The sequence below is a fragment of the Equus asinus genome, chromosome 25, assembly GCF_041296235.1.
Source record: "Equus asinus isolate D_3611 breed Donkey chromosome 25, EquAss-T2T_v2, whole genome shotgun sequence".
Classification (NCBI taxonomy): domain Eukaryota; kingdom Metazoa; phylum Chordata; class Mammalia; order Perissodactyla; family Equidae; genus Equus; species Equus asinus.
The window spans coordinates 34,111,417-34,399,774 of record NC_091814.1 but is presented as its reverse complement, the minus strand read 5'-3'; the positions used below and the strand labels follow the sequence as shown (position 1 = coordinate 34,399,774).

The 288,358-nt window shown below is 44.3% G+C and overlaps 3 protein-coding genes and 3 long non-coding RNA genes across 10 annotated transcripts; 2 read left to right on the top strand and 4 right to left on the bottom strand.

The window, feature by feature from the left end:
• Positions 1-41,150: 41,150 nt before the first annotated feature.
• On the bottom strand, positions 41,151-46,775 carry LOC139042002 (uncharacterized). Its single transcript, XR_011498175.1, has 3 exons — positions 45,187-46,775; positions 44,652-44,824; positions 41,151-41,257 (listed from the first exon to the last, which is right to left on the bottom strand). It is a non-coding gene; the product is annotated as an uncharacterized lncRNA (long non-coding RNA).
• Positions 46,776-46,945: 170 nt separating this feature from the next.
• Positions 46,946-101,058, top strand: LOC123280872 (uncharacterized). The gene is made up of 3 exons (XR_006520140.2): positions 46,946-47,681; positions 56,165-58,319; positions 94,315-101,058. It is a non-coding gene; the product is annotated as an uncharacterized lncRNA (long non-coding RNA).
• Positions 81,259-86,702, bottom strand: LOC123280885 (uncharacterized). 2 transcript variants are annotated; one of them, XR_011498354.1, is made up of 3 exons: positions 84,732-86,702; positions 82,928-83,049; positions 81,259-82,256 (listed from the first exon to the last, which is right to left on the bottom strand). It is a non-coding gene; the product is annotated as an uncharacterized lncRNA (long non-coding RNA). The 2 variants fall into 2 exon arrangements; XR_006520166.2 differs by having other exon boundaries at positions 81,259-82,253; positions 84,732-86,696.
• Positions 101,059-122,160: 21,102 nt separating the features above from the next.
• NENF (neudesin neurotrophic factor) lies at positions 122,161-133,626 on the bottom strand. Its single transcript, XM_044758353.2, has 4 exons — positions 133,335-133,626; positions 124,476-124,536; positions 123,659-123,762; positions 122,161-122,714 (listed from the first exon to the last, which is right to left on the bottom strand). Exons 1-4 carry the CDS (start codon positions 133,509-133,511, stop codon positions 122,538-122,540), a joined length of 519 nt encoding a protein of 172 aa, XP_044614288.2. The 5' UTR covers positions 133,512-133,626; the 3' UTR covers positions 122,161-122,537.
• A 7,073-nt stretch (positions 133,627-140,699) lies between these two features.
• On the top strand, positions 140,700-173,246 carry PACC1 (proton activated chloride channel 1). Of its 4 annotated transcripts, none has more exons than XM_014834810.3 (8): positions 140,700-140,902; positions 144,995-145,091; positions 158,050-158,259; positions 159,730-159,881; positions 164,558-164,700; positions 166,006-166,150; positions 168,330-168,437; positions 170,331-173,246. In XM_014834810.3, the coding sequence occupies exons 1-8, from the start codon at positions 140,867-140,869 to the stop codon at positions 170,490-170,492; spliced, it is 1,053 nt and encodes a 350-aa protein (XP_014690296.1). In that variant the 5' UTR covers positions 140,700-140,866; the 3' UTR covers positions 170,493-173,246. The 4 variants fall into 4 exon arrangements, with proteins under 4 accessions (XP_014690296.1, XP_044614557.1, XP_070353772.1 ...); XM_070497671.1 differs by lacking the exon at positions 140,700-140,902 and adding an exon at positions 142,179-144,744 and having other exon boundaries at positions 158,024-158,259; XM_070497670.1 differs by lacking the exon at positions 140,700-140,902 and adding an exon at positions 142,182-144,744.
• PPP2R5A (protein phosphatase 2 regulatory subunit B'alpha) lies at positions 173,024-247,179 on the bottom strand. Its single transcript, XM_014834809.3, has 13 exons — positions 244,984-247,179; positions 206,597-206,793; positions 203,813-203,914; positions 190,951-191,043; positions 186,989-187,119; positions 185,816-185,875; positions 184,799-184,907; positions 184,087-184,140; positions 177,897-177,947; positions 177,484-177,603; positions 177,269-177,396; positions 176,321-176,422; positions 173,024-174,237 (listed from the first exon to the last, which is right to left on the bottom strand). The coding sequence occupies exons 1-13, from the start codon at positions 245,168-245,170 to the stop codon at positions 174,105-174,107; spliced, it is 1,467 nt and encodes a 488-aa protein (XP_014690295.1). The 5' UTR covers positions 245,171-247,179; the 3' UTR covers positions 173,024-174,104.
• Positions 247,180-288,358: the final 41,179 nt, after the last annotated feature.

Below are 288,358 nucleotides of genomic sequence, written 5' to 3'. Positions count from 1 at the left end.
TTGGCCTGCCTCCTCTAGGCATCATTTCAGCAGCCTGGAAACCAGCTCTTCCTCCAGGATGAGCTCTAGGGCCAATCTGAGGAGAGCTCACACGTGCGCATTGACCAGAAAATCAGGATGTTCCCTTTTCCCTCCTTGCCCATGATGCTCTCAGGTTTGCTCTCCAACCCCCAAAATAGTCATTCCTAATATGTCTCACCAGTTACCACGCAGGTTTTTTTAATTCCTTCCATCCATCCATTCGCCCAACAAGTATTTATTGAGCACCTACTGTATGTTGGTGGTAGATGGTAAGTCTTTAGAGGACACTGAATGTGTTTATCTAAGTTTGCATGCATTGTTATACCCATGACAGCCCCTCACTCCATTAATAAATACTTTTTGATGGCTAGGGAGTGGTGCGTGGGGAGATAAAGACAAAGACAAACAGAGTGAGTGACTAAAAATAAGCCTGTGAGACCACCTGAATTCACTGTTATCATCAAATTATAATATCATTATTAAATACATTATAATTACAAACGTTTTATTATGATAAGAACCCTAATATAGCACTTTCTGTGTTTTAGGACCTAAGTGCTTTTACATAAATGGTCAGTCTACTTGCCGCCTGAAAAGGCTGCACAGGCTGAAATATAAATAGATTAAAGAAAGTTTCAAACAAATTCCTGGAGGGCAGATCTATAACAAGTTATTAAAGTGGAGTTAGGAACAACCAGGGCGCATTCCTAACCAATGAGAATGATGTCATGAAGGGTAAGTGCCATAATCCAGCCCACGCCATCTTAGCGGCTCCATCGGAGGCAGGGGCTCAAGTGGGCCAGAGCTCAGGGCTGACCCAGCCGGCCATTGCTAAGCAGTTACTATGGAACTGGATTCACCCAGGGACCCCTGAGCCTCCACTATGCTGGGAGCCTGTCAAATGGCTTCTCCTCCACCCTTTCACCTCTGTCAGGCGAGCAGCTGTGTGCGTCGTCTTCTCACATCTCTCCCCCCAACAAAAGAACCACATTACTTTGTGTCATCCAGTGAGTCACTGGCACGGTTGGGAACAGACCCAGGATTCCTGCTCCTTTCTTTGCTGGGGCCGTTTGCTGGAGATCACAATCCTTCCACATTAGTGGCCAGTTACATTTACGGCTCTTAACAACATTAAATGGGGCTTCTGAGATAGGAAGATGATGGGAAGTGAAGGCTGGGAGATAAAAAGTCAAAACCTGAAACGACACACAAGATTTTGATTACTGAAGGTTTAAAAATGGCAATCCAACCCATCCTGTCATTCCATTGGGAAGTGGTTCCTAGGTCTGGGAAGGAATAACCCCCTCCCCTATCTTGAGACTGTATGGAAGAGAAAAGAAAGGGGAAGAAGGCATAGCCAGGGGTCCTCAGAAATTGTATTCTCCAATTCTTCCCTACAGTTTCATCTCTATACTTACTTCAAGTCGCCATTTGTCTTCCTTTCTATCGTGTAAATGGCGTGTTACAGTTTACCATGCACATTTACGCCCACGGTTCCACCTGAGACTCATAACAGAGGTGTGATCATGGAAAGAGCAGTGGGCTGGAAGTCAGGTGACTAGGACTCTCTACCTAACAGGCCATGTGACCCCAGGCAGGTCACCTCACCTGCACCTCAGTCCCTTAGTTATAAAACAGGGGCTGGCCTGGTTGGCCTGAAGGTCTCATACTGCTCTAAGCTTCCATGTCTGTACGTCCAAGCCAAGTGCAAGGGAACAAGCCGCTGACCTCACGGCTGAGGCCGTCTGTGGTTTTCTCCATCTCCTCCTGAGGTTGTGGTGGGAACACACACCAGGGGTTTGGTCACAGGCTCCAGAAAACCTGGCAGTACAGGAAGGGCAGCGGGCAGTGACTCCCATTGATAGAGGAGACAGGAGCAGGGGACACAAAGGAGAGCTCTGTGGCGGCTGGAGACTGGGTATGAAAGAGGGGGGTCAGTTTAAATGTCTCCCAGGGGTGAGCCAGGGGCGGAAGGTGCTCCTGGTAGACCGGGCATGTGTGGCCTGAGGATGGGGCTGTGACACTCAGCCAAGGACCAACAATGATTGTCGGAAGATAACAGTGGCTTCAGGTCACCCACTTGGCTCCGTTTCCAGCACATAGGCACCATCATTTTGTTTAAAACTTTGAGAAGCTGTTGTTGTCTCTAATTTGTTTTTGGCATGAAAATGCTGTTCCAACAGGAAATTTTCTGTTGCTTTACAGAGGAGATTATGATGGAGGAGAAACAAGGTATTTCTTCTGCACTTGGGTGGAGCTGGCTGCTGGTGTGCCAGATGGGGATGCTTTAAGAGGGATGCCCTCTCTGGTTTCAAGAGAGAAAAGAGAGTCAAGGGTAGGCCTGGCAGGGCTGGGCCTAGGGTGAGGCGAGTGAGGTGCTTAGGGTGGAAACGCAGGATGAGCACCTGCAACAGGGCACCTTCTCACCTGCCTGACCCTCCTTCTCCAGGGATCTTCTGGGGTGGAGTGGGTCACTGGGTCAGAGGCCCTGGGATTGCATTAAAAGGGAAAAAGCAGGTTCTAGGGGACTCAACATACCCCGAATAAGACATAGATTTCATAGCCCATCTTCGTCACCAAAACACAGACTCAGAGTCCAGCTGACCTGGGAATGACTTCCTGTTTGCCATTCTTTAGCTGTGTAACCTAGGGAAACACATTTAGATTTCCTTCTTTGTCAGTAAAATGGGGCAATTAATATCAACCTCAGAGGGGCGGGCGATAGGGTTAAACGAGGGGGACAAAGAGGATAATGAAAACACCTGCCACATAGTAAACCTCAGTAAATTGTTAGCTCCCTGTGAGGCTATTGCGACAGGGCTGAAAGATCCAGCTGTAAGATCGAACCTCTGGAAATTTCGCAGGCAGTATTAGCATAAGAGGAGGGTTTGGGGACCAGTTCAGGAATTTCAGACCCAGAGTTAAATAACTTGCTGCAGGTCACATGACTAATGGCAGAGTTCGGACACAGATAAATGGGCCAAGCTGCCCTAAATTGATGGATTATATACATAAACATTCAAAGCACAGCCTTTCTCTACGAGCAGAGATATAAGCATACGGGGAGCAGCTGGAAGTGAAGGGATAGGGAGTCAAGGGCCATAGAAAACTTCCTGACTTTTGAGTAAGGATGAGATTCCGGTTAATCACAGAGGGCTTCCAGGAGGAGGTTCTGAGGCTTCGGGGAGCTTCCAATGAGGTTCAGGTGCTCTTCTTTTTTTCAACATCATCTTAGCCAACACTTCTCCGGACAAAGAGATATAAGACAAGTTCTGCCTCCACGGGTGAGCGAGAGCAGTCATCGCTCTAGATCTTTCACGATCCAAGGCCTGGTCCCTTTAAGACATCGAAACTCAGTGAACGTTCTACGGAGGCCTCGCGGCCTCCCCGAGGCGCGCTGACGTCATCCTTCGGGGAAGCGGCTGACGTCAGCGCGTCCTCGGCGAGGGGGGCGGGGCCGTGACTCACCCGCACCCCGTCCCGCGGGGCGCACGTGAGCGCGCCGCGCGCTCGGCGCTAATTTTAGCTCGGGCTGCCTCCGGGGGGTCGGGCGAGGTCTAGGCGGGCAGGGGGCTCCTGGCGGGCTGGGGGCGCGGTGCTCTCCCGTGTCTTGCTGCGCCGCCGTCGGTGCCCCTGGAGCGGCGGGCCCGGCCCGAGGGGTGGCGCCCCGCGGCGACTGAATAGCGCTTCCGGAGGCTGGGCCCGAAGGGTGCGCTCCGCGTGCGGCCCGGCCCCGAGCCCGCCAGGCCTCAGGTGGGCGCTCCCTCCTGGATGGCGACTCGGGACTTCCCAGAGAGGGCCAACGTTCTGGAAAGTTCCCTGGTGGCTGGGGTGCGATGTGGGCTGAAGTCAGCACAGCAGCGGGGCTCGGCGAGGGCTCGGCGGGCGGAGTGGACCGAGCCTGTCGGGACGACAGCCCTCAGGGGCGGCCGTGGGGCGGGCTCCGGGCGCTTGGCCGTCGGGGCGGGTGGGGGGCGCCCGGGACCCCCCAGCGAGTCGCCAAGCCCGAATTCGGCGCGGCGGTGGGAGGGACGCCGCCCTCCGCGGTGTGAAGGGCGGTGGCCGTTCTAGGGTCGGGCCAAGCTCTGGGGCCTGAAGGTCAGCGGTTGAGAAGCCAACGCTGATGTCACAGAGCCCAGGCGCTCGGTCCCGAGCCGCGCGGGGACCAAGGTGACCTTCCAGATAGAAGCTTCGTTTTAAGGAAAGCAGTGCCGGACACCTTGTGAAATGGACACTCTCCTGTGCTTTGGGTGTGTGTGTGCCGGGGGAGGTGCTGGAGAGCAGCTCTGTCAGCGTAAAGTGACCCGCACTGTTGACTGCAGAGTGGGCTGCCGTGGTCCAGTGACCTGCATCCTGCCGCTGGTGTGGCGACCTCAGGTTTCACAGGGTTTGTCTGCGAGGCAGCTTACAAAGCAGTGTTCAGGAAGCCTTGGACCTTGTTAGATGAAGGGTGTTGGATGGTACCAAAAAAAAAAGTATTAAATACAGTGATAAATTGGAAATGTCAAAGGGTAGTATGAGAACCTTTTCCAACTGTTGGGCGGTTAAAAATTTCTATTTCCAGTTTTCGAAAGCTATAACCTTAAAAAAAAACAACTTGGTATGCCCTTAGAAAGAAAGGGTGGAAAGTTAGTTGTGGAATAAAGGTGGCTTTGGGGATCCTGACATGAATGGATAGCAGAAATCTGTAAATCCAGATGTGTAATTTTCGTTTGTTTTCCAAAAATAGACATTAGCCTTTGTAAATTGGAGATTTTTTCCTGATTTAAATATGAAAACTGCAAGTGTTTAGGGCTTTATTCTGCATTCAGTATCCATCTTAACACAGTGTAAAAAGGACTGACAGTCTAATAATTAAATACATCCAGAAGTATGCGTACTGCTTTATATTGTTCATAAAGCAACAGAAGTCTCTTTGTCCTAGGTTTTGCACGGTTGCTACCACATTGTCTTCACTGTAATGCCTGTTTGGGGAGGGTCTTAAATTGAGCAGGTGTGAATGATGGTGAATCATGTTCTGAAAATGAGCTAATTTCCCTGTGGGGGGGGTTATTATTGTGTGTGTGTATAATGTATAAGAGCCTTAACATAAAAGCCCTCACGTTCAGAACTTAGGGTTTTTAGTCCGGAAGTTGAGTTTTTCCTTAAAAAAATACTTAACCTCGGAATGGGCCACCTGCATCCTGTAGGCAGCCTGTTAGCGCTTCTGTAGTCTTCCTGCCCCGAGTTGTACCTGCTCTGTTTGAGCTCCATCTGTTACTCAGCTATTGTTCACTGTGTTGTGGTTGAATACAGGTTTGTTCCTCCCACTAGACTTAAGCTCTTGGGGCTGTGAACTTTGTATCTTTAGCATCTTTTTGTCTGTCTTTGTATCTCTAGCTTGTAGAACAGTGCTAGCATGTAATAAGAGCTACATTTTTTTGTAGTGTTTTGTTGAATTAATGTCGGTTTCCCAAACCAGATTGCACTTTTTGGGAAGGAAGAGTTTTTTATAGTTGAGAGGATTGCTCTGCAGACCTTTATTGCTGCTCTAGGGGACACACTCTCCTTCTTTTCCAAGCCCGCCCTAACCTTTCCCACCACCTCCACCACGCGTGAGGAAGGAGCCAAGGAAAATTAAAACCAACAACCAAACTCTCAATTATTTGGGATCTAAGTAGTGTGGTGTACTTTTAGATTCAAGATGATAGTACTTTGTCCAGCAATCCAGGCCATAACTGGAATCCACACACTGACATTAGTCAGGTTCTTGTCACAGAGGGCTTGGCTAGTCTTCACTTTTTTTAAAAGATAGGCGTTTTAGAACCTCTCCTGCTTCTGTTGGTAGTTAAGACCGGTTGCTGAATGGAACGTGTACATTTGAAATAGAATCAGTTTCTGCACGGTGATTCTTCATGTCTACCCTGAGAGAACATTTAAGGATATCAAATGAAGAGGTTGTACTTATTCTTTTCCTTAGATGTCACCATTGTCAAAGAGAGGGGACTTTTACAGTCGAGTTTTACTAGCCAGAACTTTTTGCAAACTGGAATTGATGCCACACTCAATTTTGTGAAAGGCTAATGACAGCAAATTAAGTTGCTATCGGAGATTTAGTTTTGGAAATAAATATATGGTATGTTACAGTGATTACTGATATTTTCAGTAATAGCCTAGGACCTTTGCAAAATCCTAAATCAGAAGGTCCAGATTTTTATATTCTATGTTTAATTAATTAAGTCAAGAAAGAGTGATGTGTATTTGGAAGATTTTTAACAAGATTTTAATTAGGGTTTTAGAAAGCGGTTCAGCTGGGTTTTTCCGTACCAAGAGTTACGAGTGTGATGAAACACAGAAAGTAGCTTTCATGAGAATAGGAGAGAAGACGAGAAGGAAAGAGCAAGGGACACTGCTGTGGGCTAAGTTAGGCTTTGACAATTCCTACTGATTTTCATACCATCCTCCTCATCAAGAATACGTCTTTAGGCCCTGTTCCACCTGGATTTTTTTTCAAAAGAGAGCCTTCTATAATAATAATAAAATTAACAGCAACAAATTACTCAACAATTTATTGAGCACGTGCCAGGCCCTGTGCTCATTGCTTTATGAAATTATTTCAGTTAATCCTTATTACAATCCAATGCTAAATGGATTATTATTTCCATTTTATAGGCTCAGGGAGGTTAAGGGGCTTTGCTTAAGGTCATGTGGCTCTTAAGAAGCAGCCATGATTTTGAACCCAGGCTGTATTAGGTTCTCCAGAGAAACGGAACCAATAACATGTTACCAATAAGATGTGTGTGTATATATAATATATATATATATACACACACATCTGTAACATATATAAGAGTTATGTATAAAGAGATTTATTATAATGGGTTGGCTCACGCACTTATGAAGGTTGACAAGTCCCAAGATCTGCAGGGTGAGTCGGCAAGCTGGGGACCCAGGAGAGCTGATGGTGTAGTTCTATTCCGAGTCCAAAGGCAGGAAAAAGCCAATGTCCCATTTCGAAGGCCATCAGGCAGGAAGGTTGAGGCCCTTCATTATGGAGGGCAGTCTACCTTATTTAGTGTACCATTTTAAACGTTAGTCTCATCCAAAAACACTCTCACAGAAACACCCAGAATAATGTTTGATCAAATATCTGGCTACCCTGTGGCCCAGTCAAGTTAACAAACTAATTAACCATCACACAAATCTGTCTGATTTCCAGAGCTCATGCTCTTAACATTGTGTCACAATGTCTCCATCCCACTCTGGGATTCACAAACTAATTTGATCTCTGGGTCTTTTTTCCCCTCATCTGGAGTGTCTGTCAGACATTCCACCCCACTCAGACTTGGCAAACCTAAGTAGTACAGGTGATTAAATATCAGTAACCAGCTCAGAATCCCCTTCCCCAACAGCACACACAGCCCAGATGTTTCCTTCCTTAGAATAACTTCCCAGCTTTCTAATTATGCTCCAAGCTTTCTGATTTTTCTCTTCGTGTAACCCTTTGAAAAATTCCCTCTGCACTAGGGAATCTTACCTGAATCCTTGTTCAGTCCTCTTCCTTCACCTCTCTGAAAGGCACCAAGCCCTGATGGTACAGCTCAGTGAGCCCATGAGCTTCCCTTCTCTCAGCTGCCTCCTTAGGACCAATCTTTCTTGTCGCTTACTCTTGACTCACTCCTGCCATCATGTCACTGTCAATTTAGGACTCTAACCTTTCCATCCCCTCCCCGCAACAGAAGCAACTGTCTCTGCAGGGACTTCACTTGGTTGAGTTCAGGCTATGAACTCACATCCCAGAGATTGCTTATATAGTTAAAAATACTTCCATGATCTATGTAGTTGTTTGGTCAACTGGATTTTTGTTTTTGCTGAGGAAGATTCACCCTGAGCTAACATCTGTTGCCAGTCGTCCTCTTTTTGCTTGAGGAAGATTCGTACTGAGCTGTCATTTGTGCCAATCTTCCTCCACTTTATGAATGGGTCACTGCCACAGCATGGCTGACGAGTGGTGTAGGTCCATGCCAGGGATCTGAACCTGGGGCTGCCAAAGCAGAGTGCACCAAACTTAACCACTAGGCCGTGGGGCTGGCCCCTGATCTAGGTACTTCTAATAAATATTGTTTATTAAATTTATTTGATTACAATTTTGGAAAGAATAAAAATTCTTTGAGTAATTTTTACCTGCTTGGCACTATTCTGTTACAACCTAGGACACCTTATGTGGACATCATGGATGTTGTAATACTGCTCTCCAGCATTTTTTCGTAAGAGCCTTGGAGCATTTGCTCTTAGCAAGCTAGTAGTTTTTTAATGTCCAGAACATAGTCATTCCCAACAAAGTGATGTTTTAAATACTTCCTCTCAGATTTTTTATGCTGTTTTTCATTGTTCTGTAAGATTAGAGAATATTTTAAACAACACATGGACAAAATCAGATTTTATTGACATTCAAAAGATATAGTTGAGCCTATCTAGCTTCTAAGAAATGAAAAATATAAGATGGATTTTGGAAGATGGGCTTCATTGGGAGAGGGCAATTGTTGCAGGTAGTTGTCACATATTAAGTTATGTAAGGTATGTTTCATTCTTCTAAAAGTTAATTTACCAAGCATAACACACTTAAGGGATATTTTAATTAAAAATATGCTTCACTCCTCTTCTAGATTAGAAAAAAATCAGGTGTGTATTATTTGATTGACACATGACGTCTGCTATAATTATATTGTTATAATCAAGGTGAGGGATCTCTTCCTGTTTTACAGTACATTCGTTCCAGGGTTTCTGGGGCTTGGATGTACCTTGCCCCTCCTAATTTAAATTGACTTGGTTGGCTTTGATTACGTCTGGTAGAATAAAAACAAAGGTTATTAAAGTAGGGATCCTAAAAATCTAAATGGAGAACTTTGGTATATAATTTTCTTCTGTTTTTACAAGCCAGATTCCAGTGGAAGGGAAGTGACTTTGGTCTCTAAGGCAATTATGATGCTGGGTCCTTGTAAATGGTTTCTTGAGTGTATTTGCTTCTATTGAAACCATAATAAAAGGAAGATATCACTTCGTCACCCTTTCCTGTGTTCTTAATAGTGTTTTTTTAACCCAGTTTTGTTGAAAACATTCTTTTCTTTTGCCTTTTTTAGAAGCTGAGCTACAATTATGTTTTAGTATGCATCAAATTTATCAAGTAATGAAGCTAGCTGGTAATTCTTTGTCCTTAACTGTTAAATGTAGAGTTTTCGGCGTATTATGTAAGCATTTATGGTAGTATTCTAGAAGTTTAAATCATTGACATTTTTAAAAGACTTAGATTATTTTCTGTTTGAGATATTTCTTAAAAATATAGCATTGCTTAGCAACATTATGGTTATAATAAAGGTTTTGCAATCCAAATTTTTATTTTTTAAAAATATAACATTTTTTCTATATCCTATTTTAAAATATTGATATTTATATACTGAGTTATATAACATAAAATTGGATTATTAGTATTATAAATACAAAAAATGACTAGACCTCTTTCACCCAACAAAATAAAAGTTTTTTTGTGCCTAAATTGTACATTGAATTTAAAATTTTATTCTTAGCTAAGGAGTTAAGATTTCAGACTTTTTTTTTTCAGTCAGGTTTACCAACATAATTTACGTGTAGTAAATTCATCCTTTCAGGTGTGAAGTTCTATGAGTTATGACAAGCACAGTCATGTAGTCATTATCACAATCAAGACAGAACATTTCACCACGCCAGAAAGTTCACCTGTGCTTCTTTACAATCAATACCTTTCTTGAAAATAACATTTTATTTTTGTTTGCTTATTCATTCATTCATCTATTTATTTATTATGAGGAAGATTGGCCCTGAGCTAACATCTGTTGCCAGTCTTCCTCTTTTTGCTTGAGGAAGATTGTCCCTAGGTTAACATCTGTGCCTGTCTTCCTCTCCTCTGTACATGGGACGCTGCCAAAGCATGCTTTCATGAGTGATGTGTAGGTCTGCATGCAGGATCCAAACCTGCAAACCCCAGGCTGCCAAAGTAAAGCACGTGAACTTAACCACTACGTTACCAGGCTGGCCCCTGAAAATAAAATTTTAAATAAAATTAATGAAATAAGACTAAAAACATGCCTGTTATACTGACCTTGGGCCATTGTTGTTAGAAGCTGGATAATAGCTTTAGTGGGAAGGAAAATGTAATTGAAATAAATGTAAGATTTTGAATATATTACTCTAAAGTGATTGGGTAGGAATGTTACAAACAAGACGTAAAATGAAGGGTTGATTTTTGTTGTGTTTTATTCTACCTCCCTGATGTTTGTTTATCTTTCTCCGTCCTACATCTCATCTCCCCAAATATCTTGATATGACTAAGTCCTTAAGGCGTTTTCTCTGTTAGCTTGTATTTTGGTCTTTTCAATGAATATTAAAAGTGGAATATTGTTTCTGCCCTCCTGAAATAAGCAACTTAAGGGCAAGGGCCGCGTCATCTTCATTTGTTTATGATCTCTTCCATACAAAGGAGCCTAAATATTTGATAAATAAATGCAGTTTTCTTCGGAATGATTTCAAGCTGAACAGAGAGGGGTCTATTTGAGAATGACTTGGATTTTCTCATGTAAACATTGAGAGTATTGGTAATACTAGGTTAAAACTTAAAACTCAGTTAAAAACCTAGGTTTTAGAGTTGGACCTAAGTTTGAATACCGACTTTGTGAAACTTCGGGCAAATTCATTTCTCTGAGCCTCACTTTTCCTATCTATAAAATCACAATAAAAAATCAAAGTGCACGTCCCATTAGAACTGCCGTGAGGAGGAATTTGAGATTAAATCACTTGGCACAGTGTCCTGCTCATAGCCGAATTCTTTCAACTTGGGATCCTCAGAAGTTACGTTTAAGTCAGATGCCCCAGCTGTCCGTGGTGGGAGATCACAGACGCAGGTGGCTGATCTGGCCTGTGAGCTCAAGGGGAACAATTACTCTCCTAATTTGTCTTTCGGATAATTACAGGTTTTCGTTTATTGGATTTTCTCAGATGAAGGAAAGAAGGAAGAGTGGCAATGGAGAAGAGAAAGAGGACATGATGGGAAATTGAGAAAGGGCAAGATGTTTACTGATTTAATGATTGAACGATGAAGGAGTGAATAAGCTGAGACAGCAAAAAAGAGTTAGTAATATTGTCCTGTATAAGCCATCTTGCCATATGACATCTATAATAAAGATGAAAGAGTAAGGAAGTTATACAAACAGCGTGGAAAAATAGCGCAAGAATGCAAAAGCTTACTTTTATGCAGCGTTAATTTGCATATATTACATAGTATATGTAATATAACCAGTTCAGAAAACTGGTTCAAAGCTGTCTGTCTGCTCTGCTTTCCTGAAGTTGTTAAATAATTTGACCAGTACAATGGTATTATAGCAGCTAAATTTTGAACATAAAGAAAGAATGCCAGTTTTTCTTGACCAATAAGCACAGAAAAAAGAATTTTCTATGCTTAACCAAATGATCAAGTGTAAGGATAGAATAAAGACAATTTCGAATAAGCAGGATCTCAAAAAAGTTACATCTCATTTGTCCTTAGGAAGCTACTAGAAGGGGGTGTTCTATCGAAATGAGAGAGGAAACCAAGAGGAAAGCATGATGTGCTCAAACCAGGGGCTCCAACTAGCGTTGCAAAGGAATAGAGGTATCTTTCAAAACTACTTGTAATGTGATGATTGAAATAAAAAGTAGAAGGAGACAGGTGAAAGAAAAACAATTAGGTAAGAAAATAGAAGCTAGAGATAAGAGGAAGAGAAATGCATACTCTGACCCTATACAGTTTCAAGAATGGGTTGGCAAATCTGGCCCTTAAGTTTCCTAACCTCCCAAGCAAAAGCTAAAATATGCTCAGTCACAAGTTGCATAATGTCCTTAAGATAAAAACAAAGCAGTTGTTTCCCAAAAGACCTATTGTGGATCGTATGTAAAGGATCCTTTGCCCTACGATAGACTTGTGTTTCATGTGACTGTTTCTTCCAGTGTACCTTATGGCCCCAAAGCATGACTAAGTAAAGGCAATTCTGTAAGGACTAAATAGTGCCCTCCGAGGTGAGCCAAGGGCAAGTGAATGGCTGGTCAGGTTATTGCTAATTGTCACCCCATTAAAATTCATGGGAGGCTGGAAGGAGGTGGCAGGTTAGTCTCTCTCTTATCCTGTACACTTTAGCTCTTGCCTCACACTAGCCCCCTTGAAGCAAAACAAGAGCTCTTAACTGCACTTGCCCTCCTTAAGAAGCCGTTGAGCGCCTGTCTGGTGACTGGAGCATGTTCACTTAGGGTCTATGCCCCACCCCAAATGGTTCATCAGAGTATGCCTTCCTGTCTTAATTTCTGAAAGAAAATTTGATAAATACAATTGTCTCGCATGCATTGCATTTTCAATAATGTTTTAGTACCTTTAGACTGGATTTTCTGGCCCTCCGGTTAAACTAACTGAGTACAGTCTAGATAGAAAACTTTCAGATGGCCGTGTTGCTTCAACAGGTAACCTGCATCTCATCTTCAAAGCAATCTTCCATAAGCATTTATTTCCTACAATGAGGCTCATATTAATAATTAAGATTGCATTTAGTTAGAAGCTATAAAGTTTGGGCACCTAACTAGAATGTTCAGTTATCTATCACATATCAACCCCCAGCCACTGATGAGAATTTACCGTGTCACTTGTATAGTTCTCAATTTTGAAAAAGTCAACCCCTTATCTTTTCATTTGACATACTTTCCAGTCATAATAATTCTAAATGGAAAATCAAGTATAATTTGTCTAAGTCATTGAGTGTTTGCCATTATTTAACCTATACTTCACTAGTTATTGAATAAGCATTGGAAAGAAATATCTTTTTAAAATAACTTTGGAACTAACCTTTAAAAAGATAAATTTTGTGCTATTATCTCTTTTGTGTCAAATAGAATATGTTTATACATGAATAGCTAAGTCTCTCTGACATCCTAAAATTCAAAACCTTAAAAGTAGACTTCTATTTGTATAATATTATTAACTGCTCTTTTCCAGGAAGCTTATGAATAGTGTTATTTTAAAAAGTGATAAACTGCCTGCCTGCCACTTACAGTCCAGTTATTAGTATGCTAGCATTCTTGTTGTCTTTAATAGAATCTAGAAGTGCTTGAAACTGAAGACTAAGAAATGCTATGGTAACCCAATAGAGTCCATAGTAACATTTTTATTCTGACTCAAAGTAAATTACCATGTATTAAATGAAGATTCAATCAAATAATATTTCTTCACAGTTAAATCTACATTAAACATTACTGTAAAAAAGATCTAACCAGTTCTTTTATTTTTCATGACTACAGTTAATTTTTAGCCCTTTTTAAAAACAGAAAAATGTTTTTCTCAAACTTGATATGATTTATAAACAATGATCTCTGAAGTACTGAATGATGCATTCCTGTAAATAGAACTGTCATAAATTTAGAAATAATTTTTGTGCGACTATATCACAGATGTTTAAGAGTTTTTTATTTGTAGTTTTCCCCCAAATTTAGCAAACTATTTTGACTTTAGAAAAATCTATACGATAAAAATGTAATTTTCAGGAGTAAAGTCAGCAAGATGGTGAAGTAGGAAGCCCTGGGACCTTCTTGCCCCATAAACACACCAATTCAGCAACATTTCATGGACAGCTTCCCTTTGTGAGAAATCCAGAAACTAATTGAAGGGGTCTTCTTGCACCCTGGGCAAATGAGAAACCAGAGTCACTGAAGCCAGTAGGAGATTCAGGACACCCTCTCACCAGAGTTCTTGCCCCTGGCACAGCACCATACAATCAGGAAGAGACTCCCGAGCTCCCAGCTTCTCCCAGGACAGGGAAGGGGTTGGTTCATGTATGCAGTACCCCATCTTTTCCAAGGGAGCTCCCCAGAGGACTGGCTTCAGTCTTGCAAGTCTTGGAACTCTGATGGATCTGGCAGAACCTAGCTACCGGGGAGAGAATGGAGACAGTGGCTTGGGCTGGTCGATGCCATAATCCTACCCCCCTGCTCAGCACATAGTGAGTGGATGAAAATCCCAGCTCTCAGCCACCACTTGGGGGAGGGAAAGAGTTGATCGGTATGTTCAGAACCCCAACTTCTCCAGGGCTGCCTAAAGAACTAGCATCTGTCTTGCCAGTCTTGGAGCTCTGATGGGTCTCATGCAGTCTAGCTGCCTAGGAGAGAATAGAGACAGTTTGGATGGGTAGATGCTATAACTTCCCACTCCCAGATCAGAACAGAATGCATGGACCAAAATCACAACTTCCAGCTGCTCCTTGGGGAAGGAAAGAGTTAGTAGAGGCCCCCAGAATCTCTGGCTTGGCTGATTGATGGGGATCTTCTCTTGTACAAGTCCTGCCTGTGAAGACAGAGAGAGGTACCTGCTTTGTCCAATGCACAGACACCAACACAGAGAGGCAAGAAAAATGAAGAATCAGGCATAGGTGTTCCAAACAAAAGAAGAATATAAATCTACAGAAACCAACCCTAATGAAGTGGAGTTATACGCTATACCTGACAGATAATTCAAAATAATTGTCATAAAGATGCTCACTCACATCAAGAGAAAAATGCTTGAACATAGTAAGAATTTCACCAAAGAGACAGGAAATATTAAAAAATACCAAACAGAAATCATGGAGCTGAAGAATGCAATTACTGAACTGAAAAATTTCACTGGAGGGGTTCATCAGCACACTAGATCAAGCAGAAGAAAAAACCAACAAACTTGAAGAAGTCATTGGAAATAATTCAGTTAGAGGAGCAAAAAGAAAAAGAATGAAAGAAAGTGGAGAAAACCTCAGAGACTTATAAGACCATCAAGTAGACCAATATACACATTATGGGAGTCCTAGAAGTAGCAGAGAGAGAGAAAGGACCAGAAAGCTTATTCAAAGAAATAATGGCTAAAGATTTCTCAAATCTGGGGAAGGAGATGAACATCCAAGTCCAAGAAGCTGAGAAAACACCAAACAAGATGAACCCAAAGAAATCCACTAAGATACATTATAATCAAATTGTCAAAAGTCTAAGACAAAGAGAATTTTGAAAGCAGCAAGAGAAAAGCAACTTATCATGTACAAGAGAACCCCCATAAGACCATCAGTGGATCTTTTCAGTAGAAACCTTGCAGGCAGAAGGGAATAAGATGATATATTCAAAGTGCTGAAAGAAAAAAAAATGCCAATCAGGAATATGCTACTCAGCAAGCTACCCTTCAAAATGAAGGAGAGAGAAAAACTTTTCCAGACAAATAAAAGCTGAGGCAGTTCATCACCACTTGACCTGCCTTACAAGAAATTCTAAAGAGAATTCTTCAGTTGAGATGATAGGATGCTAAATAGCAACATGATAGCATAAGAAAGTATGAAACTCATTAGTAAAGGTAAATATATAGACGAGATATATAATACTGTATTACTGAGTAAATCACTTTTAATTCTAGATATAAGCTAAAACACAAAAGTATTAAAAACTGTAAATAAAAATATGTTAAAAGACACAATATGGAGGCCAGCCCTTTGGCTGAGTGGTTAAGTTTGCACGCTCTGCTTCAGCCGCTTAGGGTTTCACTGGTTCAGATCTTGAGCACAGACATAGCACTGCTCATCAAGCCATGCTGAGGTGGCATCCCACACAGCGTGGCCAGAAGGACCTACAACTAGAATATACAACTATGTACTGAGGGTCTTTGGGGAGAAGAAGAAAAAATTTAAAAAATAAAAATAAAAAAGATTGGCAACAGATGCTAGCTCAGGTGCCAATCTTTAAAAAAAAAAAGATATACAATATGAATAGATATAAATTGTGACAATAGCAACATAAATGGTGGGTAGAAGTTAAAGTGCTGAGTTTTTGTAAGCAATTTAACTTAAGTTCTTATGAGCTTAAAATAGACTGTTATAAGATATTTTATGTAAGCTACAAGGTAACTATACCTGTAAAAGTTACACAAAAGAAAAAGAGAAAGCAATCAAAGCATATCAATACAAAATAATCAACAAAACACAGGAAGACAGCAAGAGAGAAAAAGATAAAAGAACTACAAGACTAATAGAAAACAACTAACAAAATGGCAATAGTAAATCCTTGCCTATCGTAATTACTGTAATGCCTATATGATTACTTTAAATGTAAGTAGATTAAACTCTCTAATCAAAAGGCTGAATGGATTAAATTTTTAAAAAGACTCAACTATATGCTGTCCACAAGAAACTCACTTTAGATTCAAAGGACACCCACAAACTGAAAGTGAAGGGATGGAAAAAGATTCCATACAAATGGTAACCAAAGAGAGCAGGGGTGGCTATACCTATATCAGACAAAATAGACTTTAAGTCAAAAACTGTCACAAAAGACAAAGAAGGACATTATATAATAATAAAAGGGTCAATCTACCAGGGGGATATAATAATCATAAATTTAAGTGTGCCAAATATCAGAGCACCTAAATATATAAAGCAAACATTGACAGAAATGAAGGGAGAAATAAACAGCAATATGGTAATTGTAGGAGACTTAAATATCCCACTTTCAATAATGGATAAAACATCCAGACAGAAAATCAATAAGGAAACACAGGAGTTAAAAAATAGTGTAGACCAAATGCACCTAACAGACATATACAGAACATTCCACCCAAAGCAGCAGAATACGTATTCTTCTCAAGTGCACACAGATCTTTCTCGAGGATAGATCATGTTAGGTCATGAAGCAAATCTTAACAAATTTAAGAAATCATATCAAGTATCTCCTCTTACTACAATGGAATAAAACTAGAAATCAACAGCAGAAGGAAAACTGGTAAATTCACAAATTTGTGAAAATTTAAAAACACTCTCTTTTTTTCTTTCCTCCCCAAAGCCCCAGTACATAGTTGTATATTCTAGTTGCAAGTCATTCTGGTTCTTCTATGTGGGTTGCCACCGCAGCATGGCTTGATGAGTGGTGTGTAGGTCTGCACCCAGGATCCAAACCAGCAAACCCTGGACTGCCAAAGCTCAGCGCGTGAACTTAACCACTTGGCCATGGGATGACCCCCTAAACAACACACTCTTGAACAATCTTTGGGCCAAAGAAAAAAATCAAAAAGGAAATTAGAAAATATGTTAAGACAAAAATGAAAACGTTCCAAATTTATGAGATACAGCAAAAACAGTATTAAGAGGGAAGTTCATAGCAATAAACACATTAAAAAAAATAGATCTCAAATAAACAATCTAACTTTATACTTCAAGGAGCTAAAAAAAAAAAAAAAGAGGAACAAACTAACCCCAAAGTTAGAAGAACAAGGAAATAGTAAAGATTTGATCAAAATAAACAAAATAGAAAAGAGGGAAAACAATAGAGAAAATCAATGAAACTGAGTTTTTAAAAAAGTATATAAACAAAATGGATAAAACTTTAGCTAGCTAAGAAAAGAAAGAGAAGACTTGAATAGGTAAAGTGAGAAATGAAAGAAGAGTCATTAAAACTGATGTCACAGAAATTTTTTAAAAAGTCATAAAAGACTACTATAAACAATATATGCCAACCAACTGGATAACCTAGAAGACGTGGATAAATTCTTAGAAACAGACAAATAACTAGCATGGAGAGTGAATCAGTAATCAAAAACCTGCCAACAAAGAAAAGTCTAGGACCAGATGACTTCACTGGCAAATTCTACCAAATATTTAAAGAATTAATGCCAACACTTCTCAAACTCTTCCAAAAAATTGAAGAGTAGGGAACACTTCCAGACTCATTTTATGAGGCCGGCATTACCCTGATACCAAAGCCAGGCAAAGACACCATAAGAAAAGAAAACTACAGGCCAATATTCCTGATGAATACAGATGCAAAAATCCTCAACAAAATACTAGCAAACCAAATCCAACAGCACATTAAAAGAATCATACACCATGGCCAAGTTGGATTTATGCCTAGGATGCAGGGATGGTTCAACATAGGAAAATCAATTGATGTGATATATCACATTAACAAAGGATAAAAATCACCTGATTGTCTCAATAGATGCAGAAAAATTATTTGACAGAATTCAACATCGTTTCACAATAAAAACCCTCAACAAACTAGGAATAGAAGGAAAATACCTCAGCATAATAAAGGCCATATATGAAAAGCCAACAGTTAACATACTCAATGGTGAAAAGCTAAAAGCTTTTCCTCTAAGATCAGGAGCAAGGCAAGATTGCCCATTCTCACCATGTCTATTCAGGGTAATACACAAAGTCCTAGTCAGAGCAATTAGGCAAGAAAAAGAAATAAAAGGTATCTAACTTGGAAGGAAAACGTAAAATTGACCCTGTCTGTAGAAAACTCGATCTTATATAGAGAAAACCCTCAAGATGCTGTTAAAAAACTGTTAGAACTAATGAGTGAATTCAGTAAAGTTACGTAATAAAAAATCAATATACAAAAATCAGTTACATTGTTAAACGCTAACAACAAACTATCTGAAAAGGAAATTAGGAAAACAATTCCATTTACAATAGCACCAAAAAGAATAAAATACTTAGGAATAAACTTATCTAAGGAGGTGAAAGACTTGTGTACTGCAAACCACAAAAACATCAATGAAAGAAATTAAAGACATAAACAAATGGAAAGACATCCCATGTTCATGGATTAGAAGACCCAATATTGTTAAAATGTCTATACTACCCAAAACCATCCAGATTAATGCAATCCCTATCAACATCCCAATGGCATCTTTCACAGAAATAGAAAAAACAGTTCTACAATTTATGTGGAACCATAAAAGACCATGAATAGCCAAATCAATCCTGAGAAGGAAGAACAAAACTAGAGGCATTACAATTTCTGATTTCAAAATATATCACAAAGCTACAGCAATCAAAACTGGCATAAAGACAGAATATAGACCAATGGAACAGAATAGAGAGCCCAGAAATAAATCCATGCATATACAGCCAGCTGACCTTTGTCAAGGGTGCTAAGAATACACAATGAGGAAAGGATAGTCTCTTCAGCAAATGATGTTGGGAAAACTGAATATCCACATGCAAAAGAATGATATTGGACTCTTCTCTTACACCATACTCAAAAATCACCTCAAAATGGATTAAAGACTTAAATGTAAGACCTGAAACTGTAAAACACCTAGAAGAAGACATAGGGGGAAATCTTCATGGCATTGGTCTTGGCAATGATTTTGTGGATATGACGGCAAAAACACAGGCAGCAAAAACAAAAATAAACAATCTGGACTACCTAACTAAAAAACTTTTGCACAGTAAAGGAAACAACAGAGTGAAAAGGCAACCTATGGAATGGAAGAAAATATCTGCAAACCATATGTCTCATATGAGGTTAATCTCCAAGAAGTAAAACTATTTCTGGGTGTGTCTGTGAAGGTGTTTCTGGAAGAGAATGGCATTTGATTCAGTAGACTGAGGAAAGAAGATCTGCCCTCACCAACGTGGGTGGGTATCATCCAATCCATTGAGGGCCTGGAAAGAACAAAAATGCAGAGGAGGAGTGAATTCTCTCTCTCTTCCTGAGCTGGGACATCCATCTTCTCCTGCCCTTGGACATAGGAGCTCCTGGTTCTTGGGCCTTGGGACTCTAGGACTTAACACCAGCATTCCCCCCTGGTTCTCAGGCCTTTATACTTGGACTGAATTATACCACTCGCATTATTCGTTCTCCAGCTTGCAGATGGCAGATTGTGGGACCTCTCGGCATCCATAACCCAAGAGCCAATTCCTATAATAAGTTGCTTATACATATCTATGTATATATCCTATTAGTTTCTCTGGAGAACCCTCACTAGTACAATATATAAGGAACTCCTACAACTCAATAGTAAAATAGTTAATAACCTGATTTTAAAATGGGCTAAGGACTTGAATAGATATTTCTCCAAGGAAGACATGAAAATGACCAGCAGGTATATGAAAAAATGTTCAGTGTCACTAATCATCAAGGTAATGCAAATCAAAACCACAATGGGATATCACCTCACACCTTTCAGAATGGCTACTATCAAAAAAACAAAAGACAAGTGTTGGTGAGGATGTGGAGAAATTTGAACCTTTGCGTGCTGTTGGTGAGAATGTCAGACGGTACGGCTGCTATGGGAAATGGTATGGCAGTTCCTCAAAAAATTCCAAATAGAACGACCATATGATTCAGCAATTCTGTTTCTGAGTATTTGTCCAAAAGAATCAAAATCAGGATCTTGAAGAGATATTGGCACTCTTATGTTCAATGGCAACACCACACACAATAGCCAAGGTGTGGAAACAACCTAAATGTCCACTGGCAGATGAATAAAGAAAATGTGGTGTGTGTGTATATATATATATATATATATATATATATATATAAAATGGGATATAAATATTATATATGTATATATATATAATATATATAATGGGATATTAATCTTAAAAAAGAAATTATGTAATATGTGACAACATGGATGAACCTTGAGGACATTGTGCTAAGTGAAACGTCAGTCACAGAAAGACGAATACTGCATGATTCCACTTACCTGGGGTATTTTTTTTTTAAAGGTTGGCAGCTGAGCTAACAACTGTTGCCAATCTTTCTTTTTTTCTTTCTGCTTTTTCTCCCCAAATCCCCCCAGTACATAGTTGTATGTTCTAGTTGTGAGTGCCTCTGGTTGTGCTATGTGGGACGCTGCCTCAACGTGGCCTGATGAGTGGTGCCATGTCCACACCCAGGATCTGAACCAGGGAAACCCTGGGCCGCCGTAGCGGAGCGCACGAACTTAGCCACTCGGCCACGGGGCCGGCCCCTACCTTGGCTATTTAAAATGGTCAAATTCATAGAATCAAAGGGTAGAATGGTGGTTGCCAGGGCCTGAGGGGAAGGAGAAATGGGGAGTTACTAATCCACACGCGTAAAGTTTCAGTTAAACAAGATGAATAAGCTCTAGAGATCAGCTGCACAACATTGTACGTATAGTCAACAATAATGTGTTGTGCACTTAAAATTTTAAGAGCGTAGATCTCATGGTCAGTGTTCTTACTACAATAAAAATTTTTAAAAGATTTAAAATATGTAATTTTCAGTTGTTTGAATCTTGTATTTTCTCCATCCAGGCATTCCGAAGCTCTTCGCTATATAAAAATACCACTTAAATCAATAGAGAATTTAGGTAACTTGTATGTAAATGTAAATCTATAGCCGTAGGAGCTTGACAGCTAAGAACTGTGACTCATTGCTTTCCCATCAATATTCAAAAGCATATACTAACACTTCAGTTAAACTAGCTAAAGGCTTTCTTGTATATATTTATGTCATCTAATTATGGGGAGAACTGAAAATATTTTGTTCAACTGACTTATGTTTCTCATTGTTAAATTCGTTTTTCTATAGAAGTAAAATATCCTTAAACATTTTAGAAACTGGAAAATTGAAGAACTGATCAAGTAAAGTACTTTTTAAAATATTTGCTTTTTAAAAATCACTGTCCAGGGCTGGCCCCGTGGCTGAGCGGTTAAGCTTTCGTGCTCCGCTCCTACGGCCCAGGGCTTCGCTGGTTCAGATCCTGGGTGTGGATATGGCACTGCTTATCAGGCCACACTGAGGTGGCATCCCACATAGCACAACCAGAGGCACTTACAACTAGAACATACAAGTATGTACTGGGGGGTTTTGGAGAGAAGAAGAAGAAGAAGAAAAAAAAAAAAGATTGGCAACAGATGTTAGCTCAGGTGCCAATCTTAAAAAAAAAAAAATTGTGTCCAATTAACTATAATGTTAGTATGTGATACTGAAGCCGGGTACCTGAGGGTTACTGTAAATATTTGATAAGAACATGACTGCCTTTTGACCTTGTTCCCAACACAGGCATAGGTGAATCTTGTCAATTTGCTGTTTTCTTGTTTAAGTTGAGGGGTAACTCAGGTCTCAGGTCTCAAGGATTAGTGAGTGAGTTTTGCAGAAGAAAGAGAATGCCTTCAGGGAGGTTGCAATCACCAGATGGGCATGTCCCCAGCAGACATTGCAGATTGCCCAATGGCTTATTTGAAGTGAACCCTTTGTTTCTCTGAAGCTCCCCCTGCCAAGCCCCTTAGCTCTATAAACCACCCCCTGCATTGTGCTCTGGTTAAGGTGGCTTTGAGCGAACCCATGCTCCCACCTTCTCATCTTGGCCAACTCGAATAGGGCTTTTCTCCATCTCCAAGCACCAGTGTCTCAGTGTTTGGCTTGCTGCATGTTGGGCACAGGAACTTGAGATTAAGAGATTCAGTATCAACACCAAATCTGCTTGCTGCCTCTACTTATCTCCTTTCCTAGACTCTGAACTCCTTAAGTGATAAATTGTGTCTTTTTATATTTGAAACCTTAGAGCTTAGGAAACGTAGACAGCACCTACTAAATTCTTTTTTTTTTTCTGCTTTATCTCCCCAAACCGCCACTGTACACAGTTGTGTATCTTAGTTGCAGGTCCTTCTAGTTGTGGGATAAATTCTTATGGAGAGAATTTGAAAGACTAACAAAAGCTATAAAAGGTGAGTTATTATGACTAGTATTTTGGAACAAATCAAATAAGGCTCTCTACTCTTATCCTTTCTCCTACAATCTCTATTTCATACCCTTGAATAGGCGTGGTCTGTTTTTGTTGATATGCTTGGTTTGTGTGTGTGTGTATGTAATATGAATGTTTCAGTGAGATAGCCACCTTTTCACACCCATCTTCTCTTCCATTTCTATAGCCGGGATCAGAAATATTCGAGGGACAGTCACAACTTTACTACACCTTTCATAAAGGAAGTAAGTGTCTTAACATAATTTAGGTGTCCAGTAAACACTTTTCCCAAGTAAATTATAATTTCATACAATTAGTAGAGGGAAAAAAAATCATGAAATCCTTTTTAAAGAGGGCATTGGCACAGGACAGGGCAGACATCAGACCACTAGAAGTGAGCATTCTCTGGGAGGAGGTAGAGCAGCGCGCCCTGAGCGCTGATGGGAGACGCGGATTCTAGTGCTGGGGTTCCTGACCAGCTGGGAGACCTAGATGAATCCTGCCTCCTTGTTTGTTTCCTCATCTGTAAAATGAGAGGGTTCCGTGACCTTTAAGGATTCCTTTCAATTCCGTGGTTCTATGCTTTGAATGACTTTTAAATAACAGAGTACTCGAATTGCCTAAATTTAAGCCTTAAGCTTTTTTTGCTTTGTTCTATTGTGCCTTCACTACATGCTTGTGATGTAAACATGAGTTTTTCAGAATTTCCATTTTTTCGGATGGGAGTCTGAGAGGGTGACTTTGGGTCATGTGCTGGATTGCCTAACCTCACTTTAGGCGGCTTCCTTGGACCATCACATGTTTAGGAGGGAAACAAGCTAGTCTCTCTAGAACAAGAGAGTTTGTTCTACATCACTGTTCTCTTGGCCCAGTTATTCCCTAACCTTTTCAGCCAAATTTAATTTGGGTAATTTCACATTTTTTCCCTGCCTTCTCTATTTTGTGTTCAAACAAATCGTTGTTTTTTGGAAGAGCTGTAAAGTAGGAATCACTGTCCATGCTTCACGGTATAAACTCCTGTCCTAACTCCCTTTCTCCTCCACAAGGAGCTCCCAAATTTTGTTCTCTTTCCAATGTTAAAGCACTCGCCAAGATTTTTGACGTTTACCCCCCTCTCCTCCACCCTGAACACTGGATCTCCATTCTTTCCATCAGCATTTTAAAGACTTTGACGGATGGACCCCTAGGTAAAACACAAGGACACTAACCATTGCCCAAATACCTACATGTATTAATCCTGGTTTTTCAAATAGAAAAATGAATGCGTGTGTAAACAAATTCAGGCAGTGGAAGAAGTACGTCTTCTTCCCACTCTAGACCCTGGGTCTTTCTTCTCAGAAGTAACACTTTTGAATTTTTGCCACAATTTATGTTTTTCAAGTAAACCATATATTATCTTTGGTTTGAGCTACCTTCTCTAAATGAAAATTACCAGCTTGTTTCTTTTGAGCAGTATAGACAAACTGGCTTATTGCCACCATTGTTTAACACCTTTACATGCTCCACTTTAATTTTTAAGATGAACAATAGATAAAAATCAAAATTATATTAGAAACAAAGAGGGTTAAATGAACACCAAACTGAAAGCGAAGACTGGGTTTGGATACAGGCCCTGCCACTTGAAGCAGACAATCTATAAGAGCCATCCACTCAGAAATTCCCTAATTCTGTGACCATCTACATGCACACCTGCAGTGAAATAATGGAGTCCTCCAGAATCACAGTCACAAATCTGTGTGATCCTGCTATTAATGAAAGGGAGGAAGAACACATTTTTTGCGAGCCTGATGGACTCCAGATCTTGTGCTAATAATGATACACAATTATCTCATTTAGTTTTTGAAGAATTTTAGGAAATAAGCTTGTTCTGTGAGTGATGAAATGGAAATATCTTCAAGATAAATTGTTATGCTTAAAAAAAGGTAAAATACAGATGAGTATGTATGGCATGATCCCACTAACATTGGAAAAAAAAAAAGTAGGTTCTTGTATATGCCTAGAAAAATTCTGGAAAGCTACACAAGAGAATATTAACTGTGGTTAACCCTGATAAATGTTTCTGGGGGTTAGGAATAAAGAAAAAAAATTTTACTTTTCATTCTATATTCTTTTGCACTTTTTAAAACCGTGGACAAGTATTAATTTCGTTCTTATATCTGCTTTAGGAGAAAGGAAATAAGAGGAGACTTTGAAGGCATAAGAGAATCAGCATTTGTAATACAACTTATTTTATTGTTTTCCTCATTTGTGAAGAAAATGATATTAAAGTAGAGGAAAAGATAGTTGCCTAAGTCTAGATAAACCCATAAGGTTTTCTTATGGAAGAGTGAGAAGGGAGATCCTAACTTATCTTGGCTCTGCCTTTGGAAATGAACTTCTAATTTTTTGGCAAGTGCAGCTCAAAGATAAACGGAAGTGGAGTGAAACAAAGACTTGTGTGTGCAATATGGTGCAATTACAGTGATTCAGTGCTTGTTGCACAGTCTAAGATTTATTCATTTCTTTATTCTTCTTTGCTTTGGTGTATAAAACGTTTCTGCATTTGAATAAAATGCCCTCAAGTATAAGAAAAAGTTCTGAACCTCTACGTGTACTCATATCCTAAGACAACTCTAAAACACAAGGATAATAATTCAAATATAGAGTTGGCGAAAGACATAGTATGTGATGTTTACAGGTTTTGGTTTGAATAAAATGTCAGTCTCCCCCTTACTCTTAGTCCTAGGCAAGACACTTCACTGAAATGAAAGCAATAATAAATATTTTTGAATTATGTGTGTCTTTGTTTTATTACCCATCTAACATTGTCAGCTCGTTAACAGACACCCAGACATATATAATAATAAGGAAATTCTGTCGTCTTTCATATTTTGCTCATATGAAAACCACAGCTTTTCCCTATTTTTTCTTGGGTGTTGTATTTGCTGGGGCCACCATAACAAGATTCCACAGATTGGGTAGCTTAAACAATAGGCGTTTGTTTCCTCGTAGTTCTGGAGGCTGAAAGTTCAAGATCAGGGTGCCACAGGTTCATTTCTTCCTGCCTTGCGTGTAGCTGCCTTCTTGCTCACATGGCCTTTCCTCTGTGCACCTGCAGGGTGTGTGTCTGGTATCTCTTCCTCTTATAAGGACACCAGTCCTATTGGATTAGGGCCCTACCCTTTTGACCTCATTTAACTTGACCTCCTTAAAGGCCTTACCTCCAAATACAGTTATATTGGGGGTTAGGGCCTCAACATATGAATTAGCGGGCGGGGGCGGGGGACACAATTCAGTCCCTAACAGGTGTTGTGAAGGTCAAGGTGAAATATAGAACATGCTTTACTTAACTGTTTGTTAGCTTGATTTGTAACTTTTACATATTTAGACATATGGCATGGGGTCCTCCATTTATACTCTTGTCCTGGACCCCACAAATGTGAGGGGCAAGGCCTTCAAGAAAGACTAAGTGTATGCTACAATTTCCAGCTAAGAATGGCTTCCATCCAACCTAACTCAATGAATATTTACAGGAGAATTTGTCAATGAATAAAGCTGTCTTTCAGTGGAATGATCTATATTATGAGGTAGTAAGCTCCCTGTCACAGGACACATTAAAGCAGAGGATGGACCACCAAATGGCAGGAATGTTGGGAGGCAATGCCTGTGCTGAGTAGAAGGTTAAACTAGACGATCCTCAAGACCCCTCCCAACTTTAAAATCCTGTGAAGACTCCGTTATCTAGAAACATAGGCTCTCAGGTCTTCTTCCTTAGTTACATCTTTTAGAAAACAATGTTAGCTTTCTAAATGCTAGAGTCAGACAAACTTTCCTAGGGCACTTAGTGTCTTCTGAACATTTTTCTTAATATCTGCTTAATCTTTTCAGCCACAAAAACTGTTTTCGAGTTGTATGTGCTTTCAAAGACTGGTAAACTTTTGGCATCTAGTATTTCAGGTTAAGCAGTAAAACTGATACTTAATAACAACAAAAAACCCCAAAATGCATTGCTTTCTGTTAAGTGAAGTTCAGATAACCTCTAAATAAGGCATTTGATTCAGATATAGTAACAATCATGAGGGGATATTACAACAGAATTTTACCATTCTCTGGAAAATAGCTGATATGCACGTATGTGGGGAATTTGGAAGTATTATTTACTGAGATCTAGCTATGGAAAGCCTTGAGTTACTGATGGTCTTCTTTCCCCAGAAAGCTTTCTTTTAGTAAGGAAAAACTTCCCAGTTTTTACAGAGAAGGGAAAAAAATGTGTTGTACTGAGAATTATAAAGTCTGAAAAGACCTTGGTGCTAGGTGTCCCAATCATTTCTACTCACTGTGCTAGTAAGGAAACAGTCCCGGAGGAGACAGACAACTTGCCTGAGGTTACACAGCTGGTTACTAGTAAAACCAGGACTGGATCTCCGTCTCCTGCTCCCAATCCAGTATTGGTTTCCATATACTACACTGCCATGGCCAGTTCATTAGAGCATTTAGAACCTGAACTTCTAATAATAAGGATCAAAAGCACGGTGGGGAGAATAACGTCCTTGTTTCTAAACAAAACAAAACAAAATTTACCTAACAAAATATCTGATGTTGTGCTGGTACTTTCTATTTCTGAGTTCTATTATTCTAGGTACTGAAATCATACAAATAGTCCAAAATTCTCCAACTAGAAGGCCATCGGTGGAGACCATCAATTTCTCTCTGTTTCTCTCTCTCTTTCTGCATCTGAGCAAGCTAGCATTTAATCCATCCATCCCTCTTCTTTCTGTCACTGTTTATCCATTTCTTTATAAAAACGAAAACAAAAAACCTGTAGGTATTTATGAGCCTCTTCAATAAAATATTCTAATATGTTACGGCACTTAACTCAGAAAATTCTTCTTGAAGTCTAACCTAGAGGGCTCCAAAGTAAACCATGTTAAGATAAATATACACATATCAAAGAATATAGGAAAACTAGACAAACTTCAGTGAAAAAAAGAGATGGAAACCATAAAAGGTAACTTCACTTGCTGAACACAGACTGTGTAAGGAACTGAAACACGAAGGAAAAGGCACCAAAACTGGAACTTAGGTCAAATTCACCAAGAAGAGGAATGAAGCAGGGCAGTCCTAAGGGCTCAGTGATAAACGCAGAAAACCCCAAACAGGAAATGAAAGTCAAATGACAAAAGACAAAAGGAAATTAAGAATTCTTTATATAAGGAACTAGGGAATACAAAGGAAAATATTACCTTATTAGGTGTTGGAGGGGGAAATGCATACTCACTAGTCCAGTCAACACTGAGATTCCGAGGGAGTCAATACTGCACCATGGGATTGGGGGGCTGCCTGTCTCCCAGGAGGCCTCCCAGCCTGGCATTTGTTACTCACGGGGAATTATCTCCAAAAGCCCCAATTTCCTGCACGGTAAGTTGAAGGCAGTAATCGTGCCTTCCTGAAAGAGTAAATCAGACCATGTTCATAAAGCACTTAACTTAATGCCTAGTACCTAATAAATGCTGAATAAATAGTAGCTGTTATTAATGTCATTGCAAATTTATTAATCTAGATTTTTATTCTTTCCTTATGCTATTAATTATTCATTATAGACGTAGTATGGTAGTTATATGACCTTGAAATACACAGGTAACTACCCTCCAGTAGATAAGGTCATCATTTATAATAATCTATTTCATCAACACCCCTGATGATCGGCCATTAGTGACAAATTTTACTATCGCAAATTTATAAAAATGGAACAGAGGCAGCTTAAGCAATTTTCCCAATGTGATACAGTAAATCAGTGACTTAGCTGAATACAAGACTTGCATCTCAGAGTCCTGTACTCCAGCCAGGATGTCCTGCTAGGATAAAAATAGCCACCTAGTTATTTTACATTCTTATTTATAAGCTGTATCAGGAAGCATAATCTAACGATAATTTAGACTGATTTAATTATAGGAAAATCTACATTTGCCCTGGGGTATTAAAGATTTCTTAAAAAGAATGTCTAAAGCACCATTTATATTACAAACAAAGGACAGCAAACGTTGAAGGGACAGAAGGCTGTCATATTAAAAATATGTTCATATTATTACAAAACAAATCAGTCACAAGTCGATATTAGGAAAACCTCTTGATCTTCCATACTTATCACACTAAAAGTTTGTATGTTTTATTTATTTGGGCTTACTTCTTGCCCCTAGTATATGTTCATACTAATATAAATACTAGCGATATTAATATTAACGGCCAATATTTATTCCTGCTTCCTTACCACACCGCTTCCCTCCCAGTGGCTCTCCAGCTCTCAGTTAGAAAGCATTACATAAAAGAAGGATGTAAATTGGTATAGAGGCTACTAGAGTGAGCGTTTATCTACCCCACATACTATAGGAGGGACCAGAAAGGCCAGCAACTAGATGCTATAAACCTCTAGGCTAGGGGTTCCCAGATTTAGGGTTTAGAGCCCAGTGAATTTTCAAAAAATTGGGGAGATTGGCGTTGAGATGCCACTGTTTAATTTTGCCAAGTAAGGATGTTTAAAACAACAACTACTACCATATACTAACAACATCCTTTACTAAAAGAAAGAACATGTGAACCTTAAGAAAAACCTGGTAGGAAGGACCAAAATATCAGAGTAAAGGCGATCAACAAGAAATGATAAATGATAACTTTAAACTTTCTCATATGCATGTGTGTATGTGTGTGTTCTAAAAATTTTTTCCTCGTTTTGCTGGAGACCAGTGAAAAAGCACTGGCCTAATTCTTGGGCTGGTCTTGGAGAGCTGCTCCAGAGACTTCCAAAGAATCCTTTTGGGGGCCAGGTAAATGTAAGATACTAAAATAACCAGGTAACTTTTATGGAGGGGTTACTCTAGTCCAGGCCCCGTGCTAAGTGCTCTGCTTGCCTAAGGAGTGAGGACCTCCTGGTGATGTTTGAGTAGAGGAGACTGTCCCTGCTTATTTCTGATTCTAATCTCCATGAAAACCATTAGGACCTAAAAGATCTCGTTGGTGAACTATTCTTTCCAAAAACACACTCACTATATGAAATTTTGAAACTTCAATACAACAAAGGCTTGAGCAACCCTTCGGAGGCCACTGAGCAGCAGGATCTAGCCACGACTGAGATTCAATGTTCTTCTTTCTCAAAGGGACAGAAAGTTGCCAGGTTTTTTTGCCACAAGCTTCTGTGCTGTGACAAAGCACTGCTTTGACCAGTGTACTAGGCCTGGTCTGAGATCACAACAGCCAGCCAGTTATGACAAACCAAAAATAGCCCCATAGTCTAAATCAAGACACATGGAGAGTGACCACCCTGAGTCACCCAGACCCATTTGTTACATACTTTATTTTTGGATAACTTTAGTGGGGACCGAAAGTGTTTCGTTTGCTCGTTTTTCTCTCCAAATAAGAGTACAAAGAAAGGAATCAAGTCATGTGGTTTTGTTTAACTTACCATGAAGGTTGCCACAAGTATAGATAATGTGATTCCTCAGCTTTGGAAAGCCCATGGCTAATTGGTTGAGATGATGTGTCTTTCTAAACTGCCTAATCTGCCAAAAAGAGCTTGGCTCACAATCTGTTGCATAAGAAAATTTTGCTCCTAGGAAGCCGTGCTATGGTTCCAAGATCTTTATTGCCATGCAGGGTGACAAAACACAAGTAAACGAGAATGTTGATTTGGAATAGAATGGAGGAGAGGGCTTATTTGCCTCATTTAAGTTTACTTTCTATTTAAGATTTGAGTTGATTTTATAAGTGTTTATAATTTTTGTTGTAAATCTTCTAAGTATAAATATTTCATCTTAGCAAATGTATTATTATCTTCATCCTTAAAAATGATTTCCATGAGCACATGTAAACCAGATTCTTCACCGTCGCCTGGTCCACCTACCACTCCAAACTCATATCTTATTGTTCTCCTTCTAATCACTACTCCTCAGCCTTCTCTTTGTTCTTTCAAAATGCCAAGATTGTTCTCACCTTAGGGCCTTTGCATTTGCTATTTCCTCTGCCTGCAGTGCTCTCTCCCTGTCATCTTACAGAGCTGGCTCCTTCTTGTCATGTTGGTCTCTGTTCAAATATTACTCCTTGGAGAAGACTACTCTGACCACCCTGGCTGAAATAACCCATCCCTGTCAGTCACTCTCGAATACGTCACCTTATTTTATTATCTTTATAAGCACTTAGGAATATATGAAATTATCTTGCTCACTTATTTGTTAATTTCTTGTTTGCTTTCTCTAGAATGAAAGCCCTATGAGCACAGGGACTTTGTCTTGTTCATTCCTACAGACCAGCCCTGGAATAGTGTGTGGCACATAGCAACACTCAATATTTGTTCAATGAATGAACGAATGAAAGGATAGAAGAATTCACTGGCGTTTTCATGTTTTGTCACCTTTATTCCAGAGAGTTCGTATCTAAACGATACAAAGGCTAATGTACGTTCATCAGTTTTATTGATAATTTTGTCAATAAAGATAGGCAAAATGACTCATGATTTAAGTTATCTGGCTTTGCTGTCTGTAATTGATCATATCACTGAACAGTTGCCAAATCTCCATTTCACTTAAGTCATATGGCTCAGTGTGAGAAAGAAATCAGATAAGAGCACAAATAAAATTTTAATATAAAAAAGAAAGGTTAGACACAGTGATTCCTAGAGAGATGAATACTTCTTAAAATAAAACATCTAATTTAAACCAACAGCTAACATGATAATTATTTGTGGGGGAAAAAACACTAAAAGCAAGAGGCCCATTCTTCCCATTTTTAAAATATTGATCTGGAGGTTCTAACCAATGCAATAAGGTAAGAAAAAGAAAGAAATTATATGACTATTTTTAAGTAGAGACAAAATTATCTTTACAGATAGTGATTAACTACTAAGAAAATTAAGATAAATTTTTTTAAAAGGACTGATAATGGAATTCAGTGACGTAAAGTTACAAAATAAGCACATAAAAAGTGATAGATTTCTTATAGAGAAGCAAGAGTTCTTTAGAAAACATAAAGGAAAAAACATAGCTAAAGAATGTTATGGATGTTAATATACCAGCTACAGTTTTTTCTTTTCCTAGTGCCCAAACTTGGCATTAATCTTGTACTTTAAAATATGACTATGGATTTTAGTATAATATTGTGTTTTCCTATGAAAAAGCATAATTTAGCACTTGTTCATTCTGCTAACAGTTATACTCTTCCTCTATTTATAGTTCTGTGTGAGAACTATGTAGAAAACACAGGGAAGGGGAGAAAACACAGTCCCTTCACTTGAAGACTTTATAATCATGTTGGAAAGAAAGAAAGAACACATGTGAAACTACTAGACAATTGTTTCTGGTGACAATACTTACTCAGCGTCTGTAAAGAGAAGGCCTCTTTGCAAGCTGTATGTATGTGGAGCTGTGGGTAGATTTATCATAAATATGGTTAGAGCTCAGTCCTTGCCATCTGTGCAAGCTATTAGGGAGAATAAGGCACAAATCTTTATAATGATAAAGCAATTAAGCTGAACCTTGAAAGAGAAAGGAAGACTTTCAGTGAATAGAGATAGACCAGATGTCATTCCAAGTGGAGGGCACAACCTTGGGTAAGAAAAGAAAGTTTGGGATATGTCTGTGAACACTGAGTCGTCCTGTTTGGATGGAGAACAGACATACATGAAAGGGAACCGAGTGGGGAGACCAGAAGGAGAGATTAGAGCTCAGTTCTCTCAGGAGGGGGCTCTCGAATTCCTAACTGCAGAGTTTAGATTATATTTGTTAAGCCATCAAACATTTCAAAGCAAGGGAGCAATCTCAGCTCTCTGTTAACAAGAATATTTGTCTGATGGCTGCATAAGGGCTGAGTTGAAGCGCTCAGAGATGGAGGATGGAAGGTCTGTTCAGAAGCTTTGGAAGATAAGGGAACAAATAAAATTTTAATATAAAAAAGAAAAGGAAAAGTTAGTCATAATGACTAATGACAAACAAATACTTCTTAAAAGTGTCTAAGGCTACAGGTAATATGATAATTACTAGTAGAAAAAATGAAATACTAAAGGCAAGAAGCCCATTCTTCCCATTTTAAAAATATTGATCTGGAAGTCCTAAGCAGAAGTGAAGTTGGCTGGAGCAGACTTGAGAGACACTGCAGAGGTGAGATTGACAGACTTTGCCCCCAGAACAGTGCCTGGCTGTTAGTAGGTATTCAATAAATATTCCTCAAATGAATGAGTAATTTTCTGTCCTCCTCTTATAACTGGTTCTCCAGGGTAAGACCTCTCTCTTTCTCTCTACTTTTTTCACACTACATTCCCAGAGTCTGGCATATAGTAGGCATTCAACGAATGCCACCTCATTAGATATGGAATTGAGAGAGATGGAGGAGTGAAAGATTATCCAGTTTTAAACTGAATTCAATGCTAGTGGCATGTTTTCTTTCACAAATAGTAATGGAGAAGTTAGAAGGAGGGGCTGGTTTGGAGAAGATTTGTTCACTTTTAAACTGCTGCGTTTGAAAGACTAGGAGGATTATCTAGAAGGTGAGATCTAGCAGACAGTTGAAAACATGGAAGTTGAACTAGATAAGTTGGATTGGAGGTAAAGATCTGGGAGCATCTGCATAGACATGTTAATTGAAACAGGAGGAGTACTTGAGATCACCAGAAAGGAGGTGTAGAAAAGGAGGAGAAACTGGGTTGAGGACAAATCCTGGGACATACTTGTATTTTAAGTGAGGCACAAGAGGAGCCGAGGAAGGAGATGGAAGTAAGTTAGTCAGAGTTGGGAGGCAAACTGTATTCCAATCAAAGGTGAGGGAAGACGATTTTCAAGAAGGTAGTTAACAGCTCCATCAAATTCAATAGTAAGATTAGTGAGGCTAGAATTCAAGAAAAACTATTACATCCAGAAGTTACAGTGTTTCAGAGTTTGCATATGTGGGAAGGAGTGTGGGAAATGAAATCAGATGTAAATGGACAAGGTATGAGATGAAGGGAGTAGATACAGATTGTTCTTTCAAGAAATTTGCTGGGAAAGGGAGGGAGGAGAGAGAAAAGATAGAGGTATTTGACTAGTTTCTTTGTAGATGCCCCACCATTAAGTGAATAACTTGCCCCACATTTTCAAACTACACACTAGTGTAGTTTAGGGTCTGTCACATCACGTCCCACGATATATTGCCAATGGCCAGTTACAAACAGTTGCTGTGACCTCCTAAAGCAGCGGCATGGACTGGGTTCTACGGAAGAAGATGCAGAAGAGGAAATAGAAGGAACAGCAAGAGACAGCAGGTTGGGAGAAACTACATACGAAGCAGCAAAGAACCGCACTAAGAGCAGAGCCAGAAGTGATCAATCTGCTTCACTGACATCATTATGCCCTCTTCTGTGCCAGGCACTGGGATCTGGTTAAGGGCTCAATCGTGGGTTGAGGAGGGGTCAGCCCTGTGGGTAAGTGGTTAAGTTTGTGCACTCCACTTCGGAGGCCCAGGGTTTCACCAGTTTGGATGCTAGGCGTGGACCTAGCACTGCTCATCAAGCCATGCTGAGGGGGTGTCCCACAAAGCAGGACCAGAAAGACCTACAACTAGAATATACAACTATGTACTGGGGGATGTAGGGGAGAAAGAAGAAAAAAATAAGAAGATTGGCAACAGATGTTAGCTCAGGTGCCAACCTTTAAAAAAAAAGTTTGGATTTGAGTAAAGTCTCTGCTTAATGGTGGGATGACTCTACTGAGGGCTTCTGAGCTGGAATAGTGAGGGGCTGGAATAGCAAGAGGGGTGTCCCTAAGCTGAATTCAAAGGTTGGCTTTAATTGGAGTGGGGAAGAGAAAGTGACCTTCAATCTGTAGGACACACTTGAAGACAACGCAAGCAGGAGGACTGCCTTCCTGTGGGCCCGTGAAACCCTAACCACAATGGACGTGGAGGACTTAAGGGCGAATGACATTGCAAAAGTGATCCTCAAATCTATTCACTGACCATAGTGGTAGCTACTCCTCCTTAAAGACTGAAGAAAAAGTTTTTTTCTGCTTGGTTTTTGTTTCTCCCCTACTGTTTCTCTGACCTCGGAGGAGAAATATGCTTCTGTGTCATGATCACCACACTAGTTTGGAAAAACATTTTCCACTAAAATAAAAAAAGCAATGCTCACAGTCTATGATCTTCATGTGAAGGACCATCTCAAGACCAGGCAATGCTTGGCCACTCACCTTTTTGGACTAGGAGGAAGAAATAGCTCAGCATAGTCATCAGAATCAACTCACTCTTTCACCCACAAACTGCAAGGCGGATGCAATCAGCCTCCCCAGATGCCTTGTCATCTTGTGTCATCTTTGTCATGAGACCAGGACTGTACCCCTCAATGACCCATGTGACTCCAAGATCCTTTCCTGCTGTTTAGCCCCCATGATCACAGTTGTAGTTTCCAAGAAGTTGGTTGAACTTTATCCTTCTTAATACCACTTGATATCAGACCCTTTCCTTAAGAGCCACTTCATTTTTAATATTGGGTTAAACAAAGTGACCTCTAAGATCCCTTCCAAGTTAAAAAGACATTAAGAGCTGTGGGCTCAACTAGTTAACTCTCTCAGGGGGCACAGTTAGCTTGTACACTCTACTAAGAAAAGTCTAAAATACAGGGGAAATGAAATTTCCAAAGCTCCAGGAGAGAATGGTTGTTAGGAAGTGACGTTATAATGTTCTACAAATGGCTGCTGTTTCCTCAGGATAAAACAATGGGAAGGAGAGAAGACGTCCGCTGAGACTGAGGACTGCGAGTCCAGGCAGTAATTCAGAGGGCTGCTGGGACTGCCTTTCACCTACGATATTCCACAGTGACTATCGTTGAATGGAATGCAATCCTTTGTACATCTTCTTTGATTAAAAATTTACCAATAAATACACATTTTCAGGAAGGTTCTGAAGGCTTGGGAACTGTGGAATTGGTATGAGATAATCAACGAAGAATAGCAAAGAGTCCTGTCATCCAGTCAGTTTTTAATATTCACGAAATGGATGTGCTAACAGCTGCTGTCTAGAAAATCATGATATCCCAATAAAGGTGCCAAGTTAACGAATTCTGAAGAATCCACGACATGACCTTTCTATTCCATCTGGTTCGGGTAACAGACTTTTGCAATTTCTGTGGGGTCATTTGGGACTTTTAATGTATGTAATCAAGGAGTGAATACAGGAAAAGGGCTAATGTCCAGGAGCAAAAACAACATAGTCTTCTTAGGCATCTCAACACTAATCATCTCAACTGACCTCTGGAGAAGGAAGTAGTTGGGTGTGTGTTTGTTTCTGGTCTTCAATCTTACCTAACAATTTATAGTCATGCGCCCCATGACAATGTTTCAGTCAACGACAGACGGCATATATGATGGTGGTCCCATAAGACTAGTACCATGGAGCCTACGTGTGTGGTAGGCTGTACCATCTTGGTTTGTGTAAGTACGCTCTATGATGTCCACACAACCACAAAATCACCTAATGGTGCATTTCTCAGAACGTATCCCTGAGTTAAGTGACACATGACTTTGTATCAAAAACTCAAGAGCAAATGGCACGGTTGTGCTATGGTGATAGGCACCCTGGAGATGGATACAAAGAAAGATTTCTTTTGGCATCATTGTTTTTGGAAGTTATGGGCTCATGGCTTGGGTGTGCAGGTTGCTGTGAATGAGATGAACAAAACACTTTGTTAAAATTGGCCACTGTTCCCCGGTAGAGCCTAGATTCCCTTAGCGGAGACTGACACCAGGAAGAATTCTCGCTTCCACTTACAACGTGGCACTTCCTGATTCCTTTACTTTTTTCTTCCTCCTTTAAGAGGACAACAAAGTATTCGGCAATAGTCAGCCGCAGTATAGAGACTCGGAACTGTCACTCACTGTGTGTTACAGGTGTCTCCCAGGCTCTCCATGTTTTACAGAGAAAGCAGGACCAGGGAGAGGGGCACGCAGGAGAGAAAAGGCTGCTGTACACACTTGCAGCTGATCCTTCAGTCCCCACCCTTCCTCAATCTCACCTTACCCCTCCCTGTTTCCCAGACTACCCGCTGATCTTGTGTTATTTATTTTCTCCCCTAAATGGGTGCTTGCAGTTTACCTCAACTCAGTTTCACCTGGATACAGATGTAAATAGGAATGAAGCCCTATTTCGAGACATGAGAACTTGAATTTTTCATGCAGTCTGAATCTAGCATATAAGAGTCAATGGAAATGTAAAAGGGGATGATTTGTTCCAGTGAAGCTTTTCCTGTCCTCTTAAAAGAAAGTGACTCTTGGTTTGCTCTGGCCACCTGATCAAGTCTGGAGTCCTGGGGTCTCACCCTACCACCGACTTCAGTGTGAGCCTGATAAATCCACAGCATGAACTCTGAGAGATTCCGGAATTTCTCAGTTTCTATCAGTGTCAAAGGGGGACTAATGTTCCTGCTCTCTCCGGGTTGTTATGAGAATCACGAGCTAAGGTATTTGAAAGCGGCTGACACAGTGCTTCTCAAGAGTCTGCCTCTTTGTCAGCTTTTACTTGAGCTACTGAAAGCACTCTTTCTCCCGAAAGGAACGCGAGGGCAGAGTGACACATTGTCTTAGTATCATGAGGAATACAGTTAATGGGAAATGACTTCAGTTTACTGCATCTGCTAGTAATCCTGTGATGCCATCACCAAACAGAAAGCACATGACTACTCGTAAGCTCCCTGCACCTGAAAAAGAAATTGGATTCGATTCAGAAAATCAGGCTGTAAAGCTAATCACTTTGATCCAATAACGTGGCCCTGCCGAGTGGCATCATCAGCCCTCAGACACAGAGAGGAGGAGGGAGAGTGAGGAGGGAGAGTGAGCACTCGGGGAGGCAGCTGCTCAGCTCTGCAGACACTCAAGCCAATGAAAAATTCATAAGGAGATGTTTTATAGCCAATGTCTAACACCACTGCTGGGTCACAAGCTGATCTGAGCCAATCAATAGTATTCATCATCTTGAAAGAAACTAGTGATTGCACATTTATGAGAAGGGGCAGGTTTCCAAGCCAACGCCAGTTTCTGGTTACTTGCTGTGTGTCACCTTTAAAAATATAGAACTTATTTTGAAAATGGAACCCAAGACCTTTGAAAAAATTTTTTGTAGGCGGAGCAGAAGAGGTGCTTTTCAAATCCAGAGGGGAAAATATTTGAATTCTTTTTGAAGTCAACCCAAGGACTAGTATTTAAATTGAAGCTACTTGTTTGTTTCCATTTTTGGTGGCCATTCTTTGTATGTGATTTCTTTTTACTTAGCACCGGAGATTTTTTTAATAACACTTTAGCATCTGTGTCAAATTCTCCCAGATACAGATGGAAATACATGAGAATGAAATCATAAAAAGAAAAATAAATGGAGTCAACTTTATCATTATATATCATTAAATTCCAGGTAGGTTTGATTTTTAAAAGCTTTAAAAGATCAAAGAAACTTTAACTTGAGTTTGAGGGTTTGCTTTCTACACAGGCAATGATTCAAGGGCAGAGGGAGGTGGAGACAGCGAGATGACCTTAAGGGTTATGTGCTCAGAAGCCTGCCAAGGATTTCAAGGGAAACCGCACGTCAACCTGGCTAGGTGGGAAAAGCTCTGAGAAGGCGAGGGCTTCTGTGTGTGTGTTCCAGGCATGGCTAAAGTATAGCCCTCTCTGAGGTCTTCAAAATAGCTCCCGTTGAACGCCGTCTCTCTCCCACCCTCACCAAGATTATTTTTGAACAGGTGAATTAAACATCAAGAGCTCACAAATGAAAAGTCTTGGGAAGTCAACTTGTGAAGTAGGAAGGCAGAAGAAGAAGAGGATAAATAGTTTCATCCTCTCCCTGTTGATGGTGTTAGGGAAGAAGCTATGCCCTTGCATCTTGGTAAACAAGTAAGATTTCTTTTAATGGCTGTAAAACTAACACAAGATCCTTGTGTTTGAAAAATACAGAAAGAAAAGTAAAAAATAAGAAAATAGGGGTTGACTCTGTAGCCTAGTGGTTAAGTTCCCGTGCTCCACTTCGGTGGCCCAGGTTTGCAGATTCAGGTCCCGGGCGTGGACCTACACCACTGTCAGCCATGCTGTGGTAGTGACCCACATACAAAATATATGAAGATTGACACAGATGGTAGCTCAGGGACAACTTTCCTCAAGCAAAAAGAGGAAGATTGTCAAGATGTTAGCTCAAGGCGAATCTTCCTCAGCAAAAAAAAAAGAAAGAAAGAAAGAAAAGAAAAATCATTCAAAAGCCTATTGCCTGAAAAGTTCCCTTAACAAGAAGGTATATTTTCTTCCAGGCCAATATATATATATATATATACACACACACATATGTATATATCTCTACTAAATCGGAATCTTAGTGTGTATAGTTTGATATCATGAGTTTTCAACATGTATTTATTTTATAATCATTTTCACATGTCAGAATATTCAAAATAAAATGTGATATTTTATTGTCCAGTTAGTTGTGTGTTAAAAGAATGTGCCATTCCTCTAGGGACAGACAGGCCATGCATTTTCAAGCCCTAGACTTTGCTCGTCTGGGCACACAGCCCACCCATCTCTGTCCGTTGAACCCTTACTTGACTGTTGAGTTCCGATGCCACCTATGCTGAAGCCTGTCCCCTTCCCTGGTTGGAATTCACCTCTCCCAGGAAGCAGAGGGGCAGAGCCGGGGGAGTTTGAGCTTTGGGGACTGACAAGCCTGGGCTCCATGCCTGGGGCCGCACTTAACCAGAGCATGATCTTAAGAAGCTCCTTAATTAAGCTGCAGTCTCCTCTCTTATAAAATGAGGATAATACTTCCTTTCTTAGAGTGTTAATATAATGATTGAGTAAAAGAATATGTGTTAGTTTCCTCCCCTCCGGCCTTTTCTGGTTTTCTGGCTTCTCTCAAGAGCGCCTATAGAGTAATAGTAAGAGCTTGAGCGAGGAACCTAGGCTCTCTGTGCCTCGATTTCTCCCTCTGCATTATGGGGATAATAGTACCCTTCTCTGCATTCACTGGTTTTTAGGCAAGATTAAATCAGATGATCAGCATAAGGCACTGGGTGCCTGGCACATGTAGGAGCACAATAAATACTGGTTCTTTTTCTTTTTAATCTTACAGGATCTCTCAAGGATGTCACTTCACTGTTTTCACCATAGTGTGAGCTCCTCTTTGGCTTCACAGTGGAGGATAAGTTCCCTGCGTTGGCTGCCTCTTGGAGTCACTGTCTGGTGAGCCTCCAAGCAACCCAATGCCTGGGGCTGGGCCCTGCCTCACTGTAGCCATGTCCCGAGGAGGGCTCTGGCCACCCGGACTTCCCCAGCAATCCCTGCTTGACCAGCACCAGGAGCGGACGAGCCCTTCTGAGGGAGAGGCCTGAGACCAGGAGACCCTCTGTAACCACTGCTCAGCATCCAGGATCAGGCCAGAGGAAAGAAAGTTTGGCTGTGAGGGAACTGCCTGAGAGTTGACTGAGTCAGTTCTCAGAAGAAGGCCCTGAGGGGAGAGAGAACCCTTGGGAGAGGCCCTAGCGACCTCATCATCCTCTTGGGCCTAATCCTTTTGGCAGGGAGGTCTCTTTCTGACAGGAAGTGGTAACATCCTGGCTTTGGTACAGCCAGGCAGGATCACAATGAGAGGGTAGAATTCACTCAGAAACCAGAGTGGTAGCAACCTTGGAGGGGGTCTGCCGTGCCCCTAGCTCCCGTGTTGTACTCTAGCAATGGTTTTCAAAGTGTGGTCCCCGGACCAGCAGCATCAGCATCCCCTGGGAATGTGTTAGAAATGCAAGTTCTTGGCCCATCCCAGACCAACTCAGTCAGAAACTCGGGGGCGGGATTCCCAGCAATCGGTGTTCTCATGAGCCCTGCAGATGCTGCTGACACGCTCCAAGTTTGAGAACCACTGCCCCACTGGAACAGACGGGGAGAGGAGAAGGGCGAGGAGAGGAAGTCCGGGTGGTTTCCTTCTTTCCCAGGCCCTCTCTGAGGACTGGCTAAGTCCTGCCCGATATTCTTATCTCCATTTCTTTTATTTGCTTGAGCTGGTTTCAGTGGATTTCCGAAGTAAAGAGTTCTGAGTAACAAAGCAGGGATCATTTGAAAAAAACTGTAAGGAAATGAAGCTTCGGGGTTCCCATGGCCCCTGCTTCAGCATCGCCCCCTTTGAGTACCCACAAAGCCTCTGCTCAGAAAGCCTGGTGGTGACTAGTGCCCCTGGTCCCTCCTTTCTGGGCAAAGAGACAGAGCATGCTAAAATGGTTTGTCCCTCAGAATTGAGCCAAGAAAAAAATCAGATATATGCATGAATATTTATGTACAAAGATGTTCATCTCAGTATTATTACACAGGACAAAATGAGGAGGAGGACAAGCCAAATAGCTAAGAGTATAGGTCAGATAAATTATGGCACACTTGTATAATGGAATGCTATGCAGCCACTGAATACGATGTTAGCATAAAATACTTGGTGTCAGGGGGGAATGGTCTCAATATAATGTTAAGTGATAAAAGATGGATAAAAAACAGTGTGCACAGTGTGCACATATATGCGTAGAAAAAAACTAGAGGTAAGCACACAAAATGTTAACATCTCTGAACATCAAAGAACATTTTTATTTTTTTCTTTATGCCTTTGGTATTTTCCAATTTTCTTCTTTTTACTTTCTTTTTCTTTTTTTATTTTTTCTTTATACTTCTTGGTACTTTCCAATTTTCCACAATGAACATGTGTTACCTTTACAAATAGAAAAAACACAATAACATTGTGTGAACTTGGGTTAGTCATTTTACCCCTCCGAGTCTCAGTTTCTTATACCTTCATGGTACCCCTCTAGGGCCCCCCCACCCAGTGGGGAGAGTATTATTATTGGCAACTCCTGTTCCCCAAAATATGTTCCCCTTAACCTCCACTTTCATCAGATTGTTTCTCAAGAATCAGATGGATCTGGCGGCTGTTTCACTTCTTCCCCATCCCTTGACCACCTTACTTTGATAACAACAGTGACTAGTTGAGTTGTCATTACTGGAACAGGCTCAGATGTGACCATGCCAGGCCCAGACTGCAAACAGGTCTGGCAGGAAAGGGCAAGAAGCAAGGCCAGAGAGGGCCACTAATGCACAGGGGAGATGGAGGGGGGCCCAGCTGTGCTACTGGGGCTGGCCTGAGCTGGCCACAGGCAGCTCTCCCATGGTGCCCTGAGGACAGCACAAGCTCTGGCAGCCGATGATCCCTGGAGGTCAGCAGGCCCAGCTGTGGGCAAATTCTGGCAGCCAGAAAATAGCACAACGGCCCAGCGCAGTGCTTGTCATGTAGGGGATATTCAATATTTGTTGAATGGAGAAATAAATGAAGCTTCATCATGGTCCCTAGTAATCAAGACCCTCCACCAAAGGGTGCCATTAGGGTCAGGGGTCTGGACAGAGACAAGCTTGCAGGGCAAGGGGACTAGGGCAAGAGACTCAGGTGTGTAGAGAAAAATGGTGGCAAACAGTGGGGAAAGCAGCTGCCTTAGAATCCAACCCAGGTTTGAATCCCACCTCTACTACTAAGCAGCTGGATAATCCAGGGCAGTTTACCTAACCTCTCTGGGCCTAATTTGCTCCCTGGCTAAACAGGGGATAACTCCCTCACCTTGCGGGGTTGTCTTCTGATGCTGCTGTGAGATAAGGTAAGGCACGTGAAGGACAGTTACAGGTCTGCTCCAGTGGTTCAGCAGTAGCCTGAGAGCAGGTTAAGGCAGGAGCTGTACTGTGGCCCAGGCCAGCACCTGTGGGACAAGGCAGGGCATGCTGCCACTCGCCCAGGAACCCGGGCAGGTCGCTGGCACCGGCACTGGTTGGCAACATGCAGCAGCCTCTGCACTGCCTGGCTGAGAGACTGGCCAGGTTCAGGCCTGGAGGTGGGTCCAGCCATGGAACTGGGGAAACAGAGAAGCGGGAAGCTGGGAAGCAAAGAGGGGGCTGGCTTCAGAGGCCAAGAGGATAGGAAACAAGGGCAAAGCGAGGGCTTGAGCACCCAGAGGACCCTCAGACACAGGACATAGGTTTGATCTTCTCTTTCTCAGGGGCAGGTTTGGAATCTCATTTCCTTGAGATGACTTGTCTCGATGAGGAGTTCTTAGAGCCCTTTGCTGGCTGTGCTCCAAAGTCGCTCACACCTCCTATGCACACATTGTTTTCCAAAGGGCTCCCTAATGCCATAGCAATGATCTGAGGTCCCCAAAGCCAGGTCATTTTCAGAGACAAGAGGTACTTACCCCTACACACACATTCCTTCTTCCCACACCCACAGGCTCTTCTCCCTGGAGCTTGCTTGCTGCCAAGTCCTGCCCTCACAACTTTGGGTTTATCCTAACTCGGAAAATGTGTCGTGTTCGTTGTTACCTGGCTAATCCAGCAGCCTTGTCATTCCCACCTGCACCTTGGGCAATGTTGCCAGCACAGGACTTCCCACTCTCTCACAGCTGCCTTCTGACATAGTCACCTCTATCTATGTCAGCCTGTACCACACCGTGAGCTTACTTGGCATGGGGGTTATGTCTTATTAATCTTTCTGCCCTTTGCAGATCCTAGCACGGTGCCTGTCGCAGAGCAGGTGCTCAACATTGCCTGAGTGTAATACATAGGGAGGCCGTGTAGCAGACACTGTGGATTGACCACCCGAAAACCTTTCAGAACCTTTTCCCCTTGCCTTCTTCTAATGTGGGATTGGGAGCAAAATGCTCAATTTTCCCAGCTACTCCTCCACCTGGGGTGGCCATGTGAAACAGTTTGGGCCAATGAGATATAAGTGCAAGTCTTCGAGGAAATCTTCGCAGAATTAGAGGCAAACCTCCCTAAGCGAAAGCCTTTGATCCTTTGTCTTCCCCTTTTCTTTCTACCTGGAATGCAGACATGAGGCCTGGAAGTGCAGTAACCATCTTGCAACCATGAGGCAACAAGCAACAGTCAGAATGACCAAGTGAAACAAAAACAAAGTACCTTGCTTGACTGCATTATTAACGGCCATTATTGCTAGGCTGGCCAACCTCTTGCTTTGCTTGGGACCAAGGGGTTTCCCAAGATGCCGGACTTTTGATGCTAAAACAGGAACAGACCTGGGCAAACCTGGACATTGGCCACCCTATCCTAGCCCTGGACTGCTTATTTCCAGAGACTTCTTATTATATATAGAGAAAAATAAGCCCCTATTTATCTCAGACATTGTAGTTAGGTTTTTTTATTTGTAGTCAAAAGCATTCCTGTGGATGTACATGCAAGTTGGTATTTCTAAGGTTCAACAGACAGGCGTACAGAGTTGCAGGTCTTGGTGCTAAGTGCCTCCATGCAGGTTCTCTCCGTTGCGTCTCACCATGATTCCTCATGGTAGGTTTTGTTATACCCATCTCACTGGTGAAAAAACTGTGGTACCAAGAGGCTTGGCCCAACTGGAATCTAAGTCCTGTACATTAATGCCATGCCCTTTCCCCTCAAAAGCCACTCTGGCTCATTTTCTTTTAACTCAATATATGATCATTTAATGTTATTCTAGGAATGGGCATCATGCTTTTCAAATGAACGAAGGCGCTGTGAGATGCAGTCATTACCTTTCTTTCTACGGTTTCTTTCTAGACAAGTCAAAAATCCTGGTGATCTAACTTGTTTCTCCATCATTAGTGTTAATGAATAAGAGAGAATTGGTTTGCACAGATTTAAAGAATTTTTAAAAATTATTGTTGAATGACTCAAAAGGTACAAAGGGGAATGTAGTAAAAAGTCTTCCCACCTCTGCTGCTCTATAGATGAAGATTAGGAAACTTCCACCTGTTTTAAGTTCATGGTTTTGAATGTGGATAATGATGAATAGTCCCTCAAATTTGTATTCAGCTTTTGAGATTACAAAATACTTTCAAAGACGCAGTCTCCTTTTCTCTTCCCAGCTGGTCGGGGAAGTTTTCTTCAGACCCCTTCCTCCATAGTCACAGATCTCTCCCCACACCCCATCCCCTGAGGCCAAGACTTCCCTCTGAGCCCCTTGCCCCTTTTGTAGGTTGTCTGCCTGTGACAAGGCCACACCCTGGCTGATGCTGAGTCCCTGGGGCCTGCGGGGTACCACCTTAGGCTTTTAATGAGTTCTTTGTATTACTCACCACACTGAGAGCAGGCCTCTCCCAGAAGATGCTGTTGATGGGCAGCTGACCTGCTCTTGCGTGCAGGCAGCTTGGGAAACCCTCTTCAATCAGAGTATCTGACTCATTTTCTCTGACAGTTTGCATATGAATTTACAGCTTGCCCCTTATTAAAAATAATGTTTATGAAGAGTCTGTAATAAGATGGGAAGATATTGTTACATTAATTGAAAAAGCATAACATATCTATATCTATGTCTACCTACATCTGCACATATCATATAATTGAGACTCAGAACAAAGTGTACGTATAGAAAAATGTCTGGAAATAGCTTGCTGTTTCCTCCCTCTCAGGCCAACTATACGTCTTCCCCCAGATTTCCTCCTCTCAGCCAGGCCAGATTCCTTAGCATTCTCATCATTATCATCACCGGCACCGCTGGCCACCTGCCAATCCCAGCTGTGGCTAAATCCTGTCCCTTCTACCTCCTTAGTTCTCAGATCTCTCCACTTTTCTCCATCCCTGCAGCCACCTCCCTTGTTCACCAGCTCTTACCCAAGTTTCTGCAACATCCTTCGAATCAGTCTCCTGGCTTCTAAGTCTTGCTCTGCCTTGATCCATTCTCCACTTTTCACTTAGAGTCCTCTTTCTTTAAAAGAAGAAAGAAAGAATAATAACTTGCAAGGCACCCTGCCTGAAGGTCTAATTGTGTCCCATTGTCTTCAGGAAACAGTTTAATTCCGGTCACAGCCTGGCTCCTGCTCAATTCTCCGGCCCCCTCTCTTGGTTTTCCATAGTGCCCGTTGCCGTCCTGCTGCTGCTGAACCCTTCACCTCAAGCCCTCATTCCCTCTCACCTTTTGAGCCATTCCCTGGGTTAACTCCCTCCATCTTTCAGGTCTCAGCCTCACCAACTTTAGGGAAATAAGCGTAAAGCAAAAATGTCTACCAGGTTAGCAGAATAGCAATGATGGATTTCAACGTAAGGTGTATATAACTCAGTCAATCCATCAATCATTCATTCATTGAAGAATCATTAATTCTGCTCAGATTTATTAGGCATAACACATCTAATGGCCCGGGGCACCACTGGTTCTAGGTGTCAGCCCATCTGTTCCTATAGCAAGACTCTCTTTATGCAGATTCATTCATTCAGTCAATCAGTATTTCCATCTTTCATTTATATTTATTCAACAAATGGCTATGCAAAAATTAACAGAGGAGAGTCCCTGTTCTCAATGGGCACAACGTGGTGGACACAGGCTTACAAACACATCACTAGACCACAGGGTCAGTGCCATGAACAGGAAGGCAAAGCACAGCAGGAGATCAGAGACAGTCTCACAGCAGAAGTGAGGTTGCACAGACAGGCGTTAACAGGGAGATGGGCCTGAGAGATAGGGGCACAAGGAAGCAAAGGAGAGAGGTTCTTTCTAGAAGAGGAAATGGTGGGTACAAAGGCTCAGGGATGTATTGAAACCTGGCTGTACCAGGACCCAGGTAGTGTGGGCAGAATGACAAGGGTGCTGGGAGTGCTGGGTACAGAAGAGGCTGGGAACCACGCATCCCCCACACCCTGCCTGCTGCTTGACACTTCATCCTCCGCCAGAATGGAATCTTTTTCCTTCCTTCCGCTTCAGGTCCTACCCATTGTCAAGACCCTCTCGAGGCCTACTTCCTTCATGAGGCCTTCTTGGACCACGTACCAAACAGATGGGCTCTTACTTCCATTCTGCTTTGTACGTTGCCACCCAAAGATTTCATAACAAATCTCACCTTCCTACCAAACTGTAAACTCCTGGAAGAAGAGACTGTGATTTACACTTATTCTTAAGTTCCTCTGGGCATCCAGGCAGCAAGCCTAGCGCAGCTCTGTGAATGCTCGCCCATGCAGCCCTGGCCGGGCCTGGACTCTCTAAAGGCAGGGTGCCAGGCGGTGCCCGTGCACCTAACCTCAAGCGGTGACTGGCGGGTCTCTAATATGTCCCTTCCATCTTCATCCCACACCCGCTGTGCTATTGGAGCATAGGTTTGTGGTGAGGGTGGATTAGCTGCCACTAGCCTGATTTTATGATTCTTGGAGAAGAGATTAGTAATAGTATTACGAGGAATTTAAAAAGATTCCCATTAGAAGTCCCCAACTCTAATCAATCTTTGAATTTACTTTTAATTAACTTCTCACCCATGGAAAGTCGAAAATGTTGCCATGTGTGAGGCCCTGAACTTGTAGATGGAAGAAACAGGTCTTTGTTCCATCTCTGCTATGTATCAACCTTCTGACCTTGGACAGGTCCTCTATGTACTTTTAGGCCTCACTTTCCCCCATCTTTAAAATGGGAATAATAATAATACCGACAAGTTTATAACAACTCTCACAGGGCTATTGTAAGGATTAAAGGTAGTAATGGATGTGAACCTGATCCGTCATGTGTGAAGTGATGCAGGCTTGGCAAGCTGAGGAGTCGAAAGAAAGATTTCTTGGACTCTCAAGGTCTGGTAGTGGTGCTCCTTTATTCAGAGAATAGCATAGGGACAGGGCCCACGGGCAGTGAAGAGCTGCAGTGTGTTAAGGGTTAGGGCTAAATTTGTAAGGTGTGGGTACATGACTTATTTTTACTAGTCAAAGGAAAGATGATGTAAAAAGTCATTAAAATGGCGTCAGTGCAGGTGAGCTCTGGTTATTGTGTGGTTGTGTAACTTTAGATATGAATTGGGTCATATAGATCGGCATGTAGGCCAGGACGCCTTGGGCTTCTCTCCCTGGGGCAGCCTCGATCCATGTCATGAAGTAGCATGTAAAAATCGGAGAGCCCTTTATTCTTTATTATAAACTAAAGTTCTCTTCCCTCTGTTTTATTCTTGGCATTCAAAATCCAGACACAAGTTCTCCACAGGGAAGTGAGAGGACTGTCCTTATCTGAAGGAGAGGGCGTCCATCAGCTCACAGCTAGATGTTCTGCGACCACCTTCTCAGCAACTGTAGAGGTTGGAGCCGCCGTATCTGCCTCACTCGGGATTGCAGGTCCTCGGCGTGGGCGTGGCACAGACCGGGTAAGGTGCCCTGCACGCTCAGTACCCCAGTGGAATAGCACCCACTGAGAAAGTTGCCCAGGCTCAGCTCTTAAAACGTTAGCTTTTCCCAGGGGGAATTCTGCATTCCAGGCTGTCCTCTTCAGAAAGAGAATTCTGCTTCGATCTGTCAGGGAAGGTGGTTAAACAACACGAATGACAAAGGTGGGTCCCAAACCAAAGACCCTAAAAAAGAAGGGGAGGAGGGCTCTCTGGAAGGAGAGATGGTCATGTCTACATCACAGGCACCAATCTAACCTGCAATCAGAGGCCTGGATTCAAAGCCTGTCTCTGATACAAACTGGCTGTGTGACTTTGGGAAACTCACTCAACCTCTCTGAGCCTCTAAGATTAGGCTTTGTATGATATGCATAATAATGCCTCTCTTTTGGTGTCATTTAAGGATTAAATTTGTATGAGTTTTACAAAATGAAAAATGCTGTTGATTATGAGCTGACTATAAGTTTATCTGCTTAAAGTAATCATTCAGAAAACCCAAATGAACTGTGTGTCTCTGGGCCTCCATGAAGCTGTCCATTAAGGAACCTTAAATGGGATTCTGAGAAGCACTCCAAGGTCTGAAAAGGTATCTCCTGCAGGTGAAGGGTGTGCCCATTGGTCTCCACAGGTCACCAAAGGCCACCCCCAGGTGCCATTGTTCCCGATGCCACAGCACCCTCCTGGGGGGAGGGTGGGGACACAGCTGCATCCCCCGCATGCCTACCTGTGCTCCGTGATTGACAGTTCTCAAGGCTCTTCCACTTGGCCTATCTTTTTGATTCTCACCAAAAGCCTGTTAAGTTAGCAGAGCAGATCACAAACCCTCCCTTGGCCCACATAGCTTTTTACCTGTGACTTGCCTGAGGCCACAAAGCTCAAAGGGACGGGGTCAGGTCTTTAGCCTCTGCAGCCTGGAACCCCCAGCTTAGAGGTCAGCTGAGATTTGAACCCAAGTTTCTAACAGGCTTGCTCAGCCCATAGGCCAGGCCATGAGCCCAAGCTTAACAGAAGTCCCGTGGGCCACAGCCATGGGGAGCAACAGCCCCCTGTTAACACAGAATTCCCTGGCAGCCTGCTAGACGCGGGCATCTGCTTCTGCCCACGGGTTTTGTTTTCTTGCATTTGTTTCCAAAGGGACCAGCAGGCACTTGCTCTCCCCTCTGTGGTCCTGCTCCCCATGTGTAATTGGGGGGCCCTGTTGGCCCCGCGCTGTAATGAATGGGCTTCCTCAGGCGAGCGGGCAGCGACTAAAGCCCTGCCAGCCGTGTGGGCCGCTCTGCAGCACCTCGCTCAGACACGATTAGCCCATGTGTCACAAGGCTTGGCAACGGTTCCAGGAGGCAGCGAGGCCTTTGTTCATGCCATTGTTCTGTCAACTGGCTACAATTTCATTTGGCTTCCAGCTTGCTTGGCCTTTTGCATCATCCTGGTCTGTTCCCTCCTCCGTCAGCCACTGGTTAGTCCATCATCCCAGATTTTTCAGGGAAGATCCGGGGTGTGTATGTGAAGTTCCTACGTCTTCCCCTTAAAGTCACTTTGTAATGATCATTCTAGACAGTGAAAAACTGCTGCATAGTTTAGAAGGGGGACTTCCTGAGACTTCTGGGTTCCTGCTGATGCAGAGGAGGAGGGACCACGTGTGGTGGACTTTGGCCCCAGCACCCAGGCACTCTGAGCTGCATAGTGAGGGTGACATTCAGACATTCATTGCTTCAACACTTTTTTTTTTTTTTTTGAGGAAGATTAGCCCTGAGCTAACATCTGCTGCCAATCCTCCTCTTTTTGCTGAGGAAGCCTGGCCCTGAGCTCACATCCGTGTCCATCTTCCTCTACTTCATATGTGGGATGCCTACCACAGCATGGCTTGCCAAGCGGTACCATGTCCGCACCCGGGATCCAAACCAGCGAACCCTGGGCCGCCGAAGTGGAAGGTGCAAATTTAACTGGTGCGCCACCGGGCTGGCCCCCTTCAACACGTTTTAATTGAGCACACACTATGTGCCAGGCACTGCTCTAGGCCCTAGGAATAAAGCAGTAAAAATACCGATTAAAAGTCCAGCTTTATGAGGCTGACATTCCGGGGCAGGAAGAGGTGTGAGGAGAAGAGACAAGTGAGTAAACTGAAAAATAGACATGTTGACAGATGCTATGGAGAGAAATAAAACAGGGCAGAAGAACCTGGCCATAACGGATGCTCTTCCCAGTGCCCACACAGTGCCTAGCACAGAGTAGATCCCTGACTCTGATCTGGCCCGCTCCTGAGGGCCGGGTCTGATTCCGTCTCCCAGCCACAGCTGGTAGGGACTGCTAGGATGGAAAGATCCCCTAGAATCACCCAGCAATCCTGCTGGCAGGAGTATCCCCCATGAGCCAGATTCCATCCGATGCAACACCCTCCACCCCACCCTGCCAAGAGTCCTCTTCTCTCATATTTTTTCCTCATCCCTCCCCCAAATGCTGACCACCCGAACCCAGCCATTCAGACCTGCCCAGTGCAGTGGAGGGACCATGTCATGGCAAACAGACCATGACAGTACAGAGAGATGAATGGTCCGCTGGGGCCTATGCAGAGGTTTTTGTAGGGGCCTGTCCTATGCGTTGTAGGAGGATGACCCGCATCCCAGGCCTCGACCTGCTAGGTGCCAATAGCACCCCACCCCCGAACTAGGACAACCAAAAATATCTCCAGACATTGCCAATGTCCCCTTTTGCAAATTGCCCTTCAGCTGAGAACCAATGTCGCTCAACTCATTTGACCAAGAAACACCTTTTATTTGAGGGGGACATCTATTAACACTGCGTGTAATCTGTGTTATTCTGGGAAGTGCTGCTTCCAGATAAAACCCTTGTTCCCTACCATGTTCCCTACCACAGGCTCCAGGGCCTTGGACGTGGGCCCTGCCTGGCCCGCTGTCCATACTTGACACCGCATCAGTCTCTACTTTTTGCTCCAGTAAAGCCCAGCAGTTTATAGTTGCCTGTATTCGCTCTGCACTTTATATTCTGGGCCTTTGCTTGGACAGCTTGCCCTGTCTGGAATGCTGCTCCCACCTGTTCTCAGCTGGCTCACTGATTCATTCCCACTTGGGCACCACCTCCTGCCGGAAACCTCCCCTAAGCCCAGACAGGGCTGAGCGGCCCACTTTGCCACTGAGCTCCCGAAGCCCCTGAAGCCTGGGTCCTTCCTACCTTGATAGGGGACAGTCCTATGGTATATGTAGTTTGCATTATGGGCCCATTTCTTCCACTTGACCTGCAAGGCAGAGACTGTCTTTTCATCTCCAGAACTTTGCAAAGTGTCTGGCACAGCGTAGGTGCTCAATAATAATCAAAACGAATTGACAAGTAAATGAATAGAACACAAAGATGGGTGAGATAGAGGGAGGAGGACAAGGGAATGCAGGCTTACAGGAGGGAAAACCCAAGGGGGTGTCTTCTCTTTACAACACAGCAAGGCATGATTGAGTTGCCTGCCGCTCGCTCATTCCTTTCTCCTTTGGGCTAAATACTTCACTTGCCTGAACCTTTCATCTCACATGCATCTCATTTTCGAGCCCTCTAATCATCTCTGTCATTCCCATCCCTCCCGCACCTTCCCACATTTTCCAGAGGTCGCTTTTGTGTCTAATGTGATGTGTTCAGAGCAGCAGGAACTCAGAGCTTCCACTTAATTAGCTGGAGATTCCACAATTCCCTGAGCCTCACCATCCCCCTGGCCCGGAGGCCTGCCTCTGGGCACTGGGAAATTATTTTCACAGAGAAGTGAGTGGAGAGGATTGAATTGGTGATTATGCTAATTATTTCCTTTTCCCAGTCAGGGACTGCCCCACAGGGAAGCCGGGCTTCTGGCGCTGAGAGCGAGGGAGGGGAGGAGACGTGGAATTTGGAAGGAGAAGCCCAGGGAACCAGGTGCTCTGAGCTGGGGTGCGGAAAGTCCGCACTCAAGGAGACGTCGTCCGAGGGATGCGGTATCCGGTCAGCGTTAGCATCTTCAGCTGTGATGGACCGGCGTGGGCGCACAGGGCCCACACAAGTTCTAGGTTCTTTCATCCACAGCAGTGCATGAGGGAGACGTCCTCTCCATTTTACAGACAGTGAAGCGTGAGGAAACAACCCACAGATGGAGGGAAAACACGGCAAAGACGGTCTCCTTCCAACCTAGATTGTGTAGCTCCCAGTCCAGACAATTTCCTCTACCCCATGGCCCCTTCTCGTGTGGACTCTCAGCATCAGTGATGGCAGAGGAGGCAATGCTGGGGGCAGAAATCCTTTAGCAGCCCCGACATCGTATGACACAGGCCCAGGACGCGGCCCGGCAGCCCTGGGCTACCCGACTAGCATCCCCAGCCAGCCTGTTGGCTTCTCTGATTGGCAGCGGCCCCCCACCGGTTTGAACCTGTGCTTCCTGAGTCCTTTACACCTTCCTTGTCTCCAGCCTGCCTGTGCTGCCCCGCCTCAGTCCACGGCACAGCAGCTACCTGGGGAGTGGTCTGGACCCCCTCACTTTCAACAGCCCAGCAAGTTCCTGCCACGTTGGCTTCTGTTTGTCATTGGGGCTGGCTGGTTTTTGTCACTCAGTCCATCATCTGTCAGTCTGTCAACAAATGTCTGTTGAGGGCCAGGCGCTCTTCTGGGTGATGGAGACACAGAGGAGAATGAGGCAGAGCGCCTGCTCTCAGGCAGATTGCCCCCTCCTTGTGAGGTTGGGGTGGGGGCAAGTTTGGTGCAGGGGAGAGAAAGAGGACCCTGTGGGCTCCAGGACCTGCCTTGCTCTCTAATGAAGGCTAGCTCCACTGCAGACGCACCCAGGGGAATCCTGCTGCCTGGGCTGATGCCGCCTCTCCCCCACCACCCTCTGCACCTCCCTGATGCATGGAAATAGCAGGAGATGCCCCTCGCTGACCGCCTCCCCACTGCACCCACAGGAACTCAGAGGTGCCCAAGGATGCTTAGTGAGAGGCCTGGGAGGCTCCTGAAGGAACACAGGGTCGGCCAGTTCTGCCCATGGTGGTGGGTTGAGGTCATTTAGCCTGGATGTGATTTCCAAAACTGACTGCTCTGGCCGAGCGTTATGCCACACTGATGGGAGGCAGTAAGGGGAGAGATTAACGACACAGTTAGACACCCAGGTGCAGGCTGGGGCGAGTGACCCGACCTCTCTGTGCCTCATTTTTCTCTGTGAGTGGAGACTGCACTAGTCCAGGCTCACAGGAGTGTACCTGGATTCAAGGAGCTGTGGGACGTTAGCACGGAGAGCACACAGCAAGGGCTCAGTCAACAGCAGCTCAGTTGTCCCACTGCACCCCCCAAAGGAAGTCTTCTTTCTGCCTTCTCCTTCACACCTCCTTGGCAACTGTCCCGAGAGTGAACTGCCTGGGAAGAATGCAGTGACTGAAATACTCGGCCACATCCGGAACTTCCCTGGTGGCAGCTGGTCCTTGATCGTGGGCTGCCCCTGGCAGCTGCTGTGTTGGAGAAAACTGGGAGTCAGACTCAGGCTCAAATCCTGGCCTGTCACACCTCTAGTCGTAGCCTTTGGGAAGTCACCCCAACTCAGCCAGCCTCATTCCTACCCCGTCAACTATTATCCCTCCCTCAAATGCTAGTTGAGGGCATTAAGTAACATAATGTAGGACTGGCCACCTTTCTTTATTCAAAAGAAAGAATGAGAGGATGGGATGTCAAAGAACAGGGCGACAGGAAGCCAAGTGGAGATGGTTGTGAGTCATGAGTCAAAGTTCAGTGCAAGTTCAGAGCAGGGGACAGAGGGAGAACCCTGTGGGCTCCCGGCCTGCCTTGGAAGGAGTCAGCGACACAGTAATACTTGTCCCGAGTTAGTTATACAAACAGCCGCACTTAGGAGCCCTCGCTGCGCGCTGGCCCTGTGTCGAAAGCTCTTTGCCTAATGTACCTCACTGAATCTTGACAAAGGCCTCGTGAGTTCGTGTGATCCCCATGTCACAGATAAGGAAAGGAGATGCTCAAGAGATTAAGGAAACTGCCTAAGGTGGCGCAACTTGGCAGTGGCAGAGCCTGGACTCAAACCCCAGCTGCCTACCGCCAAGGCCCTCGCAGTGCTGCCTGCTGGGGTGGAGGCGCAGGGGTCTGTCCCAGCTGGGCCAGAGGGGCTGCGTCACTACATTCCTCATCCGTAAGGGGGCCATAGTCATTCCAGCTCCTTACAGAATGTGCGACATTGACTTGGTGGTCCTTGCCCCTTGCCAGCCCTCGATGGGAAGCACTTTGTAAATAGAGGATTAACTCTTGGCCCTGCTGCCCTGAGCCAAACAGCTGGCCATGCCAAATTGCTGGAATGGTTCAGTGACAAGTGTGTTATTAGGAAGAAATTTATGATGCCTTATTCAGAGTGAGTCACTGAATCCCTGGGGTGAGAGGCACAGGCGAAGGGGTCTTCTGCAGAGACAGGCTAACTTGGGAACGCTGGCGCCCAGCTGCCCTGGGCCTGGCCACCTCTCCAGATCCCCCTAGAGGCTTGGGCTGATCAGTGATAACGGGGGATGAGGGAAGCGGGGAAGGGAGGCAGCCTCCAGTTGGTGAAGGGTGGTGCTCTGTAGTGGGTTTGCTTAGATCTCAAATGGCCATGACAGGTTCCGGAACTCTCTTTCTGCTTGCCACTGAATCTCCCAGGATGCTTTTGAGTCAGGCTCCAGGTCACTCCCCAACTTCTCTCCAAGGGATTTCCACACGCCTCCCCAGGACTGGGTCAGCCAAGAAATGTTTCACAGAGTTTGCGTGAGCCCTATTCTCTCTTCCTTTGAGTCACAAAAGAGGAGGATGATAAAGAATTAAACTTGAGAGAAAGACTTAGCTGTTGCAGCTCTGCTGGGATTGTTTTTTTCCCTTAAAAATTATACAACAGCATATTCATGAGAAAGCTCCAGCCTTAAAAGTTGAATCTTTTGGTCATAAATGTGACTGTATTAGAAGAACCAGTACGAGAAAACACGTGTCAAGGAATAGCAGATGATCTCCTTAGACAAATGTCACTGCAAGTAGCCAGACAACGCCGACCTTCCCTGGCTGCCCCTGAGTGCAGTGTGAGGGATTTCTTTGATGTAACCCAACCAGAGGTTAGGATGGAGCATACGCACAGGGCTCAGGACACGCAGACTGCCTGACAGACACTGAAAAGGCCCACGGCATGGCCTAGGGAAACTGGTTCCCTGGGGGTCACCTATCCAGTCATCCACATCTTGCAAACAGCTAAGGCCCCCCAGGATGCAAAAGCAGGCCTCTGGGCAGCAAAAAGGGAGTCCATGGTGTCACCCGCTGTGAAGCGCACCCCTCCCCAACAGGAAAGCCCATCTGACTCTTTCTCAGGTCCCGTTGACTCCTACTTTAATCATATTTTTAACATGATAAACAATTTTATTTCTCAACCCAAACCACATTAGAAGCATACACATTGGAAGGATGGAAGAGTCTCTGGAGCTGAGACGGTCAAAATTTTGGGGAGTTAGTGACTTCTCTGAGGATCTAACAAAAACTGTGAACTCTAGCCCCAGAAAAATGCACACATCCAGAATGTCCCGTGCACTATCAGGGGCTTCTTAGCGCCCTGAGGCTCACCCATGGAACCCAGGTTAAGAACCACAGCTGTAGACATAGGCGCACCTGGGAGCTGACTCTCCAAGAGCAAGAGAGGGGTTAAGAGAATTCTAGAAAGTAGACACAGTGACTGTAATGCTGCTGCCTGGTCCCCGCTGAATGGAGCAAGTCCCCCCCATACCTGACAAGCAGTGGTGTTCATCACAATGGCCCTGTCAGAGCCTATCTATGCTTGGCGCCTCCACCTAAGAAAGCAGGGTTGTGCATAAAACATTTATGGAGCATGTATGATGTGCCAGGCACTCTTCTAGAGCTTTATCTGTCTGAGTTCACTGGATCCTCGCAACAGCTCTATAAGCTATTTATGTAAAGAGCCTGGACTTAAATTAGACTCTTCCTCAAATTCCATCTCCAATGGTTAAATTATTAGAGATGTAATATTTTCCCAGAAAAATCACTTACTGGTGCTACCGAACACCTCTCTGTGTCAAACATTGTGCTAAGTATGGGTTTTACGTGTGTTAATTCATTTACTACACGCAAAACCACATTTTATAGAGAAGGAAATTGAGGCTCAGAGAGACTAGATAACATACCTAAAGTAACATCTAATAAGTAGTGGAACTGGCATTTGATCCCAAGTTTCTCCAATTTAAACCCTATGATACGAATTATTCTGCTCTCCTCCTCTTCCTCCCAGTGTGGGGTTTACGATATATATACTTACAACTACCTAGGACCTTGGGGGTTTGATCAGCAAAATTCTAAAAAGATCTTGTATTAATGTCCAGGACACAGACCCAGGTGGTGTGAGGTAATATGAAGAGCATGGGAAGTCTTCCATTTAAACATGGTGGACTGATCTCCTGCATTTATTTCTTCCCCCTCCGCTGTAGGTTTTCTTTACAAAGATGGCTGCAACAATTTCTCCTATCTCTATACACATGCCCCTTTACAACATGACTTTGCCGCTCCTCCTGTCAAGAGAAAACCTCTTAAATCTGAGCCGATTTGCTTTGACCCATAGAATTCAGTGGAAGTGATGCTGTGTGACTTCTAAAACTAGGCCATAGGAGACCTTGCGGCTTTTGCCTTTAACCTTTTGGAACATTGCCCTAAGACCACCCCTTTGGGAAGCTAGTCTAGCTTATTGGAAGATGAGGGGCCCAATGGACGAGAACCAAGATACCAGCTGACAGCCAGCCCCAGCCACCAGGCATATGAACAAGGCCAATTTGTATTTTCCAGCAAAGCCAACTGCTAACTGAATGCAGCTGCATGAGTGAGCCCAGGTGAAACCAGCAGAGGAACCACCCAATCTACCCACAGCATCAGAAATAATAGTAAATTATTGTTGTTTTAAGCCACTAAGTTTTGGGGTGATTTGTTATGCAACAATGGATAACAGATACCGGCTCCCAAATCCCACACTCACCCCTTTCCACAAATAACCACTAATAGGAACTAGAAAGGCATTAAGCCAAAAGAATGAAGAGAAGAAGAGAGAACACTTCCAAACATTTTTATGGATGGGCAGGTGCATAGAAGAGCAGCAGTATCTGACCGAGTAGAGCTGAGGAAGGCACAGTCCACATGCATATAAGAGAGGGAAATGATGAGAAGGGGACCAAGGAGTTCCGCAGAATATCCAAGGGTTGGGTGCTTCAAGGTACCAGGGACCACAGAAGGGAAGAGTGAGGCCTGGGGCTAAGAAACAGGAGGCCACCCCTCCTCTCTTTTTCCATGGGAGAGACCAGAGTTATTATCTGGAGAAGCTAAAGAGAGGCTCAGGACTCCAGGATACTAGTTGCATTAGAGGGTGACAGTGAAGTAGAAGTTTGAAAAGTAGAAGGTTAATTAAAAACTATAGATAAATTATGGACCCTCAGATTGCCTGCCTGCTGTGAGAAGATGAGCAGCTCGGTGTCACTTCCATCCAGGCAGGCAACGGAAGATTCTTCTCTGGATACACTGAGATTCTTCCTCACCCACATCCTCTGCTTCTAGGAAAAGATCCCCATAAAATGTTATTTAAGGATTCCCAGTAAAAACAGCCTTCCAGCCATCTGGCCACCCTATTGTGAAGTCTACTAGCCTGTAAGCCTGTCTTTCTCTTAAATACGAAGGATCGCCAGACATTTGAAATGAAAGAGAAAGGTCAAAACAAACAGAAAAAAGAAACTCAGAGGAAACAGACATGATACAGCAGAAAAACCTCAAAATTAAAACAAAAACAAGAACAACTTATAAATGAGTAACTTCAAGACAATATGACGTAAAAATAGAATTCCATGAAAAAGGAACAATCAGAGAAGAAAGAGTTCTTGGAAATTTAAAATATGATAACTAGGGGGAGGGAGGAGGACGAAAGGGGTGATTAGGCACATATGTGTGGTGATGGATTATGATTAGTCTTTGGGTGGTGAACATGATGTAATCTACACAGAATTTGAAATATATTACAATGTACGCGTGAAAGTTATACAATGTTATAATCCAATGTTACTGCAATAAAAAATAAACTAAAACTATATGATAACTAAAGCAAAAAATGGATAAAAAAAATTTCAATAGGAGGTGCCGAGTACAGTGAGCGAAAAATGATTCACCCCAGATCACATCAGTATCAAATTCAAGAACACAGAGGATGAAAGCCCAGGAAGAGAAACACAGCTCATCGACGAAAGAGTGGGAATCACAAGCATCGACTTCTCTCCAGAAACACTGAATAGAACGTAACGGAGAAATGCCTTCAGAATTCTGAAGGAAAATGATTTTTAACCCAGAATTTTATGCTCAGCCAAATGATCAATCAAATGTGGAGGGAAAATAAAAACATTTTAGACATACAGGACTCGAAAACTGCGCTCATCATGAAAGAGGAAACCATGGTAGCCAGGAACAGCGCTCCCGCAAAGGCAAAGGCCCAGGGAAGACTGTGGGGCCGAGGAGCCAGGAGCCAGCCCAGCCTGAAGCAGCAGGATGGGGTCGGGGAACGGAAGGCTCGGGGACGAGGAGAGAGGGCGAGGACTGACAGACGACATGGCAGGGGTGAGTCGTGGGAAAACTATTGCTAGGCTTTTGATGGATCCATTAAAGGAATTGGGGGAAATTGCAATAAATAGAAGAAACAAAGAAATGGGAAAGAGGGTGAGGAGATTATTTATTCCAGAAAAAAAAAGGTATCAGAAATGACATTTATAGGAAATAGCATTTATTATAAAATGTATAAAAAATTAAATCTAGAGTAAAGAGCAGAAAAATTCCATTTCCGAGTTGGCAGTGCAACCTGCTTCTGGGGAGGAGGACAGCGGTGTATGGTGAGAGAGTTGGGGCTGTGGGCTGCTGGTTTTCCCTATGTCTTCTAGCTCTATTTGATTTTTAGCTATGGGCATAGGTCACTTTAATAAAATAAACATTAATTTTTGTGTGAATAAAAACCATGGGCTTTAGAGTCCTATTACCTGGGTTCAAATCTGTCTCTCCTCTTACTGGTGGCAAGGGTCTGGGTCCTTACAAGGTGGCACGGTCTGGGTCAAGCCACTGGCCCTCCTGAGCCTCAGTTTCCTTATCTACCTTGTAGAATTGAGGTGAGGATTAAACATAATTTCTGTAAAGGGCTTGGCACAGAACGTATGCTCAATAAATTATAGCCATGGTGATTTTTAAGATTTCGGAGAAATCCCATGGTAGAGAGTGAGAATAGACTCCTCTGCTGGCTGCCCCAGGTTTGGGGGGAGTCGAGAAAGCCTGGATAAACATCACTCTTGCATTTGCCAGTAAGTTCTCCAGCTGTCATTAAACTGCAGCCCTTCTGCAGGCTCCCGCCCTGTCCCCTCGGTGTCTTGGTTATTAGCAATGTCATGGCCATGGTCGGCTTTCAGAGGGTTACCGGGAGTTGGGAGTGCAGCAGAGGGCGGCTCCTCACATAAAGGCACGATTCATTCCCAGGGGCCTGCTTACGGTTTTCCTTCTGGCACAGTCATCCCACACAATGTTGCCTCCATGGAAGAGACCGAAAGCAGCTCCAAGGTGGGGCATTCCGTGCAGAGCTGGGAGAAGGCAGCTACAGGCTCAGCGGGGGGCGGGGAGCACACTGGCGTCAGGCAGAAAGGTCGTGCCGCCGACCTGCAGGGCCCTGGGCTCAGAGCCACCAACAGTGGGCTGGTACCCACCCAACTAAGGGGACCTCCAAGGAGGGCCTGAGACTCAGCAGGCTGGCCCTCTGACCTAAGTATACACATGTATTTATTTAAACAAATAGATTGAATGAGGAAAAGTCTGAAGAGACACCCTCAACTATTAACCACGGTTCTCTCTGAATGGTGGGATTAAAGGGATTTCAACTGCTTGATCATCTGTACGTTTCCGTTTTGTACAATGATCACACATTCCCTTGGTACTTTCAATTAATAATAGCAATATTGAAGAACATAGTGAGGAACCCATTAAAGGAGAGTGAATACGGTAGGGGGAAAGTTCCATGGCCCCTAAAAGTTACGAATGACCTTCAGCCTGAGACCTTTGGTAGCAGCAGGGAATCTCTCAGTTCCCTGCCAGCCAGAACTCCTAGGATTCAGAGAACCCCCTTTGGGAAGGGTGCAGAGGGAGGAGCCAGGGCAGAAGGATAAAAAAAAACAGCTGAAGCTTCCATAGCATTGAATGCATGCCGTGTGCTGCTCTATGCTTGAACTCACTTAATCTTCACGATGGCCTCATGGGAGAGGGTCAGTAAGGATCCCCATTTGACAGATGAGAAACTTTGACCCAGAGAAGTTAAGCACTTGCCCAAGGTGCCCAAGGAAACTGAACCCAAGCATCCAGCCCTAGGGACTGGGCTGGTAACCTCTACAGGACAATGGCAGGAGTGCAAGTGTACCCAGGGAGAAATGCTGCAGCTCTAGGGGTTATCACTCTTTTCCAGAAGGAAAGCTATTTATTTCCCAGGGGTCTTCAAAGTCACCGTTACCTTACTGGCTCCTCTCCTCTTACTCCACTGCCTGAGGCCCCCAGAGAGAGCAAGGTGGCAGCCATGGACTTAGAAATCCACCACTGAGACTGGCAGTTAGCCTCCACAGTATCTACTGAGCACCTGCTCCACCAGACACGTGCTAAGGGCTCTCACTGTCATTGTCTACTTAATCCTTACAAACACCGGGTGAGGTCCACGGGGATCCCCCTTCTCACTGTGTTTGTGCAGTGTTTCCCTTCCCCATCCACGGTGAGTTCCCAGAGGGAGAGACCTCAAGAACCTAGTTTATCTCGTATCACCAGCGTCTAGACCTGTGTCCTGCGCTTTGCTCTTGGTTGTATGCTGATGAGTTAGCTCCATTTTGCCAGGAAGGAAACCGAGGCTCAGAGAAGTTAAGGGACGTGCTCAAGATTCCACAGCGAATAAGTATTGGAGCTGGGCTTTGGGGATGGATTCAGACCTCAGGATCCGTGGATCACACTCGCCCTCCTGGAGGGTCCTGTTTCAGGGCACAGTGTGTCACAAGAGAGGCACACCTGTGGCCACCTGAGAGCAGCAATGGCCAACCATCCCAGTGGGCAGCAGTCATGGCAGGGAGGGGGCAGCTGGGCCATGAGAGGACTGAGCACAGAAGCGAGGAAGCCGAGTAACTGACAGGAGCCAGCGTGGAGAAGTGGTCAAGGGCATGGACTCAGGGCCAAATGTCCAAATTCTGGCCCCGCTTAGTAAGCAAGTGATGCTGGACAAGTTAATCACTCTGAGCCTCAGCTTCTTTTTTGTAAAATGCGGGCAATACTTCATGGGGTTGTTGTAAGGATTAAGTGATTTAATACTGATAGAATACTTAGAACAGCAACTGGCCCATAAGAAAGGTGTGTGTAGGGTGTATGTGTGTGTAATAAACAGCACCAAGCTGGGTAAATATCCACAGGATGGAGCGTCCATGCACAAGAATTCAGCCACCTCTGCATTCCCTGTTACATAGAGAATAAGTGCAAATACACAGCCATGGACTACATTAGCCGGGTGTCCTATATCAGCCTTTGCTACATAAAAATCTGCCCCAAAATTTAATGGCTTAAAACAACCACTATCTTATCGCTCACAATTCTGTGGGTCAGCAATCTAGGCTGGGATTGGCAGGGCTGTTTTTCTGTTGGCCTCACCGGGGGTGATTCATGGAGCTGTGGCTAGTTGGGAGATTAGCTGGGGGCTGGTTGGTTGAGAGAAGGCTTTCCAAACCTCAGCACTGTTGACATTTGGGACCAGATAATTCTTTGTTGTGGTGAGCTGTCCTGTGCCTTGTAAGATGTTTAGCAGCATCCTTGGCTTCTTCCCACTAGATTCGAGTAGAACCCTCCCCTGGCCCCACAATTAGGACAACTAAAAATATCTCCAGACATTGATAAATGTTCCCTGGAGGGCAAAATTGACCTCTGGTTGAGAACCACTGGTCCAGGAGAATTCAGCACAAAGACTCGTCTTTGCTTCCATAGTCTCATCTTCCAGTAGACTAGCCCAGACTTCCTGAGAACAGAGGGGAGCCCAGCAGCAAGAGAGAGCAAGCCCCAGTGCACAAGTGCTCTTCAAGCCTCTGCCTGCATCACATTTGCTCATGTCCTGTTGGCAAAGCAGATCGCCTGGTCAAGCCCAGAGCCAATGCGGGCAGGGGCTCCACAAGGATTTGCAAACAGGGGAGTATATTGATTGGGAACCGTCACCGTAACAGTAATTCGTCCACCATAACGATGAGTTTCACCAGTGTGCACACAGCACCAGCGGAGGGGCATGTGACCTCGGGCAGGTTTCTTTCTCTCCGTGCCCTCATCTGCACAATGATGGAGGGGCTTATTCTGAGGGGTCCCTAGGCTCAGCAGCTCAGCGGCTCAGACATGCTAAGAGAGGTGGCTGATTTCACACGGACAGGGGCTGTCACTTCAAGGGAGCGCTGGGCCCTGGTGTGTGGGGAACTCTCCTTGGTCCTGGCACAACCCATACAGGCATCTACTGGCCTCGCTGGCCCTTCCAAATGGTCCCTCTCAGACTGGGAAATCTGAGATTTTAAAATAGGAACAGGATAAAATATCATACAGTCCTACAACATCTTATGAGTTCTCAAAAAGCTTCTCCATGCTCTATCAGGTAAGATAATGATCAGACCCCCAAATTTTAGTGTCTTACCATAATAAAATTTTATTTAGCTCACTGTCTAGTGCAGGAGTTCCTGGTTTGGAGGGGACCCTGTCATTCAGGAACCCAGGCTAAGGAGATGTTCCCCTCGTCATCCAGAGCTTCCAGGTCACTTGGGCAATGACATCCTACTGGCAGTTGAGGGAAAAGGGCGAAGAAAGAATCACGTGGAAGTTATTTGTGGGCCAGGCCTGGGAGTGGCTGCCTCCCTCTCCCACATTCCATGGACCAGAACTCGGTGGACATGGGGAGGGACGCGGGCTGGAAATGAAGGCAGCTGTGAGCCCAGGAGGAAACGGAAACAGGCTTAGAGAACTCAAGAGTCACTTCTACCATAAAAACACACTTCCTCGTGATGTCCCCACAAGGTCCCTGGAGGGAAGGGATGTTCCTTTGTGCTCCAAGCTGGGCCTCTGTGTGTGGAAACAGTAGGACCAGGAGCTCACTTGTGACTGAGTCCAAAAGCCAGGGCCAGAGTTTTCTTTTGCCATTTCACCTTATGAAAAAAAAATATATATGTATTGACAGACCCTGTAGGATTCCTTTATTTCTGTGACCTGGTCTCTGGTATGCTCACCTCAGCTTCTTTCTGTACCCTGAGTCGAGACTTGGGTTGGCTTCAGGGAGTGTGGTGTGGCTGGAAAAGGCAGCGCGGGGCAGTCCAGGACCCCCTCCTCCCCTGCTCAGGCTCAAGGTGCCAGCGCTGTCTTGGTCCCTCCTCCTTCCCCCTCACCCTTTAGATCTGGTGTTAAGTTCTACCCACTTCAACTCTTCAATACACCCCCCACCCCGTTCCCCCTCCCCCAGTCCCATCACCGCTCTCCCCAGTCACCCCATTGCCAATTCCACTCCATCTTCCCCCCAGCCTTGGAGTCAAGCCCAGCGGTGTTGCTCATTATCATCATTGTGAGTTTGAGCAAGTGACTTCAAGCCTGTCTTTCTATCCATAAAATGATGACAATGTTATCCAAAAGACGCATGGTGAGAACTGTGTGAGCCAAAAATTGAGGGAGCAAGCCCTTTGGAAACTGCAAAGCACCATACAATGACCCCCTGCTCCCACGGCTCCCCATCTGGCGAGGTCGCCTGTCCAAATCCTCAGGCCTCCCCTTGCCCACAGGGAACTTCAGTCCTCACCCTGGCAGTCCAGACCTCCCACAATCTGGATCTAACCTTAGTTTCTACTTTTCCCCTTCATGGATCCAGCCAGACAGAATGACTTCCTGCCTCTCAGACGTGACCCTTAGTTTCCACTTCCTTGGAATTTTGTCTCCATGCTCTTTCCTCTTCCTAAATGCCTTCTCTCTTATTTTCACATTTATAATCTCTCCCTGTGTTTCAAAGCATAGCAGGATACCAGCTCTTTCATCAAGTAACCTCCACCCCTTCTGAATTCTTAAAATTCACACGTGGTAACATAATTATTAAGGCTGCAAGTTAAATTCCAGCACATCAGCCTGTGTGCTCAGGAGAGGCACACAGAGCAGGGCAAGTTGTGGTCCCAGCCCTTGAGGAGCTTTCTCACTGCCTAGGGAGACAGACATAAATACTGTACAGCCAAGTACCTGGCAACAGAGAAAGGCCTGCAGACTAAGTGCTAAAATGGAAAGGAAGCAGGACTGAGTTGTGCAGGGAGGGTTCCCAGAGGAGGTCAAGGGAAGCAGACCTTGAAAGGTGCCTGGGGTTCTAGCAGGTGGAGAGGCAGAGGGAGGGCTCCAGCCCAGAGGCAGGAGGCACGATGATGCGCCGTGATTCAGGAAGGGTGAACTGGTATACACCTCAAGGGCAGGACTCCCACTGGTTCATCTTTGCCTTCTCAGGGCAGGTACCAGCCTCAGGACACTAGCATAGTGAGTGTCCATCCTGGCCTATGGTGAGTTTCACAGGGCCACTGAACATCAGAGGCACCAGGCTGGTGCTCTGCCCTGGGGAGGGCCTCCCACCATCTCCACAGGTAATGCCCGTGGTATATACTCAGAGCATATTTATTAAATGAGTGGTAGGCAGCCCATGAAAGGACTCCTGGGTCTCAACTCTGTCAGCAAGGTGCTTCTCCTCTCTGGGCCACAGTTTCCCCAACTGTCGAATGAGGTGACCTCGAAGGCATAAGGGAGCCCTATGGCAAGGGGATGAAGCCCATCGGCTGTGGAGGCGGGGTACCTGGGTACCAACGTCCAGCTTCCTGAGTGACTTTGGGAGAACAATTAATCTCCCTCAGCCTCAGTTTCCTCCTCTGTAAAGAGAAACAATAATACTGCAAAACCTGATCAGAACACCATCAGGAGGATCCTAAGAATTCAATCACATAAAACTTGGAGTCTCATTATGGTGGGGATAAAGAAAAGATGGGGAGCTTGGAACCAATCGTGTTTTGTTTGAATTCAATTATTATGAGTTACAGTAGGATTCTTGTGGATTAAATGTGTTCATATATAGATACACACAATATATAAAAACGTGTTAACATATATATGAAATGCTTAACACAGTACGTGTCCCATGAAAGTGACTAATTAGTAGCAGTGAAACAAGAGCTCCCGGCTGGGCTGAAGTGTGGGCTCACCGAGGACAATTCCTGGGCCGGCTGGGAGCACGTAGGGTCAGGCACTGGCAGTGCCCAGCCCACACTCCCTGAGGCCTGGAATCCTGCAGACCTGGCACCCCAGCTGTTCCAGGGCCAGTTCTGATCTGCCCAAGGTTAGAGAGCCTGGAAAAAAACCCTGACTCGGGCATTACCTCTGAGCGAGCAAAAAAAATGTTTTTCAAGTTCCCAAGAGATAACAGGAAGAGGATAGAAATGTCAGTTAGAGACCACTCTCCTTCTTTTGTTAAAAATGCTCAGAATCCTGCCTGACTAATATCCCAAGCACTTATACCCCTTTTGGCTTCTATCACACGGGAAAAGTTAAGCCTCTCTTTGCCCACAGGGGAAAAGGGTATCCAAATAAAGCAGCTCCTACCTCTCCCACCCAGGTGAGAACCCCGGCCTGGCCCTCTCCCCTCCCCAGGCAGGGCCTGCAGAAGATTTGCTAGGACAGGACTGCCAGCCTCCCCCACTCCCCACCTCTCACTGTGACAGCTGCTTCAGCCATCTGCAGATGCCCCCCACCAGGGGACAGCTCAAGTGGGAGCCTGGGTCCCACATGCATCCTGGAGAAGAGCTGGGAAAGGTTTTCTGCTGCCATCTGGGCGTAGCTCCATTCTGCATCTTATAAGCACAGGTATCAGAGTGGGAGGGGACCCTGCAGAGCCCTCCCTTTTACAGATGAAGAACTGAAGCCCAGAGAGGGGTTGGCCATGCCTCCCTGGCTGATTCTTCTCTGTCCACTTTGCTGGTTCCTTCTCACCTCCTGATCTCTAAATGTTGGTCTGCCTTGGACCTTCCTGCACCACCTTGGGGCCTCACCCAGGCCTGTGGCTTTATGTACCATATATACGTACCTGCTGACAACTCTCAAATATGGATCTCCAGCCCAGGCTCTCTCTTGAACTCCAGATTCATGCATCTAGCTGCCCACTCATCTCCTCCACTGGGATGTCTAATAGGCATCTCTCTCCTCATGGGTCCAAAACTGAGTTCCTGATCTTTCCTCCTCTCACAGCGTTCTCCATTTGAGTTCATGGCAATTCCACCATTGCTCAAGCCAAAATCCTTGGGGTCACTCTTGGCTTCTGTTTCTCTCGTGCTCACACCCAGTCCATCAGCAAACGCTTCAATGTACATAGGGATTCTGACTACTTCTCTCCATCACCCCCACACCCCCTCCCTGCTCCACAACACCACCAGCCCTTGCCTGGTTTGCAATAGTCTCCTTAACAGTCTCCCGGCTTCCACCCTTGTGCCCTGCAGTCTGTTAGGAACTGACTCAGCAGCCAGACTACCCTGGGAAGATAAAAGTCAGCTGGGGTCTCTCCTCAGCTCAAAGCCCTCCAATGGTGCCCCACCCTGCCCAGGGCAGTGGCCCATGTCACCTCTCCATCTGAGCTCCTAGCACTCCCTCCCTGCCCACTCCACTCCAGCCACAGTGGCCTTAGACATACAAGGCGCTTGCCCACCTTGAGACCTAGGCATCTGCATCTCTTCTGCTGGGGGCACTTCCCCCTAAGTGTCTGCCTGCTCGTCCCTCTCCTCCCGGGTACGGCTTCATTCTATGCCTTTATGCAAATGGCATCTTTCAGTGAGGTCTTCCCTAACCTCCTGCATTAAAATTACACCTCCCTCCGTTTTCTGTCCTCCCTCTTTGTTTTTTCTCCATAACACTTATTACCATCAAACATACTCCATCTTTTATTTATTTATTTAGTTTGTTATTTGTCTCTCCTAACTGGAACGTAAATTCCCTAAGGGTAGAGATTTTTATCTGACACATAGTAAGTGCTCAATAAATGTTTGTTAAATGAATGAATGAGCAGGAGTCGATGCTTCTGGTATGACTGCGTCAACTTTTCCCATGAGCACCACTGCTCTTAGGCAATGAATGGAAGAGCAAGAAAGCACCTCAGATCACCAAGTGCAATTCCTCCTTTAGTTGAGGGACACTGAGGCCTGGCAAGGAGGAGGATATCCCAAAACATCACGAGACACTGTCTTCAGAGCTGGGGCTGGGGCTGGATCCCCCTGTCTCTGAAACAGAGCCTGTCCTCTGGGCCCCCTGCCACCCACGGCCAGAGGTCACTCCATTCTGACAGCAATTTCCAGTCTCTTGAGCTTAAAGTTAGAACAAGGAACCTACAGAAAACAAAGAAATGAGGTATGGGGAGTGGGTATTTTTAGCCTCGCTGGTTTCTAAGTGCATACAGACATAGAAAGCTCTATAAGTAGGACTATATATAAGTATCAAATCAGGAAGCAAGTTGAAAGGAGGGTCAGCATTTCTGGGGGTGGCTGAGTGAGCCTGTTGCAACATGGGCAATTTTGAGCCAGAGTGGCTGATTCCAAGGAAACTGGCCCTGCTGAGTCATCTGGAAGCCACACACCTCACACTGGGGGCTCAGAAAGAGTCTGAGGAGTTAGATCCTCCTTTTTCTTCTCCTCCTCAATCAGCCAGAAGTACCAGTAAAACTCCAAGGCCCACGAGCCCAGTAACCAACTATGGCTTTTATGGTCAAAATCTCCCCAGTGCCACATTGCTGTCTTTGGGGGCAGATGGGAATTCTGAAGGGGGAGCCTGAGCAGAAGCCGGGAGCATCTGCGTCCCCAGTTGACCAGACATCTCCCTGGGCTCTGGTTCCTTTGTCCACCAGCAACTTTCCAAGATCTCAGACCACGCCTAGAAGATAAAGCCTGGGTCAGCCTGAAGCACTTCCTATTGGCCATTCTGTTCAACATATATGATCTCATTTCATATAAGCACTTACTAGGGAGGTACTTTTATAACTGTATCCATTTTACAGTGGGAGAAACTGAGGCCAAGAGTGGGTAAGCAATGTACCCAGGTCTCAGCTTAAGTGGCAGACCCAAGCAGTCCAGCTCCACAGCCCATGCCCTTAGTCATTGGGCTACGCTGCATGGGCTGGAGGGCAGGAAACCTGGGTCACAGTCCAAACTGTGTGTGGCCTTCATTCATTCAACAAGTCCTTACTGAACACTGACTATGTAGGGCATTTCTGGGGCTCTGAGATTCGGGATCCAGGGTCGTATGCTGCAAACCTTTGGCTGGACGTTGAACTAAGGGATGAACATGGAGCAAGTTCATACTTTGCTTGTGGACAGTGAACGAGGGCGTCTTGTTCCTCTCATCTGGGGCAACCTGAGGGAAGTATCCTGATTCATGCTGTAGAAATAGGGGCTAGTCCCCCTCTGCAGGGCAGGAGAAGGACCACGCACTGCAGCTGGGGCAGAAATGTGCCCTCATGTAGCTTGTGTTGTAGTTGGGGGACACAGACAACGAGCACAAACAAACAAATGAGATAAATTAAGATGGTTATAAAGGCTCTAAATAAAATAAAACAGGGTCATGGAACTGTTGTGGGTTGAATTGTGTTCCCCCCAGATTTAAATGTTGAAGTCCTAACTCCGTCAGAATGGGAGCTTACTTGGCCATAGGGTCTTTACTGAGGTAATCAAGTTAAAAAGAGATCATTAGGGTGGGCTCTAATCTAATATGACTGGTGTCCTTATACAAAGGGGAAATTTGGAGACAAATGCGTTCAGGGAGAACGCCGTGTGCAGATGAAGAAAGAGATCAGAGTGACGCATCTACAAACAAGGGACACCAAACATTGCCACAAACCACTAGGAGCTGGGAAAGAGGCATGGAAAAGAGTTGCCTCACAGCCCTCAGAAGGAGCCAACCCTGCCAACACCTCCAGAACCGTGAGACAATAAATCTCTGTTGTTTACGCCACCCAGCGTGGGGTGCTTTGTTATAGAAGCCCTAACAAATTAACAGGAACAAGGAGTGTCTGGGGAAGACCAGGATTATGTTAGCTAACAGCTCGGGTAAGGTCCAGCTGCAGAGGGATGTCTGGGCTGAGACCTGAATGTTGAGAAGAAGACAGTCATCTGAACAACTGCAGAAGATCCATGCCCCAGAGATGCAAACAACTTAGCATTTCTGCAGGAGCGATGGAAGGCGTGTGTGGTTGGAGCAGGGAGAGTGGTTCAAGGCGAGGTCAGAGGGAAGACAGAAGCCAGGGCAGGTGGGACATGCTGGGAATTTGGATTTTACGCTAATTGCAACGGGAAACCACTGGAAGGATGATGTGAGACCTGACTTTCCCCTTTAAAAGATCCCTCTGGCTGCTCCGTGGCAAAGGGACTGAGGGTCGGGTAGGTGGAGACCAGTTAGAAAGTGAGGCTCATGTTCAGCTGAGAAATGATGGTGGCTCGGCTGAGAGCGCTGGCAGGGGAGGGGGTTGAGATGGTCGGGTTGACCATAAATTCTGAAGAACCCCAACTGTTGCAGAATCCCAACAGGACTTGCTAGTCGTGGGATGAGAGAAAAAGAGAGGCTTTGAAGATAAACCCTAGGATTTTGGTCTGAGCAACCGAAAGAACAGTGGTGCTTTTCACAGTGGGAGAATGAAGGGAGTAGAGTAGGGAGTTTCTTGAAGAGGAAGCCAGAGAGCCAGCTCCCATCCAAATGAGATTTATAAGATGAGGTCAAACAAAGACTAAAGAGGCATAGTCCCTGTTCTAGAACTCAGAGCCTGAGGGAGACAAACATGGGAACAAATAAGAGCAAGAAGATGTGTGAAGTAGCTGGCTACACACAGCTCCAGGAGTGACTGGGGAAGCTGGACAAAAGCAGAAATGTTTTTGTTTTGTTTTTTCAAAATAATTTCAGACTTACATAAATGTTGCGAAAATAGTACGAGGAACTGCCGAATACCCTTCACCTAGTTTCCTCAAATGTCAACATCCTATAAATTTACAATACAGTCATCAAAACCAGGAAATTAACAATAACTGCAAACCTCAAATTTCATCCATTGCCCCACTGATGTCCTGGAACCAATCTGGTCCAGGAACCAATCCAGCATCACACATAGCACTTAGTTGTCATGTTTCATTTGTCTCCTCTAGTCTAGGATAGTTCCTTAATCTTACTTGCTCATGACCTTCATACTTTTGAAGAGTACTAGCCAGTTATTTTGTAGACTGTCCCTTGATTTGGGTTTGGCTGGTGTTTCCCCAGGTTGTGCATTTTGGCAAGAACACCATAGAAGTGATGTTGTGCCCGTCTCAGTGTGTCATATCAGGCAGGACGTGAAGCCACTATGTTGTATTATTGTTATGTTGATTCGGATCACCTGGGTAAAGTGGCGTCTGCCAGGTTTTTCCACTGTAAAATTACTATTTCCCCCCTTGCAATTAATAAGCATCTCATGGGGAAATACTTTGAGATTACGTAAACATCTGTTTCTCATCACATTTTCACCCACGAATGTTTGTTTCCATCGATGATTCTTAAAATAATTATTACTGTGGATGTTTGCCAAATGGTCGTTTTCTGTTTCCATTGTGCCTTCTAACATTTATTAATTGGAATTTTGCTGTAAGAAAGAGCTGTCCTTTCTCCCTTGTTTATTTATTCAAATATTTATCTATATCAATATAGATTGATTATTTCTTATTTTACCCTTCTTCTATAAGTTATAATCTATTGTGATCATTACTTATTTTGTTGCTCAAATTACCTCAAATTTGGCCCACTGGGAGCCCCTTCAAGTTGGCTCCTGTGTTTAAGAGGAAAGTTTTGAGCTGAGTCATAAATGAGGCATAGGTACTTGTAGGGAGGAAAGAATAAAGAGGCTTCCAGGCCTGAGGGCACCATGGGCTGTACACCTAGCACTTTCTGAGGATGCTCACTGGCCTTTGGGCTGGCTGTTCCTGACCATGAAGGCCAGGAGGATGCAGCCACATGCCTTGCTCAGATGGAGAGACCTCCACTGAAGGTGCCCCACCCCCAGCAAGACTTCCTCAGGGACCAACGCTCTGGGGCTACAGCTGCCACAGCTACTTCCAGCACTTGTGCCCTTAATGTATCTGCCAGGATTTGCTCAAGAGGGCCTTCTACCATACCCACTGACCCCTCCGGCCACTTCCTGCCTGCCACTGCTCTGCCAGATTGGCCATCACCCAGGGCCATTGTGTCCCCACCACTCGACCAGTGACTGGAAGTATTCCCTTGACTTCCCTGTTGAAGGGCTTGTATCAGAGAAGGTGGTGAGGCTCTTGGAGCTATAGAGTGACAGAACTACAGGTCCTAGAGACCATCTAGTTGAGACTGGCTATTGTTTTGGGTGGTTTGTCGTTATTTTTTCAATCCAAGGTCTCTGTGAAGGCTTGAGGGAATGCCCAATAGGTAAAGCAGGTAGGAGTGGGCAAAGAGGGCAGGAGAGCGGCAGCTGGATGACCACCAGTCTGGTCCATGCCCTTGTTGACAGGGATGGAGCTGGGCCCCAAAGGGAAAATAACTTATCTGAGGTCACAGGGACGGTTGGTGGTTGGGCAGGACTAGGATCTGGTGTCAGGAATCCTCATGTTCTCCTCACCATGGCACATTCCCAATCCACTCTGCTTTTTATCAGCTCCTGAGGAGGCCACAGTCTGGGTTCAGTCATCCATTTCCCTTGTTCCCCATGATGGCAGAGAGACCGAGGCGAGTCTTCTGGTCCCTTTCTGGGGCAGAGCCTCTGGGCACACAGGGAAGGGAAGCTGCCCTAGGTCAGTTAGCAAGTGCAAGGCTGAGGTCAGGTCCAGGCTCACTTTTTGACCTCTTCTTGCTGGAGGCCCATGACTTCACCCAGACCCAGAGCTAAAGGGATAGAATCCGGCCACCCTTTTTTCCTTGGTGCCTCCCTCTTCTTTCAATTCAGGATTGGAAACAGGGCCCATTTTGTTCTTTTTTTTAATTTCAAATTAGGCTTAAAGATAGGTTAAACATTCGCATGATCCAAAATTCAAGAATTACAGACGTTGCGCTGGAAGAAGTCTGCTTTCCGACTCTGTCCTCTGGACATCCCCTCCCCAGAGGCTATTTTCGTGGTTCGATCTTTCATAGCTTTCCAGAGATAGTCTACGTCACGTTTCTGTAAAGGGCCAGAGAGTAAATATTTTCGGCTTTGCAGGCCACAAGGCCTCTTTCCCACTGCTCATCTCCACCATTGTAGTGGGAAAGCAGACATAGATGATATATGAACGAATAAACGTGGCTGTGATCCAATACAATTTTATTTATGGACACTGAAATTTGAATGTCACGTAATTTTCACACGTCCCAAAATACTATTCTTCATTTTTTCCCAAACATTTAAAAATGTGAAAACCATGCTTACCTCACAGGCTGCACAGAAACATAGTATCTTGATGTACGGATAAACCACAATGTCTTTAAACAACGTCCTGCTGATGGACTTTTAGCCTGGTTCCAGTCCTTTGCCATCATACATGATACTGCAGTGAATAAGCTTGCCCGCACGTCACATGCAGGTGATATATCCATAGGATAAATTTGGGGATGAGTGTGATCAAATCTGAACAGCTTTTCTTCTCCTCCCAGGCTCCTCCACCTCCTTTCTCATCTCTTTACAATCTTCATCTTGCTCCCTCAGTACCAATCAGTTAACATCCCAGGTACTGAGAGCTCCCTAGCACCAGCCCTGGCCTGTCTCAGAAGAGATCCTCGAACCCCACCTGTCTGTTCCCGCAGCCCTGCCCCGGGCCAGGTCCTCAAATATGTCTTGGACTCCAGTCTCCTAATGGGTCCTCTGCCTTTACTCTGTCCCTGCTCCAGCTCTTCCTCAGGGAGGCCCCAGAGGAATGCATCAGAGTCACAAGTCTAATTCTGATGGCCCCCCCTGCTCATTTCACAGATCTGTACAAGGAAAACCACACCCCTTAGAGTGGTGTTTAAGACCCCCACTCTGCCATAGTCTGATCTCTTCCTACCATGGCCTAGTGACTAAGAGAGTGGACCCTGGAGCCTAATTGGACTGAATCTTAGCTCTGCTCGGAGGCTTGATATTGGGCAAAGAAACATTTCCTTGGTGAAAGCTTAGTTTCCTGACCTGTAAAATGGGCAGAATAAGTCCTCACCTTATAGGGTTGTTGTGAATCAATTCACAGAAAACACTTACAACAGTAGCTGACACGTATTACAGGCCCAGTGGATGATGGCCATCATTATTTTTCTTTTTAAACTCAATCATAGCTTTATCTCCCACACTCAGCACGCAAGTTTCACTCCCTCAGGCTCCCAACACTACAGCCCTACTAGATTGTGACCATTTTGGAATCACTCCATTCCCGGTGACTGTGCTGGGTCCTTTTCCCGCTGCTCCTTCAGGCTGGGCAAGCCCGCTGTTGAAATACCACTTATCCTCCAGATCTCAGCTCAGAAGCAGCTTCCCTTCGAAGCCTCAGTCTCCTCCTCCTTCTGTTTCTCCATCCCTCCCCACTTCTGTGATTGCCTTTCCACAATCTCCTACACTCATATGGGAATCATACACGCTTGTGCCGTCCCCCAAGGGGACTGTCAACTCCCTGGAGGACCAGGTCTGGGTCTCCCCATCTCTGAGCTCCGCCCAGCACTTAGCACAGACACTTCCATATGGAAAGTGCACAGTAACGCCTTTAAGTTTAGCTGCAGACTTGGGCTCGTTGGGGATGCAGAATGCAGACATGTGAAGAAGTAATTATGCTGCCCAAGGTAGGAATCATTACTTCTACATCGTCTAGAACTCATACACTTATAAAGAGGATGGACTAAGTTTTCCCCAAACCTCAGAGGTGGGTTGGAGGTCTGCTGGCCTCTGCTCATCCACTCCCTACCACACTGCCTTTGAGTTAACAAATCACAAGTCCTGCGACAAGTTTCTGCTTCATAATCAGCATTCATTTGTCTTTCATTCCTTCTATAAGACAAGCACCAGGTGATGGAGAACCAACTTAAGTGCGGACGGGGACACGCTATGTGAATCAGAAACTTTCTGGTCCTCATATATGGGGTTCCAAAAAGTCTATATTGTTAGGCTACTTGGCTTATGACCAAAATCTCCCTGAATGCAGTTGCGACTACATGTGTGACTAGAGCTCAGAGAAGAGGGCAGGCCATCAACCCACATATCCATAGGGACTACGTTGGGTTACATGTCATAAAAATCTTAAATAACTGGTTTCTTCTTCCTTCACGTAACATAAATGCTGAAGTCTGATGGATCATGACTTCAGTGTCTCAGCCTCCTTCTACTCTTTTGCTCTGCCATACTTAGGATGTGACTTCCATGTTCAAGGTTGCCATATGATTATGACATGGCCACTGTGGCTCCAGATATCACATTCACATTCCAGACAAGAAAAAGGGGAAAGAGGGTAAGGGCGGAAAGGGCACAGTTGAGTCAGCCTCCTTTAAAGAGCTTTCTCAGAAGCCCCTCCCACCAACTGACATTTACATCTCATTGGCCATACCTGTGACCCCTGACCACCCTAACTGCAAAGGGGTTTGGGAAATGTAGTTTCTTAACTGGGCACATTGCTGTCCCAAAATAAAATTGGGAATTTGCTAGGAAAGAAAAAGAGGGGAGTAAGGATGGGCTGGGTAGTTAGCTGTCTCTGCCACAATTGGGATAATCAAGGAAGCCTTCATGGAAGAAATGGGCCACAGTAGGATCAGATGAGGACTTACCACAGGCGGGCACTTTATTAAGTACCGGTGGGGGAGGGGAGGCTTCTCCTGCTGTCCTCACACGGGAGGGAGCAGTTCCAGTTTCCATTTTGGAGATAAGGAAAACGAAACCTAAAGCCATTCGATAACTCGCTCAGGGTCACACAGATAGTAAACGACAGTATAGAGTCAAACTCCGGAATCCAGCAGGCTCACTTCTCCCTACCAGGCTCCCCTCCCCTGTCTCGGTGTGCGGATGTAGAGAGAGGGGAAAGACCAAAGGTTCAGAGATGGGGACGCTCCCCGGGTGTTTCCAGAACAGAACCCTGACGGGCTCAGAAGGAGAAGGGAATGCAGATTCCCAGATTGCTCCAAGTGGGAATTTTTGAACAGAGATATCTTAGTTACTTACGGGTTAATTCCCAGAAGGACTTAATCTGTTTTATACTTTTTAAAAAAGCGTTAACATGAAACAAAAGTCAAAAACCAAATAGAAAACTGAGGAGATATGTTTGGGGGTTGAAAGCACCTTTTGCTGGGGACCCCCGGACAGGGCAAGGGAGAGGGTGGGAGGCTGACGCCAGGCTGGGAGGACGAGGCGAGCAGGGGAGCAGGTGGGTCTGTCTGCTCCCGACCAAGTCCCTCCTGCTCTGGGCAGCAGCCAGCAGTCTGCCACCTGTCAGGAGCTGGGCGGAGGCGGGACGTGTGAGGAGCGTGGCTGGGCTGCTCAGAGTCCTGGGAACATTCTCGCCTTGGGCCGTGTGACCAGCAGCCAAGCTCCGGTACCCTCTGCCTGGGGTCACATTCCTGCCCTCGGGTCCCCTGCGTGGCTCAACAAATGGAAAGGGAACTTGACTCCCCCTCTCTCACAGGGGTGTCCCTAGACCAGGGAAATCCTAGGGCCTCGGGTTTCACCCCAGGTTTGGCAGCTCAAGGGTCAGAGCGTTCCCAGGGCGCCGGGACAGCGGCTGTGGCTGAGCGCCCTCTCTAGGCAGAACCTGGGATTGCCGTTCCCTGCTAATTTCACGAACAGTTATTATTGCTATCGTCATTGTTGCCTGGTAGATGAAGGCGCCATTACCTAAAATCTGGAATATAGAAGGAGGGGCAGTTTGGTGAGAGCGGCTGGAGATAGTCAGTTATTGCTGTTTCAAAGAGAAGATGGAGTGCGTCCCTGACCTCAATCAGTTAACGCATAGAATGATTGAAAACGGGAAATAGAACAAACCATATTCCAACCATGTATGGATTTACCAGTAAACGGGGGTCTAAGCCCCCATGACATAGCAGGATTCTAAACTCTCTGACAAATATATGAGAAGTAGAGTAAAAACCCAGCTAATCCAACCATTGGGAAATTGTGGCAGGTGAATTTTCTGGATATCTGAAAATTTGCCAGCCCCACACACTTTAAGCATGTTTTTACAAAATGTTAAATATTTTGCATGAAAATATTGTGTGTGTGTGTGTGTGTGAGAGAGAGAGAGAGGAAAATTGGCTGTGAGCTAACATCTGCCAATCCTCCTCTTTTTGCTTGAGGAAAATTGTTAGTGAGCTAACATCTGTGCCAATCTTTCTCTATTTTATGTGGGATGCCACCACAGCATGGCTTGAGGAGCAGTGCTAGGTCCACACCCCCGATCTGAACCCAGACCGCCAAAGCAAAGCACGTGAACTTAACCACTACCCCACCGGGCCAGCCCGCGAATAGTTTTTAAACGTGCGCTACACTCATCCCTGGCTTCTTAGAGGCTATTGTGTTCATTGTGAACATGGTCATTCTGCTGTCTTGTGATGTGATGATGACCCTGGAGGCTGTGGGGTGGGGTGGCTGTTTGCTTCACGTTAAATGATCCCCAGGGGCTATTTTGTTTTGACATCTGCTTTGTCCGTTTTCTAGGTATCCCCTCGCTGGCAGGCTTTCCTGTGTTGATTTTCCCTGCTCTTTTAAAGCCATCCTTCACTTTATTGCTTCTGATCTGCTCTAAGTTTGGAGACCAGACATAAAAGGTTCATCTTTTATAGCCCATCTTAACCCCAAAAGGAATTAATGGGATTATTAAAATTTATCAAATACTACTCAGCCATAAAAAATGACAAGATCGTCCCATTCACAACAACATGCATGGACCTTGAGGGTATTATGCTAATGGTGTAAACTATCATAACCTCAATAAAAAAATTTTTTATTTATCAAGTACCTACTATGTGCTGGGCATTTTACCAGCTGTTTTGCAACCAATATTTCATTTTTCAGAAAAACTCTGTGAGTTGGAAATTTTTATTTCCATTGTATAGATGTATAAAATGGTGCTCAGAGTATTTAAGCAATTTGCCCAAGGTCACACAGCTGCTAGTGAGTGGCAGGGCTAGAATTCAGGTGCAGTGTGTCTAGCACAGGGACCACTGATGCTTTTCCTTCTATGCTTCACTGCTCTGGGTTTGTGGTAAATTGCATGCTGTTCCCCATTGCTTGTTACTGCCTTGGGCTGTAATAGTTTTATCTACCTAAATAGAACGTAAGCCCCTTGAGGGCGGTGACCTGGCTGCCCATTTCTGTATTGTCCACACCATTACCCAGTGCCAGCACTCCAGGTGGCCCACAGTTGCTTTTCAAAGAGTGAGAGCCTGGAAGAATGGGGGCAAGAGAACGGAGTGGGTCATTGTCCCTCTACCCCAACACCTCCTACCTCCCTGCTACCTGAAACCTCCAACTGGCCACCAGGCCTTTGCTCAGCATTTACTGAGCAGAATGCTTTGTCTGCACAACGCCCAGACCTTCCCTCAGTTTAAACCAGCATCTGCCGAAGCACCCCAACGTGGGCCACTCTGGGTTGGGATGCAGGAACGGCCAGCTCAGGCACTCTGCCTCTCCCTGGGGACCAACATGGAGTCCAAGCCCGGAGGAGACACCACAGGGACATAGCAGCCCAGAAGGGGAAGGCTGGTGTTGGTTCCAGGATTTTTGCTAGAGAAATTCTCAAGCAGGTGCCTCTGAGGAAACTCTTTCATACAGAGCTGCTTTCCTGAAAGGAGAGTGGCTGAGATTCCAGTGGACCCGACTTTCCGGCCAAAGTAAAAAAGCAGGCCATCATCCCAGCAGGGCCTGATTCTGCTAAATAATGCTTGCTCTGAATCTTCACTCTCTGACCAAAACTTTGGGCAGATCTGTGCCATCACATGACTTACAGATTTCATCGTGACAAGACAGTTTCTGTTTGTGTTTTGGTTCTCTATCAGAAACACTGAGCTCAGCGGGGAACCTCCCTCTCCCGCATGTGACCAGGGCACACAGGCCGAGTCACGTAACACAGTTGCTTGAGAGCCGAGTATTTCTCTGGGTGACATCACACCCTTGCTGATTGCCCAGGTGTTTCACGGCCTCCTAGGGCTGACATGGAATTTGCATCATTTCCGCTACTTGGCTCTTGATTTGTTTGTCTTTGGTTAACAGTAAATCTGGATTGGGGTTGAGGGAAGTTGTTGAGACAACCAGACAGCAAACACATCCCACAGAGAGCTTGGCAGGACTTGGACCTGGGGCTCCTGGCCCATCTCCCACTGCAGGAGCCATCTCAGGTCTTCTGGGCTCAGACCTGAGGCAGAGAGATTGCTCATCCAGCCCCTCTTGCATCGCTCCCAGGACTTACTTCAGATTCCGAACCTCTTTGGACCAGCCTCGAAGGCCCAGGGCCAGGCACTACTGAGCCTTGTGATTTTATGTGCCTCTTTCCTCATTTCCCCTCTTCAGAGGAGCCCGCGCTGGAAGACTGTGGAGTCTCCTCCTTCCCTCTGCTCTGGCCACTTGTCTGGAGTCAGAGCTCACTCTTCCCACCTTCCCATGCACCTTGGGACTCTGCAGACATCCCTCACCCCTTTCCATCACCTTGTGGGAGAGGAGACCAAGGCTGACTTCTCAACCCACTCCAGTCACCCACCACTTCCCAGCACACCTTCCCCTCTCTGGCCTCAGTTTGCCCATCTGCCAACGAGTTCTCCCACCTGGGAGCATGAGGCCCATTCTCCCGACTGCAGGATGAATACTAGGACCAGCTGGGTTTGCGAAAGGGCACATTACCCCATTGCTCCAGAAGTTCTCTAACTGGAACGTGCATCAGAATTCACTGGGGGGCTGGGATAACACAAGGAGCTGCTCTTCCCCTCCATGACCAGGGTTCCTGATTCGGCAGGTCTGGGGTGGGGTCAGAGAATTTGCATGTCTAACAAGTTTTCAGGTGAGGCTGATGCGGCCGGCCGGTTCAGGGACCACACTTGGAGAACCACTGCTCTAAATCACACAGCTCCTGGACACAGCTCCAGAGTCACCCAAAAGGAGTGAGATACCATATGTGTGGAAGGTAGCTCAGACTGGCTCTGGGAAGTTGGTAGGTTGAAATCAGCCACGATGGGAGTATTCACACCCCAGAAATCAGCAAACACTATAAACCAGAGCTTTTTTCCCCAGAGAGCTGGTTGTTTAACATTTACCAGCACACCACTGCCTAGGAAGGCAGCCTGTCTTCCTCTGTGTCCTAAGACTGGAGTGTTGTGTCTCAGAAACTGGACAGGAAAGCTCAATCAGAATTCTCTGTGCCTCCATTTCCTTGTCTGTAAGTTGAAGATAATAATAGCATCTACCTCACTGGGCCACAAGAATTGAGTAAGAAAATACATGTGAATCACTTAGCAAAATACCCAGCATAGAGTAAGTGCTCAAAAATATTAGCTATTCTCTTTAAAATCCTTTGGATTGTAGGGATCTGTGTGTTTTCTTCCTGCTGGATTATAAAGTTCTATATAGCTGTACGCCCAGGAGGGGTGGAGACCATGCCATACTGAGCTTGACAGCTTTGGGATATCTGCTAGTACACAGTTCTCCTTCTCTGGGGATGCCTCCCCCCAGTGCCCAGCATGTGCCTCAGCCCCTGGGTTTGTACATGTGACACGCTGGCCATAGCAGCTTATGCTAGATGCTCTGGGGCTCTCAGAGTCTCTCTCCTGGGAACTTGGACCTGGAAACCAGAGCTGGCCTGTGACTCACCACCTCAAAGTCAGTGAGGCAAGCAGGCTCTGCCAGCAGCCAGAGAGCCCGAGGAAGGGCTGCAAAGAGAAGGGAGGGAGCAGATGGGCAGAGGCAGGCATGGGAAGGAGACAGAGAAGGAGTCTTGAGAACATCCTGCCTCTGAATCAGGGCTCCTCTGAAAGTTCCACTGTCCTGCCATGGGCCTGCATCCTCATAAGTAATGTCCCCTTTGGCTTAAGTCGGACCAAGGTGGCTTAGAGTCCCAGCTTATCCACTTACTCCCCTCTTTGTAGATCCCCGCCTCCCCCAGGACAGGCAAGGGTTCCAGTGCCAGCTCCGCCCTGCTTGCTGTGGGCCTTGGGCAGGTCTCTAGGCCTCTCTTCTTCAGTCTACTCATTGACTGCGAACTTGGGTATGAGCAAGCCTCCTTCTGAATTTTCCCCATTATATGAATAGAAATAAATATTTCCAACATTGGCTACTCAATGTCGTCATCCCTTGCTTAACACGCTTCAGCAGCTCCTGTTGCTCTTGGATTGAGTCCAGTCTCTTTCATGGACTGGAGGCACTGCATGGTCTCCCTTTGCCCCTGTCCAGCCTCCACTCCCTCCTCTTCCCACTGACACACCACTCAGCCATACAGACTGCCTGGCACTTCCCCTGGACCCTGTGTTCTCTCTGGCTTCTCTCTGCGCAGCATACAATTTCCCCAAGGCCACAGCCAACTACCAACCATTCTTCAGCCCTCTCCTGGGCCGGGGCTTCCCCTGGGCCACTTTCCCTGACACGGCCCTCATTGCCCACTCTGTGCCTTGCAGCCTGTACATCTCTCTATCCTCACAGCACTTCTAATGGCCCACTTGTACCCACGTCCTCTGCTGCACCACAAGTTCCCCAGAGCAGGCACTGTGTGCCGGCCCCCTTGTCTCCCCAGAGCCCACACTGAAAGTGCTCAGTGAACAGTTAAAACAATGCTGTGGCCTGAGGAAGGTGGGCTCCAGAAGACCCCCCACATTCACCGACTCCAGGAGCCATCACCACTATCCACGGTGACTGCTGGGAAATCCAGTTTTCCAGAGGGAGGAAAGGCAGGGGAAGGGGGGATGACAGCCTCCAGATGGGTCAGGTAGAGGCTATTGATGAGTTTGCAGCTGGGCAATTAGATACAGAGCTCTCAGGAATGAGGTCACGTGAGGTGCAGTGGATGAAAGTGCAGGATCTGGAGGGGAAGTGAGGAGGAAAATGAGCCCTGGGCATTGAGCAGGGCTGAGGGGACCCTCTTCTAAACCCTGTGCTCATGCCATCCATGTTCCCAAGAGGCACTGAGCCCCAGGTGCTCATGGACTTGCCTGTGGCTAGGCCACGTGATGGACACATGTGCCTAACCTGAAGGACGTCCCGTGTGGCCTGACCTAAAGAAAGCTGTTGGGCAAAGTGATGTCAAATAAAATTCTCCAGGTGTTTCCCTGCCTTAGTCAATTCGCTAAAGCCCCTCTTCAAAGCCAGCCCTGCTCAGAAGAGGCTGTGGAGAGGGAGTGGTCATGGTGCCCAGTGCCAGATGAGACATCACGAGGCTGTTGGATTCACTCACAAACACACACACACACACAGTAGACTCCAGGCAGGCTCCTCTGTGAGGCCAGCCTGAGGAACAGGTAGATGACCTCCCTTGGGCACAGGTCCCAGGGTCATGAAACCATCACAGCACTGCTCCAGCTCATGGACATCATTCCTCCATTGCCGCATAGTAGGGCTACAATTTCTCCCACAGTGTGAAAATCCTAATTTTTCTAACCTCCAGGGAATCCTCCCAACCAGCTGGGCTAAATGCGGAAGCTGGGCTTCTGGTCTGTCAAATCCCCAGCCCAGGAAGTCGATGGTCTGAGCTTTCCTTGTAATCTGTGATGTATTTTCAGAGCTGCCCAAGAAAGATTTCATCAGTTAGACTTTAGGACTTTAATAGATGATCCTACTAAAATAAACAAGAAGCTAAGAGAATTTAGAGGAAGCCTACATTCACCTGCCTTCCCTAGCAACATGAGAAATAGTTTTACCCCTAAGAAGCTTATAATCTAGGTGGGGAAAGAAAATAAATGTGCATTTAAAAAAAAAAACAAGTGCAAAGAATAATTAAATATTAAACGATGCGATGCTTGCTGATTGCAACAGGACTGTAATGTGGCTCAGAGAGTCAGTTCTGCGTCAGAGAATTCACTGAGAAGGAGAGAGGGGCGGCCCAGAGCTGGGTCCGCTGCGTGGGAGGATTTGGATCAGTGGAGAAAAGAAGGGAGGGGTTCCAGGCAAGGGGAATTGCATGAGTAATTTTCTGTAGAGTATGCAGGACAGGAGGGACTGGACTAACCAGAGACTGTATGTTAAATGCAGGAAGATCAGATTGGAGAGAAGCAGAGGGTGTGGGGGGAGGTGGGGGTGGGGGCAGCTATGAAGTCGCTGCACACCCAGCTCCAGGAATTTGGGATGAAGGGAATGATGGAAGGAAGGCATGGTGAGGGACGGGGAGGCATTGGAGGGCTGCTGCGGAGGGAGCTGAGGAAATTTCCAGCAACTGCTGATCACCAGCAGGCGTGGCAGGCTGATTCTTCCTGTGGGGTGGCTGACTTGAGAGCTAAGGAAGCCACTCGTCCCTCCTGGTCCTGTATCCTGGGGCGGCAGAAGGGACTCCATCGGCCCTGCTGATCAAAGGGACAGACAGAGACAGGTCACCCATTCCTCTATGTCCCAGGCGTAGCCAAACTGTCACAGGCCCTAGGGAGCCACTGCAGGGCTTTGCACGGGGAATGACAGGATTCAGCACTTCAACAAACCTTTTAGGCGTAGCTAGTAGGTGCAAAAAACCACAGGGAAACAGAAATGAGGGAGGCAGGCTTCCTGCACCCCGGAGACCCACAGTTTAGGGGAAGAAAACAGACATGGTTCACGGCACTGATGGAAGGCGAGTGTTATGCACGTTCCAGGCTGGGGAGGAAGGGGTGTGGGGGGGGTTTAACCCTGACTGAGAGGACTGGAGAAGGCACCTCTGAGGAGCCCGTGGAGTTTGCACCACCTCAGAGAATGAGTAAGTCTGCCAAGCAGAAAAGATGGGCAAGAGGCTAGACTAGGGAGGAAGAAGATTCCTGGGAGAGCAACGGGAGCTCAGGCACAGAGGCTGCCCAGCTTGTGATGTGCTCACAAGGATCTTCACGAGGGTGCAAGGTCGAGAAGCCGGGGTGGTCCCGGCATGTGAAGGAGGCTGAGGACAGAGGTGGGAGGTCCAGGCAGATGCTGAGCGCAAGTTGGGAAGATGTCGGGAGAAAGAAGGGTTGAGAGGGTGGATGCAGGGATTTGCTCAGCATTCACAAGTCACCTTGCTTGATCTAGATGTTGGGGCACAAAGAGGACTCCAACAGGACGTGCACTAGTGGTTCGCAGGCTGGTGGAGGACGCTGGAAACAGGAACTTCTGCTCAGTGTGGAAGATGCTGAAGTCCTGTGGGAGCACAGAAGTGGGAGTGATGAACTCTGCCCTGGACCTGGGGGACGGGGTGGGGCTGAGAAGACATTTGAGCCCAGCTTGGGGAGGGTGGGAATTCCCTGGGTTGGGGGCAGAGGAGGTTTCAGGGAGAGAAGTCAGCATGAAGAAGGTGGTGATGCAAGAAAAGGGCAAGACACAGAGACAGCAGAGTGATGTGGCCAGAGCTGCGGGCTATGTGTGTGTGTGTGTGTGTGTGTGTGTGTGTGTGTGTGTCAGAGAGAGAGAGAGAGAGAGAGAGAGTGCTGGGATGATGTCCCTCTTCTGCAGTGAGGAGCATCAGGGGCTCCGAGCAGGAGCACCGTGCCCAGAGCTGTGTGTTGGAACGTGAATTCTGACCCCTGCATGGAGGACAACGAGGGAACAGAGCCAGGAGGCAGGGACAAGTTAGGAGATTGGTGCAATCGTCCACAAGAGCACCAGGCCTGTTGACAGGCAAGGATGGGGACGCCGGCAGAAGCCATTCCTGGGCCACCGTCAACAGGCCTTGCTCACCTGTGGGATGGGACGGAGACCACGGAGGAACTGAGAGCGGCAACCAGGTTTCCCGGCTTTATGACTGGGTGGGCCATGAACCAAGAGAGGAAATTTAAGAAGATAAGTAGGTCTGTGGGGGCAGGAGGTGAGTCCTGTCTCAGACATTTTGAGTCTGAAATGCTTGGGGCGATGCCCAACAAGAAGTTAAAAATGCCAGAAATTAGGGCAGAGGTCAAGACCCCGAGGAGGACTGATGCTTGAGGAGTAGGTTTAAAAACTTGGGAAGAAGCATGAGTGAAACTAAGAGAACATCTAGGAGGTGGCTACAGTGGTGGCGTGCAAGATGGCCTGGGGTGGTGGCTGTGGAGGAGGGCCTCATGTGAGGGACTCTCGTGGAAGGAGGTTGTTTGGATGTCAGCAACAGTGTGGATATGGAGAATGGTTTTAAACCCAGAATAACGTTGGCACTTTAGGGAAGAGGGGACTCTTGGTGCCTGGAGGGAGAAGATGAGTTTGGATGTGAGCCTGTTTGATCTTAGGGGAGGGTGGGACCTCCATGCCAGGATGTCTAAGTGGAGAGCCCGACACAGAGGATGCCTCATATGCACTGAAAAAGCGACAGAGAGGGCTGGAGAAGCGCAGAGCAGCAGACAGAGAAGGCAGAGACGGCCGAGCCTGTAAGAGAATCCTGTCCCCTGGGCCCACCTGTCACTCATGACCCCTCGAGTGCAAGTGAGCAAGCACAGTGTCACACTCAGTTTGCGCTTGCTGGGAATGGAGAATTCTGGTTCATTCCACCAAACCCATCCCCTCCCCAAACCCGCCCCTGCATCCACCTCCCTCACTATTTCCCAGTGATTTGTGCTGTGTGCTGGGACCTAACAGGACTGTCCAGGTGTGTGTCCGGCCCCCAGTAGATCAGGAGCTCTCTAAGCGTGAGGACCTGTTTGCCACACTGTCCAAGACACGGCCCTTGTGTGCCGGGTGCAGGCAGACCATGTGAACTCAGCCTCCCAGGCAGACAGGGGTGCTGGAGATCCCATTTCTTCCCGACAGGAATTGGGCCAGATCCCACAGGCACAGACTTATGACTGTCCCAGACTTCCTGGTGTGGAAAAGGTCATGCAATCCAGGTGGCTGTGTGGCTCCCCTTGGCTATTTACCTGATCGTCTCCAAACAGGTGAGACGCCCAGGATTCAAGGTGAAAGGGCAGAAAAGGGTTGTTTTTATCCAGACCTGCTCAGTCTACCTGTCCCAGAGGCCTCGTGTTATCAAATGTTTTCTAGTTCCTATGGTGACCAAATCACAGAGCCGGGGTTTGTTATTGTTCCGGGGAAAAAGGGAAGGGCCACAGTGTGAGGACTGACGTCCGTCCACCGTCCATCAGCCAGGCAGCTGAGTCATTGCCATGGTCTGGCAAGTCCATGGAGCTACTTCCCTGTGGTCTGAGGCTCCCACTGGCCTTGCCTCTTGGGCAAGAGGCTGGTCCCCCATCCATGTCTGTCAGCAAGCACGGTAACATGGCACCCCTGGGCACTGCAGGCAGCTGGCAGGGTGAGAAGGCAAGTTCCCGAAGGGGCACAGTCCTGTCTCAGGGAATGAGAGCTTATGGGGGGCACATCCCCTGTCCTTTCAGAGCTCACATGTACATTCACAGAGTTTCTAGGGCCACCTGGCAATTGGCTTATGCTATGACCTCAACCAAGTCACTTGACCTCTCTGAGCCTCAGTCTCCTTCTGTACAAAACGGGGAAACTGGTACTTTCTCATCAGCTTGTCATGGGAGAGAAATGGGATTGTGTTAATAAAGTGCACCACGCCTGGCTTTCTACCAAGCGCTCAATAAATATGCCCTTAGGGTTATTGCTGATTGGCTCGACGCTGGCTGTCCATCTCTGGACCACCTGGAAGGTGAAGTAGAGGAAGTAGAGGGAGCTCTGCTACTCCCCAAACACACGTGCTAGCCACCTGCGGGGTGGCCATGAAGGCCATGATGGACACAGCCACCTCATCCACCACCGCCAAGAACTGAAATAAGCTTCATCAGCTCAGACATAGAAGGGACAGAACAAGAGAGTCAACGGGTCAGCCAGAGGGTATGGGTCAGCAAGGGCATGGGGACAAAGGAGAGGCAGTGAGGCTGACATTTGGAGAGAAGATGCTCAGGCCACACAGATGTGCTCCGGGCTTCTAAGAACGCTGCTGTTCTACAGCCATGCTGACCAAGCACCTTCTGATGACAGCCTGGCTTTCTGGATAGAATTCTCCACCAGAGAAAGGGTGCTGATGGGGGAACATGGCTCTCCAGCCCACTTGATGGTTGTATCCTCACCATGAGTGGCTGAATCAGCCCTGTGGTATCTACGCTTGCGGTGTAGTGTGAGTCGCCCCTGAGCCCAGCCATCCCAGACGCTTCTAAGCAACTCAGGTTTCTAGCCAACAAAGTGGAAAACTAGCCCCTGGAATGCGACGGCCCCAGAAGGAACTAGCCCCAGAGAGGAGTCCAGCCTTCCCAAGGGGAGCCCTGTAAAACACCCCCTCTGCAGAGTCATCTGACATGTTCTATGCTGACCTCTGCCAGATGCTGTAGCCAGGCCAGTTAAAAGCTGCCTCCACTGGGCTGGCCCTAAAGCAATGTTTTTCAAGTGTGGCTCAAGACCCATAAGTGGGTCACAAACTCAGTTTTGTGGATGGGATGAGCATTCTTAACAACTAGAATAAAATCACATATATCAGAGTGCCTCATGGGGAGTACGGGTGAAAGTTATTTCCTGAGTCTTTTGTGTGTATATATACGCGTGTCTGTGTGTGTGTTCTGTGTATGTATGTACACACACACTACATGGATATAGCAATAGAAAGACGGCACATTCTGATTGGGTCATTTGAGGGGCATTTAATAAAGGGACTATTTACAAAGACGTCGGTGAGGTGTAGGGAAATCACAAGAGATAGCGCAGGGACGGATCTAGAAACTGTGGGGCTTAGTTATCACCCTCAGGCTTGAAGGCTTGCAGGAGGAAAGAGTTTCCAGATCTTGGAGACAGAGAGAGTGATGTGGAGAGGACTCAGACAGGAGCTGTGATCATCAGCCAAGGGAGGGGACCAGCCAGCCTGTGGCCACCTCCATGGGGAACGAATACTTATCTCCTTCCCCTCCCTCCCTCCCATCTCCAGCCTGGAAACCTGACAGCTGAACCCCGGAGAAGCCTGAGGGCAGGGAGTCATGGACAGGGCCATGCGTGGAAAACATCTGGTATATGATGTGCACGCAGGATGCAAGGTAAAATGCACAGTATTTCTTACTGTGGGCCTCGGCTGATGAGGTTTGAAAAACCCTAGAAGCATGTGTCTGATGCTGAAGTTATTGCCAGGAAGAAACCAAACGTTTCTCAACGGCCCCAGGTCAGGGTCAGCCCCCGAGGAAGGCTTTTGTGGCGAGGCTAATGCCCCGAGGAAACAGTTGTGCTGCTTTCAGCAGCAGCTAGGAGCAGGAGAGCTCCACATTCTCCAGACGTGCCCTTTGTTCCAGGGTGGAGATGGAGACAGCGCCTTCGCCCAGATGCCAGCCCGGGGCCAGCTGGAGAGCAGCCCAGTGTCCACAGGCTGGGGCTAAGGTCAGGGGAGGAAGGGAAGGAGAGCCAGTACGAGTGGAGAGAGGAACAAAGGGGCCTGTGGTTGGCGACACCCACGCCAGGCCTCAGCTCCTCAAGGACAAAGGGCAGAGTTCTATTTCTAGCTCCCATGGGAGCAGGAGAAAACATCCCCCTTGCTTTCCACACGCTTGCGGTCAGCTCACTGATCCCTGGACTACACGTGGTTGCTCTGGACTCACACACAACCGCCTCTGCGCCCCGCTTCCACGGCCCACACTGCCGCTGAGTCCATCGCGGCTTGGTCACATGCTGGAGACCACACGCCTCCGCAGCGAGTGTGACCAGGATCCAAGGCCAAGTATCCTGAACCTCAGACCATCCACCATGAGCCCATCTGACACCCACCTTCAGGTGCCCAGTCCAGACTGGGTGTGGAAGGACCATCATGGAACGCTAGGCCCACTTCCCAGAAGAGGGACTCTCCAGAAAGGAAATAATTTCTTCTAAAGATTTAAAAAAAAACAAAAACAAAAAGAACACTAACCAATGTTCACGATAGGAGAGCACTCCTTTGCCCTTGCCATCTCCTTGGGTGATAGAGAGGGAACCTGCCCTTCTCAGACTTGGGCTCCTCCTGGCTTACTCATCCACACTTAGGGCTGAGGTGTTTACTTGGGAGTTAATAAGGCAGACAGCATTTTACCCTTTGAGCGTTTCTTCTTCTTTGGAATCTCTGAATTTCTCTTGGCCATGTTCCTGTTACTGGTAAGGGCTGGGACAGTCTTGAGGACACGGTTGAAAGTGGCTCCAGACCATGTCCTCTGTTCAGCCCCAACCAGCCGGCCTAGGGCTGGACCCTGGTGTTAGATCCTAAGATGCCCCAAGGAAATGTCTTGCTGATGTCATATTTTTTAAGTCAACCAAACAGAAATTGGTTGCTTTACTACTTGATGTCTTACTGGAGTCATTATTAGAATAAGGTAGAGGAAAAGAAGAGAGAAAGTCCAACAGGATCAGTGTCTTCCAAAATGCTGTGCTCATTAACTTTGCCCAAGGACCTGTGGAGACCAGGGTGCCGGTGGCAGTGCCCGGCTGCATCACGATACCGCTTCCCTCTATCCTTCACTGCTCTGCCCAGATCTGCGCGGCGTTAACTCCCTTGCACGTCCGACCACACGTGATGGGTGGTTGACTGTCTAGCTCCCCGAGGTCTTGAGAGAGCTCTCGGAGGGCAGCAGCTCTGCCTTACTCACCTCATTTTAGCCCCATCGTCTGCAACAGTGCCTGGGCCATCGTAGGGGCTCCATAGAATACGTACGGGCTGAAAGAAGGAACTGAGCATCCACCACAGCGAAGTGTTTCAACGTGGGAAAAAAAAGAAGAGCTAGCCATGACTTTCAGAACTTTTAATTTTTTGGCAGTGGAAAACTTGATTCCCAGAAAATCTAACCTAAACCCCAAAATAAAAGAAAAGAGCACACCCAAGTTGCCAGGTTTGGAAAATAAAAATACAAGAAATCCAGTTAAGTTGGAATTTCAGAAAAATAAAGAATTTTACATGCCACAACTAGAAGGATCTGCAACTAAGATATACAGCTATGTATGGGGGTGGGGAGGTTTGGGGAGATAAAGCAGAAAAAAAGAAAAAGATTGGCAACAGTCGTTAGCTCAAGTGTCAATCTTTAAAAAAAAAAAAAATTTTAAAAGAATAACTATATCCCAAAATGGCATGAGATGTACTTTTACTAAAAAACCATTTATTGTCTGTCTGATATTCAAATTTAACTGGGTGTCCTATATTTTAACTGGTGGCCCACCCCCTGGGCCTGTGCACATGTGGGACTCCAGGAGTGCCCTGTGGCTGTGCAGTCCAGCTTACAAACCACCATTTTAGGAAAAATTGTGACTCTCCCATATTGCTTTCCTTCTCCCATCTCTGGAGCTGCTCACAAGGAGTGAGCAGGGTGAAGGTCTCCCTCGCCAGCAACTCTGCCTGGATCCCTGATAGACTGCTGCCTGCTCTGTGAAGGTTGTTCTGCCCCATGTGACGCAGGCTCAGCCCTTGGGATGCTTGTGCTCGGGGCTTTGACTCTCAAGGGAGAGACAGGCCTTGGAGATGACTCATAGCTGGGGCAGTGGGGTCAAGAGTCGGCAATCAGTGGCACTGGTAGCAGCACCCACCCCAGCATCCTAAGCAGACCGAATGGCTGTGACTGGGCTCTCCCTGCCTGGCCTCCCTTGGGTGTGCCCTGCTCATTTTCCTGAACCTGGTTTGCCAGGCTTCTAGTCAGTTCTGTGAACCATCCAATATCCTTTGCCATCAGTTCATTAACCAGGGTGAGTTCTGCTGTTTGCACGAGAGCACTCACGGTAAAACCCACAGGTCGTCAAGCCTCACCCTCGCACCCACCGCCCCCTCTCCATGGTGCCCTGGTCAGTGAGGAGCCCCCAGTCAGAGACGTCCTGACTCCGTGCTAAAGGACGTCACTGGGATCTTCCTCTGGAGCTATCTGGTCCCCTGCTTCCCAAAACTGAGGTACTTTCTGAAAAACATAGATCCTGGGCACCAGTTCTCCTTCCAGGTACGAGGTAGAGAATTACACTCCCCACCGTGGTGTGTGCAGTGGCCGAAGAAACGTGAGCAGAAGTGATGAGTGTCACTTCTGGATGGAGCAGACGTTAAAAGCCAGTTCATAATTCACCATATGTTTTCCCCCTCTATCAGAGAGGCCAGCAACACTCGAGATGGTGGCCACTCCATCAGCCTGGGAACTGGAACAAGGACAAGTCATAGGAGAGTCCCAAACCACCCCAAAGTGATCATTTGGAGTGAGCAAGCAAGCAAGAAACTTTTGTTGTGTCAAGCCACTGAGAGGCTGGGGTTGTTTGTTGCTGATGCTGACGGATACCCAGGCACTGTCCCAGACCTTCGGGATCCGAATAGTGAGGGAGCCCGAGCGAGGCATTTTCCCAAGTTCCACTCACACACCTGTGATTTGGGTGACCAGGCAGGTTTGGGAGCCCCCACTCTGTTCCACACTGATCCTGAGGGCTGGCTCTGAACAGCCTCCCAGTCCAGACTGTGGCGGGCTGAATGGTGTCCTCACAAAAGATATGCCCACATCCTAATGCCTGGAACCTGTGAATGGGAAATTATTTGGGAGAAGCATCTTTGCTGATGTAATTAAGAATCTCGAAAGAGATCACCCTGGATTATCCAATAAATACAGTGACAAGTGTCCTTATGAGAGTGAGGCAGAGGGGCTGGCCTGGTGGCACAGCGGTTAAGTTTGCACATTCTGCTTCTCGGTGGCCTGGTGTTTGCCAGTTCGGATCCTGGGTGCAGACATGGCACCGCTTGGCAAAAAGCCATGCTGTGGTAGGCGTCCCACATATAAAGTAGAGGAAGATGGGCACGGATGTTAGCTTAGGGCCAGTCTTCCTCAGCAAAAATGAGGAGGATTGGCAGTAGTTAGCTCAGGGCTAATCTTCCTCAAAAAAAAAAAAAAAGAGTGAGGCAGAGGGAGATTTGAGACAAAGAGACACAGAGGAGAAGGTCATGTGAAGAGACTGGAGTGATGCAGCCACAAGCCATGGGATACTGACCTCCACCAGAAGCTGGAAGAGGCAAGGAACAAATTCTCCCCTAGAACCTCCGTAGAGAGTGTGGCCCTGCTGACACCTCGATTTCAGACTTCTGGCTTCCAGAGCTGTGAGAAAATCAATTTCTGTTGTTTGAAGTCACCCAGTCTGTGGTGATTTGTTACAGCCATCACGGGACACTAACAGCCTCGGTGGGAGGAGGCACCTCCAACCAGGGTCTAGCCTCAGGGAGCTTCCAGTCTCACGAGGGAAATCAGAGCTGCATCAGAGAGGGTGGGCAGCAGGGGAAGGCAGCCGGAGCTGGGCTGACTGCTCGGGAAACACGCTCTGGCAGGGGAGTCTGAGCAGACGTCTGGAGGGATTAGCACTGCGGCTTAGTAGAGAAGGAAGGGGAGGGTGTTTCAGAAAGGGACTGGTAGGTGTGGACACCAGGATGGGCACTGGCAGGTATTCTAGCCTCCGGGGAGCAGCAGGATCTGTGCTGCGAATGGTTGAACGGGATGGCAGGGCTGGCGGGCATAGTCTTGAGACCTAAGCTGACATTCCTTCATATTCATATTTATAAAGCCTAACGCTAATTTTAAAAATTGCTTATGTGGGGCCGGCACCGTGGTGTAGTGGTTAAGTTTGTGTGCTCCACTTTGGCGGCCCAGGGTTTGTGGGTTTGCGGGTTTGCATCCTGGATGTGGACTTACACACCACTTATTAAGCCATGCTGTGGAGGCGTCCCACATGCAAAATAGAGGAAGATTGGCACAGATGTTAGCTCAGAGGCAATCTTCCTCAAGCAAAACGAGGAAGATTGGCAACAGATGTTAGCTCGGGGCCAATCTTCCTCACCAAAATAAAAATAGAAATAAAAAAGAGGGGTCGGTCCAGTGGCATAATGGTTAAGTTTGCACTCTCTGTTTTGGTGGCCCAGGGTTCACCAGTTCAGATCCAGGGCACAGATATAGCACCACTCTTCAAGCCATGCTGAGGCTACGTCCCACATAGAAGGACTAGAAGGACATACGACTGGGATATACAACTATGTACTGGGGCTTTGGGGAGGAAGAAAAAAAAGAGGAAGATTGGCAACAGATGTTAGCTTGGGGCCAATCTTTCTCACACACACACAAAAAAAACATCACATTGGCTTAAAATAAATAAATAAAAGGATAGAAAAGAAAAAAGAAAAATCACCTATGATTTCAAAATAAGTCAAAACAAATTCCAAATTGTATCTATGCCCTGACCACCATCACATGCAAAAATTTATATCTCTCTATATGCAGTATACACATAGAGACAGAGAGCAAAACCTACGAGAATTACGGGATTACAGTGTAAGCCTCGACAGTTGGTTTTTCTCTTTTGGAATGCAAGTGCCTGACTTAAGCCTTGATTGCCGAGGCATCCACTTCAAAGAGGGCTATCTCAAATAAACACATTGCCGGCCACATGACTAGATAAAGAGCCAGGCCACCTCCCCTAGCTTGCTTGATTTTGATAACTGACCATTTGGACCACTTGTTTTTTCTCTTCCCACGCTCTAAATTCCCACTCTTGTGTTTTAAATTCACCAATAAAAAGTGAGCCCGTGAAACCTTAGGCCCCCACACTCGACCCCAGTATAAGCAGAACCCTGGGCCCATGAACTCTCTCTCTCTTCTCGACCTTGCTGTGTGGTCCCACGTGTGCTGTGTAATTTCCAGGTCCCGTAAGTCATAAACTTTTATTTTTTCAAAGTTTCCTCATGGTTATTGCTGAAGGCCGTCTTGCAGTCATAAGAACTACAAGGGCTGGTCCAGCCACAAGAGTGATTGATTACTGACAATCTGGGACCAGCACACTTCAGGGATGGACTTATGAATTATTTTTTCTTTCATTTTTTATTGTTATTGAAGTTGCAACACTTTAACAAAGAAAAGAAACCCAAAGGGAGATGTTTGGAGTTAATAGGGAAACAATGGAGATCTACTGAATGTTCTGGAGGAAGGGTGGGGTGAGGTGGGGAAGAGGAAAGGGGATGGAAATAATGGTTAAGGAAAGTAGTTGGGGCAGCGCTGTGCATACAAGAGCGGGGTGAGAACAGCAGAGGCCGAGAGACCCGCCACCCGGCTGCGCAGTGTGCCAGGAGGGAGGTGTGAAAGGCCCAAACAGCGATGCATCTAAAGACAGAGCGGGAGCAGAGTCCGAAGCCCGGTGACTCCCCAGCGCACAGCAGCCTCTGGCAGGTGGCTGCCAGGCCAGGCGCTCGTCTACACTCCACTGCCCTCTAGTGGTCAGAGCCCGGAAGCCAGTCAAGCCTTCTCAGGGGCTTCCCAGGACAGTCACCCTCCCAGCGTTGTAGGAGCTCCTTGCTCCAGAGAGTCAGGGAAAGCTTACCAGAGGACACGATGCTCCTACGGAGCATGGCAGTTCTTTACGGCGGGGCCAGGCTGGTACGTTGCATCATCAGGGAAGGTGAGGTATTTGGTAAGACCGGATGGAGAGTAGGGTTTGTAGGGGCCAGCGAAAGGTGAGGCTGACCAGGTGAGCTGAGATGATGCCTCGAAGCGAGTCTGAAATGCATCGTAGGCAGTGGGAAGCCTTCCAAGGGCTTCAGCAGGGTTGTAATACAGGAAAGAAGGAAGGTAACATTATCAAATTCACACTTTAAAAAGATCATTATACCAAAAGTGTGGAATATGGAATATGGGTAGGGCTGGTGGGGGGAAACCAGCTAGTCCAGGCAAGAGAAGCCAAGGTCCTGAGGGAAGCAGCGTCAGTGGGGATGCAGAGAAGATAACTCATCCATTTTCCTTTATTCATTCATTCAAGACATGTGCCGGGGACACTGTGTGATGCTGAAGTCACAAAGCTCCCCCCGGGCCCCCACACTCCCCCCTTACGCACAAAATGGAAGGAAGCCGCTGCCCTGCCCCACATTTTGAGCCCTAAAATCTTGACAGCAATTCCGAGAGATATACAGCAACACTTGAGGGGTATTTAACTCTGGGCTTCGCAGAAATTCCGTGAGAAGAAAGAACGCAGGCTGAGAGTTGAGAACTCTACAGCTGAAGGTCTTTGCCATCTGATTCAACCCCTGTGCTCGCTCCAGTGGGATCTTGCACAGCTGGAGACACGGTAAAGGGGCCCTCGCCAGCGGAGAATGTTGGTGAGGGCTGAAAGGGTTAACATGTTGTAAAGAAAGACACACGAAACAGGTGACCAGCAGACATGTGATATAGATAACGCTGGGTCTGAATATTAATTTACTGAGTCCTATTGAGCCTGAGGACCACCGCTTGACTCTGGGTGGGAGGGTTTTAAATGCTACCTTTGATATTGCATGGTGCAGGGGTCCTCGTTGCCCTATAGCAGCTCTGGGGTTTTAATACTCGCCACCCCTTATACACCACTGAACAGGAGCTGCTCTGTTCTTTAGATGGACGTCCGGGCAAGAGTTGGAGCCTAATTTGTGTAGGCTGGTCAGCCACACTCGTGTTTAGCATCAACAACTGGCATATTGATTAGGTCCCAACCCTAAGAACTAAATACTGTTGTGTCCCCATTTTACAGGTGAGGCCACTGAGGCACAGAGAGGCAGTTGGACTCACAGTCACCCAGCTGAGGTGACAGAACCAGGATCGGGAGGCTGGCTCCCAAGTCTACACGCTTAACCACTTGCTCTTCCCCGCCTTTGTGCTGGTCACACAACGATGCCAAAAACCGCTTTGGGGAGCATTTTGCCTTTAGCTGGCCTCTATCTTGTTGACCACCCTCCTTCCACCTGCTTCCCACTCCCTGAGGTCATTTTATGGCTAAATGAATCCCAACTAAATACTAACTCTGAGGAGGGTCCCGGTGTTTGCCACAGCATCTGTGTTCAGAAGGTTCATGGGTGCAAACTTCCCATTTGGACTAATGGGAGGGCCTGGCCTCTGATTTGGGACGTTTGTGTCCGAAGAGGGGTGGAGATGGTGAACCATTCAGTCTGCTCCTTTTCGAGCTATCAGCGTGGTCAGCTAGCATTTTTTAAACTGTGATTTTCCACACATCAGTGGGTCAGGAAAACAATTTAGTGCTTCTCAAGTCACATTTTATTTCAATGAAATTCAATACAATGAAAAGTATCAGCTGCGTTTCATATAGTACAGTTACAAATTGTTTCAGGAAAATGTGTTTTCATTGTATGAATGTGTATGTGTGTGTGTGTGTGCACACACTTGGCTGTGATATAAAATATGTTTCTTATTGTGAGACCAGTCAGAAGAGTTAAAGAGCCACCTGTCTAAACGTTTTTCCCCTCTGGTTTCACAATACTTGTTTGCACCAGTTTTACAACCCATGTTTTGCACGAGGTTATATGAAAGTGACTTTTGATCAGCCCGTCTACACCGCCTGTGATAGAGCAGAGGAACTGAGGCTGAGCCCCACGCGGAGGGAAGCAGTTGGCCACAGGCCAGCGTTGTACCCTTGACCACCAGAAGTGCCACACAGACAATGACCTGGCTCCCACTCCACCGACCCCGCTCCTCACCTGCTTAAGTCACCTGTTCTTCATGAAGACCCTGAGACCTGTGAGCAAATTAAATTGTTTGAATTAACACAACTTGTCTGGAATCAAACGTAAGCTGTATTTTCCTAGTGGATATTTGTCATTAAAATCCTGCTACAAAATACGTATTTTAAGAATCCAGTTTATTCTTGTCATTTATTCTTCCCTGCTTCTAACCAACCAGTCCTGGAAGATTTATTGCACTTGCCCCTCGTGTCCCAGCACGGACCCACGCTGGTGTGGACGAGAGGATCGGCAGTCCCTCCCACTGCCCTGCTCCACTCAGGGGGCCCTGAAACCTCGTTTTTATTCCAGGAAGACCACCTTCCCCCACGGGGCCGCCCACAGCCTAGGATCACGGGGTCACTCGTGCTGAAGCCAGATAAATGCCCACAGACTGTAACACAGTCATCGTTCCTCAACAAACCTGATGGTCCTGCCTCACCCCCCACCCTGACCCCGTCTGGGCAGGTGGATTATCTCTTTGCTTTTGTTTTCTTCAAGAAGCAGATATTGTAGAAGTTAGAGAGAGTGGGTGTGAAATCAGACACCCTGGGTTCTCATCTCAGACCTTCTGCTTACGGCATAACGATGCCTTTGGGCAGGTGGTTTAACCACTGCAGGCTTCAGCCGCCTGGTCTGTAAGTCTGTAAATGGAGGATGATAGCAGCCCCGATGTCGGCAGGTGGCTGTGAGGATAAAATGAGGTATTATAGGTAAGGCGTTTTAGCCCCATACTTAGCATACACTAAGTGCTCACTGAGGATGACCTGTGACTGTGATTATGATGCCAGTCTTCCGGCAGCCTCAGAGTGGCCTCAGGTCTGAGTGCCACACGGAATCCTTCCTGGTTAACTCCCAACGCCCATTTCTCCATCACCCCACTGACTTTCCCCACCACGAGGCCTCTCGCTTCCCCCCAGAACCTCCTGTCTGCCCGTTTTCTCACCTCTTCATGGCCCGCCCCTCACCTCTCAGCCTCACTTCCTCCATTCCAAGGCTCCATTGAGGGACGCTGGCTCCTCAGTCCCTGCCTTGGTCTGAACAAGATAACGTGGGAGTGTGGCGACAGGACCAGGGTTCGAGTCCTTACTCTGCTGCTTCCTGTCAGGAGGCACGGCTGTTTACCTCAAGTAAATCAGGGCGGGCTGGAGACTGAGACCCCACCCACACGGAGGGTCTTGCTAGTCAGTCAAGGCCCTGGGCCCAAGGTGTGTGACAGTGGCTCCTTGATGCAGATGGAGCAGCAGCTGGGCATCCAGCAGGCAAAGGAAACACTGACTCGGGGAGGGCACGGTGGAACCGGAGGCAGGCAGTCAGCTCCTAGGCCCTTCCCCGTTGGGGCTCAAGGGACCCTGGAGGGGTCAGGGGACACACAGTGGGAGCAGGGCCTCAGATCGGGGGAACTGAGGTCAACGCCCAGACACATGAACTGGGCAGGTCCTGTTTTTGTGGAAAAAGGTTGGATGCACACCCAGATGACTGAAGGACCACCACCTCCAGAATCCCCGTGGGGCCAGTCCGTGAGCCCACTGCCGACAGAAACAATCGACGACACAGGGATCCACTAGCTGAAGTGGTCCACACTGGGCCCGGCCGTGGGTCAACCTGGATTCACTCCCTCCCCAGGGAGCTGTGTGGGGAGGGGCTGCGAGGTCCCCTGGAGGCTTCCTGCCTCCGGACTAGATGGGTGTGGGCCAGTTGGAACAAAGTCAGAGCTGGCTCAGCTCTAGGGGAAATGGGGTCGCGAGGAAATACTGCGCTACTTAGCGGTATGTGTCCCCGAGCTCCTTTATTTCTTCCATACCACAAGAGCGGTGATGATCCCCAGTGTGTAAGTTCCTAGGTGTAAGTTATGGAGATGAACATAAGAAGTAGTTTGGAAACAGCTGAGCTAATGTTCTTCCATCGTTATTACTGTCCCTCGCATAAATACACAAATGCTTTTCACGTTAAGGATTTTACTAAAATTCACTACAACGTAAAACAAGGACAACAAATTGGGGAATTCACAAGCTTCCTGAAATCAGACAAGCCTTCTGAGCAGGAAGGCCCTAAGACCCAGCCCGGCCGTGGTAGGCATCGTATCTGCCTAGGAGATGAGGGAAGGGAGTTATCTTGGCTTAACACTGGTGACACAACAAGGCTTTGCGTTTTTCTGCTGTAGGTGCCTGCCCCGTGGTGCTCAGCCAATGTTCAGGGCTGCTGCTGCCATGACTGGGGGCCCCAGCCTGGGATCTCCCTCTCTGAGCTGATCCTGGGGGTGTCTGTGGAAGGCACTTGGTTGATGTGGGCAGACCAAGTTCAGTCGTGGAGCAGGGGGGCTGAGTCAAGGCCCTTGGGGTTAAGTGAGCCAAGGCAAGGGAGCAGCCATCAAGCCAGCACTTCTGTGTCATATTTGAAGAGATTTTGCAGGTTTGTAGTTTTCATATCCCTTCACGCCTTTCATCAAACCAGGCCATTTATTATCCCATGTTTAACCGGCTAGAATAGGACTTGGAGTGATTTGCCCAAGGGCACATAGCAAACTAATAGCCAAGTTGGGACTAGAACCCAGATGTGGAGCCCAGATCTGCCCATCTCCCCAAGGTGTTTGGAGGCACAGCGTCCCAGGACTGGGGCAGGAGCCAGGATCAGACCCCGGCTTCGGCCAGTAGCTCAGTGGACCAGAACCTTGCAGACCCAAGTCTGTAGTCACATGGAAAATGTTTCAATGGATGAAAACAGTGTCTGGTGGCTGCACATTATTTTTCTGGGGGTGGAAATCTGTGCGCAGCCACATTACGGCCCTTCATCCACCAGCAGCTGCTCTCGTGGGCGAGTCTCTGGTCTCGTAATACCTGAGCCCGCCAGTGCTGTTTTCCTGATGGTGGTTTCACGAGTACCGATTTCCAGTGCGCTCAGCTCGGTCGCCGTTCTGGACGTCACAGCTGCCCTCTCTCATCCTTCGAGGGTTTTCCAGCAAAGCTTTGCACTCAGTTCCTTGGCGGAAGATTAGGGGATCACATGGCTGAGTGACTGGTGTTTTCTGAATCATGGAATGGAAAGAAACACTACACACAAAAGCAGCACACAGGGCCTCTGTTGTGAGCCTGGCGCATAACATGGCATGGGAAGTGATTCATCTGAGACAGCCTGGCATGTGCGTGTTGCCCACGGAGCGAGGGCAGCACAATGCTCATCTTTTCTGGTGACTAATGGGGCTTCTCAGACAGAGGGCAGCCCCAGGCCCCTCCCAGGCACACCACGGAGCACAGTAGCCCTGGTCCCCAGGGCCTAGGACTGCCAGAGAGGTGTCTGGGGAGGCCACAGACAGAAGGTAAAAAGGAAGGGAGATCCAGGCTGGAGAACAGGGGGAAGGAAGTAGGCAGACAGGTGTGGGGAGAATATGGTCAGCCTCTCCTGAAAGCCAGGAAACAGTCTCTGACTTCTCCACTCCGCATCCCAGAAATGCACCCCAGGGCCCACCACATACAGAAGACACACGCTCACCAATGTCAGAATGGACCTTATAAATAATTCACATGTTCGCGGAGTCCTTACAAAGTCCAGGCGTGGCCTGAGTCCTTGACATGTGCCATCCCTCTTCATCCTCCCAACAGCACTACGAGAACGTCAGTGAACCCACTTTGCAGATGAGAAAATTCTGCACAGAAACTTGAAGTAACTTACCCAAGGTCATGCAACCACTAAAGAGAATTCTAACCCAGTCTTCCGATTCAAGAGTCTGTGTGCAGAGCACCCCCACCATAGGCCAGGCACTGCCCTTCACATACATGATCTGATTTAATCCTCACAGCGACAACGCAAAGAAAGTATTATTGTCCCCATTTTAAAGATGCAAAAACTGAGGCTCAAAGAGGTTAAGTATGTTGCCCAAAGCCACACAGCTGGTAAGTGAAGTGGGATAGCCAGATCTGTCAGGTTCCAAAGCCCGGGATCTTTTCCATGACATCTGTGTTCTTGTCATTTTCTGGGACACCATCCCTCTTTTCTGAGACCCCCGCTCCCCCACCCATGGTTTGGATTGGTTAGAGCTTGACTCAATAGTAGTAGCCTCTTGGTTGTTCCACACCAGGGCCTTCCTTATTGGAGAGGGAAGAGACAGGTTGTGCCCCAGGGCTAAGGATGATGTCCCCACAGTAGACTTTGAGGGTTTGGTGCAGCTGGGGAAGGATGAGGGAGATGAGGCAGAGCTGGCTGGCCAGTAGGTCCAGTGGGTCTCACTCGACTCTGTATCAAAATCCCCTTTTATCGCAACAAAAAGAATAAAATACCTTGGGATAAATTTAACTAAGGAAGTGAAGGACCTATATAATGAAAATTACAAGGCCTTTCTGAGAGAATTGGATGACGACATAAGGAGATGGAAAGACATTCCATGTACATGGATTGGAAGAATAAACATAGTTAAAATGTCCATTCTACCTAAAGCAATCTGCAGATTCAACGCCATCCCAATCAGAATCCCAATGACGTTCTTTACAGAATTAGAACAAAGAATCCTAAAATTCATATGGGGCAACAAAAGACCCCGAATTTCTAAAGCAATCCTGAGAAAAAAGAACAAAACGGGAGGCATCACAATCCCTGACTTCAAAACATACTACAAAGCTACAGTAATCAAAACAGCATGGTACTGGTACAAAACCAGGTGCACAGATCAATGGAACAGAATTGAAAGCCCAGAAATAAAACCACACATCTATGGACAGCTGATCTTCGACAAAGGAGCTGAGGGCATACAATGGAGAAAAGAAAGTCTTTTCAACAAATGGTGCTGGGAAAACTGGAAAGCCACATGTTAAAGAATGAAAATTGACCATTCTTTTTCACCATTCACCAAAATAAACTCAAAATGGGTTAAAGACCTAAAGGTGAGACCTGAAACCATAAGGCTTCTGGAAGAAAACGTAGGCAGTACACTCTTTGACATCAGTATTAAAAGGATCTTTTCGGACACCATGCCTTCTCAGAGAAGGGAAACAATAGAAAGAATAAACAAATGGGACTTCATCAGATTAAAGAGCTTCTTCAAGGCAAATGAAAACAGGATTGAAACAAAAAAACAACCCACTAACTGGGAAAAAATATTTGCAAGTCATATATCTGACAAAGGCTTAATATCCTTAATATATAAAGAACTCTCGCAACTCAACCACAAAACATCAAACAACCCAATCAAAAAGTGGGCTGGAGACATGAACAGACATTTCTCCAAAGAAGATATACTGATGGCCAATAGGCACATGAAAAGATGCTCATCATCGCTGATCATCAGGGAAATGCAAATCAAAACTACACTAAGATATCACCTTACACCCGTTAGAATGACAAAAATATCTAAAACTAATAGCAACAAATGTTGGAGAGGTTGCGGAGAAAAAGGAACCCTCATACACTGCTGGTGGGAATGCAAACTGGTGCAGCCACTATGGAAAACAGTACGGAGATTCCTCAAAAAACTAAAAATAGAACTACCATACAATCCAGCCATCCCACTACTGGGTATTTATCCAAAGAGCCTGAAGTCAGCAATCCCAAAAGTTCTGTGCACCCCAATGTTTATTGCAGCACTGTTTACAATAGCCAAGACGTGGAAGCAACCTAAGTGCCCATCAACAGACGAATGGATAAAGAAGATGTGGTACATATATACAATGGAATACTACTCAGCTGCAAAACAGAACAAAATCATTCCATTTGCAATAACATGGATGGACCTTGAGAGAATTATGTTAAGTGAAATAAGCCAGCGAGAGAAAGATAATCTGTGTATGACTCCACTCATATGAGGAATTTAAAACTATGGACCAAGAACAGTTTAGTGGATACCAGGGGAAAGGTGGGGTGGGGGGTGGGCACAAAGGGTGAAGTGGTGCACCTACAACATGACTGACAAACATTAATGTACAATTGAAATTTCACAAGATTGTAACCTATCAATAACTTAATTAAAAAAAAAAATCCCCTTTTAGAAAACTCCGAGGCTAGGCATGGTCAAGGTCTGGGTGGAGGATGTGGAGGGCGACTCCAAGAGGCAGCCAGGCTGAGAAGCCCTCATCACATCCAGTGCCATTCTCTACCCCATAGACGAACTCCCTTTGGGGTCAGCCAGAAACTAGCAGGTAAATATGGGATCTCAAACTCCCAGTCCACAAGCCACATAGATAGATTAGATATAGATTTTGTTTAACTGGATTTATTCCTCTTGTTGTCACTTAAAGTTGATATCTTTAAGCAAAATGTTTATTCTTCAGTTTGCCACAGACCCCACCACCCTCCATTGCCTTACATCCTCTCACTCACTCGGTCAAGTTACCATGCCTCCTGACAACACTGGAGTTTGAGACCCTTGAGATATAAAGTAATTTGGTGACAGCATTTCACCTGGGAAAAAAATACATGTGCCTCCGAAATCAAACTGAGGACACTGAGGCCCTGGGAAGTTACAGTCAGGTCCCCAGTGGGCAGCTGCTCCTGGAACAGAGTCATTTGTAGCTGGAGCAGACCCCAGGATTTATTATAGTCTCCATTTCTCCGGGACCTGGACCTTGTCCTGTGTATTAGTTTCCTGTGGCTGCTGTAACAAATTACTACAAACTTAGTGGCTTGAAACAATACCAATTTATTATCTTACAGTTCTGGAGGCCAGAGCTCCAAAATCAGTCTCACTGGGCTAGACTCAGGGGGTCCACAGGACCGCATTCCTTCTGCAAGCTCTAGGCAGAATCCGTTTCCTCACCTCTTCGGCTTCTAGCAGCCGCCTGCATTCCCTGACTCATGGCCCCTTCCTCACATCACTCCAGCCTCAGCTTCGTCATCACTTCTACTCCTCTCCGAGCCTCCTACCTCCCTTTACAAGGCCACCTCTGATTACATTTAGGACCCACACAGATAATCCGGGGTAGTCTCCCATTTTAAGATCCTAATTCAATCATATCCGCAAAGTCCTTTTTGCCATATTCACAGGTTCCAGGGATCCAGATGGGGACATCTTTGGGGGAGCCATTATTCTATCTACCACGCCCTAATAAAGGAGGACTGGGAATCATGATCAGAGGGCAGCAAGACCAGGGCTCCAGCAAGATGGTCATTCTGGGCCCTCCCAGCCTGGCTGGACCACAGCCTGGACCCACCTATCCTAATCCTGAGCACAGCAGCCCCACCCAGCTGGTCATCCAAGCAGAGGTCCAGGCAGCTTACCTACAAGCTTTGCACCCCAGTCTCTGTCCCCGGCAGCATGAGCTGCCCTGGAAAACGTTGAAAGGAGCCCTCCTGTGCATCATCCCTGTTACACCTCCTGAGCCTGACACAGAGGTGACCCAGAGCCATCCTGCCTCAAAGAGGAGTGCATCCTAGAAGACCAGCCCAGTGTCACGGAGGTGGGTAACACAGTTGTCATTATCATCCCCAGTATAAGGACCATGAAATTCAGCGTCATTTCAGGCAGTTCTGGCAGGAACAGAAAGCACATGCAAAATGGAGCTGAAGGGTTTGATGACAAGACCATCTATAGGAGCATGAGCAGGGTCAGGGGACCAACAAAGGCTGCTGGGGCCCCAGAGACAGAAAAGCTGCTGCCACCCCAGGCCTGATGGGACAAGGAAAGGGATGGTTCTGGGGGGCAGGGGGGGCTTCTGGAGAGAAATCAGCCACGGCCATACCCCAGCCCAGCGGGTAGGGAGTCAGGGCTATAGACCCTGGGACCTCACTCTCCTCTCATCCAGCTGAAGCCAGAGGAGGAGGGAGCTCATGGTTGCAGCTTCAGGCCAGCTTCCCGGGACACAGAGCAAGGCTGGAAAGGGTGGGATGAGCTGGGAGGGCAAATGGAGAGCATCACCAGCATCTTCCTCAAGGTCACACAGCCAGTGCAGAGCTGCCTGCACACTGGTCCTGATTAATCAAAGGAACAGATTTCCAGCAGGGGAGAGGCACCTGGGGACAGTTTGGCCTTTTGCCTTTCAAATCATTTCAGTCCCCACTCCAGCTTTCCCACCAATGCACACCCCCACAAAAAAACACCTCTGGCTTCAGGTTGCCCACCCAACTCCACGGATTCGTTTGAGCTCAGATAATTCAGACAGAGCTCCATTTCAGCCGGAGCCAGGCACACCTAGAAAGCTGACTGCAGCCAACAGTAACTCACAAAGTCAAATAGTGCAGCCACATCGGACAGGACTGGCTTTGGGTCATCTCAGTCACTGATGCCCGCACTTGTGGACAATCAAGCCCTGAGTTTGCTATTTTACATCCTTGGAGTTAGAGTTGAGGACTGTCACACAGAAATGCAAATCAACAGACATACCCACAGGGCCACAGGTGGAGGGACATGTACGTGGCTTTCCCGAGTTTTTAATTTTTATTTTTTAATTATTTATTTATTGGTGAGGAAGATTAGCCCTGAGCTAACATCCACCTCCAATCCTCCTCTTTTTTGCTGAGGAAGACTGGCCCTGGGCTAGTATAAGTGCCCATCTTCCTCCATTCTATATGTGGGATGCTGCCACAGCATGGCTTGATGAGCGGTGCTGGGTCTGCGCCCTGGATCCGAACTTGTGAACTCCCAGCTGCCGCTGAAGTGAAGCGTGCAAATTTAACCACTATGCCACCCACTGGCCCTGCTGAGTTTTTATTTTATTTTGTTTTTTGGGTCCTGGCTTCAAATGGGGCCAGAGGCCACTGGCAAGGAGGGAGGAGAATCCCCCTTTTCTTTAGATATTTCTTGCTCACATTGTTTCTTCCTGCGAGCACATCTGTAACACTGAGACATCTCCTAGACGCCTGCGGGTCAGGGCAGCCCTGGGAGAACGTGCGGCCTGGGACTCACCACTCTCCTGACCCCTCCTCGGGTCTTTGTAATGTTGACAGGCTTTCCGTGGGTGGACAGGTGAGGACGTGGGGTGTGATGGGGAGAGAAACAGCCTACAGAGGGCCTGCACGTCCACAGCTCCCCTCCTGGGACCTGCAAACCTGTTATTTCACATTCTTTTGGCAAGTCACTCCAGGTGCCCTGTGCAGCTCCTGGTCTGCCCAGAGATGCTTCTTTCCCATCTCTCAGGGGGCGTTTACCACCCCACCACTAACACAAGCTTCTCCGGGGTCCAAGCTTCCTCTCTTTGGGGCTCCCACTTAGTTAACATCCCCAGCGGGCAGACCACATCTTGCCTGGCTTCTCCTGGGATGAAGGCTGAGTCTCCTACTGCCATGGATTGGGGCAGGCGGGTTAGCTCAGCCGGTTGAAGAGCGGAAATAGAGATTCGTCTCCTGGGCCTGCAGCTGAGAGGCACAATGTTACACCCAATAGAAAAGCTCTACTGTCCCCCAAGGCCGGGGAGCCGCCTCAGGGTGGCCAGGGACACCCACTCCATTCTTCACAAAACTCCCAAAAGCCCACACAGTGCCAAGGGTGGTGGGTCTGGCCATGACCTCCCAAATGAACCCCCGGTCATGACTGAGCTGGTGACTCTCCAGTTCCTGTCAATCTCGGCTCAGAAGCACCAAACACCCCAGGACAGCCTGGCCCTCATCCTCACCTGGGGACAGGGCCCAGAGCCACAGCAGCATCTTGCATGTGAGCAACGTGTGACAGTTTTCAAAGCACACTGAGCTCCACAGTATAACCCCACAAGGAAGGAGGGGCAGATGGTGTTGCCTCCGTTCACACAGATAAGGAAAAGGAGTCACTTACCTAGGGTCCCATGCTGGTGAGTGGGAGCCAGAACTGACATGCTGGTGAGTGGGAGCTAGAGCCGAGCACGCATCTTTGGACTCCTAGGCAAGGGCTCTTTCCTTCAGAAAGCAGGACCCCCCCCAGTGAATGTCACATCTGGGACCCCCTGCACCCCGTGTCTGAGACCCAAGGAAGTGCAGGGTCTCTGTCTCCCCAGACCCTCCCGATTTGGCTCTCCTGAGCACTTCCTGCATACACAGCCAAGCCCGGCAGTCCCGAGCCGGCCCTGAGCACTGCCTCCTCCAATTAACAACAGGAAGAGGGATGGGGGCTGGAGTCCCGCAGCGACATGGCTGCTGTGGGCGCCTCCCTCCAGTCCACAGCCCCTGATGGAGGACCTAGAGCATCATTTGAGCAGAGGAAAGGTGTAGGCTTAGGATAGGCTGAAGGTTTGATAATCTTAGAGCTGCAGACGCACGTTCTTCACGTGCAAGCAGACACAGTGGCCCAAAGGGGCTACACTGACTGACGCAAGGGCTGGCCTGGGCCCTGCCTCCTCCAGGCCGCCAAGACAACCCCTCAGTCCCCAGGCCCTGGGCCACCTGCAACGAGCCCCTGGGTCATGTCTTTGCACCATTTTTTTTTTTTTTAAGGAAGATTAGCCCTGAGCTAACATCTGCCGCCAATCTTCCTCATTTTGCTGAGGAAGACTGGCCCTGAGCTAACATCCGTGCCCATCTTCCTCCACTTTATATGTGGGACGCCTGCCACAGCATGGCTTGCCAAGCGGTGCCATGTCCGTACCCGGGATTCGAACTAGTGAACCCCAGGCCGCCGAAGTGGAACATGTGAACTTAACTGCTGTGCCATTGGGCCAGCCCCATTTGCACCATTTTTAAACACCATCCCAGAGTTCACCTGGTTGGGCTCTCCCTGCCTTGGGGGAGCCTTGCCTGCTCTGGTTCAGCATGCCCTCTCTGCCAGCCAGAGTCCCAGAAACCCCATTTGGGATGGCCTTCCGGGGCATGCCAGGTTCTGGTGGGAGGATGACAGGGAGGAAGGGGCAAGAGACGGACGGCTTTCTGATTCTTGTCTCCTAGAAATCCTGCCTGGGGCCCCAGCGTCGCGTCCCTGGGACTCCAGGACACACAGATCAAGTATCTAGAGAAAAAAAGAGGAGAAATGATTCCTGCCCTTGGGGAGCTCCCAGTCTGATGGGGAGAGTGTGGGGGTGCAAACACACACACACACAGGCGTGAGCGGGTCCAAAAGAGAAATCCTCTATTTCTCTTTCGAGCAACCGCTTGGTGAGTGAGCCGCTGGGATGAAGGCGAAGGGGAGCCCAGGTGAGACCGTCTGAACGTCCTCAAGGGAGAGGCTGGGGTAAGAAAGGAAGCTGCCTGAGGCTGCCCCTGCCACCAGGAAGTCAGGTCCTACACCTCAGCAAGGGCCGCCAGGAACAGGAGAATGCTGGCCAGGAACAAGGGGAATGTGGGGCAGGCTGTGCTTTGGTGCCCAGGGTGGGTGGGGGCACTTCCCCCAAGGTGTCCCCTGAGGTGATGGTTTCCATTGGGGTGGGTGAGGGGCGCAGGGCAGCCAGCCAGATGGGACGCACAAGCAAAGGATCAATGTAGGGGAGGGACCAGCTTGTCCCCTGCCCCTGGTGTGTAGCAAATGTTACATAAGTGATGTTTGAATGAAGGAAGGAAAGAAGAAGGAAGGAGGAGAGCGAAGGAATGGGTTCATTTAGCTGTATAATCTCGTCACTGAGGGAGAAGAAGAAATAAGACAATCATCAATGAGGATTTTTTTTTGACAGAATAATTTTACTGAATATACTGTTTCGAGCTTGTGAACGTTAACCCCTTAAAAAGAGACAGTGAGATGAGTCGCAGAGGGATGAGTTCAAGGAGACCTGTGTCAGGTTCCCAACAGGTTCTAAGTGGGAACCTTACCCCCTGAGCCCCCTCACGCTCCCCGGAGCTGCAGTAACCGGGTGACCAGGGCTTCCCAGAAGGGCCGGCTCCCCTCCCACACATGCAGCTGGAGCCGAGAGAACTAGAAAGATGGGCAGGATGCTGAGCCTCCTGCCAGGCCGAGGCCAGGCCCAGGTGTCGCCCTGGAATGCAAAGCTCCCTCTCAGAGTCCCCCTCCCCAGCTCAGTTCTGGGGCCTTCTTACCCTCACACCTCATTCCTCCCGGTGCCCCCAAAGCCCTCGTCCCTCTGGGAGCTGGCGTCCGCCATCAGCCACCTGAGGCCACTCCCCAGCGCTGCCTGGCTGGCCCCACGTCCTCCTCTGAGCCCTGGGCTCAGAGCTTTCTGGAGTGAGAAGGTTCAACTGTGAACTCTGTTTACCCCCTTCTGGACCAGGCTGGGTCAGGCCTCGAGGCTTTTCTGTCAGGTGGTGAAGGAGGGGCCAGCTCAAACCAGGGGTGTTCCCTGGTGCAAGGAGCCTGTGATGTATGTGCCTCATGAGAAAAAACGTGTGTCAGATAAGCATCCATCTCACACACAACAAGGTTATGTACTCATCAGCAGGCACCCTGATCTTTTGGGCCCTGCCCCGTCGGCCTCTCTGCTGCTCCTTCTGCCCACACCCGCCCCCACTTCAGCTCGACTTGCGGGACCGGGCAACAAGAGCGCCTGAGGCAGGGGTGGGGTGTTCAGCCATGTGCCAGCCCCAGGTGGGAGAGAGGGGTCCCAGCCTGCCCAGGGTCCTGTTCCAGAGGTGAGAGCTAATGAGGCTGTACGGTTTGGCCTCAGCTTCAGGTCTAAAATGGGCCAGCTGTTCAGCCCATCTCTTTGAAAACTGAAACTTCTGCAGAGCTGCTGGGGCTCCTGCGGCCCATGCTCATGACCTCTGAGGATGTCCAAGACAGAGCAGGCAACAAGTGGAGGGAGGATTGTGGCTGCAGAATGTCCCTTCCCCAGCCTGTCTTCACAGACTTCCTATCCACTCCCCTCTTCTGTCCTCACCCCTAGGTGCCAGCACCCCTTCCCCAGTGAAAACACTGCCTCTGGCTGTCACCCCACCTTACAAAAGACAGACCTCTCCCACAGCCTGCCCGGCACACCTGTCCTCACCCTCCACCTGGCACTACCCTTGAGGACCCTGCCTCCTTTTCAGGGTCCCGAGGAGCAGAGGGGACCCCTGTTATCACAGCCCGAAGCCCTGAGTCCTGTGGGGAGGTTTGCTGGGGTGGGGGTGGGGAGCCGTGGAGAGGGCTTGGCCTGGGTCCCACAATGCCACCACTTTGTCTCACTAGGTGTGAAGTGGGCCTCGGTGATCCAGGCCAAGGACTAACCCACTGAACACAATTTCTCTGGGGAAACCAAATTCTGACTCCTGAGCCACCAGCTTGAAGAGGCATGGAAGGCCAGGATTTGTGATGATTTGGGTGCTGAGGGCAGGGCAGAAGTCACAGCCCAGAACCCATAGTGGCTGCTCTGCTGGCCTCGAGGCCCTCCATGGGCACCAGCCCCAGCTGCCCTCCGGGTGCTCCAGAGCAGCAGCCTCGCCCTCAGTCTGGCCTCTGACCCTCCCATAACACCTTCCAACTTCCGCTGCCAGCTGTCAGGAGACCCAGCGCATCGCTGGGCAAACACAGCTTTGAAAACACCATTGATCCTCACTCTTCATGGACTTCATATTTACAAATTCACCACTCACTAAAATTTGTTACCCCCAAAATCAATACTCATTCGCAGACACATGCAGAGGGGTGAAAATTTGAGTTGCCTGAGGGGATGTTCCCAGCTGACGTCACAAGGTGCCACTGTGCCTTCTCATTTCAGCTCCCATACTGGAAACAAGTGTCCTTTGTATGGTCCAGATAGTGCCATATTTTTCAAATTTTTGAGCTTTATTATTTTTTTTAAGTATGCTTTTTGGTGAGGAAGACTGGCCCCGAGCTAGCATCTGTTGCCAATTTTCTTCTTTTTGTTTTTCTCCCCAAAGCCCCAGTGCATAGTTGTATATCCCAGTTGTAAGTCATTCTAGTTCTTCTATGTGGGATGCCAGCACAGCATGGCTTGATGAGCAGTGTGTAGGTCCACACCCAGGATCTGAACCTGTGAACCCCAGGCCACCAAGGTGGAGTGCACAAACTTAACCACTCAGCCACGGGGCCCGCCCCCCGATTTTTGTGGCTTCTGTTGATGCTTTCAAAAGGGCAGACCTGAAGTGCTGTTTGGTGCTCTGAAGCACAAGAAGCCTGTGATGCGCATTAGGAAGAAAAGATGAGTGTTGGACAAGATGAGTCCAGGCCTGAGTTATGGTGCTTTCGGCCATGAGTTCAATGTTAATGAATCAACAAGACACATAAATAAGGTGTCTTCAAACAGAAACACACATAAAACAAGGTTATGGTCTGATCCGTTGGTGAAAAGCTTACATTCAGAGGCTGACAGGAACCTAACCCTCTCTCTCCCTTAGGGGCAAAGTTTCAGTGTTTGCTAATTCAGCATTCCTGGCGACCTTACAGAACAGAACTACCACGAATAATGAGAACCCACCATCCAGGTGCTATGCCTGGGCTCACCTGGATTTAGCTTATCAGGATCTCCTGGGCTTGGGCCCTGGCATCTGTGTTTTTCAAAGCTCCACAGGTGATTCCGATGCAGGCCTGTGTGGGAGCCACCACAGTGATCCCTCGAGGCACCCACGTCAGACCTGCCGGGCCAGGACAGTCAAGGTGGCGGTGTTGAACAACCTTCAGGCACAACTGGGAGGTGATGAGTAGCACGATGTGGTGAAAAGAACAAAGGACTGACTAGGTAATCGGCACTGATGATTCCGTGCGGCCTCAGGCAAGTCATCTAACACTGAGGGCCTCAGTTTCCCCGCCCACAAGGTGAAGATAATAAAACCTACGCCTGGTAGGGTTTTGCTGTGAGTTTCAGACACGTCTTGAGGGCTGGGACGCCAGGAGTACACTGGCATCTTTTGAGAAAGAACTCATCCCAAGACAAAAGCTAGATGGTCTTTGCCGAGAGTGATGAGCACAATCCTGGGGAGGGAAAGAGTAAGGACAGCTAGGGGAACACCTGGCGTTGACCACTCAGGTCAGCCTCTAGCCTGGCCCCTGAGGGCTTGCACCTCAGGAGACTCAGAGAAGGCTACTTGCCCAAGAGTCCCGGTGAGACCTGAGGAGCCCAAGGCCAGCGGCGTTGGAACTGACACATGGCCCTGGACAGAGGCAGATGTGTCCCCTCAGGGGAGGGTGCCACGCACCATCTGTGGCAGTCGGTACCCACATGGCCAACATCCTACCCACCCCGTCCCTCCCTCGGCCCCTTGACAGGGCACGTTCTTGAGCTTTGGAGGCACCAGGGCAGCTGCTGCAGACGTCACCTCAAAGAGCTGGAGCTGAGAGACAAGGACTCAGCTTCTGAGCTCAGGCAGGACATTTTCTGGAACAGCCCCAAAGGGAAAACCCAGGAGCCCTGCCCAGGGGCTGAGGCAGGCACAAAGCCCGAGAAAGATGTTAGTTCCTGTTCACATGACTGTTTTTCAGCCCAGACTTGCATGACTGGGGAGATGGGGGTCCAAGATGCTTGAAAATCACCTGAGCTGGTAGCTCTGAAAGATTGTGAAAAGGGGCAAAAGGGGCCCGCCGAGCACAGGGCATTTTCTATCAGCGCCATCAGAAACTCCCTGGCAGGCGGGGCCTGTGGAAGAGGTGTGCCAGCTGTCCCATCCTCTCAGAAGCCTGACATGCATGCCAGCCAGTGTTGACCCGCTCAGCCTGCTCTTTCTGGCAACAGAGTTATATTGTGCACAGTGATTCTTTGTTCGCTTTTGGTTGAAAAACTGTATTCCTCCCGGCCACTTTGAAGCCGGAAGAGCCGGACAAAAGGACTGAGAGCTGATCCCGCCTGGGGGCCCAGCCTCCTGCCTCTCGGCCCCCCTGCTTTGTGCAAGTTCCAGCTCTTCCTCACCCTTTCTTCGGAGACTGTCCTCCCACCCAGATCAACCGGACCTCAAGCGTCACACGTGTGTCCCCGCGCGGTGCCTGCCACGGAGCAGGTCCTCAGGAAATGTTGGGTTCCTTTTCCTTTCTTTTCCTTTTTTCTTTGGTTCCCCTTGCTGCCGACCTCCCCCTTGGGTTCTGCCTCCTGGGCTTTACTGGTAGCAAAGAACAAAGATGCAGTCAAGTCACTTCAGGAAAAAGGGGTTTTATTGGCAAGCAAGATGTGAATGGGAAAGGAAACAGAAACTCCGAGGGTCTGGGGTCACCACATCTGTGTCCCCTCTCCCAAAGGCCCCAGAGTCTCCCGTCCCTCCCTCCTCCATCTGTCCAGCCTCCTCCTCAGTTCTGCTCACACTTGGCCACCCACCTCATGAGCTTTCACTTTGGTCCTCTGCTCGCTCGGTTTCTGTGATCCCCAACTGGAATTTTCCAAGGCAGGAACTGATGAGTCCACCTTTTCAGGGCACGGATGCTGGCGGGGCAGCCCTGTGGGTCAGCTGCAGAGGCGGGTGGCCATGTGGGACAGAGCAGGGCGGCCACCCTGTGCCTCAGTAGTGTACTGACTCCTCTGCTCTGGCCCTGTGGATGAGACGTGGCCCCACCACATTCACAGTGACATCAGAACCAGCGCCCCTTATCCAGAACCTTCTCAGGGGCATTTTGAGCCTCAGAGAAGCCCGTGGCCTCAGCTGCTGGGAGAGTCCGTGGACAGGCCAGGCCAGAGGTTAGGTGCAGTTCAGCAGGGAGGCTGGGTGGGGGAGTGCCAGAGACACTGGCACTGAGCTGGCACTTGTCCCCTTTCTCCTCACTGTCCCTTCTCCCTGAGATGCAGAGTGAGGAGCTGAGAACGGCCTCACTGGCCTCTCCAAGGTCAGACTGGCCTTCCTTTCTCAGGGGAGAGTAGTTATTGACCACTTGTGGGGTTAGAAAAACTGCTTCTGATTTTCCCTGGGCCCGTCATGGCACGAAAGGTCCCCAGAGGCCAGGAAATGGTTTGGGCCACCTGACACTAACGTCAGAGAACGCCAAAAATGCGCCACGGAGGTGGCAAGTGCAGGAAGCGAGGCAACAAAGGGAAGCGTTTGGAATTACTAAAAGTTAGAAATAGGAGAGCGCCCTGCATGGGCTGGGACCCAGATATCTGAGGTGGGGCACCTCCCAGCTGGCACTGACATCTCAGGGGTTGGCGGGGGGCGATCAAGTTGGTTCTACGTGTTGGGAACCTGTAAATTGGACTTAGCTGCTGCCCTGGGAAGGAAGCGCTGCTGCTGGGGTGAGGATGCCCTACGGAGCCGCTCCCAGGAGCACAAGGGAAGCAGGAAGGAGCGGGTCTCTCCCCTCCAGCTTTCTCGTCCTCTTCTAGCACCTCCTACTGGCAGACTCCAGCAGGGAGCAGCCGGCCGCACAGAAGGGACACGAGAAGACTAGCGCACCCATGAGCGGGAGCTGGAGCCTGCTCTCGTGCACATGTGTGCACACACGCAAATACACACACACACCCGGACCACAGCACCCTCCCTGCAGACGGGAGCGTGAATCCTGTCCCTGGGGTGTCAGAGCTAAACCTCTGGGCCCTGCCTGGCAGGGACTCCTCTGATTCTGAACCGCCAGCCCTTGGGCCCCAAGACCACCTCACCCCCAAACAGCCCCTGGTTTGAGACCCGTCTGTCAAAAGAAAGCTCAAAATTCTCCATCTCCAGAGGGACACCTGGGCATGTGGGGAGGAAACATTAAGAGCACCTGGAGGAGAATCGCAGGAGCTCAGAGAAAAGCAAGCTCTGCACTAAATTGCTCGGCACCAGAAAACACAACACAACTCCTTTACCAATACGAGGTACGAGCTAAAAACATTATTCTGGTCTCCATTTAAATGTCACCTCCTCAGAGAGACCTTTACAGCCCACTCTGTCTAGTTATGTCCCTCTGCCACCTTACTGATCGCCATCACTCTGTGTTGTCATTCCCTGTGGAGCATGTCTTGTGGTGTGCAAGTCTATCTTCTCATGGTTTGTTTACTGCCTGCCTCCTCCTCCTCTAGATAGCAGACTTGGAAGGGCAGGGCCATGCCCACTGCCTTCACCAGGGCACACTCAGGACCTGGCCCAGGGCCGGGCACATTGTAGGTCTCTAGCAGGGTTTGTCAAATGAATCAACTTAAAAATATAAAATGGTCTTAGGGGCCAGCCAGCTGGTGCAGTGGTTAAGTGCGCACGTTCCGCTTCAGCAGCCTGGGGTTCGGCGGTTCGGAACTTGGGTACAGACATGGCACCACTTGGCAAGCCATGCTGTGGTAGGCGTCCAACATATAAAGTAGAGGAAGATGGGCACGGATGTTAGCTCAGGGCCAGTCTTCCTCAGCAAAAAGAGGAGGATTGTCAGCAGATGTTAGTTCAGGGCTAATCTTCCTCAAAAAAAAATATATATATATATATATAAAATGGTTCTAGATGAGCTGTGATAAATTGATGGATCATGGATCTATGACTTAGTGGCATAGACGTGGCATAACAAACTCTGAGAAGATGTGGTGGAAGGCAACTGGTCTCTTCTCCTACAAACCATTTCCAGATTGAGAGGACGGCGGGCAGGAGGACTGTCTGCCCTCCATGGCGTTTCTGCTGCGCTTGTGTCCTGTACACCCATGGGGATTACAGCCAAACCCAGGCTTCTCCCTCATCGCAACTTTACCTCCTGACCCTCGCAAGGCCCTGGGCTCATTAAATGTGGGAGCCCAGAGATTCCAAAGACAGTTCCACATCACAATCACCTGGGGAACATTTAAAAACACCAACTTGTGGACCCTACCACTAGTTTCTCATTCTTTTAGGTTCCATAATTCAGTGTAGCATAGCCAGTATCTAGAAACTCAAGCTTAAGTCCTGACTCTGCCACACACTGTGTGAGCTTGGGGAAGTTATTCAACCTCTCTGTGCCTTGATTTCTTCACCTGTAAAATGGAAACAATAATAATCCCAATTTCAGACGTTTGTTTTGAGGATCAAAGTCAACAATGTATGTAAAGTTCTTGGTGCAATGCCTGCCTCGGGGTAAATACTGAATAAATGTACCTATTATTGTAATTATTATCTCACCGGTAGTTAGCGGCTGACGTGGGGCGGGCATCCAAGCTTCCTAATCCTGGATCCAGTGTTCTTTCCAACACGTCACTCTGAATGCGCACACAGCCTTTCCGCTGAGGCCAGGCTCCGCGCTCGGCAAACAGAACACAGGGTGGCTGCCCTGGGGCCGTTCAACCAGACTGCACGGGACAGTAAACTGCCCCTGAGAACCAAGAGCAGCTCCGACCCCTGGGGAACAGAGAGCTGGAGCACGCGGGAGCGCAGCAGTGCAGCAGCCTCTGGGGCCTTTGGGAAGCCCTCTGGTGCTCCTGTCAGCATTTCACTGTGGAAATATTGGGAACCAAAAATAGAAGTTCTTCAGGAGTGCTTAATCCTCTGGGCTTTACAAAACAGCTGGGGGAGAGTTCCAGGAATCAAACACCAGGGGGCACTATCACCCCATGCAAGGGGTTGCTGGTGGGACAGCACTGGCCGGAAGTTTCCGTGAAAATCCCAACACCCTTCGGCAACCTCACGCCCCAGCCTTGTCCTGCTCAGGACCCTGTGGCTGGGGTCCCCTCAGATCACCAGCTCCTGGTCCTAGGGATACCTCTTTGCAGCTCGGCCCACTGCTCTCCTTCTTGGGGACCCTTAGGAACAGGGGCAGTTGCTGTATTTATTTTCCCGGCTTCATTCCCTGCAACCCTACCCCACCCCCCACCCCTAGGACCTAGCTCAGTGCTGGACACGTGGGAGGCATGCACTACGCATCTGGTTGGTCGGTGGATGGACACGTGAAATCCAGCGTAATTAATAAATTGTGGAAGGGAAACCTCCTGAGCTTTGAGGGAACTGTGAGAGTGTGGGGTGAGGCGGATCCGAGAGGGTTATGGCTGAGGGTTAAGGGCAGGGTCATGGCTACATGGGAAGCGAGATGAGGGGGCTCAGGCAGGAAGGCAACAGATGCATTTCAGGGATCCGGGTAGTGAGAGACTGCTCACGGCTAGGGTCAAATCCTTACCTCAGGACCATGGGTGGCAGCAGCAGGAACACAGGGGAGATGAGGCCAAGCATCCCCCAGCTGCCACGGACCTGGCCTCCAGGTGGGCACCATGGGCCCTGCAGCCCTTGTCAGCCTCTCCTGTCTTTGGAGTGACTTGCAGCTGCCACCATCCAGCTGTAAGCTCCCACAGGTGGGCCTGGATCCCACTGCCTCCCTCTGGGGGATGCCATGGGGCTCACCTCCCTGAACCTGTATCACTTGGTCTTAGTCCTGAAGAGTCTCTTTCAAGAGAACCTCAAGGGTTTTAGAGTCTCTGCCACCAGCCCTGGGGTGGGCCTTCCTAGAAGACTCGACCTTCGGGTATAATGAGGCAGAGTGGGAGGCACACAGGACCGAAGTCAGACTTGTGTTGGACTCCAGCTCTGGGACCTATTAGTTGTCAGAGGTGTGGTTTCCCTGGCAAGTTCCTAGTCCTTCCTGAGACCCAGTTTGTCACATGTAAAATGTCAGTAGCTCCTTGCTGAGGATCAAATGAAGTAGTGAATACCTGTGCTGGCACATGGCTCATGCCTGGCTCAGTGAGGTGCCACGATTGTAGTCGTCATCGAGACAGCAGTGGACAGAGACAAGATACCCGCTGGGCCTGCAGCGACACTAACGGGGTGAGTGAGTAGAGGAGGCAGGAAGCAGAGTTCAGCTAGGAGGGCTGAGTACAGGGGTGGGCTTATCTGTGTGCAGGGGACCACAGCCAAGAGGATGCAGCAAACTCGATATCCCAGGAGGTGGGGGATGAGAGGGGAGCAGAAGTCTCGCTCACAAACAGGGAGAAGACAGCCGCAGCGTGATTGACAGGGCTAGCTCCAAAACAGGGCCACGCCCACCAAGTACACCCTGGAGACCCTGGGCTTCCACTTACCGACCCCTCAGGGTCACCCTCCAGGCTCTGCCTCCACCATTCCCAGTTCAGCCGCTGGCTTTCCCCCTCTTGTGGGTTCTGCCAGAGCCTGGCCTCCCTCAGACAGTCTGCAGCTCACTCTAGCTTCACCTTTGGGCAATGCTTTTCAGTTCTCTTCTAGCCCCCGCCGTAGCTCATGCCCCCTGACTCCTGCTCCTCAGGGGCCTCCAGAACCTCAGCCCACGGGAGCCCCAAGCCCTCTACTTATCCTAGAGGGGAGCTGGGGTGGTGACAAGAGCAGGGTCTCAGGCAGGGCCTGGACTGAGCTGTGGGGGAGGGGGGCAAGGACAAGGCCGTGGGCCTGGCTGGAGGGTGGGAGAGGGCCCAGAGCCAGGAGGACTGAAGACCCAGGCAGAGACCCAAACAGTCCAGGTGAGGCCTGGGACAAGCTCAGCACAATGCACACCCCGGACACTAGGTCTCTGGCAGCAAGACTGAGTCTCCTGCTGGAGTGAGGCAGCCAGTGGAGGACCTCAGTGACCCCACAGGGAGGGGACAGGGGCAGCAGTGAATGAACTGACAGGGATGAATAGTCTGGGCAGATGGGCAGCACCTCTGGCCCACTTTTCCCCTTTGGGCTTCAGAGCAGGTGGTCCCCAGGAAGCCACAAGAGGAGAGGCAGCTCAGATGGCCCCCTGCCCGGCCCAGATAGGATAGCTGCCAGCTGGGGCAGGGTTTCTTTTCCTCCCAGCCTCAAGGCTTTTCAAGACTGTCCATGCTGGTTACCATCTGCTGTGGTGGTTGCCAGGGAAACCACTTACTATTTTTATCTGTTCCCCACATGACAAGGCTGCAGAAAGGCTCAGGTGTGGTCGGTCCAGGAGTGGTCCTGAAAGCGATGCCCAATGGGCTCCACTGGAGACCTCAGCTGGAGGGTAGGAGCTGTGGTGATGCCCCAGGATGGGGCCCTGGTTTCAGACCTACTTCATGAGTGTAGGGTGGGAGGGGGCCGCCAAGGAAAGGGGTGCCCTAGTCATGGGAGCACCAATCCATTCACTCATTCCTTCATTTTATCAAACACAGAAGGTGCTGGGCATCATGCTAAGTGGTGGAAAGACAAGTAAGAACAGGGTAGTGCATCTCAGCCTGGTGGAGAGACAAATTAAAACACAACTACAGAGCAGTGAGGTTGATGCCACCACAGAGGATGCTGGGTACCATTTTGGCAGGGAGGGGTCCACGAAAGCTTCCTTGATGAGGTGCTATCTAAGCAAAGACAAGGTTTTGCAGGTGATGTGGGCAAAGGGGAAGAGCATTCCTGATAGAGCATGTGCAAGGGCCCAGGGGAGACTGTGAGTAAGGCACCTTCTGGAACTCAGGTCACTTAACTTCTGGAGTATGGGGTAGGGCCCAACCCCAGGGGAAGTGAAAGCTGGGGAGGGATCCAATCCATCAGGTGGAGTTGGGGGTGGGACAAGCTGCACCACAGTGGGGACACCCAGGCACCCCATGTTAGGCTCTTGCAGCAGGACAGCAGTCCAGGCAATGCTCTTGGGACTCTGGGAGAATCTCCAGGGCATTTGGGAAACCAAAGTCTGAGCTGTTGGAGGGAGATTCCATCAGGGGAGCTGGGTTGCTGCTCCAAGTTCTGGGCTGAGCAGCAAGCACCCAGGGATGGGGAAGAGAGAGCACCATAGCTGGTCGCCCTGGCTTCTATTAACCGCAGCCTGATGCCAAGATCCTGGATGTATAACGAAAGGGTTCTTCTCACCTCGGTCCGGGAACCTGCTGGGAAGCCCAAGAAGCCATCGGTCTTTGAGGTGGGGGTGGAGTAGAGGGGAAGGGGAGGAAACGAAGTGAAAGTGATCACCGCTAGGTGTCAGGTGTCCACTTGGCACATTACATACGTAACCACACTCGCCTTGTGAAATGGGTATTTTGGCCCTCATTTTAAAGGTTAGGAAACTGAGGTTCAGAGAAGCTAACTAACTTCTCCAGGATGGTACAGGTAGTAAGTAACGAAACCAGGATTCAAACCCAGGTCAGTCTGACTCTAAGACCCATCTCCCTCCATCAGACGAATGTGACTTGCTGCACCCCTGCCACGGGCCGGGCATGGAGCTGAGCCCTCAGACTCAAAGGCGAGAGGCAGTCTCTTTCACGGGAATTGGATGAGATAGACGGGAGGGGACTGTGGCAGAGTGTATTTTCCCAAAATGGCCCCGTGCTCCTTGACTCTGGGTGGAATTCTGTGGCTGCCTTGGCGAGGAGAGATGCTGCTGCTGATGCCAGAGGCTGGGTCATAACAGGAGGCACAGCCCGGCCACCGTGCTGTGAGAGCATTGGAGCTCCTTGCCCACAGCCGGCATTGCCACTGGAACCGCCAGTGAGCGAGCCTCCATCATTCGGGCGGGGGCCCCGGACATCAGGGACGGGCGAACATTCCTGCTGCGCCTTCTCGGTTACTGACACACAGCATTTCTGAGCACCAAGAATAGCTGGTTCACGCCACTAAATTCTGGGGGTAATTTGTTTCACAGCCATCGTCAGTGGAACCAGCACTTTGCAAACTACAAAGTGCCATGCGTGCGTGAGATGTTACTAGTAAAGCTGAGTTTGGCCTAAGGGGATTGTCGGTGTCTGAGGAAGTAAAGTTGCATCTTAAAACTTGGGTTCTCCCCAAACGCAGAGACTGGGGTAGGGGCTTGTGTGCAGGGACACGCATTTGGGAAGCGACCCACGGGATCAGGCATAGGGGACTGGGAAGAAGGACACCAGGAAGGAGGCTCAGCCAACTCAAAGCTGTGTTAAAGAGCTGATTCCGGTTGTGTGCAGCTGGGTCTCAGCATCACCTGAGATGGACCAGACCCTCTCAGGCACCTGTGGAACGAGCCTCGGGGTGAGGGACTGATCGGCTGGCTCCAGCCCCTGTTGGTGGAAGGTTGCCCCGGGGCATGTTAACTCCTTGCACTTGCTGGTTGGAAAGGCCTCAGAATGGCTCAAGCAGCTCTCTGGGCAGAGAAGCCCAGGGGACAAAGCTGACTCTGGCATGGAGAGATTACACCACATGTGCTGGGCCCACAGGCTGTGAAATAGAGCATAAAACATGAGCAACACATCGTGGTATGAAATAATTCTCCAGGCGATTATTACATTTGACGTCCTGGACAGAGAGCTGCAGGGCCAACCTCTGCCCGGTCAGTCAACTCCCCCGCGGGCCGTGGGGCAGCCTGCCCCACCTCTCTGGAAAAGCCTGTGCAGTTTCAGACCTGCGTGAGCAAGGCCTGTGTGCCCTCAAAGCCAGCATCCTTCAGAGCAGGGCCAGCTGCATTCTCTGGGCCCTGCAGGTGATCCCTGGGGAGGGCCTGGGGCCAGGGCATGCACTGCCTCACGGGAACTGGGCTCTGGGCATGGATTTCCAGGAGCTGACAGCGCCCCAGCCGGCCATGCTTTTTGGAGACAGGGACTTTGAGAAGCTTTGAAGGGAGCAATGAAGAGGGTGAGGTTGCTTTATTCAGACCCTTTGTTTTTCTCCTGGAAGCTAATGACGGGGTGAGAAGACCCCTGGAGCAGGTGCCGGAAGAAGGAGGTGAAGTGTCTGAGTCTGGAGCTCTGCTGTCCAGGATCAGGCTGGGCCTGGGCCAGATGCCTCTGCATGACCGCACCTCCAGGACCTGGGCTGCTGGCCAGGCCCCTCTGCCCTGCTCTTCTGCGGGCTGATCAGTTCCATCACTCATTCCTCTGGGGCATTTGGTCTTATTTTCCAAATAGAGAACCGGGCTCCATGCTCCAGGACCTTGTTTTCTGCCTTTAAGCCTCTTCTTCCCTGTTTATGGCAAAGGAGCTGGGTCCATGCCATCTGCAGGGGGAAGGCCCTGAGCTGCACGCCCAGGGAGCACAGAGAGGGAGGGTACTGCTCAGCACCCCGGGGTGCAGAGAACATGACGCAGCAGGAGATCTGCTTCCCCTAAGAGAGACTAAGAGGGGATGCACCTCACAGGAGGAACTTAGATTTGGGGAAGGACTTCGAGAAATACACCAATATCAACAACGCTCCAATGCACGAGGCACCTGCTGCAGACCAGGCCCTGAGCTTCCCCTCTGAGAGGCTGAACTTGCCCTCCTGTGGGGACTGGTTAAGACCCCGAGCCCCTTCCACCCTCCCAGAGCCTTTCCTTCAGCCTTCTCTTCTCCTGGGTAGAGAATCATGACTCCTTCCTTCCTTCTTCATCCCAAGGTGGTGCCCGGCCTCCTCACTATGTCCAGAGCCCCTCTGCTGGGAGGAGGCCTTGCCTCGGCCGCTGGGGCAGTTCGGTCCCTCAGGCTTGCTTAGGATCGAGGGGTTTCCTGGGATGCAGGACTTTCAGAGCAAAAGCCGGAAAGTCCAGAAAGGTTGGCCACCCTAGATGAGTGTCTGTGCTGGGCCGTCAAGGCTCTCCTGTCTGAGGGAGACAGGCTCATAAATAGGCAATTACAGCAAAGCAGGTGAGCTCTAAGCCATAGGGGACCCCAAAGGAGGGGAAGGCTTCCTGGCAGAGGCGTGTCTAGGCTGTCTTATAAAGAGGATGTAAGCCTTTAAAGCAAAGAAAACATGACAAGCAAAGGTGGGAGGAGGGATAAATGGGACACAGGCCTTGGGCTCCTGGGATCTGTGTGTTTCCTTCTTTGGTCCCTGCACACACCTAACGATGCAAATCCCCGGGCCAGCCTGCATCCCCCTCCCCCAAGCTGCACCCATGATGTGTGGAGCCTGTTCAGGATGCCCAGGTTTTTGAGCACTCTGTCCTGGCAAAGGCTGACCTGGAATTCTAAATGAGAGACATTCTTACTCAGAGAAGACCCCTGCTGGGGTGTTAGAGGTGGCCTTTGACGTGCAGGGCAGGGAACTGGGCAGAAGTGCCCCGAGGGGTGGTAAGCCTGAGGCCCTGAGGGAAACTGTGCTTTGATGGGGACAACAGGAGGAGAAGGGAGTAGGGAAAACAGTGCTCCAGGAAAGGTCCCAGGGCCCTGAATTTGGAGACCTCGCCCACCCTACAGAGACGGGACTCTAAGGAATGGAATCCTAGCCCACCCATCGCTTGGTGATGCGAGAAGTGGGTAGCACCTAAGTTAAAAAATGTCACCTCTCAGGTATTCCCAAGGACTTAACAACCATTTGTATTCATTCATACATCATTTGTTTGGGGGCAAAATATCCCAGAACAGACCACCTCAGCCACGTGAACAACTTCCTGAATTCCAGGCCCAGGAGTCCTGTCTGATAAGTTCCAGGTCCATTACTCTTGCGTGGGACCCAGGAGTTCACCATCAGACTCTCTAGTCTGGACCCACTAAAGAATAAAGCAAATGTCACCCTGGTCCTCAGAAAGGAGCTGGACGAGTTCTCCCTGAGATGACAGGTAAGGCACAAGGTGATGTTTCTCAAAGTGCGTCTGGGCCCCTCTGCATCAGGATCCTCTGGGGAGCTCATTAAAAATGCAGTTCCCAGGCCTTGTTCTGGAAAAACCAAATCATGAGCCCTGGGGTGGGACCCAGGAATCAGCATTTGGAACAGTCACCCTGGGAGATTCTTCTGCTTAACGTAAAAATTCTCTCTTGAGGGTAGTTTCTATTTATTTTAATAAAAGACAGTTTTATGTCAAAAAAATTCATCTCTACAGTAAAGTTTCCAAGATGAGTCTTAGTGCAGAGTTTCTCAACCTTGGCACAATTGACATTTTGGAGCAGATAATTCTTTGTTGTGGGGGGCTGTCCTGTGCATTGTAGGATGTTTAACAACATCCCTGGACACTAGATACCAGTAGCATCCTACAGTTGTACCAACTGAAAATTTAAAAATATCTCCAGACGATGCCAAACGTCCCTTAGAGGGAAAAATCTCCCCTCAAAGGGGATTTCTTTATCAAATCTGACCTGAGTCCAGCGTGTTGCGTGTGCTTCACCACCCCTGGAATGACCTCCAGAGCAGGCTCTGCCCACACTGGACCCCAGCCCTCCTCCCTACTTCCCAGCTGCAGGTGGGGCTGAAGCCAGTTCACACCGGCATCTCTCTGGGGTGTAGTGTAAAGCCAGCCCCTTTAGCACCTCCTGTTCCCCTTCTCCACCCCTCCCCCAATCCTCCCCATTTCTGCCACATCTCGTGGATGCCTCCTGCTGCCCGGCCCCCTCCCAGGCAGGCAGACAGGGCAGGACCACGGAAGGGAAGGGCGGCATGAGGCTATCCCTTACAAAGGGTGCCAACGAGGCTCCAAGGAAGAATTCTCCTTTTGTGAAAACAGGAAGTTTATTTTTGTGCTTATTCTAAAGTAAACACGGTCACAGTAGAAAAGTTGGCAAGTACAGAAAAATATAAAGAAGAAATAAAGGTCACTCCTAATTCCACCACCGGGACAGCCAATGTTGACACTCGGGGAGCTTCCCTGTTCGGCTATTCTGAACTACCCTGGCTGGTGTGCGGGCAGGACACCAGGTGGACAGGACACTTGTCCAGGGACAATAAAGGGCATCCAGTGTTCCAGGTTAAACGTCTGCTTTATTCAGATCGGGTGACCAGAGGCCCAGGCAGCCGATCTTGCAGGAGATGTCACCCCTGGGTGTCCCCCCGCCTCCCCCTTTAAGAATGTGCTCCTGCACAGCGAACATCAGAACTCATCCTTTAGGTCAAAATGGGGTTGGTCTTCAGGCTTGAAGTCCAGGTTGGGGCTGCCATCCTCGTTGAGGATTCTTCGGGCCGTGTAGCCAACGATGGGATACTTGGCTTTGTACACTCTAGTGAAGACATCATCCAGGGATTCCAGCTCCTTGGCTGTGAGGCCCGTCTTGGGGAGAAAAGCCCAGGACACACAGAGGGTGGGGATGAGCGAAGCATGCCCGGCACTGGTTTCTCGCCGTCCCCCCTTACTCGCCCCACACCCCCGATGCAAGAGAAAAAATATCTCAACAAACCAAATAATGGACAATTGGCTTTTGAAGAGACAATCCTGCGTGCGTATGTGTTGGGGAGGTGGTGATGGGAGGGGAGCAATGGCTTCATCACGTTTTGCTGTTTGACTGATGTAGGAATTAAAGCCTCCGGAGCACCAGCAGCCTGGGGCCGGATGGGGGCGCACCCTGCCATCTGCATGCCCCTCCTCCTGCCTGATTGATCCCACCGTTCTCTACACTCCTCCCATTAGAGATTTATACACCCTTCCCCCTCCTTAATGTTTTCATTGTTTCTGTAATGTTGCAGCGTAAGAGTCTGACTCATCTGAGCACAACTCGGGGGAATGCCAGCCTTTCTGTTGGGATCACTTAAGACTCTGAATTGGGTTTTGTTAATGCCATTTTCTCCTTCATGGAAACATGAGCATGGGGGCTCAGGATTCATCTCCTGAGCCACCAAGAGTGGCCTGGGGAGTGGGTCTCAGAGACTAACAGCAAATCTGTAAGAGGCTGGGGGCTGTGGGTGTAGATGGTAAGGGAGATGGGGGTCACGGCTGCCAAGGCAGGCTGGAGCCAAACTGTGAAGATCACTGCATTTGATCATAAGTTCACTGGAGTCTAGACTTGACTCTGTAGGCAACGGGGAGCCATGGAAGGTTTCTGAGTAGGAGTGGCACGGTAAGATGTCTATTTCAGGAAGACAGCTGGCCACCACACCCAGTGGACTGAGATGTAAAGAGGCTAGTTAGGAAGCCTTGCTACTGCCCAGAGGTAAAAAAGGCCATGGCCGGGGGGTGGGGGGCACGACATTTTGACAAAGGCTCTTAAGCTGGCTCACAGTGTCATGGGTGAGGTCTGCAGGATCCAGGGACATCTTGGCCACCCCTCTGGTGGAGTCCTTCCCTGTCAAGGCATTGTAGGGGGCTCCTCGTCCATAAAACTCTGCAGTGGGGAGGAAGGAGGAGGGTGTGAGAGTGGATGTGCATGCAGAGCAGCGGGGGGAGAGGGCTTCCGAGACCCACCCAATCGTGAAAAACGCTCCAGGCCCAAGGAGACGGAGCGCAGTGAAGATGTGAAGTCCAATAAGCCACCCCAGCCATCAGTTTGCATTCCACTAATTCAGAATATGGAGTAAGTCGCACATGCTGGGTTGAGAAGCGATTTTTTAAAAAATACAGAATAAAAATAATCTCTTAAAAAGTATTTAAAATGCAAACAAGAAAAATGCTCAGTCTTTGTAAATGTCAGTGGAAGCCAAGTCTATTTCCGTTTAACCTCTTTTGTTTGGCATCAAGGAAACAATGAGCCATTACAAAATTACTTCCGCGATATCATTTGTAGTTACCATTAGCGAAACCATGAAATGGCATTAAAATGTTCTATGACATTCTATGATCTCAACTCTTTGCTAAGTAACACTTTTCCTCTCACTGCTTCAACCACAGTAAACGATCAAGTTTAAATTTGATTCTATAGGCAATGGAGAGCCATGGAAGGTGTTTGAGCAGGAGCATGACATTATTAGGAAAAAAACTGCTGAAGTACAACCCTGATAAAGATTGTTAACTCAGTCCTTCCCTTTCCTCACACCTCCAATGCCCACTCTGGCTGCCTAGCTCCCCAGAAATAAGGATTCACAAAGCCAAGCCACTTACCCTTTCCAGAAGTGACATCAAACACCACTCCCTTCACTGCCATGTAGATGGGCTGATCTTCCTAGAAAGCAGGAGAGAAGCTGTGAGGAGCAGGCGAAGAGCCCAGCTCTTTCAGCTCAAGTCAGTAAAATCTCTTCCCACCATGGGCTGTGGAGAGAGCTGTGGGTGAAGTTAAAAAGAGCCAGTCCTCAGCGGGCCCGCCCCTCCCTGCATAACAGGCCCACTCACAAGGTACAGAAAAGTTACAGAGTATCATGACAAGCCCAGGGCGATACCTTTCTTGAAAAAAAAAAAATCAGGAACAGAAGCAACTCTACACAGATAAAAATTCAAAACAATGTTAAATGATAAACTGTTTAAATCGGTCCAAATTTCCTTCCATCTTCATCAGTGTACAAACATGGATGTAATCAGTGTAAATGATCTATTTTACATTTTGTTTCTTACAGGTAACATTACTTTGTATAAACATTTTCATGTATTGAAATAACCAAATGGCTGTCATTTAAACAGCTGTATCGTATTTATATTAGTGATACTGTGTACCTGTCTCCTCAGCTATTCTTCTATTTTGGGTGTCTGGCTTGTTTCCAATTCCTTAGAACTATAAATGGCAGCATTATGAATATCTTTCTACGTTACTTTCTAATTTGATGAGTTATTTCCTTGAGGCCTACTTCAACATATGAAAGTCCTGGGCCAAAGGATGTGAACAACGTAATCACTTTTTATATTTTCCCAGTTTATCCTTTGAAAAACCACTTACGGTGCCAGAAATACACAAGCAACGCAGTTTCCTTCCCCGTGGTTCTAACAATGGGTTTTATACTTTATTTTTTGCTATGTTTGTGGGTATACAATGTTACCTTAGAATTTCTCCCCCAAAAGAGAATAATATAAAAGCAAACAGCATGGATTTTCTAATTTCCATCACGTCGGGCTCAGGCTGGGGTGACTAGCTCAGTTCCAGGACACCCTCTGTCTGGAAGCTCTTTCCTTTGACACCAGCCCGGCAGCTCACAGGCCAGCGTGCACAGAAATCTCAGGTTCTCCAAGAACACGCTACTTGGCCTTCTCTGGGGGCGGGGAGTGCCCTTAGGGTTCTTGCCCTCCTGGAGCTGAAGGTCAAGTGTTTTCATTACCACATTTGACAGATAGAGGAATGGGGCTCAGAGAAGTCAAGCAACTTGGCCAAGGAAACATATCTCAGTGTCACCTAACCTCTCAGGCCTCAGTTTCCCTAAGCGTTAGATGGGGATGACACCTACCGGCCCTGCGGGAATGCGGAGGGAAATGGTGTAAGTGAGCACGTCGCACGCACAGCATAGGGGCACAGTACAGGGTTGGTTACTCTTATTCCTGAATCAGCTCCTACAGACAGTCCCCAGAAGTCCCGCTGACTTGGTGGATGCTGGTGCCACCTCATCTAATAAGGGTTATTCAAATGACATGGCTTAACCAGCCAGCAGACTGCATTTTTGTCATGATTTCCTGCCGGTCCTTCATGGTGATTACTTGTTCCTCAACTTCGATAGCTTATCTAGTGGCCTTAATGTATTTCTATCAAGTTTTAAAATATATTACAGTTGCAATTTTACCCACAGCATTTTCTCATCTTTTCCATTCTGTGGCTTTTTCTTTGATGTTACTTTTCTCTGTGGAAACAGGCATATACACATGACATTCACACACATAACATAAAAACACGCATCTGATCACTAACACTCTCCACTTCTGCGGCAGTTAAATATGCACCCCTCACGAAACTATACATCGAAGGTGTAAGTGCTCAAAGGAAATGGTCACAAAGGGGCGGAAGGCACGCTGAGCGCCTTTCAAGGCAATCCTGTTACACAGACATTGCCTAGAGAGGACTGGCCTGACCAGTTAACTGTCAGTGTGCCCTGGGGGCGAGTTTTTTTCATGTGAGATGGATGTCCTCTGATAGCAGAGCTAGCAGGCATGGGTGTTCAGGCCAGCAGATGGCAACTGAGGAAGGTGGATGGAAGCTTAGGGAGTATAAATGCAGACACAGGAAAGGAAACATCCATAGAGACATAAGACCCACATGCTCAGCACCAGCTTCACACCATGGTCCTGCCACCCTCTCATCCACCTGGAAGGATACATTGCTTTTTGTCCCCAGAGCAGGTCTGAAATAACAGCAGGAGGGCTGGGTTTTTTTCCATGAGACCAAAGGAGGACTCACCATGGTGTCATGAGTCCTGGCATAAGTTTTCAAGTCAAGCCTGGGTTTGAGCCACCACTTATGAGCTGTGTTGCCTTGGGTAAATTACTTAACCTCTCTGTGCCTTAGTTTTCTCCTCTGTACTAGGAAGATAACCCAAGTATCCATTTATCGGGCTGTTAAAAGGATTAACCACGGCTAGAGACATAAAGCATTTAGCAGTTTAGGGGAAAAAATGTTAGTTTCCCTTATCTTCCTCTAGGTTTTAAAAGTTATCAGTTCAAAGAGGAATCAGATAACCAAGAGGAAGGAGATTGGAGATTTTCCTAAAGGAAAGATAGGGAAAAAAATGTAATTCCCAAGTGACAGATAAGGACTCTGGAGGAATTTTAAATTAAAACTGGAAGGGGCCCTGAAGATAGTCTATCTAACACCTTCACTTTACAGAGGCAGCTAGCCAGGCCCGGGGAGATCACGAGACTTGCCCAGAGTCACAGAACAGATTAAAAGAAGAGCACGTTCTGGAACCTGGAGCCTGGGACCCAAGGCTCAGTCCACTCTCTGGCCTGCCCCACCAGAGGGCACACAGCACGAGGACATCGCACTTGCCTGGGACCCAGAGAGGGTGAGAGTGTCCTGGGAAGTCATCCACACGACCGAGGACCCAGAGGAAAGACACAGGGAGTGGGTCAGAGGTACCCAACGGAAGGGACTCAGGGCACCAGCCTGCATAAACGAGACCGGGCCTTTATCTTTCCTCTGGGTCTTGGGCTTCCCTTACCAGCTGGCTGTCCTCCCCGTGGTCAAGCAGGGCCAGCAGGGGGTGCCACGTGAGCTACCACGACAAGAGGATACAGAAGCAGCGGGCAGAGGAAGGAGGGTCCCGTCCACAGCTGCGGGAGAGAGACCTAGAGCCTGGGTGCAGCAGGAAGGCAGGGCCAGCGGCTCCTGACCCCCCAGCACTTTCAGACCCTGCACCAGGGGCCGGGACAGAGCAGAAGCCCCTCCACAGTGACACTCCTCCTTGGAAAAGAGGGAAATGGCTGCGAATGTTTTCTTCTGCAGAAATAACTGGGTCCTCCAAGGATCTAAGGCCAGGTTTTTCTAACTGTAATTAGCATTGGTAATCTATTAGTGATTTCTCAACAGGTTTTTTAAAAAAAATGAAATAGAGGACCAGCACCAGTGGCCTAGTGGTTAAGCGTGGCATGCTCCGCTTCAGCAGCCCAGGTTCAGTTTCTGGGTGTGGCCCTACACCAATCGTCTGTCAGTCACCATGCTGTTGCCATGGCTAGCATACAAAAAGAGGAAGATTGGCAACAGATGTTAGCTCAGGGCGACTCTTCCTCAGCGGAAAAAAAAAAAAGAGAGAGAGAGAGAGAAAGAAAAATAGAAAAAAAAGTTTAAAATAGAAAACATCAGAGTGCATCACACATAGTAAGAATAAGCATTGTTTCATGGAACTTTTGTTTCAGCTGTGTCTTTGTGTATACCAGGGTAGGATGCAAAACATATTCCTTAACCCAGCCAAAACATCTACAAGCCATCATTCTATTGCATAATTAGAGAGGGTGGTTTCACCTCTTTGTTCACCCGCCTCCATCCAACAGCCTTCAGACTGTCTATTCTTCATGTGTGTCCAGGATGATCCTTTGGGAGGAAGTGCAGTCCTACTCCTCACTATCGCTAAGTTTTAGAAAAGCAGAAGACAAGTGTAACCCCGTGCCCCCAAAGCACAGATTCCAAGGAGAGCTGGTGACAGAGCACAGACAAATTCCATTTACAAAGAATAACCCTGAAGCCTAGAGGGCCTTGGGCAAACCCAGGGTCCAGGGTCGCCCTGAATAAACTCCAGAAACTAAACTACACTTCCTGTCATACTCGCATTCTGATACCTTCTTAGACTGAACCAATATGCCCTGGAACAGGTCACACCGCCCGGAGTGACGTAGAGGGAGACTCTTGGTGGTTGATTTCCTTTGTGCATGCCAGAGGGAGCACAGCCTGGTCCGCCTGTCTTTCTCACTGGCTGTGTCACCTTGGGCAAGTTCCTTAACCTCCCTGTGCCTCTTTCCTCAACTGATAATAACAGCACCGACCTCATGGAGCTGTGCTCATCATTAAGTCAGCTGGTGCTTTAACGCGGCTAGGACAGTGCCTGGTGGAGTCAGCTCTATGTAAGTGTTTGTTAAACGCATACATCTGGTCCCAGGCCCAGACGTCATGATGGGGGTGTGGGGACAGGCGGGGGAGGGCAGGGTGGCTCTCCTGCACTTGGTGCCTACAGTGCAATTAAGGCAGGAAACATTTTCTGAGGATGCACTTGGAGAGTGGAGAATGGCATTCCCTCTGGACTAAAGAGAGTCCTCGAAGTCACCCCATCCTCCCTCCCCCAAAGCTAACTGTGTCACGACATCTGCTTTCCTTGATAAACCAATCCTTCCCCCGTCTGTTTCCTCCATCGCTAAGGCAGCGGAAAATACTGTGCACATGCCACTGACTCGTCTCCATCAGGGAAAATTCTGAAGACGCCAAAGTCCGACATACAGGTTAGAACACCAGCAGCAAAGAAGCAGGTACACGTCTCTCACCCCACATTTACGTGGCATGCATTGATTTTCCGAGGACGAGCAATGACCAAATTCATGAATGGCTTGTGATTTACGCTGTTTCTCAATTCTAAAAGCTCAATGTGAGGGTAAGTCATACAAGAATTTTCCTTTATCATATTGCCTGGGCTGGGCCCTCAGTCACACATGCTGGCTATGAGGGGCTGTAATTCAGGACAATTAATATGTATTTCAGGGGTAATCAAAGGGAAAGCAGAGAAATTTGCATTTACTGAGTACCATGCTAGGTGCTCTCCATACGTTATATATGTTTGCTTATACTCATGTATGTCACTTATGACAACTTTTATAACGACCTTGCGAGGAAAGTATTACGATACCTATTTTGTAGATGAAGAAACTGAGGCTTAGAGTTTAAATAACTTGCTGACAGTTTCTCTGCTGGTAGATAAGAAGCCAGAATTCAGACTCATACCCGTTTGATTCTAAAGCCTATGCCCTCCCCACGACATTCTTCCTTATTGAAAATCGGAATGCCAATCTTGGACCTGTAATTTGTAAAGAGTGAAACCCTGCTATGAGGACAGCTGATGTGACAAGGCAAAAGCTGCCCACGGAAGTGTGTGACCAATATCTCTACTTCTAAGGGCAATTTTGACCAGAGCTGCAGAAATCGACGACCACAGGACGGCCCTCTGGAACACATTTGACCTTTCTCGTCCTACTTTCATTTCTGTTCGACACGCTTTCTCTGTGATCTCTGTGTTAGCTACAAGACTGGTCCTCCAGATGACCTTCTCTATACAGGCCTTACCAGAACTATGGGGAGAATGAGCTGTGAAGAGGCGCCGAGTCAGCCAGATTTTCAGCAGGTATTCCAAGAGGACTAATTGATGCCACAAGCCCAACTACAGCTATTTCATACTCCCAGGTGTGAATGATTCAGGGAGCCACACTGTGGATGACTCTGAGAACCCAAAATGCCCCAAAGGATGAAACCAGTGCAGGGCCTTGCACAGTAGTTCCAGAACACAGCATGCTTCTGCAAAGGCCACCAGCAGCCAGGACCCCTGTCTTCCATGATTTCCAATCTGAACCTTCCACTGGCGACACTACGCAGCTCCCTGCACGGGTGCCCGAGCTCCCTCCACAAACCACAGGGCAGATGTGGGGCTGGGACAGGTGGGTCTGCCTAGGCTCTCATCCAAAAAGCTAACAGCAGAAAGAAGACACTCATTGCTAGATGTTTCTGAAGGACTTGCTATACAGATCCACAGTCCCACAGTGGAAACTCTTGGGGGTCAGATGTATTCTAGAATTCAGAATTTGTCAGATTTTAGAAAGGTTTTATGGGGCACATACCATAATATCTATGGGGGTCCAAGGCAGCACCCCATTATCAACTATATTAATATTTTCACAGTAAAGCATGAACATGAATGTTCACACTAAGTAGGATAAATAAAGACTATAAATAGATTCGTGTCCGCTTCAACAAGGGTCCATCACCAAGAGTTCAGATCAGATCAGGTTTTGCTGTCAATTGACTTATTAAAAAAAGCCTTCCGGTTTGCAGCGCTTATTTGATTTCTGAATCGCATAAGAGGATTATGTTCCTGTTATACTGCCTCTTGCTTGTATCTTTCATAATAAGCTAATAAAAATAATAGCAGCTAAGATTTATTAAGGCTTACTGTGGTAGGACTACACCAGCCCTATGCTAAGCACTTTGCATATCACCATCTCATTTAATCCTTACAAAACCCGTACACAGAGGTTGGAACTCTTCTTATAGCCATTATGATGGTCACTTTTATGTGTCACTTTGGATAAGCTATAGTATCCAGTTACTCAACCAAAAACATATCTAGATGTTGCTATGGAGGTATTTTATAGACGTGATTAACATCCACAATCAGCTGACCTTATGTAAAGGAGATTACCCTGGAAAATCTGGGTGGGCCCCATCACATCAGTTTAGTAATTGCCCAAAGTCACAGAGCAGAACAGGCACTCAAACCCAGGTATGATCCAAATACCTCATCTAATGCTCTATCGAGGGTGACCATAGAATGCATTATACAAACAGTGACACTTCTGAGAGTGAAAGGGGGCTATTAATAATTATCCCAAGACAACACCCATGAACCAGAACCATCTAGGACAAACCACATTAGAGCACAGCTCCACCCAGCTACACTCCACTGCCCCCTCCTCCCTTACTCTCTTCCTCTCTCTGCCTACAGACATCCTCTGGGCTCCATACCCAAAACGGTTCTTTCCTTACCCTGTTTCCATCTCCAAGCTTCTCTCCCTCCTTCCTTCAGTTAACTATCAATCACATCAGCAGAGAAAACCCAGGGTCCTTTCTCAGCTCCCCGTTCTTCAGCCCCTGGCACTGTTGCTGCACACACCTCCACTTCTCTCTTCCCTTGGGTTCTGTGCTGGGGGTCCCCAAGATCACCCCCACATTTGGCGATTTACTAGAAGGACTCACAGGACTCAGCAACCAGTTGTACTCAGAGCTAGGATTTATCACAGCAACGTAGTAAGGATGCACAGCTGGATCATAAGGAAAAGCGACGCAGGCGGAGGCTAGGGGAATCCAAGTGTGGACTTCCTTATGTTTTCTCCCTCCCCTGAAGGGTCACACAGAGCACCCTCTTCCCCCAGCAACAAAATGCAGCAACACGTGTGCGATGTTTCTGCCCGGGGAAGCCCATTAGAGACTCGGAGCCTAAGATTTTTTACTGGGGGCCGGCCATGTAGGCCCTCTCTGCCTAGCAGTGTTCAACATAAACACGCTCTTACAAAGAGCCCGCACGGAGCCACCCTTATTCATGAGGGAGGTGTGAAACACCTTGGAAATCCAGACAGCAGCCAAGAGCCACTCTTTCTTTCGAGCAGGCCTTTCTAAGGAGAGCAGGCCTGCTATGTTAACTCCTTCCTGCACAGATGCCCTGACTCTGTACCCTCTGGTTCCCTGCTGCCCCAAAAGATGGTGTCCCTTAGCATCTAGTCACGTCCCTGCCGCCCTCCCTCTGTGTTCTCATCGACTCAGGGTTCTAACCAACCCCACTTTACAACAATGCCCAATTCGCATCACTGCCTAACAGCCAGGCTTCCAGTCCCCCTTGCGAAGCTGATCTGTCTAAGGTTAGTTAATTTAGGGGTTAGGGAGCCCAGGCCAGAGGGTTTTAACAAGTGAACATTGTGTGTTTTCCTTGTTCCACCACTAACTGGTGACATGCTTCAGTTTCCTCATGTGTAAAAGCAGGAGGCTGGTTCATATCAACTCTGAACTCAATGATTTCGCGGCCACTCTGTCCCTCGCCCCTCCCCGATCTAATGTCTGCTCGCTATGGCCCTTCTCATGAGCTGCCTCTTGTTCCCACACTCCGCAGCCATCACACTGGGCCCCACCAGCCCAAATGGACAGGTGACTGTGACAAGCTTCTTGGACACCTGCACTCTACTGACAGATGTGGGTGTGTTTGGGGTGGGGGTCTTTGTCCCTAAGCTCCGATCTCCTTCTGCCCTCTCCCCCAGCTCCTGCTCAGCCCCGAGGGCACAGGCACGAAGCCTGTTTGGAGAGTCGGCCCGCAGAGGAGGCCTGGGCTATAGGGGCGGGAAAACAAGGCGCAGGGAAAGCCTGGCTCATCCCTGGGCCTGCCCCAACTCCCACCCAACCCAGGCAGCAGGCTTTGCCTCCCTCCCTCCCTGCCCCGCCACTCCCCCCAATGAGTAGGCAGAAGTGTCTGTCCCCAGCTGATGCCAACACTGAACACAGGAAAGTTCTGAGGTTTCTGTACGGACCACCAGCCAAAACGCATCGCAGGCGGGCAGCTCGCTGGAAGAGCGGGGAAGCGCGGGGTGGGTGTCCGGCTTGGTGGAGAGGGGACAGCAGGGCGCCCGACCGCCGACGACTGCCCCTGACCCCTGGGCGGCCGTCGGGGCCTGGAGAGAGGAGCCCGGCAGGCCTCGGGCCCGCGCCCAGCTCCGAGCCCGGGCTCCGGGAGGGGGCGCCGTCGCGGCCTCCCCGCCTCCTTGCCCACCAGCCGGCCGGGGCCCCGGGCCCCTCCGCCGCGCTCGCCCGCTTACCTCCTCCCCGCTGTAGCGCGCCAGCTCCTCCTCTGTGAAGAGCCGCACCGGAGGCCCCCGCTCGGCGGGGCGCGGCGCCTGCCCGGCCCGGACCGCGGGCAGGCCCGGGGCCAGCGCCAGGACCAGGGTGAGCGCTGCCAGCGGCCGCAGCCGCCGCCCCGGCGCGGGGCCCGCCATGGTGAGCGCGCGGAGCACGGCCAGGGGCGGACTGGGCAGTGGAGCCCGCGCGCTCCCGTCCCGCGGCCCGGAAGCCCGCCCGGCGCGCGCCCGCTGCCGGCCCGCCCCGCGCGCACCCGCAGGCCGCGAGGCGGGAGCCGCCCGCCGGGGCTTCGAGGGCCGCGAGCCGGGAGCAGGACTCCGCGCCCTCCGCGCCCTCCGCGCACTGCGCGGCTCGCACGGCCCCGGGACCACGCCGCTGAGCGCATGGAGCTAAGATTACAACCCAAAGCACTGACTCGAAACGGCCGACGGAAAGTTGAGCCAAAGAGCCACGTACGTTCCAGCACGTAGTTCCTTGATTAGGTGCATAGATGACACAGCCCAACAGCCCAGGTATTTTTATAAACTAGGACCCCAACTTTATTCATTCACTTTTACTTTGGGCTGATTTGTTTTCTTTCCCAGTTGTGTTTAAATTTCAGGTCCCCAAGAGGATTTTTGCAAAGGGTAGGGCACGGCACAGATATGCACTAAAATAATAATAGCTAACACTTGTGCAAGGATTCCTTCATGAATTTATTCAGCAGATGCTTTTTGAGGGCGTCCGTGTACGAGGTCACTGGGGATGCATCGCTGAACAAGACAGATCCACGCCCACTTGGAGTTTCCGTTCTAGGGGAGAGAGAGAGACAAGGAGTAAACTGAGATGCAGAGGGTTTGTGGACCGATCCTGTGTAGGTCTCTCTGCACTAGCAGCCCTTTCTGTTGAATAAGTAAATGTATGAAAACTTGGTGCATCACTGAGGAGAGGCTTCGCCTGGTGGTTGAGGCAGACTGTGGGACTCAGGGCCCTTACTGGAATCTTGGCTCTGCCAGCTACTGTGTGACCTTGGGCAAGGAAGGTATTTAAGGGTCTCTGCCCTGCGGTTTCATCATCTGTAAAACAGGCGATAATAACAGTTCTTACTTCATAGAGTTACAGGGAGGATTAAATGAGTTAATACACATGAAAGTGCTGAAGCTGACTTGGCACGCTTGGCACCCTGAGCCGTGCTTTGGTCTCCTTTGCCAGTTCTCCCAACCACAAAAGGTTAGCGAGCCCCAAGAACTCAGTCTTTGATCCTCTCCTCCTCCCTATCCACATGCCCTTCCTTGGCGATCTCATCCACTCTGTGGCTTTACATACAACCTATATGCCAATGATTTCAAAGTTTACATCTCCAGCCTAGAACTCTTCCTGCAATTCCTGACTCATATACCCAACTGCCAGTTTGAGACTTCCACTTAGATATCAGTGTTCTCAAACGGAACAAGCCTCAAACTGATCTTAATCTTCTCCCCCCAGAACCTGCTCTCCTACCATCTCTTCTTATCTCAGGAAGTGGCAACTCCATCCTTCCAGTTGCCCAGGCCAAAACAATCGGGGTCATCCTTGACTCCTCTCTTTCTCTCAGACCCGGGGTCTCATCTGTCAGCAAATCCTATCAGCCACATCCTCAAAACATATCCAGGATCCACCCCCTTCTCACCACCTCCCACCCTGGACCAAGTCGCCATCGTCTCTCACCTGGATTATCGCAGTAGCTCCTATATTTCAGTCTCTTCTCAATACAACAGCCAGAGTCATTCCATTAACCCCTCCTTCTGTTCCATTCACTCAGCGTAAAAGCCAAAGTCTTTTAAAAATAAGCACAGATCTGCCCTCCACTTCCTCTCCCTTTACCCCTTACCTCCCTGACCTCATCTCCTACCCCTCTTCCCTCCTTGCTGTTCCTCCAAGAAGCAGGGCGCTCTCCGTCCTCTGCATTTATTCTCAGGGCTTTCCCTGTGCAGGGATTGCCCCCCTTTCCAGGCCACTAAGATTTTTATACCAATACCTCCTTGCCAGTGGGGCCTTCCCTGGTCGGCCTTTTTAAAGTGGCACCCCCAACGCTCCCTATGCCTCTGTCCCACTTTATTTTTCTCCCTAGTATTTATCACCACCTAACACACTACTATGCAAAGGAGACCAAAGCACGGCTCAGGGTGCCAAGCGTGCCAAGTCAGCTTCAGCACTTTCATGTGTATTAACTCATTTAATCCTCACTGTAACTCTATGAAGTAAGAACTATTATTATCGCCTGTTTTACAGATGATGAAACCGCAGGGCAGAGACCCTTAAGTACCTTGCCCAAGGTCATACAGTAGCTGGCAGAACCAAGATTCCAGCACGGGCCCTGAGTCCCACAGTCTGCCGTCAACCACCAGGTGACACCTCTCCTCAGTGATGCACCAAGTGTTCATACATTTACTTATTCAACAGAAAGGGCTGCTAGTGCAGAGGGACCTGTACAGGATCGGTCCACAAACCCTCTGCATCTCAATTTTCACACAAGTAACATACCAGCCTGCATCCTTGATGGGATTTGTTGAAACTAAAAATGATAATGGACATGAAAGGCTGTGTGAACGGCAGCATGCAGTGTCCATGTTACACCGTGTCACAGCATCTCTGGGTTAGAAGAGGGCTTTCTCCACCCTTGAAGAGAATACCGTCCCTTCCCAATGCATCACATAACTTCATCACATCCCTGGTGTACAGTGTGCTGCTTCTCCGCTTGAGCCCTTTCTCTCTCTGTAGTTCTATTTGTTAGAAACTTCTTTGAAGTAAAAGATACTGCCTATAATTTCTACCGATCAGATCAAGCTTCTCCCTCACTGAGACACCGAGTACAAGTCTATAATTTAACAGCATGCTCATATGCCCTTGGGTTTCTCCAGGCATCTCCCCCGATTGCCCTTCTCTTTGAACCCAGATTTGGTTTTCCAAACAGAATCAGTCAGTCATCTGCAAGGAAAACAGAAACTATTCTAAATCAGCATGGCTCTAATGCAGGGAGCTGGTTACACAGGTGATAGAAGAGGCCAAGACATAACCCTGAGGCAACCCAGAGATTAGCAACAGCAGGAACATTAGCAACATCCTGCCAGTGGAAAGGAGGAGATGGTGTCATTAGAGACTAGGGGCCTGGCTCTCCTGGCTGAAGCTAGACCCACAAAAGGCCTTTGCATCAGGAGCTGGAGCCATGGAAGGGAAGCTGCTGGAGGCAGAGGAAAAGGGAAAGAAAAATCCTGCCTTCTCCTTTGCTCAGATCCCCTCCCATCTCCCAGCAGTGCTTCCTCTTGACTGAACCCAGTGGAAACCCAGCCCACAGGGCCAGTCCCTGCAACCCACTGCTGAACAGGGGAGGCAAGGACTGGATCTGAGAGGCAACAAGTCCAGGATCAACACAACCCAGCCTCCACCGTCTGGCCTCTGCCTGCCTCTCTGACTCTGTCTCTTACATGCCCCCTTTAGTACCCCCCAGCCACACTGCCTTCTGCTTATGTTCCAGCCTGGGCCTTTGTACTGTTCTGGGGCCCTCTGCCTGGGGTGCGGGTCATCACATGCTGGCCTCTTCTTATCTTTCAGATCTCAACTCACAAGTAACCACCATCACGAGGCCCCTCTTGACTTCCCCAAGATAAATCAGCATCTCCCCCACAGCTGCCCTCTCACTCTCTATTACATCTCTCTCTCTCTCTCTGTCTATCACATAGCACTCTTTTCACTATGTGAAGTTTTTTGTTCATTTCTTTATTCAACAACTAGTTGAGTACCAATAAATGCCAGGCACTGCCGGAGGCACTGGGATACAGCAATGAACAAAACCCATAAGAACCCTGCCTTCATGGAACTTACATTCTAGGGCATGAGACTGAAAGTAAAGGAAAGTCAGAAGGTGGTAGATGTGAGGGAGAAAAATAAAGCAGGGTGGGGATGTGCTGGCAAGGGGGTTTGCTGTTTTAACAGGGTGCTCAGAGGAGGCATCACTGATAAGTGAGATTTAGAGAAAGACCCGAAGGAGGTGAGGAAGTGAGTCATATAGATACCTAGGATAAGAGCACTCTGGGGATGGGGAAAAGCCAGTGCAAAGGCTCTTAGGCTCAGCATATTGAAGCTGAGAGAGTGAGGGGAGGAGTAAGAGGACAGGTGGGGGCTGCGGGACAGATCCTTTAGGACCTTGTAGGTCCCTGTGAGGACTTTGGCTGTGAAAGGGTTAGAGTAGAGGAGTGAGCTGATCTGACTTTAACAGGCTCTCCCCAGCTGCTATGTTGGGAATAGACCATAGGGCGGCAAGGGTGGAAGTAGAGAGACCAGCTAGGAGCCTACTGAAAATAAGCCACAAGAAATGCCGGTGGCTTGTACCAGGGGGTAGTGGGGGAGGTGGTGAAATGTGATCAGATGCTGAATGAATTTTTATAGTAGAGCCAACAGGATCTGCTGATTTAGATGGGGGGAGTGTAGGAGAAAGGGAGGAACTGAGGACAACTCCAGAGTTTTGACCGTAGAAATGGGAGGATGGAGTTTATTATAGGGAGAAAGACTGCGAGGGGAGCGGATTTGGGATAGGAGATTAATAGTTCCGATCTGAACCTTGCAATAACCACTAGCACTAACATACACTTACAATGTGCCAGACAGTGTTCCAAGTCCTTAACATTTGATGACTCAGTTAATCCTCTCAGAACTCTATGAATAGGCAGTAATATTCCCATTTTATATATGACATAACTGAGGCACAGAGAGATAAATAAAGTCCCGAGATCACAAAGTCAGCAAGTGGCAGAGCCAACAGTCAGAACCAGGCAGCCTGGTGGCAGGCTCCATGCTTTCAGTAGCTACCCTCTGCAGCTACTGGGTGGACATCCAGTGGAGAAGTTGCCTTGGCACCTGGACATGTAAGCCTGGGCTCAGGCGAGAGCTGGAGGCTGGAGATACTAATTTGTATATATTTGGGAATTGTTTTCATTTCTTAGGGCTTCCATACCAAAATACTACAAACTGCGGGGCTTAAAACAATAGAAATTTATTGTCTCACAGTTCCAGAGGCTAGAAGTCCAAAATCAAGGTGCTGGCAGGGTCATGCTCCCTCCAAGACTTTGGATAGAAGCATTTCTTGCCTCTTTCTAGCTTTTAGTAGTGGCTGGTGAGCCTTGGGATGCTGCCTGTTGCTTGGCCAAGGATGGAGCCTGGCCTCCTGAGCCATGACCTGTAATCAGCAGGTGAATGATTAAGGCCACTTGGCTTGCAGCTGCATCGTGCTTCTGCCATCACAGGGCGTTCTCCCTGTGTTCCTATCTTTACATAGTCATAATGGATTAAGGAATCACCTTACTTAGTATGACCTCATCTTAACTAGTGACATTTACAACCATTCTATTTCCAAATGAGGTCTCATTCTGAGGTAGCCGGGGTTATTACTTCAACATATATTTTTGGGGGACACAATTCAACCCATAACAGGAATCTTTAGGATACAGGTGGTAATTCAAGCCATGAGACTAGAGGAGACCACTTCACAAGCTCCTAGAGAGTGAGTAGAAAGGAGACCAAAGACCTAGTTTGGGGAACGCCACACTGGAGAGTTGAGGGGATGAGGAGAAACCAGCAAAGGAGATTGAGAAGGAGCAACCAGCAAGGTGGGAGGCAAAGTGGGAGTGTGTGGTGTCTTGGAAGACAAGGGACGAAAGGGTACAAGGTGGAGGGGAGATCAGCAGAGTCCAGTGCAGCCGATGGATCTAGGAGGGTGGGGAAATGGCTATCTGATTGGACAACTTGGAGGTCATTTGTAACCTTGGCAAGCACTGTTTCAGTGGAGCGGAGAGGATGAAAGCCTGGTTGGCATGTGCTCATAAGGGAATGGGAGGAGAGGACTTGGGGACAGCAAGTACAGAAAACTCTATGTGTTTATGGTCTGTCTCTCCACTCTAGCGTGGAAGAACCATGAGAGCACTCAGCACATTGTATTTGTATCTCCCTCAAACGTGGGAGCCCATAACTTTCCAGTTTGGTGATACCAACAAAGAGTAGAGAGGAATGATATGGTTGGACTGATTTCTCTGGTTCCTTCCAGCTCTGAAATTCTGATTGTGTAACTCGTTCTGTCAGCCTCCCTTGTATTAATACAGTAAGGAATTTGAGTCATTTATTTGTTTTGGTAAACTACTGTTAAATGAAATGGCTGGAATAAGTGTTCCACTCATAAATTTAACAAACATTTGTTGAGTGCCCACAATGTTAGGTGCTATATATATTGTCTCATTTAATAGATGTAAGAGCAGAGGGCCTCGGGTGGGGAAGGATGGTCAGGAGAGGTAATGGAGGCCTCCTACTGCTAACATGCCCTGAGGTCAGGGTGCTCTGATGCGATTCATGCTACTGTGGTTGCCACTGAGGAGGGAAGAGGCCCTGTATGGCCCGAGTGCAGGAGGTTGCACAGCTGCAGCTGCCAGGGACACAGAGTAGCATTTACCAAGCCATAAGCAACCTCTATCTGCTTCGCCACTGAGCAGCCCAGGGTGGCCACACAGAACAGCTGTTCAGGCACTGGGAGGAGGGGAAGAGCTGGTCTTCAGGTTCATTCAGCTACAGGGCAAACACCCAATTCTCCGCCACATTCAGGGCACAGGCTTGTGTTGTGATGAACAGAGCCATTAGGTTTTTGCTGCATGGTCCATTTCGGCTCTATGAGGCCTGTGGAATAGGTCAGGGTTTAGTAGTTACATTCTAAGGCGAAGAGAGGAGAGCTCTGAGCATTGTAAGATCTGCCGGGGAGGGGTAGAGCCAGGACAATAACCTAGAGGCCTTGACTCCAAGTGTCTGCCCTAGGAAGAATGGAAAGAACATGGATTCTGTAGTACAGTCCTGGATTAAATAATCTTCACTTGATCACTGCCCACCTCCCCACCCTCCATCCTTTCTGAAACAGGGTACCTCACTTTCCTCATCTTCCTCATGGTAGGAAGAAAAATGTCACCCTTATAGGGTTCATTTCAGGATCAAGGGCATAATGTGCTGAAAGTGCTTTGTAACATACAAAGTGTCTCCAGACAATTATTTCGATTATAACCACCAGGCCAAGCTTCCTCTTGCGATTACAGGTTAGTCTCTCCGACCCATCTGACCTGGCCCCCTGGTTCCACTTTCCACTCATTTTCTCCGTCCCTCCCCCTTCAGCAAAGAGAGGAAGTGAGAGACAAAGAGCGCACGTGCGTCTAACACCCAAACGAAGCCTGGCTCCCCGCAACACGCAGGCTTCGCCGCACCCCCGGGGTGCTGAGAGGTGCTCCCCGCCCAGAACTACATTTCCCAGCAACCCTTTAGAGGCTCCAGCGGCGCGGGGAGCGAGGCGCATGCGCCGAGTACCGCCCCGCCTGGTGTCGGGGCCGCCCACTCCGAACCGTTTCGCCCAGCAGAGCCGGCAGGTCCCGGGGCCGCGGCCGCGGTGCTGGCCTCCCTGCTCTTCCCGGGCCGTAGCGGGCTCAGGTTTGCCTTAGCTCCGGTCAGTGCCATGATCCGGCAGGAGCTCTCCACATCCTACCAGGAGGTACAAGGCAGTGGGGGGCGGAAGCAAAGTTTCCAGCGAGGCGGAGGAGCGGGGTCCCGGGGTCTAGGGCGGGTGGCGTCGAAGGGGCGTCCGGGCGGGCCGTGCGCAGCCGAGGAGCGGTGCGTGCTCGGAGGAGGGGTCCCCGCGTGCAGAGGAGCGGCAGACCGGGAAGGAAACGGGGCGCCGAGCCTCCTCCAGATGCTGCCGTCCCTTGGCTGAGGGATGGAGCCGGGGCCCCCGAGCCGCGCCCCGAAACCAGCAGGTGAATGGTTAAAGTCCCGTCGGGCCCGGGCAGCGGCGCCGCCCGCCGGCGGGACCCGAGTGGCCCCGAGGACCCCGGTGTTTTCTGCCACAAGTGGAAGCGCCCTCGCCCTCCTCCCAGCTGGAGCAGATGCGCGGTGGGCGTCAGCCCTCCTCCAAGCCCAAGGCCTCGTGGCCCCGCAGCTGTTAATGACAGGGATAATTAACGTCTTGTTGTGGTGGCCGCCTGACTTTGAAAATGTGCTTTCACCAACACAGCTGCTGCTCGCTCCGCTCGGTTTTTCTCTGCAGTCTCACCTCCTCCCACGACTTTAACTATCACTTTCCTGTTCTTTGTCTCTTTCTTATCTGTCCTGAGCTACAGGCTGCGGATCCAGCTTTTCCCTCAGACCAGCTCTTCCTCCTGCCTCTTACTGAGACTAGTGACCTGCTCTCCTCCTCTCGGGTCCCACGCCTTGGTCATCGCTGGTAGTCTTCCTCCCCTGTGCCCTTCACTTTGCCCCCCTTACTTGGCAAGTTCAGGCAGTTTCACATCCTCAATCCTCAGGTCCCTGTGCTCCAACCACCTGAGTGTGATAGTGTGTTACCACCTCTCCCTTTGGTGTCCCCCATGCTGTGCAGATTCCTTTTGAGGCCCTGCCTTGATCCCAGAGCATTCCTTTTTTACATACACCTGATGCTGCCCTTGGTCTACCCAGAACAGTCTAAACTTCTTAGCAAGCTTTCAAAGCTTTATACAGCTCAGCAGCTGTATCTTCTATTACCTTCATCATCTCCTCACCCATCTAGCTTCTGGCCACACTGGAAGCTCCTGCTTAAAAATGTGCTCCTGTTTAGCTGCATTTATGCCTGTGCTCGCACCATTTCTTCAACTCCCTCTCAAACTCCATTGGTTAAAATGCCCCCATTATTCAAGTCCCGGGTGGGGGGGGGGGGGGGTGGTTGTTCATGCTCTATGGAGATGACTGCCCAGACCTGTCTAGCATTCTGCCTGTCCTTCTCACATGAACCTGCTGCTGTTTTGATCAATAGTGGTCAATATTGATGTACATTCTCCCTTTGTAAATAATACTGTGTGGAGTATATAAAGCAGATGGCTTAGTCCCACAGTAGAAGAGGTAACTGAGTTGAAGACAAATGAGATTTACCTGACTTGCCTTTTTTTAGTGTAGGACCTGGACTGGAATCTGACTTTGCAACAGATTTCTATATTTCTCCTACCATCTCCTTTATCCAAAAGGAGCCTGATGGATTTTAACCAGTGCTGTGGATTCTGTGGCCCCTAGATTCCATTCCCTAGACAGTGAGGGAAGCCTGGGGAATGGCTTGTGTCTTTCCCTGACTCTGAAAGTTTTCAGGTTTAGAGAGAGTAAAGCCTAGTGGGTAAATATGAGGACTTCGAAGTCAAAAAGCCCATATTCCTATCCTGGCTCTGCCCCTTGCCATTTCTGTGACTTTTGTCAAGTCACTTCACTTCTTTGAGCCTCAAATTTCTTCATCTGCAAAACAAAGGTAATGATAGTCCCCCGTCTCATAGGTTGTGAGAATTAGATGGGTTGGTATTTGGAACATGCTTTGCTCAGTGCCTGGTGGTAGTGACCTCTCAGTAGATGATAGCTCTTGTTAACAGGACCTGGGCAGCTCCTGCTCCTAGGGAGGTTTGGGGTCCTGGTTTACAGGACCATGTCCCTCACCATCCACATATAACCTGCAGTATCTCCTTACCTAGCAGGGCTCCTAAAATCTTTATTAAAATATAGGCAGTTATCCTGGTGGCAGGGGCAAGGCTGAGGGTGGAGTCAGTTTCTATTTGGGGGCACCCCCACAGTGGAAGACAGTGGGAGGAACCCTTCCCTTGCCTTCTTCAGTGGCCCATTCTGAAGTCCCTGTCTCTCCCCTTCTTCAGAAGAAGGAGGCCTCCGGTGAGTGGCCTGCATTTTTCTTGCCTGGGTCATTCTGAGAGTGGACTTAGCTCCAAGTTTGGTTTCTTTTCTGAGGGGAGATTTTGGCTTTAGGGGTTGGGGGCATGCTGAGAATTTGGCGAGGTGCAGGCAAGGAGGTGGGCTCATTATGGCTGCAAGTAGTCAGGAAGAGAACTGGGTTGGGAGCGCATTGCCACCTGGGTTAGCCTGAGCCTGGGTGAGGCTTGGATCAGAGAACTTTGGGCCTTCCCAGGACTGACATCCTCCTTTCCCTTTGGCCAGCAGGAACTCTGGGGACGTTTTGATCTGTGCTCCCGCTGAGGGCCTGTGTCTCATGGTGCCTCCTCCAGCCTCCCAGCCCTCTCCCACATGTTGGTTTTCTTTTCTTTGGAGCTTGGACAGCTTGAAACTGGAGGTTTTACCTGATTCTAAGGGGCAGGAGTGGACACGTGGAGAGGCAAATGGAAGAATAATAGATACACAAAGAGCTTTATTTTAACTCAAGTCTCTTGGAGATGAATTTTTTTTTTAATTAAAAAATTTTTTTTTTAAGATTTTATTCTTTTCCTTTTTCTCCCCAAAGCCCCCCAGTACATAGTTGCACATTCTTCATTGTGGGTCCTTCTAGTTGTGGCATGTGGGACGCTGCCTCAGCGTGGCTTGATGAGCAGTGCCATGTCGGTGCCCAGGATTCGAACCGATGAAACACTGGGCCGCCTGCAGCGGAGTGCGCGAACTTAACCACTCGGCCACGGGGCCAGCCCCTTGGAGATGAATTTTTAATAAAAGTGTCTTGAGACCTTCATCACTGACACTGTGTGCCTAAGAAAATGTTTGGGAAACCTATCGCCTTCTCTGCCCTCCCAGTTCAGTGATTGGTCCTCCTCTCAACTCTGGTCTTGATCTCTGCGGCCGCCTTCCTTAATGCTACAGAGGCTTGTTGGTTATCACTGTTTATCCTTTTTTGCCCCCCTGCCTCCTCAGTGGCGTCATTTTCCCCATTTGACAGGTGGGAACACTGACGCAATGAGGTTGAGGTTACCTGCTACCAGGCTGCTAATTAGCATCTGTCTCTAGGATGGATTGCCCTCCCCACTTTGTCCTGCTGGTTGCAGCCTGAGGTGGTGGACTTTGGTCCAAGTTCTGGAGAGCTCTCACACCAGCTTCTCTGTTCCCTCCTCTTTCTCAGCGGAGTCTTAGCCACATTTCCTCCTCCCTTGGGAAGTAGTTAAGATCATGGGCTTTGGAGCTAGACCAACTTGGATTTGACTCCTGGCTCTATGGCCATGGAAAGTGTTGTGGGTTGAATTGTATCTCGCCAAAAAACCGTGTTGAAGTCCTAACCCCAGTACCTCAGAAAATGACCTTATTTGGAAATAGGGTCATTGCAGATGTAATTAGTTAAGATGAGGTCATGCTGGAATAGGGTGGGCCCTAAGCCAATATGGTGGCCTTACAAGAAGATGATCATGTGAAGACACACAGACTTCGTGTGAAGACGGAGGCAGAGATTGGATGCATCTGCAAGCCAAGGAATGCCAAGGATTGCTAGCCATTATCAGAAGCTAGGAGAGAGCATGGGCACGATTCTCTTTCACAGCCCTCAGAGGGAACCAACCCTGCCGACACCTTGGTCTTAGACTTCCAGCCTCCAGAACTGTGAGCGGATGAATTTCTGTTGTTTTAAGTCGGCCAGTTTGTGGTGCTTGGTTAACTCAGCTGTGGGAAACTAATATATAGCAAGTTACTTGAGTTTTCTGAGCTGCAGTGTCCTCATCTGTAGAACTGGCATAACACACCCTACATCATGTGATTTTTTTGGTAACAGTTGAGTGAGAAGCAGCTTCTGCTTTCTTATTCGAGCCCAGAAATGCAAGGCTGATGGAGCTGACCTTTTTTCTCCCTTTAGCTGAGTGAGGAGTTGGATCAGGTGGTTGAGAACTCAGAGCAGGCGGACGAGCAGGAAAAGGAGACAGGCAGAGTCCAAGGTGCAGGAATCTTACCAGGTAAGTGGGTTCGGTGCTGGGGCTGGAAGTGCTGGAAAACGGTGCTGTGCTGTTGCTGCAGCTGGAGGCCTCAGTCCAGGTGCCTCACCAGCTGGGTACCCGAGGGAGGGGAGGAGCCCCCCTGCCCTGCACCCTGGTGTGGGATCTCAAGTGTTGCCCTAGTTTTAAAGCTACACATATTTAACCAGCCATGGGACAGAGGATGTGTCCAGTATCTGCTCTTTCCCTTGCTCCGGTTTGACGTCTCCACTCCTGCCCCTTAGAATCAGATAAAACCTGAAGTCAGGCCATTGGATACAATAGCAAGGGCTTTGGGTCTCTGCTCTTCTGTTCCTTTTTCCCTAGGAAGCTGTTAGCAGTTGAGCCTCTAATATCTGGGTCCCTTCCCAGGGCCCTCTGGGAGCTAATCTAATAGGCCCCACCTCTCGGACATGGGGCCTCTTCAGTATCTCGGACATGGGGCCTCTTCAGTATCGTTGCCCAGCTAGGTGATGAGGGTCCCATTCATATGGAGCCTTGCATTAAGTCGACCACTCTTCCCCCTGGATACACTCTGCTCCCTTAGCTTCCGTAATATAGCCCTTCTCAGACCACTCCTTCCAGACTCCTTTGCAGTTACTATCCAGCTCTTGGATGTTAAACGTTTGTCAAAGGCCCCGTTGCCTCAGTCTAGAGGGCGATCTCACCCAGGCCCCCTCCTCCACTTCAGTCACCCCTTGCTTACACGTGACTGCCATATTTACGTCTGTAGCCCAGAGGTTACCTAGAAACTCCAGACTTATGGATCCTGTATATGCAGATGCCCGGTGATAGCTCTGCTTGGATTACCCAAGGTACCCTAAACTCCACGTGTCCAAAATCGCCTCATGATCTCCCCCCACCCAGCTTGGCCCTCTTCCACTGTTTTCTGTTTCCAGGAATGGTACCACCACCCATCAGTTGAACCTGGGAGTCATTCTTTTTTCCTTCCTTCTTTTCTTCCCCTTTTTTTCTGCCCCCTCAGCCCTGCTGGCCTCTTACTTTGGGCCTCACTGCTTCCCACCATTGGGCTTTTTTGTTGTTTTCCTCCTCTGCCTGGAATTCTCTTCCCTCTGTCATCTAGTTAATGCCTAATCCTTCTTCAGCTCTCAGCTCATGTTTTCTTACAAAGCCCTCTCTGACCTCCTGGCTAGATCCCTTCCCCCCAACTCTACGACTTGGGCTCCTAGCCTGCGCACCTTTCCCTCACAGCTGTCGCTGATGGAGTGATATATTTGATTGCTTGACCGTTGGAATGTAAGCTTCATGAGGGTGGAGACCAATCCATTTTGCTCACCGCCTTAGCCCTGGCCATGCAATAAACATTTTGCTGACTGAATGAATGAGTGGATGGAGCCCCCGCCTGACTCCAGCTTCTTAGGTGGACTGAGGCAGGTGGGATTCAGCTCCTCTCGATTCCTGTATTTGTAGGGGAGCGGAACTGTGTAGGAAATTCTGTGACTGCATCTAATCCTTAGAGAAGACTTTGTAGAAGGAAGGAGGCTGGAAGGGCAGCTCGTGTTCGCTGACTGCTTCCTCTGGGCCAGGCTCTGTCATACCCATCGCCCCATTTAATTCTCATAACAAGCCTGGGAGCTGGTCATTTTTACGGATGAGGACTTGAGGCTCAGGAGGTTAAGTAAAGAGTGGGAAGATCGCGTAGCTGGTAAACAGACAGACTGGATCAAGACCCCAAACTCTCTCCTGCTGTATTGGTTTTTAAAAAATGTCTTAAGCCTGCTTTTATTGAAGCCCAACGTGTAAATGCTAGTAGCGTGACAGCCCCCACTCTGACTCCAGGCACTGCCCCAAAGTCCTAAGGCCCCAGGGAGAACAGTTTAAAGGCCCTGTATATTAATTTCCATTGTTCCTGTAACAAATTACCACAAACCTAGTGGCTTAAAACAACACAAATTTATTATCTGATAGTCTGGATGTGGAAGTCCAAAACAGGTCTCAGTGGGACAAAATTAAGGTGTTGGCCGGCCTCAATTCCTTTCTCGAAGCTCCAGGGGAAAGTCCATTTTAGTGCCTTTTCCAGCTTCTGGAGGCTGCCTTCATTCCTTAGCTCACGGCTCCTTTTCCGTCTCAAACCGGCCGGTTGAGTCTTTCTCTCATCTCATCATTCTCACCCTGACTTCTGCCTCCCTCTTCCACGTTTGAAGAGCCCTTGTGACTGCATTGGGGCCACGCAGATAATCTAGAATAATTTCTTTGTTTTAAGGTCAGCTGATTGGCAACTTTAATCCCATCTACGGCCTTAATTTCTCTTTACCATGTAATTTGGCATATTTACAGATTCCCAGAATAAGGACTTGGGCATCCTTGGTGGGCCGTTATTCTGCCTACTGCACCCTGCACTGCCCTCTTGCCTCCAATCAGAAAAGGATAGATGGAGGCAGCAGGAGGAAGGGAAAGGAGGCCAGACATGGAAAAATGAAGTTTCCTTTTATAGATAGATTAGGAAGTGGCCATGATGACCTTTGACCTTAGCAGCTTCTCTTTTGCCTCAAAGCCTGAAGTTGGTCGGAGCAGGAAGCCAGACCTTAGGCAAAGCAGATTTGGAGTAGTTCCATGGACTCGCATGAGCCTTCCCTGCTTTGGGGGAAACTCTGCTGGGTGCATCTCCCTTCTAGAGCGTAGAAGATCCACTTCTCAGAAGTCCATTTGGCTGGTCTCAGTGGTGACTTGGCCCGAATTTGGTGACCTGATACGCAACTCTCAGAGCTCATCTCCTGCCTCTCAGTCCTCTAACAATAATAAATATAATGGTAATGATGACAGCAGCCATTTATTAGGTGCTTTCATGTACTACACCTGTGTAGGGTTTTTTATATGTACTTTATCACGTAATCTTCATGGCCATTCTGTAAGGGAGATGGCTAGTCCTAGTTTATAGATGAGGAACATGAGGCACAGAGAGGTTGAGTAACGTGCTCAAAGTTAATGAGTGGCAGGGCTCAGATTGAACCCAGGGCTGTCTCTAAGGTATTCTGACTCTGGCTCAGTTTTTCCTAGATGAGATGCTTTCTTCCTCCTAAATCCTCCCCTTCTTCCATCAGAGTCACTCATGGACTCCTTCACTTGTTATGCCAAGTGCTAAAGCCACACAGAAGGTGAGTGGGACATGGCCTGCCTCCGGGAACTCAGGACACGGAGAGAGAGAAGGCAGGTTACCCAAAGAAGAGCTTTTGTCCCTACTTCTACAGAGCCTGCCCTGAACAGTCTAACGAGGTCCTTTTCTCTATGTTATCTGCTTTCCTAGCACTCAGTGCTTTTCCATTGTAGCATTTAGCCTAGTTGAGAGGTCATGTTTATTGAATGTAATTTTTTAATTGTTATCAACCTCTTGGTCCTGCCCCTGAGTTCTGTGAGGCACTAGGTTTTGTCTTTTTCCACCTCTTCGTTGTAACTCCAACGCCTAGTAGAGTGCCCGGCCCCAATCCCTTTAGGTGCTTGGTATATATTTGCATTCTGGGACCAGAGGGAGGCAGGGGTTTGGAGCAGGAAAGCGTCTCATCGGAGTCCACTTGAATGAATGAATGAGAGCCAAAGAAATGGTAGAGACAGGTGCCTCTGAAATGAATGAAGGAGGGCTGCTTGGTGCAGGAAGGGGGATTAATCTGAAGGAAGGGTGATGTGTAGGTGAGAAAGAAGAGGCTGGCCAGGGAGGAGAGATGGCACGTGCAACCATGTGGAGGTAGGGGTGAAAATAGGACATTTTAGAAACGGTAGGTAGCGCTGTGTGGTTGGAGTGGATGGTTAGTGAGAGAAGGAAACATAGACTGGGTCAGGTTATGGAGGATTTTGAGTGTCACATTTGGACTTTATCTGGGGAGCAGAGAGTATTTAAAGGGCTTGGAGCAGAGCAGTAAGAGGAGTAAAGTGGGCATTTAAGGAAGATGAGTGTGGCAGTGGTGCGGAGCTGGATTTAGGTGAAGAGGGACACAGGCTACCGTGATAGACTGCTTTGATGTGGGAGAGGAGAAAAGGAAGACACAAAGAAGATTCTGAGGTTTGAAGCCACGTGAATGGGAGAATGATGACCTCTAGAGTCCAGAGGGCCAAGTGGCTCAGAAAAGATGCTTATCTGCTGTAAACATCCCAAGCTTCAGTTGATATGATGTGTCTGGGTGGAGATGGCCCGGAGGCAATGAGAGGTGTAGGATTGACTGGAGAGAGGTGAGGACTGGAGTTGTGAAAGTGGAAGAGGTCCGGCAGCGGGAGGGTTAGGAGCCTTAAGGAAAGCCAGGGCCTGAATGTAGAATCAGCAGGGGAGGGCCATGAAGACTGAACCTCGGGGAATGTCCCTTGTCCATTTCGGGGCCAGAAGAGGAGTTGGAGCTGGATTTGAATGGACGGCCTGGAGGGAGGAGTAGCCAGACAGGAGGACAGCAGTAGGGTGCTGGGCGTGCTGAGCATTCAGCAGCAGAGGTTCAGGTTAAGCACCCAAACATTCAGGATCAAATTCCCCATTTTATTCTCAAGATAAATAATCTCATACCGTAATGTGGTAAAAGGCTCAATCTGTCAAAGGAATCACAACTACTTATTATTCTTTTCAAAGGGAGAAATAACACGAGACGTGCTAATTGAATAAGCACTTTATTACGTCAGAGATGTAACCAAATTGAGGAATACACTTGGTTAATTAGTCATTACAATTAGTTCTCCATGGAAACAACTGTATGTTAATAGAATAGACAAAGATAAGCAACCAAAGAAAAAAATAGGTAAATTGGACCCCATCAAAATGAAACATTTTTTCAGCAAAGGATACTATCAAGAAAGTGAAAAGATAGCCCACAAGATGAGAGAAATTTTCAAATCACATATCTGGTAAGGGCCTTGTATTTAGATTATATAAAGAACTATTACAACTCGATAACAAAACCAAATAACCCATTTAAAAAAATGGGCAAAGAATCGGAATAATGTTTCTCCAAAGAAGATATACAAGTGACTGATAAGAACATGAAAAGATGCTCAACATCATTAGTCATCAGGGGATGCAAATCTAAACCAAAGTGAGATACCACTTCCCACCTGCGAGGATGGCTACAAGAAGATGGGTGATAAGTTTTGGTGAGGATGTAGAGAAATTAGAACCCCCATACACTGCGGGTGGGAATGTAAAATCATGCAGCTGCTATGGAAAACAGTCTGGTAGTTCCTCAAAAAGGTTAAATGCAGAGTTACCGTATGACCTAGCAATTCTGCTTCTAGGTATATACCTAAGAGAAATGAAAACTTGTGTCCACACAAAAACTTGTACAGTCTTGTGCTGTATGACATTTTGGTTAGTGATGGACTGCATGTATGATGGTGGTCCCGTAAGATTAGTACCATATAGCCTAGATTTGTAGTAAGCTATGCCAGCTAGGTTTGTGTGAGTATACTCTGTGATGTTCGCGCAATGACGACATCACCTAACGACGCATTTCTCAGACCGTATTCCTGTCGTTATGCAGTGCATGACTATACGTGAATGTTCATCGCAGCATTACTCATAATAGCCAAAAAGTAGAAACAAGCCAAATGTCCATCAGCTGATGAATGGATAGATAAAATGATGTATTGTGTGAACAATGGAATATTATTTGGCAATAAAAGGGAATGAAGAACTGGTACATGCTACAACATGGATGAATCTTGAAAACACGTTAAGTGGGAAACTCAGACACAGAAGGCCGCATGTTGTGTGATTCCATTTATGTGAAATGTCCAGAATAGGCAAATCTGTAGGGACAGAAAGTAGTATCTTGGTTGCCAGGAACTAGGAGGGAGGAGGAGTGACTGTTAATTGGTATGGAGTTTCTTTTTGGGTAATGAAAATGTCTATAATTGGATAATGGTGATGGTTGCACACTTTGTGAATATACTAAAAACTAAGTATAGTCACTTGAAAAGGGTAAGCATTATGGTGTGTAAATTACATCTCAAAAAACAAAACAAACAAAAACAACAAATCTGCCCCATCACTAAAAAGAAAAAAAAAAAAGGCTAGACAAAGGATTCATTCCATCTTCACATTCAGAAGCATCTTAGCCCACTGCTCTCTGCAAGGGTAGAGTTTTGCAGGGTTATAGTAGAGAACCACTTCCCCTTCCTGTGAATAAAGGTCCCACAGTGTTTTCAGAAATTGAATTGCTCATCACATATCCCTTTAATGGCTTGACTTACGTTCTGGGGCAAATTTGGGGTTTTGAAGCAATTTTGTCATGGATTTTTACAAAACTCATGAATTACCTTTCCCGAGGAAATCTTGTGCATTATTTTTCTCTTTCTACCAATGTAAATTTGCAGTTTTATAAAGAATGTATACTTTTAAAACACATTCATCCAGCTTGCTACAGAAAAAGCCAGTGTTTGGTTTTTCTGACTGCAGGGTGCATGGGACATTTTGTCAAATATCTAGCACTTTTTTTTTTTTTTAAGTTGTAAGATGTAATGGCATCTAGTTTCAGAATTGGAGTGTCACTTATAGCATGTGTGGATGATACGTAGTTTTACAGTTTTAATTCACATTACACGCCAATTTGTGGATCAACAGACCTGTAAAGAAGCTAAAGTTGGGCCAGCCCCAGTGGGCTGGTGGTTAAGTTTGGCACGCTTTGCTTTGTTGGCCTGGGTTTGGTTCCCAGGTGTCGACTACACCACTCATCTGTTAGTGGTCATGCTGTGGCAGCCCACATACCAAAAGAGGAAGGTTGGCAGCGCTGTTAGCTCGGGGTGAATCTTCCTCAGAGAAAAAAAACAAAAACAAGCTAAACTTGACTTCTGTGAGTGAGACAAAGGAGACCGTCTTGGCCAGTGTTCCCACAAGAGTAATTTGTCCAAGTACCTCTGCCAGACAAAGCCAGTGACACGATTGTCATGTGACCTCTCTGTGCCTGAAATTAGTGCTTTTAGAATTTTCAAGAACATGTAGGGAGAGATTCATCTCTTTCCCTAATCGAAGGCTTCATGGAGGCAGAACATTTCAAATCCTGTTTATCTGGTTTACGAAGGAGTGGATACCCGCCCGCAAAGGCTTTTCCTTGTTCGTCTTCATTATATGGTTCAGACTGGATGTAATAAGCAGTTTACCTTAAAGATGTCCCAGATTTATACTTGTTGTGAAGTTATATTCTTTCGATCAGACCTTCTTTTATCATCATTAGTGGCTGGAATCTTAAGTACTAATGTTCACTGTCTTGTAGAGGAAGAGCATTGTCCAGGAGTTGGGGCTCCAGGACTGTCGTTCTGTGCTCGGTTAGTGACTGTGGGACCTGGGTCACTGCACAAGAAATGGGTTGGATCAGATGGCCTTTTAGTTCCCACCAGCTCTTAAAAATCCTATTCCGAGGTTATGCATCAAATCAGTCACTTGAGAGTGCCTTCAGTTTTGTCTTGTGATCTTTTCAAACCCCATTAGAATGTAGCAGCCTGATACCTGTTGCCACTGCAGTTTTGAGCAGCTCGTGACAGTGGATGTTTTTACCTGCCACGTCTGGAAGTGGGCTTGTGGTCCCACATGGACCGTGGGAGCTGAGAGTGCCTTCCAAGCAAAGCAGGCCTGGGTGTGTCCCTGTGGACAGACCACCATACTGCGGATCCTGTGGCCCTGCAGCCCAGCTACACGTGACTGATCAAGAATCAGCACCTGAGCTGAGCAAAACCATCTGAGGCTGGGTATGCAGGAGGGTGGTGTCTGGTGATATGTCTGACAGGGCGCCCTATGCAGGGTGCTCTCTGGGAGAGGCTCTGAACGTAGGACTCATGGAGACAGACTGAGTAAAGCGGACCAAGGTCATGAGAGTAACATGAAGAGAAGGGAGATAGCAAAGCTGAGAGTGAGCAGAAATTGACACACACAGTCTCTAATAACAATAAGAAGTAGCAAAAGTAGGGGCCTGCCCGGTGGCGTAGCGGTTAACTGTGCACCTTTTGCTTTGGTGGCCTGGGGTTCGCCAGTTCGGATCTGGGTGTGGACATGGCACTGCTTGGCATGCCATGCTGTGGTAGGTGTCCCACATAGAAAGTAGAGGAAGATGGGCACAAATGTTAGCTTAGGGCCAGTCTTCCTCAGCAAAAAGAGGAGGATTGGCAGCAGTTAGCTCAGAGCTAATCTTCCTCAAAAAAAAAAAAAAAAAAAAGTAGAATCAGAGACAAAAGAAGCTGAAAAAGAGAATTACCTAAATTCCTTTAGGAGAACTGGACCTGCTGGGTGCTGTGGTGGCTTTGCTCTCAGCTGCCCAGGCGGTTTCCTTGGGGCTTCCTGGTTCCTCACTTCTCTTTGTAGCTGCAGAGGAAACGTTCATTGCCTTCAATAACCTGTTCTTTATGGCCTGAAGGAACCTCACAGACACTTCTGGGAATTTACTCTTCCTCATAAAGGAGAAACTTTCTGAAGTATTTTGCCAAAAATAGCAAGGCACACCAATTGGTTTATAGTTTACATGCCTGAGATGGACGAGTATTCTCTGACAAATTAAATGTAGCTATTTAGCTTTGCAAGACTTAGCTCATCTATTGTTTGAGTTATTCATTTAATAGACGTGGCAACATTACATGTCTCCTATGTGAAAGACACTGTATTCTGCCCGCCTCTCTTTTGTTTTCGGCATATACCTTTTGTAATTCATTATTATTAAGAGATTATAGTGCCATGGTCTTCATTTTTGCTGTCTTCATCATTTAGGGCTTCATTTTTGGGGGTTAGAGGGTACATTTTGTTTCTCCAGTGACAGCAATTAATTGAGCAGGCATTCTGTAATGCATTTTGCAACATTCTCACATTTACTTCTGTCGGACATCCTATAAAATTGACTTGATTATTTCCTTTTCACATAAGGAAAGTGAGGCTTAGGAACCTTAAGTAACGTGTCCTGGGTCACAGAGTAGTTAGCAGCAGAGCTGGAGCTGAAGCCCAAATCTCTTTGACTCTAAAGCTCATGCTCTTAACCACAGGGCTGGATATCTGGTCTGATTTTCAGTTCAGAAAATAAGTGAATAATGAACATCAAATTCTTTCTTACGCAAAATCCTCCTGGTGCTTGAGGCACAGGGCTGTGCAGCCTCCTCTGCAAAGCCTTTGCCGATCTCTGCCCTTCTCCCCATACTCCCCATTCTTCCCTTTGAGCAAAGGAAATCTCACATTTTACGTCCTCCCATCCTTCTGAATTCTCTAGGACTTGTAGTGCAGACCACCAATCCTTCCCTCTTGGCATCTCCCTGAAGCACCTAGCACACCTCTTGCATCTGGAGTTGATGCTTGATGCATGTTTGTAGAAGTATTAAATGCATGATTTCCTTATCTCTGCCAACATAGGACACTTGGATAGTTCTGTGCTGATCCTGCTTTTGTGCTTTTATTTTTTTGTAGTTGTTGAGGAAGATTAGCCCTGAGCTAACTGCTGCCAATCCTCCTCTTTTTGCTGAGGAAGGCTGGCCCTGAGCTAACCTCTGTGCCCATCTTTCTCTACTTTCTATGTGGGACAGCTACCACAGCATGGCATGCTAAGTGGTGCCATGTCCGCACCCGGGATCTGAACCGTCAAACCCCGGGCCACTGAAGTGGAACGTATGCACTTAACCACTGTGCCATTGGGCCAGACCCTGCTTTTGTGCCTTTAAATGAAAGCAATAATTATGAGCAAATAGTCTTATATCTTTCTATTTAAAGTCCTTTTTTTTTTTTTTTTTTGCTGGGAAAGATTCACCCTGAGCTAACATCTATTACCAATCTTCCTCTATGTTTTTTTTCCTCCCCCAAACCCCAGTACATAGTTGTATGTTCCAGTTGTAAGCCCTTCTAGTTCTGTGTGAGCCACCGCCACATCATGGCCATTGACAGACAAGTGGTGTGGTTCCACGACCAGGAATCAATTCCAGGCTGCCGAAGCAGAGCACACTGAATTTTAACCAGTAGGCTATCAGGGCTGGCCCTCAAGTCCATCTTTTATAGACAGCATTTAGTTGAGTCTCGTTTTTAATCCAGGTTGACAGTCTCTGCCTTTTTAATTGAAGTGTTGAGTCCAGTTACATTTAATGTAATTATTGATATTGTTGGATTTGGTTCTGCCATTCTGCTGTTCCTGTATGTTTGTTTCTCTGTTCTTCTTTCCTGCAAGTTATAAACCTTACAAGATTGTTGTATAACTTTTGCTTTAGATGGTCTAAATTTTAAAAATGTATAAATAGCTTTTTATATTTACCCACTTACTTAACATTTCCAGTGATGAGAGTTATCATCTAGTGTCATCTTCCTTTAGCTTTCAGAATTTTCTTTAGCATGCATTGTAGTGCAGGTCTGTTGGCGATGAACTCTCACCTTTTATGCTTGAAAATATCTTTATTTCACCTTCATCTTTGAAGGTTAGTTTTGCTGGAATACTTTAATTCTGGGTTGACAAAATTTTTTTCTTTTAACGCTTTAAAGATGTTCCATTATTTTTTGGCCACAAATATTCCTGATCAAAAGTTGCCTATCGTTAGATAAAATATCCTGTATGTAATATATCTTTTTTTCCCCCTCTGGCTTCTTTCAAGATTTTCGTTTTTAATGTTTGCTTTGGCAGTTTGACTATCATTTGCATATGAGTGGTTTTCTTATTTATCCTGCTTGGCATGTATTGAGCTTCTTGGATCTTCAAATTAATGTTTTTTCTACAGTTTTGGGAGGTTTGGGCTATTATTTTTTTAAAACCTTATTTTTTGACCCATTTTCTCTCTCCAGTTGCATGTTGTTAGACTGCTAGATATTGTTCCATAGTCGTGTAGGCTCTGTTCATTTTTTTCTTCAATATTTTTTTCCAGGTTGGATAATTTAACTTTAACGACACTGACTCCTTTTTTTTCTGCCATCTTTTGCTGTTAAGAACTATATAGTTTTTCGTTTCAGAAAGATTCAGTCATGAATTTCAATCTAGTGCTTATAGTTTCTGCCTCCCCTCTGTGCATTCCTTGTCTATATATTTTCCTTTAGGTCCTTTAAGTTCTGTAAGTTCCTGTCTGCTCATTGCAACATCTGATTCACCTTGGAATTGGTTTCTAGAGACTGCTTTTCTTTTTCTTGAGTACGGGGCCCATTTTCTTGTTTCTTTGCCTAGTGATTTTTGATTGAACACTAGACATTATAAAGGATACATTACAGAGGATTTGTTATGATCCTTTGAAGAATTTTTTTCTTAGCAGGTAATTAATGTGGCAAACTTTAAGTTCCAAACTCCTGTGTCCCGTGCATTAGTAGCAGCTGAAATCTCCATTCAATTCTTCCAGTTTCCAGCTGCTGCTTTTTTGCAGGCCCTCAGCAGTCTCCAGCCAAGAATTGGAGATTTTATTTGCAGATTTGGAAGTTCACTCCCCTTTATGGCTCCCTCCCTTTCGGGGTCCCCCCTACCTTTCTGACTGCTCTGCCAGCCCTGAACTCTGTCCACTGTCACCCTGAACCATGCCTTGTAGAGATGTGAGGGCCCCCAAGCAAAAAGCTGCAAATTTACAGATCTCACCAGGTGCAGTTCTTTTCTTTTGAGACTCTCTTCCAGTTTCTGCCAGCTTTTGATCCTTCTCCAGTGCCTTCAAATAATTTTTAAATATTTTGTACAAATTTTATAATTGTTATTTGTAGAAAGGTGGTATGAAGCCAAGCACATACCTTTTTGGGTTTACATTCGAGCTTCTCATCCTCAGCCTTGTGCTCAGCTGCTGTGGAGGAAATAGGGCTTTTCCTCAGGGAGCCACAGTTTCAGCCGAAGAGTAGAGATAGCATGGCGCAAGGAGCACTGTGGGAGTGTGTCACTCAGCTTGGGGTGCTGCAACAAAGTACCCCAGGGTGGGTGGCTTAACAGAATTTTTTTCTCAGTTCTGGAGGCTGGAAGTCCAAGATCATAGTGTTGGCAAGTTCGATTTCTCCTAAGGCCCCTCTCCTCAGCTTGCAGATGGCTGCCTTCTCCACGTGTCCTCATGTGGCCTCTTCTCTGTGTGCGTGCATCCCTCGTGTCTCTTCCTACTCTTCTCAGGAAACTAGTCCCATTGGATTAGAGCCCCACCCTCATGACCTCATTTAACCTTAAATACTCTGTCTCCAAATACAGTCACATTGGGGGTTAGGGCTTCAGTGTATGAATTTAGGGGGGACACAGTTCAGTCCAGAGCAGAGAGTCATCGAGGCTGGGGATGGTTTGGGAGCAGGCGGGAGAGGCAGAGCTGTGGTAGGAATGGCATCAGGACACATTTGATCATTTACCACATCAATGCCGAATGCTTGCTTATTTCAGGCACTGTGCTAAGGGTTCACTGTGAGCAAGTCTGGCCCTGTCCCCGCCCTCATGGAACTCACTGCCTAGGGGATAAAGAGACATGTAGACAGTGGCATGTACAGACAGGGGACATGTAGGGTGCCCCAGGAACACTGAGGAAGGGGTGCCCTAATCAAGTTAGGGGTCAGGCAAGGCTTTCTCGAGGAAATGCCTTTCTAAACTGAGATCTGAAGCATGAGATAGGAGTCAGCTGTGGAAGAAAAGTGCTTCAGGCCAGGCGTGGGGCCTGGCCAGTGGGAGGGGCTCGGGTTGAGGAGGGCACCCAGAGGAACAGGGACATTTAGTACAGCTGGAGGGGGGCATTGGGCTTGGAGTGGTGATGAGGGATAAGGCCGGAGAGGTAGGTTGGGGCCGGCTCCCTGTTGGATTGTAACTGTCTGTCCCTCTAGAGAGGAGGCTCCTTAAAGATGATAACCGAGTCTCCTTCAGCTCGGGGTCCCCTTCCTGGCAGTGTAGGTGTGTAGTGAGTGTTGACAGGGGCCATGTGTTATTATTTGGAGGAGGGAGCAGAGGTGGGGGGGTTGTAGAGGGGGGTGGCCGCCTGCACACCTGGTAGAGCAGGTGCAGGGCCTGGAGGTTGCCGACCTCCTCTGGTTGCACCTGCGCCCGCAGGTCACAGGTGTCTTGTTGTCGTTCAGCCCTGGACAGCGAGTCCGCCTCCAGCAGCATCCGCTTCAGCAAGGCCTGCCTGAAGAACGTCTTCTCGGTGCTGCTCATCTTCATCTACCTGCTGCTCATGGCCGTGGCCGTCTTCCTGGTCTACCAGACCATCACGGACTTCCGTGAGAAACTCAAGCACCCCGTCATGTCGGTGTCTTACAAGGAGGTGGATCGCTACGACGCCCCAGGTAGAGCCTACCCTGGACAGGCATCAGGGCCCAGGTCTGGAGCATAGCTTGCAAATGCTCCCTGAGCCGCCAGTGCACTGCCAGCATCGTGCTGGGCACCACGGGCAGGGCGGAGGGGTCGACACAGTCTAGGTATGGAGTACACACTTGAAGAGCTGCCATGGGCACCCAGCACAGTATGTCATGTCCCGGGGAGAGAGGTGGGCGGAGCCTGGAGTGGTCACTGCAGAACTGAGGTGGGCAAGGAACACTTTGCACAGAGGTAGTGTTTGGGCTGGGCTTTTACAGGTGGGAAGAGTTTTCTGGGAGGAGGATCAGCAGGAGCAAAGGTGAGTGTGGAGAGGCAGAGGGCTTCTCGGGAGAGGATGAGTCTGGCCTGGCTGGAGCCAGAGGCCAGTGAAGAGGAGAAGTAGGGATTAGAGGTGGCAGGGGGAGGCAAGGCCATCCAGAGGTGGTGGGGTCCTGCCTGGAGAGGGGGCTCCCAGGCCACACCGGCCATCCCTGTCTCAGCAGGGAGTCTTGTCCCAGAGCAGGGAGTCAGCTCTGCTGTGGAGCACACTGTCGGCTCCAGGGCGGTGGAGCTGGCCCTGGGCTCTGGGAGCATGGGAGGGAACGGGGAGGCAAGGGCTCTCTGGGGCCAGGCTCTGCCCGCCTGGTGTGTGCCATCTGCTCCGCCCACAGCGTGCCCAGGTGACCCTCCAGATGGCCCACTCCCAGGGCAGGGCCAGTCTCGGGTCCTCTCTGCCTGGGGCTTCTCGACAGGCATGCTGGTCACGGCTCCTTCGCCCGTCTTTGTCCGTCTCATGTTTGTCCGTCTTCTCTGTGTGTCTGCTTCGGTCTCTATCTGTGGGTTTTACTCTGTCTCTGGTCTCTTAGTGTCTCTGAGCTCCGCCTGGGTCTGGTGCCATGTGCTGCTCTCAGTGTTTCTGCCACTGAGGTCGGAGCAGCTCCTGTCAGGAGAGCCTTGGCTCAGGTGCCTTGGCTGTGGCAGAGGGAGGATTGTTGGGGTGCAACTTGCACAGGTGGAGCCCCCCGTCAGAGAAGGAGGTGAGAGAGAAACTGAGATCTGGGGAATCCCACAGCCGAGGGCCCCCCGTGATTGTGCAGGTGGGTGGCATTGCTGGGGGATTAGACTGAGCTAGGCTCAGTCACTGAGGCCCCTCGGAGTGTACAGAGCAGAGTTTTGAAGTGGGGGTTTCAGCGCAGGTGCTGGGGAGGCCGCATCCCAGGGCACCCCCTGCCTGAGGAGGGGTCATGTCCCGATTAGGATAGGGCTTTCTGAGGGCAGAATGAGAGGGGATATGGCTCCCCACCCTCTATAACCCTTTCCTTCTGCCTCCTCTGCAGTCACCCAGGGAGTCCTGAACTCAGGTTGTTGATGGGTGTGAAAAAGTGTACATGACATGGTTTTAGGGGTGTGGTCAGGGACTGTGACTTGTGACGTTCTTTTCCCTGTTTGCATCCCCCCAGGTATTGCCCTGTACCCTGGGCAGGCTCAGTTGCTCAGCTGTAAGCACCATTACGAGGTCATTCCCCCTCTGAGGAGCCCTGGCCAGCCAGGAGACATGAACTGCATCACCCAGAAGATCAACTACACAGACCCTTTCTCCAATCAGACCGTGGTAACTCTGTCTCCCCGAACTGGGTCTGGGTGGGCTGCTCTGTCAGCCCCGCCCTCCAAGGGCCCCGTCTTCTCTCTGCTGGGTGGTCTCACACAGTCCTTGCTGCGGGCCCTTGGCCCCCAGCAGACACGAGGCTGTGCCAGGTGGAGCTGCGGCCATTGCTGGCTTGGCTGCATTCAGGGAGGGCAGCGAGGCCTTCAGCCTTCTCGGAGTGACCGTCAGGGATTCCTGACCACGTGATAAGATCCTGTCCTTGATAGAAGGGTGAAGGGCTGCAGGGTGGGCCCAGGGTGACACAGTGAAGTGGGTTCTAGACCTGCCTGCTCGAGAGAGTCGCTGGGCTACTTTCTGAAAATATAGGTTCCCGGGTTCCACATGAGGCCGACTGGACCATTTTTCATGGGCACGGGGCCTGGGAATCCATATTTTGAAATAGGCCAATGTAAAGAAGGAACAGGGTCCTGTGCGGGCCTGCGTCACCTGCAGCTCAGCTCGGCTGGGGCGTGGACGGGAGGGAGGAGCGGTGCCTGCACAGGGTTTTGAAGGCAGACAAGGAATTGATTTACATCTTCTCCTTTTCATCTCATATCTTTGCTTCAACAAGGCTAGAAAGGGGCTGAGTAAAAGTTTCCCAGGTCAAAGAGAGGAAGGAAAGGTTTCTTAGGCAGAGGAACTCTGCACCAAGACACCGAGGAAAGAAACTGCATGTGGTGTTTGTGCCTCTGTGCAAGATTACAGTAATGGGGTGTTTCTGGAGGGTCAGATGCCCCCAGAAGAGCAGCGGGAGGCAGAAGCGGTGGCCGGATGAGAAAAGCACGTGGGTCGTGCTGCGGAGCACTTGCTCCTTTGGGCGATAGATAGCGAGCTGCCAGTGGGTCTTAAGATGAAAGAATCACACTAAGATTTTTTGTTAGTATGTTTACTCTAGGCTTCCTCGTAAAATCCTGCTGAAATGATTCCCACCCCTGCAAAAAAATAGAATAAAATATCAATAATAGCCCTGCAAACTAAGAAAGGGTATCCACCAGTGGACCAGAAATCTTGAGGAACTGGTGCAAAATATAAATAGCAAGTTCGGTTAGATTGATGGAGCAAACAAATCAGAGGAAACCTGTACCCTAAAGCAGATGCAGGAGAGGACTGTAGAGGTGAAAGCTTTCCTTCCACCTCCCGACTTTGAGCTCCTTCAAAGAGCGGGGCTGGCCGTGGGGTAGTGGTCAGGATAGTAACTACGGGACCACCTGCTCACTGGGCCTGCCACACCTTTTGCCCTCCGAGGGCACACAGGGCCGCTGGGGACAGTGTTTGCTTCTGGGTAAAAGGCCCAGGGCTGTTTTCCACATAGGGTAACGGAAGGCTCACCGCTTGGGCATTTGGGACAGAGAGAAAGCAGCACTTGAGGCTGGACCTCCACAGTGGAAGGGAGGAGATCCACCAGGAGAGGGTCTCTTCCCGGAAGAGAAGTACTCGGAGAGCCCGGCCTGCTGGCATTCCCTGCCCACTGCCACGGAGCGTCCTCACAGTGAGCCCGAGGCGGGGCGAGCCTGTGAGAGATCTGCTTAGGAGGAAACCCACACCCCAGACCTACACGAGTCTAATCCATCAGAAATAAAGATGGAGAATTAAGGGTCATTAGACATTTACATGTAACCAACAGCATAGAAGAGAAGGACCCGGAGGGACAAATAGAGTGGAGTCAAGAATAGGGAAATGGAATATAATTTAAATGAAAAGCAAAATTTTAAAAAATTTTAATGAAGAGCCAGATAGACAATAGAAATCCCAGCTCTGTCCGTTCCATCTGTAAACCTGCTCACTGGGCGCCCGTGCCTGCTTAAATGGCCCAGCTGGTGCTGGCGCTCTGGATGTCCTTTCTTGGCTCCCCAGTTGAGTAGGACATTTACTAGGAGTCCACTGCGTTAGTTCCCAAACCCGTTTATGCCTGTTGTACTTGTTATAATAGTTACGTAATTTAACTGAATATTATAAAAACCCATGAAATAAGGACAGAGAAGGAGAGTTGTTTCCGTGAAAACTAAGGTGATTGCAGTTACTGCCTCCAGCTCTGGGTGATGATTAGTGTTCTCCACCAACTCTAGATGTGGCTCCGCAGTCCATAGCCATAAACTAAGAGCGAAGTTCTCTGCTGCCTGTGCCCCAGGTCCCCCACCTTAAACCAGGGCCCAGCAGGGGAGGAGGAATAGAGATGCAGAGCAGAACTCCCGCGTGGGGAAGGGAAGAATGGGACGCGCACAGCAGCTACTCTCAAGGCAGCGATGAAGCCCTGCTGGGGGGACCTGGGAGATGTCCGCCCTCAGCATGGAAGGAGCATCTTGCTGGAGACCTCTGTGTCCTCTGTGGCCCCTGGCCTTGCCCGCTGGAGACTCTGCCATGGTGGTGGTCCTCCGTGGCCGTGTCCGGAGTGAATTAGGAAATAGGCCCTTCCTGGGCTGCACAGCTGTGGACACCCACTTCCTGCTGCACAGTCAGGGGGCGGCTTGAGGGTGGACTTGGAGGCTGGCTTGTTGTTATTTTTCTCCTGCACCCCTCCCCTGTGTTCGCAGAAACGTGTAGGCTTCTGGCTGTTTGCGTGCTGTGGAGTCCATGTGAAAGTGACCCAGCCAGGGGTCTCATGTGGTCCTACCTCGTCCATCTTCAGATTCTCAGTTATTTTTCTAGTCTCTCTTGTGCCCTCGATATAATCTAGTTAATTTTTACTGAATGCTTTGGTCTGGTACAATGAAGGTCACCACCTTTCTAGCCTGTGGGACCCGTATCTATTTCCTGGCCACCCGCCTTATTCCCCATGTCCAAATGTTAAGCTGATGCCTCATTTTAGGTGGTTGTTACCAGTTCCAGAAAACAACTTATTTATTGGTCAGAGAACAGGGTAAGCTACTGTGCAAAAACAGACACCCTGGACAAACACTGTGGCTGAGACGAGAGAGAAGTCTGTTTCTTTCTATGGGGATGGTCTGGGCATGCAGGCTGTGCCACACCGTGGGCTGCACTGCCTCAGGATGGTCAGCGATGGCTTCTGTCTGTCACTCTGCCATCCCCGTAGCATTGTCCTGGTCCTTGTGGTCAGCACTGGCTCGCCAGCGTGTGTACACGTGCTTGCTCCCAGGAAGGTGAGAAATGGAGGGCAAGCAGTTCCCTTTTAAGAGCGTGACACTGAGCTGTGTGAGTCACTTGGGCATATTCCAGGAACTCCGTCACGTGGCCACATCTGAGGCCAGAGATGAGGCTCCAGCAGGGCGACTGTGTTCTGCTAAAATCTGGGATTGGAGAAGCGGTTCTGGTTCTGCAGGAGGAAGTGGACGATGGAAACTGGGGACGGTTAGCATTCTCTGCTGCCACATAACGTGTCATGGCAAGGTTGAAAATAAATAGATGGACAGAGATCTCTTGAGAAAATGCAACAGTAACCAGAAGAAGTGGAGTGGCAATATTAATATCAGTTAAGATGGAATTCCAGGTGTAAAGAGTTAAAAGAGGACTGTTTAATATGGATTAGAGGCTCAACTCCACTTCTCTCCACCGGGAGGATGTAACAGTCATAAATCTTCATGTGCAGGACAGCATACTGTTTGTATATTTTAGGAAAAACCTGTTAGAAATAAAAAATACTATCACCTTAGAGTGGGCCTAACACCTCTCAGAAATTCACAGATCAAAGACAAAGAGTAGTAAGGATGAGAAGTGAGTAGCACAGTTAATAAATTTAGAGCGAGTGTGTGTAATGCTTGTGCCTGACAGACTTCTCACTCTTTTCAACTATCTGTAGAGCATTTATAAAAGTTGATGTAAAGATGTTTTTTCCCAAATTAATCTGAAGTCCTTATCATCACAGTTAAAAGTCCTGGTTGATTTTTTTCATGGAACTTCACACGCTTGTGTTAAAGTACATTTGGAGGAGCACAGGTACAGAATAACCCGCCGGGCTTGTGGAGGGGAGGAGTTACGTCGGGGGGACCCAGTCAGGTGCCAGCGCGGTGTGAACACCCGGGGTCCAGCCCACATCTTCGCATTGTTTGGAGAGTTGGAGCCCTGTGCACGCCGTATACAAAACTGGAAGCCAGGCATAGAGAGCCTCTAAATGTAAAAAAGTTTTTAAAAAAGTGCTTTAAAGTAGAGGAGCATATTGATATAATTTTGATATAATTTATGTGATTTGATGTAATATTGATATAATTTTCCTTAGCAAGCAAAACCCAGAAGATGTAAAGAAAAAGATTTATAAATTTCACTACAGCAAATTTAGAGCTTCATATAACAAATGGCATTAGAAACAAAGTTAACAGAAAAGCAACAGACTAGAAGGAAACATTGTACATATAACAGATGGAAGTTCATGTCCTTTCTAGATAAAGAGCTTCCATGGCCCAGCCAACCGATGAGAAAAGTGGACAGGGGACGAGGCGCATGCAGCTCTGGTTGGGGCACTAGACCCGGAGAGCTGCCCTGAGGGCTGAGCAGGAGGCAGGCGCCGACCTGGCTCCCTGAGCAGGAGGGTGTGGCCAGGGTCACTTTGGGGGCTGCCAGGGCGCTGAGGAGGTTTGGGCTTTCCAGTCAGGCCTCCAGGCAGACTCTGAAGTCTCTGTGCCCCAGGCGAGGGTCGGGAGCAGCCACGCAGCTCTCCCAGGGCTGAGATTCTGGCCTTTGTGTCTCTGCAGAAGTCCGCCCTGGTCGTGCAGGGGCCCCGTGAAGTGAAGAAGCGGGAGCTGGTCTTCCTCCAGTTCCGCCTGAACAAGAGTAGCGAGGACTTCAGCGCCATCGATTACCTCCTCTTCTCTTCTTTCCAGGAGTTCCTGCAAAGGTGGCCTTTTAGAGTGCACAGTGGGTTTGCTGTATACTCCATCTTATTCCAGCCTTGCACATCCCTGGGCTAGGGCGTGGGGGCGGGGACAGGGGAGCGGGGCTGCGGATGACCCACTGGCCCAAAGAAGGACCAACTGGAGAAGGGCCTCGGGCTCAGCTGGTCCATGAGACCCCTCACACAGTTAAGTCTGGTGCGGGGGCTGCTCTGACTCCTGCACGCAGAGCTGGCCTCATCCGGCAGAGAGGTTTGGTCAGCCCGGTGCTGGGGCTCCTGAAGACAGGAGGGTGCAGCCTTGATCGTGTGGCCCCTTGAGGGCCGTCCTCCCCTGTGCCAGGTTTCCCCTGCAGGGTCTGGGGAACTGTGTCTGCCCCTTGCTGAGTGCTTGGTGTGTGTTAGCCACACGTTTCTAATATGAGGATGACAGCTCCTGTCTGCCATGGAGACACGCCATGGTGCCATCTCTAGGGCCCAGAGTGCTCATTGCTCATTTTCTGCATGTGCCTGAGTCGAGGGTGACTCGGTCCCCGTGGGTCCTGTGGAGCCCTGGGGCTTCATTTGGAGGAAGTAGGGAGGCAGCCACAGCAGAGGAGAGGCAGCTTCCTCTGCCGTTCACACCAACACTGCCCCGTCCTTCCTGTTCTGGAGCTTGTGAAGCCTCCGCCTTGGCATCTTCTGCCCTCTTGGCCACTTATTCCCTCTTCTTTCCCCGCTTGAAGCTGGCCTGTGTCACCTTACCCCCATGCCCTCTGTGTGCTCTTTGCGTGAGCTTCCTTAATACTGCACTGCCGTTTCCACTTGCTTGTGTGCACTTGATGATCTTGCTGCACCTCCACCACCCCAGGCAGACGCTGTGGGTGTTCCATCTGGCTGGGAGTTCCCCAAGGAACTCTCTTCCCCTCTCTGAGCCTTCCACCGGGAGGCTGACAGGCCAGGGAGGGGTCCTCAAGGTGCTGACGTCCAGTGGTCTCCGAGTTGCCAGGAGCACTGTGCTGTGGGGCGTGTCTGCAGCCTTCAGTGCCCATGGCCCTGGGAGCAGGTGGTGGGAACGAGGGGGCAGGAAGGAGGAGGAATTCTCCCACTGGGAGCTTCAGGGATCGCGTTCTTGCCTTGAGCTGAGTGATTTAGAAGCCTCACCATTTAGAAGCCAGGAAGCAGAACTTGGAGAAGCAGCAGGGAGTAGGCAGCATCCTGGTGGTGCCAGCAAAGAAACCGGCTCGAAGTAGGGGCTGGAGTTTGTCTGGCCACGTGTGAGTCCTGCTGTGAGGCCTGACTGACTTGGTCCTTTCTTCTCTGTCCTCCAAGCCCAGACAGGGTGGGCTTCATGCAGGCCTGTGAGAGCGCCTATTCCAGCTGGAAGTTCTCTGGGGGCTTCCGCACGTGGGTCAAGATGTCTCTGGTGAAGACCAAGGAGGAGGACGGGCGGGAAGCAGTGGAGTTCCGGCAGGAGGTGGGTGGCACTGGGTTTGCTTTGCACTGCCAGTGACTCTCCCCTTGCATCTGGGGTGGAGGGAAGCTTCACAGAGGAGATGACCTTCCGCAGGGTCTTAAGGGTTGGGGAGACCGTCATCATGATCAGCAGGGACCCCATGGCAGGGGTTTACGTGTTCTTCCCAGGCCCTTTCCCTCCGTCACTGCTGGTCCTCACAGAACACAGGGGTGCAGAAACCTCTGCATTTTGCAGAGTGCGTAACTCGCCCAGCTGTATCTGAAGCTGGAGCCTGTGTCCTTAGCCTGCACCCCCTGGCGCTCTGAGAGACGGGCAGCTGCAGAAAGATCAGTTATTTGCAGGGAAGAGAGACTTGCTACAGTGGCCCCTAAACTGTTGCACGCGCGTGATGATCCACTGGGATGCAGGAGGGAAATAGTAGCTTGCTTTTTGTGTTAATTTTTTATCTCATCCTTTTTCTGTTTTTGAATGTTTAAAAATGCATGTAACATTAGAACAATGATAGTAACGTCACATCACTTCTAAGAAAGTTATAAATATGTTGGGTACATGCTCAAAATTTTTATTAATGGGAAGTGTGATCAAAAAGTCTTCAGCCCACTGGCCTGGAGCCAGGAGATAGGCAGGGAGTTTCTAGCCGTGATCCCGGTGACGCATGGAGAGGACCTTGGAAAAAGCAAGTGAGGATGGGGGGATGGGACGTTTTGGTTGCCTCAACAGGGCTGTTTGTCAGTCTCCCCCAAAAGCCAGGCTGCACGCCCACCTTGGGGGCTTCTGCCTTGGCAGTGGCTCTCCGCCCTCCTGTGGCCTCCACACCCAGAGCCTGAGCGTCCCGTGTGTCAGTGGCTGGGGACCTGCAGAGGCAGAGAGGAGACGGGGCTCTTCTCGCCCCCTCTGCTCCTCCGCAGAGGTGGTGGTGCATTTGGGCTGGACTCTGAGGGGCAGCACTGGAGAGGGCTGGGTTGGAGGAGAAGGAGCTCCTCCAACTGACAGGGCCATGATGGGCCAGAAGCCACACGCTCCTCCAGCTCTGCCCCTTCCCATGTCCTGGCTCCTGGGACGACTCTGGATTGGAGGCCTTTGGGGAGGGCTAAAAGCCAGTTTTCTGCAAGACGACTGGCGCTTTTTTCCTGCCTTAAAAGGCGACAACCCCCCTGGCAACAGATCCTTAAAATATTCCTATTTTGTAAGATAACTGTCATCTCCTGGATTTTTACTCCACACTTTTCTCCAGGAACTCCAGGTCCCTTCTCATCTGGCCCCACAACAGATGAGAACAGAGACTCAGTGTGTTCCCCTTACAGTCGGGTGTGACCCCAGTGGACCCCGGCTCTCCTGGTGGTTCCAGCTGTGCTCTGAAACCAAGGGGGCCACAACCCCAGTGGACCTCTGCATTTTAGATTGCTTTATGTGCCGTTCGTTGTTGTCTGAATTGGAAGTCTTGGTGGGGCACATGAACGCTTTTGAACAAAAATTTTAAATGTTTTTACATTGTTTTAAAGCTTAAAATTCTTTCATACGTATTGTTTCATTTGACCCTCACCGCCCCTCCGTGAGGTGGGCATTTTGTCCCGTTTTATGAGTGGCAAAGCGCAGGCTCAGATCAGATGATGGACCCAACCCTCTGGCCCGGGGCTGGGCTCCTGCCTCTGGAACCTGTCTGCTCTCTGTGACGCCACGCAGCCGCTTTAGTAACCGAGAACCAGACCTTAGCGAACATGCCTACGACACACTTACAGGAAACGCTCAGCTGTGGGGACCTGTGAGGTGGTGCTTTGTTCCTGTAGACCAGAAGGGTTGAAATACTCAGCTCTTAAGATCAAGTATTTTGAAATTTGGGATTTTTATGGCATTTAATTGTGAGTCTTATGCAGTACTTTTAATATGGTTTAATCACGACTACAGATACCTAATGAGATTTTGGTAACCATCCAAAACACTTCTTGTACATCCCAGATCCTAGCCATTTCCCCCGAAGAACTATGGAAACCAAGACAAGACAAAGTCTTGTCTCTGGTACCAGTTGCAGAAGGGTTGTGTCTATGAGATTTTTGGCTCTCTTCCTCCAAAACGTCGTGTGAGGAGAGCCAAGGTCTGAGGCCCCCTACCCTCTTTTCCCATGGGCCGGGCAGGGGAGGGCACCGAGGCGGTAACACTGCTCTCTCTCCTCTGTACCTAGACGAGCGTGGTTAACTACAATGACCAGAGGCCAGCTGCCGAGAAAAGTGCTCAGTTGTTTTTTGTGGTCTTCGAGTGGAAAGACCCCTTCATCCAGAAAGTCCAAGATGTGAGTATTACTTAAGATGATGAGAGCAGACTCCCTGGCCTGAGCATTCGGGCTCATCCTTGCAGGCCCTCCTCCTCTCTCCTAGCCCAAATCAGTTTGTTCTTCATATTTATGATGTTCATGCTCTGTATTTTTTTTTTTTTAAGATTTTATTTTTTTCCTCTTTCTCCCCAAAGCCCCCCAGTATATAGTTGTATATTCTTCGTTGTGGGTCCTTCTAGTTGTGGCATGTGGGACGCTGCCTCAGCGTGGCTTGATGAGCAGTGCCACATCCGCGCCCAGGATTCGAACCAACGAAACACTGGGCCGCCTGCAGTGGAGCGCGCGAACTTCACCACTCGGCCACGGGGCCAGCCCCTGTATTGTTTGTTTAATCTTGTCTTCGTCACTTGACTGTTGTCCTCTGAAGGTGGGGACCTTGTTTTTGTTCACCGTGACTTATCTGGTGCCCAGCAGAGTGCTCAGTACAGAGGAGCTGCTTCATAGTAACATTAATCAAATGAACTGAGTAGAAAGCATGAAGCTAACGTCTAGATTACTGCTGTTGGAAGCCATTCTTTAGTGGTTCTCTGTAGGATAAGAATCCTCATTATTTGTTCTAAGTCAGAGCAGAAAGGTACAAATAAAAAATTAACAGAGCCTCAGTTAATGCTGAATTCTCAGACTCACGGTTTCAGAAGGGAAGGAATAGTGGCACAGCTTTGCCAAAGGAACATTTGTGAGACACCACCAGAGCCAGTCCAGAATCTAATCCTGACTGGCCTTTAGATGATCACAAAATGCCCTGATATGGTTATGGCTCCGGGGAGACTTTCTCGCAGGGCTGAGACTCGAACAGGGAGGGGCTCTTTGACGTGGATGGTTCCATTAGCACCCAGCACCACTCTCAAGGCCACGTACGAGCAGCCAGGGGCAGAGGCTTCCTGAATCAAGACTGGGAGGAAGAATGAGCACCTTCAGCTGCTCATGTCAAACCTGTGATCAGACAGTTTTTAACCTACTGTATTCAGTATGAGGTACCTATTTTGGGCCAGGCAAAGCCCCATGTTTGAAGCCTGCTTCCCTTGCATTGTCACTCAGCTTCACAATAGTCCGAAATAGTGCTGGTGGCATATAGCCATTTTGCATGTGTGAACCCCGAGGCTCAGATTGTCTCAGTTCTTCCTGCTAAACTGGGACTTAAGTGCTGTGCATTTATCATGCTGGGAAACTTAGAAATCCAAGAGACGGCCTCAGCCTTAAAGGGCTTAACTTTGAGTGAGAGAGCAATCTCCAGCTGTAAAGGGACTAATTCCAGACAGTAAGTAACTGCCAGAGGAGTTTGCGGGATAAATCTCTGCTGAAGTCGAGAGGGTTTTGGCTTAGTGGTCAGCATCTCTGAGGAGCCCTGAAGGAGTGGTAAATCTAGCCTGGAGGACAGCGTCCCAGGCAGGGCAGTCCGAGGGCACGGCCTGGAGCAGGAGTCCGTGCGCTGAGCGGGGGAGGAGAGACAGTCATTGGACTGGAGGGGAGAAGTGCAGGAGGACCCGACCTTGACATGGACTGCACATAGTTTAGGGGAAATTTGTCTCAAAGCAAGGTCACTTGTAAATTAGGCCAAAAATTTAAAGCTCAGTGCTGAATACCTTATTTGTGCAGTGCTTTTTTGAAAAACAAATTTTTTCTTTCAAGATCACTTTATTATAGGGAAGGATTAGTGTTTTTCTCCTCTGAACTGTGGCCATTGAAGGAATAGTCTGAACCAAGTACAGAGTTTTGGCAGTTTTGGAACCCAAATGTTTTTCTTGTCACCCCAGTAATTTGGGGCGAGGGGCTCTTGACAGTAACACGAGTCTCACCCAAGAATCAAAATTGAAGCAAACTAATAAACTCATGCTGGTTTCTGTTTTACAGATAATCACTGCCAATCCTTGGAACACAATCGCTCTTCTCTGTGGGGCCTTCTTGGCATTATTTAAAGCAGCAGAGTTTGCCAAACTGAGTGTGAAATGGATGATCAAAATTAGGAAGAGATACCTTAAAAGAAGAGGTCAGGCAACGAACCACATAAGCTGAAGTTGCCTGTGTGGTTCACAGAACCGCCTCCATCGATGGAAGTCTTCATCGCTTCCGCTTTGATGGACTGAGTACCAGCAATCCTGTACTCACTCGAGGAACCTGTCTGCTGGGAGGGACAGCCTGTCAAACCGCAGCTTCTCACCTGGCACCAAAAGAGGCTGTTTCGAGCCTAACGGAACAGATCCAACGGATAACCTAAAAATTATTTAAGTATTTAAATTATTAATGAACATTTTTGACATACGATGTATGAATGGGGTTTGTGGAAGATGGAATTAGGTACATATCAAGTTTCCAAAGCTTTGTGAAAGCTGCCTTTCCTCTTATTTGGTTTGGTGTATAGTGAAGCTCTAACAGGATAATTAAGGGTCTGCTTTTTACCTTAGGTTTTTTCCCTTGAGGTTTTTAAAGTCGACGGAAGAGAGTGATTTTTTCCCCCCAAATCCTGATCCTCCGGATGTGTAGGTCGTGTTGGAAACCTGTGCACTGTACACAAAGGCAAAAGCCCCGTGTCTCTGGCATCATCTGCCGTTTACATTGTCCAGCCTCTGACAAGCTCTCTCATTTGTAAAATATTAAAGGAGTCTTTTTTAAAGCTACTAGGAACTAGTAAGTAGATTTCTTGTGGACTGACTGGCCACCTACCTGTCTGGCTGGAATATTTGTTGACGCAGGTCTAAGAGGTGAGAGTGATTAACACACAAAAGAACTAGGACATATGTACATAGTAGGTGCCTACTCAGTGTATTTTGATGATTCCATTAGCTAGTAAATAAAAGTTAGGTTAATACAAAAGGAATCGGTGTGCCAGTCTGAATATCTGCTAAATCAATAGGCACTGGTACGCTTCCATTCTCTGACTCCAAATAAAAGGCAGCGTGAGCCTGGGCTCCTGACACAGCTGGATCTGGACTCCAAGGTATGTCCTGACTGCGTCCAGGGAAGGGTAGGGTGGGCATGGCGACTGATGGTGGATGATCAGGAAGAGTCACGGATTGAGCCCTGTGAACTGTCCTGTAAAACCACCCATCTGAGAAAGGGGCACTCGTATGGCCCTAAAAGCCCTCGGCCTCGGCCTATGACAGAGATGACTGCCATCTGGGTATTTTTCACATGGCAGCCATCGGCTGATTTAAGGTTATGAAAATTGTTTCCGTAATTTTAAATTATTTACATGCCCTTTGCACCCAAAGAGGACTTGGCAGCATTTTCTGAATTTCATAACCTGGCTTTAGGTAATTCAAAGAGAAAGATTCAAATATATGAGTAGGGCATTTTTATCTCATGTCTAACTTAGCAGCAAGAAACTTGTGTTTTTTGGTTGAAATATTAAAAGTGAACTTGTGTAAATAAATATTCCCTGCTACTTTTCTATGCCTCAGAAGCATGCAAATTCAAGTTTTAGCCTAGGTCTCGTCTCTGTATAATCTTAGTGTAAGGCATATGCAAAGCCAGGCATAAAAGCTTACATTAACAGTACTGAAAAACAGGTGTGTGTGCCTTTTAAAGTATCTCTAAAGATGACACACCACTTTAATGTTACTTAAATATCTAATAAAATTTGCTCCAAAGAACGTAACATACTAAAACTGCATTTCCCGTATTGTGGAAAGTTGAGTGACCTTTTCAGTGTTCTTTAGAATAAGTAGATAATTAGGAAATGAGCATTTTTAGCTCGCCAAAGAAAAACTTCAACAACTATTAGCTGCAGCCTGCCAAAATCCACTCTGGCTGCTCGTCAGTAAAAGAAATCTGTGCCTAAACCTTTCAGAAAATAGCCATTTGGACCTAACCTTCACTTTCTGGAAGGCAGGGCCTTGCCTCTCTCCTGTGTCCCTAGTAGATCACCCTTTCCTGGCACCTGCCCTGGCCCTGCTGTCAGTAGTCCTGGCTGCTGGTGGGTTAGTGTGGAGACCTGGCAAGAACACGTTGACCTGGAGGGCTGAGATGGGGCGGCTGCTGGAGAACACGGTGCACTCGGAGGCATGTGCGGAGAGGAAGAGTTTCTGCTGGGGCCTCAGTGAGTGAGAGGAGTTGCTTTTACAGTGACCAAGGACTAGTGTCCAGAAGCCATGCTGCAGTTTTTCATGGATGTGAAAGAGTGGAATCAGACATCAGTAGTTGACAACTTTATAATAACCTCTGACGTTGGACTCTGCCACAATCTCCCTGCCCCCACAGAAAACCCAGTTCTCTTACTGATTACAGATTTTGAGATTTATCTTAATGGGTCTACTTTAATTAAAACTAACACTTAAGGTAAATTAAACCCATCCTCTGAACATAAAGGGACGTGAAAGAAGATGGAAGGATATCCTAGAACTTAAAATTTTATGCAAATATTCTATAAAGCATATACTTTGGTAAATGGCTGGGACACCCAACTCTGGCACATAATCTTTTTTTAGTTAGAACATATCCTACGATTTGCCTTAAAGTTTTCTATACGTATACATGTGTATATATAAAAGGGGGCAAGCTTCTGGATGCCTAAACTTAGAGCTGAAAAATGCAAAGACCACATGAGGCAAAATACAAACATAGACTTTATTAAATGCTGCTCAGTCCCCCAATGAAGATCTTTCATTACAAAACAGTTTGCCACACGACTGCAAGTTAAGAGATTGGAATGGTACTCTGACAACACAAGATGTGAGAAAGACTTGACCAAGTGAGAACGTACAGGACCTCTCTATAGTCACCTTTTTCAGAACTCTACAGAGGAAGCCTACTGCATTTCCTTTAAATAAAGCCAGGCAGTGACAGTGAGTGCTCTGCGTCGCCACATTGTGGGACTCAGAGCCTCCATCCCTGGGTCAGGAGGGGACTGGAGGAAGGGCAGGTTGTGAGGACTGGAAAGGCCCTGCCTTCAGCCTTCGGGAGGAAGAGGAGGAATGAACTGAGAGGCAGGCTGAGCGTTCACCTGCGCTGCCTCCAGTGATCTGTGCTCGTCTCACTGGGAAGTTACAGATGGAGGAGGATGTTCGTGAGGAACAATCTTAGGAATTTGGTTTACTTTCCCAGCTTTTATTTATAGTTTGTGCTTTAAAAAGCCTGGAGATTTAAGTTTTTGCTCAAATTCCAGAGTACAGTAATATCTCTAATGAAGGCAGGCTTAGGGCAGGTAACTCCCCCATCATGTTTCTGGGAGAGATGAAGGGAAGGGTAATTATACCTTAGTTTTATTTTAGGAAATATTCTTTTTCCTAGGATATAACCAAGGTCTGCAGCAATGTGAAAAGCACATTATAAAAGGGAAAAATATACAGCGCAGACTACTATATCTATGTGCAACACAATCAAAAAAAGAATTCAAGTCATAATTCTTACCACTCCCATAATTATCTCACTCATATCATAGATGAAAGTTCATTTCTGTGAAACTTCAGAAGTGACACAATAAATCAATGATTAGACAAAGGTTACAATATACTGTGGCCATGATATAGCACAGGGCTATGTTTAGTCCATATGTTTTCTCATTTACAGTTGCCAGAAAAAAAATTGGCCTTTTAATTATATTATACTGATGAGGTTTGTTTTGTAATTTTTACATATTTCAAAAAAGTGTACAAAAACTGTGCCTATCAAAGAGGTGGTAGGCTTTTTTTATTCGTCACTTGTATTGCTGAGAATACTGTGCATGTTGTAAGCACTGTTCTGCTTTTCTAGAGCTTTCTTTAGCTTTAGCTCCTCTAATTTTTTCCATAATTCTTCACGTTCCAATTCCTTCTTTTTCTCTCTGTAGATAAACCAAAATTTTTGTAATCAGAAACTGTTATTTCAGAGCCTGAAGAAGCATGCTGTTTGGCACTTTGCTGGAGAAGACCTCTTTCCCCCACATTTCACTTGAATCCCTCAACTGAAGCGTTTGGGGGCAATTCCCTGGAGCGCCTCATTACTCCTGTCCCTCTCCTAAGTGTAACACGACATCCGTGCATCTCCCATACCAACTGACAGTTGCGACTTGCTTTCCCGCCCCTGCGTGGTATCAGGCCACCACAAGGACCACCATGTCGTCCGTGCTTTACAGTGCTTTACGTGGACCAAGTACTCTCACGTAGTTAATAACTTTCTCATGTAAACCCCTTGCGGTCCCCGTAGTGGTCATGATCACTCCTTTACAGACAGAAGGACTGAAGGGTTGGCTACAAGCTCAGTCTGGAGCCATTTCCAGGTAGAATCCTCATCTTCTGGCATCACATCTCTAGCTACTAACCAGTCTGTATTTTACTGTCTCTTGTCTCTTAGATGTGAAGTGAAAACTTTAAAGTTTGAATAATCTCTCTCTAAAAAAAAGTCAAAATGTTTTATATGTTGTTTCAACTACTTAGTTTCAATTCTTAAGGAAAATACTTCTGAATAACTTGGACCAAACTATTCTGAAGGGCTATATGAACATGTGAAAAAAAACATGGGCTTATGGTTCTGCAGTTATATATGATTTAAAGGGACAAAGGTGCTCACTTATGCTGATAGTAAGACAGTGATTATTAGTCATGTGAAATATACATTTTCAAATGTAAGTTTCATATGACCCTACTCATCTTTACTTTCTTCTCATTGCTTCCTGGGGCTCAAACTAGGTACCTAATTTCTTTCTTTCTTTCTTTCTTTTTTTTTTTTTTGAGGAAGATTAGCTCTGAGTTAACATCTGCCAATCCTCCTCTTTTTGCTGAGGAAGGCTGGCCCTGAGCTAACGTCCACGCCCCTCTTCCTCTACTTTATATGTGGGATGCCTGCCACAGCATGGCTTGACAAGTGGTGCCATGTCCACACTTGGGTTTCGAACCAACGAACCCTGGGCTGCCAAAGCGGAATGTGTGAACTTAACCACTGTGCCACCGGGCCGGCCCCGGTACCTAATTTCTATATCTGCCTGAAAAGTACTATTTAAAAGAAAGAATGCATTGAGTTAGTTGTTGATGGACTAGGATGGCCTTGAAAGAGAGCTGTCCTTTCTCCACTTGCCACAAGAAAATCACGACTAAGAACTTAGAATAGATCAGCTTTTCCAAAGGGTACAGGTAATATACTTATTAGAAGTAAATGGTAACTATTATCCTCAAATGATGGGTGGACTCAGGTACAGTGGTTACTGTACTGTCCCCCTTAAGTTTGAAATAAATATATGAGAAGGAAGTAATTTTTATTTTTAAAATTTTTTTGAAAAGGAAGTAATTTTTAGATTATTTTCTAGTAATTTATGAAATTCTCAAAAAGAGGTAATCATTAAGCCAAGTTCCTAAATGCTGATGTGTCCTATCATTTATTCTCTAAAATATATATATTATTGCAAGGAGCAAAATATGAATTAATAGTACTGAGCCATAGGCACATCATTATGTGAGTTCCCTCTTCCCAAACAAGAACTGTGCTGACGTTAAAATACCACCCTGTTAAAATGTGCCACTTAAAAACTATCCAGTTATTGTGCGAGGAGCAGCTGAAGAGTTAAAGCTCACTCTGAAAGCCCATGTAGACAAAAACGATTTTCATAAATATAAGAAAGTTGTATAAAATAGTATTTAAAATTCAGCATAAACTGTATTTCACAATGCAGATGCTACCAGACTGATGAAACCTAAGGCTCAGAATAAGAAAAACAGAGGACTTATGATCCACATTAAAATCATCATTTAACCATGAGGGGAAGTTTACCTGGAAATGACTTAGAAGTGTTTAGAGACTTTCAAATTATAATGCTTAATTGACTTCTTCAACATTATAATTTTAACTTAGAGAACATAACTTATTGAACTGAATCACATTCAATTAACCTAAAATGTATAATAGACGACTTCGTAATTAAAAACATCAAATACCTTTGTCTTTCAGCTTTGTATGAGCTAGTAAGGTCATCGAAAAGCTTGCCATTCATTTCCATTAGGGTTTTCAACACATTGTATACCAATGCTACAATGGTCCTAAAAGGAAAATAAGCCAGCCCTGGGTTATTAATGCTACTAACAGATAAGCAATGTAACACGGTCATCTCTGAAATGAGTTAAAATGCTGGCTGATTCACTTAATCCACCGTAGAGATGATAAACTAAGGGGCAAGAGGTTTAGGAATCTGCTCAAGCTCATGCAGCCATCGTGGTAGAGATGGTTTGTCTGATCCCAAAACTCATGTCCTTCCCACTGTATCATGCTTAGATTAGACTAACTAAAAACGTTATGGTTATCTTCATGTCTGCTCTAGAGTCTATTGTCTCAAACCCTCAGTAACAGCATTAAAAGAAGATGAAAAAGATCCTATTACCATAATTTGTAAGAGGCAAAGTAGAAAGCAGGATAAGGATTTTACAGAAGTCAGAATATATGCAATCTAAACATCACTGATATGACCTTAAGCACATCAGCTTCTCCCTGGGGTAGTGCTGTCTGGAGAGGTGGGACTGCATACTGGCAGCAGATCAACCCACTTGGCCTTCATACAGGGTGCATCCTCCACAGATGTTGGGTTTGTCTCCCCAACAGGGTTTGACCACACAGTGGTGCAGAATGTCACACCAAATAATCCCACCATCAGGGCGATTTGCAATTTTAAATTGAAAGTAAGAACATACGGACACATACATTTACAAACGTCATAAAGCTATAAAAATAAGTGCAGAATCGGAGGAAACTGTGAGGTTAATCTTAGAGTAAGTTCTAACTTTAGAAGTTGTTCTAGTATAGGTTTCATGTATGAGTTAGGAGATCAAATGACCAAAAGGTTAAAAAAACAAAAACACAAGAACAACATAATCAACATAAAAGACACTTACTGATTCCAGTGTTCTTTGGAGATTTTGTACAAACTACCAAACATAATTGGCAGAATTTTATCAATATTCTCCTCGATCAAACTAAGAATATATTCATTATTCCAGAAGTACAATGCCCTTTCTGCAACCTAAAAAAGACATTTAGAAATGTCAAAACTAAAAGAAAAAAGAAGTAATAGTATAAAATAAAAATGGCTTCACTGAAAACATCATACCTGAAAATGAGAACTGGATACACACTTGGATATCTGCTTAAAAAGGGGCTCTTCAATTTTTTTGAACTGTGTTGGTTCAATGACATCTAAGATTTCTTCAATTTCTCCTAAAAACATCACCTAGGTTAAAAAAATTTTCTTTTAAGAAACATATTATGACAAATTATATGATGTTAATACAGAAAACATACAAATGAGAAGATTAACCTACACATTACACAGTGGACAAAAACAGTCTTGATGGCATATGCAATTTACTATAACGTACAGACATTCTACCAAGCCTCTCTAGTCCGCATAGAACAGCTCCTGCTTGGTAGCGTTGACAATACAGCCAGCCCAAAGAAGTGTAGTTTACAGCCCTGAGTTGGAAGCTCTAATAAAATGCAATATTTTTGTTGAACAAAACTGACCTCTTTCTGACTGCATGTTTTTGGCCAAAATTTCAGCAATCCTCTGATCACCTGCACAAAAGGAAAAGGTTAGCATGAATTAATAAGCAATGAAGCTGGTTAATCCCAGGAAATTTTTAATAGTTGTGATTATATTAATATCCATTCTGAAGTAAATCAATATTATTTAATATCTAAGTGTATCCCCAGACTATCTGCTCAGCCTTAGATGTTTACTAATTCAACACATATTTATTGACTGCCTTTGTACCAGATACTGTCCTAGATGCTAGGGACACAGTGATGAAAGAGAGAGATGAGGTCCCTAATTTTCATGAAGCAGGGAGACCAACATAAGTTATCAATTAAACATATAAATAAAATAATTTTAATAGCAGCAAGTGCTACTTACTAAGAAAATAAAGGAAAATATGATAAAGGCTTGGGAGGTGAGAAAGGGAGGTTATTTTAGAGAGAAACTAAGGAATAGATTTTATTTTTGAGGAAGATTAGCCCTTAGCTAACATGTGCTGCCAATCCTCCTCTTTTTGCTGAGGAAGACTGGCCCTGAGCTAACATCTGTGCTTATCTTCCTCTACTTTATGTGGGACGCCTGCCACAGCATGGCTTGACAAGCAGTGGGTAGGTCTGCACCCAGGATTTGAACCAGTGAACCCTGGGCTGCCAAAGCAGAATGTGTGAACTGAACTGCTGCACCACCGGGCTGGCCCCCAGGAACAGATAATTTCTATTATTTAAATCATTATGAAGCACCAAAAAAGTCAGAAAGCTCCCCAATTTATTTCATGGCTAGCACAGTCTCTTTTTGTTTTGGTGAGGAAGATTCGCCCTGAGCTAACATCCATGCCAATTCTCCTCCATTTTGCATGTGGGACACCTCCACAGCATGGCTGATGAGTGGAGTAGGTCCACGGCTGGGATTCGAACCTGTGAACCCGGGCCACAGAAGCAGCAGAGTACGTGGAACTTTAACCACTCGGCCACAGGGCTGGCCCCATGGCTAGCACAATCTTGATAACCAAAATACAACAAAACACAAGGCATCATGAATTTTAGTGAACAAAGTTGCAAAAATTTGTATTAAACTGAATATAACTGTATATTAACAGAATAATACTACCTGCCTATTATATCTTATTCCAGAATTCCAGGATGGCTCACTCATCAAAATTATAAGGTAAAAAGGGGGGAAAACCTATATGATCATCTCAAAAGATTTTGAAGTTATTTGATATTTTTGATTGACTATATACTCTGATAAAAATTTAGTAAGCTAGAATTAGGAAATTTATCAGAAACCATCAGCAATCATCTTATATAATGCCTTCTTGAAAATAAGCTGTAAAACCATCTGGGCCTGATGCTTTTGCAGCGACAGATCTTTGACAGCCTTTTAAGATATTGGTGTGGTCCAATAATGAAGAATACTCATTTATATCAAGATTGGGAAGGACATTATTCTGGAGCCAATCCAGTAAGATAAGGATTTGATAAATAATATTGGAAAGGAATAGAAGAATTATACTTATTTGTCTAAGTATGTAATAATTATACACCCCTAAATATTTAAAAAACTGAAAAAATACTGAAAGGAGTAGGAAAATACAATATGTGGCCACATAAAAGATAAATATATAAAAATAGATATCTTTATAAAACAAAGTATCAGTAATAATAATCAGATAAAAATAAAAAAGATACCTTTCATAACAAAAACTAATATACATGAATAAAATTTGCAAGAAATGTTTAAGATTTATATGAAGAAAAATATAAATCTTTACTGAATATCATGAAAGACTACAAATAGATGATTCAATATTATATAGATTTCTCATATACTTTTAAATTCAATATAATTTCAATCAAATACCAACTGAATTATTTTCTGAAACTAGAAACATTTATTCTAAATCCAAAAATGTAAGCAAATAGCTAAGAATTTTTGGAGTGGGTAGCAGGGAGAAAATTAATGGAATAGAACCTGCACTACTGATATCAGCAATTAAAACAAGATGATGATAGCACGGAAACTGAGAGAAAAGACACATGAAATAGAAGACTAGACAGGCTCATGTATACGGGATTTAACATATGACAAAGGTGGCATTTCAGTTCCATGGGAAACAGATTAGTCATTCAAGTGGTAGTTCTTGGACTGGTGGGCCACTATTTATAAAGAAAAAAATGTAGCTCCTTTGGTAGGTGGATCCCTAAAATGATCTCTTATGATCCTTCCTAAATTCACTACTCTTGTGTAATCTCCTCCTCTTAAGTGTGGGCTAAGTGACTTGCTTCTAACCAGCAGAATGTGGAAAAGGGGGAGAATGTCACTTCCATAGGTAGGTTACAAAAGATTGTGACTTTATGTTATCAGCAGACTCTCTCTAGAGCCTTCTCATCTTGCAAGCTTTGGTAAAGCAAGCTGCTATGTTGGACAGGCCCCCAGGGCAAGGAATTGACGGTGGCCTCTGGCCAACAGCCAACTAGGAACTGAGGCCCTCAGTCCAACAGCACTTGAGGAACAGAATTCTGCCAACAACCACGTGAAGCAGATCCTTCCTCATCTGAGCCTTTATATGAGACTCCAGCCCTGGCCGACACCTTAACTGCAGCCTTGAGAGAGACACTGAAGCAGAGGATCCAGCTAATTCGTGCCTGGATTCCTGATGCACAGAAACTATGTAATAATAAATGTTTGTGTTTTAAGCCATTAAATTTTGTGATAATTTGTTATGTAGCAGTAGACAACTAATACAGTTCCTTACCCCTGTCACACACAAATTTCGATTTCAAATGGTGTAGTGGGTTGAATGGTGGCCCCCCAAAAGATATGTCCATGTCCTAATCTCTAGAATCTATGAATGTGATTTATTTGGAAAATGGGTCTTTACAGATATAATTAAGTCAGGATCTCGAGATGAAATCATCCCAGGTTACCTGGGTGGGCCCTAAATAAACAACAAGTGTCCTTATAAGAGACGCACAGAGGAGAGACAGAAGAGGAGGCAGCAGTGTGTGACCGGAGCGAAGCAGACACAAGTCAAGGAACACCCGGAGACACCAGAAACTGGAGGAGGCAAGGAAAGAATCTCCCCAAGGGCATGTGGAGGGAGTGCAGCCCTGCCCACACCTTGATTTTGGATTCCTGCCTTCAGAACAGACAGAATAAATGTCTGTTATTTTAAGCCACCAAGTTTGTGGTAATTTGTCATGGCAGCCCTAGGAAACTACTATAGATGGAATAAAGTTTTTACAGATAAAAACTAAATCCATAAAATAACTAGAATATGAGGCTGGCCTGGTGGCACAGCGGTCAAGTGTGCACGTTCTGCTTTGGTGGCCTAGGGTTCGCTGGTTTGGATCCCAGGTGCGGACATGGTACCGCTTGACAGACCATGCTGTGGCAGGCATCCCACATATAAAGTAGAGGAAGATGGGCATGGATGTTAGCTCAGGGCCAGTCTTCCTCAGCAAAAAGAGGAGGATTGGCAGCAGTTAGCTCAGGGCTAATCTTCCTCAAAAAAAAAAAATATGATACTGGAGTATATGTGTATATATATACATTTTGTTTTCGTGAGGAAGATGGACCCTGAGCTAACATCTGTTGCCAATGCTCTTTTTGCTTGAGGAGGATTGTCACTGAGCTAACATCTGTGCCAATCTTCCTCTATTTTGCATATGGGATGCCACTATAGCATGGTTTGATGAATGGTGTGCAGGTCTGAGCCTAGGATCCGAACCGGTGAATCCTGGGTCGCTGAAGCAGAACGTGCAACCTTAACCACTATGCAACCAGGCCAGCCCCCTGGAGAATATTTTTGTAATCTCAAAGGGTATAAGGATTTTTCTTAGCATGACATCAAGGCGAGAAACCATAATGATGAATAGATTCCACTGCATAAAATTTTTTTTCTAGTTCTTTAAGGCAAAGATTAAAAACAGTATATTCACAGGTAAAAGAAAAACTCCAAATGGATAAAAAATATAATAGGAAAACAGTTAAAAGTAGGCAAAGGACACAGAAATGTAAATGATCAAAAACCATATAAAAAGATAGTTCAACCCCTGTAATAACAAAAAAAGCCAATTAAATTAATATTTAGACTATTAGACCTACTAGACTAGCAAAAATTTTAAAACTTAATATTCAGCATTGGCCAGGGTGAGGAAAAACAGGCATCTTCACACTGGGATTGGAATATTATTCAAACTTTTTAGAAGGCAACTTGGAATATGTTATAATTTCCATGTACTCTTTGACCTAGCAACATGGTTTTCATTTTAATAATTTGGTTTTTAAAAAAATTAACATACAGTAAAAATATTTTTCTTTTTCTAGTGTACAGTTCTGAGGATTTTTATACACACAGATTGTTTTGTAACCAACTCCAGAGACAAGACACAGAACAATTCCAACACACTAAAACATCCCCTCACATCCAACAACATGTTTATAACAATGAAAACTCTAGTAACTCAAGCCTCCATTAATTGAGGGTTGATTCAATATGTTATGATAATCCGTATAATGGAATTGATGTTACCAGTGAAAAAATGGAGCAGATTAATAAGGGAAGATCCACAATATGCTGGGAGGTGGAAAACCCGGTCAGCACTGTCACAGTTAGTTTAACCTACACATAAATGTATGTACAGAAAACTTTCCAGAAATACATTCACCAACTTATATGGTTATCTCTAGGAGACAAGATTGCAAGGAATTTTCTCCACATTGTGCTTTATGATTTTGTATTGTGTGAACCAAATCAACACACATTACTTTCATAAACAGAAGTAACAATAAAGTCATTTACCTTCTAGAAAATAATTTCAATACAAGATTTAGGTACATAAAGAATGTAATAAGCTAGCCAAAGCTCTGACTTATTTATAATTTGTAGGAAGCTTTGATATGGGAAAGATATCAAAGCTTCCTATAAATTATATGATGCCAGGTTTCCAGAAAATGAGTATTAAGGCTCAAAACCAAGTAATATGGCTGTAATTTTTTGGTGCTGGAATAACCTATGGTAGAAATTGCAAAATCTCTACATCTATAGATCTTTATGAATTGAAAAATATTTTCCTTTGTCACCTTGGAGATTTACTTTCCTATCTCCTCATCCTGCTCCTATTTCCATTAACCCAACTCTCCTAGGCCAGATGTCTGGCCATCATCCCTCTCCCTAATCTACTCTTTTTAAAGAAATCACCTATCTCCCCTATCACCCCATATTAATTTAATTATATTTAAATTATATCTGTTTACTATTCACCAAGCATGAACCATGACTTGTTATGAGTTTTCTTTGTCTTAATTCTATTGAGAGTTATCACGGGTTTGTTGTAAATTTTAATCCACTTTAGAGGTTTATGTGGTTTCATGTAAATACTGGGCTTCTAATTCTCCTGCTTTGTCTTTAAAACCTGTTTTTAGCTGTTTACAGAAAGAACTGCAAGTCTAAAAGTCTAAAAACTCAAGATATCAGAGAATGGAAAGATATCTTTCGTTCTGTTACACAGACAAAGCTTAAGTTAAAGGGCGAATACTAAGTAAATAATTTTTTCACGCACCTCTAGGGATAGCCTCAGAAAGTTCCTAATACAGAAAAAATCTTAGAATTTATATATTTATGTTTTTAATTTTTAAATTTTTCCTTCTTCTCCCCAAAGGTGACCCAGTACATAGTTGCATATTTTAGTTGTGGGGCCTTCTAGTTGTAGTACGTGGGACACTGCCTCAACGTGGCCTGATGAGTGGTGCCATGTCCGCGCCCAGGATCTGAACCAGAGAAACCCTGGGCTGCCGTAGCGGAGCGCACAAACTTAACCACTCAGCCACAGGGCCGGCCCCTGTTTTAATTTTAAAAGACAAATGAAGATTTAAAAGATTATCAGTGAAGGTAATATGTATATAAAATCTCACAGTAGTCATTTGATCCTGGCATCACATATCTCAACTACTATATGTTAATATTAACCTAAGTTGTTCAAGACACATCTTTTAGCCCATAAGAACGCCCCCGCCCAATCTCATTCTCTGATTGTAGATTAACCTCACATTCCTTCTTCTACATGAATTTAAAGTACATTACTACTTCTGTTAAATAACTCTATAAGGGTATAAAGAAAGCTACAATGAAATGCTACAATGTAGACCAAAACTAAAAATAAATAGAACACTTACTGGTTCTGTTAGTGTTGTATCTTTCTCCAGGAACTGTACAACACAGTAGGCTAGCTAAAACGTAAACGTAAGAGAGAGTTTATAAATATTACTGAGTGAAACAACATTTATTTAGCTAACAAAAATGATTACCACATTTTGAGAAATTTTACTCTAGTTTATCTCAATATATGAAAATGAATATATTCACAATTGTGTAACTTTCTAACCTTGAAAGTAACTTCTAGTTCAGAAAAGATCTTTTTTCAGTAGTTAACTTCTGAACATAAAGCTAATTGAAACAAGACTAGAAGTAACATTTTAGTTGTTCAGCACGTCTCTACACGTACGCCTATGCGAATACGATATTCCGTAAATATTAACAGAGAAAACTAAAATCATTCTCTAACTAGGTTATCACGGCTAGACAGAACATTTTGCAGCTATGTGGGATTTATTCAAAGTCACATAGTTAATTAGGTCAGGGCTTGAACTAGAAAAGAGAACCTGATATTATCTTTCCTAGATCTAAACTTAAAGTGCATTGTGTTTACTTAATAATACTACATATCATACCTTTAAATTATAATATAATAAAAATTTTCTTTGGACAATTTATAAAGCAAATTGCTTAATTATACTTAAAATTGCCACTTCAATATTGCTCAATTTCTCTGTCCTTCTATCAGTCTGAAACAGCATTCACTTCATTTGAAATTTTTCTGAAACTTACCTGAGCATGGAACAAAGCTAATCCTTTTGCAGTATGCATAGGAATAAGAACCTTCATTAGAAATTGTTTATGTTCTGCTTTCAGTGGCAATGCAAAGCCATTGATAATACTGGAGGGAAAAAAAGGCAGGGGGAAGGGGTAAGTAGTTACTACTTTATCTCTAAAAGTTATTATACCCATGAGTACATAAGGAACAGTGCTCTGCTTCAATCCTGGTGTTGAATGACTTACTCATCTTCAAACTACTTTGAAGTCTGTTCTTCTGTCAATGAATGATCCCAAAAGAAAACCAGGATTGCCAATTAATGTCCCAGTAAGCAATTTCTATCTTTGTTTTCTATAAGGCCTATCACTTTATTTATGCTTTGTTGCCTTTATTTTCCTCTCTGAGTCAATATCATAATATTGTAGAATTTTCAATATTTTATGAAGTAAATGAGTAGTTTCTCTTACTTATTGAAAGCTCTGAAATTAAGAAGTAGTTCTTTCCATAATCATTCTCTAAATATTAATAGAGGAGACTAAAATCACTCTCTAAATATAAATAGAGGGGTCTAAACTTCTCTCAAGTTAATACTGCTACGTGGAAGGCAAAGTGTTCATGTAAATGAAAAACAAAGGCTGCAGATTCTTTTAAAAAGAACAGATGGATTAAGAATAGTCTATCAATATCTGAACAAGAATTCTTGTAACTTCATCAAAGATTCACTATAGCTTATTTCATCTCTTCCCAATCAGATCCTATAAATTTCTGAGGCAGTCTGGCAAGATCAGGCATAAAACATGCCACAGCTTCAAAAGCAGGAAGCCTATTCTGAAACAGATGTCTTGCATGGCAGAACTTTAATATACTGACCCCCTAAAAAGCTATAATAAGAATTCAGTTGAGAAACTCTCTTGCGCTGTATATTTAAACTCTAAAATACAAAATAATATCTCCAGCCCCAGCTAAGATTTTAATACATAAAACATTCAAAGTTACTTAATTCTTAAAAAGAACAAAAAAGACAGACCTACCTTCCTAATATTTCAAGGAGTTCAGCAACACCATTGAAATGTTCTGTTTCATATATAAACCTGAATTTAAAACAAAGACAGATGTAATGAAAATCAGACAACAGAAAACTGAGAGAGAGAGACACAGGAAGGTCAGGAAATCAATCCAAAGGGCAATGATATGAAATGTACAAACATGCTTTAGGAATTCTTTGTAAGCTATTTTGCCCCAAATCAGTTACTCCTTAGCAATCTTACAAAAGAAGGTCTATTTCCTATTAAACCACATATACTTTTGCTAAAACCTGCTATATATTAAGAAAATAGAATATAATTTCACCTAGAATATTTTACTTAAAAATTTACAAGGAAGATGAGTTTTCTCCAAGAAATACTTTTCAAAATAGGAAACCTCTACTCATAGGAAAATTCAAGAGAAAAGGACCTATCTGTGATAAAGCCACTTTTATTCAGAAACACAGGCTGCCTAGCTTTCCAAGATTAGGATGGCCTTTAAAGCAGGGAGTCAAACTCAAATGACTACATGACAGGGAAGGTATCATAAATGTCTCAAGTGGACTCAGGAGAGGATGACAAAGAACTGGAGAAAGACGGTCTCTCTAGGGGAGGCATTACTCATCTCTAATTGTTACAATGTGGGAATGCTAGCCTAATTTTGCCAGATCTTCAATTAAAACAAACAAATCAAATCTGAAATGTGGGTATTACAGCTAAATCTCCTAATTTGAAGCAATTACTTAACAGATTATCATTTACAAAGTAGCAAAAAGACAGGCCCCATATAAATTTAATTAGCTTTGTCATAAAATCAAATGATAGCGCTTCCAAGAGCTACTGATTTATATAGTATTTACATACAAATTTTTTAAACAAAAAGCTCAAATATATAACTAGATAAATTCTCTTCCTCTCAATGAATCTTAAATATGAATAATGTTGGTATTATCTATTAAAAACTGTCTTCATTACTACTATCCACTTGGATGAGAAGTAGGTTACAAGTTTCTAAAAAGTTAGACACAATCAAACCCATAAAATAGGCTAAACATGACTCAAATACTGTCACTTAAATTTGCAGATTTCAGAAAATAAAAATTAACCTAAAGGAACTGGAATAAAAAGAAAATGTGGAGGGGAAAAAAAGTGCTATATATGAATATAGGACCAATTTACCTGAGGAAAATGTTGTTAATTTGTTTTCTGATGAATGCTCTTAATCCCAGAAATTTTCCATAAATTCGATGCAGAACAGTCTTCAGGAAGTCACGTTCTCTGGGATCTTCACTATCAAAAAGCTCCAGGAGCTTTAAAAAAAATCTGAGAAATTACTTTTTAAAAATAATCGAGCTAAAACTTCATTCTATTCTAATTTTGATTTTAAGATAACTCATGAAATCTTAAAAAAACTTTTAAAGATTCTGCCTTATCAGATTGAATTTATTCTTGCTAAATAATGAGGCTAAAGAAAAGCTTAGAGAGTATTTCTCTTCACTTATTTCATTTCAAAAAATGACACAATACATAATATAAACACTTCAAAAAGTGCAATTTTTCTGCCTCGCCACTCATCTTAAAATTCTATCCTACTCCTGACTACTAACTATGGCTCATAATTTTGGAGCGTTGAAATCTGAGAGATTTTTAATGCTTTTTGATAGAAAATGAAAACCACAGGGGCCGGCCCAGTGGCGCAGCAGTTAAGTTCGCACGTTCCGCTTTGGCATGGGGGGGGGGTTTGCCGGTTCGGATTCTGGGCGCAGATGTATGCACCGCTTGTCAGGCCACGCTGTGGTAGGCGTCCCACATAAAATAGAGGAAGATGGGCAAGGATGTTAGCTCAGGGCCAGTCTTCCTCAGCAAAAAGAGGAGGATTGGCAGCAGATGTTTACTCAGGGCTAATCTTCGTCAAAAAAAAAAAAAAACCACCCACATACAGAATTTTAAGCTTGCGGATCACAAGTCATTAAATAAATGAAGTTTAAAAAATATACATGTGCAAATATGGATTTCTAGTTTATTAGAAAGATTTATACAAACCACAGCTTTTTTTGTGATTTTACACTAAAAAATTTCAAGAGAGTCACCATGCCAATTGCTCAAAAATTAATAATTAGTAGGATAAAATATTGGCAGATACATGCTAATAGAGTGGAAATCATTCATGAAATAAAAAGAGGAGGCCACAGATTTTTATTTAAAGTCAGCTTAGCAAATGGCTAAAAAATTTTAAACCAGTTCAAACTGGCCAAATCAGCATTTTCCTAAACCTCTACACAACTCTTCAGCCAAGGGAAGATAAAGATTACCTCTTTGAAAAATCTGAAGTCAAAAGCTCAAACTTCCATTATAAAATGGTAAAGAAACGGAATCTCTTCTGTCAAAAACAAGTATTACTGTATTTTAAATGAAACATTGGATTTTCTTAGGAAAAAATATAAAATAATCTCTCTTATAGGATATAATTACCTATGAAGTCATCCAGGAATTTTATGTTCTGTACTTTGGTATTGACAATTACAGTCAAGATGGCAAGCTCTGCACCTCATCAGAAGTTCTTTTTTCATTCTGACTTGAATTATATGTAATTGTTTACATGTGTATCTCTTCTACTAGAGTGGATATTTTGTGACAGTGGTGATGACTTATGTCATATTTATATACCCCTAAACGAGTGTTTTGCTTATAGTTTACCTTCTTTGTTCACTAGGTTATTAAAGTATTGCATGAGGCTCCAGCAAAAAAATATCCATGAAGCATGAAAATTTATGTTAACATACCTAATAAATTCAGTTAAAATTATTCTGATTAAAAATGGTTACACTACTCACTGAAGACACTCAAAATTCAAGTTTCTGATGTTAGGTTTACTTAGAAGATATGCTTTCAAATTAATAAAAGGGGCCCTTAGAAAAACAATATTCACATAATAAAACACACAAAACTAATATCCAGGAGACTACGTTTCTTATTCTGGCTCTGATACTTATATCTAACTGTGCTTTTTAAGAGTAATTCATAACCTCTGAGCCTGTTTCTGCACTGACAAAATGAGGAGGGTTGAAACCAATTCTTTTTTTAAGAGAAGCTAATATCATGCTTAGAGAGTCTAGTTCAAATCCTGATTGTGCCACCTACTAACTGTGTGAAATTGGACATGGTCTAGCTCTTTATACAAAAGCACACAAGGACAGTGCCTGGTACATAAAAAGCACTCAAAAATTCTTAGCTTCCTTCTTTCTTCTGAAATCCTATGATTTGAACATAACCTGGAATTATGCAATTGTTTTCTTCCCTTGAAATAATGAATGTTCAAATTTATACTTTAGATTTTTCTCCTATACTTCTAAGTCTTAAAAAACTTATCACTAAATCAAATAATATCAAAATACAAAAGCTGAGAATTCTCATACATACTATTTATTAAAGCAGCACACTAAGAATACCTCTGATCTGTAAAAGCACAGAGATACATACTGCTAAAAACAAATTATTGGGCTTTGGCTTCTCAGATAATGCAGACAGAGTAGAAGGTGGAAAAAGGACCCCACCCTACCAGTTTTCTTCCCGTTCCCCCTCAAACTCACTGAATAATCCAGCAGCCTAAAGACCTCAAGCTCCAGACTGAGGAAGCACTAAGGCAATTGTTCCCCTCAACCTGCTACTATCTTAAATACAATTTAATATGGCATTACTAGAGTTCCTTAATATACTGTACTCCTTCTGTAGCACATAAGAGCTACAGAAGGAAATAAATATGCATTCATTTGTAATTACAAATGTAATTACAAAGACAAATTGTAATTACAATTATTCATTTGTAAATAACATAGCTCCATTTAATCTGATTATTTTTACTTGTGATTGAAATGTACATTTTACTGTTAACACACATTTAATATTTCTTCATAGTTCATGAAGAGCCATGATAAGAAGGTAGGAAAGGTTCTTGTAATGATTTTAATCCTGGCCTCAGCACTGGGTTCATTACTACCCTTTCATTCATCTCCTACCTTTCTTTAAAATGCAAATAACTCTACAAGAGGAGGGCATCAAATTCCTATGAGACCTTACATACTGATAAGTATTTCAAAAGAGAAAATGGACCTAAAAAGGTTCAGTCTACTTTCTAGTTTCATCTAGGGCCAGCCAATTCCATGTAGTTAAAAAGAGGCCTTTAAACTGTTGAAAAGATTTTGAAAATAAAAATAAAAATGAACATATTCTGAGAAATTAATTTTGAGGATGCAAGTTCCAAAAAGAGCTGACCAATTTATAAAAAAGAAAAGGGGCTGGCCCTGTGGCTGAGTGGTTTAGTTCACATGCTATGCTTTGGCGTCCCAGGGTTTGCTGGTTCAGACCATGGGTATGGACCTAGCACGGCTCCTCAAGCCATGCTGAGGCAGCATCCCACATAGAACCAGAAGGACATACAACTAGAATTTACAACTATGTACTTGGGGACTTTGGGGAGGGAAAAAAAAAAAGGAAGATTGGCAACAGATCTTAGCTCAGGATCATCTTAAAAAAAAAGAAAGAAGGTATCACATATGTTTAACTCTATCTCCTTTTCTTCTTAAAGATCCCATTTTATTTGTGGTTCAGGAGTTGGGTGGCTAGAATGTTAAGGCAGGAAGGAGAAAGGAAAAGGGAAGGTAAGTGATACCTGATGACAGGAAAGGAGCCTAAAGCCCAAACTCCTAACAAGGATTCCATTTCTATTTTTTCCCTCTCTGTCACTTCAAAGTCACAATGCTTAAAACATATGTCAAGTTCAAGTTCAAAGACTTAAAATTTTTTTTTTAAAGTTTGCCCTTAGATTGAATGGTCAATACCAAACTTTCTCAGCTAGATATTCCAGAAAGGCTTGCTTTTCTGGTCTTTATAAAATAACTATGAGAATTTAAGATTGGATAGGATAACATGACTGACTTCATTAGAAGCTCGCCCTTAATTTAAAACACTCTTTTATTCTCAAAGCTATTTCACTTTTATCCTAATTGCCTGGAAAGAATATTAAGTGCTCTTATATTGAAATAAACCATTAAAGTTTTGAAAAACTACTCTATTTTAACCACAAGTTAAGAAAACATTGTTAAGGTGAACATAAGAAAATTTAAGACATAAGAATTCCTTACCTGTTGTACAAATTTCTGATCAATGTATCGCTTTGCAATGCTAGGCTGGAAATCAGGGCTCTCCAAAAATCTTAAGAAGAATTCATACACCAACTATGAGAGAAAGTCAAATAAAAGCTAATGAACCAAATCATCTAAGTACAGGGCTCAGGAAGGGATGTCTGTGCACCAGAGAATAAACTAGAAGTCATAGTAGGCCTTCTACTTAAAAAGTGCCAAGTATCTTAAAAGTAATAGCAAATGTTCACTTGCTACCACAAAATCAGAATTTAAAGTAATGTTTAGTTCAACCTGCTTCCATCACAACCACATCTTTCAAGAAGAAAGGCAAATACACTAAAGTTTCTTTTTTATTGCAAACTAACAGCTATAAAAGGCAAGAGTTTAGCCCAAACTGTGCCTTAATTTATTAGCTATTAAACAATATATCAATCTGGTGCCCTAAAAATAAAAAAGGAGGATTAGATCCCAAAGTAAAAAGAGTCTTTCAATAAACATTCAGATAGCCAATTAGGCCACATACAGAAAGGAGAAAAAAAAAAGATTGCTCACTAACCTTATAGACCTCACCAACATACAAAAAACACTACCAGATCTGGGCCCTACCATTTACCATAGAATAACACATTTTGGTTACTACGAGTTCAATAATATTCTAAGGCTAACAACAGTTTGGAGATCTGAGTAAATATTGTTATGTTTGATGCCTTTTTGCCCAACTATGCAAAAGGAATGATGCTTATCTGGTCTAATTATCATCTAATTTTTAATGTTAAGTCTGAATTAAGAGATAGAGCAAGAAAAAATTAAAGTTGATATCAATTAAGTTTTCACTTATAAATAATTTCCTAATCAACTATATAATTTTGCTTTGAGGTACACATATGCAAAAAGATATACAAAAATTCTCACAGTCCTCTGAAGAGTTAGTACAGTCTCATGGACTCTACACATTTTCACTGGCACATCTTGCTCAGTGCCTATTTTCATGTCCAATACTGTGATATTGTGATATAATAAGAAACATATATTTGGTTTTCATCCCTGGGTACTGGCACAGGGCTCCTAAAACCCTTGAAATTTCCTGAGTGATAAGGGGTGAGGGGAGCATCTTTTGTTATTCATAAGCCCCTTTCAACCATATCTGAGTATATGCTAATGAGGTGACTCTAGGAGAATAAAGGGTGGTTATCAGAGGAAACAAGGATGTGATTAGGGGCCTGGAACTTTCAGCCTCAACCCGCCATCCTCCAGGGAGGGAAGAGGGGCTGGAGATTGAGTTCAACCGTCAATGATTTAATTAATCATGCTTATCTAATGGAACCACCATAAAAATCCTAAACAAAAGGGTTTGGAGAACTTCTGGGTCCGTGAACACATCAAGGTGCTGTGAGGGTGGTACATGGAAGCTCCAAGCCCCTTCTCCATACCTTACCCTAGGCATCTCTTCCATTTGGCTGTTCTTGAGTTGCATCCTTTATAATAAACTGGTAACAGTAAGTAAAATGTTTCCTTGAGTTCTGTGAGCTATTATGGCAAATAATCAAACCTGAGGAGTGGGTCCTGGGAACCTCAGGTTTACAGCCAGTTGGTCAAAAGTACAGGAGGCACAGACTTGCAACTGCCATCCAAAGTGGGGGGCAGTCTTGTGGGACTGAGCCCTTAACCTGTGGGGGCTGTGCTAACACTGGGTAGTTAGTGTCAGAAATGAATAAACTGTAGGACACCCAGTTGCTGTCTGTAGAGAACTGGAGAATTTCTTGGCATGGAAAATCTACACATTTGGTGTCAGAAGTGTTGTGAGTAGTGGCAGCAAGTTTTCCTTTAGCTACATATAGTGTAAACAGATATTAGGCACTATACAGCTCTAAAAAGCTCGTTCACTTGTTAGGGAGGTAAAACAAAAACTAAAGACACAAAATGGTATATACACAAAAATTATGGCACAGACTACAAGTGCAGGAGACATCTCAGGGACAATCTTCCTCACCAAAAAAAGAAGAAGAAGAAAGAATAGGGCTTTTATAGAAAGAAAGGACACGTCTTGAGAAGAAGATGGTGTAGAGTACAGGTTGGCGGGCAGGAATCAGAGACTGAGAATCTTCATGCAGATCCCTAGCTCAGCAGAACTTAAGATTCGTGGGCAGGTGGGACCAGGTTAAACACGAGTCAAGTATGGCATGCATTAACCTGTATACTCTACCTCTTAAGATCTGCATCAGAAATATAGGGCTTAGGGATTAATAGTTTTGAGAGTAACAGCACGCCTTCTGGAGGACTTACAGGACATCAAGCTCCACATCAAACCGAATCCTCTAAATCACATACACAGTTGAAACCTGTGCCTATCACAGATACCACACATTACTTCTTATATCGTTTTCACCTGCATCATTTACCTGACATGGTGACCATTAAGTGATCAGTCAAGATTAGCAGCAAACTGCTTTTATGCAGCCAATTTAGCAGCACTGAAGAGATGATGACAAAAGGTTATCTAAATACATACTGAGTAATCCCAAACAGAAGTACAAACACTAGTGATCTAGAGCTGAAAATCCTCAGTACAGCACAATTAAGACGATACTTCTATAACAAGGCACCCTGTCCCCACTGTCACTCTCTCTACACCCTTATCCTGCATTATTTTTTTTCTCATGTTTATCACACCCTGACATAGTATTATTTATTTATTATTTATTCTTTTCCACTAGAATGTTTTGCTTATTAGTTCAATACTTTACCCCCAATATTTAGAATAATGCCTGGAACACAATAGATGCTTAATAAATATTGAATGAAGAAAATCATAGTTGTTGAGAGACTGTATTTCTGTATAGTTATTGAGGTTTCTCTATGTTCTTCTATAGGAAGAAATAATTTGCTCCAAGAATCTAAGAAACAGTGCTGCAAAGAACAACAGGTACTTTCAGCAATGGATTCATTTCTCTAACAAAATGACAAACTTCATATATGTTCAATGTATGGTCCTCCTACTTCTGTAAACCAAAAGAATACCCTAAAAGATGAAAGATAATGAAAAAGTGTAGGGAATACCAGGTAATATTACCATTCTACTCAGTACTGACCATGTCTTTCCTAAGGTAGTTAAAATAAGATATACAAAAATTCTGGTCTTCACCAATAAAAGACTTTAGAAGAAGATACAACAAAAACATCACAGATGATTAAAGTATCTGAAAATAAGACCTATACAAAAAGCTAAAGGAACTGGAAATGTCAGGTAAAGACTGAGAAGCAAGTTTAATAATCTACAAGTACACAAAAGGCTCTTTTCAAGGAGTATGGAGACTGAATGTTTTCCAACCTCTATTAAGAGGAATCTAATCTAAATGAGTTTTAAAAATTGATTTAAAATATGGAAGAATTCATGTAAGAATTAACAAATACAAAACTAAATGAAATATTTTATATTAAGTGCCTAGAACATTGCCTGATACATGGAAAACACAAAACCTTAGTTCTTTGATAATGTTTCTTTCTCTGTAATCATTTTAAAAATAGGACAGATTCTGCATGAACTTCTAATACTTTAAATATGATCTGTCTATAGTTTTTTTCCTCTGCTCTTTTATCCATAAGAATTAAAGGATAATTAACAATAAGTAACTATTCACAATTAAAACAGTCTAAGTAATAGAAATGTTTCTCAACCTTAAACAAGGATAAAAGCTGTTCCTTTTCTGTTTCTGTATATAAATGTTAATGTTATCAGGCTATGATCCCTATCTTTTTCTTTTTTTTGCTGGGAAAGATTTACCCTGAGCTAACACCTGTTGCCAACCTTCCTCTCTTTTTATTTTTTCTCCCCAAAGCCCCACTACATAGTTGTATATTCTAGTTGTAAGTCCTTCTAGTTATTCTGTGTGGACTGCTACCACGGCATGGCTACTGATAGATGAGTGGTGTGGTTCCATGCCCGGGAACCGAACCTGGGCCACTGAAGCGGAGCACATCAAGCTTTAACCATTAGGCCATCAGGGCTGGCTCTCATTCTTTATTCTTAGAATGTGCAAAAATTTAAAATATAGTATCTGGCCAAGAGCTATTTGAATGTGAAGGTGTACATCGTGAAATATGTATGTCCCCAGTTTAAATTTCTAATTATACAAACCAAAAAGAGCCTCAGTCCCTAAAATACAGGTTATCCCTTAAAAAGGTCTATCCTACATAATTACGTCTTAGTTATTTGTGCCACTAAAGAAAACAAGTGCTAAAAGAAAACGGAAATACTACACAATCCCCTTGTATTCCACATTAACACAGTAGCCAATCCTCCCTAATTATCTAAAGTAGGTATACAGAAAATTACTATCTTGTTGATCCTCAATAAATATAAAGCAATAATATTGGGAAGAAGGAAAGAAAATAAAAAGTAATTTATAACTGTTGTTCATTAATAATTAGTATATAATACTACAGTTAGTAAATTAAAAGATATGACCAATCCCCTAGTGCTGAAATGGCCTTTCTTTTTTTCTTCTGTGGTTTTTAATTCCATTTATTCCATTATTCTATTGCTCATCAGTATTTCCATCAGAGTGTGAAAAAATGTAAAAAGAGATAAACTGTAAATTAGCATATTTTTAGAAAATTCATGAAAAGGGTTGGGGAAATAAAAATTTGAAAAGTTTTGAAATTACTGTGATTATTCCCCTCATTAACTAAATTTAATGTTTATTTTTTATGCTACCAAATTAGTTTTTAGCATCAAGTATGTAATAAGCTAATGTAAAATGTAAACTTTTAATACAAAACAAAAAATTCCAGATGAATTGATTCAAAGTGCATTCACAACAGGGAAAGAAACTTTTATCGAGCAAATTTCTGCAGTGCTACAACTCTCTATAATCTCATTTATCAGAGCAGCTTTAATATTCCACAATAAAAAAACATAAAAAGGGGGCCGGCCCCACAGCTGAGTGGTTAAGTTGGTGTGCTCTGCTTCGGGGGCCCAGGGTTTCGCTGGTTCGGATCCTGGACACAGACTGCTCATCAGGCCATGCTGAGGCGGCATCCCACATGCCACAACTAGAAGGATCCACAACTAAAATATACAACTATGTACCAGGGGGCTTTGGGGAGAAAAAGCAGGGGTAAAAAAAAAAAGGGATTGGCAACAGTTGTTAGTTCAGGTGCCAATCTTTAAAAAAAAAAAAAAAAACATAAAATGATTAAATAATGATGTAGCAACATAGCAACAATATAGTGACAAATCTTAGAAATCAGCTCACTCGCTATTCAGTAGTTTCTGATATCCCTAGACCATTTAACTGCGAAATTTTAAAACTAAAACATTTCAGGGGCCGGCCTGGTAGCGCAGCGGTTAAGTTCGCTTGTTCCGCTTCGGCAGCCCAGCGTTTGCCTGTTGGGATCCTGGGTGCGGACATGGCACCACTTGGCAAGCCATGCTGTGGCAGGCATCCCACATATAAAGTAGAGGAAGATGGGCACGGATGTTAGCTCAGGGCCAGTCTTCCTCTGCAAAAAGAAGAGGATTCGCAGCAGATGTTAGCTCAGGGCTAATCTTCCTCAAAAAAATAAATAAATAAATAAATAAAACCTAAAAACATTTTAGTTACCAACAAGATTTCAAACTATGAACACATCTAGGGCACAGCCTTTCAAACAGGGGGTCACAGATGTATAAAAATCTCTTTTGTGTGTCTATTTGTCTTGGGAGAAAACCCATTTTTAAAAAATCATATTTTGAAAGCAACTCACCACTTCCTAAAATGTTAAGGACCACTAGTTTCAGGGAATTTAAAGGAAACTTCAAATCATACCAGTGAAAAATAGGAAGTGTAATATTTGGCTGAATTTCCACTGTTCACTTCCACGGACATATAAAAATATCTTAATGGAAAAACTATTTTTAAAAATTCAAAGACTGAGGAGACTTTTTCAGATTATTCAACTACGTGTGATTTAAAATATATAACTTACTAGCTAAAGAGAATTTCATGCTTTTAAAACCTCTGCATTATTAAATACAATATCACTTATTTTACACCAACTGTGCTTGAAATTTCAGTTGAACTTGTGTATACACTACTACAAAATAGTTTTCCACTTCAGATTTTCGAATTCTATAAGCTCTGATGTGCTGCTAAGTCTTAAAATTTTTATCAGCTTTAACTAACCCTAGGACAACTCTTCCATTTTATTTAGATGTATATGTGCTAGACAGAGTGAATAAACAAATAATGAGGAAGACTATTGCTTAAAGTGTCCCAAATAGTTTAGAATATATATTTCTTTCTCTTGTCTTTTATAATAAAAATAAAATGGAATGACCACTTAAAAATATAAGTCCTGGAAAAATAAAAATAAACAATGTAATTTGAAGTAATACCTAGCACCCACATATAAAGCAGGGTTCCTTTCTACCTCCTGGGGCTTACGTAGAAAATAGCTGATGTTGCTGATTATCTATTCTACTGTCATTAAAAATATGTCAGTTTTCATTGTATTCAAGACAGACTCTTGCCTCCACTGGTTCTAGCCTGTGGCAAGCATTGTTGGTTGGCTGACCTAACACCCATTCCCTTCCCAATGCCTGTCGCTACTATTGAAGCTGGAAAAATTAAATATTCACTCTGTCAGTTTGCCTTACAACTAGAGCAATGGAAAACAGAAAAAGAGGGTAGAAAGAAGAAAAACTAAAAACAATTTAACAGCATGAAGAAAGAGATTAAAAAAAAGATTTCATGAGAAAGTAAGAGATACAGATAGAGGCAAAGAGCCAACATTTGAATAGCAGCCATCCCCAAAGAAGAGAAATGAAGCAGTGGAACAAAAAAATTACTAAAAACTATTATTGAAGAAAACTTTTCAGAAATAAAAGTGGACTTTTATAGTGAAAGAGCACTATTCAACTGGGGAGATTTACCTAGAAAAATCAACACTTATGTATAGTCTAGTAAAGCAATTGGCCACTAAAGAAACAACATCCTTCAGGCATCCAGGCAAAAAGACCAAGTCTTTATACAAGGGAAGGAAAATCAGACTGAAATTAGAAGACAACGGAATACCATATTTAAGGTACTTAAGGAAAGAAGTTGAAGAAGTTGATTTTATACCAAATCAAGATGATCTTTAAAAATAAAAACTACAAACTGCTATTAAACATGTAGGAACTCAGGGAATAATGTTCCCACAAATCCTTCTAAAGAACGAGTTCCAAATCACCAAGAAATGATTAGAGAAGCTTCGACATAAGGAATGATAGTAAACATTACATATATTAGCTGTAGAACTAATAAGTGATGGGCATAAAGGTGAAAGAATAGTATACAACTAGTTACATGTTCTTTTTTTTTCAGTAGATGTTCTAACCATGTAGGTACTATACAGCTATCAAAAATATGAAGTAGGATGAGGGAATGGAGAAGAGTGTATGGAAAGTAGAAAGCTTCAAACTTCCACACAGGCATTTACTGTGACAGTAGAAGGATATTACTTTAGCGGCTGGCCCAGTGGCATAGTAGTTAAGTGCGCATGTTCTGCTTCTCGGCGGCCCGGGGTTCGCTGGTTTGGATCCCGGATGTGGACATGGCACCACTTAGCAAAAGCCATGCTGTGGTAGGTGTCCCACATATAAAGTGGAGGAAGATGGGCATGGATGTTAGCTCAGGGCCGGTCTTCCTCAGCAAAAAAAGGAGGACTGGCAGCAGTTAGCTCAGGGCTAATCTTCCTCAAAAAAAAAAAAAAAAAAAAAGGATATTACTTTATATTAGATGCTAGGGTAGAATGAAGTGGGAGAAAAGACTACTTGCTAATTTCAGTACTGTTCATTCTAGAGAACTATTAAACTATCTACAAAAGAGAGAACCCAGGGTATCATATAAAGGTATCAGCATGAAGGTAACCATAAGAAAAAAAAGTATACTTCTTCCCAGATACCAAAAGTACTATATTTTAAGGAAAAAAAGGGAGAGCAAAGAAAACAGACAGTATAGCTTAAAAAACTGTGCTAGGTTCTATGCATACATTATCCCATTCAATCCTTACACAATCCTGCTTTATCCCAGTTTTATAAAGGAAATGCAGAGAAGTTCAGCAGCTTAACCAAGGTCATATAGACAGAAAAGTATCAAAACTGGCATTTGAGAAGTCTGTCACCAGAATCATCACCATTTCACCATGCTTTGCAAGGAAAATAATTCTCTTGTTAGAATTTGTATATATAAACTTTTATTCCATTTAGCTAAGGGACATCTATACCTGTGTATATACCTGTAAAAATTCGCTTATGAGGGCTAAAAAAGAAAAAAATCATGGCTAGTTAAATAATTTGGAAAATATAGTTTATTGGTGTTATAATGAAGCTAAAAAGATACGAATTAAACCTCATAAGAATTTATATATATCTATTTTAAGGCCAAAGACTATATCTAGGAGAGGTAGTAAAACTTTGAATAATTAAGAGTAAGGACTTTGGAGTAATACAAGTTATAAACCTGATTCTGCCACTTGCTATTTGTATAATCTTGGGCAGGATTCTTAATCTCTTTTAGCTCCATCTAAGTTTATGTATAAAAGGTGAACAATATCTACTTTATAGCATTACTATAAGGATTAAAAGAGATAATGTATATAAGGCAGTTGCCACTATCTCTGGAACATGGTAGGTGCTCAATAAATGGTAGCTATTGTTGCTATTAATATAATTGGCTACACATGATCAGCAATCTTATAAATGAACGGTATTAGTCACATGGAGGCAGATACATCAAATTCTCAAAAAAACCCCCACTTTGTTGTGCCTGTCTGTAGATTTCAGGTCATTAATATTATCTTAAAAATATAAAAGTCATTATATTGAAGCATTATGCAAGAATCCTTTGAATGTGGTGATTTTTACTTTCTCCCTCAGTGCCTTATTTTAAAACTATGAAAATATCTGTAAACTGAAGGTGTCATCTGAGTATTCTCAGAGCATTTTAGCTAGACATATGGGGAATAAAAATAAAACCTAATGTATATAGTCAAAAATCAATGATCATAAAGACTAGATATAGGAGTATGCACAAAAGAAACACTAAACATGTGAGTATAACATTTTACAGCTATAACAGAATCTTTTTATTTATTTATTCATTTTTTAAAGATTGGTACCTGAGCTAACAACTGTTGCCAATCTTTTTTTTTCCCCCTGCTTTTTCTCCCCAAATCCCCCCAGTACATAGTTGTATATTCTAGTTGTGGGTCCCTCTAGTTGTGGCATGTGGGACATCGTCTCAACATGGCCTGACGAGCAGTGCCACATCCACACCCAGGATATGAACAAGAGAAACCCTAGGTCGCCGAAGCAGAGTGTGTGAACCTAACCACTCGGCCAGGGGGCCAGCTCCTATAACAGAACCTTTATGACAGTTTTCATAATACAGCATAAGTGGTTTAAGATGATCTACCCTGAATTCTATCTAAAGAGTTCTAGTTACTACAGTATCAAATGAGGTAGTGCCAATGTGCTTCTTTTTTTTTGTTTTCCAATTTTTCTCCCCAAATGCCCCCAGTACATAGTTGCATATTTTTTAGTTGTGGGTCCTTCTAGTTGTGGCATGTGGGATGCCACCTCAGCATGGCCTGAGGAGCGGGGCCATGTCCGCGCCCAGGATCTGAACTGGTGAAACCCTGGGATGCCAAAGTGGAGCATGTGAACTTAACCACTCAGCCACGGGGCTGGCCCCCCAGTGTGATTCTATTGCGTGAACCCTAGGTGATATATTAAAGCCACATATTTGAGGGGATGTTTGAATGAAGCAGTTAGAGCTAGACAGAATTAGTTAGGGAAGGTTTAATGGAAGAATTGGTAAGATTTTATTACCAATTTTCCAATGATTCTGAAGAGTGAGTTGTGACACGATGGCCTTTAGGGCAGGAAGACCACCCCTCCCTCAGTCTCAACCAAAAAGCTGTGCTCTAGAGATGGACTTCTGGAATGGCAGAATGAGGACTTGGGTGAACTTGCTGTTCCATAAAAACAACGAAAAACTATTGAGCTGGCAGAAGAAAAAATAAGTGAACATAAAGATAGGTCAATAGAGATAATGAAGTTTGAGGTGCAGAAAGAGAAAAGAAAGCACAAAAAAAGAAGAGCACTTCAGAGACTTGTGAGACACCATTAATCATATCAACACAGACATAATGGAAGTCTTAGAAGGAGAGAAGAAAGAGGCAGAAAAAATAGTTGAAGAAATAATGGCTAAAAACAACTTAAATCTGATGAAAAATATTAATTTAAACAACGATCTCTTAACTGGAGCTCAATGAACTCCAAGTAGGAAAAGTGAAAGAGATCCACATCTGGACACATCATAATCAAATTGAGAAAAGTTAAAGACAAAGAGAAATATTCAAAGCAGCAAGAGAAAAATAACCTATCGTATACATGAGATACTAAATAAGATTAACAACTGACTTGTCACCAGAAAACCAAGGATACCAGAAGACCAGTAAGGATGGCATCTTCAAAATGTTGAAGGAAAAAGACAACTAGCTAAGAATTCTACATTCAGCAAAACTCTCCTTCAAAAATGAAGGGGAAATTAAGACATTCCCAGATAAACACTATGAGAATTCATCACTAACAGACCCACCCTAGAAGAAATACTAAAGAGAATCCTTCAGGTTGAAATGAAAAGACACTTATGTAACTCAAACCCACAGGAAGAAATAAAGAGCATGGGTAAAGGTAACTACATAGGTAAACATAAAAGAAGGTATAAATGTATTTTTATTTGTAACTCTTTTATTCTACTGCTTTACAAGACAACTGCATAAAGCAATAATTACAAAACTGTGTTGATGGGTGTATAATGTATAAAGATCTAATTTGTATGACAATAATACCACAAAAGAGGGGGTAGGGAATGCAGGTATATTGGACCCAAGTTTTGTATACTACTAAAGTTAAGTTAGTATTCAACTAAACTAGATTGTTTTAAGATGCTAATTGTAATCCCCAGGGGAACTACTAAGAAAATAACGCAAAAAAAGAAAGTTAAAGAAACAAGGGAATTAAAATGGTACCCTAGAAAATACCTATTTAATACAAAAGGCAGTAATGGAAAAGTAGAGAAACAAAAAAGACATAAGATATATAGAAAACAGCAAAATGGCAGATGTAAATCCTGCCTTATCAATAATTACATTAAAAGTAAATGGATTAAACACTCCAGTCAAAAGGCAGAGACTGTCAAAACTGATTAAAAAACCCATGATCCAACCAATGCTGTTTACAAGAGAGACAATTTAGATTCAAAGAAAGATTAAAAGTAAAAGGATGGAAAAGATACATCATGCAAACAGTAACTAACAGACAAAATAAACTTTAACACAGAAAGGGTTACTAGATTTACAACGATAAGGTTATAATAAGGGCCACTCATGAGGAAGATATAACAATTATAAACATATGCAGCTAACCACAGGGCTCCAAAATATTTGAAGCAAAAAATGACAGAACTGAAGAGAGAAATAGACAATTCAACAATAATAGTTAAAGACTTCAATATCTCACTTTCAATAATGTTTGGAACTACACAGAAGATCAACAAGGAAATAAACAGCTGAACACCATTATAAACCAACTAGACCTAACAGATTTCTACAGAACACTCCACCCAACAACGGAATACACAATCTTCTCAAGCACACATAAAACATTCTCCAGGATGCTAGGCCATAAAACAAGCCTCAAGAAATTTAAAAGGATTGAAAACATTCCAAGTATATTCTCCAATCACAATGGAATAAAATTAGAAATCAATAACAGAAAGAAATGTGGGGGGCCAGCCCGGTGGCGCAGTGGTTAAGTTCGCACGTTTTGCTTTGGCGGCCCGGGGTTCACCAGTTCGGATCCCAGGCGCAGACATGGCACTGCTTGGCATGCCGTGCTGTAGTAGGTGTCCCACATATAAAGCAGAGGAAGATGGGCATGGATGTTAGCTCAGGGCCAGGCTTCCTCAGCAAAAAGAGGAGGACTAGCAGTAGTTAGCTCAGGGCTAATCTTCCTCAAAAAAAAAAAAAAACGAAAAGAAATGTGGAAGTCACAAATACACAGAAATTAAACTCATTCCTAAATAACTAATGAGTCAAAAAAGAAATCACAAGGTAAATTAGGAAAATATTTTGAGATGAATGAAAACAAAAACAAAACATATCAAAACTTATGGGAAACATTAAAACAAAAACTTGTACATGAATATTCATAACAGCTCTAGTCACAAGAGCCAAAAGGCAGAAAACTACCCAAATGCTCATCAATTGATTAATAGATAAACAAAATGTGGTATATCCATACAATGGAATATTATTCAGCCATTAAAAAAATGCAGTATTGCTACAACACTGATGAACCTTGAAAATACTAGCTAAGTTAAAGAACCCAGACACAAAAGGCCACATATTATATTATTCCATTTATATTAAATATCCAGAACAGGCAAATCTATAGAGACAGAAAGTAGATCAGCAGTTATCTACAGGGGCTATGGAGACAGAGGAATGGGAAGTGACTGCTAATGACAAGGAGGTTTCATTTAGGGTGATGAAAAAGTTCTGGAACTAGATATAGTGGGGATGGTTGCATAGCATTGTTAATGTTAATGCCACTGAATATTACACTTTAAAACGCTTCAAATGGTAAATGTTAAGTGTATTTTATCACAATAAAAAAAGTGAAAAACAACATTTTGGGAAAAGAAAATAATATTAATAAAGCATACTAAAAGTCAAACATTTTAAATAGACACTCAGATTTAAAAGCGAGAACCATGATTTCAGCAGAATATTGTAAATATAAAAATCGTCAATACATAAATATGTTCCATACTTGTATGTGAGGCCAAGAGGCCTCAAGTGTGGGTTCATCCTCTTCTGGATCAAAATCTGGATTATCACTTGGAGGAAGAGTACGGAAGATGTTAGCACTGATCTGTAAGGAAAAACAAATTTAGATTTATGTTCTTTGTCGTGTAATTAAATTCAACAGTGAAAAACAAAATATTTTAAAGATAATTTTATTTAAGAAAAAAGTTATGTTGTGGCTATAAGCTTGGTTCAAAACCTATAAACCTCTTCAAGATATGAAGAAGGCAGGCATTTGTTTCTCTGTTTTCTCTATCTCATACTCTGACTTCTTCAGATGCCAAGGTACTGAAGATTATAGATTACCTCCGGATTCCTGTTCTTTAAAACATGCAGTTCTTTCCAAGTTTGCTTTAAAAAAAAAAAAAAAAAAGAGGGAGGGGAGGGAATTTTGGGGGGAAAAGCATAAAGTTCCTAACTCTTCCTAACCCTAACTTGATTCTTTTCATCTTCCCACAACTCCTTCCATATTCCAACCCAGTCACTTACTTACGTTACAACCCAAAAGAGTTTGGTAAAAAATCACCATTCTTATACATACACACCACTCTAAGGAAGAGGAGGGAATGGGTAGAATACCTTCACTGCTATTATAGACAGTTTCTAACACCCCATGATGATTTAATTTACTATATTTCATCTACACTGAGCCTTTTAAAAAAATATTAATCTCTCTGAAATCAAGATGTGCTTTGAGATTCTTCATTTTAGATTCAATGAAATACAGTATTTATAATTTCATCTTTCATACTGTCTGTCTCAGTACCAAGGTAAAAAATATATATTCTTTTTCTCTAGCAAAGGATAGATTGTGGTCCCAACTCACAATTCTTGGAAGAATGATGAAAAAACCGACAGACCAAATGGTTAGTAAGCATTTAAGGCCATCCTATTGAGGGGTTGGTCATTTGAGATAAACTATTTGGGGAACAGAGAATGAGACAAGGGGTGTTTGGTGGTGCAAGCAAATTTCCAACTGTTCTTATGAAGTGGCATCTAGGGTAGGCCAAATAACCGCTCACAGTCAATTACTATAAGACTTAGAAAGTAATAACCTAAAATTTGATCTGCTAGAACTCAAAGCCAATACATGAGGGCAGAACCAATAAATAGTTTGATGGATATCAATTTCACAAAAGAGTGGCAGAAAGTCATAGATAGAACTTGAAAAGGAAATATATGACATAAGAGGGTATAATTTGCCTTTGAGATCATACTTATTATTGTTGGTAGTAAAAGAAAAACTTAACCTTGCAGCCATCAATAAAATTAACTGTATATAACAAATATACAGAAAACCTTTAAGGGACTAAGTGGGTGAGCTGGTTTCACTCTTATCTAGAAAGAGTTATGTACTCAGAAATTAAAAAAGAAAAAAGACAAAACACACGTAACTTTTTACTTGGGAAAAGAAATTAAATCCCAGAATTTATTAGTATACAGCAATTACAGAATAATTTGACTCAAATACTGGACTACTTTCAATATCTAAATCAACAACTTTATGGAGATAAAAATAAGGTTATCTTCCCAGGATTTTCAAAATTCCTGAACACAAACCATTTGAAATCAGTAAGTGAAAACACTGCTGTTTCCCCTTGAAACTTTTTTAATAATAAACACAACACAAAAAACAAAATAAGAAGTCTATTAATATTCAATATTTATATTCTCAAACTGTCACTTACTTTTTATTGTCTATGGGAGTTTTGGAATTTCATTTTGATTTTTTATTTCATTTTGGAATTCATTTTGATTAATGTTCTCTCCATAGCTAATCTTTAAAACTTTTTACGCCTTTTATTTTCATTTTTCGAAAAAAACAACCAAAATTTCCTAAGTTCTTTTCACAGGTCTAATACAATGTGATGAAAGAAAACGCAACTAGTATATTAGGGACAAATTTAACTTTCCTACACATTTTGCTCTTCTCTCAGAACATATATTAGGCAAGGGAAAGGAAATTAAGGTAACTACAGGTTATACTGCTTTAACCTTCTATACCCTGGTAACATTTAAGCTTAAATTACACACTAAGTGACTCTTAATTATTCCAACTGAATTTTTTCTATTTTGTTAATATGCACCAAATAACAAAAATCACAACTCCTAAACAAATTTCCACTGTTTGATGGAGAATAAGGTTGAATTATTAATAACCAGTATTCTAAACAACCTTACTTAAATAAAGTTAGCAGTAATTTATTTTTCACATCAGATATTTCAGACATTTATTTATATAACTTCTTAAAGGTCCTGAGTTTAGAATAAAATTCAAGTGCTACAGAATCTGCAAATATAAAAATGTCCTTTTTTAGACTTTTAGCCCTTTAAAATCCTTATTCAGAAGTTTTTTTTGGCCTGACTCCCTTATCCACCACTGAAATGTGGACAGCTCCATAGTTTTTCACTGGTCTTCTCTTCCTCCTTTAGACAGTCTCTCTCGGTGACTATTCAGCCCCATGACATTAATTATATATTCACCTATATAATCTCGAGCCTACATCTTTCTCCTAAACTCCAAATCTGCACCAGCCATTGTGGCTATTGAATTCCCAAATTATTATAAGCAATGACAGCATCATCAGAAGGGATGGTTAACCTTTCAAATGGACTACTTTAAAAAACATTCTTTTGAGTACATTAATTACTGTACTTTTATCAAAAATCAGTCTCATTAATTCATAATTATACCTCAGATCTTACTTCAATTTATACAAATCTGAGGAACATAAGTCTAGAGGCTTACCATTTTTACTATATCAGAATACGCTGATTCAACAATTACACCACGATTAGTTGAAACATACTCAACCAGTTCATTCAGTGTTGCTCTTTTAATTTCTTTGCTCTTCAAGTCTGAAACAGAGTCCATGAAATCAAACAGTACACAACACTGCTGCAACTTCTGACAGAAAAGCTCTTGTTGTTCATTTGAAGCGGCATCTAGAAATAAAAATAAACACACACTTAGAAATAACCTACTCAGAAGTTATGTTTATATGCTTATTAATTTTGTAGAAGTTAGCCACATCCATAAAACTTCTCTCAAAAATCTAGTGAGAAATTTACCCATCTAATCCCATCATTCAAGCTAGAATCTGAGATTTATCCTGGACTCTTTCTCTTCTCTTACTACCCAGAATCAATCATTAAATGTTACTGATTCTGTTTCTTAAACATATCTGGCATCTATCCTTTTCTTGTCATTCCCACTGCCATTTTGATGACCTCCATCATCCACCATCTAGATGACAGCAATGATATTCTAACCGCTCTTCTTGTCCGGTCCCATAATCACTACAACTCCTAATGTATCCTCTAAACTACCTCAAAAACTAAAACTGCTAAAATGAGAATCAATCTGCTGACACACAATACTTTTCAGTGATCCTCCAAAAACTAGAGAATGAAGTTCAAACGCCTCAGGATTGTATACAAAATGCAGCTCCCTAGGGTCAAGAGTCATCGTTCAACACTTTCTAGCATGCACCTTCATTTTGGTTAGACCACACTCCCTGCACCTTCCTGAAGATTTTACACTGTTTCCTCTGCTTAGAATGCCCTCTTCCCACATTTCCTAGCTTGGGAATTCTCCCTATGTATTAAGTTTCAGCATAAGCATATTCCCCGCTCAGAAGTTTTCTCTATGGCACTGAAGCTAAATTGGTTGGTTAATCCACTTTTACCCAAATATATCTTAGGTGCATACTGTAGTATTTATTGTGCTATATGGTAATTATATTTTACATGTATAACACTCCTAGACTATGATGGCCCTAAAGGCAGGAAACAAGTGTTATCTTTATCCTTCTCTCTCTTTCTCCCTCTCCCCCCACCCACTCTTGTATCTAGCACAGAGCCTGGCACATAACAGGCATTCAACAAATGTTTATTGTTCTATCTTCTACTTATTAAAAGAATATGGGTACATTATGCTGATTTTATTCTAACAAACTATTAAACCCTTTTGTTTCCAATATTCAAAAAAACAAAAATTCAATTCTGAATTTTCACATCTATAAACAAGGACCTTCAGTTAGCTCAATTATTTGTTTCTTTTTTTTTTTTTTTAAAGATTGGCACCTGAGCTAACAACTGTTGCCAATCTTTTTTTTCCCTTGCTTTTTCTCCCTCAACTCTCCCAGTACATAGTTGTATATTCTAGCTGTAGGTCCTTCTAGTTGTGGTATTTAAGTTTCTTGAACTACCGAGATTAAATATTTTAAAGTCATATTTCATACTAATATTTAGCTCTTAATACACAAAAGTATTCTTCCACTCAAAACCAGTATCAACTTTATGCAAAGATGCAGGTAGAAATCTTCATAAAGATGATAACCTAAAAAAAAGGAAGCCTATACTTTTTAAATTCTCTGGGGCAGAAAGCTAACGAAATTATTTTGCTACTATATGCAGGCTGCTGTCCTTAAAACACCGACTTAGATAAGGTACGGTCAGAAAAAAAACAAAGCACATCTTTTGATTGGTCAATTTTACTCAATATTCTAACACAAAATTTTTACAATAAAACAAATGTGCATCTATTATGAAGAATGATATGACTTTTTTTGGGGCTGGCCCCGTGGCCGAGCGGTTAAGTTCGCGCGCTCCGCTGCAGGCGGCCCAGTGTTTCGTTGGTTCGAATCCTGGGCGCGGACATGACACTGCTCATCAAGCCGCGCTGAGGCAGCGTCCCACATGCCACAACTAGAAGGACCCACAACAAAGAATATACAACTATGTACTGGGGGGCTTTGGGGAGAAAAAGGAAAAAATAAAATCTTTAAAAAAAAAAAAAGAATGATATGACTTTTTTTAAAAAATTGAGTTAATGATAGGTTACAATCTTGTGAAATTTCAGCTGTACATTAATGTTTGTCATTCGTGTTGTAGGTGCGCCACTTCACCCTTTGTGCGCTGGTAGCCACTAATCTGTTCTCTTTGTCCACATTTTTAAATTCCTCATATGAGTGGAGTCATACACAGATTATCCTTCTCTAACTGGCTCATTTCACTTAACATAATCCCCTCAAGGTCCAACCATGTTATTGCAAATGGAATGATTTTGTTCTGTTTTACAGCTGAGTAGTATTCCATTATATATGTACCACATCTTCTTTATCCATTCATCTGTTGATGGGCACTTAGGTTGCTTCCACGTCTTGGCTATTGTAAATAATGCTGCAATGAACATTGGGGTGCACAGGACTTTTGGAACTGCTGACTTCAAGCTCTTTGGATAGACATCCAGTAGTGGAATGGCTGGATTGTATGGTAGTTCTCTTTTTAATTTTTTGAGGAATCTCCATACTGTTTTCCATAGTGGCTGCACCAGTTTGCATTCCCACCAGCAGTGTATGAGGGTTCCTTTTTCTCCACAACCTCTCCAAAATTTGTTACTATTAGTTTTAGCTATTTTTGTCATTCTAATAGGTGTAAGGTGATATCTTAGTGTAGTTTTGATTTGCATTTCCCTGATGATCAGCGATGATGAGCATCTTTTCATGTGCCTATTGACCATCCGTGTATCTTCTTTGGAGAAATGTCTGTTCATGTCTCCAGCCCACTTTTTGATCGGGTTGTTTGATTTTTTGTTGTTGAGTTGCGAGACTTCTTTATATACTATGGATATTAAGCCTTTGTCAGATCTATGACTTGAAAATATTTTTTCCTAGTTAGTGGGTTGTTTTTTTGTTTCAATCCTGTTTTCATTTGCCTTGAAGAAGCTCTTTAGTGTGATGAAGTTGCATTTGTTTACTCTTTCTATTTTTTCCTTCTCTGAGAAGACATGGTGTCTGAAAAGATCCTTTTAATACTGATGTCAAAGAGTGTACTGCCTACGTTTTCTTCCAGAAGCCTTATGGTTTCAGGTCTCACCTTTAGATCTTTGATCCATTTTGAGTTTATTTTGGTGAATTGTGAAAAAGAATGGTCAATTTTCATTCTTTTACATATGGCTTTCCAGTTTTCCCAGCACCATTTGTTGAAAAGACTTTCTTTTCTCCATTGTATGCCCTCAGTTCCTTTGTCAAAGATAAGCTGTCCATAGATGTGTGGTTTTATTTCTGGGCTTTCAATTCTGTTCCATTGATCTGTGCACCTGTTTTTGTACCAGTACCATGCTGTTTTGATTACTGTAGCTTTGTAGTATGTTTTGAAGTCAGGGATTGTGATGCCTCCCGTTTTGTTCTTTTTTCTCAGGACTGCTTTAGCAATTCGGGGTCTTTTGTTGCCCCATATGAATTTTAGGATTCTTTGTTCTAATTCTGTAAAGAATGTCATTGGGATTCTGATTGGGATAGCATTGAATCTGTAGATTGCTTTAGGTAGAGTGGACATTTTAACTATGTTTATTCTTCCAATCCATGTACATGGAATAACTTTCCATCTCCTTATGTCGTTGTCCAGTTCTCTCAGAAAGGCCTTGTAATTTTCATTATATAGGTCCTTCACTTCCTTAGTTAAATTTACCCTGAGGTATTTTATTCTTTTTGTTGCGATTGTGAATGGTATTGTGTTCTTGAGTTCTTTTTCTGTTAGTTCGTTATTAGAATATAGAAATGCTACTGATTTATGTAAATTGATTTTATACCCTGCAACTTTGCTGCAGTTGTTGATTACTTCTAACAGTTTTCCAGTGGATTCTTTGGAGTTTTCTATATATAAGATCATGTCGTCTGCAAACAGCGAGAGTTTCACTTTTTCCCTCCCTGTTTGGATTCCGTTTATTCCTTTTTCTTGCCTGATTGCTCTGGCCAGGACCTCCAGTACTATGTTAAATAAGAGTGGTGATAGAGGGCATCCTTGTCTCATCCCTGTTTGCAGGGGGCTGGCACTCAGTTTTTGCCCATTGAGTATGTTGGCGGCTGTGGGTTTGTCATATATGGCCTTTATTATGTTGAGGTAGTTCCCTTCTATGCCCATTTTGTTTAGAGTTTTTATCATAAATGGCTGTTGGATCTTGTCAAATGCTTTCTCTGCATCTATTGAGATGATCATGTGGTTTTTATTCCTCAGTTTGTTGATGTGGTGTATCACGTTGACTGATTTGCGGATGTTGAACCATCCCTGTGTCCCTGGTATGAATCCCACCTGATCATGATGTATGATCCTTTTGATGAATTGCTGAATTCTGGTTGCCAAAATTTTGTTTAGAATTTTTGCATCTATGTTCATCAGTGATATTGGCCTGTAGTTCTCTTTTTTTGTGGTGTTCTTGTCAGGCTTTGGTATCAGCGTGATGTTGGCCTCATAGAATGTGTTAGGAAGTGTTCCATCCTCCCTAATTTTTTGGAATAGCTTGAAAAGGATAGGTAGTAAATCCTCTCTGAAAGTTTGGTAGAATTCCCCAGGAAAGCCATCTGGTCCGGGGGTTGTATTCTTTGGGATGTTTTTGATTGCTGTTTCAATCTCTTTCCTTGTGATTGGTCTGTTCAAATTGTCTGCTTCTTCTTCAGTGAGCTTTGGGAGATCGTAGGAGTCCAAGAATTTATCCATTTCCTCTAGCTTATCCATTCCGTTGGCATATAGTTTTCGTAGTATTCCCTTATAATCCATTGTATTTCTGCAGAGTCTGTTGTTATTCCTCCTCTTTCATTTCTGATTTTGTTTATTTGAGCTTTCTCCCTTTTTTTCTTTGTAAGTCTGGCTACAGGTTTGTCAATTTTATTTATCTTCTCAAAGAACCAGATCTTTCTTTCATTGATCCTTTCTACCACCTTTTTCAATAATATTTATTTGTGCTCTGATTTTTATTATTTCTCTCCTTCTGCTGACTTTGGGCTTTATTTGTTCTTCTTTCTCTAGTTCAGTTAGGTGTAGTTTAAGATTGCTTATTTGGGATTTTTCTTGTTTGTTAAGATGTGCCTGTATTGCGATGAATTTTCCTCTTAATACAGCTTTTGCTGTATCCCATATGAGTTGGTATGGCATGCTATCATTTTCATTTGTTTCCAGGTATTTTTTTATTTCTTCTTTAATTTCTTCAATGATCCATTGCTTGTTCAGTAGTGTGTTGTTTAGTCTCCACATCTTTGTGCCTTTCTCAGCTTTTTTCTTGTAATTAATTTCTAGCATTACAGCATTATGATCAGAGAAGATGCTTGTTATTATTTCAATTTTTTTAAATTTGTAGAGGCTTGCCTTGTTTCCCAACATATGGTCTATCCTTCAGAATGTTCCATGTGCACTTGAGAAGAACGTGTATTCTGCTGTTTTAGGATGAAGTGATCTATATATGTCTATTAAGTCCAATTGTTTTAGTTTTTCATTTAGCTCTACTATTTCCTTGTTGATTCTCTGTCTGTATGATCTGTCCATTGATGTGAGTGGGGTGTTGACGTCCCCTACTATTATTGTGTTGTTTTTAACATCTTCCTTTAGGTCTGTTAATAGTTGATTCATGAATCTTAGTGCTATGTTGGGTGCATAGATATTTATAAGCGTTATTTCTTCTTGATGAAGTGTCCCTTTGATCATTATATATTGTCCTTCTGTGTCTCTCTTTACCTGTCTTATTTTGAAATCTGCTTTGTCTGATATAAGAATTGCAACACCTGCTTTTTTCTGCTTGCTATTAGCTTGAAGTATTGTCCTCCACCCCTTCACTCTGAGCCTGTGATTGTCCTTGGGGCTGAGGTGTGTTTCCTGGAGGCAACAAATTGTTGGATCTTGTTCTTTAATCCATTTTGCCACTCTGTGTCTTTTTATTGGAGAGTTCAATCCGTTTACATTGAGAGTGATTACTGATGCATGTGGACTTAATGCTGTCAATCTGTTGCTCATTATCTGGATTTCCTGCGTTTCTTTTCCTGTGTGCTTTAGCCTACCCATTTAATACTGCAATTTCTTATGCTGGGTTTCTTAGACTTTTGCTTATTTATGTTTTGTGGCTCTGTTCTGCTTTTTAGTTTAGTGGCTACCCTGAAGTTTGTATTTAGAATCTCGTGTATAATATAGTCTATTCTCTGGTGGTCTCTTACTTACTTGGCCTAGACTGATTTAGTCCCTTTGCTCTTCCCCTCCTAAATTATTATTTTCATTTCTTATTCCAACTTGTGTTATGAGTTTGTAATTAGAGTGATAAGATGGTCTTTGCTTTGCTAGTTTCCTTACCTTTATCCTAATGCCATAGTTGAATATTTGCTATCCTATTCTGGTTCTATCTATCTGTCTCCCTACTCTGTGGTTTGTGACCCCTTTCTCCCTTTTTTCTTTTTTCAGGTATGAGAGCCTTCTTGAGGATTTCTTGTAGTGGAGGACTTTTGGTTACAAATTCCCTTAACTTTTGTTTGTCTGGAAAATATTTAATTTCTCCCTCGTATCTGAAGGATATTCTTGCTGGATAGAGTATTCTTGGCTGAAGCTTTTTATCTTTTAAAGTTTTGAATATGTCACTCCATTCTCTCCTAGCTTGTAAGGTTTCTGCAGAGAAATCCACTGAAAGTCTGATAGGCGTTCCTTTGCAGGTTATTTTCTTCTGTCTTGTTGCCCTGAGTATTCTTTCTGTCTTCCATGTTTGCCATTTGTACTACTATATGCCTTGCAGTAGGTCTTTTTACACTGACAAATCTAGGAGATCTGAAAGCTTCCTCTACACACATTTCTCCCTCAATCCCTAGATTTGGGAAGTTCTCTTCTATAATTTCATTAAGCACACTTTCTGCTCCATTTTTCTTTTCCATGTTCTCACGAATTCCTATGATCCTTAAATTCTTTCTCCTCATTGAATCCACTATCTCTCAGAGATTTTCCTCAGTTTTTTTAATTCGTAGTTCTCTTTCTTCCTCTGTCTGGAGCCATTCAGCCTATCTTCGATTATGCTAATGTGCTCCTCTATGGTGTCTACACGGGCATTCAGGGAATCCATATTCTGTTTTATCTGGTCCATTGTGTTTTTCATCTCTAGTAATTCTGTTTGATTCTTCTTTCAATCTCTTTAGTGAAGTAACTCCAGAACTCATTGGCTTGTTTCTCTATCTTTCTCTCTATCTCATTGAGTTTTTTTATTATAGCTACTCTACTCTGAACTCATTTTCACTTAGTTTACCTATTTCCAAGTCCTCAGGAGTTAATTCTGTGTTTTTACTGTTTTCCTTCTAGTCTGGAGCTTTTATAAATTGCTGGATGGTAGAGGAGCGATTTTTTCACGATGGTAGAATTCAGTTGCAGTTACAGCCCGTCGCCACTATATGTGGGTCAAGAGCCACACATCCTGAGCTCTCCATCTTTGGGCAAGATGGTGGCACCCAGCCGGTTTGCCGGGGGGAGGGGCTGTTTTTCTCACACGCCAATCTGGATTCAGATCAGTTCTGTTCTCTGGTCTCCCAGGGCCCTGGGTTTATGGGGTCCCCGCGCACGGAAGCTTTCCCCCGTCAGCGGGTTCCCGCTGCACTGGCAGCGGGATTCCTGGATGATCCCCTGGTCGCGTGGCCCCTCCCCCACTCCTTCCCACACCTGCAGCAGTGATCCCAGTCTCTAGGGGAGGGAGCGAAGTTCTCTCCCACCCTGTTCCAGCTCCTCTGAGGCCTGCTGCAGGGTCTCCGTCCTCTGTCTTTTTGGTACCGCAGGTCTCTGACGTCCTGGCATTAGGTTTATTAGCTGAAATTCAGGTTTTTTCCAATCCTTTGTTGTAGTTTGGAGGGGAGACTCAGGTCAGCTCACCCCGCCATTTTGCTCCGCCCACTCCCAAGAATGATATGACTCTTAAAACAAAAATATGAAGATTCTAAAAAAATTTTGAATTTGCTGCAGCCCATTTGTGGCTCTGCCAGTAGAAACTTCTCCTATAGTAGCTCCACATTTACAAAGAAGTTATATAATACTCTCTTTTCCAGAATGAGTAATGGCTCTGTGCTACATGAAGGCTGAGGTCTACAATCCTAAGACTGACATCAGAGACTACATAATATTAACAGAGTACATAACATTTTTGATGATCACTTTGATAAAGTTTTTTTTTTTTTTTGAGGAAGACTTGCCCTGAGCTAACATCTGTGCCCATCTTCCTCTACTTTATACGTGGGACACCTGCCACAACATGGCTTGCCATGCAGTGCCATATCCGCACCCAGGATCCAAACCGACGAACCCCAGGCCACCAAAGTGGAACAAGTGAACTTAACCACTGCACCACTGGGCTGGCCCCAGATAAAGTTTTTGATTCAGGATCACCTTTAATGAATCTGTTCTGAAGTAAGAACATTTTCATGTATCCTTAAAAAAGAAGACCATTAAATTTGCCCATATTTTTAATACTTAGTAATACATTAAACAGTTATCTTTACCCTAGAATTAAATCTCATTCTATTAGGGGTTAGAATGAAGTACCATCTGGCACACATACTGCATATAACCTTAGCAGTCATATATTCACTATCCTTGTTCATCCCAAAATGATCATTAGTCATTCTAAGCAGAATCTGCTTGTTCTCTGAGAGGTTAGTTGTATCTTGAATGGGTTTTCTCTTAAATCGTCTAGGGGTTTTCTCCTTTCAAGTTAAAATGGTAATATGTATTTAATTTGTATTAATAAATGATGCTCACTTAATAGTGGTATTTAGTTAATTTCAATTAATATATAGATGTCTGCTTAATACAGATATTTAGTTTGAAAAACTAGAAGATGCACACCACTGCTTTTTGTAAGCTGCCTAATTATGCTAAACTTATTAGACTGGGTATGTATTATACAGTGGAGATGGGGTAATTATTTGAGCTGTAAGAATCCTTCTCAACCCACACTATACAGGAAATCCCCATAGTTCTCTCATTGCTCAGTAATACCTTCGTCTATTTATAAAGATATATATATCCTTATTATATAGCTTTATATCTTTATTATAATATACATTATATCTCTCTATATAACTAATATTATAATATGGTTTGGGGAAATAGGTGCCACACTTTTAGAAGCTAACTCAGTTCTCAGAGAGTTTTAAAAGCAATACAAATTCATATAATATCCCATTTTGATATGTGGTCCCCTTATATAGACAATCCTATTCTCTCCTTCTCCCTCTACCACTTCCTCAATGTGGAATCACTCTTTTCCTGTTCTTCAAAGGCCATGGCTGTGTTCAAACTCTTCCCTACCTGAACACCTTACCAGATTTCCTCCTCTAGGTTTCAAAATCCTACTCCCCCTTTAAGAATGAACTTCAGTCTCACATTCTCCAGAAAATTTCCCTTACGTAGGTCAGGACACAGTGATCCCTCCCTTCTCTGAACACCTGTAATACTCACAACCTCAATCATGCAGTCGAGTATGCATTACCTTCAGGCTTGCATTTAACGAATGTTGCTTTTATCACCCACCAAAAGATTTCAGGTTCCTCAAAGACAAGTATCATTCACTGAGCAGGGTTTCTTTTTCATTTCTTTTACATCTAGCATAGAGTATATAAGGACTGGGCAATTACGTATTTGATGCTATAAAAAACGCTAAATTTGAAGAATAAAAATTATGCACTGAAAAAAGCTATAAAACAAGGAAAAGTTCAAAATTGGTGCTGGGTAGCAAAAGTGGCATAAATAGAAAATTAATACATCATGTCTATGCTTAAGAATTCATAACAATGACCATTTTTATCAGTAACCTACCTTAACGGTAGATTTAAATGGATTAAATGAAATAATGATCATGAAGTTAAGTGCTTATATTTCAAAGTTGAATACAAATGGAAGGCATTTTTCTCTTACACCACAGGCTAATAGCCTATGGCTAACATATTAGAAGAGACAAAACGATTTTTAGGATTGGCAAGTAGTAGATTCAAGAACATGTTACATATCAAAAAGGAAGCTTCTTTTTCCGGGCACCTAACGCTTGAGTCTTCTCCAGAAAGAAGTTAATGTTTTTCATAGCTTCTCCATTTAGTAACCCATTTGTTAGCCTAAAGATTTATTTGAATTAGTTTTTCTCCTCCAGAACTATATCCCAACATTACCTAACGCTTGGGTAGGAGAGGTCACACCTGGATCTTCCCAAACACTAGAAATACCTAGAAAACAGTTAACATTTCAACTCCTTTGGCTCTGAGTTAAAACAGAAGTTTCCAATCCTCAATTATTTTTAGGTATTAGGGAATAGAAAAATATTTCCCTACCTAACCCTTCCTGTAAGTATATGTTCTACTGAGCAGTCTGCTGTGCTATATAGTAAAATATAATACTGCTAACATTAGTGCTTCCTTCATACCAAATACAATTCTAAGTGTTTCATATATGCTAATTTATTTAACTTTCAAAACAATTCTTCGAGATTAGTTCTGAAAGTCAGACTTGATTTCCTGACTTTAAGAGATTAGAAGGAGGTGGGAAGGCAAGATACAAAACATATAACGATAATACTATCAGGAATAAACAAATGCAAAAGGTATTGCCGTTGACCATATATATATGGCCTATTCCCTACATAATTTGGAATCAAAAAAAATCTGAGAGTGCTTACAAGATTAAATATAAACAATTAAAAATAAAATCAGAATTAATTAAAAGCAGGGACATTATATATATTACAAGGTATCTGACTGCTATATTTAAGCACTTTTTTTGTGCTGAGGTTCTTGGCAACTAGGGTAAAACAGCAGTGGAAGAGTACACCAGGCTGTAAAACATTAAATGAGAGAAGAGAGGAAGTTACTGTCATCTACTATTGGTTAGCTTACTTCTAGGTTCAAGACACACAATAGTTTTATATAGGTCAAAAAAATTTTTATAATGGTTAGCTTAGTAAGAAAAGATGATCATAGTTTTCATCATTGAAAAAATTATGAAGCATTTTGCACTTGTAGCTGTTTAATACGTCCCAACTCTTAGATACCTTTCTGAAACATCAGTTACACTGAATTTTCTCAAAAAAAAGGAAAAGAAAAGGAAAAGTAGAAAATATACTTCAATGGGCTCAAAAAGGATCAGACTATATTGAGGTTATATTTCATAATTATGAATAGCAAATAATTTGTAAGAAAAAGAATGCATAATGATTCTGTTAGTTAAATGTAAAAAGCACTGACAATATCTACACTGGCCACCTTATACTTCAGCTTCCCCATTACAAGAATGCTTGCAAACGAAGTCTGTCATACACCAAAGATGTTTCATTCTGGCAATGTCTTATATTTAGGCAGTAATGTCACATATGGTTTTTACTTGGCTTTTTTTACTGGGCTAATATTGATTATCCATTTGCCATTTTCAATGTGAATAACGTTCATTCTGATTCTTACGGTGATAGCTTCTTCCCCTGGGATTCTCCCTGCAACAATAACCACTGTTTTCTATTAGAATTTCACTCAGAGGTTTAAAAATAAAAACCTCTCTGGAAATACACAAGTTCACAGGAAAAATTCAGAACACCTTATAGTATTACAAGCACGTCACTTAACAACAAGGGTATGTTCTGAGAAATGCATCCTTTGGCAATTTCATCATTGTGTGAACATCATAGAGTGCACTTACACAAACCTAGATGGTATAGCCTACTACAAACCTAGCCTATATGGTACTAATCTTATGGGACCAGCATTGTATACGCAGTCTTTCATTGACCGAAATGTCGTTATGCAGCACACGACTGTACATCATACAGCAACTGGAATGGTGGATGCTGACAGAGTAACTGTTTTGCATCATGCTCCAAGTACTACACAGTATTTGTTTAGTCACCTTGAAATTAATTACCACACAAGGGACCCCAAATTTTTGTTAAAGCAGTTTAAACCAGGTTGTCTTGAAATGATGACATGTTATATATTCAAACAGATATTAACTTCTTCTAAAATGTGTAAATGAATCAGGAGCAAAAAAAAGATGAGTATTTAAGATCTTAGTGATTGCCATTTAAATGAAGAGAAAAACCTAGGCCCCATAGATAAACCTATTGGTATATTTTGACCTCCCTAAATATTTACCTGGGAGCAATTCAGACCACTAATTACTGTCATAGTGTATCATATTCAACAATTTTAAATGCCTTAAGTCTTTATATTGCCTCAAGGAAACTTGATTACAACTTCAGAATATTATGTAATGACCTGAAATACTAATTTACTTTCATCTCTTCAATAACATCAGAGCTAAGGATTTAATAAAAGTGCTCTTCTAGAGAATATTACTAAATCCACAAAATAAAAAGTTCTGCATGAAAATTATGAAAGACACAAGAAAAATTGCACAAAGAACTGTCCAAAAAAGAGATGTGCCTTGCCTTCCAAAATACATCATTATTTTAAATTTGACAGGAAGATGAGTTTTTTAAGTATATCTTTTTTTTTTTTTTTTTTTAAAGATTTTATTTTTTCCTTTTTCTCCCCAAAGCCCCCCAGTACATGGTTGTATATTCTTCGTTGTGGGTCCTTCTAGTTGTGGCATGTGGGACGCTGCCTCAGCGTGGTCTGATGAGCAGTGCCATGTCCGCGCCCAGGATTCGAACCAACGAAACACTGGGCCGCCTGCAGCGGAGCGCGCGAACTTAACCACTCGGCCACGGGGCCAGCCCCTTAAGTATATCTTAAGTGTCTTCCATTTTATTATGACTGATATTTGATCTCACTAAAAAACTCTCACCACCGTAGAAATCCCTGCATGGTCTTAAGCAGAGACAGAATCAAGACAACTCTAGGGAAGTGAGGCATTTCATCTTTGGAGAATTATTATTATTATTATTACTTTTAAAGATTTTTTATTTTTCCTTTTTCTCCCAAAGCCCCCCAGTACATAGTTGTGTATTTTTAGTTGTGGGTCCTTCTAGTTGTGGCATGTGGGACGCCACCTCAGCATGGCTTGATGAGCAGTGCCATGTCCTCACCTAGGATTTGAACTGGCAAAACCCTGGGCCACCAAAGTGGAGAGTGCAAACTTAACCACTTGGCCATGGGGCCAGCCCCCTGGAGAATTATTAACACAACTTTTAAAACTCACAAAAGCCTTGCCAGGTCTTCCCTACTTATCTCTAAATTCTTATATTGTTTTCAGTACCCAACTTCAAGATGTATCTGGCTCACATTTTAAGAAATATTGCTCTAGAGAACTGTTTTTCAAAGTGTGGGTTGCAACTCATTGATGAGAAGTAAGATCATTTTAGTGGGTCACAACCAGAATTTTAAAAGATATACAAAATATAGCAAGTTGCATGTGAGTATTTCATAAAACTGTATATGAATACTGAGTTCTAAAGTAAACTGTGTTCCTTACTACAGTTTGCAGTCAAAAAAGTCTGAAAGCCATTGCTCTACAATATATAAAGTACTATAAGATTCCACGCTACATATCATGCCTAAGATCACAAAGAAAATCTGTAATGAAACTGGGATTCAAATCACCTAGAATGCAAGCACAAGTATAAGACTACTATCTTTGAAATATCAACTGTTCCTTTAATAGCTATATTCTAAATCCTTACCCATTTAAAGATTCACGATGCAAATTAGTTAAAAATGGCAAATCTACTCCCCTTCACTCAAAAATAAGAGTAAACCAAAAGAAAAAGATATTAACCCACAATAGCAAAGAGACATGCCCTTAGGCAAGAGACTTCAACCAATTTCTGGAAAACTCAAAGTACATGAAGAAGTGTTAAGTGACAAAACCAAAACAGAGGAAGCCACATCTGAGAATAAACAGAGAGGGAATTGCAGATAAGGTTCCTACAGAACTTCAGATTAGAAATGCCTAGTGAAATAAAGGATGGGATTAAGACTTGAGCTGAAAATAGGGGGATTATATAAATCTGTATGTGCTGAACAGTCCACCAGCCTACTCCAAAAGACAGTCAAGCATTCATGCTCTAGGCAAAAAGACAAAAAAAAAAAAAGGAAGGTTCTTCCCTAAAGAAACTGAATAGTCCCAGAGAAAGATTCATACTTTCTGGTCTTTAACTAGTTCAGACAGTCAATAAACCCCATCCAACTTCTGAAGTGATTTTTTTTCACTCATACATACTAATAGAAAATAAAGGATTACCAGACATTCAAGCAAAGCCTATAACATGAAAGAAAACTAAATAAATAGAAAAAAAAATGACCCCAAAGAAAGGGACAATATAGCATATCACTGTGAAATTTCAGATGTCCAGGAGAAAAGACTAAAAACTTTCAGATTAAAAAAAAAATGGTCACTCACAAAAAAACCAGAGGCAGATATCTATCAGATTTCTTATCAGCAAGAGTGATGCCAGAAGATAATGGGGCTATGCCATTAGAATTCTTATGCCAATCTGGAACTCTGTAACCAGCCAACTATCAATAAAGTATAAGAGTTCAATAAGGGCTTTTTCAGACATGCAAATACTTGGAAAACTTAGCACCCTCACAATGTTTCTTAGGAAAATTACCTGAGAATATGAAGTAGCAATAAGGGAAAAAGAGAAAAGAATGGAATCCACAAACAGGGGAATTGACCTAGGAAAGCAGTAAAGGCCTAGAGAAGCAACTGGGCCATTTAGAGTAGGAGGAAAAAGGCCCCATGAGAGCGGTCTCTAGAGAAGAAATCAACAGAATATCTAATTGCATGGAGATCTGGAGGAAAAAAATGAGAGTACAAGAAAAGAAAAAGAGACACAATTAGAAACTCCAGGAAATACTAAAAACATTATGTAAGAAAGGAAATGTTATATTACGTGGCTCTGAAGCCTATACAGTCTCACACAATATAAACCTTATTCACTGACTTTCAACTATTAGAATTAACGTGCATATTACAGAAAACTTAATTATGGCTATAGAAAATGTTACCAACATTAAAAACGTAACAAAAAGATGACGAAAGTTGAGGGTGAAAGGAGAAGAGGAGAAACGGAGGGGCACTACCTTTCCACTTCATTTCCCATCACTCTCCCGTCTGTACCTCATGTTCCATTCATACTGACACTTAAGGTTCCCTGAATGGCCCGTTTGCATAAATGCTGGTTGGAATGCACACTCCCATCATTACTCTTCACTCTCTTCAGAAGCAGATAAAGACAGTGCCCATCCAAACACTAACCAATGAGAAAAAACTCTAGCCAAAGGATTTCAAGTCTGCCAGGACCATTGAACATGACTATATCGCCTGTTGTGAGATCAGGATATTTTAGCCTAATTTAGTTGTTAGTACTGTGGAGTCGATTCTGACTCCTAGTGACCCTGTGTACAGCAGAGGGGAACCCTGCCCGGTCTTTTTGCAACACCCTCTCACCTTCCAGTGGTATATCAGACAATGCTCCACTGCTATTTATAGGGGTTTCATGGCCAATTTTTTTGGAAGTGAGTGGCCAGGTCCTTCATCCTAGTCTGTCTTAGTCTGGAAGCTCTGCTGAAACCTGTCCACCATGGGTGACCCTGCTGGTATTTCAAATACCAGCAGCATAGCTTTCAGCAACATGCAGCTGCCGGAGTATGACAAGTGACAGATGGGTGGTGTGGTTCCCTGACCAGGAAATGAACCTGGGCCACGACAGCGAGAGCCCCAAATCTTAACCACTAGACCACCAGGGACGATTATTTTAACCTAATACCATTAAATACTCACAAAACTTCCCTTGTTCTAATTCCATGCTTATCAAGTATAGTAGTTTTGTTTTGTTTTTGTTTTTTTCTCCTTTCCAAAGCCCCAGTACATAGTTGTATACGCTAGTTGTAAGTCATTCTAGTTCCTCCATGTGGAATGCTGCCACAAAATGGCCTGATGAGCAGTGTATAGGTCCGTGCCCAGGACCCAAACCAGCGAATCCTGGGCCGCCGAAGTGGAGTGCACGATCTTAACCACTCGGCCACGGGGCAAGCCCGTCAAGTACAGTAGTTTTAAAATTTGTCCACAATTATTTGATGCTCCTCTCATCAAAAGATGGAGTTTATTTTTCCTCCTGTGAATGTGGACTGGACTTAATGACTTGCTTCTAGGGAACAGAGTTAGTATTACAGAAATGATGCTATGTGACTTCCAAATCTAGGTCATAAAAGTAAGGTTATGTGACTCCTAAGATTGATTCTTCCTGAAAAGATCCAGAGTCAGAAGAGCTCTCAAGGTTCACAGAATAAACTATTTGAGAAAAATAATATCTATGTAGTTGCGTATATAGTCTGGCTGATTACATTGATCCATTTGATGGTAGCAAACTTTGTAAGAGTTTTTTGAAGCAAATTAGAATCTTTAGGAAAATGCTGTAGGAAAGTTTTACAACCAGCATTTGTATTCTTTGGTGTCAGTTTATGAAACCTATTTATGGAGACTACCACTAAAACAAGAAATCTTTAAGTTTCCCAAGAAGCACTATGTTCATGATGAATTTTCAATGTCTGAGTCTATTCCTCTGCCTTATACATTCAGATACATAGTTTCTTTTTCCAAACACATACAAATATAAAGAAGCTCATGACACAGTAACAAATGCCAATTTATTAATTTAGGATGAGAAATTATTCTGTGTATAATATGTGTTATATTAGAACATTCTAATATGTGTTCCTTGGGCAGACCTACAGGAGAAGACAAATCATAATCAGAATGATGTTTGGAGTATTAATTTTCTATTGCTTAGTAACAATTTATCCCAAATCTAGTGGCTTAAAACAACAATTATTATCTATCAGAGTTTCTTTGGGTCAGAGATTCAGGCAGGACACAGCAGGGACACTGCTCCATAATGTCTAAGGCCTCAGCGAGAAAACTAGAAAGCTAGAGGCTGGAATTCTGTGAAGGCTAAATCACTCATATGTCTGGCAGTTGATTCTGGCTTTTGGCTGAAGGATTAGCTGGGCCGGTGGCTAGTGCCAGAACCCCCACATGTGACCTTTCCATGTGGCCTGAGCTTCTTCAAAATATGGTGACTGGGTTTTGAGAGGTCTAACAAAAGACAAGCAAAACTTTTATAAAGAAAATTACAAAACTTTCTATTAAATATATGATAGACATAAATAACAGATATATACCATATTTATGGATGAGAAGACTCAACGTTCTCCCCAGTAAATCTACACAGAAAATACAATTCGGATTGCAACACAGGGTGTTTTGTTGCAACTTGAAGAATTGCTCTTAAAATTCATCTGGAAAAATAAAGAGCCAAGAATAGCCAAGATGATTTTTAAGATGACGAAGAAAAGAAGAGTCATCTTACCATACATAGTAATTAAAACTCAAGGTTTTGTACAGGAACAGACAAAAAGACCATTGGAAGAAAAATAAGGCATGTAGAAACACACCATGGTACTTATACAGAAGGTTAATATATAATAGAGCTGGTGTTTTTTAAAAAAAGTCAGGAGGGAATTTTTAAAATTCAATATATTATGCTAGGACCACTGGCTATTCATATGAAAAGAAATTAGATCTCTCCCTCACACCACTTAGAAAACTTAATTCCAAGAGAACTAAAAAACCAAATGTGAATAGAACTGTAAAACATTTAGAGTTTTATAACCAACTCTGATTGATATCCAGAATGCACAAAAGAACATCTATAAATCAATAAGAAAAAGGCAAATAAATCTATAGAAGGCCACATGAAACATAAATGACCAAAAAACATATGAAAACACATTCCACCACACTAGTAAATAGAAAAATGTAAACATGTATAAACTATATATATAAATTCATGTATGAAATGCCACATATCATTTCATACCCACTGGATAAAGATGACAAAAAATGTGGGCAAGACTTCTGCTTCTAGCAGACTAGCCCTCCCACTGTAAACTACTAAAAACTGGACAAAATACATGAAGTAACTGTTTTGAAATGCTGGAAAACAAGGAATATGAGATTGTGATCTTGGAGAGAAGGAAAACAGTGAGCCCACAACTCCACCAGCTCTCTGTTAGCACTTTTCAGATTGTAGCGTAGGGAGAAGCCTCAAAACAGCAAGCAGCCTTACTGAGCTAAACAGAGAAGAGAGATCAGGGCTGCTGAGGTGGCTAGAACTTGCATGGAAAAGTACTAGAGAGAAATGAACTGTAGAGAGAATTCTTCTATTTTTCTATTTATGTTGAAATGATGATATGACTATTCTCTTTTATTCTATTTACGTGGCAAATCATTTTTGAACGTAAAAGCAGCCTTGGATTTCTGGTATAAATCACACATGATCATGATGTATCATCTATTTATATGTTGCTAAATTCAATTTGTTAATATTTTGTATAAGATTTTTGCATCTATGTTCATAAGGCATATTGGTCTATAATTTTCATTTCTTGTAATGTCATTGTCAGGGTTTTCAATTAGGATTCAATTAAATAGATATGACTTATTCAGATTTTTGTTTCTTCTTGTGTCAGTTTCAGAAAGCTGTTTATTTCAAGAGATTTTCCCAATTCTTCTAAGTTTTCAAATTTATTAGCATGATTATATATCTAAAAGCTATGAATTCCTAGATAAGAGTAAGGTACTAATGATTACTACAGAAGAAGCTAAAATTTTAGTCCACAAGAAGATCAATTTCTAGGGTAAAAAGCTCCACAGATCTGCTCCCCAACAAAACTGATGAAAAATATTTTTAAAACAACTTTTTAAAGCCTCTGGAAATGGTCCTAAGGCAAAGAGCAAATGAGGAAACATCTATCCAAAGAAACCTATGAAAATTTGCTAAGAAAAACAAGAGTCAGTGGTATTTGAACCAAGACAGCTACCGCCCTCTTTCCTCCCAGCTCAGCTAGGCAGAAACTCCACTCCAGACAGAGAGACGCAGCCAAGAACACAGGGATCCCTCTTCCTCCAGATCCTGGGCAGACAGCTTTCTTCAGGTGAGGAACAAGATGTAGGCATTTCTCATCCTGCCCACAGTTACTTGTTACTGAGGCTAGCTTCCAGGCCAGTGCAGTAGAAAGAAGACGGGCTCCCTTTTTCTGCCCAAACTCCACTCCTGGAACAGAGGTTCTAGCTTTGATGCAGCACCACTGAGAATACTGAGGCCCCAATTACTTTAGTCCTGGCTGGTAAGGCAGTGGTTCCACACTGGAAGAGGTAAGCCAAAAAGATCTGAAGCTACTGCCCCTGCTCCATTGCATGCTCAGCTCCTAAAGTGGGGCGTTACTCAGAGAAAAGCATGCCAATGTCCCCACCCCCAGGTCCAGAGCCCTGGATCAGAGATGTTGCCTGGGGGAAGAAACCATAAAACAGCTGTTATATCTCCTCCCAAAGGAACTGACTTCATTTGCAACCGAGCAGGGAAAAGTTCAAACAAGACTGCTTTCAAAAACAGTGCAGGCTGTGGTTCAGAAACAATGGGGAAATCAGCAGATTCAATGAGGATATACGCACTAGCCAGCTAGTTGCAGGAGAACACCAGGTAAAAAAACAGCTTGGAGGAGCCCTCCTGGTGTCAGAACAAACATCACACACTGACCTCAGTAACTATTCCTTCAAAGGAGCTTGAATTTGATGGGATTAGTCTGTAGGACAATTTATGCCCCAGGGCATTGTTGAAAACAATTAAGCAATCAGCTGGAAGTCACTGGAATTTAAAGTTGGGAGTGTGGGCAGGAAAAGACAAAGAGAGTTCTGCCAAAACCACCATCATCTCAGGGTGACTACTGGCATACCCAAAGCTGTGCCTCCCTGAGGAGCAACATCAGAGGCTAACACTGTGGTGGGGGGAAACTTCATCCAGTCATTAAACAAATAAACAAATAACAGTAACAAGCCCCAAGGGGTAACCAGAGTTGCTACAATATACTATCTAAATGTCCCATTTACAACAAAAAAATTATGAGATACACACACACAAAAAATTATGAGTAAAATATGACTCATACGCTAAGGGAAAAAAAGGGGCAACAGAAACTGCCTGTGAGAGCAACCGGATGTTGGATTTAACAGAAAATGACTTCAAAGTAGCCACTATAAGTATATTCAAACTAAAGAAAACCATGACTAAAGAAGTAAAGATGTGACAGTGTCACATCAAATAGAAGATATCAATAAAAAGACAGAATTTCAAAAAAAAAGAGAGAAACAAATGAAAATTCTGTATTGAAAAGTATGATAACAAAATGAAAAATTCACTAGAAGAACTCGACAGTAGATGTGAACTGGCAGAAGAAAGAATTCGGGAACTTTGAAGACAAATCGATAGAGATTATGAAATCTGAAGGAGAGAGAGAAAAAAAAGATGAAGATAAATGAACAGAGCTTTGGACACCATAAAGTTTACCAAATACATACAATGGGAGTACCAAAAGGAGAAGAGAGAATGAAGCAGAAAAAATATTTCAAGAAATAATGACTGAAAACTTCCCAAATTTATTGAATAACACTAACCTACACATCCAAGAAGCTCAACAAATACTAACGAGAAAAAATGCAAGGAGATCCACAAACAGATGCATCATAGTAAAAGTGCTGAAAGTAAAGAACAAGGAGACAATCTTGAAAGCAGCAAGAGAAAAACTTCTAGTCACTTACAAGGGATAAGATTAAAAGTTGACTTCTCAGAAGAAACAATAGAGGCCAGAAAACAGCAGAATAACATATTCAAACTGCTCAAAGAAAAAAACTGTCAACCAAAAATCCTATATCCAGCAAAACTATCTTTCAAAAATGCAAAATTTCAAAAGGCAAAATAAAGTCATTTCCAGATAAACAAAAATTGAGAGAATTTATTGCTAACCAGGCTGCCTTACAAGAAACACTAAAGGAATTCCTTCAGGCTGAAAGCAAGTGACTACAGAAAGTAACTCAAATCCATACAAAAAAACAAAGAGCACCAGTAAAGGTAATTACGTAACGATAAAAAGATAGTATAAAGGCATATTTTTCTTTCTTCTCTCAACTGATTTAAACAAAAATCACCATATAAAGTAATATATATATGTATTGTTGACATTACCATATAGAAATTAATATATTTGTAATATATTTACCAATAACAGCACAAAGGAGGTGAGTGGGAGCAAAGCTGTACTGAGCTAAAGAAATAACTACTGACAGTAAAGCAATAATTATAAGAATGTATTGGTGTGTTTGTAACATTAATAAATGTATTTGTACAACAATAACACCACAAAAAGGGGGAAAAGGAAACAGAGGAACACAGAAATAATGCATCCATATCTCATTGGAACTAAGCTAGTATAAATCTGAAGCTGACTGTAAAAAGTTAACACATATATGGTAAGCCCAAAAGCAACCACTAAAAAACTCAAAAGGATGTAGCAGAAAAAAAGCACTCAACAACTTAAATGTTGCACTGGAAAATATTCACTTAATACTAAAAAAGCAATAAAAGAAAACTACAGAACAAAAAGACATGAGCCAAGAGCCAGCTCGGATGGCCTAGCAGTTAAAGTTCAGCGTGCTCTGCTTCGGCAGCCCGGGTTTGGTTCCCAGGCACGGGACCACACTGCTCATCTGTCAGTAGCCATGTGGTGATGGCAACTCACATACAAGAACTAGAAGAATTTACAACTATACACAACTATGTACTGGGGCTTTGGGGGAGGAAAAAGGAGGAAGATTGGCAACAGATATTAGCTTAGGGCAAATATTCCCTTGTGGAAAAAAAAAAAGACATGAGACACATAGAAAAAAAAGTAAAATGGCAGCCATAAATCCAACTATATCAACAATGATAAATATGAATGGACTAAACAATTCAATAAAAAGGCAGAGATTATCAGAGTGGATTTTAAAAAATGACCTAACTATATGCTGTCTCCAAAAGATAAACTTTAGATTCAAAGATACAAACAGATTGAAAGCAAAAGGATGTAAAGTGATATATCATGCAAACAACAACAAGTGAGCTGGGGTGGCTATACTAATATCAGATAAACAGACTTCTATAGAACACTACAGAATTTATATTTATTATAGAAAATGCCATCCAACAACAGGAGAAAATATATTCTCAAGTGCACGTGGAACATTCTCTAGGACAGACCATATGCCAGGTCATAAAACAATATCAGATAAACAGATTTTAAAACAAAAAAAAATTTTTTATTAGAGATAAAGAGGGTCATTCTATAATGATAAAAGGGTCATTTCATCAGGAAGATGTAACAATTATAAAGATATGTGCACCCACTAACACAGTACCAAAATATATGAAGCAAAAACTAACAAAAATGAAGACAGAAATAAACAATTCAACAATAGTAGTTGGAGACATCATTTCTCACTTTCAATAATGGACAGAACAACTAGGCAGAAGATCGACAAGCAAATAAAAGACTTGAATATTATAAACCAACTAGACCTAACAGACTTCTACAGAACACTACAGAATTTATATTTATTATAGAAAATGCCATCCAACAACAGGAGAAAATATATTCTCAAGTGCATGTGGAACATTCTCTAGGACAGACCATATGCCAGGTCATAAAACAAACCCTTCAAAATTTAAAAACATGGAAATAATACAAAATATGTTCTCTGACCACAAGGGAATAAAATTATAAATTAATAACAGAAAAAAATTGAGGAAACTCACAAATATGTGATATTAAACAACAGATTCCTAAGTAATGGATCAAAGCAGAAATCAAAAGGAAAATCAGAAAATACTTTGAGACAAATGAAAATGAAGACACAACATACCAAAACATATGGGATGTAGCTAAAGCAGTATTTAGAGGGAAATTTATAGCTATAAATGCCTATATAAGAAAGAACAAAGATATCAAATCAATAACCTAACCTTTGCAACTGCAAGTGACCCAGAACAGCCAAAAAAATCTTGAAAAAGAACAAAGTAGGAAGACTCCTATCTCCCCATTTCAAAACTACAAAGCAACAGTAATCAAGACAGTGGTACTAAAAAAAGAACAGACACACAGATCAATTGAATAGGACTGAGAATCCAGAAATAAAACCATGATTTCCAGTAAGGGTACCAAGACTATTTAATGGGGAAAGCATAGTCTTTTCAGCAAATGGTGCTGGGACAAATGAATAGCCACAGGCAAAAGAATGAATCTCAACTCTTACATCACATCCCATACAAAAATTAACTCAAAATGGGTCAAAGACCTACATGTGAGGGCTAAACTATAAAATTCTCAGAAGAAAACATAAGGGTAAATCTTCATGACCTAGATTTGGAAAAGGATTCTTAGATATAACACCAAAAGTTTGAGCAGTAAGAAAAAAAGATAACTGGGACTTTTTATCAAAACTAAAAACATTTGTAATTCAAAGGACACTATTAAGAAAGTGAAAAGAGAAAGGGACTTGTATCAAGAATGTATAAAGAATTCTTACAACTCAATGATAAAAAATGAGCAAAGAATCTGAAGAGCCATTTCTCCAAGAAAGATATACCAAATGGCCAATAAGCACGTTAGAAGATGCTCGATATCATTAGTCATTAGAAAAGCAAATCATAACCACAAAAAGATACCACTTCACATCCATTAAGATGGCTCTAATCAAAAAGTCAGAATAACAAGTATTGGTGAGAATGTGAAGAGATGAGAACCCTCCAACTGGCGGTGGGAATGTAAAATGATGTGGCCACGGTGGAAAACAGTGTAGCAGTTCCTCAAGCAATTCAACACTGAATTACCATATGACCCAACAATTCCACTCTTAGGTATATACCCAAGAGAAATGAAAACATATGTCCATATAAACACTTGTACACAAATGTTTATTGCAACATCATTCATAGTAACCAAAAGGTGGACACCCAAATGTTCATCAACTGATGAATAGACAAATAAAATGTGGTGCAAGGCCACACAATGGAATATTATTCAGCCATAAAAGGAACTGAAGTACTAACACGTGCTACAACATGGACAAACTGTGGAAATTAATCAACAGAAACCTCATCAAAATGGAGTTAGGAGGCCAAAAGGGTAAGCTCTCATGCTCTACCTCCAGAGCAGAGCCCAACAGAAAGAATAAAGACTTCCTCTTCCTGACTGGAAAGCTCAGCCAATGAGAGACTGCCACAACGGAGCCAATGAAAAGTCACTACACTTTGAACTCCCCCAGTCTCCTCCGATGAACTTTTCCTTTATAACAGTGCTCCCAATTTCCTCTTCCCCTCTAGGAGAGTTTCTCCTCACTTTGCTGCTGGGGATTTGCACATGACTTGCCATGGTTGCAGACCCCAAATTGCAATACTTTTCTGATCCTAAATAAACTCATTTTTGCTGGAGAAATAATTGGCTATTTATTTAAAGTCAGCAGAACCTTGAAAACATTATGCCAAGTGAAAAGAAGCCAGTTATAAAAGATCATATATGATTCCATTCATATAAAATGTCCAGAATAGGGAAATCTATAGAGACAGAAAGTAGACTAGTGGTTGCTTAGGACAAAGGAAGGATAGGATAAGGAGATGAGGGGGCAGGGAGTGTAATAGTTAAAGAGTACAGCATTTCTTTTTGAGATGATGAAAATGTTCAAAAATCGACTGTAGTGATGGTTGCACATATCTCTGAATACATGAAAAGCCAGTGAACTATATACTTTAAATGGGTGAATTGTATAATATGTGAATTATATCTCAATAAAGCTGTTGAAAAAATAATGCAGTCCTGGTCTCTGAAATACTTCATATCAAATACCCATGACATTATTGAAAGATAGTAGAAGTTCTAAAGATCAATTGTGGTTTAAAGGTCAAATGCCACCAATCAACAATCATATAAACTTCATTCTACCACAAATGTGTACACAACACATGCCTGTGATACCCTTGTTTTGTTTTTATGCTGTCTATATCAATTTATAATACTAAATCAGATTGATAGAAATGTTCGTGGAATATGTAAATGAAAATCCAAAAACCACCACATAAAATGAGAAAAAGGTAATAATAATATTTTATCAAATGGCTATATAGGGTTGGTTTTAAGAACAGTTCATTGAATTAAAAAAAATAAGTTCAGTAGAGTAAGATAATTGGAGTTTTCTCTTGTAATGTAGTTTTGTTGGTACAGTCTCAAATCCATCTTAACAGAAACTCTAGTCTATATTCATTTCCATCAAGACCTCAAATACCAAGTAGAAGAACAGTGACATTTCAATATATTATCATAAAGCCTTCCTCTTTTTCTCCATTTTCATAAAAGTCAACGTGATAAACTAAACTACTTAGGGATAACCAAATTATTTCAAGTTGTTAATTATTAATCCTCTATTTTACACCTAAGAATAAATAGTTTGAAGTACCAGGTTATCACAATTTGCAAGAGAAATAACAGTTTTATAGGTATAATTTTCCTTAAAGGAAAAAGGTATCATATTCCCAATTCCTGCTGCTCACATATTTGAAATCTAAAGTAGGATCTCATATAGGATTCATGCCACAAATTATAGAACAAGCACCGTATCATAGCAACCCAGCAATACCACTACAGTGACAAGCTCAGGATGCAATCCAAGATTCTAATTTAAGAAACTGGCACAGAATATAGGACATGTAGCTTTTTTTGGCAATACCCCTAGAACATTAATAACTAAGAGTCTAAAATCAGCTTTTATTTGAAACTTTAGAGGATCAAGCTATTATAAAGTAACAGAAACATTTATTAGCAAATGATTCACAGCATTGTAACTAAATATAACTTAGTTAAGGATGTATGCCTTCATTAAAATTGGAAAAGGTGGGAAAAACTGTAGACATCACATTTTAGAAAATTTGAATACCTGAACCCTAGCAGTTTGATAATGAATTCTAATATACAAATGTATATTATTTTAAGAAAAACCCTAGAATACTATCTAAAACTTTGAGGAGCATAAATATTCCCATGCTTTACTCAATTACTATTCAAATGTGAATACATCCACAACCATTGCACTATAGAAGGGTCAAAATACGTTGTTCAATTTTTATTTCAAAAAACTTAACTATGTTATCTTTTGTATTCAAAAACCGCTATTGATAAAGTAGAAAAGAACAATAAGGAATGAAGATGAGCTAATGGAACATGTTATATGGATTCCTTGGAACGCAGAATCTTGGACTTTAGGAAGCAGAATACTGAAAAATAGTCTTCTAGGAGAATAAATGGAATATCTGTGTCATCTGCTTAATTCAATTTGAATATAAAATCTGCTATTCACTAAATAAAACAGTTTTTCAGAAGCATCTTTGTTTCTTATTTGGGACTTTTGGGGAACAAGAAGTATTAAGCAGATCTTTATAGATGGAATAACTATTTTCAGTTTTGACAGCTGCTATAAGGTTCCATTTAACAGCACTCTTACCTGTAACTTCTAAGAAACACTTGCTTAAGAAAAAGAATTACCTATTTTAACAAGATGGTTCAAGTCTCTAGAGCAGGGCCTAAGGTCTACAAACACCCGACTTTCCTCCACCATCAGACCACAGATGGGTTTCAGGGTGGTGGTGGGGAATCCAAGAACTCTGAAATTATATACAAAATATTGTATGTGATATTTTCTGAGAAGATGATGGATTCTTTTAATTGGATTTTCTAAGAGATACATGTGTAACCTCCCTAAAATTAAATACTAGTACTCTTAGATATTTCCTCTCCTTTTAATATAAGGAATTTTTATAATCAAGGTTTAAGATGATTTGATTCAGTATTTCCAGAAACAAAAACTTTATTCAGAAACAATTCTAAATTGATTTTAATTTTTTTCTTTCAGAAAATATGCTACTTATAATATTCTATTAAACTAAAAACAATGGGTTACAGAGAACAGCCTATGTTACATAGTCCCACTAATGGGAAAATATCGGAAGATGCTCAAAATTTTAAGAGAACTTTCCTCAGTCTTCATAAGATTCTCTTTTGTCTTGATTTTAACAGTAAGTTTATAAGCTTTTACAAAAATAATAAGGCCATTATAAAAGAAATAGGGTAGTTAAGAATATGACATTTCTCATTGCATAGTCTTTAAATGAGTTTATTTTAGAAAACCATGAAAACTGAGACTCACTCATGACTCATAGCAAGTATTATATCCTAAAATAGTCATTCCTATTCCACAGGAAAAGCTACTTTTCTAGATCTTAAAAAAAAAAAAGCAGTTCTCAAAATATTAAAATATGTTATATGTAAGGTCATCCAGGTGGTCCAAATTAAAAACAGAATATCAAAATATAGGAAATATCAAAATCAGTGCCTGGGTCTCTGATATCTAGGGAAAAACTGGGTTACTTTTACTTTTCCTACATGAATGACAGAAATTTCCCATGAAGGAAATATGACTGTGAAAATTAAATGCACCTTAAAAGCATTTCATTGTTACATTTGCTATATTATTCCTACTTTGGATTCAAAGTTAGGCTGGTTCATTCACTGGAAGCATAAATGTATGCAGAAAACTACTTAAGAAGACGACATATTGCCTAATTTCAGTTTTTCTGGAGGTGTTAGCAGGAGAATAAAATCACTAAAGTGAGAGATGAATTTGCCCAGTTGATTTTATATCCAAGTCTCACTTATTGTGCCCCATTTTCTTCCCTCGAGTTGGGAAATAATGATCAGAAAGGCAGTGCTACACTAATGTGGCTACAGTTAAAAAAAAAAGTTTTCAAAAATGTGTGTACATAGCTTGTGTAGTAGGGGACTGAAATATATCCAGAATTTCCAACAGAGAGGCAAAAAAGAGTAGACAGAGTCTAATCAGTTCCTGATATTCCATAATTCCTCAAAATGCTAACTACAGATTATAACTTTGAGTAATGACTCCAAATTATAAACCTAACTCTGACACAAATGTGTTGAGTGATTAGAAGTTCACTTCATATGTTTCTCAGTACTCATTCATAAAACAAATGTTCTCCAATAAAAACTACCTTAAAAACAGAGCACCAGTGCTAAAAGGGAGACCCCAAAGAAGATCAATGAAGCTTTTTTATATCAGAAGAAGTTAAGAAATAAAGATCCTCTGCTTTAAAGGTTCTTAGAAAAACCTATGTTCAACACTGGCCTACTTGCCCAGGACCTAAATCAGTATCTTGGTAAGGCTTTCAATTACAAATATTTCTACTTTGCACTTATTAGCACCTTATTTTCTAGCAGTGGTAATACACACCTTCAGTTTAATATTATAGAGGAAGAATCAATAACCAATTGAGAAGATACTGAGCTATAAATGACTTGCACAAAAATATAACCTACCTGTTTTGGTTTCTCTATCAACAAAATGCTAAGTTTGGGGCTGTATGTAAACATTACTCGGTTTTAAGTCATAAAATTGTGAATTACTGCATGACATAAAATGGTGTCTTTCTTTAAATCAATTTAATAGCTTTGCTTCATTATTTCATTTAATAAGTATTTAAACCAAGCACTGACTACCTAAATGCTGTGGACAAAGATATGGATCTCAGGTCTTGGAGTTCTTAACTTATAGTCTAAATGCAGAAAACTGCCAACTAACTCTGACCTTATTCACTCACTCGTCCCAAAATATTTTGTGATCTCCCTCATACATATACCATCTGGTGTACACACCCATTCCATTAAATAGGGAAATAGATCATCTCAATTTCACCAGAAGATCAAGTGGCCAGCATCCCAAACTATGGACATTTTCTAATAAACAAACCTGGAAATCTTGTAATTAATATTTAAAAGTCATAGAAATTACCATATGGGCAACCTGTGATTCACACATCTAAAAGTCTATTTGATATTTACATCTGAGTTTCCAAGACATCTCAAACTTAAAATTTCCAAAATGCAACTCTGGATTTTTCCTCTCTATCTGGTTCCTTCTCACATGTATTTCTTCTCAATGGTGGTAGACCTACCGACTCAGTGGTCCAAGCTAAAACACCTGGGATTCACCCTGGACTCCTACCCTTCCTTCTCCATCTCCGCACAAACAATTCATTAACAAGCCCTATCTAAGATATTTCAAATACATCTTTTTCGCTCCATCTCTGCTGCTATTACCCTAGCCCAAGACATGTCTCACTTAGTCTATTAAAACAACCTCCGAACTGGTCATCCTTCTAAAAACCTAGTAATGCTACAATCCATTCTCCATCCAGCAGCTAAAGTGATACATATTTTTTAACTGTCAAGCTTTCTGAAAGAGATGTCCATACTTACTGACTTGGCTTTCACAACTTCATTCACTCCTCACCTTACCGAAATTTCAAGTCTATCAATCCTCTGAAACTCCTCTCAAGTCACGAATGTTACCTAAAGACTGCCAAACCCGTGGAAACTTTTCATTTCTTATTTGACTTGTCAACAGCTCTTTTCAGTTACCCCCAACCTCCATTTTTAAAAAGATTATCTTCCCTTGACTGCCTGTCTCTACTCTCTCCTGTCTTCCTTTGTCTCCACTCAAACAGCCTCTCTTGCCTCATGGTTACTCCTTTCCCTTTGATAATCATCTAAAGATGGTATTCCTTGGCCTCTTCTCATTCTTCACACTTCCAGTGGGGCAGTTGCTTCTACTTACATTGTTTCAAATGCCAGCTTTAATCTAAAGACTCCCAAATTGTTATCTCTAGCACAGATCTTTCTACTTAGCTCTAGACCCAAATATCTAACTTCCTACTAGACAGCCTCACTTTGATTTCCCACAGGGACTTCAACCTGTCCAAAGAACCATTATCTTCTCTCACATCTGAACTTCCTCTCCCTTTCCCTTTCAGTAAACTGCTATCATACCTCTTGTTGCCCAAGTTAGAAATGTATCATCATTAATTCCTCCCTCTCACCAAGTCCTGACTGTGATACCACCCCATCCCCACTTAGAGAGGGTCACCTTCATCTCTTGTCTGGATTACTGTGCCAGCATCCTAACTAGTGTTCCTCTCTCCCATCTCCCAATACAATTCATACCACTGTCAGGAATAAACACAATACAGGGCATCAAGACAATGACCTAGACCCTAATTGTTGCTCTAGTCTCTGCTCTACCCAGTTCTCTATTACAATATTCTTTATCACAGCCACACAGACTGCTGGCAGTTCCCAAAATATGCTATGCTCACTCACCTCTGGGGCCACACATTTTGTCCTTTATGTGGACCTCTTACCCCACCTGTCTTGACCTAACACCTCTGGTGTTTTAGGTCTCAGTTTACCTGTCACTTTCTCCAGGAAGCTTTACCTGATCTCCCTCCTCACATACCAAAACTGGGGTGGGTCCTTCACATGGGGACTAGCCTCTTAGCACTTACTCTCATCACACTCATTGAAACTGCTTGCTTACATGTCTATATTCCCCCAAACTACATGCTCCTAAAGACATTTGGTTTGAAAAGAGAAGGCATTCATCATTTTATTCACTTTACTAAGTAAAGTTTTAATCTCTACAATGGTACACCTAAATTTTAAGCACTGTAGACATCAAAGAGAGGAAAATATTTCTGTACTAGATTTTGAAAGCAAAGGATGTATCCAGTTTGACAGCAGGTAAACAAAATCTTTTTCCTCTAGCCAATTAAATGAAGAATGGTAGTGTGAGTTTAAAAAAAAAAGGCAGATACATATTCCTACAGACGTTATACGTTATTTTACTTACGACTTCAAAAGATAGTCATCTTTAGAAAAGTCTGTCTGAAAAATTGCTAAAAAAACCCCCAGTGTTGCTAAATTAGAATTCAGAGTTTACAACAAAAACTGTCTCATCTTTTTCACTTTATCAATTTAGTCATGAGATTAACAATGAGTTCAAATAATTATCAACTTCTGATAAGAGCTATAATTCTAGAATATCCTTTACCAATGAGTGTGAAATAAAGGCAAAACCAATTAAACAGAGAAAATATATAATTTTTTAAGCTGTATTTAAGATTTGATACTCCTGAACTACAAATTCTAAGTCTAGTCATTAAAGAATTCTTGTTTCAGACATTTAACATCTTTTTAGCTATTGTCTAGACAGTTTATTCAGTAACTAAGCAAAATCCAAGAGAGTATCTAAGAGCTTAAAAATCTCTTACTTTCCTCCCTACCTTAAAAAAGCTTCTCTGATGAAATGACAAGATGGCTATTTACTTAGAACAAGAGTGAAACTGACTCCCAATGAAAGCTAAACTAGAATGACTTGTGTGGTCCCAGTTCAGCAATGGAAGGCTCAACTAGATGTAACATCACAGTAAGGGTATAGTAGATGCAATTAGCATCACCATTCCAGTAGGAGGAGTGTGTTCCCAAGAAATCCCTTGCCTTCAGTATCCAAGTTAGAAATAGGTTCTCTGAATTTTATCTTGTGAGCCCATCATATTCAGCAAACTAACCCCCCTTCCAAAAAACATCCATGATAGGTTTCTTTAGGAAATCTGACCAAAATTGCAGAATCTCTAAAATTCACTATTACTCAAACAGCCCACAGAAATAAATTCCTTCAGGGAAGAGTTCAAAAAGATATACACAAAAAGGAGGTTTGAAACTGCTTATTAGTCAATATCGTGCTCAGACAAGCAGTGTTTATTTTGCATAAACCTAGCCTCTCATGTAAAACTTTTTCAGCAAAGCATTTAGGTACCCTGTCACATAATAATGCACTAAAAGTAATTCTATATTTAAAATCTGTTCCTTTCATCTCCTTCAAGGACATCCTTATAAATAAAGATTGTACCTCAAATTTAGAAACTACTGCAAACTATTTCAGTTCATTCAATGTTTATATACACATGTCCACATCTGGGAGTCAACCCAGTATTACCTGCCCACACAAACCTTATGCAACATCCTTCTAGCAAGATATCTATCAATAATGTTACATGTCACCTTATACCAGTCATTTACAAAACACAAAATAGAAGAGTAAAGAAGCCTTTGTTTTAAACCTACATTTACTATTACGGTATTAAAAACCCAGAATTTATTTACTTTAAAACTCTGAACCAGATTTAGGCACAAATATAATAAAACAAACAAAACAGAAGAGAACCAATCTGTTGGTAGATAGCACCCAACATCACTGAAAGAAGCACAACCAATAACTAGGTGGGGGGGTGGGGGGAGATAAAGGGAGGAGGTCCAGAAGACAACCAATAGGTAATTTCCTCATTGAAACAGTGATGCTATCTACATGACCACATTTATTATGCACACAATACAGTGTTTGGTACCATAATGGGATTTGAAAACACAAATGACTTCTGCTTTCACAAAAATGTTACCATCTCATTCTGGAGAGAGAACACCACTACACAACAACTGAACACTGACTCAAAACAACAAATCAACAAATATAAGTATTATTCAAACTGGTCAGCAGAAAGGCCAAAGACAAAACAAGGATTTGTAACGTAAGTGGCTCCAGGTCGTCACTGCCCTACCTTTGATAAAAACTGTGGTCAAGATTAAGATGACAGAACTGAAGACACTGGAGAAAAATACTTCTTGATATTAAATAAATATAAGCAATGACCAAAAACACAGTTAAGTTCAAGAATAGTTCATTTGGGGGCTGAACTGGTGGTGCAGTGGTCAAGTTAGCACGTTCCGCTTTGGCGAATCCTGGGTGCGGACATGGCACCACTTGGCAAGCCATGCTGTGGTAGGTGTCCCACACATACAGTAGAGGAAGATGGGCATGGATGTTAGCTCAGAGCCAGACTTCCTCAGCAAAAAGAGGAGGATTGGCAGATGTTAGCTCAGGGCTAATCTTCCTCAAAAAAAAAAAAAAAGAATAGTTCATTTGTTTAATACTTAATATTCAACATATACAGTAGTAATATTAGTTCTAAAATTATATGCTTTGAGCTTATCAGTTTTACATTCCAAAGTGGTTAGAATCATCACGATACCCTGAATGATGGGATTAAAACTAGGTAAACCTTTATGTATGTTCTCACTTGTACTTGACAGCTCAGCCACAGCTCCAAAAATCACAAAGAAAATAAAAACTGACCACCTAGTATCAAATAATAATTGAGTTTTAATTATGATAACTACAGCAAAATTCAATAGATAGAATCATCTCATCATAGCTAAAACTCCAGAATCTAACAGCACTATCCCCTTCAGGAAAGCAGCTGATTAGCCATAGGGGGCAGCAAAGTTAAGAGAGTGAAAAGTAAATAGCAGGAGGTGAAGTGAGGGCAGGAAATGTTAATAGGCTGGGTAATGAGCCACGAGTATCAGAGGCAAAAGGACAAAGTCTCAATTAATGAATTAAATCAATAGATAGACAACGCTAAACTAGTGATTCCAACCCCTGCTGCACATCAGAAGCACCCCAGGAGCTTTTAAAAGTACAAATGCCTGGATCCTACCTTAGACCAATTAATTTAGAATCTCTTAAGGGTGGGACCCAGACAGTGATATTTTTTGAAGCTCTCCAAGCACAGTCAGGATTGAGAACCAGAGTGTTACAACACATAAAAGTAAGAAAAGCTAGTCTCTACGCCCAGCTTTTTACAATTTAAAAAGTTAAGTTTAAAAAAATAAAGCACAAAAATCTATTTCTCAAACATATTATTTTTGTTGATAAACCTGTCTTTGTCATCCAAAGAGGGAAAATAACTCATTGAGGACTAATTCATCTTTGTGATTTTTATCAGGGGAAAATGTTATTCTTACAAATAAAAACGATCAAACTGAAGTTTAAAGGGGTTAAACAGCTAGCCCAAAGCAATTGTGACTCATCAATGATGCAGGAAGACAACTCCAGTCTACTACTCACAGGATGGAGCTCTATCCCAAACATCACACTATTTTACTAAATACATTCTACTGGATTATCACTTTATTCAATTAGACACTTCATAAAATAATCCAAAATTCAATCAAGAATCAGAGGAGGTAATAAAATTGAGGGGAAAAGAAACTTGACTCTAAATAGGAATTTTCTTTTTTTTTTTTTTTGAGGAAGATTAGCCCTGAGCTAACTACTGCCAGTCCTCCTCTTTTTGCTGAGGAAGCCCGGCCCTGAGCTAACATCCATGCGCATCTTCCTCTACTTTATATGTGGAACACCTACCACAGCATGGTGTGCCAAGTGGTGCCACATCCGCACCTGGGATCTGAACCGGCGAACCCTGGGCCACCAAGAAGCAGAACGTGCAAACTTAACCGCTGAGCCACCAGGCCAGCCCCTAAATAGGAATTCTTAAGATATTAAATTAGACTTAAATAGAAAAGTTTTCCCTCCACGTGAAGGTCAGCAATAGACATGAATGAGCAGTAGTGTTTTCCCCCAACAAAAAAAGATAGTTATGAAACCAGATCATGTCAGTGTTCTTGTTCCAGTTACCCTAAAAGACCACATACCTCAAGGAAAGAAAAAAAATTTTTTCCCTAAAAGTAAGCAAGCCTCTTCAAATCAGCAACACTGTTACTAGCCTTGATATCCCAGTGGGACCCAGTTTCTAAGAATATATCAACAAAGAATCTTAGCTACTTGGGAAGTTCTTTACCTCATCTGAAGGGGACTTGAATCTCAAAACCAGTTTCATTCTGTTCTTTGCTATCTACTGGCTGTCTCCTATGAGAAATGCACATCTATACAATTCTACTGATTAATTCGATTTCTTTGCTTGGTAAAAAACTTCAAACTTCAGTTTCTAATATTTTAAAGAGTCTGACTGTACCCTATTTCCACTACCACACTTAAGCTGAAAAATGTTACAGCTTCACCTCACTTCATATAAATCATATCTGAAAACTGATTATAAATGAAATCATACTTTAAGTACACTAGGAAAGTTTACTATTTATCTGACCCATTTAAAAAATATTTTTAATCTGTATTTTCAAATATCAAAGAGAATGAGAGCTAACATTATTTGACTTCCTATTTTTAGGCACTTTAATTACATTATTTCACTTAATCCTCACAATCCTGGTGAGATAGAAGGTATTATCCCCATTTTACAGATAAGGAAAACAACTCAGAAAGATTAAAAATTTACCCTTGACTCAGGATTGACCTCAATGACCCAACTCTTTCTATTGCACTGCTTCAATTTTCATAAAGTAGGTTAGCAGCAAAAATACTGAAATCATCTGACCTGGGTACTGGTGTTGCAACACCATAAAGATAAATAATCACAGGCCTGAAACTAAGCATATAAGCCTGAACTTTCTCATCAATAAAACAGAAATAATACTGGTCTTGCACAGAGTTGTGGGGATAACCCAATGAAATATAACGTTTGTATAAATACACTGAGCTGTGGATTGTCACCCAACAGCACTATCTTAGTACATGTGAAAAAGCAAGAGACTTCAGGAATTAGGAGTTATATACCTTTGGACTGTTTCACTTGTTATGAGCAATACTGTTTTTATAACTGAAACAATAAAGTGTAAAATAATTTGTAAACGTTAAATGTTATATAAATGTAAGACATCTACTACTTTACCAAGGCAATCCTTCCAGAGAATTAAACAAAATAGGTTAAACAGAGTAAAAAACTTCCTATTGTGAATAACAGATTTTTTAGAAGTGAGGTTTCTTAACTGTTGGTTACCACAGGAAAAGTTTAAGGTAGAAAAATTAAGTCCTATACTAACGCAAATTTAAATACAGAAAAAATGATTGAGAAGATGCTCCTACTTTTATTTTCTAGTACCTAGTTCTCAGAGGAGCTTCTAGAATTAACATAGTAAGAAATTTTAAAAGAGTTTTGAAAAAAAATTTCTCAAGCTATACAATGTAAGGCAGTTTAGTTTTCAGGACCCACATAGTTTCTCATTTTAAAAATATTCTTTTAACAAGGCTTGTTATTAAATACTTTCTATAACAAAACAAAGAATTTACTCTGAACATTTTGCCACTAAAATCCTACAACCCACTTACTAAGTGATTTTACATAAACTTCTTATAGATGAAAAAGTTGCATTATTTTGTTAATCCTTACCCATAGTATGCATTGAGGAAATAGCTGGCACCTTTCCAGTTTAGATCCATGTGGACAAAGTGTAACACAAGCAAGTTGGGTATAAACACTTGAAAGATCTTGGATGCCCACAGGTATGTGAATCACTCCACAGTAAGGTTGTATTTCAGAGCAGGAAGAAAAATTCTCTTTCATATACATATTAAAGGGCTTTCCATTGGTTTTGTTAAGGCCACAAATGGAAAAAACTACTACTGACAGAAAAAGAGCACACAATCCTACGGTATCAAGTACACTGCTGAAGTACCAAGTGAATTGTAAAACAAAATAATAACTTTTCGAGCATTTTGGCATCTGGAGTAAAAGTAGTTTTCCCTGTAAGTGAGTAATCCATGTAAGAGTCTTATTTCTTCAATTAAATTTGCATAAATTTATCTTGAATACATAACTTTCCTTAGAAAGAATACTATATTTTCATGCAAAGTACACAGAATTAATCTAAAGTTCCAATTTTATTTTTTTCGTTACTAGTGACCAAATACTATAAATAAAACACTGAATCGCACCTTCAACTTGTTGAACTATACACCATATAACTTACATGACTACTGACTGCATATTTCCCCTAGGCTTTTAAGAACAACATGTATTAAAGCTGCATCTCCTGGCTTGAACCAACCACATTTAATATTTAATTATGTTCATTAAATAAAAGTAAATATTATATTAACAAGGACAATACTAAGGAACCACAATCCCTTACTAAAAAGCAAATTAAATAAATATGAAAGAAAAACACTAGCAACAAAACTTCAAACTTTAAAAATAATTTGAAAATTTAATGAAAAAATCAATAATATAAAAATAGCTATGATGTTTTAAGTTTAAAACTTAAAATCCATGAATAGTAATTCAATGTCCTAACAGTTAAGATGATATTCTTTTATACCTCTGACCCAAGGTATAGGTCTTTAACTGCCTCAAGAATTCACTCAAGGAAGTCTTGGCAATGTCTACCATTGTGGTTTACCATTGACTGCAATATGTAAATTGTAACAATTTTTGTATGTTAAAGACCCAGAGATAAATGCGATACCACAGGATACACATATTTTAATTAAACCTTTCAGAAGCCAGTCTGAGTCTGGCTGTAGGACGTCCTTCATTTAGAAGCACCCCAAGAGGCAGGGCACTGTAGGGTCTGAATGGGGTTCCAGAGCTATTGTAGGTCAACTGTGATTTGATCTGGGGTTTTCTTTAGACTCCTAGCCAAACTAAGGCTGCATTCACGCCCGAGGACAAATTGCAACCAGATTGGCCTTGAAGTGGCTGAAATGGATTGAAAAATCTATTCAACACTTATCTATTTTAGTATGAACCTTTCATTTCCTGGCCTTGCAAAGAAGATGATCTAGATTTCTATCAGGTTTCTTTTGTGGAAAAACTGTTTTAAATCTAGGAGCACTATCATCTTGTTTCGTGATGATTTCTCTCTCATAAAAAAACGCTGACATTAAAATTACAACACCAAACGGTAGTAATTAACAAAGAACAAACTAGAACACCAGGAAACAATGTATTAAAAATCCCCTAAACCTAGTGGGAAATAGTAAGTGAGTCAAAAGGAGTGCCAAGTTCTCCTGCAAGGCATTAGGCACGGATATCAATCTGAGTCACTGTACAAACCTACAAAGTCCCTGGCATCACTGCTTGGTGAACTAAGTTCCCATTCCCCTGCAAAGCAACATCACCAACTCCTTTACACTTCTCCACATTTACCGTGGATATCTTCTCAGGCAATAGGGTATTTTAAGTCTTTCTATTCTTTAAGCTAAAGGATAACGTTTAAACCTAACGATCCAGGAAATAAGACACTCCAATGGTCAGATTTTTAGGCTTTTTCTTTATAAATAAATCTAAAGGTCAGGTAACTCTTAAATGTTGTTCGCAATGATTCCCGGTCGGATGACTCTTGGGAACAATCAATGGGAAGGGGAGTGGAGGAGAGGGTGGGTGCAGACGCTTGATAACCGGAAAGTAAAGGACTAGGTAAGAGCGTCCGAAAAGAGCAGGAGGGTCTCCGGAAAGTGAAGGTCGGGAGGTAAGACAGTTCGTTAAAGCAAGATGGGGAAGGGCAAGCCGGCGGGACGAGGGAAGAACTCCAGCTCGGGACGCAGGAGGAGAGTTGCAAGCTCAAGGGCAGGTAAGCGAGCGCGCAGGTGGGGAGGAGGTGCTGGCCTCCTCCGAGACGGGCCGAGTTAAGGCGAATCCGGGAGAAGAAAGAGAAGAAGCAGGACTCTCAACACCAGACCTGTTGGAATCAAAGACGGGGGAGATGCCAAGGCAGCGTGGAGAACACGACTCGCACGACGAGCCCCGGCGGGGCAGAAGGAAGCCCAGAAGGCGAGGGCCCTGCCGGCGCGCTCCCTCCCGGCGGCGCCCTCGGAGGTTACCTTTGAGCTGGGGCAAGGGGTGCAGCTCCGCCTGGCTGCCCTGGCTGCGGAACTGCGACGAGCCCTGCGAGCGCTTCTGCCTCTGCGCCTTGCGCACCGATTTCCGGGTGAAGCCGTCCACTTTCTCCGAGGCCGAGATGGCGGCGCTGGCAGCCCCCGCCGGCGGCGGCGGCGACGACGACGACATCTCCGCGGCCCTGGCGCTTGGCAGCTCCGGCTGCTGCTTGCGCGGAACGGGCAGCGGCAGGAGGAGGAGGCGGGGGCGAGGCGCGCAAAGCCCGCGCCCCGCCGCCCTGTCCCCCCGGCCACACCGCCCTCCCGGGAGCTCCCGGCGCCGCCGAGCTTCTCCTCGCCGCCCGCCGACGCCTCACGGCCACATCTCAGGGCCGGAGGTTCCTGGTCCCCGCCGCGCGGCGAGCTCCCGGGGCTGACGGAGGCAAGGGCGGGGGCGGAGGGGGGTGAAGAAGTTGTTGACTCCGGGCGCGGCGGGCGGGTGGAAGGGAGCCCGAAGTTTAGACAACTGAGGCGAGGGCGCGGGGGTGCGGGCGCGGAGCGCGCCTCTCGTCTCTTCAGCCCAGGTCGCCAGCCGGCCGGCCGGCCAGCACCTCAGTGGGCGCTGCCAGTGCAGCCCGCCCTGCCTGGAGCCTCCTTCCGAGGCGCAGCCATCGCGGGTCCCCTCCGAGCCGCCGCCACCGCCGCGGTGCCCGCTCTTCCCTGTCAGCGCCGGCCCCTCATCTCCCGGGACGGGAACCCGCCGCCCCGGCCCTGGGCGCTCACACCGTCGCTTCTCACACCGGCGGGCGGTCAGGACCCCCTCCCCCACGCGCCCTTCCGCCGCCCACGGAGAAGCCCCGGCGAGCGACAGCTACAACTTGAGAAGCTGGTGGGTACAGGCAAAGGGGGAGTGTGTGTGCGTGGGCGCGCGCGCGCCAGGGCGCGCGGCCCGGGGGAGGGGCCTCGCGGGGGGTGGGGAGGGCGGAGATTGACTGACAACTTCCGCGGGGTCCCGCCGGCCTCTCCGATGCTCGGCAGGGAGTAGGGGGTGGGAAAGCATGCCAGCTCCCTCAGCCAATCGCAGGGCTCAGCGGCGGGCCGGAGCCAGGCGTGGCCTCCTGGAAGGTCTGTCAAGCTGGCGGGGTTAGGCAGGGGGAATGGGGCGTGGTTGTGTGACGGACTTCGGCCACAGCCAATCGTAAGTGAAGACGGCGAGCGGACCGCCGCTGGCGTCACAGCAGCCTAATGAATTCTCTTTGGGTGGAGGGGAAGAGCCCCTCCACCAGCGAGCACCTTTGCACGCCTGCGCGGCCGCTCCAGGCTACAATTGCTCTCTGAACAGCCTATGAGAAGACCAGAAAACTAGACGGGGGTAGTTTAGAGAGCGAAATAGAATGCCCCTTCCATTCCCTCTCTGCTGGCCAATGAGGCACTGAAGCGGCAGTGAGGACTGGGGCGGGAAAGAGTGCCAGGTGTTACGTCACTGGAAAGGGGCGGAGCAAAGGTCAGGCGGAGGAACGAGCAGTGGATTGACGGGCGAAGGAGCCCGGGGGAAAGCGAGGAAGTGAGTTCGTCCAATCGGAGCGAGGTACTGGACTTCTGGGCGGACCTTGGAGGCTCACGGGCCCTGAGCCTCGTAATTGGTAGTTGCAGAATAAATTTGTAGCTCTCTAGTGGTTCAGTTACCGCGGTTCCCGAGAATTGTTCTCGCCCCCGGTTTGGGCAATCTAGCGTCAACAATTTAAAAGAGTTCTCCAAATCCACACCCTCCAAGAAGAGGTTTCTCATGCCCGATCTAGTATCCCACTAATTTTCACTCGTTTTCAGCTGAAGGCCTTCAACTATTCCAACAGAATGAGTACAAATTCGCTGATTCAGTGGTTTGTGGATTTGCGAGCTTGCCATTTACTCTTGTTGGGATCCCTTCCTTGCAGATCCTGTCTAGATTTTAAACTTCTTAAGGACGAGGCCTGGTCATCTTAGTTCTTTGTGCAGTGCTTTCCGTATAACGATGCCTAATAAAAATAAGTGAGCTGATGTGTGTATGCTGAATACGCAAAGGGAACCAAATGTTGTCTCTCTAACCTATTATAAAATGCTCACTACCCAAAGTATGGAAAGTACTAAACAAAGTTCACAAATTGAGTTGTCATTTACGTAAAAATAAACACTTGCAGAGTAGGAGGAGTATAAAAATTACTAAGCCTAAAAAATAAAAAAATAAATGAGCTGAACAGTCTGTCTCCCTTTGACAGTTTTGCGCAGTTTTGCGCTAGTGGACCCAAATCTCCATTGCTCTCCCTCGAGCTCCAGACCTTTTCCTTTCGACATAATAAAAATAGCTGCCGTATATTTAAGCAAAGCGACCTGAGTATATGTACAGAAAATTCCAACTTGGGGTAAGAAGTTGGATTGTGTATCTAGAGCCAAACTTACTACCTTGAAACATTTCGTTCCTCAGATGCACTGAATGGTGAAATTGCACACTATCCGCCCTGTCAAAGAGGTTCAAACCTCAGCAGTGTCTTTGAGACCTTTCTGTTTCTCATCCAGTCACGTTCCAGACCGTATTGAACCTGCCTTCACAAGCATTCAGACCTGGCCTTCTTCACAGTCTGCACAACTGACCGCTGAACAGAGTTCAGGGCTTTCAGCTTCACTGCCAGGTCAGTCTTTAAAAACTCCACTTTCGTCTTGTTTGCACATTTGAAGAACCACCCCATACCTACAAAATAGAGTCCAAATTCAAGGCTCTCCTCAATCTAATTCCTAGCTATCTTTCCAGGCGTAAATCCCACAATGTCCCTACACAAACTCTTTTTTCAGTTCAGACATGTCATTCCACATCCTGATCCCCTAAAAGCAGTTGTTGCGCTTCCTTGACTCAGTCTTTACTTTTCCAACGTCTTGAAGTAATCTGTTTTTTCCCCATCTTGTTGAAACCTATCTTTTCCTCAAACCCCAGGTCAACCCCTGTCTTTAACGAAGTCATTCATGATATCTGGCCAGAAGTGATGCTTTCCTTCTTCACATTCCTGTAGTATTTATTATCAATGACACCCTGAGGACCTGTCATCACATACCTCAGAGATGGCACTATGCTCTTTCTCCCCTGAAAGTTTGTAAACACCAGGAGAGCAAGAGCTCGGTTATTGTACATCTCTGTATCCCCTACTGAGCACAGGATAGATATGCAGTACATAACAATCTAAATTCTAGTTCTCAAGAGTAAGGTTTCTGAAAATGTGGTCATTGGATAGCCTGCATCAGAATCCTCTGGGGTGCTTATTTAAAATGCAGATTCCTGGACCTAACCCCAGACACACAGAATCAGAACCTATGGAAAAGCACTGAGAAATCTATTTTTAATAAGCTCCCTAGGTCATTCTCATAGACACAAAAGTTTGCAGTTATAAACTATTCTTTAGTCATTTGGATGTCATTAAAAATAGATTGTAAATGTCTAGATGTCAGCAGTAGTACTATTTATTAAAAGAGAATTTATAGAGGATAAGAAGGGGAAGTAAATAGCAGAAAGCAAAGCATTAGCATAAAGTCAAAATTCATACTGGAATATAATAGATATATACTGAATAGAATAGATAGAAAATAGATACTGGAAACAAGTTGTTGGGAGGCTGGCAGCCAGCAAAATTGTCTGGGCTTTCTGAAACAGCCTCTTGGGGAAGAATTTTGAGTCAAAATCTGAAAAGAGAGAAGGATGGCATTCCAGATTCAAGTCACCAAACATTTTGGGGGAGATGGAAAGAACAATAGCCCAAGAATCAAAAGGCCTGACTTTATTACTTATCAATAGGGTGATCCTCTTATGTCACTCACCCTCTCAGAGCCTTAGTTTTCACATTTGTACATCAGAAAAAAATAAGTGAACAGCCTTCTTTACAGGGTTGGCATGAGTTTTGTTTTTTTTTTTTTAAAGATTTTATTTTTTCCTTTTTCTCCCCAAAGCCCCCCGGTACATAGTTGTGTATTCTTCGTTGTGGGTTCCTCTAGTTGTGGCATGTGGGACGCTGCCTCAGCGTGGTCTGACGAGCAGTGCCATGTCCGCGCCCAGGATTCGAACCCACGAAACACTGGGCCGCCTGCAGCGGAGCGCGCGAACTTAACCACTCGGCCACGGGGCCAGCCCCGGCATGAGTTTTAAATATGACACATGAAAGAAAACACTTAGGAAAGGGAAAATTATCAAACATTTATTTTCCATGCACTGTCTTGAGTAAATAACATATCTGGGTCCTAAACAGAGATTTGATTACAAAGAATCATCTAAGAGGAAACTGCAATCTCAGTACTAATCTGTATGTGCCCCTGATGCAGGGAGAGTGGCTGATTCCATGCCCTAGAACTCCTGCCTCTTCCCATGTGTGAAGACCCTTGGTAAACAGTGATTCAGAGGCCGAGGATTCATCACTGGCAAATTCTTTGGATTGGTTTGTCCTCACATGACTTGATATTCCTCATCCATAAACACATGTATGCTTACTGATCTCAATTTTTTATTCACAATGTGTAGCTTGCTGGGGAAAATAAGTGATTCATAAAACAACAATATCCACAATAGCAAAATCATGGTCCTTTAACGGTTTCAAAGACTGCATCAGAGAGAGTGTTCTTTTCAAATCATTGTGAAATTCTCTAAAGTATAACCAAGCAAAGTTATGGCTGTCAATGTTCTCTTTCCTTAAGACCCATGATTCCCAAACTGTGCTCCAACAGAACATCAGACAAACTTGCTTTATCTGCAGAATCAAATAGTAGTGGTAGTTTCCAAATTTATAAAAATAAAATATAATTTCTCCCTTATGGTTTATTAAAAGTTTGATTCTTAGTACCACTTTACTATACTGGAATCTAAATCAAGATCATATCTGATTTGTCAGAAAATGTTAGTTTTTACTACTTCACTCCTTTTTACTTAAATACATTCAAATTATTTAAAATTCAAGGGGCCAGCCCCGTGGCCCAGTGGTTGAGTTCACGTGCTCTGCATTGGCAGCACAGGGTTTTGCCGGTTCGGATCCTGGGTGTGGACATGGCACCATTCATCAAGCCATGTTGAGGCAGCATCCCACATGCCACAACTAAAGATATACAACTATGTACCAGGGGGCTTTGGGAAGAAAAAAGAAAAAAAAATCCTTTTTTTTTTTTTTTTTGAGGAAGATTAGCCCTGAGCTAACTACTGCCAATCCTCCTCTTTTTGCTGAGGAAGACTGGCCCTGAGCTAACATCCATGCCCATCTTCCTCTACTCTATATGTGGGACACCTACCACAGCATGGCTTTTGCCAAGCAGTGCCGTGTCCACACCCGGGATCTGAACCGGTGAACCCCGGGCCACTGAAGCAGGTGCGAACTTAACCCCTGCACCACCAGGCCGGCCCAAATAAAATCTTTAAAAAACAAAATTCAAAAAGAGTAAAAGGGTAACAGGAAAAGTCTCACTCCCACTCCTGTCTCCCAACATCCAACTCCCTTCCTCAGAGGCAACCAATTCCATCAGATTCTTATGTGCGCTTCCAGAGATATATGTTTACTTCCTTAAGATTTAATAAATTCACATTTTAAGAAGCTCCACCAGAAGCTACATGATTTATAGGTATTTTGTCACCTGAAGAAGTTTGAAAAGCAATGCTCAAGACTTCAGTGAACCTTCCAGAGTTCTTACAGGTTTATTCCTATTCATTCATTTATTCACTCTTTTGTTCATTAATTCACTCATCTAACATATTTATATATGCATGCTGTGCATCAACAGAATGTAGAAAGTTAAAGGAAACTTGAAGCTGATTAGTACGGGTTTGGTCAAGTTGGTACCTGACCCCAGGTAGACCAAGAAGACCCTTCTCATAGGCCTTAAACTGATCCAAATTGAAAAGTCCTGTTTTTTCATATCTTACAGGAGACGTTTGTTTCTGTGACTAATAACTTACTATGCAAGTTGTCAAAGCTTATTGAAGTTTGGTTTTTATAAACTAAACTCAGCACTTTTCTAGACTTTTTTCAAGGACTCTTAATCCCATGTTGTCTTTCTGGCCACTGTACAAGCAAAGTGCACATTGAGATGATTGGAATTCCTGCAATTTTCAGGAAAGGTCCTTTGTTAACAGGGCAAGATCGGTAGTCATGGTTTTTAATTGCTGCCATTTTTGCTTTTTAACTGTAGATTGATTTTAGTTACGCTTATCATTATAAGCCGGTTTGTTCTGGGCTATTGTACAGGCTACTGGCTTGGTCAACCAGGAGCTTAGACTAGGTCAATGGTAGTAGAGATAGTTAGTTAGATTGGGGATTTATTTTAGAGGAAGAGTGCATAGGACTTGCAAAAGGATTGAATGTAGGCTGTTGGTACAGCAGAGGGAGTATTAATCCCTCCCAAACGTGCTGTTTACCTAAGCTTTGTGATTATAACTGAATCCCTTTTCCATAGCTGTGAGGTCTTTTGCCCCATCTAAGTGGGCTGTAATCATAAATGTCTGATAACCTGTGACAAACACAGTCTTTTACCTGTGTTGATGAGGAACCAAGATATAGTTTGAAGGTGCTCTGCTCATGCCATGTACTCTTGTGCTCGCAGAGCAGGACTAAAAGCCTCATGTTGGCAAACTCTCCACACTTTAATTCAACCCTGCAAGCATTTTCAAGTGCCTTCTCTGTGCCAGGCAATATGCCGTACACTAGGAATGAAAAGGTAAATAAAGCATGGACCTTACAGTTTAGTGAGGAGGAACAACACAAACAAACGATCAAAGACTATATCCTAAGTGTTCCTTACGGTGTTGTGTGAAAACAGTGGAAAGAAGATCAAATTTGGCTTGGGAAGAGAGAGAGTCAGAGAAAATTTAACAGAAAAAGTACTGCTTGAAGTGAGTCTTGAAACAAAACAAAGTTTTCGTACAGATAAGACCAAAAAATAAGAATACTTGCCATTCAAGAAATTATCTTATCCACATTTCTTCATCACTAAAAAGATTTCCATATCTCAGTCAATGAATTTACTTATTTCACAAAATATGCTACCAAAAAAAATTCCATTACAACAGAAGAGTATATTATGCCACATCTTGTGTCAGAATTTGGCCTTGAGGTGGATGGGCAAAGAAAAAGCGGAGATTAAATTCAACACATTACTGCCCTCTGTGTAATATTATGAGGAGCAGTGATTACAAAAATACTATATGGTTCCTTAATGTTCCACTCGTATGCAGATTTTGTATAAATCTATAAGAGGTCTTCCTCTTTCATATACCTGGAGGAAGCATCTAATAGGTTTTGAGACAGTCCCTGTCTAAAATACCTAGCTGATGCATGCCAGCAACGTATTCCCTCTTTGTGGCTTTTTATTTTGGCTCAAACTTGCAGAAAATAATCAATTTGAAAATCCAGTAAAGTGACCTTATATCTTCAATGTCAGGTGGTGTCTATGATTTGAGGAAAGAGTACAAGTAATACTGTGGAATTTTCAGGAATTATTGAGCTGGAAAGTCTTCAATGTTCTCAGATCCTAAGCTTTGACTTCTATACCAAAGGATATAGCTTTCTAAAAATATATATGTGTCTGTGGGTGTGTATAAATATAATCACCACCATAATTTAACACCTACTATGTACTAGGCACCATTTTTATAAAGAATCTGGCGGAAAGAGATCAAATGAGATCCTCTCTTAAAGTCTCTCTTATCTGCGTGGCACTCTTCTGTGCTCCTCTGGGAGTTTGGTCCCAGTGACTCCTGTCAACTTCAGTAATATTTTGTTAGCATCTCTGGGGTCCTCTATTCTCCTGTAAAAAATCAGTAGAAATTCAAGCTTTATTTATTCACTGTACAAAAGCATTCACAAAAAATTAAATTGAATGGGCTGGACTTTCACTACCATAAGATTGTTCTTATCTAGCATTTAAAAAATTTTACATATGTGGAACTATGAAGTCCTGTTACCTAGAAGGAAAATGAGATTATCAAGAGATATAATGGTGCTCAATGTTTCCTATTCATTCATCCAAAAAATATTCATTAACCTTTTCTAATGTTAGGTGCTTGGAATATAGTAGTGAATGAGACAAAGCCTGCGTGCGTGGGGCTCACCATCAGTGGGGAAGGTTCACATTGCTTAAAGTTCAACTGTGGAAACAAAGCAGGGAATGTGCACCAGAGGAAACACTGTGTAATTGCACACACAGAAGTCCACAGCGGCTTAGGTGAACCAATAAGGTAACCAACTCGTCCTGGTTTGCCAGGGACTTTCCTGGTTCTGGTACTGAAAGTCCTGTGTCCCAAGAGCCCTCAGTCCTGGGCAAACCAGGACAGTTTGTCACCCTATGAACAAAACAAGCAACAGCATCTGTTTATTAGGTCTATTATGAGTATGGCCCACGGTTAAATGTTGTGGTCTCAACCCTAAGGGAGCGTGAGCTCTAGGGGAAGAGATGAGGCATGGGTCCAGGAGAAGATAACTTCTCATTCAGGACAATATTTGCTGAGAACCCAGACAATAAATTCCCAGGAGCTCACGGGTAGTGTTTGTACTGAAGCGGAGGAGATGGGATTTCAGCTGGACCTGGAAGAGCGGGCATAATTATACGAGTAAAGAAAAAGAAGAGGTGAGGGAGAGCACTATCCAACTGCTTACTGCACGACCTCAAACTCAAAGTGTCCAACTTATTATGTCCACCTCCTCTTCCCTTCTCTGTCTCACTACTTGATGTCACCATCTATCAGTCAGGAAGATAGGGATGGTGTGAAGCTGTGCAGACGGGGAAGTTCAGGCGCGTAGAGGGGAGGTTAGAAGGTGTATTGATTGACCGGAGGAGTAGTGGGAGAGAAAGCTGGATAAGGTACATTCATTCACTCACTCGACAAATGTTCAGCACTTATTATTGGCTATTTTCTGGTCTAAGTTCTAGGGATAGAAAAGAAAAAAACACAGGTTTTTCCCTCAGAGAGTCTGGAAAGGGAAGCAAAACAAAAAACAAAAAACCCACAAACCTCTGTAGATAATATAATAAATACTGTGACAGAGGTAAGCACAGAAGAGGAGTGCAGAATCCATAGTGGAGAGCAAGAGAGGCTTTCTAGAGGAAGAGACTGTAGGTTTGAGAACTGAAGAACTATAAGGAGTCAGTCAAGAAGAGAAAGAAAGGGGAACTCACTACAAGTGGGAATCGAATGTGTAAGGCTCAGAGCCCTGAGAGAAGGAGATACATCAGGAAGCTGAAGGGAATTGGGTATGAGCCTTCTGCAGTGGGCAGAAGATGAAGGCAGGGCGGGTTGTGAAGGGCTTTGTGTGCAGTTATGGGATTTTATTCTTAAGTCAGTAAGGAGGCTCTGAAGGGTTTTAAACAGAAGAGTGGCATGATCAAATTTGCATTCTAGAAAAATCGCATTGTTGGCAATGTGGAGGATGAACTGATTATATACAGAGGGCAAGAGCAGAGATAGGGAGACCAATGGGCCAGAAGAGGAATAATGAGAGCCTGAAGAAGGCATCTGAGGTGGAATGGAGAGACCAGACTCAGGAGATGTTGTAAATAAGGAAAAGAACATAATGATTTGTTGGGGGTAGGGGGTGGAGGTAAGGGACAGAGAAGAGGAAAGGATGACTGGCAGATATCTGGATGAGTAACTGGTGGACAGCAATGCCATTTAGTGAGACAGAGGGGGAGGAATATAATGGACATAATAAGTTGGACAATGAGTTTGAGAAATGTACAGTAAGTAGGTGGATAGTGCAATCTGGAAGGAAAGAGATCTGGGCTGAAGATAGAGACTTGAAAGTCATTAGTATACTGGTAGTAGAGGGAGCTCTAAGAATATCCTTGTTCTCCTGGGCAGAGTGTGTCGAGTGAGAAGGAAAGAGGGTGAGAAAAACCCCTAGAGTACCCATATTTGGGAAAGCTTCAGAGAAAGAAGATGGTATCACATTATGGCATGTCGGTAAGTTTAGACTTTATCCTGAGGTCAGTGGAGAGGATGAAGAACATTTGAGTGGAAAATGTCATGTTGAAAGTAGTGTTTTAAGAACACTGGGTGGCGGAAGTGGAAGCCAAAGAGATCGGTTGGAGGTAAGCCAGGTGTCCAGGTGATAAGGACCTGACTGAGTCGTGCTAAGCAGTGTGTCAGCATCACCTGTGGAACTTCTTCAAGCTATACTGAATTTTGAAAAAATTCCCAAGTGACAATCCAACATACTCGATTCCCCCCGCCCCCCCTCCCCCCCCCGCCCCCGCCATCCCCTCTTCCTTGATGATCACTGGCTTAAACTAAAAATAGCCTTGGGAATAGATGTGAGAGAGATTACAAAAGAAACACTAGAGAGATTTGATTAAAGGGAGGTGGCAGTGAAAGGGAAGAATTACAAATGATGGCAAGGTTTTGAATTGGGTCACCAAATGAACTGGGGGCCTTTAAGAAAAAGTCCAAAAGCTGAGCCAGTTTTCTTTATGGGAGGGGGAAGAAAGGGGTGTCAGAGGAAGGAAGGAAGGGGGAAGCAAAGATGAATCTGAGGTTAGACATGTTGTGTTAATAGAGTTTTTTAAGGTAATTGAGGCTGGAGAGCTGGATCTTTATTTTTAAAAAGAGGTGATGACATGTTGTATATTAATTTGGGGAAAGATGAAGACTAGACTGGGCTGACACCTGGAGTAGGCTAGAGCAAAGAAGGAAATTATACAAACCATACAAGCCTCTTTTTCCTCTTTCAGGAAAAAAAATTCATGACAGAAACAAATGGGCAAAAGATGTGCAGCCTGTCATGTGCCTCGGTAGTCTCCATCACCAAATAGTCTGTAGGACTGCACAGGAGAGAACCAGGGCCCAGGGCAGCGTCTTGTATGGGCCAGGGATTAGGAACAGGCAGCCCTTGCTATTCACAAACAGGGCTTATGACCCTTCTGGACACACCATATGCAAAAATGTGCGTGTGTACGCACATACACACACACACACACACTCACCTGTGTCCTTAATCCTAACCATCTTTCACACAAAACTATGACAATATCTCTTCATGATGCCTTTATAGAGGAAGCAAAAATCTGTCTACCAACTGAGGATCTCCTCCCAGTTTCAGGCAAGGCCTATGTAAGATTTCCAGCTTTCCCAGCTTCTTGATTGGCTGAGGCCTTTTCCTGCTCTCAGTAACTAGGTCCCACTTCCTCACACTGTATTATAGGGACTGTATTTCTCCCCTTACTTAGGGTAAGACTATGGGATGGAACTGAAGATGACCATAACCCTGTGTAAGATGCAATTCCACCTTTGCACATATCGGAGTCTATATTTCGACATGAGTTATTTGAGTATTAGTCAATGTAAGAAAGAAAGTACTACATCAATGATTTACAGCACTGTTTCCTTCTAAATGCTAGGAGATGCTAGGGAAACAAAGAAGAGGAGGACACAGGCTTTGCTCTCTTGGACTTTACAGTTTCAGGAGGAAGAAAAGTCAAGCACACAGAAGATCACAGTAAAAGTCAAGATAAGAGATGTACAAACAAAATGCAATTATAATTAAAGGAGGAAAAATAATATTCTGATGGGGGAATGGAGAACAGGTGACAGGGAGAAGCTGGACAGAAACTGACCTTGAAGAATGCACAGAATTTCAGTGGGTATATATATATATAGAAGAAAGGGGAAGAACCTTCTGGTAGTGGGACAGCATGAGCAAGGTTGCTGAGATAGGAAAATGTACGACATATTTGGAGAATAGAAAATAGTTTAGTTTGGCTGGTGTATAGAAAAGTAGTAAGAGATAAAGCTGGAACAGAGGTTGGAAGCCTAAAATAGGGGACTTTGAATGCCGGGATAAGGAGTTTGTACTTAATTCTTTAGGCAGAGAGACCCTATTGAAGACTGGAGCAGGACAGTGATTGATCAGAACTGGATGTAAGATGTTTAACCACCCCAGCTGTTAACTCAGAGAAGTGAAGTAGGGAGAGGCTACAGGTAGAGGGAAATTCTAGACATGTTGGGTTTAACATGTCAAATTAAGATGCTCACTAACACTTGGAATGAGGGTCTGTGTTCATGACAAAGGTAGGGTTAAGGTCTATGTAGCCTTAGTTTCTTCATCTATAAAACAGAGACAAGTATGCTTACTTTGAGATTGTTTTGGGAATAAGAGAGATGTTCAAAAAACATTGATCACAGTGCCTGACTCACAATGGGTATGTGAGACACATCTGGTGATGGTAGTTGTGGTGGTGATAGCATCAGCAGTAGTTATATAGTTAGTTTTTCCTTGTAATGCTTTTTTCTCCCCAGAATTCTGCCATGAGTTCAGGAAATAAAACCAATGACAAACGCTTGCTTCAACCAGAATTGTTCCTCCCCCAAGAGACCAAGGCTGTATATTTGGTCAAGCAGTTATACTGGTTCCTTTATCCTTTAAGACAACCACTCTACTAGGAGACCTCTTAGTCTCCGTTAAATAGAATTCTGTTGAGTGTCTCCTTGTTTTATCTGCTGTGTCCAGACACAGCAGCTCAGAAAAGCTATAACTCTGGATGAATGAATGAATGGAGCTCAAAAACATGTAAAATGCTATTTATTGCTCAGTGATATATAGAGAGTATGTATATAGTTATATATGCATACACACACATGCACACAAAACTTTATATATACATATTCCTAAACAATAAATAGCATTATATATATATCATTCATGGGAATTAAAAATACCAAATTCAGAGGTCTTGTAACTTCCTAGAAGGAGAGTAGAAAGAGGAATACAATTGAGAGGAGTACACTAAGGGCTTTAACTATATCTGTAATTTCAGCTGGATGTTGGTGTTTATTATATTATTCTCTACACAGTTTGTATGTAGGAATAATATATTTATATACTTATGTATTTTTAAATTTTGGACTGAAGAAAGTAGAGTCTCTGTGTTTTAGAAATGGTGAGATTGGGCTGATGTTTGGGCACCTCAAAAAGGGAAACCCAGATATGGAGAGAGTCTTTTGCAACTTGCATTTGATCCAGCTAGCAGACAGACTGCCACCCTCATGTACAAGAGTAGAAATCCCCAAACAGGAGCTGGATAATGGAAGAGAAAGAGCCTCAAGCACCACCCTCAAGGATGTCCACCCACAGGAAAAGTGACACAGAAGTAACACCAGCAGAGAAAATGCTAGAGGAGAAGATGGGTTGTTAAAACAAAAACAAGGGAAATGCAATTCCTTAGATTCCTACGGAGAAGGGAAGTAATAGCCCTTCAGTGGCAGTGGGAAGAATGTTAGAGAAAGAAGATAGTCTGATTTGTCCAGAAAAATATCTTTATTGACTTGAGCAAGAACGATTTTAGTGGTGCAAAAAGTAATTGTGATGAAGAAACTTTCACTTCCGGAGACGAAAATTAACTGAAACTGGACTTGCTCTCTCACCAGTAAACAAGAAAATTGGGCAAAATGTATGAAACAATTGTTTTCATTGTACAACACACAGTGCAGGATTGTGATCCCTGGGAGAAGAGAAACAATGAAGTGATCCCTACAATATTCCTGTCTTTCTGATTGCAGGCACTTTCCAAACCACAAGGAAGGAGGCTCCAAGTAGACATGAAAATCTTGCTGAAACAAGGACAAAAAGATCAGAGTTTGAGGAGGCTGAGGTGACTGGGATTTTTGAGGCAGAATACCAGGGAAGAGAGAGGTATGCCAAGAAAGAGCTCCTGAAATCTTGAGTCCCCTGAGTCTTAGGCTGAATACTAAGCTGAATAGGATGCAACTCCATGAGACTCAGTAAAGGGAACTCCAAGGTTGCTGTAAGTTATACAAGTTTCTGAGCTGGGATGGGAGACATTCAAGTTCTAATCAGGTAGAATGGAGAGAAATTGTTGACCCCTTGTGGCATTCAGAATTGACTCCAGAGGGATGATGCCTATGTAGTAGGGCTAAACTAGCCCTGAATTAAAGGCTACTCTAGACCTTCCCTAACAAAGCTTAAAAACAAGCCCTGAAAAAGAGCAAACTGATCTCCAAATAACTTCATTGCCCAAACACCCAGCCACGTAGCAACAAGATGCCCAACATCCAGTTAGAAATTACTAGACGTGCAAATAAGTAGGAAAATGTGGTTCATAAGTTAGAAAAAAATCAATCAAGAGAAATAGACCCAGAAATGACAGAGATTATACAATTAGGTGATAAGAACTGTAAAAGGACTATTGTAAATATGCTCAAGAATTTAAAGGAAAACATGGAAATAATGAGGAATGAAATGTAAACTGTAAAAAAGAACCTAATGGAACTTCTAGAGCTGAAAAGTAAATATCTGAAATGAAAAATTCACTGAATGTGCTTAACAGCAACTTTAACAACGTAGAAGAAAAGATCAGTGAACTTGAAAATATAGCAACAGAAATGTTATCCATACTACAGAGAAGAAGAAAGCTGAAAAAAAAAATGAATAGACCCTTGGTGACCATGGGAAAATATCAACTGGTCTAGAGTAGTGTAATTAAAATCCCAAAGGAGGGTGGGGAGAGCAGAGTAATATTTGAAGAAATAATGGCAGAACATTTTCCAAATATCATGAAAACTGTAAAGTCAGAGATTCAAGAAATCCAACAAACCACAAGTAAGATAAAAATCAACTGAGATAGAAAATTCATTCTGAATTTTTTCAACAATGGAGTGATTTTCTGAATGGGCCAGTACCTAAAGGTGCTAGTCTAGGGAAGAGAGGAAAATTGGAGGGAACTGTAAAATTTGTGATGTGGGAAAGTAGAAACCAGCCAAGGAGACGCAAACAGAGAAAGAAACAAAGGACAAGAGGTTGGAGAAACCACCTGGAGAAACCAAACACTGGAAGGTGCAGATACATTGCAGAATAAGGAGAGAAACTCATGAGAATAAAAGAGAGTGGAGTGGCATCTGCAGCTTTTTTTTTTTTTTTTTTAAAGTCGCCTTCACCCTATACCTAGACAATAGTCATCTCAGAACTTGACTTGAAGCTCCATTCTTTTCCCTATCCAGTCTCTCCTGGAGTTCACTGCTGCCAGAGTGGCCTTCCTTAACCCAAAGAACCACATCGCTCCACTGCCAGACATCTTTAGGGAAATTGGTAACCTTAGCAGCCCTTATGTAAGGGCTTACATAAGCCCTTATGGAAGACTGCCACAGGAACAGACCATGCCTCCCCACAATTAAACAGGTATGAGTTTGGCCCTTAGCTTCTCAAAGCTTGCTGTCTTTAGGGCTTCATGTTATTCCCTACTTTATCTTGCTTTTATTGAGCCCAGGTCTCTGTGAGTCTCTAGACCATGAATATTACAAGTGGTTTATGGTTCATTTGCCTCCTTTTGCTTCTAAGTAGACCCATGCTTGTCCTCTCAGCCTCTTACATTCCTGGCGTCCTGGTTGTTCAACACTTATTGGCTCTCTTGGGGCTGGCCCCATGGCCAGTGGTTAAGTTCACGTGCTCTGCTTGGGCAGCCCAGGGTTTCACCGGTTCAGATCCTGGGCGAGGACATGGCACCGCTCATCAGGCCATGCTGAGGTGGCGTCCCACATGCCACAACTAGAAGGACCCACAACTAATAAATATTCATCTATGTACTGGGGGGATTTGGGGAGAAAAAGCAGGAGAAAAAAAAGAAGATTGTCAGTAGTTGTTAGCTCAGGTGCCAATCTTTAAAAAAAAAAAAGAAGAAACAACCCCAGTTTATGAACCTGGGAGGCCACAAGTATGTCTCCTTCCAGCCAGAGCTCCTTGCTGGAGAGGCAAGGAGGTGGTGAGAATGGCATATGGGACTTAGAATCAGGGTTTGAATCCTAGCTCAGATTCTGCTACTGAGTCTAGAGCTGCCTTATTCAATATGGTAGCCACTAGGCCACATGTGGCTATTGAGCATTTAAAATGTGGCTAGTGTGACTGAGGAACTGAATTTTAAATTTTATTTAATTTTAATTTAAAACCTGAAGCACGGTAAATCATTTTTCCATTAAACACATTTTGGAAAATATTGTTATATTGTATTGCATGTGTTGGGTGCGTGCATAGTTTCTACACATGAATACATCTCTGATCTAGTTGGTGTCAATGGATTGAGTGGTTTGAATGATTTTTTTACATGCTGATGTAACATTATAATATGCTTATTTGAATATTTTATGTGGACAATGGAAGTTACGATGATACCTATGTAAATCATAATTGATAATGAAATTAAAATACTTATTTTAATTTTAATTATGAGAAATTATGTTTCTAGTTTAAAAACAAGTATGGAAAATTTTTAATATTTAAAATGATGGCATACTACTGATGCAGAATGGAGTAGAGATGCAGAAGCTCATAAATACTCTAACTAAAACAATAAAAAAAAAAGAGATGAGAAGAAGGCATGTGGCAAATTTCGAAATGAAGGGCAACTGCAATTTGCTGCAGCAAAGCAAAAGGAAAAAGCTGTTTTTTTCGTAGAAAATAATTTTAAAGATAATAAACTGGACAATATTTTCAGCAAATACACAATGAATTTGATAAAAAGTTTCCTCTCAACAGTCAAAAGAGAATCAATGTTAGTTGCCTGAAATTAGAATTAAATGTCCAGCTAACATTTTTAAGGCAATTTTTAGCAGTATCTGAGCTCATAACTTTGACAGTTATAAGATGATTTGGATTCTTACACAAAAAAGAAAACCATTTTTATATGGAGAGATAATAAAATAAATTATTTCAATTATGAAAATTTTCTTAGAAAAGTATAATAAAAAAACTAAAAAAGATATTTTATAAAAAAATGAAAGTTCTTCTATTAAACCACTAAACAATTGCCCATTGAATACATTCTAACCGTATCAAAGTTCAATTGATTCAAATTTTGAAAAATTGCAAGGGCTTTCTTTGGCTTTAAAGAGTCATGAGATATGAGACACTGCCCAATTAATACTTTGAATGTGTTTTGCCTCAAAAGACTTTTGAACTTACAAAAAAAATTCTTATTTTGCAGCCTAAAATCTAAACTCATTGGCATAGATATTGTGGAGTCTTTTACATCTGTCAAAGAAAAACTTTAATTAGATATGAAAAACAGTTACTATCACAATGAAGGGTTCTCTTAACTATGTTAAGTCAAAAGTCTAGCTTTATGAAAAATTTAAAGAAACTGATCTTTCTTCTATTGCTTTTTTTTTGCTTATATGATACATACTAAAGATACTTGTGTTCAGTTTTCTGAACAGTGTCATGGATATGGTTGTTAAAATTGTTTTAAGTATGTGCAAATGCTATGAATCATCAGCTTGTGGAACTGTAGAAAGAAATAGAAGGAAATTATCTTGTTCTTTTCCAATGCTCATTGGTTGGGTAGTGGAGGACCTTTACAAAGATTGACTGTTAACTCTAAGATTTTCTTGAAACGAGAGGAATACTTACCAAATATTTAATAATCAAAGACAAAAAGTCAGCAGTGTGATTTATGTTTTCTCACTGATATCACACTGCATATGAATGAGTTAAATTTGAAGTTCCAAGGAAACATTTATTTGTGATCTAGCTAGAAGGGATAAGAATTTATGTTGAAATTGAAATTTTTCATAATAACAATTTTTCTAACGTATTAAAATACCGATTTTATTGTAATCAAGAGCATTATGTAAATTAGTTGCAAAAACTAAAAAATATGAACACTTTATTAATAATCATGAATTTATAGTTGCTTTTCAATTTAAGCAATACTTCTTTGAATTCAGTGTTAATAATACTGAGTTCACACAAGAGTTAGTAAATTGCTTAGATAATTTTGAAACTGATAGGATTTTCTTCAAAATCAGATCATTTCTTCTAAAATAAAGGAACCAAGTTTGACAATATGAATGCAAATATTAAAAGAATGATTTTTGGAACTTGACGCAGTTATTGGAAAACTTTTAAGTATGTTTGGCATAACTTGGGTATGCAAATCTACTTTTTCAACTATATGTTGTATGAAATATAAATACAGATCAACTATTCCTGATGCAAATTTAGCATTTGAATCAAAATGTGCTCTAAGTTTAAAAATATATGCTGGATTTAGAAGATTTTACATAGAAAATGTAAAACATGTAATTAATGACTTTTATATGGATTACATGTTGAAATGATATTTTGGAGATATTTGGTTAAATAAAATGTATTATTAAAATCAATTCTACCTGTTTCTTTTTACTTTTTAATGTGGCTACTAGAACCTTTAAAATTACGTATGTGGATTGCATTTGTGGTGTGCATTATATTTCTCTTGCCAGCTCTGCTATAGAGTAGTAGCTTCGGAGGCTGAGCTCTGACATCAAACAGCCTGAATTCAAGTCCAGTCTCTGATGCTTCTTAGTTGTGTACCTTTGGCAAGTTGTTAACATCTCCCTGCTTCAGTTTGTCCCATCTAAAAATGGGGATAACAATAGTTTTTACTTCATAGAGTTGTTATAAGAATACTTAAATAGTCTGGCACATAGTGATTACCATGTGTAATAGCTATTCTTCTTCTTATTATTAACTATATGACCTTGAGAAGTTCCTTAACCATTAATTTAGTCAATATGTAAAATAGTGATAACAGCATCTACCTCACAAGGTTGCTTCTTGATTTAAAGGAGGTAAAATATGCAAAATTGCTTAACAGAAGGTAGGTGTCTGCCACATGCTTGCTGAATCTTCCAGATCTTAGCTGGTATTCAGAAATCTCTGTAATCTGGCTCAGCTCACAGTGCGTGTGAAAGAAGTTGCAAACCACAAGGAGCTCTTTAGTTGTTAAATATTATTTTTATTATTCTCTCCCATGAAACTCCTCCTGTGAGTATTTGTTTCCTAAACTTGCCTTACACTTGGAAACTCCTAGTTTCACTCTCTTAACCATCTAGACTGAAGGCCTGCTTTTCCACGAGGCCCTCAGGGTGGACTCCAGCCCCATATGACCTCTCTCCCCTCTAAAATTCCTGAAACATTTCCTACCCGTTGGGTATATTGGCATTTAAGCATATACTACCTTGTATTGTTGTTTAAAGTAATGGTGTCTATGTCTCCTTGGTGTGATTAGGGGAAGGTTTTATAACTTGTGAATTCCCCAAATTCCACATGTCAATTGCTCAGAAAATATTTAGTCAATAAGGGGGAACATTTGATAAAATTAGGGGGAAAAAGGAGTTTTGACCCAGGAGATCCAAGTATCCTCTACAAAGAACTCAGAACATCACTGGAGGGAGGAAGGTTTAGGCAAAAGTTTGAGATAATCGTGAAAGGGCAGAACAGAGCTGATGTGGGAAGTGAGAAGGGCAGAGGTGGTAGCTAAGGACAGAGCCGAGGTCAGGGAGCAAAGAGGACACCTACCCTACCGGACAGTCTTAGAACTCGAGGCAAAGCTCTTCTTTCCCATAGTCCCTCCAACAGCTATTTCTAGCCACATCCATTTGTAGAAAGTGACACAAGGTCTCATCCCAATCAATTCTCTTGCCCATCTCGGATAGCTTACTCCCAGAGCTTCCTTCCTCTTGCCCTGGAGCCTTCCCCACACCCAGGTATTTAAGATGCTTTGAAATCCTTCCCTCTGCATTAGTCTTTGCTGACCACCTGAAAGTGAATGAGCTCAGGTGCCTCCTCTCCTGCCTGCTGCACTCACTAATGCCCCTGGGCACTCTCTCAGGAGAAGACACCTTACTACCTGTGTCATTCCAGAATCCAAATACAGTGCCTGCTCCATAACAGGCACTCCATAACCCTTGAATGAACTAATGTCATGTGGCTGATTCTTGTTTGGGCCAGACTGGAGGAAAAACACAGCTAATGTGGAGAGAAAGAAGGTGTTGTTCAACCATGACTCATGGGCTTAACTCTCAGCCCAAGGTTCAAGTTTGTTTTGCACATTTGTGGCTCCGAGGTGATGGTGAATTGGCAAGGAGAAAGGAGGCAGCATGGTGGGAGTCAGGAGAAGCATGATTCAGGCCTTATCCTTAACTTTAGGATGAGTTTGGGCTGGGTACCAACTCATTTGGGTTTGCAAAATACAGAGGTGGCTTCTCACCTCAAAATTCTGTTATTCTAAAGTTAGACTGTTGTCATTAGGCATGATGCACCAATGACAATCACACCTGGAAAGGGATTGACCCTCCCCAGGGAAAAGTGCCACTAATCACTGGACTTGGGGAAGTAGGACATCTCAAAGTCTGGTTACGTTGGCCACCAGGCTCAAAGACATGGGACTAACAGAGGCCAGCATACATGGAAAGGGATGGAGCTGTCTTGATCACTTGCTCATGCTCTTTTTTCATCCGCCCAGATACGGCCAGTCTCTTTCTCTCTCTTTCTTTCTAACTTTATTCGTAGCCCGCAAGCCAAAATCTGATCACATAATTAAGCACTCAGTAAGTGTTCTCTGATGCTGATATTTAATGAACTTGGTCAATGCTGCTTCCTGTTTTGAAAGAGAGGAACCCATTTAAAAGCTAGTCTGGGCCCCCAATACCTACTGTGTCTTAGAAATCAAATGGGCATTTTAATCATTTTAGAGGAAAAATAATTAGATGTAAATAGGTTAAAGTTCTCACAACACAGAGGGGTAGCTATTGAAAAGATAAGCGTTGGTAGTAGGATATAATTGTGATATCAAAACTAGTACTGGTCTACCTATTTAATCTATCTATCTACCTATCTATCATATATTTATCCATCATCTATCTATGTATGTATCTATCATCTATCTATCTATCTTCTATCTATCTATTCATCTTACCTATTCTCAGATTGTTCTGGGCTAATATAAAAAAGATCATGCATATGCTGACTCCTAGAGCCTACCTTTTTCCTGGAATTTTGGAGTGCCAGGTAAGAGATACCTGTACGACTTTGGAAGGCATCTTCCCTGCAAATCTCTTCTCAGTCTCCTGGGTACGTTTGGAGGACACCATGGAATGAATTCTAGAAATTCATGTGGACGTCTTTTTAGCCCTGCACCAGGCCTGCTCATGTTCCTTAGTGGAAGTAGCATCAGGCTGCCCTCCCAACATTCTTGGTGTGTGCACTGAAGAGTACAAGGAGAAAAGGGAAAGAGAAATGTTGGGGGGAGTGAGGGTGTTGGGAGAAATGGTGGGCATTCAGGAGAGGTGTTATAGTTATTCTCTGTAAAGCTATTCTATCTTCTCCCTCTGGATCCAAGACTACCAACTGCTGAAGAATTAAATTCTAATACTATTATTTCCCTACTTAAAATCTTTCATCCCAAGGATGCTCACCATTGATCCTTGGTTTGACATTTGGTTCTGCCTGAATCCTCAGATTAATTTCTCAACACTGCCTGCATCTAAATACTTGTAATTTCTCATGTGCTCTCTCCTTTCAATATCTTTACCCATGCTGAACTCTCTCTCAGAATACCCTTTCCCACCTTCATCGCCTTCCATTTTCTATTTGTTCTTTGAGTTAACTCAGGTGCCATGATCCCTGGTACCCCCCTGAGCTTGATCTACTTCCTCTCCTGTCTCTGAGTACCCAAGAAGATCTCTATCACAGTCTTCATTACAGGAGACTGTAATTACCTCTTTGCTTTATTGTCTTCCTGACTAGACTGGACCATAAGCTCTTTGAAGGTAAGACTATGTATTAACCATAATTATATTTCTGGTGCCCTGCACAATGCCAGTCACTGATAGAAGCTCAATAAATGTTGCTGAACTAATTAACTAGGTACACACTGGGGATAGCACCATCCCAACCAGCTGGCATTGGCATGATGTCATAGAATACAGCTGGCTTTATCTCCAGTTCTATCCTGGGCATAAGCCTTGAGCTCCACAGGCACTCTCTGACCTGGGCCCTGTGTCTACACACACACTCACATTATTCTCTCCATCTAGACTTGAACTCTTCATCTCTGAGCTCCATGCTCTCCTCCTTTTGGAAATCTATTCCCTGTTTAAACCCTTTTGATTTTTTTCCCTTTGTGTCTCTGTCCCCCTCATCATTATGTGTGTTATATTTTGGGGTGCATGTTTCAACATCTGTTTTTGCCCACATGGGTGTCTTCCCTGTTTTCTCCACTCAGGTCAAAGTTCTTCAGAGGGCCATGGCTCTCCACCAAGCCCACTGTAGTGCTGTGGACACAGTGGAGGTTGCCTCCTTCACTGGTCTAGGGCCTTTTTGAGACAATTCATAACCCTTACAGTCCACAGCCATAACTTCGAGGGGCCAACTTGTATGGCTTTCCCTGTAGCTATTCATTTCCACTGTACATTGAGCCCTGTACTGGATCTATGCTGAGTTACTGAACGCTAAGAGATTTCTCTTCTGTCTCAGGGATGTCTGATGAGGAGGTGATGTGTCATGATTAAACAAGCTCAGAACAATTAAACAAAGTGTGACATCTCAGCTGGTTTAGAACACCTCTACAATTTCCCAGTACATCTTTTAGAAGAGAAGGAGTAAATTTTGGAGCTCTGCCTTTCAGGGATTTGGATTCAATGAGATGCTAGGTCTCTACTGCAAATAGAAAACTGTCTTTATATAAAGTTGTAACTCTTGACCATCCATGTGTAGGGTATATGCTTTTATGGTTTACTTATTTATTTATTTATTTTTGAGGAAGATTAGCCCTGAGCTAACATCTCCCGCCAATCCTCCTCTCTTTGCTGAGGAAGACTGGCCCTGAGCTAACATCCATGCCCATCTTCCTCTGCTTTATATGTAGGATGTCTGCTACAGCAAGGCTTGACAAGTGGTGTGTAGGTCCACACCTGGGATCTGAACCAGTGAACCCCAGGCTGCCAAAGCGGAACGTGTGTACTTAACTGCTGCGCCACTGGGCCGGCCCCTGCATATTTATTTTTTTAAAGCATGTGGTTGTGTTAAACGACGTTTGTTCTCATCCAACAGTCTGCACTTGAGAAATGTTGGCCTAAGTTAGGAGTACCATCTGTGACCACATGATGGATGGAAGTAAACTGGTCCACAAAGGAATCAGATTTGTGACCTTGGCCCTATTACCACTCACCCAAGTAGGATGTGGACCCAGAGCCTGGCAAAGCTGGAGCCTGGTGACCACAAACTTGAGAAAGAGCAGGCTACCCTGCAGATGACCAGATACATGTCTATATGGCTTCTGGGGCAGGCTGACCCCAGATCCCTGGTGGCCAGCTTCCTCCTCCCAAAAATAGCTTTCGGTTTGAAATGGTCTTTCCCACTCTAGCAGGTGGGAGTAAGTCAAGCTACAGGCCTTTCAAGCAGCTTGTCATGATGGTTAAAAGCAGGGGATTGAGAATGAGGCAGATCTGAGTCTGCATCCCAGCACGGCCACTTGGTTGCTCTCTGGTCTTGGGCAGGTTGCTTAACTTCTCTAAGCCGTATTTCCTCATGTTTAAAAAGGGGATGGTGATAGCAGCTACTTCATGTGTCTGCGGGGGATCAAATGAGAAAAGGCACGTAAGGCACTTAGTGCTGTGCTTGGCATGTGGTTAGGTACTCAGTGGTAGCTCTTCTTCATATATTAATAATATTAAGAATAGTAATAATAGGAAGTCATATTTAAAATGATTACAGACAGGGCCTTGGTCTCTCAGGCCGCAACCCCAGTCCCTCTTGCCTACCTTCTCCCAAGGTGACCCAGCTTGGCGGTGCCAGCTCTGTGCAGGGCTGCTGAGTGAGGTAGGAATCTCGGCCAGGACCAGGCTGCCTGGGCATGACCCCTGAGCTGGCAGCTGTGGGAGGAGGAGCAAAAGGGGCAGAGGAAAAAGGGGTGTTAGTGGGCGGGCCAGGACGCAGGGAGGAAGTGGGTTTGTGGTGGGGTGAGGGTGGGGTAAGGAAGAGGGGTCGGGCAGAGCTTGAGAGGTTTTTAGCAGGAAGGAAGGCAGTTGAGAAAAAAAATTCACCTGTGTCCTATTGGCTTCTTGGTATCGTTTTCTGGAAATGAAGAATCAGAAAGCGAAACCAACACAAGGCTTGTGGGGTATCACAAAATATCATGCCTTTCTCTCGTTGATTTTTTTAGCGTGGGGAAGGGGGTCTCCCCACTGTCCTATCTGCAGCTCCAAAAAGGACAAATGGGCTGTGTGTTTACAAACAGTCAGACTGTCAGACCAAGATCTAATGTGCATTTTTCACCCCAAAAGTCTTGTTGCACAACCTGGTGTTATTTCCACAGGCAGCTGAAGTAATTCTGCTCTTGAAATCCTGCCCCGTGTGACTTTTTTTTCTTGTTTGTTAGCCCAGTAATTAAATAGTCATGACAGAACAGGCCCCCAGTTCTGTGGGGCGCGGACCTGGGAGGTCATCGGCAGCTACCACGGCATTTCCAGAAAGAGCAGGCTGTGTCCTGGTTACCTTGAACTGGAGGAACAGAATTGGTCCCCGCCCTCAGGGAGCACCTGCCAAGTCTAGCGCCCCATGTCCTTCTTCAGCCATCAGTCATTGGACCAAGATGCAGCTGGGTGCAGACTGAATGACCCACCAGAGCTGCAGCCCCTGGAACCCTGGAAAGGTTCTCCTATCACAAACAGGAAGCAAAAGTCACAGGAAAGCAGAATTTCAAAAGTCAGGTTTCCTCAGCGTCTTGGAAACACCCACTTGCCTCCCCACCCTCCCCGTAGTTTCATCTCTTATCTCTGCTCAATTACTCACTTTTTCATAGTCTTTTTTGGACTTTAGTCTCCAAACTTTAATCAGGCCTTAATGATTTATCCAGTCAAATTATGTGACCCTGAGTCTCTTCACGCTCCCATGAAATGGCCTACTGCTTGGAACAATCTATTGTTTGAAAGAATCTCAGCTCCATTGTTCTGTCCTCACCTCAGATTTTGCACATTCGAAATCAACCCCTCAAACATCTCCAAAATCAGCTCAGTTTCCTTGTTTCTATCAAACTGTACCACCATTTACCCAGTCATTCAAGTTGACCTTTGACTCACACCTGCTAGCTTCATAAATAGTCACCAGCAGATCGGGCTGCTTCTTGATTCATCTGAAATGTCGCTCCACTGGCCCCTCGTCACCAGCACTCCTGTACAGTCCAAGCCCTTATCACTTCCTCATGCCTGGACCTCGGTAACAGCCCACTCCCAGGCTTCCCCAACTCACTCCATCCTGCCCAGCGTGTCAAAATTAATCCACTCAGAGCACAGACTTCATCACTCCCGTTTCTGCACAGAGGCCTCCTCATTGCCTATACTATGAAGTCCAGCCAGGCATCCAGCCTGGCATTCCCCGCATTCCTCTACAATCTGGCCACCGACTTCCCCAGGCAATCTCTCCACTCTCCCCAAAACACCCACTGCTCCTGCCAGGCTGCTTTCAATACTGCACCCTGCTTGGTATGTGGGAGATGCCAACTCCCAGGAAGGCAGAGAGGGAGGGAAGGAGGAAGGAAGTGCTGAGCTCCATCCCCTCCGCATATCATTCTAGTCCTTACCACTAGCACCCTGCTCTGAACTGTCCCATCATCTGTGTCTACACCACTCACTGAAAAACAAACAAGCAAAGCCAAAAACTTGTCTTATGAAAATTTCCAAACACATAAAAAACCCTCATGAACCTATCAGCCAGCTCTAACAGCCATCAAGTTTTGCCATATTTATTTCATCTATCCTCCCTTCAGCTTTTTTTATTGGGGAGGGGCAGGATGGACCATTTTAAAGCAAATTCTAGACATTATGTCAATTTACACCCAGATACTTCATCATGCATCTCAAAAAAAGGACATTTTCTTACATATCCGCAATGCCATTATTACACCTAATAAAATCGATAATTATTCCTTCCTATTGTCTGTTTCTCAGTCTATATTCAATTTTCCTGAATTAGCTGAAAAAATCATTTGGAGAGCTGGGTGTGTTTTAATCAGGATCCAAACAAGGTCATCCTTACTCATCGTATTTAGTTACATCTGTGAGGTCTCTTTTAACGCCTTTTTTTTTGAGGAAGATTAGCCCTGAGCTAACTGCTGCCAACCCTCCTCTTTTTGCTGAGAAAGACTGGCCCCAAGCCAACATCCATGCCCATCTTCCTCCACTTTATACATGGGATGCCTACCACAGCATGGCTTGCCAAGTGGTGCCATCTCCGTACCCGGGATCCGAACCGGTGAACCCCAGGCCGCTGAGAAGCAGAACGTGCAAACTTAACCACTGCACCACCAGGCCAGCCCTCTTTTAACTCCTTTTAACTCGAACAGTTCCCCCTCCACTTTCCCCCCATGCCATTGACTAAATAAATAAATAAACAAATCAGGGTCACCCTCCTGTAGAATGCCCCACGTTCTGGATTTGGCTGATTGCTTCCTTGTGGTATCAATTGTAGACCTCTCATTTCAACCCTGTACCTTGTCTTACCCTGTCTTTGTCCTAACTTTTGCATATGTGTGTACTGCTACTTCCCAGTGGAAGATAAGCTCCCAGAGAGAAAGTGTGTGTATGTGTGTTTGGCTTCAGTATTTATGAAGAGTTTTTCTCATCCCAGATCCTCAATAAATACTTGCTGAATAGCATTTAGTAAGCTCTACTACCTGCAGACTTGTGTGCTACAGAGGGAGATACAGAAAGAAGGAGATGGATTCCTAACCTTGGTGTTTCCAGTGTGTTAATTATGTAGGACAGTGCTTCTCAAACTTGAGCCTGCATCAGAATCATCTGGAGGACTTGTTAAAAACAGATTGCTGGGCTCCACTCCCAGAGTTTCTGATTCAGCAGGTCTGGGATGGGCCTTGAGGATTTGCATTTCGAACAAGCTCCCAGGTGATGCTGCTTGTCCAGGAACCAACCTTTGAGAACCACTGTCAGACATGAGCTTCAGAAAGCCTTCCACAGTCTCTGGTGCCCAGGCCATTTGTGCAGTCCTGATTCCCAAGGCTGCCCACTTCTGAGGCCTCTCTGTGGGCTCAGTGAGTGACCTGGTCGTCTAAACCTTTTGGTGGGAAGGAGCTACTTGGAAGACATGTCCTCCTGGTGGAGACAGGGGAGATGAGGGGCCTGACTCTAGGGTAGAGGAGTGGCTTCCTTACACAGAGAAAAGGATCAGCTAGGTTTTGTGAGCCGTAGAAAGTTTGAGAGGAGTGACAGGCAGCAGGGCCCTTCCCCAGGTCGGATCCTGAGAGCTTCAAGCAAGGGCCTCTGTGTGTAAAGTGTATGATTGCAGGTCAGCCCTGTAAAGTGATTCATCCCAGCCCCACACAGGACTGCCACAGGGCAGGATGTGGCTGAGGCTTTTTGTCATTGCTCCTGCTCCAGCGTCTGCCGGCCAGATATAGAAGGAAAAGTGCCCTTTGGAAGGAGTGGGCAAAATGAGAAAACTTGAAAGTCTTTTAAGAGCATCCTAAATAAAAAATCTTGTTATTTTGCTGAACACGCTCAGCTAGACTTTTTTCTATCCCAGGCTTATTTCTTTCCTTGCAGATACTAGCCAGCTATTTCTTAGTGCTTTCCTTATGATAATTCCTGTTACTGTATTTTTCCTATCCCCTACCTCATTCTTGGGGGACAGACTCCCTTATCTAATATTCACCTCTTAAATGTGGGCATTTGCCATATTCTAGACTTGGCCCACATCTCTTCTCACTGAATATACTCTCCCTAAGAAGCATTATCTACTTCCATAGCTGCAAATTCCCACCCTCGGAAAGTTGAAGAGCCACTTTCATGGCTCCCAAAAATTATCTCCAGCCCAAACCTCTCTTTTGAGCTCTAGACCATAACTCCAACTTCCTGCTAGATGTCTCCATCTGATGGCTCACAGGTACCATACTCAATATGTCTCATCCAACTTATTTTCTCCATCCCAACGCTTCTCTTATCGCTTCCCCTTGCCTTGGGCCCTATCCTTGTTCTTCCTGCATTCCCTAACTCAGTGATGGCATCATCACCTGTTGAGTGGTTCAAGCACTTCTCTTCAATTCTTCTCTTTTCCTCACCTGCTGTCTGTCTAATTGTTTATCAAGCCCCATCTTTTCACCCCTAAAATGTCTAATTCACATTCTTCTTGCAATCTCCCTTGCCTTCAAATTAGTTCCAATCCTCATCTCTCTTTCCTGAATCACTGCAATATAATAGCTACTATGTATTGAATACTTACTATGTGCCAGGAATGGTGCTCAAACCCTTATATAATTTACCTCATGTAATTACAAGTCAATGAGGTAGCTAGTACCATCTCCATTTTACAGATGAGAAAACCAAAGGCTTAAAGATACTAAGCAACTTGCCCAAGGTCCTCTACTTGCTGGTAAGTATGAAACCAAGAGCCTGTGTTCTTAATTGCTAGTCTGTACTGACATGGTCCCAATCTTGGTGGCATATTAGAATCACCTGGGGAACTTTTAAAGCCTGCCATTATCATAGCCCCACCACAGACCAAATGAATCAAAACATAATCTACTTCTATAGCTTCAACTTTCTACCCGTATGTTCATGGCTCTTCAAAATATCTCCAGCTCAGAGCTGTCTTGAGCGCCAGACCCCCTCCTCAGGTGATGCTCCCGGGCCATCAGGGCTGAGAGCTACTGTTTTACTGTCTCTACGCATAACTACTTTCCCTGCTTGCAGTCTCCCTCCACTCCAAACCTTCCTCCAGGCTGCTGCCTAGTCCTTTTAAAACACCACCATGATCAAATACCCCCAGTCGCTCCCCCGTGCCTAGACAATGAAGGCTAAACTCCTCAGTGGAGCATCCAGCCCCTTCACAGTTTGTATTATCATCTACGAGCCTCTCTTCCCTTACTCTCCACCTGCAGCCACATCACACACCTGAGACTTCCAGTAAGTTTGCACGTGCTATTTGCTCAGCCTGAGGTGGCCTTCCCCTGCTCTCTCCCCCACTTTAACTCCTTGGCAAACAGCTTTTCTTTTTCTTTTTTTGAGACAGAGTTAAAATGTCACCTCTAAAACTTCTCCAGGTGGTATTAACGGCTTCCCTTTTGTTCTCTGAGTAACTGGCCTCATTACTCTGAGTTGCAATGATTTATTTACATAGTTGTCTCCTTCCAAAGACTTTGAGTCTCAAGAAGTATCAAGAAGATCTGTGTCTTGTTCCTATTTTTACTCTCATGACCTAGCCCATGTTAGGCACTCAGTAAATGTTCAATGAATGAACGAATGAATGAATGAATGAACTCCAAGACCCTTGCTGGCTTGGGCTGCTTACTCTTGCTGGAGTCTGTGGTCAAGGGCAGAGTCACTGAGTCAGATGAGTCCAAATCTAGGTTCTGCCCCCTTGCTAGCTGTGTGGCCACTCATTGGAGGCTAACCTTATCTACCCTCTCTATGGCTTAGTCTCCTCATCTGTAAAATGGGGATGTCAATAGAACCCACCTCATAGAACAGCCATGAGGATTAAATGAGATTAGCCCATGTCAAGGGACTAGTGTGGTGCCTACCACATAGCAAGCACTTGCTAACTGTCCATTATTATTATTAATTTAGAAAACAACCTTCCAGTACATTGTTTGATACCACTTATGGAAAATTACGTCTACACGTGTGTGTGTGGAAAGAGAGAGAGATACATGGAAGAATGTCCACTAAGGTGACAGTGACTGATTTTTTACTTATATTTTTCTTCATTGTTAGACTGTTTTACAATAAATATTGATTTTTATATATACTTAGCTACTTCAACTCCCCAAATACACACACCCATACAAACACACAACACTCCAAGCCATAATATGCATATACAAACCCCACAAACACACATGTGAAGCATGCAAACACACACACTCCCTCAGGAGGCAGAAACTCTGAGTCCAGATGTGACCCAGGCTCCGGGATGTTGAGAACGTGCTGGAGAGAGAATGCGTACACCTCAGGCCATCTCCGGCTCTCAGCCAGCAGGGAGGGGCAGGCACTCTGCCAGCTCTGGAACAAGGAAATGACATTCCTATTCATCCAGGCCTTCAAGTAAACACCCTAGCTGGGTGTCTGGAGACGACCCCCTTACGGAACGCAGCCCCTGGGAGGAGAGGCTCTCTGCATTAGTCTGTTCCCAGGATGGAGGAGTGGGGGTGAAGAGCAGAGGCCTGCGGCCCACAGCACAACACACAGAGGACTGTCGGGAGGTAACTACCTTCCTGACCGTGGTTTCCAGAATAGAAGGGAACTAACTAACTGCTGTCAGAAAAGGATTTATTTTTATTCCCGAAAGTTTGGGAAAGGCAGGAGGAACTGGATGGAGGGAGCTGAATTCTACATTTAATTGGAAGCTTCTTTTTCTTCCACTGAAAGAAAAGTTGTAGTGACTTTTGACCTGGCTTTGGTGCTTAGGTCTCAATTTTGCTGGAGTTTAATATCAAATATATTCTCATAATCAGCCTGCTCCGTGTCGGAGTGTATTGTGACCCAGAAAAAGCAGGTGTCACATGACCTCCAGAAATCAACCCTGATTCCCGTTGAAGGGAGCGATGATGCCAAGTATCAGGATAGAAATGAGGAAAATCTCTAGAGCCGTGAACCATCCCTGACCTTTGGAGAAGAGTCTGGGGGAGATTAGCAGCAAATGGAACAGGACTCTGTCCAGGGGTGAAGACTCACACGGGGTGCGCCCTGGCACCAGGCCCCGGGTCTATAATCAGTTTAGAGTCAGGCTGAGGCGGTCATAGGCTCACGGTGTCCAGCTTAGGGAAGGAAAAGAAGAGAGAATCTCTAATTCCCTAAAAAAACATGGTCTCTCCCCTCAAAATGTTTACCTTGTAGTTAGGGAAATGAAACAATTAGATGAAGGTCTCCAAACTTCTCTCTTGGGCAGGGGAGATCCTAAATGTTGAAGAAGGTCACAAAATTATGTAACCCACCAGGGCCATCACCTACAGCACAGAGGTTGTACCACGTACAAGCTACGTGACCGGACCTCCTTCAACACTTACGTGATGCTAATGATCACAATCATCACCAGCCAGATGAGGAACAATTAGTGCAACAAATAGAGGACACAAAGGAAAATTTTACTAGCTTGCAGCCCTGGTGAATCTAGGCCTCGGCCCCTCCTTCAACCACCCCAAAGTTTCCCAGTTCTTTCTTGCTTCCTTTTTTTCAGTTGAGAGATAATTTACACACCACAAAAGTTACCATTTTAAAGTATGCAATTCAGTGATTTTTAGTATGTTCACAAGGCTTTGCAACCATCAGCACTATCTAACTCTAGGATGTTTTCATCACTGAAAAATAAACCCCGTACCCATTAAGCAGTCACTCTGCATTCCCCTCTCCCCTAGTTCCCGTCAACCACTAATCTACTTTCTGTCTCTGTGGATTTGCCTATTCTGGACATTTCGTATAAATGGAATCAGATATGTAGCCTTTTGTGTCTGACTGCTTTTATTGAGCAGGTTTTCAAGGTTCCTCTATGTTGTAGCGTGTATCAGGACTTTATTCCTTTTCTGGGCATCCAAGATGGTGGTTCCCGTGTCCTCGGGCACGAGTCTGCTTCTGAACATCTGCTCCCCAGAAGTGCCTCACAGCTGTGACCTCTGCCTCTGCCTTGAGGATGTTGTTCTCCTGCTTGGTTCCGTCTTCTAGTATTCAAACTGGAAACCCCTAAAGTTTCAAATGTTATTCAGTTCCCATCAGTCGTCCCCTCCCTGCACTGGAGCTGTATCCTGTGCAGACTTGAGGACACCATCTCCCTTGCTGCCAGAGTGCTGCCCTTCCCCTGGTCCCTTAGGAAGGCCCCACCTTCAGCTGTTAATTATGTCCCTCTCTGGTACCTGAAGGAAGGCAGGCCTGGTCTTCCACGGCCCCATCTCTGTCACTCACTCTGGCCCTGTGGACCAGGGTGGGAGGGAGCCCAAGACAAAACAAGCACATCCTAAGATAAGAATTGGTGTGAAAGTGATTTTTTAGGATGTGGCCCCAGAAAAAACAGTAGGGATGTGGGAAAGTAGCATGGGGAGAATGTGGAAGCCGGGAAGGGAGTGCTATCAAGTGAAGCCCCACAGAGGGTAACTTGAGCTCAGTCCCACAGGGGAGCAGCAGAGCACGTCAGACCTCGGAGTGAGCTGTTTGTACCCTGCACCTGTCAGTCATTCATTGAGGGCTGCTCCCTGGGTGTGTACAGTCCGGGCCCTTCAGCTCTCAGGAACCCCAGGCAAAGGACGTCCTGGTAACCTGAGAGCAGCCCGTTGACATAGAGACACAGGTGCTGGCTGTTAGAAGTGAAAGCACACAGGCTCTGTTACACTCTCTTTCTCGAGGTCTCCTTCTCCCGCAAACATATCAGAACCTAGCACATATCACACAGCACAGTGCTGAGACTCAGTAGATATTTGTTGATAGATTGATTAAGGTATTGATTCATTGACAACCTTCATTGGAGACTTAAAAGTAATTTTATTTACAACCATAAACACTTGAAAAAATGGAGTACGTTATACACATCTCTGGCTCTTTCCCACCTACTGTATGTACTTTGGCACATGCAAAAGAAAATGAAGGCTAGATTGTTGATGTAAAAGAAGGAAACTTAGACACTCAGGGAAATCGACTTCATGAAGTTCCAGGTGACAAAGTCAGTTGTCAACGAAGTGTCCAATGTTTGACAAACCAGGGACTCAGGCTAATGTACTTCTCACCCTGGATACTAGGAGAGTACCTCTCTGGTGTCTCAGATGGGTCTCACTTTCTTCTTTTTCTAGGCACATAGAAGCCCAGGCAGCATAGAACAGATTTCTCTGACTGGCTTGGGCACGCTACTAAACGTCTTTATTTTTCCATTTCTTCAATTGCTTTGCCCGCATCCCAAAGTTGCTGTGAAGATTAAGTGAATAGACATGAAAGGGCTTTGAGAAACATAACATGCTCACAAATACAATGAATTATTTTTTTAAATAGCTTTTGCCTTTTTGAAAGAAATCTTGAGCAATGGAGGAGAAAAGTTTCAAAGACTAAGGCTGAGAAAGTTCCCTTGTGTCCTCAGTGAGGTCCGAGTCTCAGTGGGAATTCACCATGACCGCAGACCTGGCCTGTGACTGCACATTCGTTAAACCTGCGCTAAAAGTCTGTTCAGACCATCCAGGCTACAGCAGGACTAATCAATAAAGGTCCTTCAGGGGCCCCAGCAGAATTAAGAGGTAAGGAAAGAAGGCAAAAGGGCAATGGAAGAAAGGGTGAGTGGAAAAATGTAGGAAAGTAGATGAGAGAGGGTGGGTGGGTCAGCAACAGATAAAGAAGTAAGGAGTAAAGGAGAGAGAAGAAATGGATGACCATGGTGGAGGGTGATGGGCGCCATTGGCAGCTGCTCCTGTCATATCCACAACCTGCACTTCCCAAGCACGAGTTCTACGGTGGAGGCCACATTTGCCACACCCTTGTTACGGCCCTGTTCTCAACTCCATGGCTCCCTTTCCAAATTATTTGAAGGAAAAAAACTCCAGAAAGTTCTGCGAGGCAGTCTGACCTTGACCCCCACAGATCTCCTACAGGCCTTGGGCAGAAGGTGGCCAGGAGAACCAGGAAGCAGAGGCCCTGATCTGGCCAGCAAACAGAGGAACCTCAGTGAGCATGCCAGCCTGTAAATTGTCCTTTTGTTTTGCAGGCTTTAACTGAACACGGTTTTATTTCATGTGACTGTGCTATTTCAGGAGGAGTAAATATTGCCGGCGGTCTGTTTAAAAAAGCCAATGACCTGAAATGGTTTTTTTTTTTTTTTCCTTTTCTTTTCCGTTTGAATTATCTCCAAGAGACAGGCCTGCCCAAGCATCTTGCAGTTTTAATCTACTGGCTTTTAGTTCTAACTTTCCCTTTTTATCTCGTGATATGCTGGACTGGCAAACAAAAGGGAGAAAAGATACGAGGATAAAGACACGAAGAGCTGACCTCGGCCCGAGGAAAGAGCGAGGAGATGTCCAGGGTGCAACCCGGAAGAGGGCAGGGAGCCATAAACTCTCTGCTGCCTTCGCTGCTTCCGGAGCTGGTGTTTGACCTATAATTATAGCCTCTTTCCTCTGATTTCCTCTGTGAAAATAGCAACACTCAAAGTAAGCGCAGAGCAGAAAAAAGCACTACATAAAGGATCAGGGATTTATAAATACAGTTAAAATTATAGGATTCTTACCCCCGTGGTTTAGATCTCTGAAAAGCAGGTTGGGAAAGGGGGAGCACAATTCTTGAAATTTGTCTCACATCTTGAAATACCCAGGTGTGCCTCTCTGGGGGCCCAGTCAAGGACAGATTCGCTACAGAATTTTTTTTCACAGCATGTCCATCATTGTAAATAAGGATGTCCGTGGCCTGGCACATCGCACTCTCAGGATTTTTATTTTGACGTCTTAAGGGTTCTCACTCACCATCTAATTGTTCAATCTCTTCTCCTCAGACTCATTATCTCCAAGGAGGGGGTAGAGGATATCCTTCTCTCGGCAGATACCTCCTCGTTTTCTGAGACCTACTTTTCCTTTTAGACAAACAATGTGTTTGTGTTGAAATTGTCATGTTCTTATATGACCCAGCACCGTGGTCATAGCTTACCCCCACTGGCCCTCCTATGGAATTTCTTAACTTGGGACAAGTGAGAGATATCAGGAAAGATCATCTATAGTGACAGAGACTGTCAGACAGAAATACGGTCATGGAAAGTGGAGTCAGCCTGTCACAGAGAAAGAGAATGAAGCAACCACAACAAGAGGCAGAGATGAAGGCCTGGCGCTGAACTTCTTGGTTCTCAGGGTTCCTGAGGCCTGGCTCCATGTATCCCTAACCTTTGCTTAATTTGGATACTCAACATTTCCTTGAATCCTATGAGCTAATACAGTCCTTCTTTTGCCGAAACTAGTTCAAGTGGGTTTTCTGATGTGTGCAGTCAAAAGTCTTGACTAATATGATCGTGCTAATGCCAAGAATTCTCTAGGGAAGTTGATAAAGCACTATAATCAGTACAGCTTCTCAAAATTGGTTTCACAAAGGGTTAAGAGCAAGGTATAGGATGCTGACTTTGTTTTTTTTTTTTTTAAAGATTTAATTTTTTTCCCTTTTCTCCCCAAAGCCCCCCAGTACATAGTTGTATATTCTTCATTGTGGGTCCTTCTAGTTGTGGCATGTAGGGCGCTGCCTCAGCGTGGTTTGATGAGCAGTGCCGTGTCGGCGCCCAGGATTCGAACCAACGAAACACTGGGCTGCCTGCAGCGGAGCGCGCGAACTTAACCACTCAGCCACGGGGCCAGCCCCAGATGCTGACTTTGAATATGTCACTACACTACTTTCCAGAAAGATAAGTGTTGGAAAGAAGAATGAAAATGTCCCAAATAGCATTTATGACCCAACTACTGAAGAAGAGGAAGAAATCTGGGGAACAGACTTGTGGCCTTGCCTCTGCCTTCATGTGGAATCACCTATAAACTTTCCAGAAGAAAGTGCAAGAATTATCTTCCCATCACCCATCGCAACGTCCTAACTGTCACTATTGGATCTGCAGTAAGTTAAACTCAACTTCCTAGGTCTGCCTCTTGACACAGCTAAAGAATAGTGACTGATCATTGTCATCACACTAGCCTTTCCTATGCTGAGTTGTCACCTCCACACTATAGGATTCCAATCCCCTCTGTGGGTCAACAGGGCAAGTGTAATGACCTGGCATGATGGTGTAGAAATGCCCCAGACTGGGAGGCCAAGGACCTGGATTCCAGCCGAGGTTTTGCTACTAAGCACTTAAACGACTAGCTGAGCCTCTGGGTCCAGTTTCCTCACCTACTAAATAAGGAATTGGGCTAGACGATCCCTAAAAGCCCTTCCGGCTCTCCTATGCCATTACTCAAAGGCAAGTTACTGGCCTACAGTCATTCTCCACAATGAATACCATTTGCTTTGCACCGAAAGCAGGAGGGACAAAGAGGAGTGAGAACGAGAAATTCGGACATTTTGTTTTCTTATGTTTAAGGTGAAATGATTCTTTTCACAAAATCAGTGTTATTTCTGACACATTATTAGATTTTTAAAATAGCAAGTTTATTACATAAGAAACACATATTTACTATAGAAAGTATAAATACAAATAAAAAGGAAAGAACTTAAATAATCTGTAACCCTTCCTATGGAAGGTAGCCTCTATTAATATTTTGTGTATATAAACGAAAGTTTTTCTATATATACATATACCTGTTTTTTCTTATGAAAATAGGATCAGAATATCCATTTTGTTTTTTAAGTTGATCTTGACTTTTAGCAACATACTGAAAACATCCTTCTGTGTTAATATACTTGTATAGCATTGATTTTAATAGCTATATAGTAATCTGTTGCTTGTGTGCACCTTAGTTTGTTTAACCAATCCTCTACGCCTGGATAGCTGGATAGTTTTCTTTTTCATGAGTATAAACAAGCTTGTAAATATACTTTGTGGAAACATAGCTCCATACATACGTATTTTAAGACTTCTGAGTGAGCAACCAGTAGCAAGTCAGTATGGTAAGGGATGCAGAGCAGCCACATCCCTTCCTTGTGTTTAGTCAAGCTCTTTCAGGTTACAGGGAACCATTTGACTCCTCTGCACTATGTGGCCTCCCATCACCCTGGTAACAACTGATTGGATTGGCATCCTCTCTTCCCCAAAGGCAGCCATCTGGACACTGGCTAAAAGCCTATGAGGGGCCTAGCCGGAGACCTCTGCCCTGAGAGGGATTCCTTTCCTGGCTGGTGACTGAACAAGCAGAGCAGATTCTGCCTCAGGGTGTTGAAGGCAAGACGTATGAGCGGCCTCCATATGAGGGGCAGGCACAGCGAAGGATCCTTGGCTTAAACCCCATGCACTGAAGTGACCAGGGGGTTTTCTACAACCCGAGAGAGGAAGGAATCCCTTCCTGTGTGATTCCCAGGGCTCACCCTCCCTGGCTCCAGGTAGTTTAACCCCAAGGGTAAAGGTGTAGTCTCTTGAGCCGGAGAGGCTGGGTTTGGATCCTGGCTCTGTAGCTTCTTACCTATGTGATCTTAGGCTGGTCCCTTAGCCTTTCTGTTCCTGAGTTTCCCCATGTGAAAATAAGGACCACTACAAAAGGTTGCTGCGAAAACTAAACGAAATAACATATATAAAGGCCTTTAGAAGAGTGCCTAGTGTCCAGTAGATATTATTGTTATGCCTCTGCTAATAGGGTTTGCTCTCCCTAGAACCTCAGGAATTTAAAGAATCTTACAGGTCACTGATACCTGCAAGGACAAATGGATGACTTCAGATATTCTCCTATTATTAGTTTACTCCTTAAGTAACTTCTGCTTCTTCCACCAGATTTGTGACCTCCTTGAGGGCACGGGCTACGCCTCAGGTTCCATTGTGCCTCCGCAGTGCCTGGTGCAGGGTAAGTGCCCAAAACATGACTGGTTCTGCTGAGGTGAGAGAGTATTTTCCCTGCAGCCCCATCACACCAGTTTGGACCAGTGTAGTGGTCAGCAGGGCCAGCAGCCCAGCCCCCCCAGCCCCGTCCCCTGCCACAGCCTTTCTGAAGCGGTTCTCCCTGGAAGGCAAAGTACGGAGCAGCCCTCCCCGACAGGTGGAAGCCCAGGGCTGCGTGCAGAGCTGAATTCTTGGGGCTGAAAGTTGTTGGCTCGTACTTTAGTTTGCAGGCTTAGAAAAACGTCCTCCTGAAATGGACCCGCAGCCTCCTTTGACATGTGCCGGAGCTGACAAAATGGAGGGGCACAGTGTGTTTCGGGGACTCCTCCCTCCAGGAAGATGGACATTTGCCTGCCTCCTGAGAGGTCCCCAAATCACATACTCTGGTCTCCCTCTCTGGGCTGTCCCTGAGGCTAGAGCCCTGGACAAACAGTGGAATGAAGGCAATGGAAGTTGCTGTTCCTTCTCGTCCCTGTGGTCTCCTCTGGACCTACCTGCTGACCTACCTGGGCCGCCAAAGAGGGGCCTTAACTGCCAATTGCTGAGCAGCTCCTGAGGCCCCAGCTTCATATTAGCTGGAGACAGATTTAGCTAAGCAGGACAACTAGAGAGGAAGGACTTCCAGAGGACCAGCAGCGAGTTTAGTACTAAAGTTGTCAGGGAGCAGAGATTTAATATCTTACTAGCATAACTCTGTGCCAGGCATTATGCTGGGTGTGTTGCATAATAATAATAACAATAATATTAACAGCTAATACAGAGCACATGCCACCTGCCAATTACTATTCCAGGCATTTTACGCATATAAACTCATTTAATCATTACCTAAAATCAATGCTGAGGATAATATTTATTTCCATTTTACAGATAAGGAAATTGAGGCACAGAGAAGTTAAGTAACTTGCTTAAGGTCCCGTAGCTGCAAAATGGCACACCTGGACACACACCTAATCCCAACTCAATTAATGTTTAAGTATGATCATGTATGCATGTGCACATTTAATTCTCACAGTAAATCTATAATAGCTTTTAGGTTAATGTGGTCCCATTTAATGGATAAGAAAACTGAAGCTCAGAGAGGTTAAATATGTTCAAGTCACATAACTAACAAGTGATAGATTTCATGCCAGGCCTCTCGGGCTTGATGTTACCTTGACACAGAGAGAAGACCAGGTAAAGGACAGAAGAATGTTTAGTGGGCTTGTAAAGGAGGCCACTGCAAGACCACAAAGATGGGGATGTGCAAAGCGGGTCTGCTGGAGGTAGCATCAGGCACAACAGAGGAGCCAGACCTCTGATTATCTGCTCCTTGCTATTTCAAACCACACCCATTAGCCAGATTGGTGAGTTGATTTAAATCTCAGAGAGGCATGCCTTTTAGAAAGGTGAACCCAGCAGAGCTGAAAAATGGCTCTAAATGCAGCAAAATCTCCAAATGGAAAAATCTCAAAGCTTTTCTCACCTCCCATGCTTATTTTATAAACCATCTCATTTTCCCCTCTTTTCTCCTCTCTGCTGAGGTTTTTCAGCCCAGCTTCCAACCATCTTCAGCTCAAGATAATGAAGATTCTAGAATCATTGAGCTGGACAGAACCTTAGAGAGGATCTAATGCCCCTTGTCAAGGCTACTTAAAGCAACAGTTCTCTCTCGTTGTATGTTTAAACCTTTCTCCCCGACTCAGGAAGAGGATTTGCCCCTTGTTAATGGGACTGAGCTATTTGCCTGGAATCACACAATGGAGGCTGATGCTGAAGCTGCCTCCTTCAAGATGGCTTTGCCTGCCAACCCCATACCACCACCACCAGCAATCCAGGTCCTCACTAGGGAAGGCCAGATGGTCTATCCCACCTTTTCCAAACCAGAAGGAGCTCTTGGAAGGGTCACTAGGAATATAGAAATAAATAGCTCTATTACGAAACGTACATACACATAATGATAATACCATGAGACTGTGTTAACAGATACCTGTAAGGAGTTTATGTGAGCACTCAAACTGGAAACTATTAGTGCCTGCAGGTGTCCAGAAATCTCACCAAGGAGGAGACCCAGAGAAACTGCGGGCCTGGAAGGCGGCAGGGGCTACCAGGTAAAGGCAGGCAATGCTGGTTTTGCAATCTGACTTTCTTTTTCCTAGTTGTGGGACTAGCACCAGTGACACACCTTGGCATTCCCAGACTTTATTTTCATTGTGCAGCTGTCTGATTGGGTGGTTCCCCACAATAAAGAGGAAACGAATGATGACTATAAAATTGAGTTCATAAAACGAATGACTATAAAACCGAGTTATACTTTACACAGATTCTTTATCATCATCATCATCATCATCGTCATCAAGTACTAATTGATTACCCAGCTCCTTTTAGATCAAATGAGTGAGGATGAGGTTTGTCCAGTAGGGTGGAGGCTTACCCTGAGCTCAGCATCTCTGGTTCCATCCCCAGCTATGGCATTGCTGAGGCCCTAAACTCCCAGAGGGGAGATTGGCTATAGAACCAACAGGCACACCAGGATACCGATAATCTTAGTCCCACACCAGCTGTTTCTTAACAGAAACTAACGGTTAACTAAATAAATGACTGCCAAGTGTCAGGCAGTTTGATGAGTTACATATACACCTTATCCAATGAATCCAGTGAATCAGGTAAATTATTACCCTATTTTACAGATGAGGAAAGTATAAGAGATTAAGTCACTTGCCCAAGCTTCCCCCACTGAATTGTGAACTCTGTAAGAGGAAGGACTGCCTGGCTACTGCTGCCTCCCTCAGACCTAGAACAGCACTAAGCACAGGGAAGACGTTCAATAAAAAATTATTGAATGGATGAATGAAGAGCTAATAAATGGTGAAGTAAAGAGGACTATATTCTCCAGAAAATTTTCCAGGCTAACTAAAAGAGCTATAATAATCTCCAGCTCTTTTAACCTTCCTTTTCTCCATCTATTTACCCACTGATTGAGTGTTTTCAATGGGAAGTGTCTTACTACTCTGTGGGTGTACAAGGCTGGTTGCTAATTTTGGAACACTTGTGAATCTTGGACGCAGAGTCATGACCAAGGCTGGTGAGTCATATTCCCTATAGAGAGCACCCTACACACTGGCTTGTCAGAATAAACCAGGAGAAATTGCCATTTCGTCCCCTGCTCTGGTTGTCTCATTTTACCTTCTTGAAATGACGAAGGATGTTCTGCAGAGGGTGGGGTCAGGGTAACAGTAGAGTTTTGGATACTCTTGTGCTCTAGAAACAAATTGTAGAGGCTGTCCTGGAAGCCTCACTTTTATTGGAAGAGTCTGTCCTTCCCCCAGGATATCAGTGTGAACCTATAAGTGGTCATAACTTCTTTATTTTAGGCAGTGTCTGCGGCAGTCTCCCATGCCATTCCAGGCAGGTGCATAACATAGCCTGTCACCAGGAGACTGTTAGCCTCTCTAACAAAACCCACATCTTCTCACTCCTTACTCAGAGAGAAAGGGTTAAAAATACTAGTACCCCTGCGAGAGGAAACACACTGATTGAAAGTCTCACAAAGGCACAAAAAAGCAATGGCAGACCTTTCTGGGGCAGAAATAAAGCAGAGTTCAGGGGGATTAAAACAGAGGTGGAAGTGGCTTGGCACCATCACTGATTATTGGGTACTTAAAATACAACCTACTGAGACTCTTTCATGTTGTGGGTTATCCAGGCTCGTTTTCCTGGCCACGGTAGATGGCTGAATCCTTACTTCCAAGTCTCTCAACTGGGAGAAACATAGAGCCAGGGAAACAAGAGAACACCCAAACTAGGTCACTTGTTACCTGTGAACAGCCCTGTGGTCAAGTTCTGATGAGTGGAGTGTTGATGCTAAAAGTTGAATTGAGATTTTCATTCTATTCTCAGATTTTGATTTTCATAACTTCTGCCATCCCCTTTATTACAGAGAACTGAGAGTGGATAGTACTGGGGTTTTGGGGGATGTTCCAGTCCAATGAGCAGCCACATGAATGTTCCAAACACCAATTCTTCCACCAAAAGTGTCCCAATAGTTTCATGCCTCGTAACCAAACTGGATAATGCAGGTGTAAGAACTGAGAGAGAGAAGCAGGGCCTTTGAAAATAGAGTGGACTTGGTGGGCTTTAAATAACCAAGGATTAGGATATGAGAGAGGGCCACTTTGGATATCCACCTCCACCGAGAGTGGAACTTGACAAAGTGGCCTCAATGGACATGGCTAAAGGGATTTGGTCTCACTAAGTAAGAAAGTTGCTAAACAGGAGAATTTCCTTCTCTGCAGCAGAATGAATTCCTATTTGACTGAGATGGTCACTGAAATTCAACCTGCCTTGACACAGAGGGATAGAGTGAATCCTTGCTGTTCAAAGTATAGTCCCCAGATCAGCAGCATTGGCCTCCCCTGGGAGTTTGTTAAAACTGCAGACTCTGAAGCCCCACCCTCGACCTACTGAATAAGAATCTCCCCTTGAACAAAATTCCCGGGTGAAACCTGTGTACCTAACAGACTGAGAAGTGCTGGAGTAAACGACCTTTGCATGCTCCTCCTACTTGAGGATTGATGTACCACCCCCAGTTGAGAAGCAGTGTGGCCCCTCTGCAGAGGGTAACCTGGTTGCTAAGCAAGTCTGAGAGACGCTGGCGTTCCCCTCCCGTGCCACAGCTCTCCACTCATCTGTTTTTATAGGACACGTTTCTCCACAACCTCAAGGGTACCGCGGCTGCAGTCCCTCTGAACACACACCAGACTCCCCATGGCAAATTCCTGGGAGACCACGCAGCTCGGGGGTCTGGTGTGTGTTCAGAGGGATTGCAACTGCAATACACTTGAGGTGTGCCTCCCTCAGGCCCACCAAGCATGCCCAAAGCTGGGAGCGAGGCCGACAGACCAGTGGTTAGTGCAGATCCTAGCTCTCCTCTCAGTTGTGAGAACCACCTACATAACTCCCTGTGTATTCATCTGCGGGCCACAGACGGCAGGCAGAGCTCAACATCTCATCTGTTGAAGAATCATAAGGCGATTCATATATTTTCCCTAGAAGATTTTGTAAAAGTCGTTATTCCATAAATTATTCATAAATATCAATGAGAAGAACACTCATATCTCAGGTGGAGAGTGAGAGGTCTCACGATATGGTCAACAGCCCTCTGACCAAGGAGATACAGTTCATGGACACACACACAGGGAGCATGTCCACCCAACTGCTGATATTAACTGCTGATTTGGTCCATTTGGGCTGCTATAACAAAATACCACAGACTGGGTGGCTTAAACATCAGACACTTATTTTCTTGCAGTTCTGGAGGCTGCAAAATCCAAGATCAAGGTGCAGGCATATTCAATTCTTGGTGAGGTCTCCCTTCCTGGCTTACAGATAGCCATCTTCTCACTGTGTCCTCACACGGCCTTTCCTCAGGGTGTACATGGAGAGAGAGAGAGAGAGCTCTGGTATCTCTTTCTTTTTCTTATAAGGGCACTAATCCCATCATGGGGGCCCCACCATCGTGACCTCATCTGAAGGTAATCACCTCCCAAAGGCTCCACCTCCAAATACCATCACTTTAGGGATTAAGACTTCAACATACAAATTTTGGAGGGACACAGACATTCAATCTATAACAACCACCAAGGTTATAGACTTTAGAGAGCCCGTTTTCTAAGCTGTATTTTTTTTCACTTCAAATCATCTGTTCTCGGGTAATATTTTTAAAGTACACTAAGACTATGCTAATTAGAGAAATGGAAAATTTTAAATTATACATCTTCATAACAACTAGTAGTGCTGCAGGAATGCAATTCTTCAGTCTCTAGGATCTCTCCATCCCACCATTTCTGATGGGCTGTGGTCCAGCAGTCAGGTCAAAGATGAGCTACACTGAATACTCACAGAGACGGCAGTTGAGATCAGGCCCTCCAGAGTTAGAATGATCTGGGTTCAAAGGTGATTCTATGGTTTCCTACCTGTGACCTCTCCAAACTTTGATTTCCCCCTCTATAAAATGGAGGGAATTATAATACCTTTTATGATCGTATGTTATTACGTAGTCATATGAGGTTTAGAAATGCCCTGCCAGTGTAGACAGTGGATACACAGTGGCTATTACTGTT

Coding starts and splice junctions, on each gene's coding strand:
- NENF (XM_044758353.2), bottom strand. CDS start 133,511: ATGGCGGGCCCCGCGCCGGGGCGGCGGCTGCGGCCGCTGGCAGCGCTC. Junction 123,763..124,475: donor TGATGTCACTTCTGGAAAGG/GTAAGTGGCTTG, acceptor TCCCCACTGCAG/AGTTTTATGGACGAGGAGCC. Junction 122,715..123,658: donor CAGACCTCACCCATGACACT/GTGAGCCAGCTT, acceptor TTTCTCCCCAAG/ACGGGCCTCACAGCCAAGGA.
- PACC1 (XM_014834810.3), top strand. CDS start 140,867: ATGATCCGGCAGGAGCTCTCCACATCCTACCAGGAG. Junction 140,903..144,994: donor TCTCCACATCCTACCAGGAG/GTACAAGGCAGT, acceptor TTCTCCCTTTAG/CTGAGTGAGGAGTTGGATCA. Junction 159,882..164,557: donor CTTTCTCCAATCAGACCGTG/GTAACTCTGTCT, acceptor GTGTCTCTGCAG/AAGTCCGCCCTGGTCGTGCA.
- PPP2R5A (XM_014834809.3), bottom strand. CDS start 245,170: ATGTCGTCGTCGTCGCCGCCGCCGCCGGCGGGGGCTGCCAGCGCCGCC. Junction 177,397..177,483: donor TATCCAGTTCTCATTTTCAG/GTATGATGTTTT, acceptor TGTCTTTTTTAG/GTTGCAGAAAGGGCATTGTA. Junction 174,238..176,320: donor TACAAAGCTGAAAGACAAAG/GTATTTGATGTT, acceptor GTTTATCTACAG/AGAGAAAAAGAAGGAATTGG.